The 234,302-nt window shown below is 38.7% G+C and overlaps 5 protein-coding genes across 8 annotated transcripts; 3 read left to right on the top strand and 2 right to left on the bottom strand.

The window, feature by feature from the left end:
- Positions 1-20,646: 20,646 nt before the first annotated feature.
- Positions 20,647-23,092, top strand: nkx6.2 (NK6 homeobox 2). 2 transcript variants are annotated; one of them, XM_049007881.1, is made up of 4 exons: positions 20,647-20,840; positions 21,057-21,419; positions 21,840-22,012; positions 22,314-23,092. In XM_049007881.1, the coding sequence occupies exons 2-4, from the start codon at positions 21,086-21,088 to the stop codon at positions 22,560-22,562; spliced, it is 756 nt and encodes a 251-aa protein (XP_048863838.1). In that variant the 5' UTR covers positions 20,647-20,840; positions 21,057-21,085; the 3' UTR covers positions 22,563-23,092. The 2 variants fall into 2 exon arrangements, with proteins under 2 accessions (XP_048863838.1, XP_048863837.1); XM_049007880.1 differs by having other exon boundaries at positions 20,647-21,419.
- A 1,175-nt stretch (positions 23,093-24,267) lies between these two features.
- Positions 24,268-142,505, bottom strand: LOC125738681 (inositol polyphosphate-5-phosphatase A). Of its 3 annotated transcripts, none has more exons than XM_049007879.1 (16): positions 142,062-142,505; positions 109,787-109,828; positions 101,294-101,394; positions 100,454-100,541; positions 76,817-76,880; positions 75,837-75,940; positions 68,354-68,406; positions 66,880-66,999; positions 57,093-57,177; positions 43,910-44,005; positions 42,752-42,826; positions 38,505-38,578; positions 30,829-30,940; positions 27,050-27,118; positions 26,009-26,096; positions 24,268-25,872 (listed from the first exon to the last, which is right to left on the bottom strand). In XM_049007879.1, the coding sequence occupies exons 1-15, from the start codon at positions 142,134-142,136 to the stop codon at positions 26,016-26,018; spliced, it is 1,239 nt and encodes a 412-aa protein (XP_048863836.1). In that variant the 5' UTR covers positions 142,137-142,505; the 3' UTR covers positions 24,268-25,872; positions 26,009-26,015. The 3 variants fall into 3 exon arrangements, with proteins under 3 accessions (XP_048863836.1, XP_048863834.1, XP_048863835.1); XM_049007877.1 differs by having other exon boundaries at positions 24,268-25,853; positions 26,060-26,096; XM_049007878.1 differs by having other exon boundaries at positions 24,268-25,853; positions 142,062-142,504.
- Positions 142,506-161,572: 19,067 nt separating this feature from the next.
- On the bottom strand, positions 161,573-169,835 carry pwwp2b (PWWP domain containing 2B). The gene is made up of 3 exons (XM_049008316.1): positions 169,446-169,835; positions 164,929-166,541; positions 161,573-162,976 (listed from the first exon to the last, which is right to left on the bottom strand). The coding sequence occupies exons 1-2, from the start codon at positions 169,583-169,585 to the stop codon at positions 164,930-164,932; spliced, it is 1,752 nt and encodes a 583-aa protein (XP_048864273.1). The 5' UTR covers positions 169,586-169,835; the 3' UTR covers positions 161,573-162,976; position 164,929.
- A 4,375-nt stretch (positions 169,836-174,210) lies between these two features.
- LOC125738859 (serine/threonine-protein kinase 32C) lies at positions 174,211-205,742 on the top strand. The gene is made up of 12 exons (XM_049008317.1): positions 174,211-174,809; positions 189,169-189,224; positions 192,760-192,911; positions 195,460-195,633; positions 196,423-196,460; positions 197,959-198,048; positions 198,497-198,600; positions 198,842-198,958; positions 200,851-200,976; positions 201,144-201,272; positions 202,484-202,551; positions 203,579-205,742. Exons 1-12 carry the CDS (start codon positions 174,758-174,760, stop codon positions 203,733-203,735), a joined length of 1,263 nt encoding a protein of 420 aa, XP_048864274.1. The 5' UTR covers positions 174,211-174,757; the 3' UTR covers positions 203,736-205,742.
- Positions 205,743-217,479: 11,737 nt separating this feature from the next.
- On the top strand, positions 217,480-229,296 carry tspan14 (tetraspanin 14). The gene is made up of 10 exons (XM_049008408.1): positions 217,480-217,597; positions 218,604-218,657; positions 221,551-221,645; positions 222,776-222,826; positions 223,935-224,081; positions 224,604-224,774; positions 225,810-225,938; positions 226,107-226,154; positions 227,523-227,636; positions 228,351-229,296. The coding sequence occupies exons 3-10, from the start codon at positions 221,565-221,567 to the stop codon at positions 228,414-228,416; spliced, it is 807 nt and encodes a 268-aa protein (XP_048864365.1). The 5' UTR covers positions 217,480-217,597; positions 218,604-218,657; positions 221,551-221,564; the 3' UTR covers positions 228,417-229,296.
- The last annotated feature ends 5,006 nt before the right edge of the window (positions 229,297-234,302 follow it).

Genomic DNA, 234,302 nt, shown 5'->3' with positions numbered 1-234,302 from the left:
CCTGTATTGAATATTAGTATAAGCATGAGCCAGCCGCTATTATCGACCTATAAAGATTGCTTTATATGAGAGGTGCTTTATATAGCCAGTCACCGATCATTGCGCAATAACTCAAGGTATTCCGCATCTATTTGCCATGTAGGACCAATGAACACCAGGGATTCTATGTATTCTTATTATTTATGAGAATATCTAAAACATCTGGGGACACTTTAATTGGGGGGCATAAACACTTAGTAGTAACTCGGTTTAAGTACAAGCCATGAACAAATATAGCAGCTACCTGAAATAAAAGATGCGTCATGATTCATTATTGAACAAACATGGCATCAGTATGTCACTCGTGTAATTCATTTCTTCGTCATTCCGCAGTTCCTTGGTAGTTCCTTCAGTAGATGACAAGGATTTACAAAATTAACAAATATACCATCAAATGTAGTAACTACTTGGGATAAAAGATGCGTCATGATTCATTGTAATTAATACATAAGTAATAGCTTAATACTAAGTGTTACGAATAATCTAACAAGCTGTTATTATCATCATGATTATAATAAGTGTTGTTGGTGGTGGGGGTGTTTAATGCAGAATTTTCACATGTACTACATAATGTACTGTACAATGTTGTATTTAGCTCGAAATTACAGATGCCCAGAGGTGACACTCAAGGTATTAGTCCTAAACATTTACTAGTTCATTACACCAACTTGCATGTGTATACATTTCATTTTAGCCAATATTCTATGTAAATCCCAGCTTTCTCCTGTGAACAAGTGTAATGCTGTTTACTACACAACACTGAAACTGAGCAGTTTCACTTTCACTGTTAATTTTTTTATGCATAGTGGTTGTAATAAATGGAATAAATGTTTTCGCCATGGTCTGTTAGTCCAGCTGGGTACGATATTGTGTTTATTCTTTCAGTCGTTGTCAATGATTTATGCAGCTATAGACATTTTTGTAAATCTAGAACTTCATGCTGTCCCACTGCTATCACAGTTTGTGCCAGTTAGCTTATTTTACCTTTGTAGAGTTCAACAAAAATGAAGATTCATTGCCTCTGCTTGGCCTGTGGCTGTCTGTGGCTTGTTTACAGGTGTGTGGTCTAACCTTTTAAAGTTTAAAATTGTCGATGTCACAAAGTAGCTCATTTTAAAGCACTGCTATTGCTTAGTTTTACTATATTGTACACAAATGTGAGATAAAATGCAAATATAAATTATAATATTTAATGTAACATAATGCGTAATGTATGTGGTTGGACATTTGATTTAAAAATTTCCAAATACATACCTTAATATTTCTACGGAAAACACCATGAAAAAATGTTTTGGACACAGACAGTCAATACTGAAGACACTGAAGCTTTCTCAGCAATAGTCCCTTCTATGCGATAGTTGCATTATACCGTTGCTTCTGATTATTGATTTTTCACACAATTATCTTCATCCCCAAAATGCAACAAACAAATCCAGTCATAGAGGCTTAAATGGCTTAAATGGATGAGAAGCGTATCTACTGCGGTACTGACGTACAGTAAATGAAGATAACCAGTGAAACCAATGTTGTCAGTTATTAGTACAAAGATAAGAATTAAACACCTCTCATTTCACACCATTGGTCATTTTAAAATCCGTATTTCCCCATTACATCTCATCTTGCACCATTAAGATGCACTTATAGACCGGACTTCATCGGTCTGTACAGCCTATTCCCCTGAAGCGTTTACACATGCAGTCTATGCAGGGGGTGAAGTTCTGTCCCATGTTCGTGTAACAGTGAGCTTGCAGATTTTACGGGAATAACGGGACTCGCAGTTTAGCGGCCTTCTCGTGCCAGCTTAGGGTTTGAATAACATTTCAAGGGCATTAACTAATGGCCTTAACTAATTGTAAATCGTTATTCCTTCTGAATTTTGTAATGTAAGACAGGCTGATTTTATCAGTAAAAGGATGTCATTTTTAAATGTATAATTCACACTTTTCACGTACAGCAGAAATATTATGGCCACTTACCAAACAGCACCTGCTTCTGTGTACGTAGGTTTTGAATGTCTTGCCCCTGTCTTGCACATGGTCTCTCCAAGTTCCCTGATTTCCTCCCACGATCCATAGGAATGTACAAGGCATCCACTGTGACACTGAGTGCTTTTCTTGTGCCATATTTCTAGGTCACGATATAGAGAACAGGGCACAGGGCATCATTCATTGGTTGGTGGCATGTAATCCTGGAACAATGAAAGATCGCGGTCGGTATATGCTGTCACTGGCAAGGAGCTTGATTCAGTATCAACCTCATTGATCCTTTTGTTGATCCTTATAAAACTTCTTAGAAAATGAGTAAACAGGATGAACAGTCCCAGCCTTATCCACCAAGATTAAAATAGCCTATAAGAACTATAAGACTAGCATCCATCTCTAACTTGAATGGTAACTTAAAATTAAGGTAATAAGTACCAGAGAGGAACACACAGAACTTCACAGAATCAAACACAAACTGACATTCAGGTGTCCACTCAGAAGTCTGAATCCTGAGCAAATATGTTGATCAGTGTGGAAAATTTTGACAGTAACCTGTTATACAAGGTATTACCATAGTTTGTGTGGTAGAAAAATTATAAATCAACCTCTCTGATAATTCTAGTTGAGCCGCTTAGAGTAAGACTTTGGACCTCTCAGTTGGCGAGTAAAGTAATCTCTTTTATTCAAGCAATCCAGCAAAGTGCTCCGTCACACTCTGGCACTCGGTACCAGGTCACCCACAGCACACAGAGCAACCAGTTCATAAACCATAACTCCCAATTCCACAATAAGGACTTCTAAATCCTGATTGGTCACAAAACACCAACAAACCGAGCTCAAACATATAACAAACACAATTCTCCTGCTCTATTAGTTCACCTTGGTAGGTAGAATCCACTCATTTTGCTCAATTTACCAGTATCTGTCTGGACTGCTAGACTCTACTTGAGATATGTATATAGATATTGATTATATGACACTGAATCACTGTTAATGTTTGGGTGTTCCATTGATTAATGATTAACACATTGACGTATTGTCATTGAAGCACTGCAAATACATGGTTAACATATGATTAGTATGATTAACATGATTACTTATAAATTTGCACTACCGCGTAACATATTATGTATTGCCTACTGCAACTATTTTATAACTATAACTCTTTGTGCACCAGTTGGGGCAGCTCATGTCCCTTCCGGCAGACAGTTTCCCCCCCGGCTCCACTGTCTGTCTCTCCAAGGTCCGAGCTTTCTTCAGGGTCTGCGGAACTAACCGCAGGCAGCTATTGCGAAGCGAGGTCACACAGTATTGAAAACAATCTCTTCTTGCCTAAGGCCTAAGACATAACAGACCCAACATGCCTCCCCTCTTGGGCCTACCAATGTCCAGTTTTCCTTCCACACGTGCTTTTAGTAGTAGTCACTGGGAATACAGTAATAGCCAGGGGTGCAGACAGTAGGGGGAGCCCCAATTATATATGGACCCTGATCCTTCCCCCCCTCATTTGAGATAAAAAAATAATAATAATAATAAGTTGCATCCCTAAACAGGGTTGTATATCTAAATGTTTGAACTCAAAATGTTGACCATCACAAACTATTTACAGCATGTGGCTGTTGCAGGTCCACTTTCACACACATGCATCTCTACGCCTGTACACACACGTTCCCAATGTCTTCTTTTCACTCCGTTTGTTGGCAGAAGTGCCTACACAAAGCTTTAAAAATCTTCACTCCCATGATGGTCTACCGATTTAACGAGGGATAAATACTCTAACACTGATGTCACTTTCATTTTATTTAGAATACTATTCAGCGATCTTTCAAAGAGCAAGCGCTCTATATGGTCTATACCAAGTCTATGTCGAATGCTATTGGCAATAGAATTTTTCCTATATTTAAAATAGGCCAATTTGTTACTGCCGCAAAGCTAAAGACTTCAAGTTTGACCTAATGTGAAATTATGTCTGTTAGAATAAAGCAATAAATCTATAAATGTGTCCTCACATAATGTGTAACATTACAGAATACTATGGCTCAGTAAATTTAAACTTGCAATACCTTGTACAGAAGGCTATCTGTTATGTAGACTGTTGTCCAATAGTCAGTTTGTGGATGATTGGCAACTCCATACCAGACAACAAAGCATCATTGTATCTATGTCAACCAGCGTTAATCCAAATGTTGAGTGTATTAAACCATTATCCCAAACCACGCCAAATGCCTCATCAAGTATAGCTGGGATAACCTTAAAAGTAGAGACATTTGCTCATTGCTTGCCCTCCGCCCCCCCCTTCCAAAATCTGTCCTGCACCCCAGTAATACTGGTCACTTTTGACGTCCTAGACCTTGGATAACCTGTTTTCCTAAGTGGCAGCAGCCCTCCGGAAGGCACATGCTTAAATTCAAGGATAATGGTGCTTCATCTATCTGATCAAATACCATTACCAAGGCTGATAAATGTTCTTCCCAGTCAGGAGAGTAAAACATTGTATAAATTAGCTTCACAATCACTCACTGGAGAATGCATGATTCATAAACCTTTGGAAGGCATCCGGTGCATTTCTCACTCCAAAAGGCATACCTATGTATCGCAGGAAAACGTCAAAGTTGACAAAAGCTGAAACTTCAGAATAGGTGAAATAGTTAGAATTCTTTAACAGCTCAACGTGACCTTAAGATAACTTCTGTAATCTGAAACTGAACATACTACAGACAGGGAACAAGAAGCAAAAATACACTAACTCATGATAAACCAAGAAAACACAAAATGACATATATTAAATAACAGCTTGCTTCTAGAAAGCCTCAAACCCACTACAATTAAGGTTGGTGTGTTTAAGAGCCACCCACTGAGCCCATTGATCCATATGGCGGTCCAGGAAGCAGAACATACACTATGAAGTATGGGCTATGAAGCACTTAAAGCTCGGGGAAAACACAGAATGGGATGACCAGCGACCCCAGCTGGCTAAATAGGAAACCTGACCAACTGAAGGGGGCAGGACAGGGGCTGATCCTGACAGCGTGCACATTGACAACACACTGTGGCCACCTCTACTTAAAAATTCGGAGAATCACCTCTGGCTGCCACATTTTATTTTCCTAGAAAGGCACTGCCAATAATAATGAGTGGTGTTTCAGTACAATGATGAGGAGCCTGGATCCAAGGGCAGATCAAAGCACCATTAATGATACATCTACAGTCATCGCCGAAATCTAGCATAATCCAAAATGGTTCTAAATGAAGTCTTAAATCAGAATCAACACACAGTTTGTGAACAGGCAATCAAGCAATGAAAGACAGGAAGTATAATGGCAACAAAGACACAATACCTTGCAAAAAGTTCTAAGGGAAGAAGAGGATATATGCATGTGGTGACTGATTAGGAACAGGTAACTCCAGTGTTCTGGGGAGGCAGTATTATAAATAATCATACAATGAGAGACCACTATACACTGGGGGCAGGGGAAAAACAGCGCATAATTGCCAATGAATGTTTAAATAGCAAATAACTACATGCTTCTGTGGTGTCAAATGTTTTCTAAAATGTGCTTCACACATAAGACAATTACTTGTATTTCTATATTTATATTGTAACATTTAGCTTTGTAATCTTTGTAATTGTTGCAAAAACGTTCGTTCTGAAAGGTATCAATATGCATCCACCCATTTTCTATATCCATTGGTCCTGTGCAGGGTCCTAGGGCATATCGTGGAAGTTACAGGTGTAAGGCAAGGAATAACCCAGGATGGGGCGCCAACCCATCACAGTACACACACCATTCACACTTGGCAGGAATTTGGCAAGTCCAGTTCACCTTAGCATGTTCTGGACTATGGGGGCATAGTTAGAGAAATCTCCTGAACAACCTGCGGAGAACATGCAAACTCTGCACAGAGACTTGAACCCTGCCCCCAGAGGTGTGAAGCAGTACTGCAACCAATTGCACCACTGCACCATCTCTAAGTATCAATATATCCAGAGAAATTTCTAATATGAAATGGTAACTTGACTAAACTTGAAAACAACATCGATTCTGCTTTATTCAATGCACTTCTACTGCGAAACAGTAACCAGGCAAAGTATTACATGTCATCAGATAACCTCCCCAACACTAAACTGCATAAAAAAATGAGATGGTGAGACAAAGCAGCCAACAATGCCAGTATGTTGTGAGAAGCATGACAATTATTTGTCAAATGCTGGCTACTAGGAATTGAGATTCAAATGTGGTATTTAGAATTATCTTAAGGAGGTGTTCAACTTTCATGCTTATCACAGAGATGAGTCTGACATATTACAAGGTTATATATCGGGATCATAATTTTAAAATTAGCCAATTTTGAATTTAGAGATGAGAACATAACCTGCACACAATTAACTGAAGTAAAATATAGTGAAGTACTTGATACTTGCAAGTTCCATGGAACAAATATAGAAGATGGGTGCGGTACAGGTCGGTCGAGGTCACCAAAACTCCTATAATCAATACAAAGTGTTTTCGATGAAGTTTCACTTCAGCTCCTGTGAAAAGGCAATGTAAAAAATGTTTGTTCTCTTTGGACATGCAATTACCAAAAGAAAAGCCTACATTATTTCTCCAAGAGGAATCTACAGTATCAAACACAATATGAAGTCTGAAAGATGGAAGGTTTGATGCATTGTGAGTGTGTAGCAATGACCTATTTACCACGGCAGTGTGGCTAACACAGTAGTGAGGCGGACTATGGGAAAGGACATTTACTGTAAACAAACTTTGGAGAATGAGGAACAGCCCCCCACACACACACACACGCACACACACACACACACACACACAGACACACACTTAAGTACGCTAAAGTTTTTTTTCTTTTTTCAGTTTACGGGAGAGCCACTAAAATCACCATGTTTATTTCTACATGAATCTTGAGCATCACTGCCCAAGAGCCCTAATTAGTGTACATGCTCTGCTGCCTTTAATATCAGTCTATTGGTGACATTATATAAGTGACATGATATTTGCGATAAAACACACAGATATTCAAGTAGGTCAGGACCCTCCTGCTTCTGCACACTATTCCAAGTGCATCTAATGGAGGTATAAGGAACAGCAGAAACATCTTACTTTTTTGTTATGCAAATTTGAGGTACAGGGGAATTACGTGCCATAGTGACCTCTTTGTATCCATTTATGTTTTTGTTCATTCATTTCTTTTTTCTGAAGAACTGTGCAGAGTACAAATGCATTGCTGATACTGTATGTGTGGTAATAATTGCTGTACTAGCCATTAAATGATATGCATGTTTATTACAATACATTTCCTGCTTTCTGTTATATTTTCTGTTGAATGTCAAAATCTGTTGAAATCTAAAAATAAAATTACTTATTTTTAAGACTATAATGTGTTTTACAATTTGCTTAAAATTTTGCATAAAACTGTTACTCCCAATAATATTACTGTAGTATCTGAAATTACTGAGAAAAATTAACATAAACAAACAATCACAGTGAGCTCAACAGAGTAATAGATGTTTTCTGGGTCAGATAAAGACAGATCCATCAAAAGAGTGTTTGAAAGATTCTGCGGAAAATCACCAGGTAATCGGATATTATTGCTGAAGAGAAAATGACATGTATATTGCTATATGAATATCTGTTACTGCAGTAACATTGGTGCTGGGAGAACACATGCACAACCCAAGGAGAACATGTAAATTACAGACATACACAAAGACACACATATACGCACACAGTGGGAGGAGAATTTGAACCCCAATCCCTAAAATGGTCATGTAAGTCTGCCCGCTAATCCACATCAGGGTTGCCAGCACTTTTGATGTAGCTAATTTTAGGTTTTTAATTGAATAATATAGATTTGCCCTAAGATTTCTTGTGTGAGTGTGAGAATCTGAAAGTGTGAGTCTCATGCCAAATGCGTGAGTGCTGGCAACCCTGCTTACGTTTACTTGAATATCGAAAAGTTGCTAAAATGGCATCGAGTACTTTAAAGACTATGGGCGCTATGTTAACAATTTAAAGAGCACGGCCTGAAGCGCAGAGCGTAAGGTCTTTTAGGGCGTGGCCAACACACTTCTGCTAGTGAGCCAGGCACATGATCCATTATGTCTTGTGATTAGTCATAGGTATATTTGGGATCCAACATGCTATAGATCACCACCTATAGCAACTATAGGCAAATTAGACTGTCATCTCCCATTCCTAGGGTTGCCAAATGTCACACATCTGGTGTAAAAAAATCTTACATCAAACCTATATTATTCCATTATAAATCTAAAATTAGCTACATCAAAATTGTTGGGGTAGACTGCAAACCAGACTATTCACAAGGTAATAAAACTGTTACATACATGTAAATGCATGTGCATTTAAACTGGGGTACTGTGAGCTAAGTGTTAAATAGGGCCTCAGACCAGGGTTTTGTTGGTTAATAGAGCAATCGCTTTCCGCTGCTTCGCATACAACCATCATCAGTACACACGGAAGAGTGAAGCATGAACTAGGCTAAAAAATAGCAATGCGCCAACAATGCATCTAACTCATTTTACGACCGACACAGATGGGCGCAAGTATATTTGCTATTCTAAGTAAAACATTAATTTCAAGTAGTAATAAACTGAAACCCAAATTATAATTCTAAAAGAGCAGTTCTGAGTTAAAAGGTTCATTGACAAGCAATCTCGCTGGGTGCTTTCTAATTAGTATCACCTTCGCAATAACAGAATACACCAGACATTTGTGTTTAGTATCCATTTGGAAGCCAGTGATTACAATTGCAATTAATAGCAAAATGGCAAGAACAGAACTGATAGGTCAGTCAAAAAATTTGTGCTTTATAAAAATAAAATGTCTGGCTGTAAGATATGTGCAGATATGTTAAATGCTTGTCAATGGACTCCTGTTATGAGACCAATGAATTACGAACATTTTTACAGGATTATAGTAAGTGAGCATTCCAGGACTTTCTATGAACACAGTAAATATTCGATATGTTACATGCCTGGTCCATGCCTCCTGATTGCTGTCTGTTTATTAGCTATATTCTTTTTTTTTAAATGAATATAACTGAACAATTTAGTTACTATGATTATCCATTTGTGTAGCTAATGCATATTCTCCCATTTTGATTATTTATTGTTTAAGCCTGTTGTAGCCTTACTGGCATTTGATTTCTTTGATGTGCATTATGGCTGTTTCAATTAACTCTCGCTGAGTTTATCTTAGAGAGGACAGCAGTGCATTGACCTATAGAAGTACAACGGTGCCTTCTTATGTGTCAACACAGATGCAAGAAATGCGAGTGACAGATTTCCTTACACACCTTGCATGTTACCACCGTAAAACTGCAATCGCGGGGGCAAAGAGGGACAGACGCCTGATGTCTTGTACCGATGACACATTATTCTCAGGTTGATTTATATTCACACTTCTCCCCAGTATAAAAATGCCACGATTCCCCTCTGCTACAGAAACAAATATATTCATATGTTTTGCTAATCTATAACTTTAGACATCCAGACCACCTTCTGAGCGGAAGATAATCATTTGCTCTTTTCATGAAGAACAGCAGATGCTGCTTGCCTTACCTCTCTATTATTCTGTGGGTGAAAGACGGAACGGAAATCAAACTATTGGACAGAACACAACAAACCTTTTCCCTTTGCAAACAGTGAATCTTGCATTCATATTGTTCTAACCTTTCTGAAAGCCCAGCTCAAATTTTATGTTGCTATGGGGCACAAATATACAGCTCAATTAAAAATGTCACTTCAGGAAAAAAACTAATATATTGGAATTTTCTTTGTCAAATGACATTTTAGCTGCAGTCATTAATTTTTTATAAAAGTTTGTCAAAATTATTCATGGAAATGAATAAATGCTGAATATAGACAGACTAATTCTATAAATATGCAGCTGTACAAATATGAGAAAAGATCTACAAAGATATTTTCTGTAAATAGCTCCGAATGCCTGCTTATTCTTTGTGTCTACCAATAGAGTTCTATTAACTATGTAAATATTCAATTTCCTGTAGTTTAAACAAAGTCATTCAGTTTATTTTGTGTGAATATCTGTAAGGATGAGTAATACCCATGAAGTATGTGGTTTTATTTATTTATTGCAAAAAATATATTTTTCTGGATAAACTGAGCGTTTCTAATTTATGCTTAATAACTATAGTAGGTCTGCATTAAATTTCACACAGTGTACAGTAAAGTTCAGCCAAAGTTTCCTAAGATGTCTGATCGCTCATCAGAATTATACAAAAATGTTTCGAGGGCAGAACGAGAAATGATTGGTATAGAGAGATAACCAATCAGATTGTAGAGAAGGTGGGACCAACCAATCAGATGGGTGTATTCTTCTGATTCTTAAATTTGGTTAGCAGAGGTCGCCTCATGCTACTGTTTGGCATGAATACCATGGATGTGATAAGCAAAGAAGTGCCGGTAAAGAAAGGGACAACTCAGCAGCCTCAAAGAGGAGATATTAAGCGAGGTAAACATTTACAGTAATCTGTTAGTATACAGATTACTAACTTTTGGGTGGTACAATACGCATCTCATTAATGTTTTAGGTGCACTGCTAATTGTCAAATTATGGGCATAAGTACTGTAAACATTCATATAGTACCAAACGCCCAGTGTCCAGACAAATCTTTACACCTTTTTTTCTATAGCCCTGTAATCACATAACATTTGCTGGCCCTGATGTGTGTCTTCTGACACTGTTACTACAGGATCTGAGTCAACTGTGGATTTGAGTCACACCTGCACTGCTGATCTCTGTCAACAGTGTTAAACTATTAAAGTATTCAGCTACTGACGTAATAAAGGACTTTAGACCATATGTCAAACCTGTACCTTTAACAGTTATGGAATGTTAAGGGGCTTGTTATGCATAAATTTTCACAAAATGGCGGATTATATTTAATTGTCTGTATTGACACTGGCGAAGTCCCTCACAGGAACTTGACATGCATTTTTTCCCTGCTATTTATTTTGGAACGCGTCTCTTTTTTGCATCTTTCCATGGTCGTGTTCATCTTCACTGCACATTTCCACTGCATGGGCACTGCTTCCCCACATTCGATCTTTTTAATAACCTTTCCCAGTCGCTTGGAAGCTCATACACCCAACTCATTTCAAACATACATTTCCAGGTAGTAGCTTTGGGGGGGAGGGGGGAGGTAATTACACTACAAAGAAGGCATATGGCCAAGTGGTGCAGTGGCAGAAAGTACAATACTTGACTCTGGGCACGTGGGTTCATACACCCAGTTGGTGAAAATCATATTTAAGTTTAAATAATTCAGTATGTAAATTTTGAATTTTATTTCTAGGTTCTCGACAAGGTCTAATTAATATAATGCTTTGAAGCATTCCTGCAGTGTTATATTTTATAAAGAACACCACTTTCGTAACAGTCAAGCGATCGCTGCATGGAGGGAATAATCGATTCACAAGGCATCGATGACTACCAATTGAATACCACCACAATGGACAACACCTAAGAACATCACACTTAAGAAGCTAGCCCTTAAGCAACTTCTTAAGGGATAGTTTGGGAAACATGCATAGAAAAGTAAACAACTTTAGTAAAGCTCATCTTAAGTCTTCGTAAATAGCTAAGAGACACAGTCATCAGGAAAAACACCCCTGGTCATTATTTGATTTCGGTTTAACAACACCATAAACAACAGACTGTAATTTTTCAGTTTTGTCTTCTGATCTGTCTTTATCATCAGCAAACACCTGGCATCATAGCTTTTCACAATACCCAAGACATACTCCATCCATCTTAAATGTAACAACAAAGGTCTGACAAACACCAGCTATATCATGTGGTTGGAAGGCACCAGTAGAGCTAAGGTTCCTGATATACTGTATCAAAAAATGATAAAATAAACAATAAACGCTTTTGCAAATTATGGGAAAAAAATGGGTGTAGCACAATAGTGTATATTAGTCAAATTGCAGACAGAACACGTTCACATGTTGTAGCCCTATGTTACTTGCGTTCCACCCTATGGTCTGAAAACATACAGTTATGAAAATTGCTGAACTGTCTTGTGTGTTTGTATATATCCTGTATTTCTAGGGGTTTCCCGCCTCCTGCCAGCTGCAGAGACAATTTAATGTGATTTTATGCATTTTGTTTAGTAAACTATACTCAGTTTCAATGCTACCTTTGGTTGTCCCACGTTCATTCTTTGTATTTTTCTCTATCAGCCAGCAACCTGTTTGCTTTTCACAATTATGGAAAAACCAGTGGACTAGATGGATGGAGTTTGAGAGCTTTAATGACTTTGTTAACCAAAGTAAACATTAGTGTCAACATATGTACTGTACCTTCAGAGAATCTTCTGTTTTGTCTTTAGACAACACAGTCCGGCAGTAGGCAATGATGAATGCAGTTTTTTTTTTTTTTTACAATACCTACTTTGTATTCACTGGGAGTTTAGAGAAATCCATTACCCAAATGACTCATACAATCAATGGCAACCATTTTCCAACAGCTATGGTGACAGCTGTGCTAGAACTGACCTAGGGTTTTCTATTAATTTCAGATACTGGAAATGATTTGATCGGCTGTTCTGTTTAATGATCATTCACTATAGCCATCATAGACATTTATTCTGCTTTTATTATGCATTGTGTCCCTGTTTAATTACCATCAGTGACCTTCCACGGTCATGACTTGTCACGACATGTTGATGGGATTACCACTTAAATCCAATTGGACAAATAAATTTGACCATGAAATCATGTTTATTTTATTGTTTATTGAAAAAATTGGATCATTACCCGGTATATTATTAAGCATTTGTATAGTAAAAGGTTGGAGCAGTATTTGTACGACACAATACAAGTGGGTTTTGGTGCACAGCATGTGTTTATAACCAAACTGGTTTGAGGCCCGTCAAAATAGTCACATGTCTGTGGGCACCTTGAGTACCCCCCCCCCCCCCCCCAGTTCCAGGGGCGCTACACGCTAGCTGTTCTTCCACTGCGACCCCCTGTGCTATAGTATCATAGCAATGCGTATAACGTGAAAAAAATTGTTAAGCCGCCCTCTTTTAACTGTAATCCCATTTTATTTTACTTATTCTTAAATCAACGTTTTAAATTCCTGTCAGAACGAGTTAAGCATCACGTTGCTATATACTTTGCAGAAAGAGACGAGTTGTTTGTCTATCGCCTGCAGTGTCTGTGGTGATATTCAGGCATATTAAGACGTATTTGCAATTCAGTCGTTCGGCGGTGATATTTAAGTTCCGCTTTGGATCTGTTTGAGGTGCAGTTACTTTGTTTCCTTACACGTTTCCTTTTGTGCTGATGGTAAAATTAACCTTTCTTTTGTTTTTATTCCTCCACACCACTTTAGCGTAACCTGACTCCAATCTTAGGCCTGAATAATGTTTTATCCTGACCATCAGTGTCCTACATCTCTATACCCAATGCCACATCAGTTTCTGTGGTACGCGGCTCTGTACAACACCATGTTGCTATGGATGTAAATAAGGTCTAGTAAAACTGGCAGCTGAACTAACCAGATGAAACACAGGGATCCATTTCTTGTTGCTTTTCAAGTCTAGTTTGTCTGCATTACTTAGAAAATTAATCAATGAGGCTTGCAGAAAGGTGTTCAGACAACAGGTGAAATAGTCTGAGCCCTAGAAAGCCCTCGGCATCTGCTGAAAAAAATAATTCTACCATCTTATTTAACGATGGATCAATGACCTAGTTATTGAGTTTGTCGTTCACAATAAAAGAACTGCTCTTGACATTAATTTAAATCAATAGGCCTACAAACCTTTCAGCTATGAAATGATTTGCTTAACTGTAACTACCACAGTACATTAGCATTTGTTCACTGGATAATTTTAGTTATGCCTGAGGAATGTAATTTTATCCCAAAGTATTTTTAATATTTATTGTTTTTTACACTTTACATATCAGCCCAGTCCTGTTAAATGGTCAACTCAAAAACACAGTATGCACCAGATTTTTGCCTAATGTATTTCTAAGTTGCAAGAATTTGATAAGTGATGTCATTACATGCTGCTTTGCACCTAAATATCTACAAGCATATAGTGCAAGTAAACAGAAGAATAACGCGAGTAACAAAAATAGCAGAGTATCCAAAGGACAGTAAAGCAATATACTAGAGAGCAAAGACTGTTTCCTCACAAACAGCTGTTCCAGGGTGGGGGGCTTAATAGTAAGAATCATCTTTTCTAACCAAATGGAATTTTATAAGGAAATTCTGATGTATTAGATTTTACTACACTGTGGGTGGTGTGACAGCTAGGTGATTAGCTAGGCGATAAGTGCAGCGTTTCGCAGACACGCTGGAGGCATGATACTTACCAAATGGATTAGAAGTACCAGGAGTTTGTAGACTTATGCAGAAAGCTCTGGTTTGTTTGCTGCCACCATCACCCTCACAAGGAAAAGCTGATTGAAGATGGATTGATGGACTGAGCTCATATCTACCTGAAATTCTCCAGTGCTGAATGGATACTTCGAACAGCACATAAATATTGTCCACATGTATTGATAGATATGTGGAGAAATCAATTACCATTTTCTGTTACATAAGTAACACATTCTAAGAAATAAATTGTGTAAATGTTGGTCCTATAACAGATGTTTGGGGAAATGGAACTTTAGATTTAAGTTTTGCCTCCATATCTGAATGTAGGAAGTGTCACAGAACGCAATAAGCAGCTACAGTCTGCAGTAACATTATAAAACACAAGGAAAAGATATTTAGACACAGAGACATTTCTTGGCCTCAAGAGGCCGATTTCCTCCTTTGGATTATATGATGATCAGAAAATGTGTATCACTGGTCTTCTTACACTCAGTTTGGAAACATTTAACGTTAATTGCACATAAAATGTAGCTTTTGGGTTTTATGTCATAAACAACATTTATATTCACATTTTCAAATTTCTGTCGTTTTTATATGTGCATGAACATTTTTGACCAGTCTGTAATTTGATACCATGTGTTTCAAAATCTGAGTTAATCTCAAATTTGTTACTAAATTATTTCACATTTAATATCAGGGACATGACATGTTTGAAAAGTGTCTTGCCGTTATCTCTAAAACCTGAAATACATCCTGTAATGCATGTGTCAGATAGAAATCAAATGTCCTTGAACGTGTCAGGATTGTCAATAACGTTCTAAAGAAATTATATTATTGTCTATTATTGCAATGAGGATCATGAAATAATAACTGGTTTGGTGGTCTTTTGTAGTCAGTGATGGTCATTGTATACCATGCTAAAACAGACCGATATTTCCAAATGCAACCAAAATGATTTTTCTTACTTGGACAAACAGATAAGGTCAATTTGAACTGCCCTACTAATTTATGATGCTATAATAAAAATAAGACTTCATTGTCTGTGAGGCTACTTACCTCACAATATTATCAATATCAGTTTTGTTACATAGTTACATTTATGTGCCACATACAATAATAAGCTGTTTCAAATGTCATGGAGAAATCACATTACAATGATGATTTTTTTTTTAATTGAAAATAAATCCACCCATCTTCCTCTTATCCTGGGCATGGTTGGGGGGGGGGCATATTAAATTTTGTAGGGTATATGTCCTTTCGCTCCCCCTTCGGTGTTCCTATGGTCCTGCATGTAAATATCATTATGTTGAAAAGGACCTGCTTCAGATGCTCTCCTTGGAGTGACACTTTGAGTGAAACGTAAGAATATAATAAGCATCTTGTCTTTCCCCAAGGTTTCCACAGCAGGTATTTTGCAATGTGAACTAGGTGTGGAAAAAAATATATAGATGAATGAGGGCTAAATGCTGACCTTCTGTGGAACAGATGCTACTCAACACAATATTTTACCATAAAGTACAATTACAATGTCTTGTCGTTAGTTAGTTTTGTTTCAGGTTTGCGAGGATTTTCATATTTACTTACATATCGCTTTAAAATATTGTGTTGAATAACACAATATTTTTTTTAAAAAAATTCTGTTTCAATTGAACCTTTAAACTGATGGATGGCAATGTCACAATTTTCACGATCCTACATTTGATTTAGAATACAATTTAGCGCATACTTTATTCTTGAAGAAACAGCCAACCACTTTCAATAAGGTCAGCTGATTTCATAACTTGGCTACCCTCCCATTCTCAAAATCTCACTAAAAAGATTAATTTAGATTAAATTTCTAATCTTAATATATTGATAAATGAACAAGCAGTATTTAACAAATGAAACAGAGCATTTAATGTACAAACGGTCAATGAAAGAATTGGGAAAATGCTCTCTTGAAAAGATGAAGATTTTGTACAATTCACAGCTACTACTTTTAAATATTGGGAAACTCTATATTTCTCTTGTTAACAGAGGGGTTAAAGCACACCCCCTAACCTCGTCCAGCATAAGTGGACTGGACATGAATTGATAAATGAACAAATTAAAGCATTTCAACCAAGATGATGACAAACAATATGTAAAATACCTTTGATCTTGTCTCCCATAGATCAATAGATATAAGATAGATACAGATATAAGATAACAGATAAATAGATATAAGTACCTATATTCATAGCAACATGTGGTTTTATTATACTTATTAATTTTTTTGACATTCAGCATTAAAGCTAATGTTAATGACATTCCATTAATATTTGCTGCCATCTGGTGGTCATGATGTGTTAAGAGGTTTTAAATGACTGGTCTCCACACGAATTTCCAGAGGAAGTAACGGTTTACAGTTTCAGTTTTTCTAAATATAAATGATCTATTCAGCAATTTTAAAGACAGCTTTAAATATAGAATCTGGTGGACAAGCTGAGAAAAGAAAACCATTAATATAATTACAATGTGTGAAATATTTATTTGAATTCACCGATCTTCTGAATGCATCTTTCCGTATTATGGCGCATTGTCTGTAAATATCTTTCGAATCATTCATTGATATCCACCAGAAGACTGTGTTATATGTGCTCTTAATAGAATTTTTTATTTAAATATCCAAGCACACAATTCCTCTTATAATTAGAAAACCATTCTTTTTCGAGGAAAAGTTAATTATAATATTTGAGAAAACAACTACTTTTCTTTGGGAATTAATATGTACCTATTATATTCAGTTTACCTGTTGTGTGCTTCATAATGTGGCATGACGACAGGACTATGTAACTTACTTTCTGATTATTCCATATTTAGCTGGCTCTTAAAAATGCAGTTATTACTGCCGCTATCGCTGCTGCATTTGTGACAGTTGTTAAAATGTGATGGATCTTTAACGGTCTGTATGAACAATCCATCAGGCAATGAAAGCACAAGTATTACATTTCCCAACTGGCTCCAGGGGAGCAACAATCTTGGGTAGCTAGGCTGAGATTTGAGTGCACAAACGTTCAAGGTGTCGAACTATACACAATATAGAAAAGAATTAGCAATAATTGTGTGAGAAATCTTGGATAGAAGTGGATTTCCAATAAATTCCCTGATTGAGGGTGGTCCAACATTTGCTCTGTGAATGTTAAGCAAAATAACAAGCACGTGTTTGTAACTTTAAAAAATGTGTTTAAATTAAACCCAATGTAGTGGATTGAACAACATTATAAATTTAACATGTAGACTTTCCAATAAAGACCACCCATTTATTCATCCTTCCCATCTTCCAACCACTTATCCTGATCAGCGTTGTGAGGGAGCAGTAGGGGAGCAGTCTGGACAGGATGCCAGTCCATGGAAAGTCACGCATATTCCTGCCCAATATACACTATGGGGAATTCTGCATGTCATTAGAAAAACTGGGAGGAAACCCACCCCACATGGGAAGAAGTGCGATTAAAATCCCCCCTACTGGAGGTATGAAGCAACAAATCCGCCAATTGTGCCACCATCAAGAAAAAACTGTGATTAATAAAGGTCACGTTTTCCCAGGTACTCCAGTTCTCTCACTAACAGTTCAGTTTTTCTCCCGTAGTGCCACAGCTCATTTTTTGGATTGGCGCTGAAGGAGAAATGGACGACGACGATGATGACGATGACGACGACGATGATGATGATGATGATGACGATGAAGATGGAAGTCACTGTTCAAATATCAGTCCATAAACTCCTTCCAGAAACATGAAATCCACCCCAGGTCTGTAGATGTTGCAAAATGTACGAGTAATGAAAAACGAACAGATGGACGGACTGATTAGATGATAGATATATAGACAGATAGACAGATAAAGTATTCAGTATAAATGAAAAAAAAAAAAAAGTATTCACCATATGACATTCGACAGAGTATATTTTTAATCTAAAGTTTAATGCATCGGTTCCCAACAACAAACTGTCATTGCGCAAACTGAACGGCTACATGCACGTCCAACAATGACCAGCAGATGGCGCATAAAATCCATGTCATGTGTTCCAAATATTTAATCAAATCCCTCCTCTGACTCAAATATCTTAAGGTTGTTGTTCTTAGTTTTGGTTATAATTGTCATATCTACGTTACTGAGAGGGAAACGATATTTATATAGCTAACATCTGTAATTGTGGCTGAAAACAATAAATCATATAAGTGCTTAAGTTCAATCATGTCAAATAGGCCCGCTTGGGGTGTTTTTCAAGTATGCACGTAAAAATTGCTTGCAATTTATTGAGTGGAGTAGTTTAATTGACCAAATTGAGTGTATTTCTACCAATTTTGTAATTATATCATTCCCACAAAACTGTCACAGAAATACTACATTTTTTCCTAATACATTATTAAATTTACAAATCATTACCGATCAACTTTGTTTTTCTAAGACCGTGATTTGGAAGCTTTTTGATAGCTGTTTCTGACAACTTGTGTACGGCGCAACGCACCGTTTTGACGCGAAAACATTTATACACGAATACAATATTAAAAATACTCCTGACGTACAAACGTATTTCAAAATAAAATGACTAATTTGAAATAGATGTTAAGTTCCATTATTATAACAATCGATATTATTTAAGGTTTGTAGTGTCAAAGGCCAAAATTAAAACGACCAATTATTACCAAGAACTTAAAATCAAATGTGATCAAATGATAGATTTCTTGCAGATTCTCATCCCCTCAAGTAAGTCTATATAAACAGAAGAATGGTAATTGCCAAAATGACGAAATATTTACTAAATGATTTAAGTGTAATGCATTTATAAAGTGCAGTATTATGCAAAGATTTCGCAAAGACAATGTAATTACAGGCCATGAAATGTTTGTGAAATACACATTTTTTAAACTTTACCCATATGTATCAATTTACATAGTCCTTTGTATCATCTTAAAAAGTTGCTAAGAACTATGATACAGGCGATGTCACCTGTTATTTTTGGATCGGATAACCTTCCCCATTATTAGGAACTTTATAATCCGCGAGACAAAAAAAAGTTGACTATAACTGGAATACATTGGCCTATAATAATAATAATAATAATAATGAAACGTAAAATTAATAACACAAGACATAGCACACGGTAAAATGTGTACCATTTTTCCATACTCGCTTATGTTGTTGTTTAATATAATGAATGTTGTCCTGTGATACACTCAAAATAATTATGCTTCTCGGTAATATAAAAGTTTTCTATACTTACTAAAGCTTGTGCTTCGTCATTTAATTCCTACTTGAATAGGCTATATGTCACGAAGATAAAAATCACATATCCATAAAAAATAGGCAGAGGCTAAGTGCACCACTCAGTGTGATGACGGTGAAGGGTTTGCGCTTTTTTAGCCGTACTAGACTATAAAGCAAATCGAAAGCAAAAAGACCTGTCATAATGAAAACAAAGACATTATAGGACTTATCACAAAAATGCAAGGATAGCCTAATAAAATACGTAATATTTTTTTCTTCAAATATCTCACATATTTTTAAGCAATGCTAAAGATTTTCATACAAAACTCTTACGCGAAAATTGCACGCAAATAAATTAGACTTCACAACAGGCCTAAATTAAACTTCTAGTCAGGTATAATACGTGAGAAAAATCTGTTTAATTGTTTATTTTTGCTTATCGCAGTGATTATAAATGCTTCTGTTTGTGTTTTATGGTTGCATATGCTAAAACTTTGTACATGTTATTAGTTATAAAATAATTACTATTCACATTTTTTGTTGGGTACAATAAAGTTAAACAATTTATGAATTACGGACTGATTGTCTGAAATATATTCATTTTAGCCAGTTTTATTTACATTACGCAATAAAATCAAGATTTCTTTAAAGGCTCTTTATCCATTCTGTCCTCCTGCTGAATTCCCTTGCAACACTGAAAATCATAGCACACCATACTTTTATTGAGGTTAATGTACTTACTTCGTCAGCGGTAATTGATTAAAAAGTAAATATATCTTTTTGTCAAATCTTGAAACAATGATTTCTACAGTACGATGCGTCATTAATAGCAGCACAATAAGATCTTGATAGAGTGAAGCTTTGTCAAAGTGAGGCGCATGCAAAGTACAAAAGTCCGCGTTGTCCAATCAGAGTGCAGACTCGCTTAATGTTATCCAATGGGAAAAATGCGCACGCAGGTGGCTGCGCGGTTATCAGCGCATCCCGCTGCGCTCACATCACAGCCCGAGTCAATTTAGAAAGTCTCCTTACTCCGTACTATATCCAAAGCACTAAAACACATCATCTGTTCTTTCTACTTCCGAGTGGATACCCATTGTGGACGCACACGGCAAATACACAAGAGACTGTCTGAAGTCAAGCTTTTTTTTTTTTTTTTTTTTTGAACGAACAAGTTAGAAAACTACGCTTTAGAAAAAGTAAGCTTTTTTTGCATTGAACTTTTAACTGTTGCAGCTTTGGGGATCAGCTCCATAAGGCTGGTAGTTGTGTCTGTGTATTCTGACCGTTTTCTTCTTTTTACTTTCTTTTTTTATTTGGTTTTTATTCTTACCGACGCGCATTCAGTGGTTCATGCTCACAAATGTTAGCAGTTGGGCAGATGGATACTAATCGGCAGAGTGCTTTCGTCCTAGGCAGTACACCGCTGGCAGCTTTACACAATATGACTGAGATGAAGACGTCTTTATTCCCTTACGCTCTGCAAAATCCCTCGGGCTTCAAGGCACCTTCGCTCACAAACCTGAACTCGCAGCTCTCTTTGGGCACGCCGCATGGAATAAGCGACATCTTGGGCAGACCGATCACAACAGCTGGACAACTGCTTTCGGGATTTCCCAGGATAAATGGGCTGGCCACCTCTGCGGGGATGTACTTTAATCCGGCTGCCGTTTCTCGGTACCCGAAGCCCTTGACCGAACTGCCTGGCAGAGCTCCCATATTTTGGCCTGGTGTAATGCAGAGCTCTCCATGGCGAGACCCACGGGTCCCTTGTCCCGGTAAGTGTTAAGTTTGAAATACAATACTTGGGTGCTTAAAAGCCGTACTAGAAGTCATTGACGCCTTTAAATTTAATGAACGGGCTGGAATGTTTCAGTGGACCTTATTGCTAAAATGTCCCATTATGCAACGATACTAACAGCAATAACAGTAATAATAAAATATTCATTATATTAAAGTGTTGCAGTGTTGCTTGTATAGAAAGTTTGTTTTTGTAAAAGATTTGAGAAGTATCATTTCAAAATAAAACCGTAATTATGTTTTCAGTAAAAAAATACAGAATCGGTGTAATAAAGGAAAATAAACACAGTTAGGGGTAAGTATGCTGTATGAGGATCATGTCAGTGGTGTTGAAACTGATTGCCAGAATTTTATGCATGTGTACGTTTTACTGACACTGAGATCTCTTATCTCCTTAGCCCAGGCGAACATGATGCTTGACAAGGACGGCAAGAAGAAACATTCCAGACCCACATTTTCAGGACAACAAATTTTCGCTCTGGAGAAAACTTTTGAGCAGACAAAGTACCTGGCGGGTCCCGAAAGAGCACGTCTAGCATATTCTTTGGGGATGACCGAAAGCCAAGTGAAGGTAACGATGCTGCATCCCAGTGATTAAATATGACATTGTTTCAAACCGAGAACCTATTGTTTTTGCTACTGTTAGCAGTAGAAGCGAAATACTGTTACCGATTCTTTTTTTTAGTATTTTATATTCTTCAGTTACGCCCCCGTCATATATTCTTGCCTAATAAGCATGAACGATGAACGATACTGCTTATATTAAGCATATATTGAATTTAGTTGCAGCTCATAAAATGTAGTGAATATAATTAGCCACCACCCCAAGTGATATTTTGCGTGCGTAACTCTTTCCATTTTTAAATCAACAGGTTTGGTTTCAAAACAGAAGAACCAAATGGCGGAAGCGACACGCAGCTGAAATGGCCACAGCCAAAAAGAAACACGACTCGGAAACGGAGAAAATGAAGGAGAGCTCGGACAATGAGGACGACGACGAGTACAATAAACCACTGGATCCAAATTCAGACGACGAAAAAATAACGAGACTGCTGAAGAAGCACAAAGCGACGAATATGTCCTTGATCAGCCCCTGCAGCAACAGCTCGGACGCCTTGTGATAACTTAACAGGAGCGGAGGACTTGCCGTTTCTCGATACTCCAAAAGCTAAAATAACCAGGGTATACACCGTTCAAATATTGAGGAGAGGGCGGTAATTGGAAATATGAGATATATGTTGTACAGACGATAATGTAAGTGAGATGTATATATTTTTTACTGAATAAGTTATGTGATGAAGACACCCAATACAGGGAAGCAACTTTTTTTTTCTCCCCCCCAAAACAAACATTCTTCTTGCGTTAATACTAGCTTAATTTTGTTGTCAAGTGTCACTTAACAAGCGATTCCCTGTTTTTAAAGTTTAAAAGACTGCGCAGGTACATAATGTAAAATGTTGTAAATTATGATGTAAAAAGTTTTGTTCACATTTTCCATTTAGACAGTTTTTTTTGTTACATTTTAAGGAATTTATGTTTTTATTTTACCAAAAAAACTCGATTACTGTTTATGTTGAATTAAGAGAGTATTATTACTTCCACAAAATGTAGGAAGAAAATCTTTGTATTATCAATAAATTATTTAACAAGATATTGCTTTATATATCCTGTAGTATTTGAACAGGATGCAGTATACACATTACAGATTATTGTTCCAACATTGGGACAACATGAAACGAGTCCGATTGTGCAATATTATTTACACTACAACCTGTTTATGGTAAACTAACGCGGGGCGCTTCGGATCCGCCTTTTTCGAACAGTAGCACTACTGTGCTACTAAGTTTCCGTCATATTATAGATCTGTGACGTTTACCATTTCTAAACATATGTGGTTCACAGTTTAGTATCAAATGAACTGATACTGTAATATTACCCATTTACGAAAGAGAATGCAAAAATATCACCAAAATATAGCCCACGGGTATAAACAGGTCACCATTTTATTGCTTAAACTACATGTGGGACACAAAATTAACGTACTCAGAGTTTAACATAAGATCCATGTAATTTATTCGAACAATTCATTAAATACTAAGATCAACTTAAATTAAGAACGATACGTCCCTCATTGTTCCGCTTCACACCAACCTAACCGCTACATAATACACAGTTCAATATATTGGCTCGCACACGCATCCGTAATGTTACAGGTACTTAGAAAACTACTCCTTTTACTTTTACTTGGATATAATTTTCCTTATTTCTCACAACGGAGAAACAAGTCAAAAACAGCTCATGTGATGATTTCCCTTCACGATTTTTAAAAATCTGCAGTTATCATACAACATGATTTTTATTCTTCTAAAGTTGACTCTGATCTGATTCTGAACCTGAATATTCGATAGTTTTTAACAATAGGGTATTTTTCAAAAAGAGAGAAAATACATTTAAATGATTTTGATGCAAGGTTTATGGTCTTGATATGGATGAATGTTTTGTCGGGGATTCCCGGTTGATTATAACGGTGACCTAGTAGTATATTTTAATAACGCATAATTATTGCAGCTTTGGTAGCTTATGTGAAACAAAGACTGGGTAAATTGCACATTCCTATTAAACAGACAACAGGAAAACGAAATGAAAAATTACTGGGGATTAGCTATATAGTACGGGATAAGAACATATTTTAAGTACAATCTTGAGTTACAGTACACGCATATTAAAAAGGCAAAAAAAACTTGACAATGAAGTGAAGATAAAGGCAACGATTTATGCGAAAGACAGCCAGTGATTAAATTCATTTGATGACAATAAATCACACAGTTTGAATTCTAATAATTTTATTGCTTCAGAGCCACATAACCAACTCTAAAGGCCATGTAGTTTACGGGGTAGAATCTCTATTTGCTTGAAGAAAAAAAAATGCGATTATAACGCGGCCATTTCCACGCTATCACGTGACCTGCAAAAAACGTTTACAAGCAGTTTTGTCTAGAACCAAATCACACTGTCAAGACGACACCAATTCTGAGGCAGGCACAAAATTATTTCCACTTGTAGTAATTTTGATGAAGAATCAATGACGGTTTCACACAATTTGTGAACTCTGTAGTGTACTAAATTAAATCAATAAACTAAACGTTTATGTTTCATCAATAAACTTCTTAATCGCAGTTTAATGCTGTAATGAGCTAAGAGTAATTAGTTGCAACATAGCTTTGAATGTTGCAGACGGCTACATACAGAATTAAAAAGCAATTTTTTCTGCAATTAGAATATATACAATTTATAACTGCACATCTTTAGCTACTGTTGGATTAAACTGTTTTAAGTTTGTCTTTCACAATGTTCTTATTTAAGTATACAATACTTGGCACCGAAATGCAGTAACAAAAACAGGAAAAAAAAAGTGTACAGTTTAAGATACCCAAGCCTAAAAACATCACATTCAGAGCCATAATATTATGTAGAAATAAGTTAGAATAAGAATAAAGTGAGACTACTATATGTGATAAACAGCATCTTATATACTTGAATGATCTATGGCATTGCTTAAAATACCTTTTACAGGCTATATAAATCAGGTTCGCTGAATAATCTAAAACTGCTAGATTTAAAGGTCTTAAATGCCTGATAGGGCACCTGAAACAAGATCCAACCCAACAAATTGTAAGATATCCCTATTTCAACATTGAATGTTGGTACGAATTTAAAATTATCCTTAATTTAAGTATAGAAAATGAAAAGTAGCTGATGACTGTGAGGCATGGCTGTGTGTAATATCCACCCAAATCAGCAATAACAAAATCAATGAAATGAAAATAACTATCTATTCTAGGAATGAGACCACAAAGTCGTGGTAAAAAAAAGGCAATAAAACCATCAATACATCTACATATACAATAAATGTACAAATAAATCTACCAATATAGATATACAAGTTTTTTGCATTGCACTTTACTTTTTTAACATCTTACATACTGTATGGAAGTATCTTCTATGTAGAGGCATTTCTATAAAATGTAAATATGGTATCTAAAATATGTAGTATTTTCAATTAGAGTTTTGGCAACAAACCTGTGATGTGTAAAATAATTGTCCATATTTCGGGCTCCGTTACGGGGAAGATGATGACGGGTGAGGTAAGTGAGGGATTTTCTTGAGCACAGTCCAATATTTTAAGCATTTCTCGAGCACAGTCCAATATTTTAAGCATTTCTTGAACACAGTCCAATGTTTTAAGTGATTCTTGAGCACGGTCCAGATGTCTGAAGCACTGTGAACCAACTGCAGTCTATGGATGTGGATTTAAGGACTCGGCAGCAAAGTCTGTACATGTTTTTTATATTGATATTGTTCTTAGAGGTCGGTTTCTTGAAAAATCTTCTCGACCCTTTGGCACCGCTTACCTGCAAAATTGAAAGCACGCTAACAATGAAAAGCAGTAGATGAGTAACTTTTCCAATTTTAGAGTGCAAAAATAATGAAAGTGAAATAATAATAATAATAATAATAATAATAATAGTAGTAGTAGTAGTAATAATAATAATAAAATAATATTTACCACAACATCACTGCACGACACAACACTTGTGCTTATTTGCATTAGGTTTACCTGCCCCTGCTGTTATTCGAAATGACAGGAAGACAGGCTGCAACAGAAACAGACACAAACGAGTTTGTAAATGCATCAGACTTGGTCTAACTCTCAGACACGGAAAACGTATAAGATGTTTTTCCTGGTTTTAAAACACATACTCAAAAAACACAACTCGAAGCTGAAATAAGCAAACACATCACATAAATGCCCATGTTCCTGCTGTAATGTATTTATTTACCAATAATATATTTTATCTGTGTAAAACAGTTTCTGCTAACAATTTTCACTGTGAAATTACAGATTTTCATTAATCATTGGTCTGAATGATTTTCTTTCTCTTCCACTAATAGGCTAAGTGAAAACAACAAAACTCTGAATTCATCTAACTAAGCTTATAGCTTATTTCACAACCAATTAATGTGATGATACAGTTACCGAAGACAGCAAAGAAAGTTGTGGGCAGTAACAGCTCCGAAAATTAAGAAAGCAATAGAAAAAGTAACCGAGCTTTACTCTCTTAAATAAGTGCACCGTTTGTCTACTTGCACTCACAACAACAATGTTGATTGGATGGTGTCCATATGCGAGTGATATAAAAGAAGAAGATAGAAAAACAACACAGATATAGCACTGGGGGATCAGCAAGAGTACAGTGTGATTGTGTCATGGGCTGAGTATGAAGTGTATGACAGAAAGGGCAGGACAGCAGTCATCTCTTCAACAAATAAATATGTAAACAATCCTGCAAGTATTTCCAAGCTGGTGTAAATAAGCCCGAAATAGCATCTCCTGCGAAATTACACAGTAAAAGCTCATGACAGAGTGCAAGACATCTGAGCAACCTATTACTGTTTATATTACTGATCGAAGAGAGTGAAGCAAAATGAAAGGTTCAAAATGAAAATGCAGAAGATTGGCGAAAAACTATACGGCACTCAAACGACAGACTTAATGAATTAAAAAAAAACCAGACAGCTGACAGAGAGAGATCAATAATGCTGTTACCTTATGGTCCCCCATACAGACGTTAGGCCCTATATTATCATAGTTCACAGCTTTGTCCTCATTTTCAGGCTAAAGGTTAAAACAAACAAACAAACAAACAAATAAAAAACAAACAAAAATTCAGTTAAATGCCTTCATAACTAAGAAAAATGCATTCAATAAAAACAAACCACAGATGCTTAAGAAACAAACAAGCTTAAAGAAAACTGCAGAAAATGTTAAGAGAAAAAGGAAATTATAAAACAATTAATCCACAAATAATAAAAAGATCTTTATGAAGAATATATTATTTTATTCTAAATATTTTCCTACAGAATAATATTCAAAAGATGTAGAAAAGATACGTTTTTTTTTTTTTGTACTTGAACTAAAGACTTTTTAAACACTCTTCATTTTAAAGTCTCCAAGCTGGATGCAACCAAGCATGACTAGGTGAGATGTGCTTAAGGACAAAAAAGTAAAAAATGAACCATAAACTTAAATTTGAATTAACTTCAAACCAATAACAGTGTCTAAGGTCACCACCACAGCAGCGCACCAATGGCAGGGCTAGAACACAGATATTACCTCTTCGTAAGGCATGCATCAGCACTTTCCAATATGTTTGGGGAGCATCGTGCCACTGACTCTGAGAGCCGAGATACATTCATCAAACAGGACTTGATCATTTACAAAGGCAGCATAAAATTGTGGATTTTCGGGCTGCATAATCTTTAGACAGATAAACAAATTACCAGGGCTTTCCGGCAGAAACAAGCACACACTCGGGTGAGCATTCATTACCGCGTGCTCTGCGCTGCCGACGAGCCGCCCAGGCGGCAGGCAACCTTTGGTGTGTTAGGGCTCGGAAAGCAGAAAATAACATGATGGCAAGTTAACGGACCGTGCCATGATAGATGATGCTGCATGAAGGCTGTTTACAGCCCCATGTCTCTACAATCTGTGGCGCCTTGTGTCTGCGTCGACGCTCAGTGCCCCGTAAGCTCATCTGCGGAGATTCACACATTAGGGGATTTAAAAAGAAAAAAGAACAAGGAAAGAAAAGAGAAGCTCAGGCTGGACCCTCTATTATCAACAGTTAACAGCCAAAAACAGATATTACTGATTTAAGTAACATGTGCGTGTATCTCAGTTTTTGAAATCATCCTTTTCTTTTGTTTGTTTAAAGTTGCTTGCTGACGATTTTATATTCAGGTTTTACCGGATATAGTTAGCACTAATAGGAGGATAAGGAAAATATTCAGTGAGCTGGTAATTCATTTATATATGAACAGGATCTATATATTCAAGATATTTACGCTTAGAAAATGACACGGTGTGCTACTGCTTTAAGAGTATTCCAGTTGCCACTGAGGTCAAACTATCTGCTAAATGTTTGCAATGAAAAAATTAAATGATCAGATAACAGTATATTTAGCTTCCAGTTTAGTAACATTAACACTGAGCTGTAATTTATTTTTAAATACATATCAAAATATCATAAAACAATTCTTATATTGTTAGCCTAACATCTAGCTTTAACATCCCTTAACCTTACATGGCAATTTCAAGTAATTTACCATGGTCAGCTGGTATGCTATACTGCAGAATGTTGTTATATGCAACAATTGTGTCATAATCCAAAAATAACCTAGAAAACAGATTAAAAATGCCACAATTTAAACTTCACAAAAAATACTCATAATAGTCAAAAGTAATCACTTGACAATCAAGTGTCACAGCGTTATTTCAGAAGCTCCAAATGTAATACTTATTATAGTTACTGATAACTAATCTTATTACCACATAATTTATTCTGGCTAAAGTGTACACATTGTTGCACTATGAATTCATCACTACCAAGTCTTCAACATGGTAAACAACTTATATTTCATCATTATTATATTTGTTTATTTTATGTGTATAAAAAACAAATGGTAAATTCCTAAGCAACAGATTGATCCCCTGAACCTCCTATGGTTTTCTTGGTGTGCAGAATTCATTTTTTTAAAAACTCCACAAGAATCACATTCCAAGGTCATTCTTGAGTTTGTTAAAGAAAACACTGAAATAGAGTCCAACAGAATCAAGCACGACTTTCATGTGTTTATAATACTGGGCCATTAAAGAAGGTTGCAGATCTGTATGCGTGTTGGATGGATCTAGGGTAGAAAGATTTGCCTGAGCATACAATGCTAGTTTGGATCTGTGACATTGTTGACTTTCAGTAATAGGAAACGGGGGGAGAGTAGTTTCTAGAGCTGAAGAAAGCAGAGTTCTCCTGGGCCACGGTGGTCATACACACAACTGGCACTCAATGAGAGCCTGGATATGTACTGCCTATGTGGACTCAGCTTATCTCCGCATATGAATATTCACAGATGCCGTATCTCCATCTGTGGGGCTGGCGGAGCTGAGAGAGAATAAGATGGATAGACAAAGATAGAAAAGGAGGAGGAGGGAGAGGGGAGGGACAGACGGGTATTGAGCGATCGAGAGACCCAATATCCACTACGATTTTGGAGAGCGTCACTGACAGTGTAAGAACCACATCACCTACCGAGGCAAATTCAACAAACTGTTGTGGATCAGAGGCCGGTGAAATTCATGTAAGTATGGATGGAAATTTAAGGAGACAAACTCACTGCATGCTTCACCAGGTCCAGCCACAAAAGCATTTCTCACCACTGTTGTTAAAAATATATTCCTAGAGAATTTATAATACGGAACACAAGGGCAAGAAACAAATAACCGCAAGAAGCCCAATGCAAGCACACACACACACACACACACACGCACACGCACACGCACACGCACACACACACACACACACACACACAAATAAAAAGTGCCACATGGCAGGTTGGTTTCCCAGCTCCCTGGCCATGCAAACCTTATACAAGCCAGTATCTGATATACTCTGAAGTGAAGGTAAAAAACATCAGAGATCCTGTTCGCGATTTACAGTGGTCTTCCAAACATGGGACCAACACACCCAGTGGGTGAAACTGCACAAGATGAACAACTCAAAACAAATATCTAAGAAACCTACTAGTTTGTCTACAAAGTCTAAAAACTGTTAAAACTGGTATAAGACAATAACTTCAGTTTAAAGAGATTTAAAATGAAATAACTCCACCAGACCAGAACCTCAGAAAGACAACCTTCAACTGAATCCAGCAATGAAGTCAGGTGGAAGGCTGGCAATTTATTTATTTAGTAGACTAGCTGAAGCCTATTTTTCAGAATCAAAATGCTCCCGCTCACTATAGACCATTTCCCTTCCAATTCATGCCTAAGCCAAATAAAAACACAAAAATCCATGGCAGAGGTGCAGTGATATTGTAGTAGCTCTGCACACCAGAAGTAAATTAACATTAATTATATTATTAGTCATTGTTCATTGGGAATTCTTAATTACATAAGAAACCATTAAGAACAATTAATGAAATGGACATTCAATGTTTTAAATAAAGTTACCATAAGCATTACACATGACAGACACCAAACTACGTAAACCACATATTAAGTGTTATGATGTGTCATTTTAGGGACCTGGGAGGTTAACATTAAAATCTTGTCTTTAATTAACAAATAAAAACCTAAACCAAATGCTGGTTTGTGCAATAAAAGCAACTTTTTAACATTTCTATTTCATGTGAAAATCCCAGCACATGCTGGCAGGAAAAAAAAAAAAAAAACATTTCTGCTGGCTGAAGTGGGGGTCAAACTGACATCTAAAGGAAATACCTATGCCGGATGTACAAGTATGTCTCTGGTAAGGCCAGGGGGTAACTTACCTTTAAAACCAAATCCTTGGCTGAGGCGGACATCAGGATACGGTCACACCAGGCAGGGCACCGGGTGTTCATGTACTGCTTTCCCTCACTGACATCTTCACTGTATGGGTAACTGGTTACGAAACAACAACATTTCTATACGACCAAAATATATATTTTTTAAAAACAGGCATTCGCAAAGACAGACAAGTGAAAAAAAGTATCGAATAGGACCAGAGTCTAAAAGCAAATCATGACAATTACTGAATGACGTGGAATCAAGCGTTTCAAAAACTTGAGACACTGATTTTTATTTAGAAATTCTTAGGGAAGAAACCAGTGTCAGTAAAAAACAAAAAACAATGATTAAGGAGAGAGTGTGAGGGTGTGTTGGCGCCACAACACGATGCAGAAAGCAGAGGTGGGGGGGGGGCAGCTGTGTTAAGCCAGGATTCGCTGCCATCAAAAAGAGATTAGGGCCGTGGCAAATATCCAAGAGAGGCCGTATTGGAAATGGGAGGAACAATTCAGTGATTTAAGTTCTTTCTACACCTACCGAAGCCAAAACGGATTTACATTATTGAAAATCCAATTCATAACTCTATCTCATTGAGCTAAAATAGATCTGAATGACGACAATCAAATTAACTACTCTAGTACCTCAGCACAAACTAGGGTGTTTCACACTGTCCGAATAACTGTATAAATGCTTGTTTGTTAAATGTATGTGCTAGGAGACACAGATAAGGAATGAAGTGTTCAAAAATACATCCATCTATCCATACATCCATCTTCCAACCACTTATCCTGATCAGGGTTGCAGGAGAAGCTTAACGCCGATCCCAGGCAGAGGAGGGACCAGGGATGGGGCAAACCATGGATGGGATGCCAGTCCATCACAGGGCACAAAGATACACTATGGGAAATTTAGAGACCCAAACTAGTCGAACTGCAGGAAAAAAACTGCTGTACCTGGACAAAATTAGGGGTTAGTGATTCGGTATCTGGTGATATCTGAAATGTTACTGCGATATGATATGATTAAATTCAGTAATTCATTATCAGTATTTTCAATGCCGGGAAACATAAGCTGATATTAGTGGAATCTATTTGAATTGTTCAGCAATTTTTTCGCCAGCGTTTCGGCACATTTAATGATATGAATTGATATTTGTTGAGTTAATTAAATTGTCTAGTGGCCTTAGCAATCAATATTTTAATTAGAATCGATGAATTGTTATACCCCTAGACAAACCCCACAAAATATGGGGAGCCTGCAAACTCCAAATAGAAAGCAGAGGTAGGATTCAAACCCCCAACCCAGGAGGTGTGAATCGACAGAGCCACCCAAAAGTGTCAGATCCAACAGGTTTTTAAAAAGCAGGAGCTAATTAGTTCACACATTACCACTCCTATAAAACACCTGCTATGGCCATCACCCATAATCAGGTCCTTTTGCACTCCGATATCCATGCATCAGTGATGGGGAAATAGGCTATCTAGTCTCCAATAATATAAAGGAAATCAGTGAGGTGAACTGACTGGCCATCGCTGTAGTTAAGCTTCAACTTGCTTAACAGCTGTTCCTTAGAAAATGTTACAGTTGCGCCATAGTGGCCATGATCACACAAGGGTCAAGGGTCTAAATAAGCGTAAGTGAATGGCTTCCAGGGAAGGAAGGCGGCTCCGATATACCGGCACACAACCCCCCCCCCCCCCCCCCCACCCCAGCAGGCGGGTGCACAGGGACCGTGGAGGCCGACTTACAAAACTAGCAGTTCCAATTAGCATTAACTGCACCCCCAGCATCGGGAAAAGCTGCTGATTGTAAGGAGGGGTTAAACTGATCCGCGGGATGAAAGCAAAAGAGAGGAACAGAGCAAATGGTAGAGTGGGACAGAGGCAGACGTGGGAAAAGGAAGAGAAAAGGAAGAGGCAGAGAAAATGGAAGAACATCCTCATCAAGGCACTACGTCCTTTACGAGGCTGAGCCTCCCAAAGGTTTTCGGAGACTCTAATGACATGATACTGCTACACCTCTGAAGAGAATTTCATGAACCCATGCATGATGAAAAATACTGACTGAATTTCAGACATGATGCAAAACTGGTCTGTTGTGTAACTTTAAAGACTCGTGCTTCAATTAGGCAAAGAGTCAACCAATAAGACTGAGGGACATGCGTGTAGGAAATGTGTCGCACTGATAACTGGACAACTGCAAACATCTGAATTGTTTTGAAGATATATTTTATGGAAGAATTCGACAAAATATGCAAAGATATCGATATAAACATCTAGGTTTTTGAACATTATAAACCATCTATTATCAATAGCTATTCAGAAATTCCAATCACCATGCTTTTTCAGAGGGGGGGGGGACTAAAGACAACAATAAAATTACTGTTTTCCCCACTGATCCTGTGCTGAAAATTATTCCTATGCACCATGTGTGCCTGACGTCCAACAAAACAGCACGGATGGTAACAAGGCTTCCCTGCCTGCTGAACCATAACAGGGAAAATGAACTGACCAGGCTGCACCGATACTGCACAGTAACTACAGTTTGCCAGTTTAGCTCAAAACACTTAAGAGCAAAATTACCACCTTTAAGCCAATTTGTATTTTGTATAGTGCCATTCAAAAAAAAAAACAATAATAATACCGGTGTAAAAAAAAAAAAAAAAACCTGGCAGAGTTCAACGCACAAAGTTGATTGTGAAACAATAACCTGCACAGGAAGAGAGACACAACCATCACACCAGCATTACGACAGATTCAGAAATGATTCATTAGAATGGGTGACTGATCTGCAGGCAATAACAGTGACGGACTTAATATGACAGAACTTAATGATGAAAGTTCCATCAGTTACAATAACAAAACAGTGTATGAAAACTAAGCAAATGGAATAACTAACCATGCAAATAAATTCAAGCTGTGATTTAAAATCAGCAACTGAACAGGGAAAAATTAAGGATTTAATAATGGAATCATAATGGGATTTTAAAAATCGATGCCCATGTTTTGCATTTTTTTACCAATTAAGCTAAACCAGACTTTAATAAGCAGCTTAGAACAGAAACCATTCTGGCAGTATGATGAATACAGAAAGGATTCTTTAAATAATTTTTTGATCAAGAAACATCTAGTATTATCTGTGAACCAGCTCACGCTGCCGGTGACCAGGAGAAATGTAAGAAAGACCAGCTGGAGTTGCCAAGTGCCATGAGATCCTCAGACGGAAATCCGAGGTGGGATTAGGAGACGTACTGGAACACTAACAACTAAATTCCAAAAGAGTTTTTTTTTTTTTAAAGACATGGGATGGTACCTTGCCTACAGCCACGACACTCCAGTCCCTCTTCACTTGGTGACCAGAGGGACGGAGGACAGCGCAGATGTGCAGGCAGTCGCATTTCCCCTGACGACATCACGCTAGATTACATGACAGCCTTAATGCAACGACAAACAATAGAGTGGCGCTTTCAGCAACATGATTAATGCGCCTGATTAGTGCGCCCACAAACTTATCTGAGAGCAAACTTAGAAGGTGGGTGTGAAGTCTGAAAGCCGTCAGTTCCTATCGGGCCCATATTACCTGAAGCAAGAGTAATTACAGTAATTAATGGGCAGAGCTGATAAACACAACAATTGCCCACCTGTACACCAGGGCTCTGTGATTCTGAAAATGCTGCCATGCATATATGGTGTGTTTCACCACCAAGTGCTGTCACCAGAGCAGCACAATGGGCAGCTTCTCAAACGGCTACAATGTATCATTTCATTGACGGAATGAGTTGTTTTTTGTTTTTTTTTAACCAGAACACCAGGAGCTACGAATTAACACACTTATATTTGGCAGCTATAATTAGTTTGTCTTCAATCATGCCGGCACCTTTACACAGAAGGCAAAATCATGCTACTTTGAAAGAATGTGCAACCAGCATGTTAAAAGGTAGCATACCAGTTTAAATAGTTTAACTTGTGGCTGATGGATTTCCGGTACAAGTTTAGAGTGCAATTGCTACGCCTTTGAGAAATCAGCCTAACTTGCTTGAGTATTTACACGTCCAATGATATAAATGAGTAAAGTTGACTATTGCGAGGCATGTTAGCAGAATGTCTGTAATAAAGTTGTAATAACCTTTAGTCTCAGTCATTGGATGTGCTTGTTTAAATATCTGGGCGGTTTAGCAAAAACTCCAGATACCAATGTGTGATTGTTTCCCCAGCCAACACAGGAAGTCAACCTGGCATAGCACTTTGTCCATAGCAAACTAACAGCCCGGGGGGAAAATGACTCAAGCCAAGTCCCTGGTCAACATTCATTATCTAACAGTTAAGCAGTCTTATCTTGTACTATATAATGACAAATAAGTGACAAGTCAAACAGTGTTCCATTGAGAAATACTCTATTTAATGAGGGCAATATAAACTTGTGAATACAAGGGGAAGGAGCAGAGATAGGAGTTACTGTGTGAAGGCGGCGAGGTGAGGGCTAAGGTGGGGCAGCGACGGGCTAAGCTCATGTGACTCCCAGTTGGGTGAACTGGTATGAAGTCAATCCCACTCCTTCAGCTCAAATCAATGCCCTCATGAAAGCATTTTCCCTTCTGCCAAGTCTGCCACCTGCCAGTGGCCCTTAACAGTTATAAATAAGCCAAACAGTTCATGATATACGACTTGCACGTTTTCATCACAACGTCCAATAATCAGATTTGCTGCCATTTTCAGACATTACATACATTCAGATTGTAACTAAATTTCTATTACATTATGTGTTTTATTAATCTTAATTAGACCCTAGCATTGAATATTAAGACGCGTAGAAACATCATATCCCTGAGAAAAGATCTGCACTGAATGAATTGTTTCTAAAGAGGTCCTTACTATGCATTTAAATCATCCCCTACTAGATGCTCACACAGAGGGTCCCATTCACTAAAAGTCAGGATAAGGTGACAAGACACATATGCATAGTGATCTCTCAGCCCTTGCTGCTGTCTGCATGTGACAATAATTCATCCTTCGTTATAACTTATACCAAGTGTCTGTACTGACTGATGCTCTCATAACAATGATGGCCTTAAAGAGATAACAGCTGAACTATTGTACCCTCAAGTAAACAATCAGGTATGTTTTTTGGACAGACCAAACTAAACACCTTAGAGACACAAGCCTGCCATGCTGCATATTCGTTTTCATTGTACCGCTCTAAATCCATCCATCTGTCCATCCGTCCGTCCATCAATCCAAAGAATTATTCATAAATATTCACTATAATACTTTCACTTTTAAGGTACTGGCAAGCTGCTTTTCGGTCTATGATGCAAAACATTACAAAATTATGTATTTGCTTAACAGATCAAAGGCACACTAATGCACTTAAGCTGTGGCCCACTAGAGGGCGCAGTCCTTGGGCTTGACTTTTGGAAACAAGGTTACAAACCAACCAGCCCAGAGTGGATGTTTTCTTTCCACAGTGGTATTTGGACCCTCATCATAGGCTCATGTAGTTCAGAAAATATATGTCAAAGAACCCCAGTCGGTCTCTGGCAGCTTCAACAAACGGTGAAGTGACAACTATATATCAATCCTTCTCCAGCCCCCTCTGCCTGTCCAGACTTGGCAAACAGAGAGACGCGGGAAAGGAGTCACCCATTCTACCGGACTGTCTCCCTGCTTTCACTCTTTCCTACTTCAGGTTAACTTGGTCTTGAAGATGAGAAATGCAGGCACAGGGCTTTCTGACACCCAACAGCCCACAGTCCCCTTTTACAACAAGCTCGTCAGGAGGACCGTATTAGTTCACACTAACTCCTTGCCTTCTAAGTCACCCAAGTGGCGGTTTCGTATACTCGTCAATCTTACCAAAAACAAACCGGGCACCGTATGCTCTCTCCCGGCACGCCACAGTCGATCACTGTCCTGCCGCTGTGGCGCGGCAGGCTGGCTCCAGAGACACATCTCGCACCAGAAAGCCAAATTCCACACGCTGGTGTGTAGGTGTAGAGGTGTCACGGCTCACCCTGACACACGACCTCTCTGTAGCGCACAATACGAATTTACAATCTGTAGCACGTTCTTTAAAGGCAAACGCCGTGCGCGGAAATGTCGCACCCTAACAGCCCTGCCACTGCACCGGCCCACGAGTGATGCAAAATAATTACCGCCGTCTTAATCTGGATTCAACAACGGTCATATGACTTACAGAAGCTTCCTGAGTAGGTCAGCCAGAAAAAAAAGCTTTTATTCAGTGTAGACAGAACCATATAGCTTAGAAAAGATTACGATGACAGTCAGAGATAGATAGATCTGGGATACTATAATTCTGTCTGCTTTCTCCCTTAAATCAGTTGTAATGTGGAGAAACTGACAAAACAACACATGATATTCATGTATGTACTAATGCCTTCAAGAAAAGCCAATATGGGTGACTAAATAGGTCGGGATAATGTTATAATATTCCACAAGTCGTTTGAATGCGTTACAGGACCGAGAGATGTGGAAAAGCAAGAATATTTGGTAAGACTTTTAAGTGTGGGTGTTTATTAAACATAAGAAAGGGAAGTTTTGGTCTATGAGAAATGCACAAATTATGGCTCATAGCGGAGAGGTTTCTCCTCATAAAAAGACAATTTTATGTGAACCATAATGACTACGTTTGGTCACTGACTACTCATGGAGTATACTGATTTTTCAAATTATACGTAATGTGTTCTCTACTACCTAATTAATATTTCATTAATACAGCTGCACTACGTTACTCCATGTTCTGAAAAGCTATTATTAAATAGGCTAATAGATTACTGCTTTGTGCCTGTGGGGGGGCAGATGTAAAATGAAAATGAATCCAAATGTCATTTATGTAAAGCGATGTAAATCAGTGCTGTGATTAAGACAAGAAGCTATTTAAAAACACTGCACGGCTGCCAGAACCTTGACCCCCTCCACCCGCCACATCCCACCCCCCCCACACAAACACACTTCGCCCCGACTGCAGTTTATCAAGCGATTATTGTTTGATTACAGCTTTTCATTATCTGCAGTGATTGAGTCACTACTGGCGCCAAAGGTCAACTGCCATTATCACACCAGCTCCAAAACATATTCCACGTAATCATTTGTTTGCACTCGATTTTTGAAAGGGCTAATTGCAAATTCATTTGTTTGAGGAGTAGGAGAAAGTAGAATTCTCTCCTCCGTAGGCAGCAGTGTAATTTTCCACCACGTATGAATTGTTATGTTCAGTTAGCCTCGAAGCTGCAGACAGACAATAAGTCGTGAACAACGCAGGTGGGTGGGTGGGGGGGGTAATGGCGATTAGAAAATTTGTCAGTTTTTAGAAACACATGCAAATACCACTTTCAGATTCTTATTGGAAGAATACAGCTTTTGATTAGAATTTAAAGAGGTATTTCTGTTGCTGCTTTTCTAAACTACAGAAGTGAGTTTTGGAGACGAAAACACATTTTGTTCTCATGGGCAAAAAGAGGAAAACGATACGCCAATGTGTAACCAATTCACACGTAAACAGTTACACAATATACACAAATGAAAACTATGGCAATTAAAATTTTTATAAAATTTATATACATCTATGTAATAATGATTACTAGTATGATGCACAATATGAATTACAAACACGCATGTACATTGGATTAATATCGCTGAAACATTTGTACTTGGTTCCATACCTCGGAGGAAATGAGATCTCCAGTTCGTGCAGCCTTTCCTTATACACAGACAGCTCTTTGTCAAACTCTAAAAGCTGCAAGAGAGGTAAAAAGAAGGTACAACTGTAAGCTGTCCCATAGTATGACATGGATTGTTATTTGGGTTGTGAAAGGTTATCATACATGTAAATGTCTGTTTTGCATGTGTTGTACTGGCGACGTGAAGGTCTGCTGCAGTCTCATGCCAAGTGAGGAAGTCGAGGGATGGGCCTTTCCATGACCTCATCACAAAGACCGGGACTGTTTTCCCACTTTTCATCAATCATGTCTCATCTCCCAGCTGTGTAGATTTCTGATTGCAGTGATGGCAAGTGTTCAGGTATAAGATGATGCCTCTCTCTCTCTCCCTCGCTCGCTGTCTCTCATAGCCACCCCCCCCCCCCCCCCACACACACACACAGCTTCACAAACCTCATAAATCATTAGTGAAAAGTGCAATTAGCAGCTTCTTGTACACATTAATTATCTATAAGAAGCACAGGTAAGTGAAACACCTGGATCACTGCGTTCCCACAAGACCAGCGGGCGTCAGGAGACACATGAGATGAATCTGTCCACGCTGCCCACCAGCCAGGCAGCCAAATCGTTAATAAAGCAATGCAAAGACAGAAGGACCTACCTGATGAAGACAGGGGCACAATTAACTACACACATTCTTTATCTAACCCTCTCAATGTGACTCATGACAGCATGTCAAATTAAAAACTCAAAGCGATGTACAGCTCGGAAGGGACCACAAGCTTTTCCCGGAATGAGCATTAACCAAAATCACACAATGTAACATGCATCTTTGACCGGATACTTTATTTTTCGCAAACATTTTAGATTCAATTTATGTTAATAAGATGTTACTTGCAGGGGGTGGAGCTAGAAATTCTCGGTCCCCTGGCAAAATGTCACCTTGGGGCCCCTGGCAAAATGTCACCTTGGGGCCCCTGGCAAAATGTCACCTTGGGGTCCCCTGTCCACTGTCACATATTTAAGGCCCCCTGAATCTGCCATGGCATCCATGCTCTGGTTTGTTTTACAGCATCTATCTGCGCCTTGGTTTAAAACCAATTTAACCTTTGTGTAAAATATGTTGTGTTACTTTAAGCATAAATATACTGATGTCATAGTAAATTATTTGTTTACTATGTATTATTGTTGTTTATAGAGGTATTTGAATAAAAGAGTAATTAACCTGTTCTGCGCAGACAATATACTACACAGGTTAACAACGACATCATCATCACCACTAACCAAACCCGCCATCCCCGTTAACCAAACACGAGAAGCACGACGCCCCAGCTTATGATGAACAAACTCCATCCATCAAAAGTCGCAACGTTTCCGCCGGGGGTCGAATGTGGATACGGTGCGTAACTACGCATATATCACGCGTGCCAGCAAACTAGTATTCCTGAAAGCACGTGCGTGAGCGCGTGTGCGTGGGAAGTGGGAAGCAGATCCGTAACCATGTGCCGGCGGAGGGGGCGAAGTCATGATCAGCGAGTCTGGCGGAGCTGCAGTTTACAGACAGAGGTTTGAGGTTCAAGAGGGCAGATCTACAGCATTCATCAAACTCAGGCTGCTGGGGTCATGGGAGACTCTGCAGGCCGGGAATGAGAAATGGGGTTAAGGGACGCTGCACAGCACGGGCGTGCACAGATATGTGCCCACCCCCCCAAATGTGCACGGCCACCATTTATGGCCTAGGACACAACATACGTGCATGAGTGTAAATACCGTACCCTGTACGCATCCTAAATTAACAGCCAGCTGCCAATAAAAAAGAAAGTAATACAACAGACAACAGTGCCAACACTATTTGGGTTCCTGTGATGTGTTTCCATCTTAAGTGAATGTTGAGTAATTCATTTAGGGTGACTGGAAAACCCAGGGGCTGAAATTTCACACTACATTTCATCTTGGGTCAATTAAGCATAATGATTTGCTGGTCTGATAGGTCAGCAGTAAAATCACTGCTTATATGGGTTCAAGGGCTCATTGCAGCATAAAGTGGAGGTAGTTTATCAGCTGGAAATGACCTTGAAGTTCCCTACTGGAGTGGTCGAAACTCGCGGAGAAGCACGGGCAGGGGTGAACAGGGAAAAAAAAAACACTTTTAAATGCCGTGAAAATTAGTATTTGGTCAAAATTCCCACTACACTTCAATAAACAGGGAGTCCTAAATCAAAGTGGGTTGGATTGTGGATAAAGGGAATTTGTTGAGGGTAAAAGGTATAAAAAGCATCATTGCTGACTGTCTCCCTGACCTGAACTGCCAAGCTGTCTACAGCCATAATTGTGCTTTGATTTATAACTTGTCAAATACCCTCCTGATGTCATCTGCTGGCATTAAAAGTCATCAATAAGGACAGAGTTGAAAGGTCGTTTAATTTTATTTTTGACTTCACTCTTTCCTTTCATTGCAAAGCCATATTTTCCTTCTTTTATGAGATGTTCATTATTTTGTGCAGTGGTACAGGGTAGTTTTGGCTGCAATTGGTTGAAGGGTGACAGGTTCAATCCAAACAAACAAGACTCAAAGGAGACTTTCTCCTCTGAATGGCGCTATCAGGTACTGAGTGATTTTAAAAGTTGAAACTCTCCGCTTGCAGAACGTGTTTAAATTTTTACCTACATACCAATTTCATTCCGTTATAGGGCTCAATCCATGTGCAAAAAAACAAAAAGTCACAAGCCAATGTACAGATGGATAAGATCAAAGCCCTGTCAGATACCTACTATGAGTATAGCTGTTATTTAAGATACTAATCAATACTCTTACAAGATAAACAAGATTACTGCAGCGTTACAAAGTTGTATGCCGTACCATTACACTTACTACACGATAGAGTTGTATATTTCTCAGTAAGGTCAGATTTTATTTAGATTGCCGCTGTATTTCCACTTAAGATCTTTGACAGGTAAAATATCGACGAAGCCGAGCTATTTCCCCCCTCTTCCTCTGGCCGCTTGAGTGGTCTCGGATGTACGTTGGGAGCATGACTAAGAGAAGTTACGGTGACAGGAAGGTTCATCACTTCGCGGTAGGCATGCCCGGCTTGCACCGATCCAGACACCACACAGATAAAGTTAAAATAAAGAGATACTGTAACAAAATCAATCGTGGCGAAGAAGACAGGTGGGAGGGGGGGCGGCCGCTAGGCGCCGGGGCCGCGCGCTGGCGCACCCCTGCAGGCCCCGTCGCTCGCTGCTCGTCCGCGGCCAGGGAAATTTAATCTTCCCAAATACTCATCAGGGCTCTCCATCCTCCCGGCCTGACAGCCGCGCGGATAATTAATTATACAATTTCGATGGGAATATCGACTAAACAAACCTATAAATCATAAGAAAAGTCAATAGGCATGGACACATTCAATCATGTCCCGACCAATGATTACTCCTCTCAAAGTACAATAATTATTTTCGAGAGCTAGCTGGAATTAAATTTCTGTCAAGCTGGTACCAGTCTACTACTTGATGAAGGATGCCAAGGAATCATTTTTTTCTTTTTTTGAGCTGGGTGAAGAGGGACATTTATCCTCTTAGAAAGGTAGTTTGTTTCAAAAGGATCACAACACTGTGTGTTTAACTAGACCATGACGATTAGATTATCTCTGATGCCTCATTATGTCATCTATCTTTCTGTGCACAGTCAATCTGGAAGAACACCTTCTCTTCCAGGCTGCCCGTGAAGTAAAACCATGAGGATCCTTGAGCGAGGGACCAAAGAGGCCAGAAGCTCATGGGTGCTTAGGCACATTTGCATTGTATACATAGTTAAAAATGCATACACTGCAATCGTTAGTAGTTTTTTTTTTTCTTCCACCGAGGTGGAGTCAATTTGCGACTACAGAAGTGTAGAGATAGAGCTACAATTGGGAGTATATAAAGATGTGTTTCATTACAGACAGTCCAGATAATCTAATCTGAGATTTTGCCACTGGCTATTTGGGAGCAGTGCAGAGACAGGCCACCTCTTTAATGCTTGTGACAGGTTATTGTTAGGAAAGCTCAAGTTTGCTGAACATCCCATTCACTCACAATGAAAGGTGCAAAATGTTTATGTCCCTTGGAAAAAAAAAAAATCCATACATGTCAGGTTCGTTTGTGTGGTGTGAAACATTCAAAAGACAGAAGAATATCTGTATGTTAAATGGTGAAAGCAATTTTAAAATGTTAAATTAATATATCAAATTTAAGAAGCTAGGTGATCTTACCTGTGTTCCATTGTTTTCCCGGAAAACATCTTGATTAATATAATTAAAAAGCTTCTTTTCGAGTTGAAGTACAACCTGAATAGGAAGAAGGGAAATATGGGGGGGCAGGGGGGGGGTCATCAATTACAGAATCTTTTAGCCACACAGTGTTAAATATTTCTGATCATTAACAAAGGATCTCTCTGCTGCATTTAATAAATTAGTAGTTATTTAATAAACGTTATTAGTAGTGATTTAATAAAACATTATAACTCCTTGTAAGGTTTGTTTTTTATCCCTACACTGGATTTGTGCATCTAGATTAGTTGGCATTAGTAACATATCAGAATATCCTTAGTATGGATAGTTATGTCAGGTACCCTGCAAATCTCAATTATTATTTTGGTCTAACGAGGTGGATTACGGTTAGATGAAAGTATTTTCATTCCCAGTGTAGCACACTTCTTCTGTATTTGGTCGATCAGTGACTGATATTATCCCTTATCTATATTTCAAGCATATTGGACTGGTAGTGGGCTTGTGTCAACAATCTTTAGATACTGCTTTAATGTCACATTTGCACCATTTATAACATTTTTAGTATATTTATAAATGTTTACAGGTAGCAGGTAATCATTTTTATTTATTTTTTGCTGAAATATCCTACTATGGGGTGCACAATAAAGATGAAATATGTAGTTGGAGATTGCGGATGCCAGTGTAGTGAATACTGAGTGACTGTGGCAAGGTGACAGGCTGAGAAAGGCTGATGAAAGTCGAGATGCTTGACACTAAGACGCTATGCTGCCATTTCCAAGACCAATCGTACTGCGTATAATACCGACTGGTCGGACAACTGGTCTGTGTGGTTGTTAAACAGGTAGGTCATTAAGTGACGAGTGTCTGTATATTACATTGCGCGCAAATAAATACCTAAAAATGCCAAAAGTCTTGCATTTGGTTTGGTTACTTATGGTGAAGGTTAGGGCTGGGTAGGGGTTAAGGTTGTCAGTGTTGGGATTAGGGGTTTTCCCACAGAAATGAATGGACGCCCCCCCCCAAAAAAATATGAGATCTCATGTATAATATTTGACCTTAACCCATATTATATATTTATATGCATGTGTGTGTGTGTGTGTGCGTGTGTGTTCGAGACAAAGTAAAACACATGCAGTTTACCTTTCGATCATTGTCCACCTCTCTGAATATTAACTTGTCTACTTCGTTGGTGTCAGCAGCTCTGACAGTCTGCATAGTGGCCGAGGAGCATAACCTCTGAGGGAGATCACAGTAACATATCAGCAAATTATAAGTGATTAACAGCCAAAGAGCACTAAACCATTTACATTTGCCAATTAATGACAGCCACAAATGATTAACTCTGACAAAAAGTTATGACACTGAAGTTTCGTAAAGCAAAATCTTCATCCTCATACACTTCCAAAAAAAAGGGGTTGATGGACAAACCCCCCTGTAAAACAGACACATCTGTAAAATATACACACACACACTTACACCCAACAAATACTGTTCTCTGCTGTAGAACGGTGCAACCACGTTCACATTCCGACCTTAGCCCATATAATGTCAGTCATCGAGCTTCAGACGAGGGAGGAGTTAAGGAGGGGGGTGGGGGGCATGTTTCTTCATGTTACCCATCACTCCAAACAAACATAAACACATTTGTTTCTACATTGATGCATATACATTTTAATCGTTCAGACAAACCACAAAAACATCCCTTTCGTCTCACTCCCCACATTTTGCAATACGTCTTGACCCTAAGAACCATGTGCATGGTTAAATTCCCTTTTGTAGACTCTTTTAACAATTAGTTAAACATTTGACCATCTGTGTTTGAAGACAGTTGAATGAGATAATCCGCCAGCCAGTGGTTCCCATACCACGCCGCGGGTATACCGGCTGATTTAAATTCAAAGCACAGATTAGTTAATCAGGTCAAGCCAATATAACAGGAAAAAGGTCTTTAGACTAAAATGTCACAAATCAGTGCTGCTTTCCCGAAACGGCACACCAGATTAGAACAAACACCCAGAGAAACTTAAAGTGGAACAAGCCTCCCAGTCTCTTGAGCTGGTTTCTAAAGACCTAACAAATCGCTCCATCTTTCACTCGTTTAGACCCTCCAAACGCAGGGTCAATATGGTTCCCGGGCATCCAAATGCAAATGCGCTTAAGTGCGTTTAAGCAGCTTTCTGCGATGAATAGGCCAAAGAAGGAGCTAAAAAAGGGCACGGCAGAGTTACTTTTCCTGTCAAAATGTCATTGTTGCCACCCCGGTAGAGGCAGCGATTCAGGAAATTCATTTTTCTATTGTAAAATACGTAACACTGAAGGCTAGCTAGCAGCAATAGCCATTTTGCAGTAAAGTAAAGCAGGTTACAGTCCACATCTTCGACAATGTTGCAGAGAATGGGAGAAGGCATATTATTCAAATTAATCTTTCAAATTACCAACTTTTATGGGCGTTTGTCTTTTTTATAAATTCTTTTCAGAATCTCTCCTGTCAGAATCACAAATCCAAAAATCAGCCAACCAGAAATCTCTTGCTAATTCAGACCGGGTCTGAGTGCCAAATACACAGCTTATTTAAATGAAATACTATAGTTTTAGGGTACAGAAATGGTTTCTCTATTCATGTTAAAATTATTCTTATAATCCAGTGGCTGAAACCCCTGCCAAATGCTGCTTGGTAGCTGGATGGTGGGGGTCACAGTTACTTGTCAGCGTTGATGGACACCCCCGCTCTCCGTTCCCTCTGGGACTTTTACCACTTTTACTGCTTCTCAATGCTGAAGCCCGTGAGCTCATACTTTAAGTTTACAATGCAGCAGCTGAATTTGCATTCCGGGGTTTCCCTATGATGCTTCTGAGTCTTGTATGACATCTCTCCTCTCCCCCCTCTGCCCCCCCCGACCGCCCCACACACACACAAATTTCATCTGTTTTCAATATAATACAAACTACCACTTTAAACTAAAAACATAAGTTAGCTAGGAAGAAATTTTGCATTTGTCAGGAAGAAGAAAAAAATATCAAATGTATTTCAAATTCTTGGACAAAGCTCAGTAAGTGTTCCTCTGGAGTATACTACGCTCTAACATACTTGGTTCAGTAAGTGTTCCTCTGGAGCATACTACGCTCTAACATACTTGGTTCAGCCAGTGTTCCGAGGAGTGACATCACTCATGCATGTACATTTATTGAGAAATATTTGTGCTACATTATGTCAAGACAAGTCAACGAGTGTGGACTCCCAGGTCAAACCAACTCAATGTTTTTCACAACAGCAAAGCCACGTAACTCCCCAGGCTGGGCTAACAAGTCATCAAGAAATTACAATCCTAATGCGGAACAATGAATGAAAACTCCATGCTAGTAGTTACACATCTGATCATCAGCTCAACACATGGCCATAATGCCGTGGCGGCTGGCCCATAGGGGGCGCTCGGGCACCGCCCTCCCAGAGGTGGGGGAGGAATATAAAATATATATAAAAATAACAAATATATATATATTTAGCAATGCCAATTTTACTTGATAGTGTGTGCCTACATGCAATCTGAATTATTCAAACAACATTTCCATCAAGTGACTCTCATTCAACAGTGAATTTCCACCGACAGATTTCCACCAATCATTTCTGTTCTTGGGCTCATCAAAGCGCCCCAGAAGTGCAGCGACATAGCCAATCGTGTACGGTTGCTAGGCGAATATAATAAAGATTTTGCCTATCAGCACCACCGAATTAAATGGTTTTGGGGCGCTGGAAATTTTGCCGCTGATACAGAAAATGCTGGAAAGTTTTGGATCTCTCTCAGGTCAGGCAGTCAGAGAGAAACGATGTCGACGACAGTTGAGGGGCAGCTTCCAGCAAGTTCGGTGAGATCATTATTGAATTACCCTTTTTGCGAGAAGGACAATGGTGGAAAAAACCCACGTTAAGGAGCTGGGACCAGACAAGCCTGAAATAAATATCATTCAGCTAACTAAGGAAATTAAATTATGATTGTGAAATTATCATTTACTGACTGTTCATTTGAATGCTTCTACTGGACTAGGAAGGGAAATCTATTGGTACATCAAACCCAATAAGATTTTTTTTCACCAGCCACCACTGCCACAATGTCAACCCTAGATGCTCTAAGCAAAGTAACATGCATACTTTAAGAAAAAAAATGCAGTACAAATACTGATTCTGACGCAAGCTAACCCAGAAGCTTGTCTATAGTTAATACAGAAATATTAGACAATATGTGTGTCTTGGGAAAGATGACGGTTCCTTTCACACTAGATGAGAGGCATGTCAATCAAAGCATGCAATTATAACTAAATTAGATTAAATATTAAAATATCTTGTTTATGAGTTTGATTATGAAGGATGTGGGAGGGCTGCTACATGAGATAGTAGACAAGCATGTTTCTCCCGATTCTGCGACGTTCATTCCAGTTTGGACTTCCTTCAAATTTCCTCTTCTCGGAAATCAGATGCAGAAAGGAATAGGATTGAATGACAGCTAGAGGACTGGTCAAATACAAGTTTCCCTTTACGTGGGAAATGGTTACAGCAATCTATATGTCACCTGAAGGATAATCTTTGTCACCAACAAGGAAGAAAAAAGAAATCTCCACATTGATCTATACACTTCAAGGAGAATGTATGTATTACAGGCAAAGGGTAAAGCAATCCTCGTCAATATCTTTTACTCTTCTAACATTCTAAACTGTGTGGGAATATACTGATTCCTCCAAAAACACATGAGGAGCGTCTCAAACAGCATGCAATGATAGTTAGCAGTCCTCAAAAATATATACATTAAATTAACACATATTATTGGAAAAGAACCAGAAACCCTAAATCAATTAACTATGTAATTTAATAATATTCCACTTAATATCCTACATTCATAAAGAAAGTAATAATTTAAACATTACACTTCACACAGTTCATCTTGTTTTTATGCTTCATAACAAAAAAAAGAATTTACTGATACTGCACCGTTTCACAGCCTTGAGAAATGACCGATGTTACATAATTATGGCTAATAGCCCATTATCACAAAAGTAAAACTTCTTCCTCTTAAAAGTTAACAAAGATAAAGCTTCTATCCAGTAAAATGCTAATAAACAACAAAACAATGACTAAAGCATTGCACATTACTGGTTTGAGACATGTTGCCTTTTATATTTTACACCATTTAAAAAACATATCTAACATTTTATATATTTCAAAGTACTCTCAGCATGCTTAACTCTTAAATTCAGTTCCACAGAAATTACGGGATTATTTTGTCACATTCCAGTCAAATTATTCCTTTTTTTTCACAAAAATGGAACAATGACTCATCACTACTCCTCCGGAGATGTCTGCAAATTCTACAGTCTGTCCGGTTTTATACAGAGCTAATGTGAGTTGCAAATGTAATGACTAATCTAGAATTTGAATAATTTTTGTCCATCACATCCCTGTCCTCAGAATATTATGAATTGTGCAGACTTACAACAAAGAGTGAAATTACAAGTTGAATCCAGCAAAAACAAATTCTCAAGTATGAGAATGTATGACCCGATGAAAACTATGGGTCATCTTGCTTGGTTTGAGTATTTCTGTAAGACAAACCAATAACTTAACTCTATATCAGTCGCCGCCATTGTGGGTTCCATAGTTAATATTAAGTCTGACTGTATGTAGCAGCACATCGTCAATGTTTGAGTCCTGGTGAAGACTGCAGTTGGAGCTTTATGAAACTGGCCACAAAGATAATGCAACCATTTATCTGGTGCATATAACATCTGGAAAACTTCTCTAAAACAAATGCCCCTCCTAGAAGTCCTATCCTTCCCCCACGTAACTTTTAGGTCCCAGTTAAACGCACATTTGTCCCAAGACAGATAATGGACAGGCCACAAATCATCTCAGCACAACGGAGTGGGGATGTCACCATAGGAAAGGGCCTGTGCTCCCCCCCCCCCCTAGTTTTTAACTCATCTTTTGGCCCATTCTCCTGGGCCCTGAAGAACAAATTGCCCTGCTTGGTTGTCTTTCAGAGGCAGTGCAGCGCACGGAGAATTGGGTCTGGGCTGAAACACAGGCAACAGGCCCATAAAAATTCATCACTTTGACCTTGTTGACCCCACACTGTTAGGGTTCTGCACACAATCCGCCAGCTTTTGAGCCCCGTGGAACAAATGCATGCGCGCGCACACACACACACACGCACACACACACACACACAGTTGTAAGGTAACTTTACACCCCTGCTCTTTTTCTTGCTCCTTCCACACAGAGACACACAAATAAATAGCCACACATTTGCCAGTTCAATACAAAACGGAAAAAAAAACCCTACAGGAAAAGCCTAGCAGATGCTGCATTGTGTCTATACAAGTAAGTACAGCCTGCGTTATACTGCATTCTGGGGTAACTAAAGAGGTGCTATTGTTTCAGGCCAAGTCCTTCACACATTACTGCCACCTGTACAAAGAAAGACGAACGAAGGGTTTAATCCTAAAATTCAAGACCACCTCCTCATTACCGCATTATCTCAGCAGTTTGAACCCCGGACTGTTTAACATAAATAAATTTCTTAAGTGCTCTCAATGGCAATAAAACACTTAGCTCAAGAACTGCCCCTCCTGATGAATTGATGTTAAAATGCTGCTAAACACGTGTTTAATTCAGCAGTGCAGCTCTTTGCAACCAGCCCGAAAGCCAGTTCCCAAAAAAAAAAAAACAAAAAAAAGCTTCTCCTACAAAGCAATACTTACTACTGAAAAAACAATGGGATTCCTTGATTTTCTTTCTGTTTTGCACGTAGACAACTATGTACTGTGTCTGGCTTATTCGAAACATGTATAGGTTCTTGAGTTTACCGTACTGTAGAATCTTCTAATCAAACAGCAGAGATATATTGCCTCTATGGCATTAGATGTTTCAAGCAATTTGTACACAGTGAAGAGTGACACAGAAAGACTAGTGCAGAATAAAACAAATATGGTCAGTACAGATATCTTTAACAGGCGATTAGCAAAACTGGCCAAACGGCTCGTTCATTACCATCGCGGTCAAGATAGCTGAAACGTAACCACAGTAGGTCTTTTCTTTCAAGGAAATCAAAAATAAAAACTACAAAGGCAACAATTAAAAGTGCAACTGATTAATATTGTTGATCGGGGGAAAAATAACGACATACTTCGATTGTAATGCAATAGCACCATAACAAGATGCTTCTGTTTTCAAACTAATATACTTGTTCCGCGGTCCAGATCGGACACACCCAATCTAACATGCGTAAAGATAAAGTTCTTTGTCACTCAGAAGGCCTTTCTCTCCTGCCCTCTGTACAGTTTGAAAAAGCCAGTACAATGATGTTACTGAAACAAAGAACAATGATTCATTTTAGTTCCCCTTTATTTGTTTGCCCCATTTGCTCTAAATGATGCGCCTGTCCATCAGGGTGAAAGAAAGCGCTGTGGTATAACTCAACCGGGGATAGAGGTACAGAAGGAATGCCCAGCCCTCCTAACTCTACTCTGCGCTAAGCAACCATCTTGTGGGTGGGCTTTGTCATACATTTTACCAATTTTTCATGCCCATCCCTCTAGATGTGACCCCACTCCGTAGCTTTTATGCCCCTGACAACTTCACGCAGGAAAACATGCAGCCCCTCTGATAGCATGAAATCGAGAACAAAAGCCCCCGTGGATGGGAAGGGAGCGGCGAAGCAGACTGAGGCATAGGACCCGCCTGGCTCCGGACACAAACAGATGTTAGCGCAGCCCGTCCTCTGAGCAAGCTGAAAGGAAAGCCTTGTAGGAGAAATGGGCCTGAAACACATTGTTTTGGGGCACCCCTAAAACAAAAAAAAAAGGCCCCTCAAAGAGTGAACCAATATGGCCGTCACGGATAAATCACAGAGGAAAGAGTCGAATGAAAGCCATGAATTCTCAATGTGACACTTTATGGGCCTTTTAAATATCATTTGATATTTATCCAGGGTTGTGAAAGAGAGGAGCGTTTCTTAATGTCAGCGAGCAGGGCTGTTTAAATGGCGCGGGTGAAATAGCAGGTTTTACAATGACATTTCTGCAAAAATAATACCCACGCTGATGCAGTAGCTGTCCTCAATTTTTCTGATAAAAAAATTATAGCGAAACGCAACTGCTATCAGGTATTTCCTCGCCTTGCTGAATGTAAATTCATTCAAATTACATTCCCTTGTGCTCTTTAACTCCACAATTTAGAACAGTTTTAAATAGAAAGTAAAATTGCCTGAATATAAACACTGACTACAGCTCAAAAGCTGAATATAAACAGCCCCAGGGTAGCATTGTACTTCAGGATCTGGCTGATGACGTACGTACAGAGAGATGCTCTTTGTATCACTTAACTTCAAGAAGCATTTCAGTACAGGAATCAGGCTGGTTGCCTCTTAAAGCTCAGATCAGCAGCAATTTGAATATACTGTTACATAAGTGACAGGACAACAAACAGCGTGCCCTGGATCCGCTTGGCACGCTGTACACACACAGGGGGAGGGGGAAAAAAAAACTATTATTGTGTGACTGCAAAAGCAGACTGAATAAGTCAAAAATAGACTGACATCATACAAACAAGTACTACAGAAAAACACAATGATGACCTTGTGTCCAACAGTTTATGCTACATTTCATTGAAGTGAATAAAAGGCCACTGTTGTTACTGGGGGCTTCCTTTCTGTTCAACGTAGTTCAAACTTATAATTTATACAGGGAAACTCTGACTAAACCAAGACGATGTACCTCCTTCATTAGTGAATGATGCTATTCTGAATCAGTTTGTCCAGCGTATCCAAATGCTTCGGCATTAATATACAACTTGACTGACTTCATTTATGTTTGTCTAATTAGACCATCTGTGCTTTTAGCCAATATTGCCAACCTTTACCCATTAAATGCGCAACTTCAATTAAGAACAGGGCATGTCCTTCAAGGCGTCAATCATTAGATTCGGGGGGGGGGGGGGGGGGGTTGGTTGGTTGGTTGTTTTGGTTTCCTGAAACATTTATCTTAATGATGAGTACTCTAAAACAAGGACTACTTAACCCAAAATTAAAAGGAAAATAAATAATAAAGCAATTTAAAAAGTCAGTAAAAACACATCTACTAAAAACATACGTTGCTTTAACATTTTATTTTTGTTTGCCATTTTTATATGATCTAAGGAGCGGGTGCCAATTGCCTTTTCCTACAAACAGGCACAGCGTGCGTCTGTCTCTGAGCAAAAGGACATAAAGTAACAGGACTGAGGACTGAACTCTGAGGAGATAAAACGCAGGTGCAATCGCAAGCGAGCAAACGCAGCGAGAGCTGGGCCAGTAGGCCAGGGGTGACCGGAGACGGCGGCACCAGGCAGCGCCCTGCCCCCGTGTCACGGTCGTGGTCCCAGCTTCCCCCCGGCGCCCTCTGCTGCCGGGTACCGCGACACAATGACAGAGGAACCCGTGGAGCCAGGCTTAGGTACACCGTCATTAATGAAGCCTCTGTCACCAGGAAGCACCAAGCGAAATCCCACTTATTGTGTGCGTGTCTTAATTAAAGAGGATTCGATCAAAGAAGAGACGATTTTGTTCCATCGCTGAGCAGAGTCTCTTTGTTTTTGTTGTCATTTACATCTCGAACAAACAGAAAACGGGGGTTTGTCCATTGGGAATAGTCTTCCTTTATTCCTTTCTGTGTCATCTATCAGATAATGAAGCTTTATAGTGATGTGGAGCGCAGATTAAACAGGGATTGTTTCCTCTGAGTGTATCTGCATGAAAAGTGAGCTTATCAGCCATGGGTCATACAGGGTCTGTTCAATGTGGTGGGAGGGTCACTCTACACAGGAAAAGGTACACGATGGCCGGACCCCTCACTGTCACCCACACAGAATTCTGCTTGTCTGCTTCCAGAACACTACTGGACAAGGTGTCATTGGAGCTGTGGCAGTAGGGGCTTCTTCTAAGGAGGGGGCTTAAGTTTAACTAGTTGTCACCAGATGTTTTGCTATGATTTAAGAGGCGCAGGGGAGAGCTATAGCAATACTGACAGGATGAGAGCGATATTGAGTTTATTTGTTTGTATGTGTATGGGCATGTATATGTTACATTGTAGGGAGCAAATGTCCCCATAATGTGATACAAACTTGTTATTCTGACCTTGGGGGAAACTTAATTGTATTAAATCTGTGAATGCAATGAAAAGGTATTTTGTTTAGTTACTTATGGTTAAGGTTAGGGCTGGGTAGGGGTTAAGGTGGGTTTAGGGTTATGCCCATAGAAATGAATGGGAGGTCCCCACAAAGTCTGGAATAGTAGAGTCTGTGTATGTGTGGGTGGGGTGGGGGGTTCGTAGGATGTATGCAGTAGAAAGGTTTGGGTTACAGTCAAGTGTGTAAAGGGGGAAGCATGTGATTGCATCCTGTAGGCTAATGCAAGGATAGATTGCAAAATTAATTAGCTTGACTAATGTAGTCTGCACTTAATTAGAATACAATGCTTTGATTTATACCAGAATGAAATAAGAAATGTCAGGTTTGAGGATACAAGTGTGGATACAGAGGAAGGGATCTTTTATTGTGTGAAAATGATATTTCTTGTTTTTGCTTGTTGGCCAATAAGCCTCTTGCTTTTGGTAACCTCTGCTCCACACACAAATACATCACACTGGCACGTCACTGGCACGTCACTGGCACGTCACTGGCACGTCACTGGCACCTTGTACTCTGAAACTACCCCTGCTTGCCATTAAGTCACACTTTACAGCATTCATGTTGACCACAGCCCGTATATACCAACACCTTCAATTTAATGGCACTCCAGTGAAAAAAGACGACGACAAAGGGAATCAGATCCTGCCTTCACAGGCACTACCTTTTCCCTATAGCTCTGTGCTCCACAGCTTCACAAAATGTGAGGAATACTCAGTCTGTTTTAAAACACCTCTACAGTTTGCCATGCCGATTTCCAGCCATGGAGCCGGAGAAAGGCAACTAGCACTATATGCGCATAAGGAAATCTGATGCATAGCAACTATAAACTGCAATTAAAATGGGCACAAGTCATGTCACGGGGACAGTAGATCATGTCAGCAATTAACCTCCTAGCTACCCTCTATCAATCCTTAAATTGGACCGCCCAGCACGAAGCGCGCAATTTTTCCCGAAATTAAATTTACATTCTATTAAGTTTAATTGCGAGGGATTTTAAATATACTGGAATCCAGGCACAGAGCCTCGGGGCTGTCAGGAAGCCTGATTCATTGCGCTGGTCGCCCGGGGGTTTCACACTTCCCATCATGCACTTTTCTCACTTTACTGCAGCTATCCCAGCACACAGGTGGTCATCCTTCATTCACGCCAATGACACTGAAGTCACAGAGACACGTGCATAGACTCCCTTGGCATGTATTTAACACGACTTTGAGTCCAAATGCACAAATGACTAGTAACTGGTCTACAATACAGAAAAACAATAAGAAAAGAAAAATTTATGTAACCTGAACCTTAAACCATTTCAGATTATAGAAAAAAGAAATGATGCAGAATGAGTGAAAAAATAGAGCCAACATTGGAAGACTGCTTGAAAAGATAAAATAATGTCGATAAACTACAGATGGAGAAACAAAAGGGTCAAAATGTTTATTATGTATATAGCTTGTCCTGCAATTCAACAGCATTTAGGGGCTAAGTGACTAGACCTCTTCCTGACCAAAGCTGAAAGCTGGAGATTTTCTCAATCATCTGTAAAAAGGAGGACCACCTTAGTGGAGATCAGGGCTGCCATTAGTACTCACGTGGCTTCTGTCTTTTGTCCCGCTGTGAAAAGGCCCCTTGAATGCAGGTCAATTGAAGCCAATTCCTTCTGTTTGTCACCATTAATAGTGAGCTCTGGTCTGTGGGCCGGTCACAGCCAGTGGTTACTGACCCAACGGTGAAAGCATTTTAAGAATCCGGCACCTGGGTCCAGCCAAGGACAATGTGGACCCGGGTTACATGGCAGCTGAGGAACGCAGGGAGGACACCAAGCTCCCTGGAAGGGGCTCAAAAATGAGGATGCTTCACAACACGTAATTCCCGCTTCTACTTTAAGCCATTTTCCTTGTGCTGAAGCTGCTGAAGCTTGACAAAAAAGAGAAAAAAATGGGGATGCTGCTTTATGGTGAATAATTCCCAGTCTCAATTTAGCCTTACAGTTGTGGAGATTTATGAGACAGACTCAGTAACGGCAAACGGGGCCAGTGTTTGTCCAAATCAATCTCACGTTAAGTATGCACAATCAATACACTATGGCCAATCTGAACCTGAGGACTAGGAAATGAACAATAATTGTGCAGCTGACGTTAATTGTCATTAAAGCACCGAAATATATCTTTGCTGTCAGGGACATGTCTGGGTCGGCTGCAGGCAGCCTATTCTATAATTGAACATATATCCCATTAAAAATCTGAACTTTGCACAGCCGAAGAAAGCATTCTGCTAACAATAAAACTGCCCATCAACAACTGGACAAATAATACATTTTTTTTAAAAAAAAAGCAGAAATCTGAAAATAATTTAATTCAACGATGAAGACTTGCAAATGGGGAAGAATGCACCTTTAATTCTGAGAGAGGGATGGAGGCGGGTCTTTCATGGTCCACAGCCCGGACTTCCTGAATCCCCCTCTCAAACTAAAGCCCCCCTGTGGAGAGGCCTCCTCTCTCCACGCCACAAAAATCAATCGGCAACATCTGGCCCAACAACTGGAGCCGGAATGCTACTTCTGCATGTGAAAGGAGGAAGGAGACCTGAGCTGAACACAGCCATACACATGTATAGAAAAGAGGTTGTGACCCCTGCAATTTAAACAGCACTTTCTGAGTGGTAGATACAGGGATAAGACCTCTGCTGCTGTTTACCTATCGCAGTGCAAGGCGATAACACATTTCTGTACAGCATGGGAAAATCATACTGGCACGAACAGGAACTGGAGCCAAAGCTAAATTCACCAACTCCCCATTTCTCTAACAGAAGGGAGTATAAACTCATTTTGATATAAGAATGAAAAAATATTTCGTACTTGTAATGTTTGGTATATATTAGATATTACAACACCTGCCTTACTTTGACTTACATTTTTAGATGGATGCTTGTAAAGAATTATTCGGATAATTTCTATTTTCAGAGTTCTTAAAGTATGCTACAGTAAATGTATATGTATATACCTCAGTATTATCCTATTTTTAGCACAAGTAAATCTTAATATATGATGACTTAAAAAGAATCCAGTCTGATCCCATGTCAACATCATAGCTTTAGTATACAAAGGCACATATGAATGTCCCGATGAAACAAATGAAGTTACTGCTGAAAACCAAGACTAAGTTTACTACCATTAACATCCAAGGGGTATGGTCAAGGCTGCCCCTAGAGGCAGGAACATATATAGCTTTACTTCACTGTACAGCGATTGCACCTGGGTCACCAGAGTGTTTTCTGGACCATTTACTCGAAGACTTTAATTCAGCACCCCCCCCCCCCCACACACATACACACACACACACACACACACACACATCCACCACTCTCATGAGGCTTGTTCCAAATGAACAATAGCACCTTGCAGTGAGTTACTACAGCTACAGCATTGTCTGTGAGCGCAGCAATTACCATACAAGTGATCCCACTCTTATCAGAGTGTCTTTTTTCTCTCCCATTTTACAGCTCATTATCTAGCAGCCCCTATCTCATAATGAGGAATGCTAAATGACAGCACGCCCATTCTTTCGGGGATTCATTTGCACGTAGTGAGGAGCAACTGACCGCTCTATTCTCTGCTGGGTGAGAGCACCCATAACATAACAATGCACTTGGAGGGCAAACACAGCTGGGCTGGCCTTGGAGAAGGAGATAATGAGCCATAAATCTGAACGCCCAAGGCTCCACCTCTATACTACCAACCAGGAAGAGGCCCTAGAACATGCCCCCCCCCCATTATGGCTAAACACGAAGCGTCCCCCAGATCCCAGAGTGACGCACAGTGGAGGGCCAAAGAAAACGTGCAGAATAGATGGTCTTCAGTGGAGAGCTAATGAGGTTCTGAAGCTTCACAAACGTGCTCCTCAAGGAAGGCTTAAGTGGCAGACTAAAAGGGAACTAATAACCTCATTCATTCTTATGAATAATAATAATAAATTATATTTGAATCATAATTTAAATTATGTGCTATTCTGTGCATATGTGCACACACACACACACACACACACACACACACACACACACACACACACACAAAGAATGGTTAGTCACTAAATAATACCCTAATGAAATAAAACGACCTACCTCAATAACTTGCTTTGAATCCAGCCTGAAGTTAAAATCCCCAAAGACAAAATACGGCACTCTTTCATACCGCTGGTCTGAAATCCTGAAAGAACACAAAAACCATAAAATAAAATAAACAAATAAATAAACAAACAAAATGAATTTGATTTAGAACATTCAAATAATGCTGCATATATCTTAATAAATTGAGAGCAGTGAGAGGCACCCTTGACATTAATGGCCCGTGTTTGTTTTCAGTGGTTCTTCTGAGGAGCACAGCGCCACCTGATGGCAGCAGGAAGTAGCTGCTTTCCAACTCTGACTTTTCAGATATTAGCAAATAGTAAATAACTGGATTAAAGTTGAAAGAAAAAAAAAAGCATGCATCTGGTAATTTTTTTTTCATGTAGTGGCATACGACTGAGTTTTTTGGTGGTTTAGTAAGTTCAAGTTTGAGTGAAGCTGAGTGATATTTTTCAAGTTCAGTTTCTGCGCCTGGTATACTTAGCTTATTAATCATTTGATCTGAAAAAAGACAGGAACGCACCACAGGGTTTCGCCAGCATATTTGTTCAGTTCAGTTTATTTGCAGACCTTTTTCCAGACCTTTGTTTCTGCGCTGGTGCTTTTACACAGGCAATGGGTTTTTAGATGTGTTAAACTGGAGAGAACATCAGGGCATTAATAAATGCACACAGAAGGACAGTTCTCTCAAGATTCATGAAGTCTTGATTCTGGAATCATGAAGCTCTTCCAAACCAGGGACATTCAAAGGCAAAACCAGCCAGCATTTCAGTATATTTAAAATACAGTTAAGCTGTGTATAATTGACTCCTTTACCTAATCATTTACTTGAAAGGGTCTAGTAAAGTGGAGAGATAAGACATTAAAAAGAGAAGGTACCTTTGTGTAATTAATGATTCAGGATGCTTGCCTAGCTAATCAGAGGGATAAATCTTGGTGACTTCACCCTGATAACAATATATTTATGACGCCATAAAAGGCACTCAGCTTTTGGTGCCGTCCTGGTCCTCCATCATAAAATAAAGGCTGTTTCTAGCTAGAGGGCTTCGGGCAGAGAGACCCGTGCGGCTGACGGAGGGGTCCATTCCGACAGGCCTCGTTTCACTCTTCCGCAGCTCTGGGATCAAGCATTTCCACTCAAGCCCTAACGTTCAAAACTGTCATAATGCAAAAGTAAGAAAAGCCCACTGCAATATCACAGTCGCAAGGCTGAGCTGCTTCTGTGACAGAACCAATCTGTCTGGATGCTTCCAATAACTCATTAGAGAGATTTAGAATATAGGTTTACTCAAAGCAGGAAATAATTTGACAGCTTAACGGCGCTCTGTGCATGAAAATGTACTTCTGATCCAAGGATCTCAAGTGGACTCAAGCGGTCTAGCATACAAGTCCAGGGATCAATGTAAAATATTGCGCGTTTTTAAAATACCATATAATTATATATATAATTGTATTTTTTATTATAAAGTGTAATCTGCAATTGCTAGTACACATAGTACTGGCAGAGATGACTAACAGTTCACCTTGTCTAATTTATCTTTGTGGTAGTAATATTGCATATAAGAACCTTAGTTATTATCTGGAATATTTTCTTTATTGGCTCATAAAGATGAATCAAACTGAAATGCTGTATTAAAATACTTTGTTGTTGTTGTTGTTATTGGCTATAATACCATGTGACGTAAAACTTAAGTGAATATAAACTGTTTCTGGTGCCAGTTCATGTACTTTTTCTCATCTTTTTAGGCTGCATTTGTAGCTTAGACTTAAAAACTTTAACTGTTGAATACTTCACAAAAAACACAGTGTGCTCAGCTCTATTTCCATATACTGTTAGTCTTGTAGACACTCCTGTGCTTAGACCATTTAGCAGGAAAATTTTGTGCAACTCAAGCGAGACAACTCTTGATTGAGTCATTCTAAATGACCAAATTTTAAGATAATTTGAATAACAGGGTGAGAAACAACTACCAGGGCATAAGCCAACGGAGTCAGAACTAAAATTATGTGCAGAGTGATAACCTTACAGCTGACACAGAATTATGGCAGGGAATACAGATCAGCTGAGCTAGAATTGCAACTGCTGTATTAGTCAAACGTTCTGTGTATTGTGTGTGACGCATCCCTGCAGTCTGTGAAGTAGACAGATATTAAACATATATTAATTATTAATTTATGGATGTCTAAGAATCAGTGCTATAAATCGAGCACGACTATAACTGTGACATCACATTACACTACTGTAATTCTACTATGAACAATCCACTGCAGTAATAACAGTACAAAAACACTGCTGTGAAACTGAAGGTCACTGCGGGGGGAAAAAGATGTCAACGATATTAAACGACAGAATACGAAGGACTCTGTGGTTTGTTTTCATTAGCTGGTACTAAGTACCATGAAAATCTTGAATTGCTGGAACTTAGTCAAAGTTTCACTCGAACTATGCATTATGTATTTTGCAAGGAAAGCCATTATCTATAATGCAATCATTTTTTAGAACGGTCCTTTCCCTTTCATTTAAACGCAACAGCAATATTTTCCTTGCATAAGTAGTCCAGCTACTTCCATAAATATTTAAGGGATTCACCCTTAAAGGAAATTAAACAAATTAAATCAACTAGCTTCTTGAACAGTAGATAAACAGTAAACAGCATTAGTCCATAAATTATCTGCATTTTCCATTGCCATCAAGACGAAGAGTTGTGCAAATATTTTGCCAATAGGCTTTAGTGAGGTGATATCTAGAGCTCATTAACTTCACTCCACAATCCCTAGGTCGGGACATCTTCAATCAGCCATGCTTTGATATAGTTTGTGTGATGTGCTCATATTATAATAGGCCAGCATTAACGAAAGTACAGTGCTACTCAACTAGAACAAGGCACTGGTTCATAACTGTATTTTCATATGCTTTGATGTGCATGACATGTTGTCAGTAAATATGTTTACTAAAGTAAAGCTTGTGCAAATTAAAATGTGAAAAATCACTAAAACTGGGCTATTGTCCATAAAGCTGCAGGTTCATGTCAGAAGCATGACTGCAGGGTTGCCCTTCTAAGGCACATAATATAATTTATAAACACTAACTAATTTCCCCTATATGTGCACTAACAAATAATTTAATAAATGCATTTTTTTTAAAATGCAATTTAATCAGTAACTAAATTAAGCCAAAAACAAGTCTTTTATTTTATTTATTTACTTCGTAATTAAGGCAGGTTTAATTATAATTAATATCATATCATAAATACCTTTCTGTTAATAACCTATAAAACTTCTTGGGGAATGGGGAAAATTGGCAAAGTCGACAGCCCATTCATAAACTCTTCTGCAACTCTAGCGGGCTTGATGATGACAAAGCTATTCAATGTCATGTAATGAGACAGTTGTTTCCTTCCAGGTGTAGTAATGGTTGCCAGATATAAGCAACTCTCTCTGCCACGGATGAAAGTCTTAGAAGAGGTCTAAGCCGAAAAGCTATTGGCTCAGGCAACCGAAGGGACTCTCACTGGCTTTCCTTGAGGATTTTTCCCCAGCTTCCATTGAGGAGGGAACAGCCGACTTTAGTCCCCTAATAGCCATGCCTAATGTGATAGCCCCAGCGGTTTTTGTCCACAGTCAAGGTATCAGGCGCAGGTCAGAAGGTAACATTCTGTTTACACAATTATTTCCTAAAGCACTTATGGTGACCCAGCAGTGTGAGAGTTGACTTTTCTGGCCTTTGTGAAGGCTAAAGAATTGGCAAATTAGCCACAGTGAGCTGAGCGTGAATTGACAGAGGTGGGGGGTCCAGGGGGGCCCCCTACAGGCCCCCCAGCAGGAACCCTTATTAGCCGCGTCATGACAGTTCATTCAGGCGAACTGTAACAGTGTCACCGACATTCCCACACAAAGACGCAGTTCTTTACACAGTCTATAAACATGCTTCCCCCCGGCCAATTCATCGTGCTGTGACACCCGTGAAAAGGGCTCTTCACAACGCTGTTCTCACTGAGGGGGGGCTATTCGTCAGGCCTTCCTGGGAACACACAAAGCCGGGGTCAGTTGCTAATTTATAACACAGTCCCCCTCTCTGCTCCCAGGCCCCCTACAGCAAACCACAAAGAGCTAAGAGCACATTTCTCTCACACTCACATTTCACACACACACACACACACACACACACACACACACACACACACACACACACACACACACACACACACACACACACACACACACACACACACACACAGTTTCTCTCTGTTTTGTACAAACACCTATATGCACATGTACTAACATTCTTAAACTTGCACATTTATTTTTTGACTTCCTATTAATGTTTGTAGAAAATGACAAACATTTTAAGACTTTAAGCTGTTGAATTCAAAACAAGAAACAAACATGCAAATATTGCATTTTTAAATGGCTCGTGTTCCAAAACGGCAAACACAGTCTCTGAATGTCACTTGCAGACTTGCACAGAATCAGGACCTTGTGTTCAGGGCTTGGAGAAAAACTAACAATCATAAATAATTAAGCTTATTAATGGAAACTGGCATGAAAACTAAATCATACACCAATACTTTATTGATCTGTCAGTAGCAGTTTTCTGAGGAAAAGAATAAGATAATTGTGAGAATTTACCTCCAAGTGGAGATAATCAACTGCTCCATGTATTGACCATGGAAAAGGAGCTTAGTGAACCTGTCTAATAATTAAGGAATTTCGGATAATGTTAACATTTTAAAGAATAGGGTCCCTGACAGGGAAGCAAATGGTCTTGGGGAGGCCCCTAATTTGACCTGTGCCCCCCAGAGTTACACCAGTGGGGAAGAAACGTTTTCTACTCATGACATGTCCAGGTTATGCCTGTCCCAGCGGAGTCAGGAGGTGTCCGACCTGTGGAGCGGGGGGTCAGGAGGCTGAGACTGTGCCGGTGGTGGGGGTCAGTTAGAGTTTAGTGGATTAGCCACCAAGCAGTGCAAAGACTTGCATAGAGCACAGCAGCTCACAAAATCGGAAGCTGCACAGCCTCCGTGGGCTATGTTGCTTGTTTGGGTCTGTATCACTGTTACCAGACCTAATCTAAGGCCCTTTGAGGCTTACTTAATATTTAAGATGTATAACATGAGTCCAATGTGATGATGCAGAATATATTTCCATCTAAATCACCCCTGACTTTACAGCTCTTTTCTAAACTATGTCGAAATCGAAATATTTAGAGGGATTTTCCAAAGAAAAAATTGTAAAAATGTAATGGGCAAAATGTGTGTAGCGAATCAAAAATTGGACAAATAATAACAGAATATAGATTGTAGGGCAGCTTAATAAAAACGTTTTGCATTTTTTAGTAAAATGTCTAAAATCAGTGCTTAAAAATGATTAAAAAAAGCTGAATGTAAGACGTCAGAAATGTAACAATCGCTCACACGTGGAGTCGTTTGGAATGTTTATGAAGGATATTCATTTAGATAACTTATTAAATACTTTAAGGAGCAATCGAGTAGCATGGAAGCTAATTAGCTGATGCTGACGGGAAACAACTACGGAAACGTCCATATTTCGCAGCAAGAAAACACACCGAGACAAAGACAACTTAGGAGTGAGTAAGGAGGGAAGCTGATGTGACAGAATCCTGAAGAGCTTGACCCCCGCTGGGAGACCCCCCAAGGTGAAAAGGCAGTTCACAGAGTCACCGACAGGGACATTAATACCCCCATTCAGTGGTTAGCTGGGAGACAATCCCTATCAGAGCAGCCGACAGCTCCTACACGCCACCCACAACATTTATTCTCATCTTAGGTCCCCACACACCCCCGTCTACAATGCACAATCGCATCATATACCCATACACCCATTCCCTTATCTATATAAAGATAAATACATATCTCTAGATAAATACATATCTTGCAAGGTTCCAAATACTCCTCCCATATCACCCAGTCCTAACTGAGGAGCCCCGGCACACAACCCAATTACAGCATGCACCATACCAATGATACTATATTAGCCATGCTTCTACATTCATAATTCGATTTGGCAGCCTGCCCCTCCACCCCGTAACTGATTCATTTTAAGGCTGATATACTTCAGATTTGCAGCCTGGCACTGGACCCCTGTTCTTTCCGATGTTTATAAAAATGAAAACAGCCTCTCGCGGAAGCACTCAGAATTACACCAAAAAAAATGCACCAACACTGCACACAGAAACACACACACACAAAACCTAATAGATTCCTATAGCTTTTGTGGAGGTCCTCCCTATAATTCCTCCATCCCCCTTCCCGCTGAAGATGTCTATTGCCTAGAAACTGAGTTGCCTTTCTCTCTGCTTTCAGCTGCTTGTTCTGGGAAAAGCCGAAAGGGAAACATTTAGATTGGAGGGGTCTTTGAGACACACTGACAGTTGACTGATGACCGTCCATAAAATGACAAAGAATTGTTGTGTGGTGGCCAGTGCTACCCATCGCTTCCCCTGGGAAACTAATTGCTCTGAATTGTTAATGGCAACATTATTTTTCTGCCAATCATGGCTTTTCAATGCCCGAAAATGAGCATGAAACAAGCCTTTTGACTAAACATAAAAGTTAGATGTCCCAATGTTGATCAAATTAACTTCAGCTATGTGACAATGGACTATATTTGTGAGAAAATAATGGAGAGGGACAAAGGAGGTCTTTATGCTTGAATTTCACAGTTGTAATGTAAAATTGTTTCTGCTAATCTTGACCATCCACCACAAAAAAAGAAAAAAATATATATATATTTTCCTATATATATACACTGATAATCGCTTGAATATTTTTTTGATTATTTTATCCATTTTCGTAGGCGGCATGCAGTGCTTAACAATCGGAGGAAGTCTCACATTTTGGCAGTCACTGTTAGAAAGTCCTGAATCAACAAACCAGATCATGGACGCGGTCAGAACCCCAGCCTGAGCAAATTAGGAGCCTTTTACAAACCAGAGCTCAGCTTGCTGCTGTTGGCCTCTTTTTTTCCCAACATTTCAAGGTATTTCTTCAAAACAAATATATGAACCTGGGCAACATTTAATTAAAACCATTCAGAACCTCAACTAGCAAAACAGAGAACGGCATCTCCTACATGCATTTTTAAAAAGAAACTGAACTTTATCAACATCCAAAAGGAGTAAATGTGTGATTTTATAAACCAAAAAAAAACTGTAAAAAAAATAATAATAATAATAACCATAAAACCATATTTCTCTTTGTTAGAGAAGTAATGGGAACGTGGAGAAAAATAAGACTAATGCATTTTCAGATCGACATCAATGCTGCCTAAAAACCAAGTAAAATAGACTAGAAAAAGAAAAGTGTTTTTGATGTGATTCGGTGGGAGTTCAGCCGGCTAAACGGCGTTCCTTCTCAGCATTGTTCGTGGGATCTTGAAACGTCTTGGTGATAAACAGTGTTTAGCAGTTAAAAGGCCAGGGAGGAAAAGACTTATCAGATCTGCTTTCAATAGGCTGTAAGCTGCATTATTAGCTTGAGGCAGATAAGAGAGATGGGGAGCCTGATGCAGGCACTCCCCTCCACCGTGACCATCCAGCACCAGGAGCTGCTACAGCTGAGCTGGAGGTGTCCAGGAACACCAATCCCCCCCCGGCCTCTACTGCCAGCTCCACCTCCAGAAAGAGATTAAAGTTCCGGGGGGGTGAGCAAGAAGTGTGTGTGTGTGTGTGGGGGGTTTACACACTATAGATATTCTCACTTTCCCTTTCCTGCTTTTTCTCCTGGAGGGAGTCGGGGGCCAGACAATGTGTAAAGATGGTTCCCAAAGCCTCACTGAATGGGACACTGTTGGTGGTAAGCACTTCATTTAAAGGGAGCCTCGCTGTATTGTCCTCCCAGATTGGCAGATGAGAATGGAGTTCGCTGGTGGCTGCCAAAAGGTTAGCAGCGCCTCTGAAAAGGGCTCGTCCGTTATTCACTGCTGCCACAGAGCCTGGGCCCTTTGTGTGGCCTGGCCTGCTGTATTTACGCTAGCGGTCCGGATCTGCGGCCCGCTGCACCCAGAAAGTGAGCAATTCAGCTGCGATGCGCACTTCTCGTGCGAGACCCGGGCCCTGTATTCACTTCTGTAGACGCCTCTCCCTTCATCCACCTCAAAAAGCAAAAAAAAAAAAAAATGTTGCCGCCTTTTAATTGGACACCAAAAACAGAACTAATACTTCCAAAAAACAGTAGGGAAATAAGCAGGTCATAAAAATGCAAGCATAGTATGGTTTTGGCTTTATGCATAAACTCACAATTGGGACATATTTATGGGGGAACTTTTAAAAATAAATCAGCTTCTGCAATATGATGAAAGCAGAGAAAAATATGATGAAAATCTTCAACGTAAGCAACAGGGAAGGCCCTTTTAAACTTCATTATGTCCATAAATCTATTTAACTTACAGCTTAATAAAAAAAAAAAATGTAAAGGGTGCCATATACCTAAAACACTCCAACTTCCCTGTCCATTAAATCCATTCTCTTATCAAATGAAAAATGAAGCAGGGAAAAAAAGAGAGAAGGAAAAAATATGGTCTTTGAAATTTAAAAAGCGACTCGTATTTCACGTGTGTCAAAGCCTTGAGAAATATATGCTTGCCCCTATGAACAGAGTCACTGAAAACACACTAGAATGTTGGTAAAAGTCACGCCGCATTATGAATTCAGATTCTGAATGGAGGTTGAACACACAAGTGAAAGTGCTATAACAGAATATTGGATGAACATTAAATGTTAAACTTCCCCGTGAATCTATGAGGAATGGATAACCAGGTACGCAGTGACAGATGGAATGTTCTAGCATTGCTTCTAGGAGGACTTGTGTCATTTGCAAATAAGTCGGGTACGATAGGTGTGCTCCATTCACTGCATGGCAAGGTTGAGAGTGCTTGGTGAGTCTTGGGGTTCTAATCCATCATCATCTGACTATTTTGTAAGCACTTTATTTTGTGAAACTGAATACAGTTTCATAGGTTCAGGCGTATTAACTGCTGGATGTTTACAAAATTTGGTTCAAACATACAACCTACAACCTTTCGTTGTCAGTTATATTGTTTGCCATGTGAAAAGGCACTTTTCAATTGCATACAGGGTAAATATATATATATATAAATATATTTATATTGTGTGTGTGTGTGTGTGTGTGTTTTATATATACATACACACACACAATATAAATAAATTAAATCACATCAAGGGGCTGTGAGGAAGGCTTTCGATTTCATACGACGTTTTAGAGTGATGGCCACATTAAGTAAGAGTACCACGTCTGGGAGGAAAAAAAAATTGCAGTCAATTTTAAAAAGGCATTCTATCAAGTGGCTTAACTGTATGAGACAGAAATGCAAGCTGTTTATTCATAAATACAGTGCAAGTACAAGACACAAGACTGATAAGCTATTGTAGTCTCCCTGTAGTTAATTCTTTTCAGAGGAAAGATGGTGAATATGAAAAAAAACATCCCTTTTCTACTAGATGTTCATCAACAGCCAACCATCCTATTAATTTATTTTCAATAAAATGAAAACACCAATAATGATTTTGGCATGCCATCAAACATCGTTCCAAACTGGATAAACTTATTTTTCTCAAACTTACTTTTCCCAGCCAGGAATATGTTATCAAATCATAGATTTGTCATCGTATTATTTGATCTCACTAGTAGAAAGTCAAAAGCTATAACCATAAATCAAATTCCACAACGTTCTACATTTCAGCTTCATGGAGAGACCTTTACATGGTTAATGCACCATTGGGAGCAGAGGCAAAGGTCCTCACCTGTCAAGAACATAGCCAAGGGCCTTCTGTCGTGTTCCGGAATACACAGACGGACTCTTCTCCCAAGCCACAAGGTTTGATGCATCATGGAAAAGATGAATGTTCACCAGGTCGAAAGTGCTGGTGGAAATAAAAAAAAAAAATATATATATATGTGTGTTAACCTTCCCGCTTTACTGCTTACTGTGTTCACCTCCTAATGCTGTAGCACAGGGGGTTTTCAACTGGAGGTCTGCAGAGCTCTTGCAGAAAGCTTAAAGACGAATCGTAAATTGAAAAAAATAAAAAGTCATTAATTATCATCCGAGTTTCTGAGCAAAAAACTATTCAAGACGGCCCCCCTCCAGTCTGTAGTTCTTAGTTATTTATGTGGTCATGCATTAGTGCCATTAGGCTCCCGTTTGGTTTAAGCTCTGTTATGCACCATTAATGTCCGTTCGGCTGAAAACCATAAGCAGATACGTCTGCACAAACAAACAGACGGCCAGGCATACAGAAATACAGCATTGTGCAAATGGTTCTTGGGAAAGCACGCTTGTCCCCCTCTGGGATCAATAAAGTTTTCTGATTCTGATTACACACTGTCCCTGACTTACGACTGCGTTCCGTTTCAGCGGCCAGCCCATATGTCGAAATGGATGTATGCTGAAATAAGACATTCGCACCGAAATAGACTGGGGAGATGCGTGTGAACCACGGATGCTTGCACTGCCTTATAATACAGTACTTTCCCACAACTACTTTCATACTGCGCACAGCATACACTAGGTAGCGCAGCGCTAGCGGGCAAACTGCCGCCTGAGACTTACCTTCACATTTATATAATGTATTATTTTCACATACATTTATCTAATTTACTTTCGGTTGCACATCCGAGTCGTAAGTTGCATGGGTTGTAAATCAGGGACACTTTGTATGTTTATAATAACCCAGCAGTGTAAAAGGCTATAGTGCAATAATGAAAACATGCATTAGGCTGTGACCATACACAGAGGGGAGGAGGTGTGTTTGCTGTGTATTATATAAGGCAGAAATGACTGTGCTCACTCCATACCCTTAACAAGATTCATAACCCCCCCATCCCCAGCAAAACGATGGCTGCCTTGTCTCATCTCCCCGCTTGCAATCTGGAATACCTCTACAACATTTTCATCCCTTTCATCCCATGTCATCCCTCCGTTACAATATCGTCCTTTTCTTCTCGTGTCTTCCTTCTATTAGATTACAGCCCACCCCGGAGGAGTGGATGTTGATATCCATCCAGCGCAGGTTCAATTGCATGTAATGATTTCTGTCATCTGTCATAGGCAACTCCATGATTAACGTGATTACGTCTAATCCAATTGACCAGATTCCTTGCACGGCGACAAGAGTGGACCCAACTCCCTTCATTCTCTTCGAGAGGCTCCCCATGGCAGATGAGGCCTGCAGAGGAAGGTTAGGGAGAGCGGCGGATACAGAGATGCGAACCTACCATTCAGCCAAAGTCCATCTGGTCCTGATGAAACCTTTCCTGGACCACTTGCACTGCAAGACAACAAGACTACAGTCATCATCACACTGTATTCAATTTATGTAAAAAACAAGGAAAAACACACAGTAAAAAAAGGGAATACACAATAAAAAACTAAAAAATAAACGTATGTTTATATTAAATACACACATATACATACATAAACATATCTGATACATGATACATTTATTTTCATTAAAAAGATTATTGTGTCAGCATTATTATTGTGATTATTATGTCAATGAACCCGCATGATCTAATCTCTCAGCAAAAGGTCCCGAATCACTTTCACTGTTCACATATCGCAAATTATCCATGTGTGCGGTTTAATGCTGGGAACTCGAACCCACGACTTGAACCTGTCCATGTATGACATTTGCTCCGGAGCGCACATGAAAAATGGTGCTGGTCTCATCAGTTAGATTAAACAAAATATAAAACTAAAATATTCCTAATGAGGGATAAGCTGCAATGTTGAATAAACTAATTAAGACATAGGTCACATAATTACAAACTGACTAATTTTATTTAAAAATTCATATGCGCATAAAAGCTTGAGAGGTATTTGATTACATCTCATATCGTTCAGTCTGAATTAGTACAAGATTAACTGCATCAAATTGAATCACATTAGCATACTTGAATTAATCTATACCGCCTCAATGAACATACAGTCCTAATTATAGTTCACCATAATTCTGAGACTTCAATGTGCACCATCCAACAGGAAAGAAACCACAAACCTGTATATAAAAATCATGCATGAAAATGGTCATTTCATCTATTGGTACAAAAGGTAAATACAGCTACATCAAAATGTATATGAAATTGTTAATCAAACGATAAACAGTGTTATTCTTTACTAAGATGTATATTATAAAGAAATGAAAAAAAACATTCACAATATTTCTTGATGCTCATGATTAGCTGGACACTGCATGACTAAATGCTTACCTCTGATTTTTAATTTTTTTTGTCCAACATCGGAGTGGTTTTTTAGTTTAATTTGTGACGTAACATGCAATTCTCAAGTGACAAAGTAGTTACAATCATGTTGTTCTCACAGCATGTTATTCGAGGTGCTTTTATAGGGGGAAACCGCGAAATGACAACCTTTTGAGTTTGTAATTTAACAAAGCTCTATACTTTTCACACACAATGTCAGCACTATACACAGGATCCAGGCACATACGAGTAGATTTTCTGTATGTTCAGAACAAACTGAAGTCATTCAAAATTCAGTTGTAACGTCATACATTTTAACAGTCAAGCTATTACAGTGTATATGGTAAAATCACAACACATGACATATTACACTAGGTAATATTAATACTTCATATTAATATTCATGAAATCAGAAAGAGGTTTGTCAAGTCTTACAACATAATAATCCTTCCTACCATATATTTTAATTTTTAAATTCCAGCATTTAAAGACAATTTTCAGAAATAATACCTTAGATAAGTACACTCGGGGAAAACATTATCTACATTCAATTTATAGACCCATTAACTACAACCAACAAAATTTATCACCTTCCTGACACTGAATGTAATAGATCCCCAATGACTTCACACGACAAATTGTGTTCATTGGATGTGTGATGGATTTTCTTCAAATATAATCAGCTTCCATTCAAAAATGGAAAGTACACATAGACTACTGTCATGGTGCCACCGCTGGGACTGCTGCTGATCCGCTGATCCGCTGCTCCCGTCGCCTGACAGGTGGTCCAGTCCGAGCGGCAGCACCATGGCCAGCAGCCACCTGTCAGGATTCAGTACCAAGGTGGCGGACAGCTGGATCCAGGCTCCGTCCCTAATCAAGTGCAGATGGAAGCAGGACGCCCCAGCACAGAGAGTGGGGGGCTGCGGATTAAAACGGCAACCCTCGAAAAGTGTGTTTGTCCCCTTGGGCTGGTGAAACATTTCAGCAGCTTACCTGACCCTAAAGACTGGGAAACCGGGCTGCCCTCGTTCCCCCTTTTAAACACTCCATCCATTCTTCCCCCCTACAGTGAAGCCAGGCATGAACTCGGGTGCCCCAGCCTGGCTTTCAGTACAGCCGACTTCCCCACTGCACAAACACCGACCCCAGGACAAGCCTGTGGCATCACCTCCCTGGCACCTAAACACCTGATCATCTGACTGTCACCCACCATTTCCTATCAAATGCCAAATTCCTATCAACGACATATCAGTGACCCATATGTGTTCGTTCTCACACCCGGCTACTCTATATACATTTCTAATTTCTACTAAATATCCAGTGGTATTTACAAGCCTTCAGCAATGTTCATACTTTCTACTAGAATTCAATGCAGAGCACTGAAACTCATATATCATCACTTTCTCCCTATTTTTTGAATCACAAATGCACAAATACTTTATACCAAATATATAGAAACTATTAGATGAGATTTCCAGAAATATACCTAAAATCAGAAAGCTATCACATTAAAATAGACAACAACAATTAAATGTAAAAAAAATACCATGAATTTTTTAGTTTGCAATATGCAACTGAAAAAAAGACAAATATGCGTTATACAAAATATGACCACATTCAATATATTCAACCAGAGGAACACAAAGGTCTACCTAGCATAAGGCACCCCTGTGAACTAGTGTTCACCCTCCTTGTCCCACGAGTGTTGGGTCAGGTCACTGCTAAAGGTCAGACACTGTAGGTGACATTGACTGACCTTTGACAAGGAGCACTGGGTCTCAGGCACTGACAGTGATGAACAAAAGCCTTGTAGCAGGCCTCCATCCTGTAAGCTCCAAAGTGATGGAGATGTAGATGCGGGGGTTGGGGGGGCTTCTGCCAAATAGATTTTTCATTAAAGATTGCTAGCACAGTCCATAAACCGTCCCCTTGCATCTATTGGAAGTTTTCCTTATATAAAATCTCTCAAACATTGCAAGGGTGGACATATATTTCTTTGTTTTAACTCACTGACCTTTTTCCATCTAAAAGCGAAAACCACATCTCTATAAATAACAAGGCTGGCAGGCAAGGGGACAGACGGCATTGGAAGAACAAGATGTGACACGGGTCTAGTGTCAGAAAAGCCCTGTGAGTATGAAGTTATACAGACAAACCCTGATTAATACAGTCCAATGCAGGCCCCCATTTATCTGTACAGTGTCATTCAAGAAAGGGAGGGTACGAATTAGAGAATGACTCAGGAGGCGGGGTTTAACGGTGACCAAGAGTGATTGTGTTTTTTGATTGGAGGAGCCCATCATTTCTGTTAGAGGCCAATGATGATGTAGAAGAGGACACACTTGGCTGGAGACGGGTCTGGGAGCCATCTGGGTGAATATGGTCTCTGCTCTAATCCTTCTACTGCCAGCATTTTTGATTCAGCTACCAGAAGAGATGGCATACATTCTGCCCTAATCAATAACTTCTTCACTAATCCCATTACCACCCTACACTCCAATCTGCTCCCAGAATTGGGTGTTTATAGATGTCAAAAAGTCAAGCCTTACATCTTCATAGCCAATCGCATATTTGCCCAAAATGTAATGTAATTGGCCCGAACCTGGGATTTTACAGCATGACGATAAAACACAATGAGAGTTACGGAAACGGTTAAAAACTTATTTACAGTTATGTCACCTTGATGCAATGCAGGAAATACACAGAAGAGAAGCCGCCAGCTGCTAAAGACATTACAAATCAACCAGAAATGACAGCTGACCAAATCCGTCATGCCCACCTTTCAAAGGAAACACAGCCGCTGTTCTGTCCAGTTCCTTCTTATTCAGCTTTCCAATTAAAGTCCCCCACCCAGCTTAGAGCCATAACTCTCCCAGGGGTGTGTTTACTGTCAAGTGTTATGCATATGGGGAGGGGCTGCATTTGGGCAACACATAACCTCCACCCAGGACAACCAACCAGGGATGGGGTCAAGGGAAAGCAGCAATCGCTGCTGTAAGTCTGATCCTACCTGGACCAGAATCAGACGGACACACACACACACACACACACACACACACACACACACACACACACACACACAATAAAGGACCAGCTTTACTGAACTGCAGCTTATTAACGGGGTTTACAACAGAAACAATTAATGTTCTAATACATCCATGGAAAAAGGAACCATAAATTAAAAATTTATTGGTTACATTATTGGTAGATTATTGTTTTTTTTATTATTTTATATTGAATTACTTTTATATTTCATTTCTTTAAAATCCATTGTTGTATAAAAAGGTTTCGTTAATGTACATTATATTGACAACATGTTGTTCTATCAAAAAATGGAAAGCCTTCCATAACAGGAGGGCTCAAGTCCACGGACTTTTTCTTAGTGTTTGTAGCCCCTTCGGTCTAACAGCATCTCCATGTCAGCTGCCAAGCTGAGTGTCCCATCACGGCTCTCCACGTGCCTGGCTTTGTCCTGCAACACTTTACTCTAAACACAGGGTGCAAAATCCACAGCCTTCCATCTTGTCCCAGATCCTCCGTTAATAGGGTTCCTTTAGGCTGCAGATGGATTGCAAATATAGGTGGTTTCATCTACTAAAAGACAGCATAAATCAGCATTGAGGAAGCAGAGACGGCACAGGGGTTATCGCTTGCCTGCCTGCCTCATGAGAGCTTTGCATTAAAGCATTAGTGAAATTAATTCATCTTTCATAAGAGGTTTGAGCAGTATCTGTGATCTATGATAACAACCAATTTCTCACTACAGGCTTTAAAAAAAAAAAACTCGGCCCTGATAGACTACACAAATCTGTTCCTTTTAAATGGGCCAACATTATCTAAAGTGCTCCTCCCATGAGAATCATCTGAGATTCATAACCCTGTCCAGGAGGACTCATAAATCACACGGAAACTTTTGTCATTTCCCTGTTTGCCCTTTTTTTTGTTGTTTATTTTCCTTGACAGACTTAAGTCGGGGTGGTAATTATTTTAAATTGCATCACACCTCAGTCAATGTAATTAGTTCTAGATCATCTTAAAATGGATACAGGGAAATGAGACGGGTTATAGGACAGGGGAAAAACAAACAGGGATGCTTTTAAAGGCCACGCTCATCTCTTTTGCATATATTTGTATGCTGCTTGCTGGACCGTGGGTAACGGATGAGGTGACAAATGGAGCCGACACTGGCGCAGTCACACTGGAAATGGTCTTCATTACTTTATCAGAAGCGCTTGTAAAATCATGACGATTGGATTGTGCATTGGAGGGGGGGGGGGGGGGGGGGGTGCTTTCAGCGAGGCCCCCAGGCCGGCTGGAGAAGCCACACCCACCTCAGGTCAAAATGATCACAGGAAACTGAGGTACCAGTCTATCGGGACTGTTGACGTCGATCAAAGAGTTCTGACATATTTCAGAGCTCCTGAAAGCATTTCGAGGATTTAGATCAATTTTAGAAGAATAAGTGAAAACATACCGTGGTCAAAAGTCAAACCCAAAAATGTCACCATTTATAATGTGCCATGTTCAGATTTTCGACACATTATATCAAGAAAAATAAAGCAAAGAAGCACATAACAATGAAAGAATGCTTGTTTAAGATAAGATAAAAGAAATACAAATAACATAATAAAAGAGGCTTCTTTTTAAAATGGAAATCCTGTATACAATTCACATTATGCATAGGTGGCTTTTCATTCTTTCTATTCTGCCACAAATTAAAACTAATCACTTACTTCAGTTCAGACTTTCATGATTTGATTTTCTGCCGTTTTTATGTAGATGCGTCACATAATGACATTTCTGTTAATGATGAATTGCATACAAGACTTTTGTCCCATAACTTTATAATACTTAATAATGATAATAACTATATGTTACTGGTTTATGCATGAACTATACTGAACTTTTATTATTATTTTACTATAGTTATTTTACCATTATTTTATAATAGTTTAATATAACTCTGAGACGAACTAGGACCCTTCAGGTTACGAGTCTGTGGCCTTAGTCACTTCCCCCTGTGATATTATACCATAAAATACCAAGGGGTTGGGCTGATCACCAACATCACCAGCGACATCACCAGCGACATCACAATGTGGAGCCAGCATTGTGATTCCCCCATTAACCCAGCTGGCACCTGCCTCAGTAAATAAGCGGGCAAGTACTTATTTTATAAGTCATTATGAATAACTGAGAATTAAAACTTACTTACAGAGCGAACTTTCCCATTCTCTGCCACACCTGTCCTAAACCTTAACCCTTTTCTCCATTTCTCGCCGTGCACATACAACTGAGAATATTTAATGCGTAGGAAAAATATAATTGATCAATTAATTTTGTAATCACTAGAGGAAACTCTGGTTTACTGTCACATCCTGGGTGTTATAATCCTAATTTTCCACACTGCTTTACAGCAGCCCTAGTTTAGGCTAATCACCTAGCCAGACTTCAGTGACTTCAAATGATTAATTACTTTTTCTGTTTAGTTAATAATAGCCATAAAAGACAAATTAAAATAAAAGGACAACAAAAAAAAACCAGAACAACAAACACTTTATAGGCTACGTTATCTTTTTCGGAAACCAGGTCTGTTGACACCATTAGTATCTCACAATGATTAGTAAACGTAGTCATGAATCACCAATCAAGCTTTTCACTTGTGTACTCAAAATAAAAAGTTGAAGTAGTGAAGTACGCGATTGGAGACTCGCAGCAGCCTGCACAAATGAAAAGTAAGGAAGGACCAGACGAGCAGGGGAGGGTGGGCTGCGGAAGAATGTAAGTGCGCAAAAAAAAAGAGTCAGAATGGTTATTAAAAAGTGCAAAAAAAATAAAAACTATACAAAAAATTATAGTTTACCTGTTCAGGAAAACACAACCCCACAATGTGTCATACATCAGTTAGGGTGACAATTGCCCAATCCAACTACACTGCATATTTATATTTGAAATACAAGGCAGGTAAAGCAAATTACAAATTACCATGATGTGATAACCAATTTAATAGGGATACTTATGTCACTGTACACTGGAGTGCTTTGTGTATTGCTGTACTCAAAAATGATTAAGTATACATTATAATGGCATATTAACTATCAAGTAATATTAAGGCAACAACAGAAAATCAAAAACATATAAATAAATATATTTTTTTTCATTGCAATGTATCAGCAAAAAAAAACTAAATAAGAAAAGTGGAAGCGTTTGTTTTTGTTAAATAAATAAAAGGGGAAATGGGGGGTTAGGGTTAGAGAGGATTTATGAAAAACCCCATAATAAACACAGTTAGAGTCAAAGTGCTAAAAAATATTTTTAATTAGGAAAAACTAAAATGCACACATTTAAGATATGATTTGATTTCACATCAGACAGGTGGTTATAAACAAATTCCTCTATCTTCTATTTCACAAATAAACCATTCAGCTGATATTTGCCAGACAAGGGAAAAAAATACAAAGACTGACAGCTTATATAATAAATCCAGAAAACTTACCTCGGGGAAATATTCCTGTGGGAATTTCTCTTTTTCCACCATTGAAGTACTTTCTAGTGTGTCTGAGTAGATCTCTTTCCCAATCACTTTCTTGTATTTCTTAGCTAAAAAAAAAAGGCACAAAGGTGAACAGAGATTATTGATTTGTAACACTTAAGTGTAATCACTTGTGGCATGTTAGTAGTATAAGAAACCTATTGGCCAGGTAATCGATTATGGATTTTCAGGCTACAGCTGCTTAGTAACAAGCCATTCTTGCAACTACTCCATCTACTGGCCAGTTGTATTTTACTCCTTTTGTGAGACCAGAAGAACAAGAGAGTCCGGATAATGTCTGACTGTTCCATCACGAGAAATAACCCTGCAGATACATTTAAAAATTAACTGCATCAATTAAATTACAGACATGTCCTGTTTTACTCAGCTGTTCAGCAGTCATTGATTTGTAGTTTCAGAGAACCTGTAAAATTCAATTCCTACTCTGTTTATGGGGCAGTATGAGGAGAATGACTCAGTTGGTACTATATGATCTGAAGCAGACCTGTAAATGCTTGTAGCCAACTTTCTCAATAGGCTACTACACAAATCCATGTAATTTAATAAGTCAGCCTGGGATCTGAAAGGAAGGGGGGCAGGGGGGGTGTCCATGGGGGGCCTGTCCTTCACTGGGATGACCCGTGTTAATGCTGACTCCACTGTAATGAGACATTTTCCCTCATATCTATATCCCAGCTTTAATTAGTGTGGCCTCAGGGATACTGCTCCTCTGACACCAGCCAGTGATGAGTCAAGCTTAACTGTTCAATAACTTCCAAGTTCAATTATTATGGGGGAAAATCTTGCGAATGAGACTCTAATGCTAGTATGTGTACTTTAGTGTTTTTTTTTTTTTTTTTTTTTTTTTAGAAAACTAGTACGGATTGTCCTGTGTAACATGGGTAATAGTGGAATTTATTCCTAGGAAATAAAACAAACTTTACCTTTAAAATCAAACTGCTGGACGTTTTTCAAGGTTTCGTGCATGAAATAGCAATTTCCAAGTGCCTATGGAGGAGAAAAAAAAAGAGAAACAGATTGTTATGAAAGTAAGCAAAGCTAGTAACATGTAAGACAGACTTCCTTAGGTAGGAGCGGAAAACAAAGCTGTAGCCTACACAGCACGTAAAAAAATATAGGCAAAGCAAATAATGTTTTTGCATTTTCGAGATGGATGACTCATTTTTCAAAAGTAGAATTTTTGTTGTCTTAGACTAGAAAATTACCGAGATTAGTGGGTAAACCGGAACACCAACATACAGAGCCCAAAATCTGTGTTTGTGTGTTTTAAAAAAATAAGTTAATAAGCAAACAAACAAATGTAAGAAGTGGTGAATAAACAAACAGACAGATAAGTAAGTAAAGTGGATATGTAAGACAATAATTATCATGGTGTATCCCAAAAGTTGGTATTCAACCAACAGCCCGAGGGCTAAAAGCAACTCAGTATGCACATTGATTTTCCCATAAAGAAAAGGAAAAAAAACATGTATTTTCCAAGTGTTCAAAGCAGCCTTTACATTTGTACATTAATTTGACCTTTGAACCAGTCTGGAAAGGCAGTGGTGTGGCTACCGTATGCCCCCGCCCCCCTCCCCAGTCACTACATTATCTCTCTTAGTAATGCTCATTCATCACAAGTACTTTACCAGGCAAACATAGGCAGGGAAGATAATAAACCCAATAACACAAGATGTGTAGATGAGGAAAAGTGAGAAAGAAAGTCAGAGAAAAGAGGCAGAGGCAGATTTCAGTAGGAAAGGACTTAGTCCCATTTTGTCATTTTCCTTTGTAGTGGAGAGACGGCCTCTTGGCAGTCGGAGTTTTGGCTCACCGCGCGCTGCATTATTTATGAGACGGAGCACATCTTGAGATTAAACATTTGCTGATTTGTCAAAAGTGTAAACATGAGGTCCTGCCCATCTCCTTGACATATAAGTTCATCCAACAAAAAACAATGTCACGCATTTAATTGATGAGAACAGCTCCTCACCGTCCCAACACACAGCACATCTTTGCTTATTTTCTCTCTCTTTCAAAGATGTAAAATCTGAACTACAGAAACTGCTAAGGCGCTCAAGGTTAACTTCGAAAAAAGGGCATCGCCTAGTCATGCGTAGTTCTATTCCTATTTTCATTTAATTATCACCTCCAATCCACTTTGCACCTGTACCCAATGCAGAATTTATCATCCTGCTTTATGATACCAAAATACATCCACTTCAGTTTTCACACATAGATATCCACATATAATCAACCAAATTGACAAACCCAGAAAAATACAAGGCTATAGTTAAAATCCAGCAATGCCCATTTTATACTTTATATATAATAAAATATACATAGCTAAACAAATTTATATATATTTTTTTATATACGTATAAGTTTATTTATACATAACTGAATGCCTGAATGGTTTTCAGTGTTTCAATCATTACCTGTGTTGACATGACAGCAGCTAAGCTTACATAACCCCCTGTAATTAATTCCAAATGAATGGTGAAATTAGTGTTAGTGCCTTTATGATATCCAAGTAAGTGAATAATGCTGTCACAACACACACAAATTATCCACCTACAAGCTCACAACAACTAACCTTAAATCGTTTGCACTGTGATATGAAAAAGCACTGCAAAAAGTTCGAGGCACTTAATGGACGTGACTTGTGGCTCATAGCAACAGGTGCGTTGCGGTAGCAAACAGTGGCTAACCACTTCTATGGGGACAAGGGAATAAAAGAAAATTAATAAAATATACATCTCCAATACTCTGTTCTTGGGACGTTGATGACTTATTACCCCATTACCTCAACAAATGCAATTACTGCAAATGGGATTTACATGATTACTTTAAACAAACTGCAATTAATCGAGTTTCAAATAAATGACAAACAATAGCAAAGATAGCCACTTAGACGCAATCATAAAAATCTATACTTAACCTCTAATAAATATTTAACATCAGAGTTCAAACAGACTGGCTCATTTTTTTCCTCTCCTCCCACAACCTTCAGCATGAAGAGCCTATTATATTAGCAGGGTGCAATTAATCCATTTATCATTAGACATGACAGGTTCAAAATATTAATTAGACTAGGTCTCCGATGACAGGAAGTGCTTATCTTTTACCAGCCCCCACACAATAGCCAATGTCAAGCGTATGTTTGTCACGTCTCACGTTATTGATTACTTGCCAGATTCGCTTGAAATAATTAAAAGTATATTTTACATATTTATAAACCAAACTGTCAGAAGTCCTACTTAATTTTCCATTAGTAAAATGCACTCTATTAAGTTCAGCACTCGAGCCAGGAAGATGTAAGGAATGACTAATCAGTGTAATTGTAGACAGAAAGACAATAAGCATGCCAAAAAAGGCTGGGTTTTATGGGTGATTCTGGCTAAGCCCTCCTGCCTGAGCTGTATGTACCAGACAGCAGATTCACCAAACACCTCAAAGGTTACACCGACCATCGCAGCACGCTTTTGTTAAGAATGAGAAGTAAATGCTGTTATAAAAAGAAAAGAAAAGAAAAAAAAAATTAAATTGACAAACAAATTTATAAAAGATATAACATAATAATAACATAATTGATCTCTGTACCTCAAGAAATATCTAGGATTTGACCCCCAGTAGGGTTGCGAAAATTTGTACGAAAAGCATATGAAAATATGGGAAAATAGCTAATAGCTAAACGGATCTGGATTATTTTTTTATCTCTGCCCCCTGAAAAATTGAGTCTACTTCACTATTTTGACCAATAAAGCATATTTTCTTTGACCAATTCATTTTAGATTTCAGCATAAATACCCATGGACCATGTAAAAGTAGTGAAGAGCGTGTGGGGCAAATACTTTCCACAAACATATCTAGTAGGCCTACATACTCGGAGTTCGCCTGCTCCCAGTACACTCACACTGTGAAAAGTAGCAGATACCTCTCTGACCTCTAAATGGATTTTCTGCATTTAATTTGAAAAATGAACCATAAACCAAACATAAAAGTGATCACTTTACTGCAGCCTCCTGACCTGCTCCCCTACCTTGCATTGGCCAGCACAGCAGTACAGGTCTCAGGGGCAAAACCACCAGAGATCTTCTGCCTCCGGCAACACTCACCCGTTTGAGTTGCACTTGACCCACGGTGCGTTTCAGGCAGAGGGTGCATTGCACATGCCCGTTTAAGGTACAGCTTACAGATTAGTATGTGCTTCCATTACAGAAATACTTATTCACAAGGAGGGACATGTCAGGTAGTAGCTGAGTGCTGTGCGCCATAATCCTAAACGTGCGAAAAACAAGTCAAGTGTAGTGGAACGCATCATGCACCATTTAAAAGTGAGCACTGAACGCAAAATAAGGAGGAAATTAAAAAGTCACCTGCAAGACTTCCCCCATTTCCGATTGCCGAAAGAGGCATCTAAAGACATCTCAATACTAAAGAGGGAGATAGAGGTTTTGCATGTCCATCGACATTCACCATGCTAATTGCGCTTCATACGTGCCTCGCTAAAATGCAACACAAGGCCCTTGACTGGTTTTGCTAAAACCAATGCAGCACAAACAATGGGAGGGACACTTTCTCAATTTGCGACGTGGCTTTACTTCACTCCATCGCTGGGCTGAATGAGCAGTTTGCTGTAGCAATGGATATGCATTAAAGGACCTGATGGTGACACTGAAACTATTACTATTATCTAGAACCACTGCGGCGTTAGACGACAGCACAAGAAAAGAAAATTAATCGTTTCCACAATCAAACAATTACAGCTGAGCATTAAAATGTCAGCTCAGAACTATCCATGAGCTTAACTCATCACTGAGCTCTAGGCAGCATCCATGTGCTAAGCTGAATCTCCTTATGACACCGCTTGTCCATTCATCACAGCATCTCTTGGTTAAATCACTTACAAATGCCAGAACTGTAGCTCAGCCTTTCTGATGGAAGAGGTCGATCTGCCTTGCTGCCGATGATGTCATTCCCTACAGTGGCTGCTGCCTCGATCCATATTTCATTTTACTGCTGTTTGTGTTTCACCATATTATGCAATCTACTCTTTATCACCTAATTAATGATAGCTAAAAAAGAAAGCACCAGACTGCTCTAATCTCCACTGTCTCCATCTCCATTCTATTATTTTACAGTTGTTGAATTTTACTGCTATTGAGACAAACAGCTTTGGCAAATGCAGTGGTAACGAGAATCATATTTCAAGGCCTTGAAATAAAAGTCCACCAAATAAAAAGAACTACAACTGACGTAGATCTCAATTGAGTGAATGATCAAACAAAGGCAGCCACTGGCTCAAACGGAACAAGGCGTCTACGGAGCATCACTTGTTATTCAAGGACCAAACTTACACAGAGCCTTCTGAGAAGAAAATCCCCAATACTGCACAAACAGGATGTTTGTCATTCTCTGCAATGACAACATCCAAAAAAAAGAAAAGAAAAAGGAAAAGGGGTGAAAAAAAGAGCGTCAATAGAGCCAGGGTGCATTTCAGCACTGAAATACAGATCGGGAAGCTTAGCAGCTCTGCCCGTATGTGTTTGCCAACCTTCGCTCACAGCTCAATTGATTGAGTATTCAGAGTATTGAGCTACAGTGTCTATTATTCATTGGATGGTGGAGGAGCTGACTGGACACACAAAAAAAAAACTCATTAAAAGTTATTCTGTCACTTTTCCTGTTTGCAAACAAGCTAGTTGTTAGACTACCCATCATTTCCTGAAAGAGCTGTTATCTGGGTAAAAACACCGTTCAGCAGCGTACATTCACACGCGTCCCTCTCTACTTGGCACTTCCATACCAGCATGGGGGGAGTGGAACAACAAACGACTAACTGGGTGGCTCCGTGTTAACACTAAAAACAATATTTACTTCGCTTATTGTAACGTCGACAACGAGCTCGTCTCCAAGACGCCTCAACAGCAGGCAAAAAAACGTAGGCCTGCAGTTCTATTAAACTAACAAAATTAAAAAGACCAAATGGTAAATAAAAATAAATCACATCTGACAACGTATACATCAAAAATAACCAGTTATATCCAAATCAAACATCTATAACTTAATTTAATATATCTGCCCTTTTTACATTTTTCTGTTCTGAAGTAGACGACAAAACCACAAATTAATAAGCACTTTTCCATCTGAACTTTATGACAGTACAGAATACCAGGAAGTTTGCAACTGGGAGACATGCGTTTCAAATACCTACTTCGAGAAATATCGGTATCGGCATACAAGAAAAACGAATGTTTGGACCAACGTTACTTAACATACTGTAAAACGCCACCATGGAGCAGAGTAATTCTTCTTGGGGACGATGTAGGGTGCTGAATCTCGTCCAAAGACCAACAAAAAGCAAACCAGTAACCGTTGTTGAGGGTATTCACCAACAGATTCGGACTTTTTTGTTATGTGGCAAAGGCTACGGGGTAATTCTAAATGAGGCTTTACAAACCGCTTAAACTGCAGCGACAGATGTGCATGATTGATCTACAAATCACTGATTTTATTTTTTTTTCATTAAAATATTATGGATGGGTCTAAACTAGGAGTAATTGGACAAACCAACAGAAGGGCCTGACCTGCCAACAATCTGCTGCGCTCCCAAGGTTGGCCGCTTCCATGGGAAATATTGTGCATTAATTTCATTTAGCTATCCAATGGCAGAAGTTAATTAAATTGCTTGTCCATTGTGTTCATCCACTTACAAAGTTAATGATATTGTGCCGCAGAATTAAAGAGCATTTTATAAAGCGAACAGGATAGGAGTTGGCAGGCACTACATTGCCCAGTTGAACTGTGTCAGGGCTCGAGCTTGCGGACTCTGTAATTAGCGGAGAAATGGATGCTCCCATCTGCCAATTTTCTGCCATGATCCTCATTCCTGCAGTAAAATCCTTAACCCGCAAGGTTCTGGGATCTGAAGCAATAAAAACATCACAAAAATAAGAGTGTACAAAGAATGAATCTGTTTATAAATGAAAGGGGTCAGACTTTTAAAGAACCTATTTAAGGAATATTATTGCTTTATTCTGTGCTGTAAAGGTTGTCTGTAAAGGGTGCTGAGGAGACCAGCTTCCAAAATGTAGCATTAATAATCATTGCTGTAACGAACAGAGGGTAACCTGTAGGAATCTTAGCGCGCTTCAGCAGTGGTTTTTTTTTAATATGAATACTAATGCAGAAGTGAATAAATAGCATGCATGATCCACACGGCATAAAAGAACTCCAGTGCCCAGCCTCCAGTACCAGGAAACCATCTGAAAGCAGGATTATGTCCTTTTGTGTTTTATTCAATTCAGTAATTTTACTTTAGACATTCTATCTTTTTAACTTCACCAAAAAATCCCGTCTTATACATAATCCATATAAATATGGTAAATCGTGTTTACCACCATTTCAGGACACCAACAATCTTGATCTTCTGAAACGAAGTCTTAAACCTCTGTTCGTTGCGTTAGATTTGCGTATGCTTATGTATCTTTGTAATCTGCCTATCGGTTTTTCCAGACATTTTAAGGGCATTTTGCAAGGTGGGCAAGAGGGGGTTACATTATAAAACTATAACATTTTATGATGACAAGGCACTTCGGTAGAAAAACAGAATATTCCATGAAATGCAACTTGACCGTGTGATTGATTAATCACAGGAGCACCGTGCTTTATTCTTTAATCTGACACCTCTCATCAGCAGCAAAAACATTAACTACAACTCAGAGAGAGATGACAGCCACTTTCCCAGCGCTTACACGAAGATGACGTCATCTTCTTTACTCTCTGTTTCTGCTGAGCTAACACAACATTGCACTACAGCCATCTCCATTAATACCTACTCCTCTGCTAAGAGTAACCTATAGCCACAATAGTTTTGTACTACGTGACTGAACACAGATTTTGACATTGCTTCTACCTGTTGAACACCACTGCTACAAGTTACTTAACAACACCCAGTGAAATTCAAATCCATCCCAGTAGCAAAACGCTTTTAACAGACATTTATAAACTGATATTTTGCAGCGGATTGATAGAGATTCCATCCATAGGCACAACGGCGGGAGTCATGCTGTCCCCCAGATCACAGGCCAGCGATTCCCTAAAGTCACCCAGAACCATCCAAATATCCCAACAAAAAAAATTACAGGACAAACACGATGGACCACTAGGAAAGACTCTGGGGGCGAATGCCATCACCCCTTGTAATCTTCAAATAAACCAGTGATTTAAAGGCCAGTGTGGTGAATGACCACTTTCTCTGAGTAGTTATACTGGAGAAGCTAATCAAATCATCTTTTAAAAGGATACATAGATGATGAATATCATATATTTTATTCAATTATTTTTTGAAAAATCAGATGCAGAACAACTGGAGCATCCATTAGTAATTACTGTACAATGACAGTACCTCCATTCTATCTGTTGTAGCCAGGTCATTATTTATTTAATTTTTTATTTTTTTTTTATACCATGGATAGAATGCATTTAATACACTTATGCTCATTAATGGAAATCATATTTTGCTATGGATGTCCAATAATTACAAAGAAAATTTCAACTTGTTTTCGAAGAGGAACTTCCATTAGCAAATGATATTTATGCAAATTACAAAATTAAGATCAAATTGATTTTTCATCTCAAGACATTGTTAATGTTCAATTGCATTCAATTCATTTTACATAGCGCCTTTCCTAACATAGTTGCCCCCCCCCCCAAAAGCACTTAACAAAGAACATTCATCAATCTAGATGATCATGATTTAATATCCTGTTTCAATTGCTCATTTTTTTTACTTATTTAATTGGATTTGAGTCTATAGAAAGAATTACCAACATTTATTCCCCTTAATAATCGTGATATTATATCCAGGTTGCAGGTGTTCCTTTTATTGGCACGATACGTCTTTTATATGGCTGATGAAACATTTTTGAGTGAATAGCAATTTCCTTTACGTACAGACTTTCGATGCTTCAGAACACTTACATGTACCGACAGTGCTCTGCAACTAAACTTCAATTTTAATGCAATCTTTAATGAATTAAGCAAGCATTCCTAGCCTTTGCGTGCACTGAATGTAATATAATGTGTCATTTTTATACACACACATAAAGAAACATCACGAGTGTCACTTTTAAATCGCACTTAGTTACAGGTTTGAATCCGGCACCAGCCCCTAAATGTCGTTCATATGCTTATTGCAGAGCTGTGGGTTTGTGGGTTTCACCCCGGATTAGACAGATGCTGTTCTGATAGACTGGTGCCGGTAACATTCCCCTGGCATATGTGAATGACCTCTGACCTGGTCACTGCCCTGAGACGCGCACACTCTCCCTTGTCAGCACAGACTCCAGCTCGCCTCTATTTCTGGAGAAAAAAGTCACTGAAAACTGATGGGTGGATAAAAACCTCAAATAAAACGTAAGAAACAAGGCTGAGCTTCCAGATTACAGCTGCTCAGAAGCTGCCCCAGTTACACAAGAAAATAACAACTGCCCAAAAGTAAAGTTGTGTGTAATAGGAGCAGTTGTGCTTTAGAGACTGATGGTACTACCCAGAAATTGTTTTATTTTCTTTTATATGTGCTCAAATAACTCAAATTAATACCAAGCTTAGTAAACAACTAAGAAATTAATACAATAACTTACAAGAAGTTGTGAGAACCAACAATAATTTTAAGAAAATGTTTAAGAAAATAAACAAGAAGAGTATTATTATTAGTATTCTTCCATCTGCATATGCCAGAAAGCAGACAGATGCAGAGGGCAATAATGCAAAGAATGCACACTACAAGTCAAAAGTTTTTCCGATCAGATTTTCTACATTTGCATGTCACTCACTTAACATTTATTAAAAATATACTCAATATTCTTTGCTAACAAATACATTTACAGTATATCCACCATTTGAATGCCTTTATTGTCAAAAAAGGTCATCTTTGATTCATCAAAATAAGCTGCTCTAACAGTTATAACAGCAGAGAAAATCTGAGGCATTATTTCTACAATGGACATTAAATACTGCTCTGTTTCATAGGGTGAAATGGCTAACTAGTGCATTTAGAGTTAAAAGCCTTGAATTTGACTATTCCATCACCACACAACCAGTTAATAGGATGCCACTCTTACATACTCTTTCCAATGATTAACAAGAATAAAAAATTATGCAGTTTATAAAATACAAGGAAAACTTAAATTAAAAGTAAAAACCTATGGTGTGTAAAAACCTTTCACTCGTCATGATCTTAATTTCCATGTTTTTCTACATGATTTAAACGTTTTAGGATACTGAAGGGGAAGATGTTTCAGTGAATTCTTCAGAAATTAACTTGCGTTCAGTGCAATAGATTAATGCGAGCCAAAGGTCTATTACAGTCCTCCCTGCCCAGGGATACTGGGACGGCTGTCATTGTGGACACGTCAGTTTAGCATGCAATCTATTACTGCAGGCCTGCGGGGCCTTCCTGGCAGTCTTGTTCATGCAACTGCAGCCTTGCACTGATGGAGAAAAACTGCCCCGATTCACACTGCGAAGTACATATTTATGGGGTGCTTCTGTAAGACCCATCAGTTATTGCATCAAAGACTATATTTAAGGAGCCCCATTTCCCAGTTCTGATCTTCGCTCATCTTCGTATGCGGCTACAACACTTCCCACACATACACAACATGCTTCCAGGAGAAAGCCCTCATAAAAGCATTCATCAAAGGGGAAATTTTAATAACCATTGGTGCTTTGGTAGGGTGAGGCTTTTACCCAGGCAGGACTTGAATGGAGTTTTTCAAATATCTGCTTTGTGGTGCAAAAATCAACCTTTTTCCACATCCCCAAAAAAGGGGCAGCTTTTCCCCACCAATATCCCCGACGTGCCCTTTTGGAAACAAACAGTGACCACAGCACCGTGAAACCGCAGCAAACAGAGGACCGAAATGCGAGCTCGTCATCTCTTCTAAAACTCGATCTGCTCTGTCTCTGCGGTGCTTTTGTCTTTATGTAAAAATGCATGCCTGCCAATGATGTGTTATGTAAAGTTCTTAGGCTGATTTAAATGGTGGATATCCACCATGCTAGCTTAGTTATACTTCACTGCATCGTGGAGAGCGGTCTGACCCTGCATAAACCTAATGCATGAAAAGTTCATGTAAATGCGACTCCAGCCTCTTAGATAACAGAAATTATGTCAAGGTTTAAAAAAAAAAAAAAAAAAAAATACTGGCCTTTGAAATGAAGAGCGGGGACAGCTTTTTGCAGATGTCTTTCAGTCTATTAACACAATCGGAATATGGCAATTGAAAAAGGTTCTCATGAGTGGAGTCTGGAGGAGGAGCTGGAAGCTCAGCGGTAGCCCTTTTCCATGCTCTGCTACGCGCTCCTCTTTTCCACTATTTTTCCTTTACAGGCTCGCATTACGAAAGAAAAACTGCATAGAGAGAAAGCGAGTGTGTGTATGTAATTTTAAGAAAATGCCCCCCCCCCCCCCCCAAAAGGAGAGTCCATGAAAGGTTCCCACAAAAAACAGAGACAAAACAAAACAAAAAGATATTCGTGTCTTTCTGTGCCGCAGAGGAGGCAGCAGCTAAACTGTAACTTCAGAACTCAGGCTGCAGGTTTTAATGAAAATACAAACATACTTTTCCATGTGTTCCGACATGCATTTCGGGCTCTATATTATGAGCCACAGGACCAGTTATTTTATAATTATTATTTCATCTTGATGATTCTCCTTCTCGCAGACGCTGTTCAAAACAACATAATTAATAAAATGGATGACAAATGCACAGGGTATTAATTTGATGATCGTAATCAGTTATTTGGTGAGTATTTAAAAGTCGAATTAGAAAAAGTATAGAAATCATAGTTAATTACAGCTAAAACATTAACCTATGACAGATGCAATGTGTCACAGGTCTTTCTTTTGACATAAAGAGAGGTTACATTTAAAATGTGCTCTTCTTCTTTTCCCAAAAATAAATAAATACATAAATAAATAATAATGATAAACACCTAGGAAATACTTTTTTCCAAAGTACCCCAAAATCCCCAATCTCCCTCAGTTCATTAATTTTAGTCTTTCAAAACTAACATATGGTGTACATATATAAAATAGTTACAATAAGTGGCAAATGTCTGGTCTTCCTACAAGTAAATATTTTAACTAACAAACAGAATCTAACTGAAAGAAAATAGTACCCATCAAATTACATGAATGTTTAGTTTGTTCATAATTTCTTTGTAAATGTCTGACAGACAATATTGTCCGTGAACTTGTGCTTCGGCCTATTATAGAATCAGATGTAAGGCATTTAAATCGACATAAAAAAACAGAACCACTAAAATACTACCTTTTAGAATTCCAAGAACCAGAATAACCCATAAAGTGGTCAAAGGGTACCAATACATGCTAGAGTCTTACTACATAAATTTTTTCACTTATGTTTATCAGATGGCAGTCAGATTATAATATGGTAACAATAGTAAGACATTAAGAGAAAAATAATAGAAAACACATACAACACACTGCCAAAAAAATAATGTTAGCAGAACCGCAAGGTGACAGCAGCCCCCAGTTTCACACACGGTTACCATCCAACTGTACAGTTGACGGTTGTCATCTGAGAAGCAGTAGTAGTTCTTCCAAAAAATATTGACTTAAAAGTCTCCACGATTGGGAAGAAAGACCTCATTATGGGAGGTCATGGAGCCAGCCATAACTAAAGATCCACAGTCTTTCTTGGGCCAAAAGAGATGGAGGTAAAACAAAGGGATGGTTCATCCGGAACCCTTTAGGAGCCACTTGAAATCAATTGCCCTATGCATGCTTAATATTGTTAGAAAATGAAAAGCTAAAACAATTTTGGTGATGTGAAGTGCATTCATCTTGAATAATCACATGGGAGACAGCGCATGACACTAATTTGTTTTTAAGGGATAGCACTGAAGTGTCAGGAGTCTTCAAAGGTTGAAATACAGAAATCATTCACCAAGAATGTTTGGCATATGACTACAAATTCCAAGCATGTGGACATTTAATTTCTTATGCTTCATTTATATCCTGCCAAGCAGATGTAAAACATGTTGCGATATGCTCTCTAAATCAAATTAGGCCTATAAAGATATTCTCTTACCGCAGATTATTTCAAATATATTAAAACCAATGACAGTAAGAATTCAGAAACACACAGCTTACCAGATGCCGAGATAGGAAGGACGCTACCCACAATAAAGCCCTGTCTGAGATACCAGGGCATGGCTATACTATGAAATCAAACAAGAATATTTTTCACAGTGTCTGCTATTCTTTTTAATGATAAAGAATAGCCCAACTGCAAAGAACACAGAAAGGTGACTAGATGATGGAGGGAGATGGTGAGCTAAGGGAACCCGAGCAGGAACATCCTATGAACTACCGAGACCATTATGCATATTAGAGCATCAACAGTATCTCAGGGCTTAACACCAGAAGGTTCTCCTTCCAGATATTAAGCAATACTGAGACTTCATCATAAAAACAGGCTCTGCTTCTTGACACTGAAGTAAAATAAATGTGGTAAAACAGATGCCTGCCCACAGACAAAGATGGAGCCGACCATATAGTTAATTAATGCAGTTATTCAACTATATATTTCCTCGACTTCCATCTTGACAGTCCTAATTTACATTGCTCAAAAGCCTGCTTTCACGGTGTTTCCTTTAGTCTAAATGTAGGAGGAAAATTAAACGATGACAGTCACCTTCGATAAACACTCACGGGATAACGGCACCGCATGATGCGTTGCTCCGTTTGCAGTGATTACAGCACGGCACTGTATTCTCCGTCGAGTATAAAGAAAGTAACGGTGGGGTTTGTGAGGTCACATGATACCTTCGAGAAATGGAATCTGATGCACAACAGCCAAACTGACATTAAGACAAAGTTTAAACCCTGGTGTGAACTGAATACAGTCACTTAACAAGTGACTTTAAAGCTTCTGCGTAAACAAACAATGGCGCACTAAACGCACAGCGCAAGCAGGGTACACGCGTGACATTTATCATCCTACTCATACCAGAAACCAACAAGTGTGTACTGTTCCTCTGTACTGCCGTTCCAGGCCATCAAACATAAAGAATACTCAACCCACAGATCAAATAAAAACGTTTTCAAGTGGAATGTTCTGACACCCATTGATTTATATGCAAAGTCCATTAGTTAGAAACTGCCTTTCACTGATAACTTACTGCTCGGGCTGAAGCCATGACAGAGTTGCAGGAGGGGGAATATGTGGGCACCTTGTTTGTCTGTACCGTTTGTTTATTTTTAATATGAGAAAGTGGCAGCAGTAAAGTTTTTCATTCGAATTTAGTACTGCTAAATCGCACTGTTGCGTTGTAAAAGATATATATATATCTCAGCTGAAGTATCTTTCTTCTTGAATTCATCAATGAAGAGGAAGGGAAATCACAGACAGACACATTTGCTGTTGGGGATGTTTGGATTACCGGCTGATGGCTCCCTCAAGTGAAATTTGGCTCATAAAGAAAATAGCTATCTTCCCCTTGCCCACATGCCACCTGCCCGGGGCACTCCCACCGGACGTGGATATATATACACTTAGCCGGAAAAGGTCAGAGAAGCCGAATCTGCCGGGTAAATACGCTGCGGTGGGCCAGATGAATCACAGGAGAATTGGTGCATGGCAGTGAATGAATATCCAGCGACGGTTTCCCAAACCCCATTATTTCTCTTCTTTTCCAGCAGGCCAAAGATTCATGTCTCTGCATGCTGCCAGTTCATTACAGAGAAATATCATTCCTCTTCTGGCTGAAGCAGGACGAGCTCCGGCCCCAAGAGGACCCTTTACTGCTTAATTCCACATCATCCGCTCCACTGAGCAGCTTCATCTCTGCTTGTATGATCAATACTATATCAGTGTAAATTAAAATGACAATTTTAAAGTAATTAAGCCTGTTAATGCTCGATTCAAATGTCATTATTTGCACAAGGGATCGGGGAGAAATTACACCATGTCCACGGTGACAGCAGAATGTTTTAACTGGTGCAATCCTGTTGCAGTCACTGCCACCGGGGGCTTAACAAAAGCAGATTAACTCCCGGCCCCTGACTGCCAGGATTGCTCTCCAATTTCAGAAGAGGATAACCCAATTGAAGAAATTTGATTTGTTGCAGCAAACTCAATTACTGCAATATTAGATGAAAACTGGCAGGGAGGGAATGCTTGCTAAAGAAGAGGAAAAATGGAGGGAATAAGGAAAAAAAAAGTTGGACAATAAAAATGCACTTAACTCTCGAATGAAATCCAGCAGTAATTGTGTTATTTGATTATTTTTTTGCTCCGTTTCTTCCTGGTTTTTGAAAAGCCCTTAAAGTAATTGTGATGGTTAGCATTAAATAAATCACTGTAGCCTTAACCTCCTCCTTCAGGCTGCTTAAGGAAGTCTAAATCATGATGAGGCCACAGAAGTTCACTCTCCTGTACAGTACGTGTAAGCATAGACCCAAATGAAATCATTACATCGTATAATCTCATTAATAAATCTATAAATAACGAGTCCATTAAAATTGCTAAGCATCATGGGAAAACATGGCAAACCAGTGTAGCTTCCTGTAAACATGCTGACAGTGTTACCAGTGCTTCTGTAATTTAGCGTCAGACCTGAGATCAGATGACCAACAGATTAATGGGCTGAGCAGCTATGCAATGCTATTCTCATGAAGATAATTACAATTTGCATGTTGCATCATTGCATTAGGAACGAACTTCATCAATTGATCATCTTTCAGAACCATTGGAACAATTCAATTGTTCAATACATGCACAAGCAAAATGACTTAATGATAGGTTTCAGGCTCTCAAAATCTCAAAAAACAAAGAATAACCAGGAGTCACTGACAACAAAGTTAATCTACCTTTAACTTTTTATAAATTACAAAGGGGTTAAGTTTCAAAATCAAGTACCATGACACAAGAAGAACCACAGCAAAATAAGTGACGAGATTTTTTTTAAGAGAAAGAGGATACCACGTAGAATGTGTCTGAGATTACGAGGATATTCTCAGATGACCTTGTATTTAATCTCATTGAGTAGGGTGAGGCAATAAGGATATTTTCCCTTATATGTGAACTGCTAAATTTTATGGGTAGTCCTACCACCTGTCCTATCAACCTTCTAACTAAATGTTATCTATAAAACCAGGTCTACTCTGGCTTTCGAGGCAAATATAATTGCATGATTGGCTGGGTTTTGACAGGGATGTGTAAGGTCAAAGACTACTTTCATCCCATAAATGAAATAAACACATAAATAAAGAATTGGTTGTCCAGTTAGGCAAAAAAATAACTGAGCAGGATATGAAACTTACTGGGACCAGCATAGGGAGGCGTACATGTCGGTGTAAAAACGACGTTGGTATTTGCAGTTATCTGTAGTCGGGATAAGGTAAATCAGATCCCTTCACGCCAACCATCACTATAGCAAGTATTGGACTGCAAAACACAAGGTTCATCATAACAGCAATAATTCTGAAGAACACTAAATCAGTTTGCTATTTTATTGCATATGCTCAGAAAATTGAGTTCGAAATAGTAAATCATGATCTTTGGTAGTAAATCACATAGAAATTCCTTTCCACAAAAATGTTTCCTGCAGTGCAATTGCACCTCTTCACCACTAGGGGCCTTGATGGCATTTCCTTTGCTGCTGTATAAAAGAAAAAATAAAAACCATAACCCTTCTTGTCCTTATTCTAGGACACCCTGAACCACAGAAGAGCCGTTCATCACACAATGACATGGCAGTACTTCGCCCTCAATGCCACAGCTTAATGAATTTTTAAATTACTGTCAATAATGAATAAATAAAAACACTTTGCATTTAAAACAAAGGCAACCTTTGTGCATTTAATTAGCATGGGCACTGCTCTGCATTGTTAATGGGGCTGGTTAATGGACACTGAGCACTGTGGAGCGAAAGCTGAAGTACTTTCCAGATCGGCCAGCTTGTGATCCATCACTGGGCTTGTTGACTTGCGTTTGTGTAGCTCGCCTTATTAATTATCAGCTAGTTTCGGGGCTCGCTTCCACAATCAATGGGGCAGTCAGTGAGAATTTTAAGGGAATCAATTAGAATCTGCTAACCCAATACTTTTTTCCACACTTGAGGTAGAGCAGTCGGAATTATTTCAGAGGCATGTGAGATGGAGAAGAGGCTGGGTCCATAATGCGACTTGATTGGGGGGGGGGGGTCTACCATAAAAGCAATAGGTGAGGGAGCAGAGCACAGTTCAATTCCCCCCCAGAGTCCTCACAAAACCACCACTAGCATGCATAATGGTTGTGCTGTGCATTAAACCACTCTTAGGCGCATTAATAATGTTGATGGAGGCTGCCCGGTTACCCAGAAACCCCAGCACTCACGAATCTTCCCAATCAAGGGTAAGCAAAGTCAGTTTCACATAATTAAAAAAACCTTTTAAGGGGATACAATAATTTTATGGCATCCACGCATACAGGAAGTGCATCTATATGCTGTAATGTTGAGACGTAGCATGCCAGGAGTGTTGAAAAAAAATTCAAATGCTTTTAAAATGCAATATAGCGGAAACGGGCTTACGCATTAAAGTTACAAATCTTTAGCGCTAAAAGAAACTAACAATGATACGCCATGGGAGATCATTGTTTTTAGTTAATAAGATCAAAACCCTCATTCCAAAGTGCTATTATAAACTGCAAATTAAAGTAAATAAAATAATGGCTGCAGTTCTCATACTATGTAATAATTAAAAAGCAGTTTATTAGAGAGCTGCCTAGACAGCAGTACTGTAGCACAGTCTAAAAGATTCCTTAACAATGAGCAAGGATACTGAAATAATGAATTATAGACAATTTCCTGGCAACATTTCTTTTCAATGGGCAGAAGAATTATTCTGAAGTGCTGGTTAAGTTTTTAATTATTTTACTATCCAATTTTGACTTGTAAGTATTAGAGAAAATATATGGATAGGGTTTTATTATTATTAGTCTCTCCAGTGCAGGGTTACAGTGAACCAGGAAGTCTATTGCAGGGCATGTGCTCGCACAAACAATCATAGACAATTCACTTGCTTTTTTTTTTTTAACTATGGCAGGAAACTTGATTATCCAGAGGAAATGCAGGGAACACACATGGGGTACTTTGACGGGGTCCCGCACAAGGAGCAAACCCTTTAAAACCTGAGAATATGGCTGGGTCTGGGGACATCCAGGAAGTCTGATGGAAAAAGCCTTTGTCCAGCTGGACAGAGGTGGGTGTGAGGTTAGGGGACAGTGTGGATTTTTTTCCTCCTCTTCTGGGACAAGGGGCTGTGCAAAGTTTAAATAGTGGGGGATTATGGAAATCAAACCAGAGAGATTAGCTAATGGGAGAATAATGGCTGGTGTCTGCCAGGGTCAGCAGGGACATGCAAATGAAGCGGCAGAGGAATCAATACGTAAATGGAAACCGCATGATTAAGGCTTAGGGAGCAAGGACAGTGCATTTCTTATAGTAAGAAACAGGGGAGCCCAGGTAGGACCTAAACTGCACTCATGACGGCTCCAGTTTCAGTCCAGTCCACGTCTAACAAGTAGCTTAATGTGCGAGTGTCGATGCCAGCGTCTTCACATTCAGTGACAGATCTGTATCAGCGCTGTGTCTCACTTCACGCGCAGCTGTCCTCCATTTTATTCAAACAGATCGCCGGCAGCTGCTGCCGCTTAAGCCAATCAATGACACGCCGGATTGGAAGGGCCACTTATGGCTCTGAAGGCACAACAGAATGGGGAGCCGCAGGTATCTGACACTGCGTTTAAACACGAACACCCTGGGGACACGACATTCAGCAATTACCGCACATAGCAAATAAAGTGGTAAAGACTGCAAGACAAGGGCTCCAGGATCAACAAGACAGTCCAGACAACCTGGGGGGGGGGGGGCATAACACAATAATAAAAAAAAAAAAAAAAAAAGAACGGCATGTCAAATAATCTGTTTAAATTTTCCATGTCGCCTGCTCCTTCTCCTCCTCTTTACAGTGCACGGCCTCTCCCTCATTCTCATTCCTGCCATGTAGGAACGTCCATTTATCAACACCCAGGCACAAACATGTACCGCCTAGTTAAAAATGCATGGAGCCGGCGATAAAATTAACCTCGCAGCAATTGTTTTCCCACACATATGACGGCCTGCAGTCATCTCATCCGTTACGGTGGAAATAAAAAAGTCAGGCTTAAATGTACAAAAAATTATGACGGAAGGTCCTAAATAAAAGCCAGCTAATGCAAGTTTATTGAGTCGGGGGCCGATCGATCAATGGACGAGTGGATTAACAACAACTCATTGGCATCTCGTCGGAAACGATCCAGCCAGAGATGAAGAACTAACTATCTGGCAGAAAAGGGAGGGGGTGGGGGGTGAGGGGAGGGGGTTTTGGAGTGAGAGGTTGAGGAAGGTGCCCTGTGCATATGTGGTAGCATGGATGGCAGTGAAAAAAAAAAATCAATGCGGAGAGCCAAAATGAGAGTGGGGACGCAAACAGGCGGGCATGTTTACTGCCCAGTGCACTGTAGCCCTGACCCCACCCATGGGCTAGTAGGGGGGAAGGGGGGGGTGGACCTTCAGCGGGTGTTTATTTGCTCTCAACACCTTCTCAGCGATCAATATTTTTAATTTGGATCCAAGTTATTATTTTTCACATCACTGCGCTGGGGAGCGGACTAAAGTGGCTCATATTTTAGCGCTAAAAAGATCGATATGACAGTTTCACCTTCACGTTGCCCCTCGCCGGCTGAGGGCCGCACATCATAATGTAGGGAGTGGGGCGTGGTGGGCTCCCATGCGCTGGAATCACATCATTATCTGCTCCGGCCGACCCCTCCCGAACCGGACTGATTTACTCCCCATCGAGATCCTTCGGCCCCCGGTAAACCTACCACCCCACATATTTTTTTTTCCAGGCCACTGATGTCCTGAAAAACCAAAGTGTGTATGTGTTTGGGGGCAGTGCTGTTTGTGGACGGAGACGGGCAGAACGACGCTAATTGGACACTGTTCAGTTATCAATAAGTTGTCAGAACCTGATAGTATCGACCAAATACCATTTACTGTGTGGCTCTGTGGGTTAAGATTCCAAGCCAGTCATCAGATGATCATTGATTCAAATCCCATGGCTGGCAAAGTGACGCTATCATTCGGTCCTTCAGTAAGGTCCTCAACCTGAATTGCTCCAGGGACACCGTGTGACCCGGCTTTCTCACTTCATGTCACTTAGGACGAAAGCATCTGCAAAATAAGTAAATGCGATGGCACACTATCCTCTAGCTAAGTGCTTCCCAACCTGGTTCCCGCAGATCCACAGACGGTCCACCTTTTTGCTCTTTCCCAGCTCCCTACCAGACAGTCCACCTTTTTACTTCCTCCCAGCTCTTTACCGGCAGCTGGGAAGGAGCAAAACCATGGACAGTGTGCAGGACCCCAGAGTTCACACCCAACTTTCATTATTTTCACAACATTCTATTTACAGCCATCCTGACTTTCGTCTTTATATGACATCATGCAAACCACTCTACCGTGACCTCTTCCTCTCCAACACCACACATGATCTCATGCTAGTTTTATGTATACGACAGAAGTTGAGGCAAAAAAGGTGGACAGGACCACAGCATTGCCACCACGGACAGAACGCAGGCCGCTGTTGAGCCGCACAAGCACAGCACCTGTCAGCGTGCCGACCATAAATGCTTGTGGACTTGTGTAGCTAAGCATGTCTTTGGTTATTGCAATACTGAGACGTGTCAGGGTAAGAATTAGGGTTCAACCTCAGGCTGCAAGTTTGCTGGCAGATCCTGACATCCCCCTAATCTGCCCAAGCTGCGGAACGTGCTGGGGGATAACTGCGACTGATTTTAACAGTCACCAGGAGCTGGAACACTTTTTCACTGTCAGGGCCCTCCTTAAAGAGAGACATGAGGAAAGCAGTGTCATTAGGCTTGATAAAGAGTTAACCATTGTATTCCTCTTATAGCTCAAATGCCCATTTACCTCAGCCTTCTGGGCCAGCTGGTCTCTGTATAAGTACGGGAAGATATTTACAGACGCTCCCTGGGTTACGATGGTCCGTGTTACGATATTTCGACTTTACGCAGGGTAAATGTTTTTCACTTTCAGTACACTATACAATAAATTACATGACATATTCAACAGTTTATTATAAAACACGTTTTACGTTTTGCCTAATTGCAGGCGAATGCTTAGTGTTCTAAGCATTTTCAAGGCAGGCTAGGGTAGAATATAATGTTTGCTAGGTTCGGTGTACTGTATTAAAATGCATTTTCGCCTTAAGTGAGGTTTATCGGAATGTAACACCGTCATAACCTGGGGAGAGGCTATATACTCGGTCTATATGGTGCATATGTAATGGTGCAAATGATGGGTGACAAGAGTAGACATGAAAAATGCAGTTTTCTGTATATCTGACAATGAACTACAGTTGTGTGTGCGTATCTATGCCTTTTATCTTTTCTATGAGAGCAAGCCATTTTTGGGGCTAAAGATTTTAGGTTTAAAAATGTAGGCTACACACTGTGCTGAAAAGTACTATAACAGCATCTGCTGGAATCTTTAATGTTACATAATTTTTGTTCATTGACAGAAAGCTCTATCACAGCACACTTTCTATAAGCATGCTGGACTGATGAGAGAGCAAGCTCACATCGGAACATCCATCCATCCATCCAACCATCCATCCGTCCATCCATCCATCCATCCATCCTTCAATCTATCCATCCTCCAACCACTTATCCTGGTCAGGGTTGGTGGGAGGTGGCCTGAAATCCTACCCCAGTATGCATAGAGCACCCAGGAAAATTTATAGTGACCGTTTAGCTTAACTGCATGTCTCTGGACTGCGAGAAAGCAGAGTACCCACAGAAAGCCCAGGGGATATAGAAAGAACATGCAAATTCCACACACAGTACAGAAGCACAATTTGAACCCCCAGCTCTAGGGCATTGAGGCAACAGGGTTTCCCACTTATCCACTATACAACCCACATTTTAATAAACCCACTGTAATTATTCCCTCCTACTGTGTATGTATTAAGGGAAGCAACAGGCACTTGTTCATCTGGCCATATGCAATAAAGCATCTTGAGATGCACATACTGTAGTCTGATTTTTAATAAGTGGAGATATTAGCTCACATCATTACACATTACAGTCCAGGCCCTTGCTGCTGAATTATAAATATTAATGGCCTGGAATGAGTGGATAGAGAGTTGAGTGATCAGGGCAGGCCTCCCTAATTGACATTTTACCTGCTGTATACCTTAACAGTGCTGTAAAACAGAAGACTACTCCAGGCAATAAGGGACATACCAATTCTTTTCCCATTTAGCCCCTTCCCGAAGACACAGCAGGCGACGTTAACGTTGCGTCCCTCTCTATTAATATGCTGCACATGACAGCCACAATGGATGGCTTTTCTCCGCTTCACAGTGGTGGCTGCTTAAATTATAGGCATGGTTCCTATGGAGGTTAGGCTGGCCTAATCAATACCCTTTAGAGGGAGCGTCGAGGCCCAGAGGGAAGCTTCTTGCTAGGTTTGAGCGGGATGAGAGAGACTCCCGAGCGGTCTACTCATCCCAGTCCTAACGGAAAAGGGACTCCCACTGATTCCCGAATCAGCCCCTGACCAGAACATAACCAACCGATACTGTTTTTAAGGAAAACTAGAACGAAATAAGGAAAAAAGAGAGACAAAAACATGTCATTGATGAATGTCTCTATGGTACTTTATGATTAGGATCTTAGCCGTTTCACATTACTACAAAAAAAAAAGAAAAGAAAAAAAAGGTATTTTTGTTCAGGCAAGCACCCACAAAGTGTTCCACTAGCGTTATCTGAAAATTGACCAGAACAGCAGACAACAAATAATTACCCAGGACAAAGAAAATCGAAGAATGACAAACAAATATGAATCTTTTTTTTCTGGAGTAAAATCAGCAGCTGAACAGAAAGCAGTTCATAATGCTTGTATTTAACGGTAAAGGTAAAAGCTTAAGATATGAATTACATTTCTCTGTCACTGATAAAACCAAAAGGCAAGCACTATTGTAAAACAAACTATATACCATAAAATTAAACAAAAAATGACTAACATGGTGTCAACCAGCTAATTTTATACGATATATAATTACTGCACCTGACTTTTCAATGGCATGATTTCCCGAGCAACTGTGACAAGTAACTGGCAGGATGTCACACCTTTACAGAAAACATTAAGACATCAATTGAAACAGACAGGGCTGCACAATTACCGCTGAATTACTAATTTGCTAAAGACTTCATAAAACACTTCCTATTTCCCGCAACAGCCTCCTATCTCTTCTTTTTATAAGCTCAGGAGAAAATGCTACAGTCCACCCCCCCCACCCCAACACCTTAATTTACTCTTAAGGGGATAAAAAGCAAGGAGCACAAATATAATTGCATTATGCAGAATATTGAAAGGAAAAAAGTATAATCCAAAAAATATATAAATCTTAATTGAAATAATTCACTTTATTATAAACTGACTTTTTAAATAACTATATGTATAACTATTATACACTTTGCTCACTGGCATTTCCAATTTCCAATCAATAATAATAATAATAATAATAATAATAATAATAATAGTGCGTATGGCACCACCTACTGGTCACTTTATCCAACGACATTAGAATTATCAGAGGTTTTACCTACAACGTTAGAAAATACTTAAAAATCAAAAACTGTGCATTCAAAATTATATTATTTCATAAGTTCTCCAGTAACTCATTTTTTGACGTTATGTCAGTATTTAAATGCCCCAAAGAATAACACAGACCTCCACCTTCCTGTTAACCACAGATTGGAGCATATCTATTGTATGTGATGAGAAATAAATAAAAACGATACCCCAATTAGTTTTACATACCCCTAACCACAAGTTGCTGGGGCTAAATCAGTTTAAGCACAATATGAATTCCACTCAAGTTTTATATTAAATTCTACCGAAACACTGTTTACCATTACATTCTATGGAATTCACCACCATCTAGAGGCCATTCAGTATATTGCAGGTAAAATTCCATATTGTCTGTTTTGGATAATCGTGAAGAATAACTTAACGTTGACGTCTTAATTTTACAGTGTAAATACTGGAGATTATTTTAAATGTCACGAGAATCTGCGATTTTTTGGATTAGGATTAACTATATAGGAAATAAATAAATTGTTCGTTTTTTCCTTTTTTTTATTATTATTTTTTTAGTTGTAACCAGAGGTGGTTTAGTTATCTACCTCAAATACCTTTTATCAACAGACAGGCTGCTAAGTGGCATTAAAAACAATTTCCCCGTCGTTGGTTTCACGTAAGGTTTTCTTATGTCTGTTAATTTCAAAACTAAAGGACAGTTGGAAAAGACCTAAAGTCATGCATAAAACATAACTTTTCAAAGCGAAGACAATTATATCTTTTATATAAATTTGTGCATACAAAGGGCAGTAAGTGACAATTTCTTCTGCATATGCGCAGTTGGGGCTTACCGTGAAATGCTCCTGGGATTTGTAGTTCTCGTCGAGGTAGATGCGGGCTTTATTGTATTCCTTCATGGCATCGCTGGACAGCAGCTCTCTGAAGAAAGAAAAGGGTAAGTGCATTCGAACTGTGGCTTTCTTAACTGTTCCTTCAATACACGGTTTACGTTTTTTTCGCCATTTTTGATGCCAAAATTTCGGTTACCTCGAACTAAAGCTTTTAGCTGCAAAATATACTACAAACACACACAAACAAACAAATAAATTAATTAATTAAGTGATAATGATTTTTCGATATGCTTTCCGTCAATGTTACGCATAATAACGTACCAGCTATCAGGTTCACGTAGAAATTTAGTACAAGAATCCTTCATTAGGCTTTATTGATCATTTCAAATGATCGTGTTTTACCTATATGGGCGCTTTTCTTTCTAGTGATATTTCGGGAAACTGAGGTTTTGTGTTGGCCTGGAAACGTATTATATTTTCCTATTTAAAACAATAGAGGATTTCGCTTTATGTTTTTCTTTTCGATGTACAGTAACGAGTTTGGATAAATCAAGGGAACACTAATCACAAAAAAAACCGTATGTAATTACTGCAGAAAGACAATTATTTAAAATTGATAATAATACCCAAAATCTATGTGAGAAAGAAAACAGAAATATAGTATAATATGGGAAACATATTTCTATCCGGATGTAACCTGGATCATTACTGTCACTAGAGGGCGGTGTTCCCTCATTTAAGGGTTATACAGTCCTCCATGAAAAGCATAGAAAACACGGTGTTCTCGATTTCCCCCTTGCGCGTAATGAAACTATAACACACGAAATAAAAGTCTCTTACTTGACAAAGTTGTCCACATGTGTCATGGACTCTTCATAGTTCTTTCCGCCCACCTCTTGACAATGTATTGCAATGAAATGGGGCTTATAGGTATGAACAGCCTGAAAAAGAAAAAATACATACGTATAGATACATAACTAGCATAACGGAAAAAACGTTGAGTATCTTAAGTATGTCAGTGTGGCTCAATCAATCAGATTAGAACAGAGAAATATCCTTGATCGAGGAGAGAAAACAGCAAAAATATGTAATCTATTCAAAGCTGGTACATATCTGTGTCAAGTCTTGGAAAAAAGATCATGCCTAATTCATGAAGTCCTTAATCCACATCATCTTGCTAGCAAGCTAAAATGAATATTATCACTTTCTCATCAGAAAGCTCTATATCAGCAAAGTGTAAGGCTAAGAAAAATCTACTGAGCTACATTCTAATGTATAGCCCACAAACTGCACATCACACTTCTCAAATATTTTTTCTGGTAAAGTAAGAATCTAGTGTAATGAGTCAACATTGGTGGATGCAGACAGATTTTTGCTATGTGGCTACACAGCAAAGTGAGACGTGTGGAAAATGTATGACAGAAAATGATACAACAGGCTCTATCCACACTACACAGTGGGATGTATGTGTCACGGCAGCTGGGACAAATCAGTAAAAGACTTTCTCACACTGCTTATGATGTTGACAACACTACATCCCTAGCTAGTGAAGCACAGATTGCAGTTTGATGCCCGCAACCAGTAACATGATACTTAATAAGATTATAAAAACAGAATATTTGCAGGTGATACGGTTTCAAAAACAAACAGGGAACAAATTTTCTTGGGTCATAACTAAACACATTTCTTTAATATCTGAATAATTTAAGCTTTAACTTTAGTTATTAAAGACATATGACCTGAACCGGCAACCTTCCAATTACATGTGCAGAATTCTAACATGCAGAATTAACGGAGCACCCCTAGACAACACGGAACTGCACATAAAGTCCGTTTTATTCCGTTTAAATGCTATCAAACATGAATGTAGGTTTAAGCATAATTTTAATGTTTGCACGCAACATTTCTTTCTTGCACAATTACCATGTAATTAGAATTTTGGAATGGTCTTAAGCAAACATTTGTGTTTCACGTGAGTTTAAATAAACTTGAAGGTTTTATTTGCATAGGTGTGAAATTACACACCCTGGTCTATATTAATTTTGGGGTTTTGTTTTTATAGCCTGCATCAACCTTTATTTTTGGCACGTAATTCTTAAGGTAAGCCTGTTTCACTATGCGCGTGACATTCCAGCGTCACGCTCACCTTCTGTTCGGAAATCTCTCCCACATTAGAGAGCCCATATAAAGGCATATAAGGCCAGCCCCCCTCCCGGCCTTGCTGGACTTAAGGCTGTTTGCAAGTGAAGACCAAAGGCTGTTCTAGGGTGTCAACTCATAACAGAAAATCCATAGAGAAGTGAATTACAGCACTCACAGGCACACTCAGGTCACAGAATGGATGTGGGGAGGGGGAGAGAGGCAAAGGCCATAGATCACCGTCATGGACGATATGTAATCCCCTTGGGCGATGTTATGCTGGGGACAATTCCAGAACTGGGAGGCCTGCTCTACACACAGGCCCATATTATTTTACGGTAAAGGTGAAATCGAATAAAACTAATGTACAGCAATAACCCTATGGATTTTCCATCAACCCGTGGCTTGTTACTTAGCTGTATGACCCAAGACTAGCCAAAAGAACATTTCAGTGTTAGACAATTCCTCACCCTGTCACTCGGGACTAAAAAGGTCTCATTCTGGGAGGTTACTCTGATTAACGCAGCAGTGCGTGAGCAAGTGTCTGTGTGCAGTTCCTTCTTCCATCACGGTATCAGTAAATCGCATATTTATTTTACGCAAGAAAAAAGGTGTGTATGTTTTACTTGAGTTCAGTTATTTGTTTTACGGACTTTAAAGGGCAAGCTACTTAATCTAAATAGTGCCTGGTGATTATGTGGTGGCTTCCTCTGTATTTTTACAAACTAGTAGTTAAATTCCAGACTGTGAGACTTCACAAAACAATTATTCATTCTAAGCAGCTTCTTTTTGTCTTTCATCACACTGAAATCCATCCCCTATTTAATTACCTTCTTCGACTTCAAGCATAACAAACCCCCCTTAAACAATGGAGGGGGGAGCAAAATGCAAAGAAGGATTATAAGACATTTGGTATTTCCAAAATCTAATACGACAAATATGATAAATTATTAATACAATAAATATTTAAGATAACTTTTCACTTCTATAAGGCTGGCAGTTACAGTGAAGCCTTTTGGTTCTGAAGAGCTATAACGACTTTGTTTGATGCACCTATCCCACCTGTGCTTCCAGGGAATGGCAGTCGCTATGCACACAGCATGGTTGATCACTCTCATATTGCCTCACTTATTTGTTTTGAACATTCCTTTATCGAATGACGCAAACACACCACCGAGCCCCCCCATTTCAGCAGCAGTCCAGATGACTTCTCCACCATGCCTTCCTGACCACTGTTTATATTAAAACTTTGCACTAGCACAAACGCATGTAAGAAAATGTTTCTAAAACAGGCCATGGAGCTTAGCAAGGCTTCCGACTTATATAATGAAACTTTAAAATACATCAGTGGTTTAGCTCTCATAGTTTCTCTACTGACAGTCCTCATAAACAAAATATTTCTTAAATTTGTTTATGAATCAGTTTTTTTTTAATGCTTAAATTGAAACATTATATCCGTCTTAGGACCTAAACAATGGATCACTATGTCTGGGTATCAGTACCGGGCACTGAACGCAACATGGCTACAGATAGAGTCTACAAAAACCAAATGCGAGTAAGCAAGGCTTTATATGATAAGTTAAAATATTTTTAGTATTTTTTAGAATCTAAGACAATGATCTGTGCAATGTGTGGATGTACAAAAATTTTGATTCCTTTAGATTTGAAAACTGGTTTCATCTGTTCACTGAAAAGAACTGGTACAAAAGAACATTTCGTTCAGGCGATCGGACATCTCTGGCATTCACGGAGATAGCCATGCTCTCGGCGTAACCCAGAACGAGCATCCGCTTTGGTCATCTAAAAGCCTCAGTGCTCAAGGTGAACTGGAAGAGTAGGCTTTAGAATCGATACTATGAAAACCCGTTTTATACATGATAGAATCAATACTTCTGATGCTTTTGATGGCATTGATACATATTCATCAATATTTTAATTGCCGCACTAATAAATATTTATTAGTCATTATGTGCATCTTTCAAAGCAACTTGGAGGGATTAGTTAATAGGTTAATAAGGTTTGACACCGTGATTAGGTTTGGGTCTGTGGCTCTGTGGTATCCCAAAAAAAATCTGATGCAGCCATCTTGAGACTTCATCTGCTGCCAGATGTTACTGACGGCATCGTTTGATCTAGCGATGTCAAGCACTCGAAGGCCTCACAGATTGTCTTGCAAATCTTCAGCTACCCACTTCTGAAAGCATGTTTTCTGTTTTGCTCTCCTTCCCACACTTGAATATTAGTCCCTTGCAGTTCATTATGCTCCTTTCGAGTACCTCCTTCAAGCTTTACTCTCAGGGGGCTGACAGATCTGGCAACACCGAGTGTTTTCTTCTTTGGGAGATGAGGATGATGTACAATTTTAGCCGCGTCTTTATGGTGCTTGGAGGAACTTTGATTCTTTGCATTCCCCAGGGCCTTGATATATGAAGGACATCAGCATTAGGCTGAATAATCTTGCTCCCTATGATCTCCTTGTTGCCTTTAGGAATAACACTGAGAAGATGTTCATCTTAACAGCAGCAACATCATGCAGTAGCTTAGCATCTGCTTCACTGACTCCTTTGTGGCACAAGAGGCACACGTCTGCACCTTGCCACAGATTAACAAGTTAGCTGGCTTCAGGACATTTCAGAAAACCAGGACAGATTCTGCTATATTATACTTCATTTTGCATATCCTGAATTGTATGGTTTGTCCACTAATCATGAGAAAGAATGGTAACACCTTACATTAACCGCACCTTCATAAAGCATTCATTACGCATTAACAGAACATTCAGTGCACTGTCATAATACATTCATAGACCACTCATAGTCAGCATGTATCTATACAGTAACATCCTAAAATGCCTCAACGGCTTTAATATACATTAATAACAAACATTATCAGATTAAATTATGAAAATGTTTGTTATTATTATGTAATGTTTGTTTTTAGTGTATATTAAGGCTGTTAAGGTATGTTAGGATGTTAAGGTATACTTGCATGCTTCTTATAAATGCATTATGTAGGGGCACTGAATGTTCTATGAATGCATTATAAAGGCACCATGAAGGTGCAGTTAACGTGAAGCATTACCGAAAGAATATATTCAATATATTTTCAATGTCCACAACACAACAAAGTCTGGAAAACATAGGGGCCTGAATTTTTCCTGAAGCCACTGTACATAATTAAACGTCTTCATAAACTGCGAAACAAAGTGGGAACAAAAGAATAATCACCCGATTTCTGAAAGACTCCAAAGACGGCTAACAGCTAGTTTGACAGGGACACATGGTGTATTAACCACATAAGAAGTACACCTGACACCTTTGAGGAACAATCATTGCTAATCACACAATTAAGAAAAGAAATGCATTCTGTAATTTGGTTAAATGAGCAAATGGTTATTTGGTTAATTAATTCTGAAAGGATGGGAATTTTACTCTTGGAGGTAATCCATCTATTTTCCCTAACCACTTGTCCAAAAGTAGGGTCTGAGGTCTGAGACCAGGCCGAGGCAGTACAGGGCAAGGAGCATCCTGAATGGGATGCCTGTCCATCAGCAGAAGGTATAAAGTTTCAATATTAAATAGTTAAGCAACTACATTTCCTTTATAGGATAGTCACTGCTGGTCAGTCCAGGTACTGAAACTCAATATAGGGCGAAAAATAACCATAAACCTCATTCATCCAGATCCATTAAGCCACTGTTTGACCACACATTGCTCCGACCTTATTGAATCTCTTTGTAAAAGTTGCCATGGCCAATAAAGTCCCTCTAGATTTATTTAAACGATCTGAAAAGGAACCTTTTGGTACCTAATTCTATGTAGGCAATTAAAGATACTTAAAATGCATTCATGATTTAAATTCTTTCCAGATTAATGCACCTATTGTATTTGAGAATGCAGCATGACAAAAAAAAGAACATTCCATGGAGGTACACAATGTTTTTCCTGTTACAAGCAGACTGAAAATGAAGGCTTTGAAAGTGCTTCCTGGTGTAAATTTCCCTCTGCACGGCAAATAATTTGGTATTAAACTGTCAATATCATACAGGGGAGTGTTTCTCAAACCAGTCCTTGGGGAACCCCAGACAGTCCACATTTCCCAAGTCTCCCAACTCCCAGGGAATTAGGAAAGCAAAAACGTGACCCGTGGGGGAGTCCCCGAGACTGGTCTGGGGAACACTGAGATAGGGCATCAAAATGGCACATAGAGTAGAAAACAAAGATATCATGCTTTTTCCAAATATTTATCAATATAAAACTTTTTAAAATGATCAATTCATTAATTCCAAGTTTATTCCTAATACATTCACATTTGACTTTTCATTTTGTTTTTACCTTGCCTAAAATGGCACCCAGAGGATGTCGTATGGAAACCGACCTAAAAACTGTTCTGATAGGGAGACTGTCTGCACTGTACTGTATGTTGTGTTAATGCTGATCTACAACAACACAAAATGAGAGGCTGTATCGTGTTAAGACATTTTTTTGTAAGGCGTTTGTGGGTATTAGTATGCCTTTTGGATACAATGTTTCAGGACTCAGCTCTGCAGGTAGGCTGCGTTCATTTTCCTGGATCTCTGCCTGAGCATTTGATACTAATGCTAACACGCGATTCCCACCAGCACACTACAATTCACTCCAACATACTGGAAAGGAAACACAGCCTTTCTATGTTGCACTCATGTGACACTTCTACAGAAACTTTCACATGTGCATTTTTTTCATATAGTATTACATTCCAAATTTTAAATACTCGTAACCATTTCCTGAGGCAGCAATCTGAGGCAAATCTCAGACTGTTCAGTAAGTCAGTATGTTGACCAGCAGTTTAAAGCAATTAAATGTGATCACATTCACAAAGCTTAGAAAATAATGCTCACTAAGAGTGAGGTCTGCAGGATACTTCTGCAAACCATGCAAAAGCCCATCAAACAACTTTCTTTTTCTTCACAGGAAGCACTTCTTACACATTTTATTAGATCATTCCAACTGTACTGAAGAACAGGTGATAATCAACAGAAATGATACTGGTGAAATGACAAATATGGAATACCTAATTCAGAACAGAACGAAACATTCACTAAAACTTCAGCTCAAGACTAAATAAAAATATTGTATATAGAACAAATATGGATGGCTTCCGTACATTCAGCTGTATGTGTGTATGTACATCATACATACATATATATATATATACATATATATATACATATATATATACACATATATATATACACATATATACATACACATATATACATATATATACATATATACATATACATATATATACACATATATACACATATATACATATATACACATATATACATATATATACATATATACATATATACACATATATACATATATATATATATAGTATAATAGATTTGTAAAGTCCATAAATAAGACTTTGCCGCAAAACGAAAACATTGAATGTTTATCATCTGCACCAAAGAGAAAGCATATTTAATTTCATGCACTACACAACAAGTAATTACTTAATGTTCTTCCACAACCTAAACGGCTCATACATTTCACACTGGCAAATATGTGGAAATAGAACTCTGGAACAATAACCATTTCATTAGATGCCTGAATACTAAGTTAAACTATTGTTTAAAAATCTAAATTAACATTTCAAGCATTTATGCTATATATTATAGTAGCTGTGGCTCTGGGGGTCAGGTCTCTCAGTGACAGGAAGGCTGCTGGTTCAGATCATTAACCCCAACTGTTCCTGTTCTCTGATCCTTACTTTCATGGACCAAATAATTCTGAAAACACTTTGTGCTGTGGTAATATGGTGCTGACACTGTGAGGTACAAGTAGGGCAAATGTGGGGTATACAATAGTGCAGAAAATACCATGTTTTGCTCCAGACATGTAGCCACGGTGTCTAAATTATGGATTTAAACCCTATAGGTTGAAATTTGTTTGCTCCCAACCAAGCATGTAGCCAGGCAGTAAAATGAGCTTGTAGCCAACTCAAAATTCATCATGAAAATTCAGAATATAGGCTTTCTTTGCTCTATTCATCTACAGCACGTGTACAACGTTTTTATACTTTAAAGACGGGCCTCTAAATCCAACAAATTTCAGTACACAGCTGAATACATTTACATCCAAGACAACCATAAGACTTAACTATACAACCATACAAATCAGTACAAAAAAGTTTACTTTCACTTTGATGCAAAAGCATTTTTACTACTTTGGATTTTATAACTTGCATTCCAGATCATACACATAAAACACTTTCTTGCGCTTAAATACCTAGATACTGCAATGCTGAATTAGTTTCTCTATTTCTCTTTAGCCGCCGTGTCTCTCTATGACATCTCTACATATTACAATGTACAAAAAAAAGAGAAAGAGCAGCTTTGCCGTAGCACATCTTTACAGCGGTATGCAACTGCTAAGGAAGTACATTCTTGTTATCACAGAGTGGAAAATGCTGTGGTCTGTTTGATGTTACCATCAAGATAAAAGGTAAGAGATCAACTTTTTTCCATCACACAGTCATTTAATGAAAAAAAAAAAAAAAACGCAGTGTTATGAGAGTACTGAAGGAAGTAAGAACAAAACAGCCATTTTATCAATGTCATGTGGCACAGGACTCAAGGACATGTTGTGGGTGTTGGTGAAGTTTACTGATGTTAGAAGCAAAGTGAACAGAATGAAAAGTTTTTAAAAAATTCACTGGTCACCACGAGGCAAAAGGACCTCTGATATAATACCCTTGAGACCCTTGATCTCTTCTGGTCCCTGAATGCTCTTAATATTGCACTTTGTGGTTGATTTGAACAGTTGTCTTGTTATGTTCTTGCTGTGTTTGAAAAGGTGCTGATTAGCTCTATCTCCAGTACTGCTCACACTAGTTTGGACATTCAATGGGGAAACCTAACCTAAGCCTAATTGCTCCTATGCCTAGTTGACTCTTTGACAGGTATATGCTTGTAATACACTGTTCGTCTCACTTGTATGTTGCTTTGGATAAAAGTGTCTGCTAAAAAGCCAAATATAAATGTACACTTAAGCATGCTTCCGCCCTCCTGCTCAATGGAAACTGCCAGGTGTACAAGGGGCAAAAAACTGAACATTTCCGATAATTTGGATAAAACTGCTGCCTAAGTAACTGAATGCAAAGACGGTCGAAATCCTTCTACTCAGCCACATCATGCAAAATTACCTGGTAAAACTCTCGCAGCCATGTCTTCTGTAGGTTTTCTGGCTGAAAAACAAATGAAAGAAGATGCATGAATGACTGAATTTTTCTGAAAAATCAGTGCTTCAAGATCAGATTTTAAGAAGCTTTATATTCAAGTCAGATACGATCTTCAAGCCGAATCATCATCACATCCTCCCAGTCATATTACACTGATCGCCCCAAAGTTTAGATGGTGGGTCCTCATAGCTTCATGACTGAGATCCTTTATACAACTTTATTATTTTATTCCATCCATCCTTCCATCCATCCATCCATCCATCATCTTCCAACAGCTTATCCTGTTCAGGGCTGCATGGCTTCTTGAGGCTTTTCCAGAGCTGTGGAACAGCTTGGATTGGATGTATATTTTATTGCTGTTTAAGAATATCACAAACCCTGAAGCACAATTATTTTCACAGTACAAACATCAACCAAACATAATGATTTACATTTACAGATTAATACTGATTAAGAATTGTACATATTTGTGGCATTAATTTGGATCAATACCCTAAACGTTTGAAGTTTTCAAGTCCTTATCGTAAATACAATGCCAGTATACAATGCCAGTATACAATGCCAGTATATTTTCTGGAAAAGTCCGTGTCTCTCTCGTCTTTTATTTTTATTTAAAAATGCAATGGCGGCAGTTCACCACATTCAGCTGTGGATACAACGAGACACAGTCTGCAAGGTGATCTGCCATTTAAGGACAACTCTCAGCTGCTGTACTGTGAGGGACTCTGTCCAGAGAGGTTACAGCTGTCTGCACAATGCAGGATTGGATCAGATGCTCAACGGTGCGACCGGAATCATTCCAGAACGAGAAAAACATGCAAGTGAATAAACAGGTATAAATATGTTTGAAAGAGGTTATACCACAGAAGCCCCAATCCTTCTGGACAAATAAAGGCCTCAGTCTTTATTGTATGGGTGCTGGTAGGAACCACCACATTGCTCTGCCTGGCCTCTGTTTACAAGGCTATATAAGGACAAGTGCCAAATACAATCATCCGTCATGCAGACGGGAAAGCAGTAGAACCTACACTAAACATGGCTGTTTCTCTAGGCTTGGCCATTGAGTTTCTTTTCCAGTGGGATGATCTCTGCCCAATGCCAGCCTGTTTATAAAACATGCCCCCATACACACCACGGAAAATCCGCTCCGCAAGGACAATGTTATTCACACCACACGGCGTCTAACTTCACTCAGTATCAAAGCTGAGCCTAAAGTGAAATATGTAAATATCAATATCCTCAATGCATTGCTTTACGTCAACTGTCACATGAAACACCATTGTTCAACTGCGGAGTTACTTTCAAGAGTGTCTTGTGTTAAATCCTCACTGTACACATCCTTGGCTGATCCTGCGTGTTACTAAATAGGGAAGAACTTTGTACAATAGATGACACTTTGAAATACAACTGTTTTCATGTGAAATATGTTTTCCGTATATACGATTAAAAATGCAGATTCGGTTAAGAACACAATGTTTTCATTCTTGTTACTGAAAAACAATCAGCAGGGATACTAGAAAAACTGATTCAGAACACTAAGATGTAACACTGACATTTCTGGATCAGGAACACCTAACTTGGCATTGGTATCTATGGTAAACAATACATGATACTCAAAACACTACACCACACGGTATCAAAACAAATGATCTTTCAAAGCTCTCTCTTCCACACCTCTGCTGACAAGCTTTATCCTGGCCCCATTTAAATACACAAGGACACTGGAAACAAGCCGATCTCAGGCTGTTAGCCACACGTCAATGAACCATCTTAACTTGCTAATAAGAGACGTCCTCGAGCATTCTTCCTGGAGGTATACTTTCGATTGATGTGTTTTCAAACCTGATCATTACAGGCCAGAATATGTTATGTAATTATCCTCAGAAGAGAAGGAGAAAGGTCAAATGAGCTCAACTCAAAAAGTCCTCAAAAACTCAAGAAGAATAAATACTTGCGTACTTCTCTCAGCAGAATCCTGCAGATATCTGATTCAGCAGAACGATTCTAAAATTAAGAGATGGATCACACCAGATCGTCTTATCTTTTTCTATATAACATCCTCCATTTCTGCACATCACTTTCATGGAAGACATCTATATTCAATTAATTCTAAGCCAATCTTTACCATTTTCTTCAGAACTACACAAGAGTAATATAATAATTAAAAAAAAAACAGTGGATGGATATTTAAAAAGAGAAGTCAGAATGTCTGGACTCCTGGTTGGAAATTTCCACTGGAACGCCCCCTGTCGTCATTACCTCAGAGAGTCGCAGGAACCTCTGCAAACCCTACCTCAGAATTCAAGATCACTGTGCCCTTCATCAACAATAAAAAACTGTAGTAACTGTTCGTACTGCATTTCTATATTACTTGTGCCTCAAAAAACTGGTCATATACACAGTACTGTCCAATCTCTATCTATGGACATTGCTACAGTGTTTGTATTTGCGAAATACAGCATGGTGCATAACAATGGCTAAGAATGAATGGTATTGCTAATGGCCAATCTAGACAGTTGTATTGGAATGCAGTTAACTTGGGTGTGACATCATTCCCAGCTCCAAAATACGACATATATGAAGCAGAGCGTATCATCACTTGCCTCTAACTTTCTAATTATCAGTGGAGATCAGTCATAGGTGTTCTGAAAACTAGTTATAATAGTACGCTATTGCTGCATGATTTAAAAAACCCAAAACTGAAAGCCCTATAATTTCAAAGCAGATCTATATATGTGTGTGTGTGTGTGTGTGTGTGTGTGTGTGTGTGTGTGTGTGTGTGTGTGTGTGTGTGTGTGCACGCACAGATCAAAGTAATGGTAAAAACATTGGAACTAGCTCTTTAATTTTCTGGCCAGCTCATTCATTATGTTATTTCATGTCAAAGACTTACAAATGTTAGTGTGCAATTAAATTGCACCCAGAATTCTGACTGTTTTTTTTTTCTTAGATAAATGAATACATTCAGTATATAAAAGCAGCCAAATAATTAACATTACAGTAAACGCAATAATGAGAATTCAGTTGCTAAAAATAACATGATCCTTTTTACATAAGCTTTTGAGTAATGTGCACATTAGATAAAGACCATTACAGACAAGCTGTGGGAACGCAAGTAGAAAGCAGCATGTAGTACCTAAAAAATTAGATTCCTTGTGTTCCTTTAACAAAACGATGTATGAGTATAATATACCCTATATGAACAAAAGTATTGGGACACTTGGCCATTACACCTACAGGAACTTCTATGACACCCCATTCTAAATCCACAGGCATCAATATGGAGTTGGCCCCCACTTTGCAGCTATAACAGCTGCCACTCTTCTGGGAAGGATTTCTACAATATTTTGGAGTGTGTCTGTAGGAAATTCATCCATAAGAGCATTTGTGAGGTCAGGCACTGATGGTGGACATGAAGGCCTGGCTCGCAATCTCTGTTCTAGTTCATCTCAAAGTTGTTTGTTGGGGTTGAAGTCATGGCTCTGTGTGGGCCAGTCAAGTTCTTCCACACCAAACTCACCCAGCCATGTCCATTTTCTGCTGAAACAGACAAGGACCTTCCCCAAACTGTTCCCACAAAGTCAGAAGCATAGAATTGTCGAAAGTGTCTTGTTATGCTGACGCATTAAGAGTTTCCTTCACTTGAACTAAGAGGCTGAGCCCAACCCTAGAAAAACAACCCAATATTCTCCTCCACCAAACATTGCAGTTGGCACAGTGCAGTCAGGCAGGTAACGTTCTCCTGGCATCCGTCACACACAGACTCGTCCATCAGACTGCCAGACAGAGAAGCATGATTTGTCATTCCCCAGAACACATTTCCACTGCTGTCTAGTGGCAACATGCTTTACACCACTCTTAGACCAATGCCAAGTGTCAGATAGAGATGAAGCTTGCAGGCAGCTGCTCAGCCATGGAAGCCCATTCCATGGAGCTCCCAGCACGTTTCTGTGCTGGGGTTAATGCCAGATGAAGTTTGGAACTCTGCAGTTATTGAGTCAACAGAGCATTTTCAACTTTTACACACTAAGCACCTCAGTAATCGGCGACCCCCGCTCTGTTACCTTATGTGGTCTGCTTCTTTGTGGCTTTGTGAGTTTCTGTTGTTCCTAAACACTTCCACTTTGCAATAATACCACTTACAGTTGACCATGGAATACATAGCATGGAAGAAATTTCATGAACTGACTTACTGCAAAGGTGGCATCCCATGACAGTACTGCACTTGAATTTACTGAGGTCTTCTGAACAACCCATTCTTTCACGAATGTTTGTAAACCTGACTGCATGACTAGATGCTTGATTTTAAACACCAGTGGCAATGGTTCTGGATGAAACACTGGATTTCAACGAATGAGAGGTGTGTACCAATACTTATCCATATACTGTATTTGTGTGTATATATATGTGCATGTAGTGTATGTGTACAGTAGTGTTGGGGCCATTCCGGAATGCATTAGTCAATTCCAATCCAAATCAGAAAATGAAGCTGGAGTTGGAATTTAAATCTCCCTGAAATTCAAATTCAACTCCAATTCTGTTCCCCATAGTTTTTTCCAATCCCAACTCCAGTTCATTTTCTGATTTGCATTGCAATTGCTGACTGCATTCCAGAATGGCCCCAACACTGGGGTACACACACAAAACGCATCAAAGAAGAATGAGTGATAAACCTTGCAATAAAAGAAATAAAGAACTCAGATTTTTGTTAAAAGTTAAAAAATGACCTTTATGGGAATATATTTATGACTTACATTAATGCAAGAGCAAAAGGGTGACAGATACAGGATAACACTACTCTAAACTCATTTGTTAACCTAATACTATTATTATGCAAAGCACTACTGAAGTGCATATCTTATCAGGTTTGCATTTGGTTATCCAAATTTGTAAATAAGCAGATAAGCTATTTCCTGCATATGCTAATTTAAACATTATACTTTGGAAAATGGCTAAATTTGTTACACAACTCGACTCAGGATATACGAATCCCTGCATTTTAATGGCACCCTATAATATAAATTTAGTTATCAGTGGTCATTGTTGATACATCACAGCACACAGTGCACAACAAGGAAATGTGCTCTCTGCATTTAACCCATATGTGACATCGTGACAGCAGGGAGCAGCTGATTCAGCGCCTGGGGAGCAGTGCTTGGGGGCGGTATCTTGCTCAGGGTACCTCAGTGGTACCTTGCAGGTCGGGGATTTGAATCAGTAGTCTTTCAATCACAGGTGCGCTTCCCTAACCATTAATCCACCACTGCTCACAGCCACCACAGCCCACAGGATTGTTACCCGAGTCACCCAGTGTTACCTCAAGAAACTGCTCCAAAACATTTCTAGCACAAAAGTTTTTCTTTTTTGTATGAGGTGTTAAAATTTAATTACTTGAGACAACTGGTGTGTACAGAGAAGTCACCTTCTATAACTGACAAAAAAATTAAATAAACTTGCATTGCAGTCTTTGGTTCTGCTACCATTACATTACATCCTTAGAGAAAATACAGTAGACAGTATTTACTTAGCAGATGCTAAGGGGGCCTTAGTGTGGCATATGGGCTTTACAGTGACATCACTGCATCAGCCATGGGATTTGAACCAGTGACCTTCCGATTATGGATACTACCATAACCCACTGAGCCACACCCCATCATAGTCACTTGGATTGAGGTACATTTGATTCATTTGTCTAAAAATGGTGATTCCCATTTATTTATTAATCTTATTTATTAAACATAAGATTACTTACCAGGTTAACCTAATCCAGCTGAATCACCATACATCACACTGCATTCTGTTAACATACATGTGCTTCCTGCATTCCCAAAAAAAACAATTTAATGCTCTGAAATTACAAAGCTACATTTCTTTATTTTGAACTGAAAAACTATGGAAAACTTGATGAAACTTTCCGACTTCAAATGAGCTCTCTAATCCTCCTTTTTTAACTAGACCTTGTCCCTGCCACTAAAAAGAGTCCAGGCGCTCTGGGAATGTTAGAAAAGTACAGACTCATTACAGGCAGATGGCCTGTAATAAACAAAACAGAAAATGACAAGTTACGAAGCCACCACAAGTCCCACGAAATAGAAGGCATGGAAAAATTAATATCCAACAATAAGGTCAGCTGCTGACACAACACTCAATGACCTTTTATGTTCACCTTCGGCGGATACAAATCCCCCCCCCCCCTACTCACAGCAACTCCAAAATTAGTCCTACCCCACTCACTCCCATAGCTTATCAAAAGTTAATTTGCAGTTTAATTAAAGAGGGAGCATCTGTGACAGAAGTTAAAAATAGCACTTTGGCATCGTACGGACCTGTCACTTTGACCTACTTTCAAAAAACCAATGAGAATCCAGGATTTTGACTCTTTCACCAATCAGGTTATTCTAATCTGAATACTAATGATTGGACTCCTAGAACAGCAGAGATTTCCTCAAAGCACTGAACTTGTTTTCATACAGATACGCTTCTAAGAATTAGACCACGCTCCTTCATCAAACCCAAAAATCTGAACATAATTAGAATACAAGCCATAAAACGGCACATATGCATTGCAAATATGTCACCTTTAGAAGCAAATTCCAAGGAAAATATTAACCTTGACAATTCATAGGGCCTACATATCCAACTAAGGATCAAGTATGCAACCAAAGTATCAATAATCTTCAATTCATTTAGTAAATATGTTAATGCTGATGTGGAATGATTTTTTTGTTTGTTTAAAAAGCATAGCTCCTTCCATTTCTTTCCTGATTACATGTGTGGACACTTTCCTCAGGTTACGCTGGGATCTACAGAGCGCAGAAAGGAGAGCCTGCCTTACTCAGAAGCTCTGGCTAGCTAAAGTAGGCCAATTTGCAAGCACTTCATTAACTCTGTTCATGCAAGCTCTGATGTGGCGGTATGGGGTACACCTAAAAACGGAAAGCATTTCCAGGGGGATCCTTAAAAGAACTCTGGTACTCATTAAAGTGCAGCGGCAGTTAAGTTCCGCATCCACCTCTGTAAGCATTCTAAAACTTTCACGGCAATAACAAAGTCACAGATCAATAAGTTCATATTTTTAACCGAGAAAAGCACATACTAAGGCACTGTTAATGCCTGCCTGCATAGTCGAAGGCCCAGTATCATAACAATCACTTCCATTCCATCTGTCATCTTAAAGCGCAGAAACAGAAGAGTGCCGTTGCTCGGATACATGTGCATTTCATGGAAACCAGAAAACATTGGCAACCAGAAGCCACACTGAAAAACAATTCCACAGTGTGTGTTGGTTCGTCTTTTCTAAATAGTACATGTGCATAGGAAAGTATTTCTCGTTCCACGTAATCAAGTCGCAATGAGCGAAATTCGGGAAAGAAAATTTTGCTGGTATACTATTTAGACTGTGACAAATGGAAACTTTCTGCCATGATCTTTTCCGTGTTCTCTCAGTGCCACGGGGTTAAAACTGAACAGCAACGTGTCAATTATAAAAGACCGTAGAGAACCAGTTACTGGGATGAAATGTAAACGACACGCAAGGTTGTGTCCGAGCGAACCCCTAAAACCTTACAGGCACAGAGGAGACAATGTCACGCTAGCCCATCATGTTGCAAAGCAGAGGTGGGAAAAATATATTTTCATGATCGATAACTATTAACGCACGAGTCCCCGGTACAACCATGGAGGGATTTCTACTGGAAGTTATAAAACTACAGGGTGTATAGTTCGGTCCTTATTACAGCCTAACATTGTAAATAAATCAGTCACGAACCCCTCTGAATGACCGAACGTCACATCATGTGAACAAGGGAATTTACACGTCTGTCGGTAAGATTGTCCGGCAGAGTGTGTGGCTATGCCACTAAGGTATCTGTGATAGGAAAGTCACTGGTTCAAATTGTGGCTGGCACTGTGATTTCACCATTGGGGCCTTGTGCAAGGTGCCTAATTCCAACTGCTCCAGGCACTACTGAACAAATATATTAATTTCTTCTCTGTTTAAGGGTAATGTAAAGACGCTGATCCTTCAGTGTAATATATCTATTCAGAAGTTAATAGTAATATGTAAGCCAGTGTGCAGCACTGTAAGGCAGTTCCACTTCATTCTTCACGACTAATCATTCAACTGTTAATCATATAACACTTGCTTTTCACTTTGTATACATAATCCCCATTCTCCATTTCTATATATATGACATCTACACACACACACACACATATACATACATATACACATATATACACATATATACATACATATACATATACATACATATACATACATATACATACATATACATATACATACATATACATACATATATATACACACATATACATATACACACACACACACACATATATATATATACACACACACACACATATATATATATACACACACACACACATATATATATACACATATATATATATACACATATATATATATACACATATATATATATACACATATATATACATATACACATATATATACATATACACATATATATACATATATACACATATATATATATATACACATATATATACATATATACACATATATATACATATATACACATATATATATATATACACATATATATACATATATACACATATATATATATATACACATATATATATATACACATATATATACATATATACACATATATATATACATTATATATGTATATATATATATGTATATATATATGTGTATATATGTATATATATGTGTATATATATATATGTGTATATATATATATATGTGTATATATGTATATATATGTGTATATATATGTATATATATATATTATACATATATATACATATATACATACATATATATATACATACATATATATATACATACATATATACATACATATATATATACATACATATATACATACATATATATATACATACATATATATACATACATATATATATACATACATATATATATACATATATATATATATATATATATACATATATATATATATATACATATATATATATATATATATATACATATATACATATATATATATATATATATATACATATATATATATATATATATACATATATACATATATATATATATATATATATATATACATATATACATATATACATATATATATACATATATACATATATATATATATATACATATATACATATATATATATATATACATATATACATATATATATATATATATATACATATATACATATATATATATATATATATATATATATATATATGACAATTCATTACTATGGATTGTAAATGGTGTTTAGAAGAAAAAGAATAATGATTTAAATGATTTAGGAGAACAATGCTCCATGCATAGAGGTAGGTGTGCATGAAATTTTGCTGCAAATTAGACAACAGCCCCTGGTAACATATTGTACATGGAGCCACTGTTGAAGGAAAGCCTAATAGTGGCCAATTCTGGTTTCATAACAAAATGCCAAATGTCCTTCATACTGGCCGAGCACCTCACGGAGCCTCTCTCCTGAAACTAGCATGAATTCTCCCTGACACCGAAAGCCCAACAGTGAACTGGCGAGACTGCCAACTCCTATCCTGTCCAGATTTACAAAGAACTATCAAAAACATCCCCACAAACTGCATCACGGCCTGGGTCGGTTCCTGCAGCACCTCAGACCTTCAGTTCCTCCAACAGATTTCCAGGGCCACTCTACCTTCCCTAACTGGACATTTTACAGTGACCGCTGTATCCTGAGGGCCACCAGCATCATCAAGGAACCACTGCAGGCCCCTTTGCTGCTCTGTCATCTGGTAGGAGGTTCTGCAGCCTTTAAGGTCAGGAGAGTGAGGATTCCACAGACTATTCGACTGCTGAACGGTCTGGCTCCTCCCAGCCAAGACTGCGTCTAATAAAAAGGACTCATGACTCTGAATCTAAATCAATTTATTGCACGTTGCTCAATGTCAAATTTGCACAATCTTTCCCCACCAACCTAGTGGTTAAATGTATCTTTTTGCCTAGGTCTTAATGTCCCTGCTTTAAAATGTCAGTTATATTATGTGTCTCAGTATTTATATTCTGTTTATTACTTCTCATTAACTGTGACTACAGTATAAACTGCACAGAAAACACTGCAGTAAAAAAAAAAAGTGTGGTATTTCCATATATTGCTCCGTTTATACACTTACTGGCTACTTTATTAGGTACACCCTAACCAGTATTCTGTAGGAACCACTTTTGATCCCAGAATTGCTATTGGTAGATGACTTACGTGCTCAGAAAGGCCATTCTGCACTCTCCTGTTGTACTGAACTGTTTTTTTTTACCACTTGAGACCTTCTTGTTAGCTTTAACGGGTCTGGCAATGTTCCTCCAACTTCTCTCATTAGCAAGGCGTTTTCAGCCACAGAAATGTTACTAGCTGGACATTTTTCATTCATCACACCCTTTTCTATAAATTCTAGACACTAGTACACGAACATCTCAGGAATGTTTTTGCTTCCGAGATGTTGGAACGACCACGTATAGCACCAAAAAGTACAGATTAGACATCTTATGTGTTCTAATGTTCAGTTAAACAATAAGTGAATTTCTGAATCCTGCACTGAGTGCTGTACATATATTCGGGCCACTGTGCTGTCTGGCATTACATTAACTCATCATAGTAAAATACATGATAACCTAACAATGCATTTTGTAAATATATCAATTTGAATAGAAACAGCAGTCATTTTAAATTATATATTACTATTACATATTAGTATGATATGTATATAACGAATAACTGCATATATTGCTATACAAAAAGAAATACTGACAATCACAAGAGAAAATGTATTCTCAGAGAAAAAGGTAAATTAATAAAGAACTATTATAAATTTGGAATCTTAGCCATGCACTTATAAATGTACTGTGCTGTACATCAGGCAGGGTCATAGTAAACCAAAACAGTAACAGGCTTATTTTCTCTACACTGGCATTTCAGTAATGTCACACACCAAGGGGCCCCCGCTGACCCCCACTGTGAGAGATTGGCCTCCTTTCATAGAAGCAAAGCACTCCTGACGATTTATACAAGTCTAAGAAGCAGGGCATCACTTCCTGGGGATTGTGCCGTCTAAAAATATCCAGCGAAAAGGAAAGGCTTTGATTGAGCTGGGTGTCATGGGGAGGAAGCAAGTTCTCTCCCTGCGATGGCCGAGCGTCTTTATGAGTTCCACACTTCGGTAAACTCACTCCAACACAGCAAGAGAGGTTTACCTCCGCTAGCTGAAGGAGACCCCCCAAGTTGACCATTATCAGCCATCAAAGTTAAAGTATGAACAGAGGCTCGGATACTGAAAAGAAAAATCAAAGATTGATCAGAATTGGCCTTTATAAAAAACACGCTTATTGGAACAGAAGCAGAATCCTTGGTGGGGAAGACTAGCTGACATATGCAAACGGGTGGGACCACAAAGCTTCTTGTGTCATATGAGGATGCCAAGATAGCTGGGAAATACATTTTTTAAACTGTAGAGCAGATGTCACATTGTGGTAACAACAGTAAATACAGGTATAGAGATCTTTAGCTGATAGGGACAGTTTTCTCAGGAAAGGAGCCCCTTTCAAATACATTACTGTATAAAAGCCTGAGAAAACTGCCAACAACAGTAATAACTCTAATAAAATATATTGTACTTTTAATTTCAACAACAAAAAAAGTGGGTAATTTAATTAATTTGAGAGCATGCAATGGAACGTAAAACGATTATTCAACTTTTATCTTAAATGTTATAAAATAGAAGCATATGTCATAAACAGGGGGTTACTTTTAGCATCTTACAGACATTGCAGCCTCTTCAAAATGAATCACATTAAATACCAATGAATGTATAGCCAGGTTAAACAGCCAATAACACTCAAGGGCTACATCAGCTTTGGTAGATTTGAAATAACTAAGTAGCAAGCTAACTAAACCCGGCACACTTAAATGTATTTGCATTTTATCTAACATGCAGCAATCCAGTGTGACACATTAAGTTTAACAAAGGCAAACACTATAAGCTCAGTTTAGTACAAGGTAAACACTGGATCTTCCCTTATTTTAATACTCGGTTCTAGTCATAGAAGTGGGAAATATAGAAATAGATCCAGGAGAAGTGCACCTGAAAAGTAACTCACAGAAGAAGGTCCAAGACATATGCTCTGAGTATTATAATGCCTAAAATTACACAGAAAAGAACATACTCCTTATTTTATATAGTTAAATAATTACCACTCTTCCATCTAGCCATGTGCTATGTGGTTCACAGAAACAGCAGAAATTAGAATTATGTACCCAGGGGCATCAAAAATAGGGGGAACAGGAGAGACACGTTGCACCCCCAATATTGGCAGATATTGTAATATTTTTGGGTTTTGCTATAACCATCCATAACTGTGCTTTTTGCTATTTAATGTGCTTCTGTCATGATACAGATGTAACAAATGAGACTAGTTAAGACTGTGTTCATTGTCTTTCTTTATGAATCTATGCAGTAGAGGCTAATTTAGTGCTCAACATGTCCTGACATTCCATAAATCACCACATAACCGGAGTCAAATAATACCCTATGTCAGATGTCAAAAATAAATTGGTAATACATATTTAAGTGTAACAAATATGAAAATTGGGTATATTAACCATCTGCATCTTAAAACTGAATATAATTGAGTAGAATGAGTTCTAAAATGGTGACATGTTTAAGGGCTTTATTGATTTTGATGGGGAAGGCCGGACATGAGAAGCAAAAGGAACAAATCAAGTTGATTTACTGCTTTCGGTCTTATTGGCTTTTTAAAAGTGGTTTTATAAAAAGTCCGAGCATGTATGCAGTTATCAAATCTGACATACCAGTGCTGTTTTCCACAGAATTAATGGTCCGTTTTATTTTATTATATATACTATTGTATAGCATAGTTCTGCTCTCTCATATAAAATGAACCATTAATTCATTTTCTCTTCTGCTTGTCCTATAGAGGGTAACCGGGATCCGGAGCTTATCCCGTAAACAACAGGTGCAATAACCCAGAATAGGGTGCCAAGACATATTCCAGTTTATGATATTCTAATCATCTAAAAAACAAGACACATCTTGAGGTTCATGCTATATGGAGCCTATATTATATTACATAACATTTAATAAAGAAGCACAAATCCATATACTCTGAGAAAGTATATCCAGTTAGCTATTAAAGTGACATTCCGCACTTCATTTACTCAGCTGTGTAAACTGGTAGCTCTGTAAACTTGCAGTAAAAGGATCAGCTAGCCATCAGATTGCTAACATTCATATAGAGGAACATATTTACAACAGCATTTCGAGTTGCATCGCCTGGAAACAAAAAACTGTGACTTATCTAGAATTACATTTTAAATATTATGCTTTGTCATGGACAAAATAGCATGCTTTTCAAGAATATATAGATGTTTCTAATGCACCAGTGAATACACCCTAAAAGTAAACTTTTGAATTGCAGTGAAGCATTGAATACACTCATCCATACAAGGTGTGAACTATAGTAAAGCAGGAATCAACCATTCAAGCATAAAACCAACAATGGAAAAAGGGTATACTTAATTAAACAAACTATCAACCTAAAATGTTTTCTTTTGCTATTTTTTTAACACACCTTTAGAAAAGCTTATGGTTATGTGTCAAAGATTTATTTTAGTATCAATATTTACACTACAAATTTACAAAGAAATTAAGCATCTATGTAAAGACTTTCAGGATAATGATTTTTTTTTAAGTATTTGATACATTGCATTACTGCCCTCCGTGTGCAATAATATTGAGAATGTAAGAAAAAAAACACAAGAGCTGTCATTAAAAAAAACTCAAATGCTTTTTACTGTCAGTAAAAAGTGAGTGAGCATGAAAACTGAAACCGAAACTATTTTATCAGTATAAAACATTTTTCCATTTGAAAAACTCACTTACAGGAAACAAACATTCAATGTCATATGCGAGAAAAAAAATCAAGCCTAACATGTAGACAGAAAGGAAATCGACTGCAGGAAGAGGGAAGATTTTAATATCACAAAAAGTGGCATTGATCCTTTCCAAGCAAAAATAAATAAAAACAAATAAACAAGGAAATAAATGCAAATCTATTACTTGCATCTCAAATAGGGGACTTGAAAAATTCCAGTCCAAAAACCTGTAAATCTGAAGTCCATCACCCTCAAAACCTGACATTACGTACTTTCTGTACTCTGAATTATAAGAATTAACTGTTTTTTTTTCTTTCTAGACTCTTCCAGCGAATGAGCACATCACACTCCGATTTAAGAAATAAAATATCCTTCGAAACATTAGTGTCTAATGACACCAGATTTAACAATGACAAAAAAAACGTGTTTATTGCGGCAGCAAGTAGATTTATACAGGAGATAAAGAGAGTGTGAAGTAGTGGAGTACAGAGGCGCGTCCGTTTCTGCCAGAGTGGGACGAGATACACTATTCAAAGGGACATTATCTCTTTCTGCCCCTTTGCACATAACATCCTGTTTGCACTGGGGCAAGACAAATATTGTTTCTGTGCAACACGGAAGACATTTCACAGGCTCTCTCATATTCTGCGTTTAGCAGATAGCTCTATAATTGGGCCCTTCCTGCAGGAGACAGAAAGGGTAGGGAGTACAGTACGGTTCGCAACAGAGCGTCGACTAAATACTGTAATTCAGAACACTTTCAGATGAGTAGCAGCATTATTATGTACCACTGTTGCATCTACATCCTTTGGAATTCCAGTTCTGCAGTGACTGAACCTCACAATTGAAACATTCAGAGATTTAAAGCGCGCGGGTTAAAACAATCCATAATAATAGTTATTTTCACTGAATCTCTCCAAGAGTCCAATCAGTACGCCACCGTCATTTGGAAACCTTTCAGTTTTAGTGGTGGCCAAGTGTTAGTCTTTAAATGGTCTGATAAGCTCAAAATTAATAAACAGAACACCTTATTCAGACCATGGGATCCCAAACAGCCAGTGTAACATTTCTGATGTAATTCCACAGAATACACCACCCGAAAATTTCCTTAAATTTCCTGAATTGTATCCTCGGAAAAAAAAGGCAGTCTAACGAATGACAAACTCTATACTAAAAATAAATTGTTGGTACAATTGTGCAATTAAAGAGTGGTTTATAATATTACAGTGTAATGGGAGAATGTGCGCAGCATTCCAAACTTATTACCATCTCCAAGCTTTTCTTCTGATCAAAAATATGCAAATAAAGCCTGTAACAGGGATTAGGACTGCACTATACCTCATCTGCCAGTGTCTGTGACTGATTTCCCAGGCCTGCTCTTGTCACAAAGCACATTTTCCCCTTCCTCTTGACCCGTCGCTGGCCCCTCCCAAGCTATTCTTGGATATTTCCTTTTATAGTTTTCATCAACTCCTGTTTTTAAAGAACCCCAGACTCCAAGGCAGGGTCCTTGACTCCGCTGTAGTCTGCTTTTTGGCATTAATGACGCAGTAAAATGTTGGTTGGTTTTTGGGTGTAAATGAGTTCATGATTGTTGATGTAAGTTAATTCAGGTTCTCATGCTAATATTTCTAATAATAATAATAATAATAATTTCTAAGCAAATTACATTCAAAATATAAATACGTCTGATTAAAACAGAAATTATTTAGAAACACAAGTAACACATTTAGAGCAAAGAAATATGCAAAAGTCATCTTTCAGCAAAAAATGATATTTCCTGCTATAAAAACTGCAGTAAATTATCAGATTACATTAGAGTGGGGGGGGGGATGGAAGTTCTTTTTTATTTAAAGTCATGAAACAAAATGAATCAATGACAAATTTCCCCTCATCCTGCATAAAATGTCATGTGCACAGGAACCAGCCATAAATGATATTACATCGTTCAAGTCCACAAAAATAGAACTAATGATTTATACCAAACTTCAGTAGACAGCCTCCACTCCCAAGAGTTTTTTCATTCATGTTTCCTTTAATTGACAGTTTTACAAAAAATAAGGGACATGCACGTGCATACACACACTGCACTGTCCTCAGAGATATAACAAGAGAAAAGTCTAAAGGATGTGGAATATACACCTAAACATTGTGAAAAGATCATAAACAGGAACAGAAAGACAAAGGACACTCCTAATCTCTAGATTCCAGAAGCATACACCTAAGTGGGAAACAATACAGAAGTAAATCACATGTAACATCGACCAGTTTATTTGTGACTTACAGACAGAAATACACTTTGACATTTTACGAAGAAAGAACTAAACTGGATTTAAGACATTCAGCAATTTCACCAAAGTTGACACCAACTGAAGTTCTCTGCTTTGAAAACAGGTAATCAGTGACAATTACCACATTTATTGTGTTCTAATATAGTATTTTTGATATGACCGTTGTATTTGTAGGGCAGTATGGTGCCACAACGGGTAGCACAGTTTGGACATTCTCCCCATATCATCTGGGTTTCCTCCGGGTGCTCCAGTTTCCTTCCGTAGCCCAAAGTCTTGCAATTAGGCCAACTGGCATCTCAAAACTGCCTGTAGTGTGTGGACGCCCTATGCTGAACTTTCATCCTATCCAGCACTCATGCACCCTATGCCTCATGCACTATGGGATAGGCAGCAACTTTAGTCAAGACAAGTGTCTGGAACATGAATGTTGGATTCTTGAATAATTGGGGGGGGGGAAACAAGAACCACTCATCTCCAAAGCACCCAATTCATGTAAATCCATCATTCTCCCCTTGCTTAGCCAATCGTTAAAACGAACGTCTCTTACACCATTGGTAGTTTGTATAACCAAGTTTGGTCTAGTGCTTTGTTTCTCTACAAAAGACAAAATCATGAGCAGAAAAACAGAAGAATTCTCAAGAAATCCCAAACCAAACCAATCAGCTAAATAAACCATGCTTCTGTTACAGAACAAAAAGTGCTTAATGTGCTCACGTGGGGGATCTCACTCATACCCAACAGATAGCATATTTTCTCTGCATAAGTAAAGAATAATAAGCCAATTACGGTCTTTTGACAAGTCTCAAGCACATCTTGACCCATGATGTTAGCACTTATGGAAAAAATGGATGGGTGTTCTTGCACTCTACACATTAAATGCAAACAACAGATTACACAATAACTCTGGCCTGGACAAAAGAATTTCAATCACACTATGCATTTAAAAACAGCAGCTGTATGCTATGTTTACGCTGCTGACGTTTCATCATACGAGTTACTATTCTTATCAAAAAGGTTGTGGTGTTTTACCCAGTGGAGACATCAAAACCACATTTCTGTCTGAAGTGCTCAATGTTCATACATTCATCTATGACAAATCATGCCGTCAGACGTTTGAAATCTACAAAGTATTAGAAATGGAGATTTTACCACCTACATAACTGCTTCTGATACTTCTGTTTAAATACGGTCGCCCATCCAGATTTGCGAATTTCACGTTCGAGGTTTTAGCTATTTGCAAGCTGGCCGTGAACAACGAAATGAGAATATTTATGGACGATGCTTAAGCCAAAAATACGTAAACAAACCTTAAAAATGATTTGGACCACATAAAGTCACATAATAATATGAATATCAGTGTATCCATTAGTGCATGCGCATACTGTATCTTTAATATTAAAAGTTTTTTTAATAAAAAAAAAAAACTGGGATCTACGCATCTTGGCTCACGTAAACCTCGCGTGTTTGTCTCAGCAACCAGCTTCACCGTGTTAGCTGTGACTGTAGAATCTCGAGTTTCCTGCAGTGACTTTACTACTGCAGTGAGTAGTTTGCATTTTTAATAATCAACCCAGGTACTAGTCAAGAATTGTCACAATCGCGGGGGTCTTCCGCACCTAACTGCCATGAACGTGTAAGGGCAACTGTACGAGCAGAACAGACTCAGACTGCCACTGATGCAGGGTCCCTGACGATTAATGCACTTTATGAGCCCCAGGGCCCTTTAACGGCACTTTAATTCAGTTGGTCTTTCATCAGATAAGAAGTCTTTTGCCACTTCTTTTGACACAGACTGAGGGATCAGCATGGTGACATGGCCGTGGCGGGGAGCCCGCTGGCCATCCAGGGTGAGCCGAGTGTGTCTGGGGAGACTTTGGAAGATTTCTGTGGATGTGGAGTGTGTCTGGATATTTTCAGAAACTTTACAGCCACAGGGGGCTCTGGGGTACAGCCCTGTTACTCAGACTAATTTTGTCTGTAGTAAAATATGCACTCATGGCTGAGCAAATATTTTGTGTAAAATTATGAGCGAGATACTGGGAAACGGACACTAAGGGCCCCCGAGAAGCACTTTAAACAGGTCTGAACTGGCGTACCTACAGACAGACAACATAACCCACTACCCATTTCAAGCCTTTATTTGAAATAATATCCAATCCAGGTGACTGAGATGTGACTCTGTGGGTTAAGATTCTGTGCCAGCAATGAGGTAGGTGGTTCAGATCCCATGACTGGCAGAGTGATTTCACGACTGGGCCCATCAGCAAGGCCCTTAACCCCAATTGCGCCAGGGACTAAATGCACCGCATTTGTTAGTATGTAGCTGATGACCCAATACACCTGCACAGTCGTTTAAAAGACGCAACTGCTCTGTCAACACTTTGACAAGTGGGACTCCAAAAAGCCAGCCATTTAGGCAGGATGCCCAATTGGGTGAAAATATATGGTGCCAGTGGCACATCAGACAGCAAGGCAGAGAGGGTAGCGTCTGTTTGCATACACAGTCGCATCATCACTTCCTGGACTCGGTCGCACAGCTGTCACTGGTTTTAAATAGAGGTTTCATGCATTCAGAGTGACCATGCCGTGAACCGAAAATGCTGTTTTTCACAAAGGCCACAAATAACAGAACGGTAGAGTATAACCTAAAGAGACACGTAGGTCTATTATTGGATGCATGATACGGATCATATTGCACCCATCCATCCATGTCCCATAACCACTTATCCAGTCATGGTCACAGCAAGCTTGGAGGCTATCACAAAAAGCATAGGGGGCGAGATGAATGGAATGCCAGTAAATCACAGGGCACGCATCCAAGAAATACTGAACACATAATAAGGGCAGTTTTGAGAGACCAGCATGATTGTAGGCTGCACGAGGAAAGCAAAGTGCCCAGATAAAGAGCAAAAAAAAAAAAAAACACAACACTAAAGGCCAGTAAGCCAACACATTTTGCTTATGAAATTTGAAATGCTGTTTGACTGTAATGGCCAAAACAAGACTTCATGAACCATTTGCAGTATTTTTTGAGTCCACTACATGGCGCTCTTAGTTTGCTTTTTTACATGCTTTGAGACATTTTTGAACGGAAATAGTTTATTAAATTTTCATCAATACGGAGAGCTTTTTCATATCTTTTATCCAAAATGCTTATTTGACTATATTGCCCAGGTCTAATATATTCTAATATATTCTGCACAGTGATCCATAGTGCTTCTAGCAGCTAACAACATTATATAATTTGCTGCCAGTTCAAATGTTACAGATGTTGTTTATATTATGCTACGGTATGACAGTATACAAACAAGTCAATGTACGGGAAATTAAAACCAAGCACTATAACTGAGGTGTATCACTTATCTTGATGAAACAACACAGTTTTTTCCAAATTTTAAATATGGCAAATCTATGGTGTTTTCAAATTATTCACAGGATACAAATATCTGCCTAATTAAGTATCTATCCATCTTTCCATCCATGAGCTTGCTGTGTTATAAACTAAAACTGAAATGAAAACAGAAGCTTTTTTATAATAAAATAATAATAATTCATTAAATGAAATGAAAATTAAATCTATCAAGTGTCGTATTTTAAATAGGAAAACAAACCGCCACAATATCTCCTCTTTGACAAGATGCTGTACCTGCTGACCTGTCCCTTTCTTCACCACCACTTCACTGCTTATCGCTTCCATGATATACATGCAAAATAGTAGCATGAGGTCGAATTTATAGACTACTAAATTTTGGGCGTCACAATACTCATCCCATTGATAGTTTAGGTGTACTACTAATCTGCTTATCAAATTCTGGGTGTAAATGTCCAAAGAGCCAATTTGATTTTCTGGAGGAAAATTAATTGTTTCGATTAATCAGCCAAATCGGTAAAATAGTCGATAGATTAAATTGACAGAAAAACAGTCATTAGTGACAGCCCAAATTTTTTATTAATTTATTATTTATATATGGAAGACGTGCCTTTATCATCTAAAAATATGTGACAAAGGTAAAATAATGGTTAAAAGACAATACCACATCTACGGTAAACAGCCTGCTACGTGACTGATTAATTTTTTTTTCTGTGCACACCCTTTCCTTCCCTCCCCTCCCCCTGCAATGCAAAGCTCATCAACTGGTTCTTCTTCCTTCAATCCTTGGGATTCCTGGACTTGGATAAAGACATGTTTTCACAAACTATAAATAGCTGCAGAAGGCAAGTCATCCAAGCGACTAAGCATTGTTTGTGCCCTCGTGAGTGGAAAATTCAGTTGGCGAGTAAACAGTAGACAGTGAAGACACAGGCTGATAAGCCTTGGGTGACCACATTCCTAGTGAGAGTGATAAAGTTCTGGCAGTGGGAACCATGTGTCACTATCAAATGACACAGTACACCATTAGGCATAGATGTTTGTACAATACATTATAGCTGCAACTAGAAGGCCATACAAGCTTTCTGTCAGATATTATAGATATTGTAGCCTTTATGGTCTGCTCTAAGTCAGAGTAACTTATACACGTTGTTATATATATTTATTGTTAACATTTAGCTGGACACACTCGTTTTATTTAAAAAAAGAAAAAAGAATCTATATCTATATTGCAATACAATACAGAACTAGGGTAGCTAAATCAATTTCTGAGTGACTTTTTCCCGTATAAAATATGCTTTGGTTTATAGTACGTTCTGTTATGGTCTCTTTGTAGTAAGTACCTCTTTGGTCATAAAACCACTGACGCTGCAGAGTAATCGGCATCATTTACAAAATCTATACAGGCCTTACCACGCAATTGGCTCACACAGACGAACAGGATAAGTTCCCTTATGAGACTGTCTGGAACACTCATGCTGCACCTAGAAATATCTTCAATTCATATATGGGGGGGGGGGGGGGGCTCAACGCATCAATTACACAAAAAAAATGGATCCTTATATAAGAGTATTCGGCACAAATGACAAATTTCACCAGACAAATGGAAGAATACGGAGCACTTTGACATGACAGTGTTTCTCTTTAAAGGAGGAGGAACAGAACTCCTATGAGGGCATTCTAACCTGGCTGGGAATCATGGACAAAGCAATAAACCATGGAGATCATGGGCATGAGAAAACATACCCAAAACATGAGGAATACAAACGATCACACTACCGTTAGTAACTTCAGTAATGTGAAAGGCAAATTTAAAAACTGGTTATAGTGCTTTCCAAGAATGTGATTATTTGGTCAGACATTTCACCCACAAGGCTACCCAAAAGAAAACAACAAAAAGTTTGACCTAAATCAATAAAGAAAAGAGAAAAAGATACTTCCTATTCCATGTGTGGACAGGAATTCTTTACTTTCTCTATACCAAATACTGCCCTAGAGAGGCATAGACATACGTGTATATACAGGTGAAAAAATACTGGGGTCAGTGAGCAGGGTCAGTGGGAATGTGGTGCCCCTGGAGAAGCTGGGGTTAAGGGCTATGGTCAAGGGCTCAGTGGCGATATGATAAACTATGTAAAGACTAATTCACAATACTAATAAAGCCAGCATTCAAGAGACTAAGTGCCTTGCAGACCTAGAAAGAAGTTGCATGTGTTACGCATTCAAAAAGCTGTCTGTGTAAACACAGAAGGGAGTTCAGATTCGTACCCAGCATGTGAGAATACTGATTTTCTAAGGGCCGCAGCAGACATGCATTCAATCCAAACATTGCAAGTTTACACAGAAACAGGGGCGTCTAGACCTCATGTGCGTGGGGACTTCAGTAGGGAGAATGCTGAGATCGAAAGAGAGATGAGCTTGGTCACTCCTCCCCTACTGGCTGTACACTCAGATCCGCATGTTAATTCTAGCTCCATCTAAATGAGGCCACTGAGATGACAGCTGGAAATAGGACAACATGTGCCCAAGAGCTTCTGTGCACTCTTTGAAGCAGAGTTCTGAAGATGATTTGGGATGTCACAGAGAAGCAGTGCATCCCTCTCATTATCACACAGAAATATCCAGCAGGTCATGGAGACTGGGGACTTCTCCACCAGGGACCCCGCCTACTGAAAACCCACTCTTATAAGTGGAGACATCTTGGCTAATCAGTAACTTCCATAAACTACCAATAGAAAGTTCAGTATAGCAAACTGTCTAAACTGCTACTATTCAGCACAGTGTAATATCCAAACCTTTTAATAAAAAGAGAAGGGCACGTTTCTAGATTGAATTTCACTGTAATGCAAGATAATCCAAGCAACTATAAACTGCAGTACTAACCAAAACAAGGCTTCAACTGGCTGAAAAGTACAGAATCACACTTGCTCTCTCTAGTAGAATAAATTGTTTTTTTCAAAGCTTCCAAGTAATGACTTGTTAATTGACTAACTTTTAGGCTAACTTTTTTTTTATACAAATCCATACAGATGTACTACGTTTTACTTATTGTCTTCTGTGAAGCATTACATGGATACATGCTACTGTAAAAAGCCAGGGGTAATGCACATCAGCAAACTGCAGGACACTACAAAGTACTAGTGTTTATACACAGAGGAAAACACACAATGATGGTGCTGGTCGCAAGAATCAAACATCATTTGGGTTTACGGCCCAGAAATAAAACCATAAAACTCTTTCCGTTACAGACATTAGGGCATGTAGGAGTGTGATTCAATGGACACACAATGTTGCAGTTGGTGTTTCTACCCACCCGTCAGAGCATATACTCTTTACTTTACGCATTACTCCCTTACCAATACGCAGTAGCACTAAAACGAGCATCCACACTATTCTGAAATCTTGGCCTTAAAATCTGCCAAATTGAGTCCCCCACCATAAATGTTTAAGTAGGCCTATATCTAGAATACTGAAGTTTAGTTAAAATACCACAGTATACCATATTACCGTAATACCGCCCATGAGCATAACCAAGACTCATTAAGGGGACACCATTCTCAATGAAATAATAAGCTATGAACGTTTAAAAAATATCCATCTACGTTAAACATCTCATAGGTGAAATTATATACGAGTGGAACGATTTATAATTGCATAGAAAGCAAGAATACGTAACGAGCCTTTCTTTAATTATTTTACACCTCTTGATTTATTTACATTCCCTGGAAAGGGCATGAACAGACGTGAATATAATTGAAAGGAAAAGTAAAGAACGAAGAAGGCCACGTCTCAGGTTGAAGGAGTCGACCCACCAGCAAGACAGCAAACAAAAAGGAAACCATGACTACCATTTATATGGGGCTGGAGTAGCTGTGATGACTCAGTTAAGGCGCTGCCAAAATTTATAAATACACCAGATCACATCAGACTCAGAAAACAATTCATACAGAATCAACAGTGCTGTTGATATATAATGACTGCGGAAAAACTAACGTGTTCAACAATTAGCCTGCTAAGACTATAGCGGTTTTGAATAAAAAAAAGAATGGTTCAAAAGAGGTCACTGCAGGTGTTCAGCGCGTGTCTTAGCCCTTAGCTCGTTTGTGTTGCGGCTCGATGTCTCAACACTAGATTTCTTTGCTCAGCCTGGATGCATGAGCGCTAGCACAGTGCGATGCCACTTGTCACTGCACACTCAGCAAACGCCTCCTTTTCTGCTAAAAAAGCCTACATTTCACCCAGGCCGACTCTCAAGGTGCTTGCTCTCGCACTCACAAAAGCGACACCACAGATGAATACAATGATTTTGTCCCTGCCCCCTACCAAAAAAAAATCGTTCTGGTATTCTCAAGCATTGACCGAGGCCTATAACCTGAACAGGAACCCAGTACCTAAATTCAGTAACACACATCGGGTGAATCATCAGCTAACGGCAGGTTTAAAATGTACCTGACCTGGCAAACAGACAGTTAATACCAGGATTCCTCAGACACAAGCGCCACATGATATGCCTTCATCACTGTTACATTATGGCAGATTCTCACAACATCTTAAGGCATATATGAAACTGTTATTTTTGTCTTTCATGCAAGCAGTGACTTTCGTTCTTAATCCATCCTTCTGCAGCATGATGAAATTCATTTCTTGACATTTGTTGTTTCGTCCTACTTTGCCCACTGTAATGACTATTTATGGGGTACATACTTCTTGTGACAGAGGCTTTTTTTCATAAAAAGCCCCATTCTACCCTTGATGTACAAATATTACGCATTTACAGGTTATCATGCTTATTTATGTTACTATGAAGAGCAGAATTACAGGAGAAATATTTCAGTACATTCTCTTGCGTAATCATGAAAATTATGTCCAAAAGAACCCCCTGAAGACATTCCCATCCAGATTCTAATACATGCTATAAAAATTCTACAGTCAACGGGCTGCTAGTAAGTAAATTAAATTTTAGAAATATTTTACAAATTTCACTTGAAATGAGTGAGGTAATAAAAAGGTTGAGATTGATAAACACAGTTATGCTAGCTGTATAGCTGAGCGGAGCTCAGTGGTAAAGCAGGTGGGCATGGTTGTCTCGCAGAGCAGACAGGGACGATTACTGCTTCTGACTCAAACCCAAAACAATATCCTCCAACTTTTTCTCAATTTATCTATTGCCGAAGTGCAGTGTTCATTGTTACCTTGTCTAATTTATCTATGACGCAAAAAGGGCAAAACTGAGTACAAACTATTCTTTATTGCTAAAAGTTTCCATGCTCTGACAATATTAATGCAGTAGAATTGCAGTTATCACACTTCTGCGTACTAATTGCTTTCCATCGATTATGGTGTCCTTCTGAATAAGTTGTTCCATATGCCAGATGATTTTACTAGTCATTGCATTACTTGAACTAGAAGTAATTAAATTAGGGCAGCTATCATTGGGATGACTAATCGATAACGTTGAAAATAATTGGTAATAAAAATAGTTGCCGACTAATGTTGTCATTAATTGGTTGCATATTGACGGTTTCTGTGTAAACTGGGTATGACATCACCCCACCTACGAATGTTAACGTTGGTGTAAGTCTAGTTCATGCTCCACTTTTGTGTGTTCCATTACGTTACACTCTTACATACATACTACATTTGCCCGTATTCCATCAGTCCAGTTAATACGCCATACTGTGACTTTTTCCATGCAACATAAATAGAAAATTTCTCAGGTGACAGGGGCACAGTTGACACCAAAATTTCTAAATGCCAGAACACCATCAAAATACAGCAGTCAAATAAATATGGTGGAGAAATCTTTGTTTCTATGCCACTTTATCACTACACACTAAATAAAGTTTTTATTACAGCTTTGAGTACTGCTTTACAGTTTTCTTTAAATGAAGCCCATATGCACTTTTCTTCATTGCCCGTGTTTTGGGCCAACAAACTAATTAGCTGACTGCTTGATCACATAACCGATTATCAAAAGAATAGCTTTTTGCAGTCCTAAATAAAATGAGAAATAATTTAAGTGGTCCGTATAATTTCCACAGTTTTATCGCCAGCAGAAGTCATTTCAGAAGAATCATAATACTTTTATTATCCAAAAGGAAATTGTTCAAGAACAGGTGAATATGGCTACGTTTACTTAAGTAGTTAATGAGTCATTTTCTGAATAATAAAGTCAAAAAAAACTATGAGTTTTCATTCCAGTTATTGTCAATGAAAAAACAAGCACTAAAGGATCGGAGTGGTCTATTGGCGCTTTTCCACTAGCATACAGGAACCAAGTCGTACCGCAAAGAGAGACTAGTTACAGTGCAGTTTCAGCTCACTTTGATTTTATGTAGCTGTCACTTTGCAGATCTGGCAACGTCTGTACTGAGCTCATCTTTCTGCAGTAGAAAGCCAAAAAGATGCTTATTTACTGCTCAAATGGTGTACATTATGATTTACCATGTGCTTATTTCCGCTACCAAGTCTGAGAGATTTGCTAGCATGAAATACTAGCGGATTTAGCATTCGCTTGTGTCAATTCCATCCAGCTATTCTTCAGTCCTTTTTAATAGGATGATGGAAATTTTCAAGTTCTGAGTTATATATAATGCATTTACATGTGTACTACTGATGAATAATATATGGGATATGCCATTTTTCCTTCAGATAATCCATAGGTATTAACGCCGAACACCATTATCTCTTTGCATTTCTAATAATCATATGGTGGTGATACAACCAGCTCTGTTCGGTCACACTTTCATCCCTGCTAGTAAGTGAGGCCATGTAGGCAAAGGTGCAGTTCGGGTACAGCTCAAATAATTTACAAAATTATTTGGAAACCGACAGTTCATGGCACAGCCGGTTCTTGGTGCCAATGGAAAAGCTCCGTATGAGTTACGCTTTCCCCCCCCAAATAATCCCACATTACAAACCATACATGAAAATACAAATCTGATCTTGTCTTTCTTTTCCAACTACAAGGCATGTGAATCAGAAGATATTTTATTTCAGAAATGAGGCATTAATGGAAAAAGGCTCAAGTTCTTTGACGACTAAATACTGTATGCTTAAAAGAAATCTTGATTAACACCTTCAGAATGTACTACTATCTGGTACAACATGTGGGATGCAACATAGCGTAATACTGGACCTGAGATCAGGGCAGACTAAATTAAATGTAATTAAATGAAGTTTATAAATACTGGCTACATACCACTTTTTAGTAAAGTAAAACTAACCAAGTACTTTCAATACTTGATCCATCAGGGAGGTTGGGTGTCATTATGGTGTCACTGCCATGTAAATCTATCAGTGTCACAAAATGAAAAATCATTTTCACATGTAACAATTTCCAAAGTAGGAATATCTCATTAGAATCATTGTATTAGGAGACATTATTTCCCATATTTCTATTTCCTGGTTCATTCTGCCTCAAAAGCCAGGACATTCATATGAATATATATTCCTCAGCAATGTTCACTTTTCTACCGTGAGACATTTATTTACACCCAAAGCATTAACCGTTTGAGAAAATGATTTTAATTCAATCACAAGCAAAATGTTTTAAGATGACTTTTTATTCATTATGTCTAAGATCTGAGTAATTTATGCACAGTTGTAAAAGACAGACAGACACTGGGGAGATTAAAGCCAAGTGGACAAACTGTCATAAAAAGAAAATATATCTTAGTTTCGTTCTCAGTGACACCCCTCTAGCAAAATGACACTCTATGTAACAGAGGAGACAGAGAAAACTACTTCCCCTAGTACAATTGACACTGTACACCCTTAAGTTTCCATACAGCAGTCGGTAAAATAGGCGTATGAAAGGAAATCACTCAAATTGAATTTTGGTGTAATCACAGAGTAGAATTCATATAACAGAAGGGAAACCTTCGGGGCAGTCACACATCACTAGGGATGGTCACAAACGTCTTGTACGAATTTGCGAATTCCGTTTTGAGAATGTCTATGCTCAATATCTGCCAAATCAACAACATGCCATTACAAAAGTGATCCACTACATCTTTTTATCACATCAGAGAGGATGTATTTAAGGTGACACCTGGCCTTCCTGTTTACTGATAAACTTTTCTCAATACCAATGGTTCTCCTCTGGTTGAGCCTCCAGACCCACTTATCATTAAGCTCGAGTTGTTGACCGGGGGAGGAGCTGACAATGATTTGTTGACTGGGGGGATAGATGAATGTTCTGTAGCAGTCAATAATGTATTAACTGCAATTAATTAAATAATGTTATTAAATAAATAAATAAATAACTGCAAATAACATTTATTTAAAATAAGTCAACAATGTAATAACTTACCAATAATGTCAATTTCAGAATCAAAAATGTAATGTTATTGCATTATGCACAAAAAATTATTACACTATTGGTTGGTTATTACATTACTGGTTGGTGTAGCAGCCAATAATGTAATAACTACCATTAATGTATTAAAAAGTTATTGCCAGATATTACATTATTGGCTGCTACACCAGCCAGTATTGGCTGCTAAACTGCTCGATACTAAACATCAGTTATTCAAAAAGGAAACCCATCACTGGCCAATTCAAAAAAGAAACCCATCACTGGCCAACTCAAAAAAGAAACCCATCACTGGCCAATTCAAAAAAGAAACCCATCATCGAGCACTTAAAAAAAAAAACCATCAACAGTTCAAGGTATAATTGGTCATATATTTATGCGCGCTACATTTATGCAGTGTCATAAAAAAATGTGATTGAAATCCAAAACCCCGTCCAAGCAAATTTAGAAGAAAATCAGCTAAAAACCAACAAAGCCATTACAAATAGATGAACCTGTCAGTAACTATTACTGCATGTTAAGAGTTTATGACCAATTTCAGTTACCAGTCAGATGGTTTTGGCAGTGCAAACTAAATAGTGACTTGTTTTTCCAATTTTGAAAAGTAGGACACTTCAATACACATTAAACTGACCTAAATCATACCCAGTCAGAGCTGACCCAAATTGTGTCATCAGAATGGATCTATACCAAAGAATTGCTCAAAGCATATCACGTTTAAACTTCTTTTTTTTCATCTACGTATCTAGTTGTATGAGATGAAGACATATATTATCCTAATATTTTACATCATGAGAAAAATTAATTTTTTTTTGGAAATCAAATAATTGTACTAATACTACAATTCACATTAAACACATGTTCTCTTATAAAATTCTCTTTCATTGATTTTTGCATGATACACTATAATTGGTCTATTAAAACCTCAAATATTCAAACTGAAATGAGAACCTAATTAAAAAGAAATTACATTTATACTAGGGAAAAAAGGTTAGTTCTTCATGGCCAGAAATGGTAAATGAGTAAATAAATCATTTTCAAACAAATGCAAATCACGCATGTGGTGGGTTTCCCTTCCCCAATAACCCTCTAAAAATATTTTAAACCTTCTTGTAAGGGGTTTATATGAAAATACAATACAAATGCTTCACTGACAAGAAAACTTTATATTTTAGTTATGGAGCACTCACACATCAAATACATTAATCTCAATCACCTTTGTCAGAGAAAACAAACCCTGACGGTATCACATTCTCGTTTGTGGCCCTCCTTTACTGAAAGGACAAGTCTGAGGGGAGGGGTTTGATTTTTAAGGGTTTTGCTGGTGCGAGTTAATGAGGATTCTGGAGAGCAGCATTGGAGTACTGCGCAAACAGACCAGCAACAATCACAGCAATGAAATAGCTTCACCCATAAAAAAACATTGAACAGGTTCAGAAAATGTCCATCATGCGATCTAAGTGTTGGAAAGTCAGACATCATGAACCACAAAAAAGTGATTAACTCACCATTTCACTAAATCAGTTACTTGCTTAAACAAACACTACTAACACATCCATCTCTATTAAACAGTTCCTGAAGTTTTGTCTCCTGTCCCAAGATTAAAAAAAATAATAAAAGAGCATTGATCACAAACACAAAATCACCCCACAATCTGTAACAAATACACGATGTAATATTAATTTGGGGAAAGAGGATCCTATTATGCATAGGAAAAGTTACTGTAATGATTAGTTCTATATTCTATAAACTATGTGTAATGATCAAAAATGCTTGTGATACATGCCACGAATGCAGAACCGGGTCACGGCATTTGTAAACCAGTTTAAAAATGAGATTATTGTACCTGTGCCCAAGAAATTAGGAATGGAAAAATAAGTTTCTAAAATGGGTTCATACACAAAATATTTCAATCATACTATTTATAAATAGCAGATGCCCGTGTCAAGGTCTCCAGAAAGAAAATGAGAAGAAAATGGAAATCATCTGAAAATTGAATTTTTCAAAAATCCGATTAGAAACGACCTGCAAGCTCTAAAAATCTACATTTAGTTCTGCAACAAGACCCAGTTTCTGAGAATAGTTCCTGCTAACACCCTCCCATGGTCATTACCAGCAATCAGTCAGTGTTCAGCATTCAAGAAAGGTGGTTTTCAGACTTGTTTACTACTGAAGAGATTCAGCTCACTGTGGCTACGATAGCAATATAAATAAAGCATTATGTCATGTGAAACTGCAGGGTATACATTATAAATGACAGTGAGGAAGCCCATCAGCTGTCAAAAATATCACTGCTTGACAATAATGGGGGCAGACTCATCAGGTTCACTTTTCAGTGATGATTGCCAATTTCCTAGCCAAAGTGGTTGCTGCAAATCTAGAAGAAGAATCATTGTAACACACAAACGAACATGCCAAAAACGTAAAGAAAATTAGTACGGCACCTAGTCATCAGTAGGAGTACAACTTTGCTAGTGGATGTAAGTTTTAAGAGAAGGAACATTGGTGTAAACTTAGAAGACTATTGCTCCATACAACGTCAGAAGACTGGTCCACAAACAGTGCAGAACTACCCACTGTACCAATGACCAGAAGGACACTAGGTGAAATCTCGTGGTCAGTAGGAGCCTTGGGGAAGGCTGCTTCAGGAACAACCTGACCTTGTCTTCTCAAAATATACGACGCTTAGGATAAAACAAGTAAATGTACATGTCACATATTGTCTGAATTGCTTAACCACTCTAATTTCAATTCTAAATGAAGGTCTCCGCTGTGCAAAGTATAGCCATCGATATATTGTATATGTACTTTGATACTGTAACCCAACAGGAACAAAGGCATATGGTGTACATCTGTGATAAAAAACAAATAAGTAAAGAGTGCAGACATGATGAACAACAGCCATAAAATTCCATATCACAAGTTTCATCTCATGTTGATTCAACAACCAACAAGAAAAAATTATTGAGTTAAATTTAATACTGTTTAATGAAGTGATGCAAAGATTTTTAATTAAGAGGAATCCATAAAAAACATACCATGCAATATCATATAAACGGTGCTTTCAGGATTGCTACTTTTAAAAATAACACAACTGCTCTCTTAACACTGTGGTCAGTCAACAGTGTGGACGAGTGTTTTGGTGCCCCGGTTAACAGGGATTTTTGTACTTGTTCACACACATACAATCACACACATATACAGCACACTATACCATACTCCAGTTCACTTTTAAAACCTGAGATCTGTTAACTGTCAGGATGAAATATCCAAATACGTCCAAAATTCTGAAGTCATGGCAACAGATACGTGTCTACAGAGAAAAGCCATGTGTTACCAAGAGTTCACAGAAAAATAAAAACTTTGAATATTTCAAGGAAACTCCGTAAAAGATATAATAAGTTAGTAAAGAAATATACTTAAAATACTAACAGTACAATAAGTTACTTCCACACACACGCACGCACACGCGCGCGCACACACACACACACATTATACTACAGAAAAGTATGGGGAACCTTGACAAGTATCTTTAGATTGTCATCTCCCTACTTTATGCAAAGTGCTGCAACTGGTGTCTATTGATTTCAAGATTATTATCGCTTTACACAGGAACGGTACCGGGGGAAAGGCGCTTGAAGAGTAGCATTGTTTAGTAGTTGAAGTTTTACGCATCCAGCAAGCTGGTGATAAGTATATCCAATGCACTGCATTAAACTGAAGGATTTAAGGACTAAAAACGAAACGTGTTCTTCATTTCCACATTGCAAACTACGATCCTGCATAGCTGTTAAACTGTCAATGACAAATTAATTGAGCATATACAGATTAAAAACAAATTTTAAAAAATCATATTCGTGCGCCCCAGGGAAACTTGGTCTCTAGTTCATTGACAAATTGCCGCAATATATGGCGTGCTATTCCAAAATTATTAGAAAGCAGGCCTTCGGCAGTGTTGCCAGTTTCTTCTAAGCTACAAATGAAAAAAAAAACATATATATAGTTTCACCACCGTCGTTATTGTCTCACTGACGAAGACCCCCAAACATGGACCGTCGCTGGAACATGCACAGCGTAATGCGAGTTGGTTTGTTTGTTTGTGACCAAACGAGGCCCTGTAAAAATCAGGTTAGAAAATGATATGTTGTGGTAAACAACGCTGTACGATCGCCACGTGTATAGAGACCAGTTAAAGGATAAATGCACAGAAATCATACTATCACAGTCACCTAGACCGAGCAACTAAAACGGCGGAAAAGAGCGATCGGGGCAGTTGGGTACTTACGTCTTCAAACAGCGATCCAACGTTGGCTGTTACGAGCAATACACCAGTGCCCTGTGCGCTCATCTTCCCTGCCATAATTCTCAGATGTGAAACTGAAGCTGCCTAATAGCGACTGAAATTAAAAGCGAATGGACGTGTTAAAATGTCTACGCAAAGCGGTTCTATTAAAACAGTGAGGAGTTACGACAGGAGCCAGGTACGCTGCCGTTCGGCTCGGTCATAGCTGTGCGAGTGCATCAGTAGCTACCGCAAGGTCTCCTGTTGATATTTCGGTTACTTTCTCATAATAACAGCCATCACAAAAAGTTTCCGTTTTAATCCACAGTGCACGCTGGACTTTGGGTCATTTCAGTATTGGGTGTTTCCCTGGCTTTCGCTCCCCACTATCTACTGCTCCAGGAGAACCATCGCCGATTGTTTAGAAGGAGGGACTGGAGTCCTTCACGGCGCTGACGTCACAATGCCGACCGAAAGATTCGGCTCTTAAAAGGGCAACGCAACTGCGACCGACCACTTTTTTTGCTTAGCAAATGTGCTGATATTCTTATTAGCTGTTATCTAAAGCCGTTTTACAAATCTGTTGATAAAATATCTAAAAGCTTTTACGTTTATTATGCGTTTGACACAGAACATCATGCGGCTGAGCGTGCAGAAATAAGCACAGAACATATACCGTGATACCCTGCATTGTATAGTTGCATAATTCATTGTTAAATTTAGAAATCGTATAGGTATTACAAGTATATGAATACAAATATGTAAAAAAGGTGGGGGGAGGCGGCTCGTGGATCATAACAGTATATCATTCTATTAAAGTAGAACTTGCAGACATATTAGCATAGGGCTCCTTTACCGACTTGGTCAGCAGAATTTCTAGATAAATACACTTGTAATGAACATACTAAATTGTTTCAGGTGAATTAATAAAAAATGAACATAAAGTGGCTTAACCATTACTGCCACCAAAAAAGCTATTCATGTGAAATATGTTTTCTGGTTTAATGTACCATTATTGTATAATATAAAAATATTAATATTATTTTAAATGGATCGAAGGTTATGAATTGTATGCAGTATAAAGCAATAGATCTTAAATATGTGATAAGATTTAAAGTTTCAAATTATCATTTTTGATTCTACATTGATTTATGATAAATACAAGTTAAGCTACCACAGTAAACTTCTGGCTGTATAAATGCATCTGTAAAACTGTATGCAGTGTAAAATTCTGCATTAAAATTCTAATTTTGGGTATTCTCCTTTATTCATCATTAAACATGTCAGTGTTCCGTTTAAAATGACATCCACAAAGAAATTACATTTCCAGCGTATATTTTACTAGCTCATTACACAAAACCATTTCTTTCATTTTCAGTTTATTCTCTGGTGGATCCCACCATCACATGAAAATCTAACAAAGTTACTGAAACAGGTACCGTAGATTATGTAATAATGTCGTAGTAATTCAATCTAGGAATCCTCTTTTTTTGCAACCTATTCATCTGACGTGAGCCAGTCAAAGACTTGCCGGGACAGGTTGTGAAGAGCTATTACATAACTGTGGAATTCATGGAGATAGATTTTAATTGTGGTAAACTACCTATAAACTCAATGCAGCTGCCTCATCTGAGGACAGGATGCGTTCAATAGAGGGCAAGGAATGATGCTGGGAATGTCAAGATAATGAGAGTAGAAAAGTGTTAGAATCTGGCAGAAAGATCTTTAGAAATCATAACAGGATGTCAGCCACTGTCATCCTCAGGGTATTGCCCATTAAGCGACAAGGCCATGAGCACTGCAAAACTGTCGATGCAGAAAAAAGGTGGACTACACAGTGCGGACCAGGGAAGACATAACTTGCAGCTCAGTAAGTGTCTGTGGAGAGATGAAACTACTGAAGTACCAAGCTATTCAAAATGCCCACACCCGTGCCTGACACTAAGGCTGGAGGTTTGTCTTGAAGAACAGCAATTACTCCCCCTTTTCAGATGTTTGTAAACTCTCATGCTGTTAGAGCTTGTTACAAGCAGCAGTCCATCGAAATACACTTAAGTACATAAAATACTCAGTCAGACCTAACTGAGTATATTCAAGAAAAGGCTAATTTCAGTTGGTCTGTTTATACTATTAAACAGTTGGAAACAAGCTATTCCTGTAAAAAATCATAAAAAATATTATTTAATATAAAATAACCCATAACCCGCTTATGTCCATTGGTAATCTTTACTGCATTTGGGCCTTGCAAACGCGTAAAGGGAGTGACACTTCAGAGAATTAATGTAGCAATAACCCTGCTTCATGTTTAACAAGTGCTTATGTTATTTAATTGTTAATACGAATAATGTAGAAGCAAAAGCACTACATACTAATGAAGATGAGAGGTTATTTCCAGCTTAAGTAGTCTTAGTTTGTTTTAAAAGTTACACTCAATGGGAAAAGGAAACTTTATCTAATTTATTTACTTTCACTGAGTGTGTTAAATGTGTTTGCTTGTATTTCCTATTCTCTTTAAAAAAAACCAGGCTAAAGTAAACCAGGCTAAAAATAAACTGTAAATATACATGTGCTTTGTGTACATTGTGATAGTTTTGCCAGGTAATGCCCTTCTTACACTGTTAACACGGACTATCCCCAAAGGAAACACGGAGAGTGTGTATTTCAGTCCCCTGCCACTTAATGATAAAGGCCTCTGACTGGCCCAAAGCCCCTCCCTACTCTGGGTAATGGAAAAAATTATGTAGGAATTCCAGTGTGAGAGCAAATATGCACACTTTGACCCCTGTTCTATGTAATCCTTAATCAAATGAGAAGAAAACCTTGGGATTTTAAAAAACCTCTAAAACCGAATATAAAGATCTTCAAATGTTACCCTTTTGTTCATTATTATTATTATTATTATTATTATTATTATTATTATTATTATTATTATTATTATTATTATTATTATTTAGGCTTGAGATGTTATTTCAAGGGGGTGAAATGGTAGTGCAGTGGTTAGCACTGTCGCCTCTCACCTCTGGGACCCAGGTTCGAGTCTCCGCCTGGGTCACATGTGTGTGGAGTTTGCATGTTGTCGTGGGGTTTCCTCCAGGGATTCCGGTTTCCCCCCCACAGTCCAAAAACTTGCTGAGGCTGATTGGACTTAAATTGCCTGTAGGAGTGAATGGTGTGTGAGTGTGCCCTGCAATGGGCTGGCCCCCCATCCAGGGTTGTTCCCTGCCTCGTGCCCATTGCTTCCAGGATAGGCTCCAGACCCCCCCCCCGCGATCCGGTAGGATAAGTGGTTTGGAAAATGGATGGATGTTATTTCAAACAACATTGCTTGATTAATGTTCAGACGTCCAGATTTTATAAGGTTGGAAAAACAAGTCTGTCATTAACACAGCGAATGTCCAAGGACTTAACTCACATTATGACAAAATAGCATCAATTAACTGACATTTACTCTTTGTACGTGAGAATTCATAACTGCAACTTAATACTATACTCTGTTTTCTGAACAGAACTGTCCAGGAATGAATAAGGATTATTCAGCAGAGCATATCTTACAGAAATAGAAAAAGAATAAACAGTCTGAGATTCTATGCTGATTATTATGAAAGCCAAATTTGAGTAAGACTGGTTCCTTCACTTCATAATCATATTCTTTTGAAATAACTGTGAAAATATCACTCTAAGCCAAGCAACACATCTATTTTTAAGATGTTGTTTCAATTATATGTCAGCATAATGGGACAATTATCTACCTCTAAATGAAATCCTCTAAGAGCTTCACCTGGACAGGATGACGGGGGAAGCTGAAGAGTATCCCAAGGCTGAGGTACACACTGGAAGGTATGTGGCTGGGGAATGGGTGCCTGAGAATCTGCCCTTTTTGCCCCCGAACTATTCAAAGTGCCATCCCTTAATGGTATGGAATGCCCTCCCTCCCTTTTTTCACCATAGTCACAGCCCTCCCCCTATCCAATCAGCTGACATATATATCTCTGAAACAATGTGAAATTGGGTGCTTGGAGCAGACCGACCAATAAGCACCTGCCCCCCAAAACATCTCTACTTGGCTCTGCTCACTGGATGGGTTGCCAGTCTAATGTAGGGACACACAATGGGCAAATTAGACACAAGATTTAGTCTAACTGAATGCATTAGGACTGCCAAAGGAAACTCACAACACAATCAAGGAAGAACATACAGACTCCACACACACGGGAGGTGGGCCGCAAACCCCATCCCTAAAGGTGTGAGACAGCTATACTAACCACTGCACAACCATGCCATCTGTTAATGAAACCACTAAACTTTTAAACCATCTGACTTACTTTAAAAGATTTCAAAGGCAGATTGGAGACCCTTTATATATTATCAGAATATAGTAATGTGCCGTAACAAGTTTAATGTTGTGTTTTACACACTAGCCTCGTGCCCATTGCTTCCGGGATAGGCTGCGGACCTCCTGCGACCCAGTAGGATAAGCAGTTTGGAAAATGGATGGATGCATGGATTTTACAAACTATACTTGGTTACATTTTTGTGTATTTCATCAAGATTCTGCAACCTCCACCTGCCAAAAGCTCAAAACAGACATGCCTTGTTTTTAATCCATGTCCACATCTACCGCTTTGTAATCACACTGTTCTGTAGGTCGCCGAACTTACAAGTGTGTCGTTCACTCAATGTACTGTTTAGTGAGATGTGGAAAAGTAAAATATGGGGATAATATAATGCAATACTTTTCCCAAGATAATGATTTGATTCACAGTCTTTGTCACATCAAAACTAATGCCTTTACTTGTTGATACAAATCACAACTTCACAATTGGACCTTTTCTCACTTTGCATGTATGTTAGCATATAAATATGTCAATGGGAAAAAATCTTATATCTGTATATAACAGGTACAGGAGGAAAAGTGTTCCATGTCTGCCAGTCTGTCCTACATTTGCCCTTGCAACACAAAACACATTTGACAATAGCATTCAATCTATTTGTGACAATGAGGCCACAATTTAATTTGCACATCATTTCAATCTGAGTAGTTCACAAAGTCAACAATTCTACTTGACTGCCCCTTAATAAAATGTATGACACATTTCTTCTATTCCCCTCAGTGGTGGATTCCTCTGTGACCTAAGCCTATTAAAGACAGCCCATTAGTGTGGTCTATAAAATCTTTCTTTAATTTTCGTTTGCTAGGCTATTAATTTGGAGCATCATGGCCTGGTGGGAAGCATGTTATATATTTGGCCCAAATAATTTAAAATCAGAATCTCTAGAGGCAGCTTTTCATATGTGGACTAAGTGCAACATAACCGTCTGGTTTCACACGAGTTTTGTACTGGTTTGGGAAATAGTCGCTGCAGAACTTTTGGAATGGGGTCTTTAATTTGGCCTGTGGTTTGTGTGTGTGGGGTCTTCATGTCTTCCCTGTGTTTAACCGGCCTGCACAGGATGTTCCGGTTTCCTCCTGCAATTCAAAAACATGTGGCAGAGAACCCTGGCATTGTTAAATTGCCCATGTATCTCTGCCCTGTGACTGAAATCCAGCGGAGGATGTTTCCATGTCTTGTGCCCTAAATTCCTTATACATGCGAGATACGAAGTATAGTACTTGCTTTTGTAATAATTGTAAAACTGATAGTCATCCAAATTATTTTGAATAAAACAGTGTGCTATACAAATAAGTTCAGTATTTATGTTAGGTGTAAGTTGCTATTTAGAACATTAAATCGTAAGCTGTGTGAATTGTTTGTAGATTAGTATGGGATGAATTTTGATTTCTATTGCATAGTGCACCACCTAGAGGTTGTACATATGTCTAGCAATCGCAAATTATTTAAACAAATGTAGGCTAGGCGAATGAAAATCAGGTGAATACATTTCCCTTCATCTCACTTTAAAGCAACTGCTTCAAACAACAGATGTGCAGCACACTGGTGTTTTACCCCTCCTGTGCACGAAAGTTCTGCAGTTCTATAATAAGCATTTAAGTTGCCCCAATGTCAAGATTTAAGTGAATGGTCATTTACTGTAGTATATACCATTATAAAATATATTGTAGAATATAATATGGAGCAATATATGAAATTGTATGTAAACATAACATAAAAAGCTAAACATAGTCCATCCATCCATCCATTTTCCAAACCGCTTATCCTACTGGGTCGCGGGGGGTCCGGAGCCTATCCTGGAAGCAATGGGCACGAGGCAGGGAACAACCCTGGATAGGGGGCCAGCCCATCGCAGGCTAAACATAGTCAGTTTACTAAAAATTTTGGAACTTTTGTTAAAAAAAAAAACCATGAAAACATGAATAGGCCAGAATTGTAACTTAGGTTCACAGTGTCAGCCATGCCAGTATCTTTCGAAAAACTCATGTGACCCTTAATATTATCATTGCTGTGGACTGGACTCCCATTCAGGGTGTGCCCCAGCCAATAATCTATATTATTTCCATATTATTTATTTGCTATTGTAACCTTTAACTATTGAACATCAGGTTCTGGTAACAATGGGCAACGACAATACAACTTATTACAATAGAGTTATATATCCCAGCACTTTTCCTTACTAAACTAAACAATTTACAATTGTATGGACTTTAAAAGCATCTTCAACTAATCTAACTATATGTCAGAATCTTGCACACATGAAGTCATATTCTCTACAGGCAAGGAATATTTAAATATATTTCTTAAATATCTCATGTTGGTTGGTCATTCTACATAACTGAAAGTTTAACTGATGTGATGAACTACAAATATATAACAAAAAATACACACATAACCCTTATTCCAGTATGAGTCTAACTTAGGCAATGAATAGGGAATTAAATATTCACAGCCTATGTTTACGTCACCACTTCAGCCTCAAAGAGTGCCCCATTTTCCTAAAACACAGAGAGCAGAATGCAACCGTTGTATATTTTTCCATTTATTTTGACTGTCTATTAAAGCATAACCACTATATTTCAGAAGCCCAGTTCCAGGAAACGCCACAGTGAACCAGCAGCAGGCCTGTTGCAGTAAACACAAGGAGCCCTGTTTTAGTGCTTTGATGGCAGAAATAGCCTTTTAAGGACACTCAGTGTCACCAAGTGCAAGACTTGGAAAGCCACCAAATTAAACGTTATAAAAATAGCCTGGGAATATTTCTGCTTTCAAAATAATACTAATGCAATGCTGAAATATTTTTCATGGAATTAACAGTTAAAGCATTACGCCCTCTTAAGCAACATAAATTTAGATTAAGAACATTATACTCAGCTTTCTGTTACACCTCCTTGCCTGCTTTATTTGTTTCAGCACAAGCTCAAAAATTGTTTGCAAACGCCCACACAATTGTTATTCCTCCATAGAACAAGTAGGCTTCTGCTCCAAATATAACGATGCATGACTCCCATTCTGACATTTTGCTCTTTTTCAGTTAAAATGATTAGTTAAAGAATTGATTATGTCGCTTAGTAACAACCTCTGCAAAACACAAACCCTGTTTATACCCCTGATGAGCTAACCACATTCCTATAACTACAAGACAGAATTTAATATATATATATATTGATGTTAGATGATCTACGATGAGTCAAATGCTTTGCTCAGTTAAGGATGGACTAGGATAGATACTTTTGGGACTGTTGCTTTACTTAAATAGAAGTGAAACAAAAATTAATCTATCCATCCATTTTCCAAACCGCTTATCCTACTGGGTCGCGGGGGGTCCGGAGCCTATCCCGGAACCAATGGGCACGAGGCAGGGAACAACCCAGGATGGGGGGCCAGCCCATCGCAGGGCACACTCACACACCATTCACTCACACATGCACACCTTTACAATACTTCCATCCATCCATTTTCCAAACCGCTTATCCTATTGGGTCGCGAGGGGTCCAGAGCCTATCCCGGAACCAATGGGCACGAGGCAGGGAACAACCCAGGATGGGGGGCCAGCCCATCGCAGGGCACACTCACACACCATTCACTCACACATGCACACCTTTACAATACTTATGAAATATTAATATTTATACAGATGCACATATGCAGAAAGGCTCAGAAAATCGTCCTATGATCATATAGACCCAACAACATCCATCACAGGTCTTAAAGAGCCACTGCGTCAATTACTGTGATCCCAGGTTGCTGCTTGGAATACAAGCATGTCCATGTAGTTGCTAGTATATCAGTGCACATTCATTCATTAATACTGCATAATATGCCCTTTCTTCTACAGTTATGTGCAAATGATACTAACAGATACAAAAATATATATTTAGTCCATCACGGTGAAAGAACTAGTTGCGAGAGAACAATGATAACAATTTTAAATAAAATGAAAAAAGTCTTGTTTGTTGCCCTGGAAACAGTTTAGGTTTGAGTTCCTAGATTTCCCTGCTGTCCTCAATTAAACATTTAGTAGTTTTCATTACTGGGGGTGAGAGACGGAACAGGAAACAACGCAAGATGGGGCACCGACACCATTGAGTAATTCCAATTAAACTCAGTATGTTTTTGGACAGTGGGGGAAACCAGATAACCCAGAGTAAACCCCCCCAACAACAACAGGGAGAACAGCCACTGCAGAGAACCCCGGTCCCAGAAGTGGGCGTCAGCAGTGCCAACCAGCAAGCTACTACACCACCCCAAGAGAATTATCATATCTAAAAATTAAAAATTGTTTTAATTATACCACCCTGATAAAGGCAGGCAGTTTTAAGAATAAAAACTGAAAAATTAAACAGTTATATAGTATAGCAGAAGAAGGACATGAGACATTGTTTAGTGTGTCCAGTATTATGGACATCGGAGGAGACGTCAAGTTAAAATAACATCTGAGTGTGCACTTCTCCAGCATCACCCTCTCCCTTTTAGGTTTTTGGTTTACACCCTGATGTATTCTTGGTAATAATACCCAGCTTAAACTTGCTGGACTGAATGAACTCCTTATGTGACTCAGCTGGACTAAGCGATGGGAGGGTGGAAGAAGGCAGCTACTCAAAAGCCTATTTCAGCTGCGAAAAGTGCTTTATTTACGTTTGGGGTTTGTGTCCTAATTTAGTATATGTCATCTCAAATTTAAATCCACCCATCTTTCAATAGTTTGTCCCGCTCATAGATATGAGTCCTCCCAAATTTGTTTCATAATTATAAAAATATTGGTTTGGTTTGCGTAAGGAAATTGTAATAGTATCCAGCTTGATCTTGTTGGACTTAATGAACTGTGACTCCTTATATGAAACTGCTGGACTAAGTATTAGGAGAGAAGAGAGATCTGAGTTGCAGAATGTGATGTACCATAGGTTTGACTTTAATTTCCTGATTCAGTATTTTCATCGATTTTCTATATTTGTCCTCTGCAGGGTCACAGGGGTCTGGAGCACAAGGCTGCAAACAGCCCAGGATGGAGCTATAGCAGAGACTCAAACCCTGGCCCCAGAAGCGTGAGACAGCCGTGCTAAGCACTGCACCAACGCAGCACCCCTAATTTAGTACTTGTATTTCCGAGTTTGTTTTGTTTTTTTTTTTTAAATCAAGCTGTTAGTATTTGTACAATTTTAGTAAGGGAAAAGCTTCTGAGTACCCTTTACACTGCATACCCCGCTGTGAATAACTAATCAATCCCAAATGTTCTGCAATATAAAAGCAAAATACTGTAACTGCATATTTTATCAAAATTGAATGATGACCCAAATTGGGTATCGTAGGCTGTTTCATCCTGTGACGAAATCCATCCATTTTCCAAACTGCTTATCCTACTGGGTCGCGGGGGGTCCAGAGCCTATCCCGGAAGCAATGGGCATGAGGCAGGGAACAACCCAGGATGGGGGGCCAGCCCATCGCAGGGCACACTCACACACCATTCATTCACGCATGCACACCTACGGACAATTTAGCAACTCCAATTAGCCTCAGCATGTTTTTGGACTGTGGGGGGAAACCGGAGTACTCGGAGGAAACCCCACGATGACATGGGGAGAACATGCAAACTCCACACACATGTGACCCAGGCAGAGACTCGAACCCGGGTCCCAGAGGTGTAAGGCAACAGTGCTAACCACTGCACCACCATGCCGCCCCCCCTATGATGAAATTTTGAAGAAAACAGAATGTTAAAATTACAGTAACTGCAAAATCCACACTAAAACCAAGGCTAATGTGCTTTTGTTCAGTTTCAGAGTCAGCAAAATGATTATGTTCTGTCTTTGTAGGACAGTATAGGTAAAGGAACATCTAGTGAAACTATATTCACAATGGTCTCCAATTTGCGGCCACCCAGCCTACTGGATAGAGCCACTGGTATGCAAGCAACAGCTGCAGTCACCACTAACCCCAATGCTAATGTCGTCGTCCTCGTTCTGCAAATACAGAAGACCTTGTTTCAGAGATAGAACAGTACTATGCCAAGTAGGTGATGGTAGCTCAAGGTAGGTGAATAGCCCAGGGGCAATTCAGATGTAGCAGGCGTGGTCTGGTCTGGGATGTATCTCTACAAAGATATATGGGATACCTGTAGTAGGGATGTTCCATAGTGGAAATTACAAGCAATGGATATTACAGCAACTTAATTCAAGAGTATATTAGCATTTTCTCTGTCCAAATGAAGCAGATTGGCAACCTAATTTGAAGGACAATGACATCAGATCTATGGAGAGTTTTTGCTATGGTGCACGAGGTATAACTGGTCGGGCGAGAGCTGGAGCACTAGTGCTTTGAGAATGACGGTGGAAAATGAGATCACAAGATGACCTGCCAGAAAATGCTGCCATGAGCTTCAGAGACAGCCTGCACGTTGTCACAAATTTCCAAAGCATCAGAAATGGCCTGCCAACTGCCAGAGCTTCTCCAGGAACTTTAGGTGGCCTGCCAGCTGTTGTAGCTCTAATAAGCATCAAAAGTGCCCTGCCAGAAGTCACAGCCAGAAATGTTATGTTCGTCCCGGCTGCCTGAGCTAAAGACATCTCATAAATGTCAGGAGGTCACTGGCTTATTGTGGGATTCATGAATAAAGGCAATTTATCCAGGATCTGGTTTTGTAACAACGTTCAGTTCCTAGACTATAAGCCTGCAAAACCTCTGGCCATATTATGGTGACCAGCTGCCCTCCCTTACAGTGCACTCTTGTGTGTCTGCTGCTAGACCCAGCTATTTCAGCAATGAAACAGTAGATCCACAGGGAAGTTGCAGTATGGGTGTAGATTTTCTGGTCGAAAAAACCTAGTATATTCTTATGTAAAAATCTTATTATTGACAGTTGTTTTTTTCTGTCTCTCTTTATTAACAAGGATATTTAATGTGAGTGTTTTTATCTCCCAGCCGATTACCTGGTACAGGATAGCAGGTTGCCTGGATCCTATTCCAGCAAACGCAGGGAAGAAGGCAGGGCAACAGTCTTTATGGGATTCCAGACCATTGCAGGGCACATGCTATAGGCAAAATTGTATGTTTTCATGTTGTAAACGTTGGTGTACCTAATTAGCACTAAATTCGAACTGAAGTTGCAATTTTTAAAAAAATCCACAAGGTGGCAGAAACTGAACTGTGAAAGACACTGAGAAACCGAACATACCTGTAGTATTGTCCGCTGATCAAAGAATAAAAATAAGGCTGATATGTGATACATAAAACAAAAGCAGCATTAGTGCAAGTAGCATACTGTTGTAAAAAGCATGCACCTAGTGAAAAGGCTGTTTAGATTTACAGTCTACTCTGGTTTTATGTGAATGAGAAATATGATGGCAAAGAATCTTTCTGAAGTAGCCTTCTTCTGAATTCTTGTATCTCAAGCTTTCTGTTCCCTACCTGAATGTAGTCAGTGTTGAAGCAGACTGTTAATTGGCATGTGGAATTTCATAGTGTCTAAACGAAATACATTTCAGAAAGCAATGGCTTGATTTTTTTATAGATACTGTGTGATATTTTTCCCAATGTGTTTTGGGGTAATTTCCTCCGGGTGCTCTGGTTTCCCCCCACAGTCCAAAGACATGCTGAGGCTAATTGGAGTTGATAAATTGCCCGTAGGTGTGCATGTGTGAGCGAATGGTGTGTGAGTGTGCCCTGCGATGTGCTGGCCCTCCTTCCTGGGTTGTTCCCTGCCTCGTGCCCATAGCTTCCGGGATAGGCTCCAGACCCCCCCACGACCCAGTAGGATAAGCGGTTTGGAAAATGGATGATTGGATGTTTACTTACCTGTATGTGTGAATGTATGTGGTAGTATTAAAGCTATATTTTCAGGATGCAACCTAAGCATCTCCAACCACAAGCTGGGTGTTATGTTGTGCTTAGATGAACTGATTTATACTTCGCATGTGTTTTCACTCACTTTCTCTTTTTATGGGTACTTTCTCTTGTTCAAGGGTGCAAAGGTAAAACTGACCGGGTAAAACTGTTGACTAGTTGTTAGGTAACAAATGGGAGGTAGATTAAAACCACTTGATATTGATCTAATCTCAAATAATGAATCCTCACTTAAATTTTTATTGCATTTCTTGATTACGATTTACTATTAAATATCAAGGTACAATTTTCCAATTCAAGCACTGGTAAACAGCTAGGTTGTATGACTCGGTTCCTGATTGTGCCGGAAAATAATTTTAATAAATTTTCACTTACAACACTGAAATTTCCTGATTACACTGAAAAATTACTGCTCACAACATATGTACTTGATATTAATAGATATGTGATAATGATCTGAATAATTTAGCACTGATACTGAAGTTGAAGCAGACTGCTGCACACACCGTAATTGTGGATGACACATCTGGGTTTTCTGTCGCTTTAAAGTAAAATGACAGGCTTGTTAATGTATTTCGCATTAGATGTGATTCATATGGCTCCAGTCACTAAAACGTCAGAAGAATCTGCATGATGTTCACAGATGTCCATTTCGGTTTCACATCTGAATGTCAATAAAGGAATAACAATGGGTTTTGCTCCAATTCAGGAATGACGGCATTACTTATTATCCATTCATTTGATACATTATCGGTTAATATTACCAAATATTCATGGAATACCTTTGCTGGATTAACACACAGTGACGTGCAGAATAGGAGCGAAAATCCATCGGCAAGAGCCTTAGATTAACCACCAGCTTTCTGAAATAAAGGCATTGAGCTGTTAATTGACTGATCAGAGAGTTGTCAGAAAATGGTCATTTCTAACAAATGGAATCTTACATAACAAAAGCAACATCTGCTCATGGGGGACGGGAAACAGAACGTATGTGGTATAATCATCCTCAAAGCAAGCATATGCATAGAACTACAATATATTACATCTTGTATTTAAAAATACATGAACAGCATGAATATTACGCTCCGAAATGTTTCACACAGGGTAGGGGTTAGGCCTGGCCATGCACACACACACAAACACTAATGGCAGATAAACTAATGTCAAGTAAAATTATTAGAAGGATAATTATTTTAATTTATTGTCATATAAAAGCCTGGGGAGTTGTTTTGGGTATGTCCAACCTGGGAGGAGGCCCCGGGGCAGACCTTGGACATGCGGAGTCCCTCGACTTGCCTGGGAACACCTTGGTATTCCCCTGGGAGAGCTGGAGGAGGTGGCTGGTGAGAGGGAGGTCTGGGCATCCCTGCTTAGACTGCTGCCCCCGCGACCTAAGAAGCGGCAGGTAACACGTTTACATTATTTTTAATATTTCTAAAGATTGCAGTTTTGAGGTCCGCTCCTATCTCAGCCACCCCCCCTCTTCATCTCTCTCTTTCAGCTGCACTCCCTTGCAAATTCTTCATGTCCGATAGCTGGAATACCTATAGGGGAAATTTCTTTGTCCAGTATTACCAAAGGGACAAATACAACCAAGGATAATTTATGTAGAAATATATACGGCAGAATAAGTGGACAATGACACAAAGCAAATTGCTGTGTACTTGTTCTATGCACTTCCTGGAAAGGTCTCCAGACACTTTGACCTTGAACTGGGAAAGTGATTATGGAAAATGGATAGCTGGTTATTACCTTGGTGACATGTTGGCTTACTGGTTGGCACCATCACCTCACACTTCCAGGGATGGGGGTTTGAGTCCTGCCTTTGCTTTGTATGCAGAGCACGCATATTCTTCCCATATGTTTGTAATTTATAAACACCTACACAAGAATAATGATGCAGAAAGGATTACAATAGCATGATGATACTTCATTAACCCCCATGGTGAACGTCTCATATCGCTTTGCCCCGCCTTGCTCTACATATAGTTGAGATTATGCTTGGTGGTCACAGCAAATGGGCAGCACACAGGAAGTCGCAGGTTACGGACCTTGTGCAACGGCCCCTTGATATGTGGCTATTCTGCCAAGGCTGAGCACGAATCATTGACCTTTTGATCACAGACACAGAGGCTCAGTCTGCTGAGCTACATACAGCCCCCATTACATTGAGGGTGTCATGAGTGAATGCTCACTGACGCAAGATGTAGAATTATTTCTCTTCATCGAACAAGAACAGGGAGTCCTTGAGTCCAGTATAATGATTTCTGAGAATCATAAATTGCAAAACTGTACAACATTAAGGGATTCCAAAAAGACTTTTGACAAATGAATAAGCCAAAACATTTGTGTCTTTGAATCATCAACACATTAAACCATCGCCACATCTTTTTTTGAATGCACATAATGCACAAATGTATGGGAAATGCACAAACGTTTTAGGAATATTCTGAAATGCTGGGTGTCTGAAAATTGTTGCAGCATTTCCAACGACAGGTCATGCTCTTTTGTAAATATTTTGCATAGGGATCCTCTTGGTATTCTGGTCCTCACCCCCAATCTGAAGACATGCAGTTTGTTTCCTACAAAGGACTGGCACCCTACCCAGGGTGTGAAGGGCTAATGATATCCCATGACCCAGATTAGGAGTGTTTATCAATACCGAGAATGCAAAAATAGTACTTGTGTTCTACAAAAACGGTATTGCCAACTTGACTCCCAAGAACGAACTTGGGACACATTGAGATTGTTCTTGTTGGCGAAGATGCAACTAATGCATTCTTGATATTTGGGGTTGGAAAACCAAAAAACGAGGCCTACCATGCTTCATACTTCTTTTCTTGAGCATTGAAACTGTACTTCAGCAGTGGAAGATGATGTCAGACAGGTACACGAAAACACAAAAATTGTCAAGTACACATATTAATACATACCCCAGGTTTCGTTGTTGACAAACCGATGATTTCATATTCTGCTCTATATTTTAAATGCTGCCATTGAGTAATGCTCCTTTTCTTACCTGAATCCGATCAGGTGCTGTATAATTGACTCATATAAAGGTATATGGGAATTTGAAGTGAACACATTAGCGGGAATATGGCTTTTGTTGGAGAATGGCAAAATGTGCCTTTGGAATTTTTCACATGCGCAAAAGAGCGGTGAGTTAAGAGTCAGGGATTGTAGGGAACTGTGTTCAGGTTTCCTCCTGTAAAAGTCAGCATTCCTTATTAGGGCAAGGAATGTGAAACACAAGCGAGGTGTAAGCCAGCGTGTGGTACTGCAAAGTCCTCCCTTTCAGCTAAAACAAACAAATGTATGCACACACTCACACTTCTGGTCAACACTGAAAACCCCAGAGCCACACTGAAATATGTACTTTGTTTTCAGGTTGATAAACAACCCATTATTCTATTAATTCTAGGTTTGTTTAAATTAACTACTTTTCTTCTTGCACCGAAATCTCCACACCAATGCAATGGATAAGACACCAGTAACGCTAAGCTTTGCGTTGCGTCATACAATGTGGTGCATCTTCGCTTAAGCTGATCTCCGTTCACCAGCTCTCAGGCTACTGCATTGTTTTCCGGATACAATGCTCAAAAGAAACAATGACAGTATCCCAATCATATCCACATTCCTGTATTTCCGCTGTTGATACCATTTAACAGCATGTTAGCTTAACCTCTCCCCTATTATCAGGAGGGTGAAGTCTTTGCACGCTGTCACTGGCTCACATTAACATAAGATTGTCCAGCTTCAAGAGAGCACTCATTACACTAAACCTACTGGATTAATTCTTTGTGTTGCAGATGACATCTGCACAAGGAATGGAAATTATCTGAAATTATAGGGACAACAGAAATATGTTTATGAAAGGGATTCATTCAAAGGCAGGAAGTCAGCTACTCATTCTGACATTAATATACCAACATATGTATTGTTAGTTTATTGGACAAATGACCTGAACACTTTTTTTCATAGCTGCGTTTATACACTTCACCATTGAAAACAAGATTGCTTAATTAAAACTTAAGATACAAAAATAACGTCATAAGTGCACTATACTTTCAGCCTTTTTACCTTGGATAAGAATATCAGTCTTCTCAAAATGTATTCTTTACTGAAGTTATAGGAATGAGGGCTGTTTTCCGATGACAAATTCAGTCTCTCCCTCTTTTCCTGAATGCTCAGGCATATATAGGACTCATTCAGCTGTAATGTGTATGAACAAGCAGAGTGACAGACTGTGTTAATGAGTAACCAGCTGAATAATCTGTCTGTCACCTCCCCCAAGCTCTGTGCAATTTACTGTAAATAGCCTGCAATTCTGCTCCTCCACATGAAAATCTATAGTTTTACTAAGTTTATGCCTTCAGTAGAATATTAAAATGATCATTCTAAACATATCTCAAATTTAAAAATAAAAAAGAATTTGTTCTGTTCATGTCTGTAAGTGTTTTTACTTTCATTGTAAGAAATAAGCCTTTGTAGTCTGGGTAGGACAAGGAACATGTTGTACATCACATAAAAAAAAACACTTAAATTGATGCGCATACTAGTATGATACACTAATGGGTAAATATGTATATAAATGATCACTTTATTAAACATAAATTCTCCATTGAAGGTCTACATTCCTTGAGTATTGAATATTTCCTGCAAAAAAATCTCTATGAACATATTCAACTTCTTTGCTCCTATAAAGAAAAAGGAGCTTGCCTGTTTAATTTCATACATGCTGCCCGTAAGAAATTCTTCAGAATTCTGCAGGCACATGCACATTTACAGGCACGTCTAATGAAAAGCTTTTGTCTATGTGTGAATTCATCCTGGTCATTCAACTCGGAACTGAAAAGTGTCCCTCGAGGAGGAGGATTGAAGGGGTCACGTTAGAATGGAGACCTGCTAACAGATGTTCATACTATTTTTTGATGTAGTGTTTCCCAAACCCGGTCCTTGGGGACCACAGACAGCCCACATTGTTGTCGCTCCTTCCCCCCTCAGTCCACTTTTTTGCTCTGGCAGAAACGTGGGAGGGAGCAGAAACGTGGACTGCCTTTTAATGGTCTTAACAACAAATCATTGGTCAGATAATTAGCAAGAAGCAAAAAAACCAAAAAAAGCAAACAATTCACTCTGAAGACCTGTGTCACGAGTTCTCATTGCCGCACTGAACTGTTTGGGGGCGGCTGGAAACCTGGAACTTCCCTTATATTATATAGTCTTCTTGTATGCAAAGGTAAAATCATAAAAATGTGTTTGATATAAAATTCAAACTAACATGCCTGGGTGCTCAAAATTTTTCGTAATAGCTTCTAGCTATCTGCTGTAGAGACAATTAAAAGCATTCTGTTTTGCGGTTCTGGGTTCGGCCCTTTATTTTATTAATTATTCTTTTTTTTTTTTTTTAACCCAGGAGCGTGTTAGAAGCACGTGGGATAATGCTTTCAACACTATAGTAACAGGTTAGGGGAAAAGAAAAGCATTACAAAAAAGATCACTGCCCAAAATAACTGTCCTCTGGCAGACAGCAGCATAAATGACCCTGTAAAAATGACTGCATTCTGCGTAAAACACACCTTCCTCTGGGGGAAAAAGTATTACTCAACTATAACTCTGACTTTACTTAATACCAAAAAAAATGTCTACAGAGACCGTCAGGCTTTAGATTTTTTCCCGTAGCGCACAAATGATAGTTCAGATTGTTGGATTTTTGCATGGGATTTCATACACGGTCTATTTTTCCTCATAAAGGCAATGCTGTTTAAATTGGTCCTATCATTCCTGTAACTCAGGATTATTTAATCACTTGTGTATTCTTTGTGTGTAATTCTCATCCATGTTAATTATAGTAAAGTTTTGCAATTAGACATAACATTCTCAATAAGGGCATACAAATTATTTTTTTTATCTTTATATTCTATAAATCATCCCATTTCGATGCAAACTACCACCACCTACGCCCTCACCAAATGCATGTATGAATATTTGGGCGCAATGCATCAGTCTCTGTGGCACTGCGTACCAATGCTTGCGTGCATGTGCCTCTCTCTGAGTATGTGTAATGGCTCTGGGACTCATTTTCCATGCTCTTAACCCAGGGGCAGCTGAGCCTGGGGAGGAAGGGTAAGCGCAGGAGATCTTGATTAGTCACTAATTTAATTAGCCATTATTCCTCTGTTGTTGGCGAGAACAGACGGCCAGGGTGTGCCGAGAGGCCCAGCCTACAGTATCTCACAATGCACAGTACCGCAGCGATTCTCCCTTTGGCAACGTTCATCCTGCCAGCTTGATTTCTGCATTTTTTTTTTTAAATTCTGCTGCAAGATACTTTTTATTTCTTGAGTCAGATCCAAGCTGAGTTCTTGGGCTTGTGGCTCAAACCAACCAACCAACCCCCATATTTTTTATTTTTTTAAAAAACAGGTTTGCTTTTCAAACCACAAGCTGAATCACAAAAGGCTATAAATGCTACACACACGAAAGCAATAATCAACATCTCTGCTTAAAGCAAGAGAAACTGACGCACAGCCCCCCTCTATCTCAAGACAGAGATAATAATATAGCTAAAGATTAAAAATGTTTAAAAGCATCTTTGCTCCCTTTCAATGTACACACCCATATATTTCACCATAGTACGCCCATGAAGGTTTATGGCTACATCCTGGGAATTCCTCTGACTATTGCACATAGCCCAACATCATCACAGATACAATGCCACAGGCCAAAGCTATCAGCACAAAGAGGTTCAGTCTCTTACACAAACAAAAAACTTACATTTTTATATATAGATATACACGTGTGTGTGTGTGTGTGTGTGTGTGTGTGTGTGTGTGTGTGTGTGTGTATATATATATATATATATATATATATATATATATATATATATATATATATAAAAATGATATGACTGTCATGTTGTTAGTATGCTACTACTTCATTTCAGGTTAATGAATGGTGACGTAAGATTCAGATAAACACATAGCATCAATCGGTAAAGGCAAGAGCCTATAGCTCAACAGATGCAAAACGTCCTGTTAAAATATGGTTGTATTTCTTTCTGGGTCAATACAATTCTCCAAATGTATGCAAACTGACTAACATCTGTTTATCTAATGAAATGTAAAAATATTGAAACAGCTAGGTGACAGCTCGGACAAGTACTTAATCAGATGGCCGAAATCTCACTTTCAGTGTGGTCGCATCTACTTTGTGGGTCTCAGGAAAAGACTATTATGAATGTAGAATGCTACAATCAAGTTAGAAAACAGTAGCACACCAGACTGAGTATTGCTTGTATATTTTATTTTATATACAGTAAATAAAAAACAGCCCACTAAATTGACTGAGGCGAGCCACAATGACCTGCCACGTTGCTCAAAAGCAATTTCATGACGTCCGCAAAGTCCTCATCAAATGACAGAGGAGGAGAAGACAACAGAGTAACCCCAGTAGTCTCTTTTCACTGGGAGAGAGAAATAAAATTGAGCGGGACAAACAAAATGAAAAAATGCAATACACAGAAACTGATGCAGAGCCCCACCGAGGGCTATACAGTATACAGTAAGATTTCAATCACACCTTCTGCTTCCCTTGCCATAGTACACTTGCTTGGGACTTTGTTGAGTGGCAGATCTGGAGCACTAGACCACCCCCCCCCCTTCAGAATACACCAGTGTTGAGTTCACAGTGTTCTTTCAATGGTTCGTTTAAAGCTTTAATAAAGATGTGATGCATAGGATATCATTAACACTTGGTTGATTTGTCCAGTGGTACTTTGTGAAAGACAAGACAGTCTCAATTACTGCATTAACACATTATAGGCAATCACCCCAAAAAAGGTTCCGGTGTTCAGTTGTACTCCATGCAATGCTGTTGTCTACCAATATGGTGACTCTCCAGTTAGTGTTGCCACAAAAAAAAATATTGGTCTACAGCAGGCCACCAAGGCAAAGATAAAGTGCTTTCTCTTTCTGAGTCATTAAATAATTAAAGTGAGCAGAACTGGATATTGACGATATCTTACCAAGCAAACTAAAAAAACAATTACTACAACATCTGGACAAAATCTGAGGGTGACAAACTCCTATTTTTTTATGTAAAGGAGGAATACAACTGGCTAAGAAGACTGCAACTGGATAAAACAATACTGCATATGGTAAGACCCACAGCATGGTATCAGTAAAACAATCGTTCACATTTCATTTTTCTGATGGGAAGAGTGACAACCATACAATTAGACAATTAGTCATTTGTGGACATACAGTTGTGTCTTTTAAAAGGATGACACATGGGTAACGCAATTCAGCTGACTCATTGGTGCTGGAGCTGAACAGTCATTCAAATCAAAGGGAAAACAGCAGCAGTTTGTAGTTCTTAGAAGATCCTAAAAGGTTGACTAAAGTGTTGTATGTAATAAATACATTCTGATCTGTAGTGTCACTATTCATTCTATTGCAATAATGTAAATTTTTTTTAAAAAAAGGAATCGTTTCCAAATAGTCCTTGAGATGCCGAGTGCCGGCATTGCTCCCAAACCTGGACACACGTTCACCTGAGTGGACATTTTCCTCCATGTTGCAAACTTCAATCACGTGTTTTCGTGACAACAGCAGGAACTCCACCTTTCCCAGGGTGTGGTGCCACAGGAACTGAGTGTTACGATGACTGGCTGTCCAGCTTGAGCTTCTTTTGAAGTGAAGGAGGTAAAGAACGGATTAATCCACATGAGAACCAAGGCATGCATTTTCTTATATTGTTACTATTAAGACAGCTCACTATAAAAACAAAGCAAAGGAGTTTCCAAAACTGTAGTTCCATTTAATTACAGCTGTAACAAAGAAAAAGGCATAAATCAATCCTCATTTTGTCTTTGATAAGAGTCTCTACACATTTTGCATAAATATATTATACAAAGTTAATCTTTTGCAATCTGGAAAGGTAAAATGGCCATTATGTGGATATTTCTCCTTAAAAAAAATCTCTGGAAATTTTCAGAGGAATTATTGCATAGCGCATGACATCTTAAAAGTCATAATCAGAATAATATGATTTTTAAAACAGAGGAGCCTATAATTAGGCTTATCTGGAAGGTGCACCCAGACCTGAATGTATGTATGTATTGGATTTTGCTAGAGATGCACCGATCCGATATTCAGGTAGCAGCCATACGTGAACGATCCACGTCCGATACTTTATTTAGGTTTTGGCAATCTCCAAGATGAGATGGCTCCTATTGCATGTTAAATCTATTTGCACAATCAATCGCACAATTTCCCATTTTAGATGTGATTTTTGCAGCATTCAAGCTGAGTGTTAACGCTGCCATTGCGTTTTTTGCCTTTCAGTGGGTGTGAGCGCAATGACTTACGCCAGCTGTGACGTCATGCGCATACCCTTCGCAGTAGGGGGATCGTAAGAACAAGAGGGTGACGATCTGGGACCATTTTGCGCTTTCAACAGCAACTAGTAGCACAGCGATTTGCAATCTTTGTAAAAACAAAGTTTTAAGGGGTGAAAGCAGGAAAATGCCACTAAAGGTGCACACAGTTGTGTGAGACAATGCGCGTAATATGGGAAAAAAGCAATGGATGACTTGGGAGCTGCCAGCTCAGGCTGTTTGCGGTACAGATTGTGATGCACGAGGGCTGCAATCGCAGCGGAGCGCAAGTGACGCTGTTGCCAGTCTGAGAAAAATTGTGAGACATTTTAAGCATTCGCCACTTTCGTATACTCTTGTAAGACATTCCAACTGAACTGTAAAATGCCTCAAAAAGGCTTAAAAGGATTCCACGAGGTGGAATAGTACGTTATGCATGTTTCTAGTAGCCTAAAAGATTTTTCATTTGTATTTACTAGTTTTAAAATATTTATATATAAAGTACATAAAGTGTGTGTGTATTTCTCCTATATATGTGAATATAAATAAATAAAAGGGGAAAAGCTCGTATTTTACTGACATAATAAACAGAAACAATGATTGAATGGACAGAAGACATCCTACTTGAGTTAGGTATCTAAAGTAGCAGTACCATTTATTGAATATAGTAATTATAAAAACTTTCTAGATTAGTGGCGAAAAAAAACCGCAGTGACAAAAACACGCAAAATAAGAGCAGTTAACTACCTTTTTGGCAACAATAAACAATATTCTGAATGTGCTACAATGAAGCTTCCGTATAAAGTTCTAGTCCAATATAAAAATAAAATCAATTAACTCATCTCATTATCCATTCTGAATATCCAACAGAAATATAAGATTTGTAACGGTACAAGTATTAACTTCCAAATCGACTTATTAGACATAGTTTAACTGAACCAAAACATTTTAGATAAAATGAATATAGGTGCCCTGATACAGAACTGTTACCAGTTTTTTAAAAAATAATCTAAGGTCATAGCAATTCACACTGATGTGAATGAGGCAAATCACCAGTATTCACTAAGGGTACTGAAAAGGAGTTGGCAAAATTGCAATTTTTCATCGGTTCCTATTAGATTTAGACATTTCAACCATGTCAGGAGTAGGATATCAGTTTAAATTAGAGTTTTTATTATTATTAATAAGCTGATAGTAATACTGGACAGTAATACTGAAACTGTTCACATCAGGAAATGGTAAAGGAGTGGAGCAGACTCACCTTACGTTTCACCGTGAGAAATGAGAGAAGTGATTTCTGGAGTCATATGACCCACGGCCTTCGCTGCTTCAACAATAGCCCTGCGATACATCCCTTTCTTCTTGCGGTTAAATCGGGAGCGAAAAAATTCACGAAACGGGGAGAGTTTGGAGACTGAGAGTTGGGAGGTGGTAGGGGAGCCAAACCAGGACACCTTGGCTTCAGGCCACGAGGACTTGGGTTCACCACCTGCTTCCCTCCTACTACTGCTGATGCTGAGGATGCGTGCAGGCCACCACGGGAAGCCGTGGATCTTACCCCACACCACATCACCCACGGCAACTGCGTGTCCTTCCTCAGTTACACATTTGGTCATGCTACGAGTGTGAAGCCGCACTGTCAGCGGAGGGACTGTCTTACTCTCATCTCTAGATGAAGATGAGACAGCAATGTCTTCTCCAGGAGCAAAGTCGCACAGCTCTGGAGATGTTCCATCAGAACTAAAGGACTTTGACTCGTCTAAGCTATCACTGCTGCAGACTGACAAGCTGGAGGAGTCAGCTTTCCTCTTCCGGAAATTTATTAGAAGGGTAAGGTCTCCATGCCTCTCCAGCTCCTCACCTTCCCCTGAACTCCCTGATGACAGTTCCAAAGAGCTCTTCTCTGCAGAGTCTTCCGAATGTCCCAAAGCAGGACCTTGAACTCTGGAACTTCGCCTGTGCTCCCCATCCACTAGCTCTGCCTCGTAAACCGAAAGACTGTCCTCTCCACCTGCCCTTGGCCTCAGTCGAATCTTTGGGGACGTAACTTCCCGTTCAGATGGCAGAGGTCTCGTCAATTTGATTTTCGGAACAGTTGAAGCTGCGCTGGCTCCTGACCGGTCGATCTGCTCGGGACTCTTGTCATGAGTGCCCAGCCCATTCTGTATCAATTGCTTGGGGCAAAAAGGTTTGACTGAACCATGCACCCTGGAGGGGATTTTCATAACTTCACCCGTACCCTGTGGTGTGCTATATGAAATCTTGATAACTGGACTATGAGGAACTATCTCAGAAGGAAACTTCTCCTCCTCCCTTTTGTCCTTCCTACACCTTTTATTCTCATAGTTTGTAGTTTCATCACGTTTTTTAGGGTCTTTCATAATGTCAGCATCTTCCTTCTTGATCGTTTTGGATGACTGCCCGTCTCGACTGTCCTCGTCGCTGTTCAATGTGTTCTTGCACTTTTCACACAGCACCTGTCGAGGGCGGAGTCTGATGGTGCTAATGGTCATCCTGCCTGTTTCACGGCTCCGCCTCTTCTTTCGTTTAATTAAACGTGGTGGCGGCTGAGGGACCCACTGGCCATAGCTGTGCCGTACCCATAAGGGCTGAGGAAATGGGGCTCCTTCAAAATAAGGGGGATAAGGAAACTGGCCTGTGGGTACTGGACTAGGGGCAGGAACTTGGGTTGGGGCAGTTTCAGGACCTGAACCAGGCTCTCTCTCTGGTAAAGTATTTTCATCCGTTGGATGCTGCTCTGGTTCACTGGATGGCTTCCAACAAGAGTCCTCGGTTAAGACATCACTGTTGGACCTTTGAAGAGGCAAATCATCTTGCTTGGATGTGATATCTTGAAGACAAAACAAGCCAGTTCTGTTCAAAAAGGGAGAAGGGCATTTAATTTTAAAAAAAGCCTTTGGACAAACATTTATTTACACTACTTCATACATCAATTCAATCTTTGAGCAAATCATTTTTCTCCCTCACGGAATAAGTAACACAACCACTATTCCTCACATATTAAGGAAGCTTCCAGCAAAAACCCAAAGTGTGCTTCAGTACTTAAGCAGTATCTGGAATAATTCCAAAACATCCTATGTCAACGGTAGCCAAAATGCCTTTATGCAATTATTTTTTGGCATTTCTCAACACTGGAAACAACCTCACTGCATTTGGTTGGACCTGTTGTGTGCAATGACAAGGCATTCTATTCTATTATTGCACTGCAGTACTGTCAGCATCAAAAATGGTTTTATACCAAATTATACCGAAATCCATTAAGATAGATTGGTTTGGATGGAATTTCACTGGAGCACAAAATGTTATGAAATGTTATTGAAAATTAAATGCACGTTTTTGTTGTAGAATAGGCAGTACATTCCATATATTTTAAAATTTAACTGATGGGATACTTTGTTTATATCATTTTATATTCTTTCAAGATTAAAATCTAAATACTTCAGTAAAATAAGGTACACAATTTTGCTGCCAAGGAAACAGATGTGAAGGTACGGGAGAACAATAAAGGCAGCATTTTTAGCATAAAAACCATCCAAACATTTATATTATGCATTAAAAAGAACAGGAAAAATTCAAAATTTCCCCAAATGCGAGTAGAAAACCAAACATGCAAGTTTATTTGTCTGCAAAACTTATGTCGATGTAGCTTTTACAGGCAAGTGTAAGCACGCTTTGGCAGCACTTGCTAGACTGGTTTGGTGGTTTTACAACTTGAGAGGCTAAAATAAACAGTACCAACTCGACCCTCCTATTTGCCTTTTACATTTATGATAATTCCCAAAGTGTAAACTTCTGATGGTCTAACCAACTGTAGCAATGCACCAAAACTGTCAAAGATCTATTCCCAGGAACATTACTTAGGTTAGATGGTAATAAGCCAAAAACAAATCAATGGATTTGGTTTTTCCTCAGGGATATGTAAATCTAGAATGTGGAATGACCACTAATTTACAATGGGATTTGCCTTAACACTATGCCAATGACTGATTTTTAAACAAAACCACATATCCAAAGCTATAAAACTGAGGAGGAAAAATCATAGGTTTTGCTGCAGCAAATCACCTGAATACATGCTGGTCATGCTAACAGACTGCTGGAGTGGGGGCTGGGACACTTGGCTGCCAAGGCATTGTGTGCTTCTTGCTACAAGAAAGAACTGCACACTCAATGTGGATGTTTTCTATTCCCTCATCACAAAACTATCCCCTTCAAAAATACTGACACCACATTGGTCCAGCCACCATATTAAAAAAAAGATAGCACACTTTAAATGACAGCTGTGGCTACAGTATGGGAGTATTCCTGTTCTGTCACTGTTCAGACAAAAGGCAACAGGATGCCCCTAAAACCCCCTCCATCTTTTCAAACAAAACAACCCCATGAATCACTTGAAATCCAAAGAAACCCAGATAGCTGACTTTATATCAACGTCTGTATTTATGTACTTGTGTATAGCAATTAATGAAGTACATTCTGGGTTGTACCAAAGCTCCACTGACATTTTCTGAGATATAAAACTCATACCATCTCATTTCCTTTTTATATACTTATGGCCAAAAAAAGAAACAAAAGAATCAGCACTTTAAGTTTATGAAATAAAAGCATGTAAAAATACAAGTACATCACGGTTCAGATGAAATGAACAGTACCACAAAAAATTATAAATGAATGACAAGAGATACATTTTGAATGAAATTTTGAAACTTAAAGACAATATTAATTATTGTAACACTGACCTTTTAAAGCTTGACCCCATGCACCATTGCTCTATTCATTTTGTATGTGCAGTGTGACTGATGGCAGTATTCAAAGGCAGTTAAACTCACTCAGGCTACATTGCTATACTAGTGCAACATGGAAATTACATTTAAGTAAACCACCAAGGAATATAGGTCTAAAAAGAAAGACATATTTTGTGAATTAGTATCAATAAATGCTATTCTACACTTTAAGACTAACCTATACATTTGCACTGGGAAAATAAGACCCCCCCCCCCTCCCACACACACACACACACACACACACTATCCCTTAAAACCGAACCAACATATAACCAAATTATAAAATAAACATTTTACTTAAGATAATGTAACTGTACAGTGTACCTGTGGTGATCGACAGGCTTTACATTTTTACATCGCACCCCCCAGCCCCCATCCCGCATGGTTTAGGAATTAGCTTTGCACAATGTGGAAAAACAGAGAAGCGTCAAAATGTCCAAAAACTCACCTTAGTTGCCTTTTCCCTTATAATTGAAAATGTGAAAATATTGTGTAAAGTTTGAGTGAACAATGAATAAACGACACAAATGATTTAGCTAAGCTACAACTGGGGCTGTTCAATCCACCCTTAGGTAACTTGATGTATAAAAAATACAAACAAACACGAATAACTCTGTGGCAGTTTCCTTAACAAAATGTGAATTAAACATCGACTGAAGATTTTAATCGTCAGAATTTACCACATTTGCCAACAACCATTTTTTTGACCTAGGCTATGCCCAATTTACACCATAAGCTAACTGTGGTTTTATTAAAGAAAAAACCAACACATATCGTTCAGTAATAAACTTGTTAATTGTACATTTAACATCCCTGCTGCTGCCAAACAAACTACATATTAGATTAAAATTATCTTGTTTCGCCTAATTAAGGCCTAGTGCTAACATCCTCCGCCGTCCTCCCTTTGTATAACTACAGGCCCGCAGACTGGCTCCAAATTACTATACTGCTTATAATTCGGCTGCAAATCACTTACTTCTTGTTGCAATCGAGTAATATTCCCGTGTAGCTTCTGTCCCGGTAGCTAAGAGTCACAACCAGCGTGTCGTTAATGATCTGATCGATGGTGACCGGAATCTGGGAGCCGGCCCGCAGCTCCTCCGCCACAGCCTCCATGTTGCCCGGCTGAGTGCTCCGACTTGGCGCTGCTCGATCCCGGCTGCGAGAGCCACGTCGCCTCGGCCTAAGATCCTCCTCTCTCCTACTTCCAAACACGGGGAGGCTACACCAGGGCACAGAATGACGCCATCACCTCCACCGGAGCAATTACACCAAGACACCGAATGACGCCATCACCTCCACCGGCCCGGCTGCAGCATGCCGCTTAAAAACATGACATTATTATAAAAATGTAAAAATCCATCCATGATACCTCAAACTAGAATACGAGTAAATGCATTATGATGAAATTCATATTATTAAAACAAAACAGAAAAAAACAGTTTATATAAAATAATCACATCACAACAGGGCCGTCATTGGTGGCACCTTCGCCATGAGGGCAATTTTCTTAGCTGTATAAATAAATAAAGTCACGGTATTACACTAGATGGCTCGTTTGGGTTGATATGTACAATACATTGTTCATGTCTCGTTCGTGAGTTTGTGTTGCCTAGTGCTGGATGCTCATGGCTTTTTTGAAAACGGATATGTCTATGGATGCTTCGACCGAATAACGCAACATATGATAATTATTAAACATTTACATTTTTTGAACACAGAGGTTTTTATATGAAGCAACAACTAACGACACCATTCGGTTTTTAAGTATTTCAGATTAATGATATTGAATTGCAAGCCGGCCTAATAGTACAGCCATTCCATTTTTTATTATTTTTAGCAACACAGTCTGTTAAAGTACTCCAGTGTTATTAAGCATTTATCAAAGTGTTAAGTTGCTGTTCCGGCGACCCTGACCAACGGTGCGAAGACGAACGGATGTTTGTTTTGTTCTAGTATTTGTCACAGATATTATGACCTTAATTATAGACGTGGATCTCTTTCATGTGGCACAGTAATACTGAACATTGTAGTTAAAATGGTTAACATCTCAATTTATATTTCCTACTAATGATGTGATTCGCATAATTAGCAAATGTCGTTCAAAATTAATTAGGTAATTTGATCAGGTATCCATGACTGATCCTTAATCATCCATGCAGTACTCTATGTCTGGCTGAGCCTTCATCCCATCCTAGGTATCGCAGTAGACGCTTTAAGGCATTAAGGGCAATAAAAAGGCACCAGTTTATCTAAGCGCCATTTTTGGACTGTAAGAGGAAACCATGGTAAACGGAGACAACATGTACGGCCTACACTCACAGAAGTGCAGAATTGGGACCCTCGACCTGCAATCCTAAACACTCAACCACCGTGACTTTCCGAAAGACATACTTACAGTATTCCTATGAAATGGTGGCAGCCATTAATTATTATTAAAAACTGTTAGACATATATGCACATATTATGAGGTTATATTGTAGCAAATTCTGTAGGTTCTGGACATCAGGCACCTAATGAAATTCATACGAATTACTTTATATCGCTTCTCACTTTGAAAGTACACCTATGCATCAACAAATGCGGCGTAATAGTTTTAGGGCACAATAATTGAAAAGTCCCGTTACAACAAACCCAAACCAGCGTCATAGCCTTAGGACAGAATGATAAATAACAATGACAGATCTTATGGCTAAAAAACAAATAACTGTAATCTAATCATTATTCATTCATCATAATCATAAATCGCTAAGCCACGATTAAATTAACTTTTTATTCGTACGGGTGATTGTTTAACTGTGGGGATACAAGAGCGCAACACTGGGTTATGGAAACGTGGCCTGCGTTGCACAGAGATTTCATTCCTTTTCTTGCATATGAATAATTAACGTGGTGGAAGTGAACATCGCTTCGCCTATCATTGAAATGCTAATAGCATTTGCATTAGGGCTAACCAATTAACATTTTGTAGTCGTTTATCTTAAAAATATGAATACTGAATAATACCAAAATAACAAACATTTCTAAATATATTTGAATTAAAAGAATATATTCCCCCCGGGCTTTGTACTGTAGTGGGAATTAAGAAACTTTTAGATGTATTTGGTCTCTCTTTTTCTCTATTTTACCTGAGGCAACTACTAGAGCTCTGATTATATGCTATGCAGATGGTTAGAGTGAGGAAAGGGGTTTCTGATGTGTTTATGGCTTTTCTTGTGGAGTATTCCGTATTTCGTTTTGTCGTCCTCCGTGTTTGACTTCGGATTATTTTCCTCATAGCCTGTTTCTCTTATAATGTATATGTATATTGTTTTTAAAAATCCATCCAGCCATCTGTCTTCTGTACTGCTTATTCTGTACCTCGTTGTGGTGCAGTGTTGTTTCCAGTGTTGGTATGCATTATAATACCCCAGATCCTTTTCTAGTCTTCAACATAGACAGAAAAAAATCAAACCATTTTATTGCAAAATATTTTAACAGAGCTCCTTTAAATAAATTAATTTAAATGTGGTCCCCTATAACATCGTCACCTTTGTGCAGAAATACAATTATGTAACTTCAGTTCAACCAGCAGATGTCGCAAAACTTTCTTAAATGCAATCCTGTGCATATTATTATACACTACAGCTGTTCAAGAAACAGTCAGGGTTTAAATATAGATGGAGCCCCCCGGAGCTCGACCCCGCCTCCTTATACCCAAAGCACACCTTGCTAAATCACAGCTCCTGCTCCTTCAATGTTAACCTTTTCTCTTAATCTCCCAAAGGTCAATTTTGCACAAAATTATGGTTTTTCATCAGCCTTAATGTTAATTATGATTAGTGGCCCTGACCAGACATTAATTTCTCCAGTGGGTGAGATATTGCTACATGATACCTGGATTTCTGTCTGGTGTTTTTGTATTTTGTCTTATTACGCTTACTGTACTGCTGCCAAAACTCCACTTATTAGCTAGACTTCTAGAGGTGCTAAAGGTAAGACTTGTGTAAGAAGCATCCTATGAATAACTTGATATTTTAATGCATTTTCATGGGGACATCATGGATGAATAAGCAAGAATATTACCAAGAATACCCCCCACCCATACTGTATTTCTTTCTGCCCTCATAGCAGCTCCAGTTCACTGTGGCATGGACTCAACAAGCTGTTGTTTGACAGAGATGCTGATCCATGCTGACTCAGTTGCTGCCCCCTTTGGATTGGTAGTGGATCCTCTCCACTGCATACCTCTTAGCAAGTGGAATGAAAGTAGATTGGTGTCAATAGCATGTTGGACCAGACTGGTCTGGGTGCAGTCTTTGTCATGGGAGGCAAAGATATTAACATGGAAGAGGAGCAATAACTTTAGTGTCACTTTCCTTCATAGCTCTGCTGTCAACCTGATGATGTACTTGTGCTCTTATAGTTGGGCTGCTGTCCTCTCTGAGGTAAGTTCTCAGTTCCCTTGGAGTGCAGGCGACTGCCCCCACTGGCTTGGCTTTGTTTATTCACTGACTTCTTTCCCTCTGTAAATATGCTGCTGGCTGAGGTTGGAGATTGCTACCCAAGTGGCTCATATCTTCTCCCTTCTGGTGCTGACAACCAGAATCCTCCACAGCCTCTCGCTCAGGTCCAGCATAGCCCTCTTGGAAGTCAGCAGGTCCATCTCCACAGTACCTTTGCCATCCAAACCTCATGTTCAAGACGGAGGCATAATTTTCCCAGAATGAGCACCTTCTTCCGTACAACAGACCACAGCTTTGCACAGGAACAGAAGAACAAGTACATTGGAATTCCTGCATGAGCCTCTTCAGTAAAGTAAAGAAAAAGAACCACAAAAGAAATACAACATGAGAATAAGATGACTTTGTAGTAGACTGATTCATTCAGATACCTTCAGTTTTTTTTCCCCAATTAAGTTAAATAAATACACAAAGAACGTGAAACCAGGTGTAATGAAGAAATATAAAAGGTGCCTTGAATGGTAGGGGTAGTTGGCAAGGTGTGATTCAAGAGTCCAGTTGTGGAAATGTGTTTTTGGTGAAACATCAAAGTTACCCTGCGACACTGCAAATCGCATTCAGATTTGCAGTGCCAGGTCATTGTAATGTTTCTTTGGGTTTAGAGATACACCTGGTAAGCCTGGGTATGGTGTTCTGTCTCTTGCACCCCAATGGTTGCTACATTGTTACCTCATCCACTGGAGACGTGCTGGAGGAGATGCATTGGGACCAGATGTGTACTGAGGCACTCCTGGACGTCGATGTGGCAAGCTGGTGGAAGTCTACCATCTAAGAGAGCCTATACAGCCCTGTTACTTCATTGGATCAGCCACCATGCTGTCATCTCCTGCTGAACCTCATACATCTCCCAACGGCCCTCCCTCCCATTATAGTGAGAGCTGCATCAACACCAGCTCACAGGTCCATGACCTGTCTGTGATGCTCCACTGGCATGGCCCACTTGGAACACTGGCAGACTCTTATCTCTGGTCAGGTGTCACACTCTTTCTCAAGACGCTAATCTCTCCACCAGAGCTCAGCGAGCTTTCAATATCTGCTCTTTGACTCTTAAGAGATTCAGACATGCCTTCCCATGATGCTGGGATATGTTTGAAGAGTGAGCTTTCATCCCATAATGTGGCATCACGAGGGCAAAACCAAAAATGTGGTTGCAGACACAGGTTGACGTCACATACTTAGCTGTTTATTTGAACTTGGCAGCACAATCTTTATGAAGACAGTCCATTTTCCAAAGAGCTCCACTCTATAGTAGAAGCAGAAATAATAACAATGTACTTTAAATTTTGTGCACTCGATTTTACAGCTGGTGGTAACTCTCTTTTTAAATAATCTGGCGCCACCTATCACTAATTGGATTTGCATAAAATGCAGTTAAGTACTGTACTTTCCTTCCACTGGTACGGACGGGAAATCTTCCTTGGTTTGCTCCGCATGAACGTCAGCACGAATGGTAAAACGGAGAAGGTTGTTTTTGGCCATGCCTTGTACAGCTTGACGAGAAAGTCAGCTTTACACCGTTGCCTTGAAACTGAAAAGAAGTACCATTATTTCTCAGCAGTTTCAATTTAAAAATGAATGGGAAATTGTTTCTGTTTCCATATTAAGTATCTGCTCGAATAGCTGTGCCGTTTTCTTTATTGTTGGAATCTGAGGCAAAAGTATTTTGAAGATGATATTGAAGGAACACTAATTCAGCCGTACAATGCACAGTATTGCCTGTTATTTACAAAGTAAGAAATGTTAAGCTCCCGAATTAATCTTTCATTGGGGCAAGTGGAAGAAAAGAATGGGAGCTAACAGTTCATCAAAGAGACCGGTCTTCGACGAAAAGGAAGACGGTGAGTGAACAATATGCCAGTACGGACTTGTCTGTTTTTGATCAGCGCAAATAAAAAAGAAATACTCTGTTTCGTAACCAAATGTAGCTTACATAGTCTATTGTAAACCAGAACTGATAAATAACATAGTAATCGTTTAAGAAATCGTAAGTAATGAAATATGCAATTGGTTTTTAAACATGATCGAAGTAGGAGGAGCAACTCGCCAAACAAAAGCCATTGTAACGGGTAATATTCTTAGATGATGTCAAGATTGTCTTTCGCTTTTCATTCAACAGTAAAAGGTTTTTTTTAATGAATACTATTAATGGTCACAATATGAAACATTCGACTCATATTTAATGTATGATTGCTAGGTGGAATCTGAAAAAAAATATATATTGGCATAAAATGCTGGTACCACGGATGCTTTGTGAGGTTTCTGTTCTGCATCAATCATAAGTCATTATGGCATTTTCTTTGCTGCTTATTTTGCCAAATATCAGTGAAGCTCCAGAAACAAGTGTTGCAATGCAATGCTAATAATGCGTATTGTTTAACAACTCATTAAATGAAGTTTCTCTAGAAGCAATAACTTGTTCGTATTTGTATAATACATGTTTCCAGATGCTTTTAGAAAGGAGACGAAGGTTTATATTTTATTGTAAATCTTATGTTTTATCTTATACATCATGTATACTTGTATATTATTTGAAGATCTTTGAAGAAAAAAAACCTGTTTACAACTAGGTCAGTACGTACACTGAGGATTGATATTTTTTTGGGAAAATGTAATCTAAATGAGAAAATGCCAACATTATACATTTTGATATAGTATGCAAAATCAAACTTGTAGGAACAGTCCCATCAGTGGCCAAAATGCTTATTTAACTTTGCAAAGGAATTTTAGATACATTTCTCTCTGCTCTGTGTGTATGGAGTTTGCATGCTCTCCATATGTTGCATGTGTTTCCTCCCGAAGTCCAAAGCCATACTAGTTCATCTCATCAGTGTATAAAATGCCAGTAATGCATGATAGTGTGTGTGTGTGATGGACTGGCATCCTCTCCGAGATGTTCCCAGGTTTTATGCCATATACTGCTTCAGACAGTGTTATTATAAAAGTCCACAACATCTAACCACTTGTCCTAGTCAGAGTCACATGACCCACATTGAGCATCAGGCTGGGATACACCCTCGACAAGATGCCAGCTGCACGATAAATTCTGAATAAATTTTCTCAGTACAACTACAATTCTGTAACTATATATGTTTAAATAGTACTGTATTTTTCCTTTTCAAAATCTATATTTATCTTTCATACATTCTGGAATTTAGTTATCATTTGAATTTGCATATGGATGACTGTTGCAGTTCTGTTGTACGGAGAAAATACTGAACGCTTAAAGAACATACAGACTGACAAGCACAAGAATAACCTGTAAATGCATTAATATTAAACAGATTGTGAAGGAAACCCAGTTCCAATTGTTTGACTGAATTAAGAGCTGGTGTGTTTAACTCATTTCCAAATGCTGGTTTATTTCAGGTGGTAACATGATCACTTATCAAATGTTCTTGCCTCATGCATCAATAGCTGTTTCTGGAAATGAACATAAGTCCCTGCTCTGTGTGTGATGTTACAACACATCATTCTCATGTCCCCGCTCATTTCCTCCTATAAAAAGACGTTTCAGGTGAATTGGTGTCTTTCTGTTACTCCTTAGTGGGTATCTGTGAGGGACTAGCATTCAGTCTATGGTGGCACAAAAAGCGTTTGACGTACTATTGTAATTATGAATATCATCAGTTAGGGAAAACGTCCAATCCATGTGTGACTTACCCCAGTAAAATGGTGATCGACGGATTTTTCTTCCATCCATCCATTTTCCAAACCGCTTATCCTACTGGGTCGCGGGGGGTCCGGAGCCTATCCCGGAAGCTATGGGCACGAGGCAGGGAGCATCCCAGGATGGGGGGCCAGCCCATCACAGAGCAGGATTTTGCTTCATAGGTACAAAATACTAAATGTTTACTTCTGGAACTGTAATTATTAGCTGTTTATACCTTTCGCTGGGTTGTTGATAGATATTGCAGTAAAAATGATTAGCATTTTGATTGTTTTTTTCATTAAAATATCCATCTCTAGGCTGTATTGTATTTTCAAAGTTGATTTTAATTGCTTAAAAGTACACTAATCTTAATTATTTACAGGCATCAGCAGTCGTAGTGGTTAAGGAGGTTAAGTGTCTACTTCCTGGAAGGCATTACGAAAGGATAGAGAAATGGAAATGAATTAGATGTGAGTTGGTGTGAAAAGGATGTGTCTGTGACACATTATATTAGATTTTATCTGATGTATAATTAAATTAACGCTGATATGCAATATGGCTGTTCTTTCTGAAATTATTTCGTGAGTATGTTTACAGCCTCTAATCCATATGACTTTTGCACTAAAAGCATTTTTGGCAAGGAAGGACTTAAAAAAAAAACAGCAAAATGTATTTGGATCACATAATTTATAAAAATAAAAATTGTTATTTTTATATTGGTGTGATTACAGTATCTTATGGAAACCATTAAACAACGTCATATCATTTTTTTAAACCTCTTTAACAGTAAGAATAGTAACAATAGTAAAAGTCAGAAGTACAACTTCATAGTGGAATACTAGTTATTAGATTAAGTGATGGATGACAGGACAGTATAAAATAGGACCATGGACACAGGACAAGATAGAAGTTGCAAGACAGGCCATAGTAAGGCAGTGAAGGACAAGATATGCCAGGGTAGAACAGAATGAGACAATGACCTGTACAATGTTATCTTCTCACCATTATATATTATATATATAATGAATATGGTGGTGAAGGTGACAACACATCTGAACAGGAGCTGATCTTGTCATTCAGAGTAGTGGTGAACCATAGCATCCCACATACCCCCGTATTGCATTATTTGGAAATCCTGAAGGAATTCACTTATGCCCCAGAGGCTAAACCGTATGTATTAATGACATTAATAAAACCCAAGAATGTACAATTTAACTCATTGGCTCAACCCATTTACAGAACAACCATCAGTGGGAAAACAACAATATACTGTATAAGACCTGGTTTGTCAGGTCCATGCTTTAAAGCCAAAGATCTTTGGGGGAATTGGGTAGAATAATGTATTTTAAAAAAATAAAACTTCTTTAAATATATTTCATTATTGAACAAGGTTTTGTTTTTCAAATTGCTGTTAATCTACATTGTCCACTAGCTGGATAAGCTAGACATTTGGCGATGCTTGGCTCCCCCAACCCGGGAAGAACAGACTATAAATTACTGGATGCAGGAGTGCCCTCTGAGTGCTTTGACCAAGTAGGAACTGGATTTTCTTGAGCAAGTCTCTGTGTTTCAACAGCATGGCCACAATTCAGACATGATAGTTCAGATTCTGCTTTTTTCATTCATAAAATTTCACTCAGTGGAATAGAAATCATTTATACTATTCAATTTGATTGAAGTCAACAATGGATTTCTTGCTTTCCTCACTATTTAACCCCAGGGAGCTAGTATTCAAAGGACTGCTATCCTGCACAGCTTTGTGTGATAGTGCTACAGTATGCAGGCTTCGTTGTGGGACTGTTTGAGGCTTTCACCATGCCTGCCAGCACTGATAATGCAATGCAGTGTGCAGCAGCTGATTCCCCTCATGCGGCACAGTGGAGGTAGCAGAGTGGGTGAGATGTTAGACATTTGATTAATGGTCATTTCTTCAGGCTAAATCTCTCTTCCAGGAAGCGTGTTTGATTTGTAGGGCTGCTCGGCTTCTGATAACTTGCTGGATGCGCTCCAAGAGGACAGGAGACTAAGAAGGAATAAAAGCAGAACCAGAAAAAAAGATTTTGGTTCCATCTCCGGAGCGTAATGTGGGATGTTTTATGGTTCATTCACCTTGCCTCAAAGAAACCTTTTCTTTTCAGGACTATCAGAACGATGTTAATATCCTTTGCGAAACTTCCACAAATTACACCAAAGACATAATCATTGACGAGGAAGGAAAACACAACATGTTTTACTCCTGGAACTGAGGCTATAATTGTCATCAAATTAAATGCAAACAGTGACATTTTTGCATTAGTGAACTAAAAATAAATTTCCTAGTTGGTATTTTGATTAAAAAATAATTTTTTGTATTGTGATTCACATAATAATTTTATATTTCAGAGGCCTATGAAGCAGCATTTAGGTTCTGTTAACATATTTCACATGGGGCACTTTTTATATTTTTATGTATCATAAAAGCAATAAATTCACAGTAAATGAGTATAATTGCTTGACCAATTATTTCAGTTTGACCCTTTTATGGTCTGGTTTACTCCTCTCAGGTGATTATTATTAATTCAAGTAAGCTGTATTAGCCTATCATCCATATACAACGTTAGAGTGGCACAAGGTGATCCTTCAGGACCATGGTGCAACATACAGACAGCAAGTTACAGAACTGGGGATTCACAATAATTCACGTTAATTAAAAAAAAATGAAAAAACACATGACAGTGCATGACAGGGGAAGCTGTACATATATAGATAGTGCCTGAGTGTGTAATCAATGGTAATAAATAATGCAGCAGCACAGAACAGTACAATAAATATACCAGTGTCAGTAAACTGACTATAAATAGTAAATTGATCAGTACCAATGAGGAGGGGAATTGGTTTGGGAGTCAGGTAGGTTGTAAGAAGGGTATGAAGGTGTTTATTGTCCTGACAGCCTTGGGGGAGAAGCTGCTAAGAACTGGCTTGGATGCTCCTGTAACTTCTGCCAGATGGACAAAGAGTCCAAGGGAAGGGGGGGTCCTCCACAATGCTCAAGGCTCTGCAGATGCAGATTTTGAGGAAAGTGTCTTTTATGCAGTGGAGAGAGGTTCCAAAGATTATTTCCACTGTATACACTATGCACTGCAGGGACTTGCGGTCTGAGGCGTTGCTGTTTTCAAACCAGACAGTGATATTGCTGGAACACTCTCTATGGTGCTCCTATGGAAAGTGGTGAGGAAGGGGGGGTTGAAGACTTGCATTCATCAGCATTGCAGGAAGTGGGGATGCTGGTGGGCCTTCTGGGGCCACCCTGACGTCAGCAATCATCTTTCTTGTTTTGGCTACGTTGAGTGACAGTCTGTTACCCTCGTACTGGTCCTTGAGCCCACTGGACCTCCAGTCGGTATGCTGACTCATCACCGTTGCTGATGAGACCCACCACGCGTCTTCAGCAAACTTGATGTTGTTTAGGCTATACTTTGGAGTACAATCATTACCCAGCATGGTCAACAGAAGTGAGCTGAGCACACAGCCCTAGGGGGACTTTGACGTCTGACGTCCCTCGTTCGGGATCCTGTCGCATGATGGTATGGTAAAATCCGGCAGCCTCAACTTCCGGATCAGATTCTGGGGGATGATTGTGTCGAATGATGAACAGAAGTCAATATACAACATTGTATCACAGAGTTCATTCTGTGCAGGTTGGAAAAACGGAGGATACGGCATCCTAAATGGGCTAGTTTGAGCAACAGGCACAAGGAAGGAGGTTGTATAAGGCTGGGAGAGCAATTTTAAAGTGCCCCATAACTAGCCTCTTGAAAGTGCTTCATGATAACAGGTGTGAGTATGGCATAGTGATATAGTTCAGTCATTACATATTCATATCCATTTGTCTGGATGTATCCACCTAATTTGGACAACAATCATTACCGTATAGTATTTTTTCAGTGCTTCCGGCAATCATTGCCCAATCTTGGGTGTCCGGTTTAACTGTGTTTGGAATGATGCGTGGCTCAGTGGATTAGGCTGCTATGCTGTGATCAGACAATTGTCAGCTTAAATACCAGGGTGGGCAGAGTAATTTCACTGTTGTGCCCTTAAACAAAGCCCCCTGACCTTCAGTTGCAGGGGTAGAACCTGGTAAATGTTGCCGTGCTCGTACCCCATTTCCTCAGGCATATCAGGAAGTGGAGTTGCTTATGGGTTTTGGTGAGGATGGATCTAGTGTATTGTCTACCTCAGCTTTTCTGAGATCTGTAGACCAAGGAACCTGAAGTTGCTGACAGTGAGTACTGGAGAGCTATCAATTGCGCTCACAATGTCACATCTGGAGGGCTTCCTGAAATCCACAATGAACTGTTTTTTAGCAGTTTTCGGGATGAGGTTGATATCATGCCACTAACTCCACCAGATCCTCTACCCCACTCCTGTAGATGCTCTGATCTCATTTCTAAGACCAATTAGTGCAGTATCATCCACATAGTTGATGGCTAGATTGTTGCTAAATTTGGCCACGTAATGAACAGTGGGTGAATAGTCATGGACTCAGAGGCGATGAAGTTTTGTTCCTCATCTTCATTACCTGGGGTGTGCTTGTCAGAAAATTCAGGGTCTAGTTGCAGACCAAGTCCTCCGAGTGTCACCACAAGCTTGTTCAGTACAACTGTATTACAGCCAAAGGATGAGCCGAAGTCAATGAATAACATCCTTGCACAGGTGTTTCTATTGTCTAGGTATTCAAGAGTGGTGTGAGGTTCCAGAGAAACTGCATCATCCACTAACCTGTTGCTCCAGTAGGCAAACTGTAAGGGGTGTAATGAGTTGGGAATAGCGCTGTCATTGTGATGCATCAGCAGTCACTCCATGCATTTCAAGATGATTGAGGTTAGCACTGCACGGCAGTAATCATTCTTATGTGTCCTGTAATACTGGTTTGATTTCAAGAGCATACTGCTATACCTTTAATGGAATTTTAAACAACTCCTTTGGCCTTTTGGTATTTGTCTTGTTTTATTCCATCAGACTGGAGAGAATTCTCCTTACCTCATCTGTCAGAGACCAAATATAGGCTAGAGTATGCCAGTGTGGCTCTCCCCCTCAGCAGTCTTCTATGGATTGCCTGCTACATCATGGTATTTATATCTTCTTGCTGGCACAAAGATGGATGAATGCTGCACTTTTACCAGGGGTCAAGAATTACTTCAGGATTTTAGAGATGCCATCCGGTAGTCTGCTTTTGCATTCAAAAGGGTTGAAGGCCGCTGCTACAAGAAAGCCTCTTGTCCACTGTGGGATTAGTCTTATGATTAAATACTTAGAGAGACTCCCCAGCATTTACAGGTCATTCGAACTATTCAAGTAGCTATGATTTATGCAATAAATTACAGCATGTTTATGCATATATAGGGATTTAGTTAACAGATAAATGCTAGCAGTACAAAAAATATATAATACGTGCCGAAGCTAATACAAACAGGCCTATTCATACTTGAAATGGGTAATGCACATGTACAGTCTTATAAACACTATAAAAATGTACTATGCATAATTAGGATCATTTCACATAAAGAAATAACAGGTGAGGTTTCAAAGGGGGGCTTGGAAGGATGGGATGAGACCTCTGTGGACGATTCTGCTTGTACGACGTATCCAGTAGAAGCAGAATGGAGAGTTTCATGGAGGAGTTATATATTTATTAGAAAATGTTGTTGTATGTGGATCTATGTAGTCTGTATTATACCTATGTCATCTTTTAGCTTTGCACTATTTAAATTTGCAGAAACCCCCGTATTTATCACATACCTTGCATGTACACCTCTCTGTTCTCTATATCGTATCTTAAATTTATTCTCTGTGTAATAATTCCGTAATTGTCTTTTGTCATGGTGCCTTCAACTGTAGCAAACTCTGCCAACACAAATCTCCACCAGCCTTGGTCATTTTGCAATAAAGATGCAATTCTTGTTGTGTCTTTATAATTTTGCAGGGGCCATAAGGGAAACTCCCTGTGGCTTATGAGTTTGGCTGTACTGGATTGCTAGTAATAAATCTCCTACTGTACTTCATTTTACGTTTTCTTCATCTGTTGACTTCCTGGTTCTGACATTGTGTTCTTGGTATTGGTCCTGCGCTTTATCCTGGTGCTTATCCTGATTCTTGTGGTTCACCCAACAAAGGAAGATGGCTACTACATTTTACCTCAGCCACAGCAGTTGCAACTCATGAATGAGGCCAAATGTAGTGATGGTGAGGCACAACAAAACTGGTTTCTTTGCATCAGTAGGGTGGCAGTACAGCATTTACAAATGATGCCGCGGATTATGTTGTCTGTGTTAAGAAATTTCAGCTATGCGATGGGTATGATTACTCAGTTAATTTCATGAGAAATTCAACAGTATTATAAAGTAGGGTTTGTGTTAATGAACTTGCTCGACTGTAGGCTAATGTAAGTGTCGTAAGCATGTTTAACGTAGGGTGGGCTAAGCTATGATGTTTGTTAGGTTAAGTGTACTGTATTAAATTGCATTTTTGCAATACGATGTTTTCGCATTAGGAAAGGTTTATCGGAACGTAATCCCGTCGTAACCTGAGAAACATCTGTAAATATCTGTATCTCTGAAAGTAACTGAAATTTTATACTTGTGATTTTCATTTCATTCAGAAAGTTGAATAGTGAAATAAAAAACAAGACCACCATGAGCACACTGTTGCCTCAAACCTCTGATACCAGGGTTCAATTCTTTGCTATGGATCCTTGTGTGTGGAGTTTGTATATTCTCCCTGTGTCATCATGGGGTTTCCTCCATGTACTCCAGTTTCCCCTTGAAGTTCAAAAACATGCTGAGTTCATTGGAGTTACCAAATTTGCCTGTAGGTGTGTATACATCAGTGAATGGTGTATGAGTGTGTGAGTGTGGGGTTGGCACCCCTTCCTGGGATGTTCCCCGCCTTGTGCCGGTAGCCTCCGGGATAGGGTGAGGACCCTCGTAATAGGATAAGTGCCTACAGAAAAAGTATGGATGGATGGATGGATGGATGGGCCACCATCAGCCAATCTGATTCCAGCAGCCATTTTGCGAGTTTTACAATAGCCCAATCATTATATGCACAAAATCCTGGCCAGGTCATGTATGTTATACACAAAGGTATTTGGCCATATGGCTCTGTCTACTCGTGCAGTTCTTAAAAATATAAACTATAAAAAACATGTTTTCCCAAGATTGCTAGTAATGTGTCCTCCCTATTTACTACATTGTTTTCATGAGCAAGATTTTCTAATCGAAAATTAGGTCATGTTTACACAGTGATTCAGGTCTCATATTGATACAAACCATCCAATATAGCAAAGCAAACAGTAGAACACGCAAACCTTTTAGAGAGAAACAGTCCATGCATATTTCATGGTAGATGCTTCAGATTTTAGTACAGTATATTCTCACTGTCAAGTATGCAATCATATGTTTTCATCAACCAGAGATAATCTGGATGGTATATGTTCATTATCTACTGATAGTATTTGACTTCTAATTCACTAATGAAAACACGTTTTATGAATTAATCGGTTTAGCTAGTATTTATGTTTGTATTTGTATTCATGATGGTCGTGTGTATGGATTTCTTTATTTTGCTAATCTTAACAACTTAATATTGATAGCTAGCTGGCAACAATCATTGTTAATTGTGAATATGAACTGAGATTAGTTCATATCTTGTTGACACTGACATGTTTGCCTTGCTGACAATGATTCAAGTAAGGTCATTGAAGCCATTAAACCGTTTACTGACGGCTGTGTAAAGAAAGGTTTCTAAAGGTGTTGCATTACATTGTTTTAGGTTTATTTTGTTGAGTATTTTCTGAGAAAATACATTTTTTCACGCTCCTGAAATAATGGAATTTTGTATTTTATTGGACAGTGATAATAAACTGTATTTGAGAACATATATCTCTTTATGCTAACATTGCTAGTTATTAGATTTGAGGATTGAGTGTATGAGTTCTGCATATTAAATAAAAAATCACATTAAATCAGGAGAGACATTGTGAGATGTATACTATTTTAAGCAAGCCTTTATGTTAAATATTATTCATGATGCTATTTTCTTCACATCCTTCTACCAAAAATGCCCAGTGGGCCACTAAAGTATTTAGTGGAACAAATCTTCCAGCATGTTTTAGAAACTACTGAGCCCAATGTGTCCTGCTGGTTTGTAAATGGAGGAGACCAATGTGCATCGTGCCAGGGATGTGCCTTCACCTCAAGCTCATTCGGTGTGACCAAACATACAAATCCAATCCAGTAGTTGATCATTTCATATGATTACCAGTAGGCCGACACATGAACTTTTACCTACACTGCTGTTTTCATTTTTGTAGCACCAGACCTAGTTTTTTGAAGCAAACATGTAAAGAACAGATACAATTAATATTTCCCCCTAGAGAGGTCAATACCACTATATCCTGGTACAATTCAAAACTGGTGTATCCCTAGGCCACATCAGATGAGAAAATAAGCAAATAAAGATGATTTTTTTTATTAAACGTTGTATATTGTATTATTATTGATTATTTCTCAGACAAACTTTAATGTGGCATGTTTCCTCCATTTTATGGGAATACAGGCCATGGTGATTCACTTGGTTTCTTCCTGCATCTCTTTGTGCGTAGATTTAACGATTCAGGGTTTGTATTTGTCACATGCATGAATGTCCTGCTACACCAGCAGTGAAATTAAATTTTCACTACTTCGGACTGTGCTACAAACAAAGTGTTAGGATAACAAAATAAAAATAGTATGTTAAAAATAAGTACTATAATATCCAAATATATGAAAGTATATAAAAAAGTAAAGATACAAAAATTATAAGAAAATATTTGAGAAAATATTTAGTGTGGGATTTGCTCATTTGACATAAACAAACTGTGCTCAATTCCCGTTAATTATTTGTAGTTCATTACATTACAAATATCATAAAGTTGTTTTTGTTAGCTCATATTAAAACAATATCTGATTCCACTGTGGCTTGCATAGACGGCTTTCAGTTTGCATGGCTCAGTTTTACTGATTTATTCAATTTTACTTGACACCCATAGAACCATGGCTGACTAATTCTCAGTGTTTTGGCAACTTAGAGCAGCAAATCAGATAATTTACTTCATGCGCTGACAATCTGAATAATCAGCATGAAATTATTTCAGTGTGTCATATTTTTTTAAATTATTTGTTCATTGAAATGATGACGGACCGACAGGAAGAAAATATGGGGTCTTAGTGTAATTTTCATAGTTAGGTATTCCACCTTACAATGTTAGGAGATCAAACTCAATAGCTGTGCAGTCCACAAGGTACAGGTAGGGGTAATCTCTTTAATCTATCAGCATTGTGTGAAATAATCTAGTACTGGTTTTTTAGCAAAATCCATAACAATGCCATAAATCATACATATATCTGTGTGTGTGTGTGTGTGTGTGCATTTTCTCGCTGGTCTAATGTCACATTAGTGTATATGAGTGAAATAGCATCTTTCTTGCAATTCTGCTGTCCTTCAAAGCAATTCAACATTAGTGGTTCTCTCAGCACTTGATTCTAGCTGGTTACAAATAGTAACAACAAATTAAAAATAGTAACAATGTCTTTATCCAAAGCAGGGTCACAGTAAGCCTATCCCAGTAAGTACGGAGCACAAGGCTCTGGGCAGCCTGCATGGGATACCAGTCCACCACCTGTCACATGCACAGTTTACTTCAGTGGGTAGCAGCGTTGCATGACTTCCTCTTGCATTGGGGGTTTGATTGCCAGCACTGCTCTGTGTGTGTGAGTTTGCATGTTCTCATCGTGTTGCGTGGACTTCATCCCAAAGATGTGCATGTTGGATAACTGGAGCGCATACATTTCCCATAGTGCATGATTGTGTGTGAATAAGCAGAGTGTCACGATCTAAGCCGGACGGAACAGCGATCGTGCGGGCAGGCAAACAAGAAACAGGCTGGAAGCCGCAAATCAGGGCAAATGAGGGGTTTAATCGAAACGAAGGAACGGACATTCACTAACATCAATGACAGACCAGGGAAACTGGGGAGACCAGGACTTAAAACAGGACAAGATTAATCAAAGTAATCAGACACAGGTGGCAACGATCGGGAAAGAACACGTGGGTATTCAGGGGGCGTGGCACACACGAGGAGCGGACGGGCCGGGCATCACACAGAGGACGGATGGAATTATTTATTTAGTAGACACTTTTCCCCCCAAGCAACATACCATTGGGTCGGATAATACACCACAAATAGACAATAATTTAACCTTATGTTTTTTGACCCTGTGAGGAAATCCAGGCAAGCACAGGTAGATAGCACATACATATGAGCCAAGACACAAACCCACAACTCTAAATGTTCTTTAATTCTTTCTAATTGCCTAGAGCAGAAAACTTTTATTGGCAAGCGTCGCTAAGATAATATACTACTGGAACAATTTTCAGTTATAATTATGTTAAGTTTGAAAAAAGTTACAACATAATATAAATATGTTGCAGCAGAATGACTTCCAGGAAGACATAAGCCCAATTTAATACGAAGAATATCATAACAAAATACAATTACAAAAATAACCAGGGTGTAATACATGTTTGTCAAACCAACAGACTGAAGATCACTTAGAAAAGTCAACCTTAATATCACTTTTTATTTTCCATAAAATTTGTTAAAATCTCATGGATCACAATCTTATCATTAATTTTTAAATACCATATCTGTCGCGACAGTGGGGCATGGTGTAGGCGTGAAGAAGGCGACGATCCACCGCCGGCTCCAAGAGACAAGGAATTTATTAAAGGAACTGAACACCGGCAAAGGCACAAAATAACAGTGACTATGAGGGGTCAAAAGCAAATGGGAAAAACAAGAAATAACTACAAGTAACACAGATGGGAAGCAGGGAACAGAACTAGGAGGACCAGCAAAGAAAGACACAGCAGCCACACACAGTAATGTTAGCAGAATGACTCACTCAGGCAAGCTATTAATTACACTTTGGCACACAGATAACAGGTTAACAAGAGGCAGGTGAACGATAACAGAATCAACCAATGAAATGAGACACAGATTAACAAGAAAGAGGTGGAATCAACAATGCTAATGGACACAGAAACTGGGAAATGTAGCAAATACTAAAGGAAAACAGCGCTAGGAGAAAATCAAGCCAGCCTCAAACCCACACCCAACAAAAGGGGAGTGGGGAATAGTGGGCGACAGCTTGGCCGGTTAAGCCACACAGTGGCCTGGGGGAGCAGGTATACATTCTAGGGACTATACAATAGAAGAGAGAACAGGGTGGCCAGCGACATCTGCTGGCCAGATGGGGACAAGACACATAGGACAGCGATGAACTGGGTCTGTATTGATAGTAGCTAGCAGGATTCAGAACAGATATATAATTAAAATATAAACCTTATGTGTGTATATTGTATATGCATACATACATACCTGGACAAGGTTTATATTTTAATTTTAAATATATATTTAATGTAATATGTATAGACACTGATGAGCCAAAACATTAGAACCACCCCTTTATATATATCCCAGACCTTGACAAACACTCTTTCACTAGTCAACATTATTCACTTCACAGATGGTTGCACATAAAGCTTTGGGTCATTGGTGTGTGTATCAGTTCTGAGTCTCTGCTGTCGTTCCCCGTGTGTGAGGTTTTCATGCTGAGGTGAACTGGAATTGCCAAATTGTCCAAAGGTGTGAATGTGTGTGTGAATGGTGTGTGAGTGGACCTGGAAAAGGTTGGTGCCCCATCCTGAGTTATTCCCTGCCTTGCAATTGCTCAACAATTGCTCCAGGAACAGACTGACCCCGCCTTCTGAATTGTACATTGCGTTGCCTAAATAAATGGCTTCTGCAGAAGAACACAGGCCACCCATTTACATGTAGATGGGTTCGGCCGTGAGTTGATTTTATAGAATGGGGAGGAGAAAGACCCAGGTGAGCAGATAGGGTCTTGCTAGTAATGTCTGACTGAGGTTTCTGATTATGTAGCGTTGGGCTCTCTGCCACTCGCATGCCACTCACTTTGTATAAATGTTGTTGTTATACTGGACCACTTAGCACTATGTCGAGAGTAGGCTTTTGGCCTCCAGCCTGAGCTATATACTGCTTTCGTATCGATTTTTAAGCTATTAGCAAAACTTGTAAGGAAATAACTGGAATCAACAATTGATTTGCCTTTTTATAATGAATACAGCCTCACAATTCTGTTTCAAATTTTTATGTGTAAATTGTGTCTGGTCTATATTTATTTGAACAGAGGCTTAAGATTAAACTTCTTCACAGGTCAACCTAAAACTACTGCTTGGATGTGTAATTCCTAAGCATAGTTTTGTTTTGTTCGTCATATATGTGCCTGGTCTCATTTCTCTGTCTGTGGGTCATGAATGAAAATGATTGTATATTTTGCTATTGTTAAATAAAACTCCTACTCGTATAACCAGAATTCTGACTGAAAAAATACACATATTCCATAGTGCATTGTTTTATGTAGTAACTGTGTGTTTTCTTCTTGCAGTTACTTTTGACCATTTCCAAATACTTCGAGCTATTGGGAAAGGGAGCTTCGGCAAGGTAATTACTATCAAGTTCTTTTGATCACACTCTATTCAAAGATAGTAGCAAAGCATAACCTGTTGGCTGAGAGTAATTTTAGAATCTTAAATGCAATGCATCACCACCATTACTGGAGAAGCATGTGGGTAATTAGATGGCACTAACTTGGCATGCACTCATTATCTTAAATATGGATGTAAAATAGCTTCCTAAAATGGGTCTTAAATAATCACATTGTTATTTAGATTAATTTTAACTACTGTTGCCATGGAAGTCAATTAATTTAATCACAGTTACATTTTTTTTTTACATCAGTCAGGATCTCAAAAAATTTAAACACTGTCTCATATAAAGCTATAACAATATTAATAGGAAAATCTTATTGAACACCAGGGAAATATATTTTATAAAATAATTTTATGAATTCCCTGCTTAGGGACCTGGCCCCGGATAAGAAGAGGAGAATGAATGAATGAATGAATGTTATAAATTCAATTTTATACTAAGACAGTTCAGTTAGAAATATTGGAAGGTTGGATTGATTAAATTCAACTTTGGTATGTTTTAACTTTTTAACGATTTGAGAGAGCTGTTAATAATATTTTGTGTGATTGTATATATTGTGTGTATTTGTCCTGCGAACGACTGGAATCCCATTCGGGGTGAATTCTGGCCTTGTGCAGCCTAATGCCTGAGATAGGTAGGTTAGATCATTAAGATTAGCCGAGTTTGCAGTCTACATGTTATGGCCCTCTAAAGTGACAAACGGCAATAGTGATGGTGCCCTGTGATTGTATGGCATCTCATTCAGGATGTTCCCCTTTTTTGTGCCCGAAGTTGTCTGGGACTGTCTCCAGGACCCCCATCTCCATGAACCCTTACTCGATAAAGTAATAGAAAATCTAATAGATTTGAAGATATTTGTTTCAGAAATAGCTGAGCTATATTCGGTAGAATGTTCATGAAGGCAGCTATAATCGTAAGTCATTTTAGTTTAAATGCCAATTAGCAATTTGTATCAACTATAATATATGTAAAAGTATCGGGACACTTGGCCATTACACCTACAGGAACTTTTATGACATCCCATTCTAAATCCTTAGGCATCAATATGGAGTTGGTCCCACCTTTGCAGCTATACCAGCTGTCACTCTTCTGGGAAGGCTTTCCACAAGATTTTGGTGTGTCTGGAAATTTTTGCCCATTCATCCAGAAGAGCATTTGTGAGGTCAGGCACTGATGACGGACGTGAAGGCCTGGATCACATTCTCTGTTTCAGTTCATCCCAAAGGTGTTTGATGGGGTTGAGGTCAGGGCTCTGTGTGGGCCAGTCAAGTTCTTCCACACCAAACTCAACCCAACCATGTCTTTATGGACCTTGCTTTGTGCACTGGGGCACAGTCATGCTGGAACAGAAAAGGGCCTTCCCCAAAGTTGGGAATATAGAATTGTTCAGAATGTGTTAGTATGCTGAAGCAGTAAGTGTTCCCTTCACTGGAACTAAGGGGCCTAACCCAACCCCCGACAAAGAACCCCATACCATTATCTCTCCTCCACCAAACTTTACAGTTATTATAATACAGTCAGGCAGGTAATGTTCTCCTGGCATCTGCCAAACTCAGACTCATCCATCAGACTGCCAGACAGAGACGCGTGATTCCTCACTCCACAAAACACATTTCCTCTGCTCCAGAGTCCAGTGACAGCGCGCTTTACACCACTCCATCCAATACTTGGCATTGTGCTTGGTGCTGTGAGGCTTGCATGCAGCTGCTCAACCATGGAAGCCCACTCCATGAAGCTCCCGGCTCGCAGTTTTTGTACTGGGGTTAATGCCAGAGAAAGTTTGGAACTCTGCAGTTATTGAGTCAACAGAGTGTTGGTGACTTTTACACACTGTGTCCCTGGGCATCATTGTCTGTGGTCTGTCACTTTGTAGCTGAGTTTCTGTTGTTCCTAAATGCTTCCACTTTGCAATAATATCACTTATAGTTGACCATGGAATATCTAGCAGGGAAGAAATTTCACAAACTGACTGGCATCCTATGAGAGTACTGTGCTTGCATTCACTGAGCACATCACTACAACCCATTCTTTCACACTTTTGTAAACCTGACTGCATGGCTAGGTGCTTGATTTTATACACCTGTGGCAATGGGTCTGAATGAAACCATGTTCCTTCACCTATGACAACCGACTATTTCGTGTTGGGTGGGGGCCAACCCCTTGCATGCCCCTGTTTCTCAAATGCAATGATGGCAATGCTCAATTTAAAAACACCAGATGAAGTCAAATGTGTTCCACGGACTCCTAAGTCACCAGATCTATGAATTATTGAACCTTAAAGGGAAGTTTTATACTATTGAGTACCAAGTAGATTTGTCATTCATTCCCCAAAGAAGTGAAAACCTTTCTTCTTACAAACAGGACCAATACACATAGTTCAATACACTGATACGGTAGCATTCTGAGAAGGAGGCAAGGTGTTTTGAAAGCAAAGCACATATACAAGAAGCAGTCTGGAGATATCAGTTACCCTAGCTATTCAAATCACGGTCCTCGAGGGCCGAGTCCTGCTGATTTTCCAGCCTTCCTTTACCGGTAAGACAGGTGTGAATCCTCTGTGGCCAATCAGAATCAGTAATTATTAAACCTAGTAAATGGGAGAACTGAAAACAAGGCCTGGATTTGGAATCGAGGTCCTGATTTGAAGAGTCCTGTCTTGGCTCCTGGAAACCTGAATGATATGAGGGGAACATGCAAGCTACGGTCCGGATAGAGGAGAGGGTGAACAGCTCCAAATAAAAGATATTTTGTTGCAACACTTGCTATTGCTGAATTTCAACACATCTGTAATATGAAGTACACAGACTTACAACAAAAGAATGGCTTATACATTTCTAAATAATAGTCCTGTAATCTTATTTAAAAAATGACCTAAAAGGAGATCCCATAAAAATTTGTGGTCTACAAAATATTCGTTAAACTGAGTGCACTCGTATGTGCTCAATAACTAAAATAATGTCGATTTTTCCTAAAACACATTAAGGGTAGTGTGTTTGTATGTCCTGCGTATACAGAAAGCAAGGGGAAAAAATCAAGCATTTATGCAAAGCTTACATCAGAAGCTATATGTCTATATTCAGTTTTCTTCAAAAGCAATCTATCATTATAGTTATAATGTGGAATGTAGTAATGGTTTACACAGGGGCTGTGAATCAGATTAACAGGTAACTGCAATTACTGTGTCTCACACACTGAAACTATGACCAACATATATTCACAACCTGTATAGTGCAATGCCCTGTGAGGAGTTGACACCCAGTCCTGGATTATTACCTGCCCTGCGCCCATAGCTTCTGGGATAGGCTCCAGACGCCCCGACCATGAATAGGACAAGCAGGTATAGAAAGTGCCTGGGTGGCTGGATGAGCAGTACAGCTTTTGAAGATCATGATTAAATTTAATATGCATCATTGGTACTATGAAGAATCACTGAACTGACCCTTAATATTTCAGGAAATTAATTAAGCTGCATTTCTTCCACCTGTAGGTGTGCATCGTACAGAAGAGAGACACAGAGAAGATGTACGCCATGAAGTACATGAACAAACAGCAGTGCATAGAGAGAGACGAGGTCCGAAACGTCTTTAGAGAGCTAGAGATCCTACAGGAAATTGAACATGTTTTTTTAGTAAACCTCTGGTGACTATCCTGTGTTTTTCACCTCTTCTTCTTTGTGTTTTGCATGTTGTGTCTCCAGTTCATTCAAATGAAAGTGTCAGCAGAATCGAAGGCATTCTTTGGTAAATGTTTCTATGGCCAGTTCTGTTTTCGGAGGGCCAAGGTGCATGCAAGCTTTCATAGCAGCATACTTTACTCAGTTTATACTTTGTACAATTGCATTTTTCAAAAAAAAAAAAAGATAAATGTTCTGGTAAAAGTTGTTAAAAAAGTACATATTGGAAAGTAAAAAAGCACATATTTTGAGTGAAATTGAATTTGCTGATAAATTAGTATATAATAATAAGCATTTGTTAAAACAGCAGGACACATTTCTGTGGTCTGCTGGACTGAGTTCAGAAGTTCTGCAATAAGTTATATGACTAGACATTTATAATGTTCTTATGATGGTACTTAATTATGAAAGATCTGTATTTTAACATATAAAAAGATTATATATCTATATATTATATACTTAGCTTGGTTTGTCCAACATCTATTTGTTTTGGAAGTATATGTAAAATATATAAACGTTTTGAGACTTATATTCTTATACTTAAGAAAAACCTATATACTCATATGAAATCCTATAAACATATATGTAAATATAAAATTTGGTGACACTTTGGTTAGGTATTTAATGTTCTCAACCCTATTTTTTCCATAAGCCATGTTAATTATTATATTACTATTTCTAATTGTGCAAAATATAAGGGAACATGTCTATTGTATTACAGTGTTATAGCAGTAAGGGGTGAATGTAACTTATCAACCACTCAGGAAAACATTCTTAGGTAAATCATTCAAAAGGAATTTTCGTATGATTTTCTCATAATATGCCCAAAACAAGATTTAAGCGTTCATCTGGTGATTGTGGTTCAAATGAAAATTCAGGCTTGAGTTAATCACCACTTCTTCATTTTGTTTGACTGCCAATGGTGTCCTTGAAATTCTTTGCCAGCACTAAAGCTCAAACGCATCAATACTCTTCCTGTCCTTCTTCGCGATCCAACTTACACAGGAAATACCATATTCGGCACAACTGCAGTCTTAGGGATACGTCAGTACTTTTAAAGATTGTTTTCTAGGTACTTCATCACAGCTCTACCAAGTGCCAGTTTGCGATGTATTTCCTGATTGCTCGATCATTTGTAGCTGATGATTATTCCCAAGCAGCAAACGCTGTCTTCATCATCAATAATACTGCCACAAATGCAAATAATGTATAACAACAAACACCAATCATCCTGAAAACAATCATTCTGTAATTTCGACGAGCCAAATGCAAGACCATCATTTCCGTTCTTCAGACCTAACAAAACTTTACCAAAAGACAGTTAAGCTTTTAAAATAATGTTATAGTATTCAGATAGCAGTTTTTATAAGAAACCTTTCAAAATTATCATTTATGAAATGTAGCCATGGCACTGAGCACTGTAGCCGTGAGGCTGTTGTTCAAGAATGGGTCAGAGGACTGAAGTTTGGGAATTTTGTGATCACATTGCTAGTTAAGTAGCCAGTCTTAGAGGCTTATGTAGGCCACACTAAATTCAGACTATTTTATGCTTCCTGAAATAATGTTTCATTCTGACCTGATTATGTCAGTGAGTTTTCAGCCACTTTACACTTCATCACCCTCTATGTCCAGACCCAGCATGCACCTGGCTCCTCAGGAAGGCTTCTGGTGGGCCTGAACTTTACCCATATTAATGTCAGTGGTGCTGCATATCCACAAATGAGGTTTTGTTTTTGGGGTCAAAACTGTACTATTTCTCCCAATAGTGATTGAATCCTTTTCATTTTCCTGCCACTTACTTAGATCCATTTACTTTTATTTAATTATAATCAGTTTGGGCATACACACACACACACACACACACACACACACACATATATATATATATATATATATATATATATATATATATAGGAAAAGCTTTGTGGTTGAAATGTGTGAATGTTCTGAATTCCAAAACCTATCGGACCCGACTGGAGAATACTGGCTTGTCACTCAGTCTTCCTCTTAGGTTCTTACAGTGAATTACCATACAGGGTTACCATACAGTCTTTCTCCACAGGTGTGACCTCTTGGGAAATCTGTGAGGTTTTAGCAAGACGATCAATCTAATACTATTAGATTAGCAGACACTCTCTGGTTGTCTAGATTTCATTGCATTGTCACAGTCTGGCCTGCAAGTTGCCTTTCACAGATAGGTAGCAAGCTTTGACAAACAGAAGAATGAAATACATTTTCAGTAAACATACGGATGAGGGAGGGAGAGGTAATGTGGTCAATATGCTGCTATTATTAAGCCAAAGCCTGGCCTGCTCATGTCATGCTTTAAACATTTAGCATGTTATTAAAAATGTTAAATAAATGAATGTTTGTTTTAGTACTAGCACACGCTGATATTTGAAATTTTAAGTGACTGTATCAGCTGTGAGTGAGACTTGTTTTTATGATGGCTGAAGACCCAGCAAGTCATTCACAGTGTAGGGAATTCTAACTTCTGTTTTTATCCTGCTGTAGGTATTCCTTCCAAGATGAAGAAGATATGTTTATGGTGGTGGACTTACTTTTGGGTGGAGATCTGCGCTACCATCTAAGGCAAAATGTCCAGTTCACTGAGGAAGCAGTAAAACTCTACCTTTGTGAGATGACCCTGGCACTTGACTACCTGCAGACTCAGAATATTATCCACAGGTACAAAGACTCATTTACACTGGCCCAACGAGGTGCTATTACTGTATAGTCATCTATAAAATTACCTGAAATCATGCTTTACAAACAAACAAATGAACAAACAATAGCAAGAGCAATAACAACAACAATAATAATAATAATAATAATAAAGTGTTATAGATAAATAATTTATTAATCTCTTTTGCATTTTTCCATTTTGCTTTTATAGTACAGGCTACCCCAGTGAGCAAAGGGCTCAATGTCAGAGGGCACCCTAAATGGGATGCCGGTTCATTGCAAACCACACAGGAAAGGAAATCACCTTTGAATTGCAAAAGCAAACCTACACCACATTAGGAGGCGATGCAAACTTTCCATTCATGCTCTCTAGCCATCCAACAAAATATCAATATACTAACGCTCCACAAAATAGCTTTAAACATTCCTTGACAGCCTTTTGCACAATACTCCACATCTGCATTTCTACAGGAAAAAGTGCTTTTTGAAAACTTGACCTCCTCTTTTTTCTCTTACTAACAGCCCAGTCTCACACTCAGTACTTTTCCAGCTGGGAATTATACTGGCTCTGTAGACAGTACTTACACTTGACACTGGCTTTCAGAACTCAATCTCCCAGTTGCAAGAATTAAATGTCATTTGCCACTTGCACCAGTGACTCCAGTTAAGCAATAAATGTTGACTTAAGGATGTGCACTCAAAAACCAAAAGTGATAAAGTCAAACTATTTGAATAGCAGTTAAAAATTTCTAGTCGTAACAATTTACTGTGTTATTTTCTGCCCCCTTTAAGGGATGTTAAACCAGACAACATCCTCCTGGATGAACAAGGTGAGGAATCATTTTCCTTCTCTCCAGAAATGCATCGTTTTCTACATGCAATGTGTGAACAAGTATATGTGTCCATGTCATACTTCGCTTACCCCCCACGACAGAACAATGAATGGAACAATCCTATTTCCTGATCATTGTTTATCTATGTGTTGTTTCCTGTTTCTATATATAAATCCCTAATGTAGTTATGTTGGCTGCCATGTTTCGTTACCTCTTCCCAAGCTGCAGCCTGAGCATTTAGTTAATGGGGTTTTCTGTGTATGACTTAGGCCTGCCTTCCCTGCAGTACTTAATTGGATTACCCTTCACCACACATTTTTGTGCCTGATCAACCTTAGCATTGAATTTGTATTTTTGGAGTAATGGCAACAAACACATGTATTGCTGTATGTTCTGTATGTTGTGGTTAAACAAATACATTAATGGATTATGAACTCTAAAACAGAAAGAAGAGATCCGATAAAATATATGGAATATATATTAGGCAAGAAACAGTAAGCGGCTCATTCTCATCCTTTACTGAGATTCTGTTTCTGTCTGCTACAGATTATATTTAATACAGGAGCATTGCACAGCCCAAATGGCATCACATGGAACTGCCACTATACTTTAAAGCTAATGGGACTAAAATTCAAGGGCACAGTGTTCTATTTAATGCAGTTTTCTGTATCTCTCCATCTGCTATATGGGCAAATTACTGTAAAATGTTTTAAGCTGTCAGACACACCATGTCATAGGTTTTTGCCTCAGTCTTTCCCTTCTGTGGAATCCTACCTGTAATTCCTACCCAACCGACCCCACTGATTTGGAGTGATATAAATGTGACTGCACTAAATGTAAAATATGCCAAACTGTGTATCTGGTATTTGGACAAGCACAATAGTGAGTTAGTTTTTATGGATATTTGTTTTGTGAAATTTTTAAAGTTATTTGTTTTCATGAATTAAAAAAAGAAAAGCTAGTGTTCCTCCTAACTCCGAGCACAGTGGGTATCGTGCTCAGCCTGCTTGTGCTGACGTGACAGGAAGACAATAGGACAGTGAAGGAGAGAGAGCACAGACTGCAAAGGAGCAGCTCAGTCTGATCAAAATATAGGCAAAACTTAGTACACTGCAAGGCAAAGGGAAAAAAACTTTATTTTAGAGCTGAAAAATCCTGACTGGAGTAGGACACTGCAGATATAAGCCTAACTTATGCATAACTTATAATACCAATTATACTTGATAATGATAATAAACATATATTTTGTGCATTTATTATTCACTTTTCTGTAATTTTAATGTATATTCTCTCTCCTATATAAAGTATCTTATGTTTCAAGAGACTAAAGGTAATATACAGGTGCAGCATACCATATAGATATGTATAGGTTTGAGTGTGGATTCATAACTGAATTATTTACAATAATTTTTATTATAAAAATTATCTTTTCGATGATGTTTATGATTTGCATGCATTTTTGTGATCTCTTTGTTTTACTTCGTGATTCCTACAGGACATGCTCATCTTACTGACTTCAATGTTGCAACAATTATAAAGAATGGGGATAGAGCTACTGCCATGGCTGGAACCAAACCGTATATGGGTAACAAGCTTCTTCAGTCTCAGAAGATATGAAATGTGTTCATGTGGGAGTGCACTTATTTTACTGTTATAAAGAGTGAATAATATAGTAAATGAATACAGGATTATGCTCTACAGTATATTCTTACAATACCAGTCAAACATTTTATAATTCTGTCATGCAAAAATCCGGGCTTATATGAGAAACACTTTAAGTGCTCGGTCCTCTGTTTCAGGTCTCAGGTCTCCAGGGAAATTGATTACTTTTATTTATGAAGGGAATTATGTTGCTTTTATGTATTTATGCATTATGAATTTAGCTCTATTTATCATTTGAATGCAAATGAGATATTCTAATCCAGTTTCGTAAATAAGCTGAAATTGTATGAGAATGCAAACTGCTTCTTCTGATTTCGTAGCGACAGTTGATTTACTTTTATCTTAATGCTCATTTTAATTTTCCTAAACAGCCCCAGAAATATTCCAGTCCTTCCTGACAGGGGGAGCTGGTTATGCCTTTCAGGTGGACTGGTGGTCACTAGGGGTCACTGCTTTTGAAATCTTCAGGGGATGGGTAAGCATTTCACCGATGTCCTTGGTGGAGGAATTTACTTTACAGTTCGATTCAGGAATTTGTATATTTATTTGTATATAGCGCCTTTCACAACACATTTGCCCCAAGGCACATAAGAAGACTGTATGTCAATCTATTATTAGTACATAAAAACTAAACAGTTTATTATACTTCAACTTTGCAAAACAACAGATTTTTGAAATGATGGATTTTCTCTCTTTATTGCTGTCTAAACTCTCAGAGGCCCTATGAAATCCACTCCAATAACTCAGTGGAGTCTCTTATCCAGTTATTCAGCACAGTGAGTGTGCAGTACTGCCCTGCCTGGCCTAAAGACTTTGTGGCTCTGATGAGGAAGGTAAGACTGAGGCCAGTCACTATCCATCCATCTTCTGAAACCTCATTGCCCCATTGAGGGTCACAGGGGGTCGAGAGTCTAAAGACACAAGGCAGGGAACAACCCAGCATGGAGTACTAACCCACTGCAGGGCACACTCCATGCACACCTGTGGGCAGTCTGGTAAATCCAATTAACTTCAGCATGTTTTTTAGACTGTGGGGGGAGAAACCAGAGTACCCAGAGGAAACCCCACAATGACATGGGGAGAACATGCAAATTCCACAAACATGGAACCCTGGCGGAGACTCAAACCCAAGTCCCAGTGGTGTGAGACAGTAGCGCTAAGACCTGCACCAACACACAGTTACTATCATGCTTTTCCAAAGACAGCTTCACGTTATTTCTCTAGACTGTATAATATCATTGTGTTTCCCATATATACTTTTAAAATGTTAATATTATGCAATTTTATTCTAATTTACACTATATGTACACCTTCAGAAAACAGGGTACAGCCCTGGCACAGTTTGTTTCCCAAGGTACAAAGAACATCAATGTACCCCAAATGGTTTTCTGTGTGTCCCAATAATTTTCTCCATATGGTGTTTGTGTGTATATATATATATATATATATATATATATATATATATATATATATATATATATATATATATATATATATATACACACACTGCATATATTGGATATCACTATAATATTGTATATTATTAAAATTATGCACTTGTTTGAGATCAGTTACCAGTAGGACCCACTTTTTCCTCCAGAGCTGTTACAAAAGTAATTGAGCTGTGGATAGCAGAGAAACTTCTCTGCACACCGTTGTTGTACTGAGCTGCTATTTTTGGCATTTTAGCTTTAACGAGTCCAGCCTTCTCCCCTGACCTCTCTCATTAACGGGGTGTTGTCGCCTGGAGAACTGCCGCTGACTCAGTGTTTTTTTGTATTTTTCACTATCGTCTGTAAACTCTAAGCACTGTAGTTTGTGAAATTCTCCGGATGGCGGCTGTTTCTCCGATACACGTGTGGCACCAGCAATAACACCATATTGAAAATCACAAAAAAAGGGAAATATAGCAAGTCCTTTGGCAAAATATGTGTTTCATTTATTGGCAAATCTAAACACAATAAAGTGCATTTCGTTTAATGTTTTCCTGAAACATGTTAATTGGAGATTCCAATAGGAATCTATCGATCCCCAAGGAAACAATCATATTTTAGTTAATGATTTTCATTTGGGGGGCGGCATGGTGGTGCAGTGGTTAGCACTGTTGCCTCACACCTCTGGGACCTGGGTTCGAGTCTCCGCCTGGGTCACATGTGTGTGGAGTTTGCATGTTCTCCCCATGTCGTCGTGGGGTTTTCTCCAGGCGCTACGGTTTCCCCCCACAGTCCAAAAACATGCCGAGGCTAATTGGAGTTGCTAAATTGCCCGTAGGAATGCATGTGAGAGTGAATGGTGTGTGAGTGTGCCCTGCGATGGGCTGGCCCCCCATCCTGGGTTGTCCCCTGTCTCATGCCCATAGCTTCCGGGATAGGCTCCGGACGCCCCCACGACCCAGTAGGATAAGTGGTTTGGAAAATGGATGGATGGATTTTCATTTGTTTGTTCTGCTGACATATAAAGGGCTATTTGTTTCGTCAGTTAACTTGTGATTTACTCTAATGGTCAGTTCATAAAAAGACATAATGTTAATTTTATTCCCAATTATATCTCCTTTGTGTTTTTGTAATACATAAACTAGAAAATATAAAGGAATAAACGAAGATTCAAGGAGAAAATGTAGGCAAAGAAATGTAAAGAAGAAATGGTTTGTTATCTTTTATTATTAGGGGATGGGTTTTTCTAGCAGTGGAAATGGTATTAATAATACACTGTTTGCACTCCACAGCTGCTGACTGTCAACCCCGAGCATCGTTACTCGTGCCTCTCCCACATGCAGGCGTCACCTTACCTGCTAGATGTGAACTGGGATGCTGTTTATGAGAAGAAGGTGGAGCCAGGGTTTGTACCTAATGTAAGTATGACCAAAACACACACATGCTTACACAAACACATAAGCAGACTCACAGATATTTAATTGTAATATTTTAATTTAATATTTTAATTGTAATATATTGATTTGTATATAGAGCTTCATTACATAGCTTCCGTAGATGATTCCTGTATGTCTTACTATTACAGAAAGGTCGTTTGCATTGCGATCCGACTTTTGAGTTAGAGGAAATGATTCTGGAATCCCGACCTCTTCACAAAAAGAAAAAGCGTCTTGCCAAGAACAGGTCTCGAGATAACAGTAAAGACTCCCAGTCTGTGAGTAGCATGACAAAACTCATGAGATCTCTTCCTCAAAATGTATTGGACCAAAACAAGACGCTTAAATCTCTAATGTTGTTAGTCGTTAGGAAAGAGGGTTTTCAGAAAAATCACATGCCTTAAATACGTCTAAATAAGTGCAAATATATTTTCCTGAAATTATTCTTGAGGGACAAGTAATTTAGCACAAAGTATTGAATTGACCTTTCCATGAAATTCACCAATTTTGTTTTTTATTGTAGAAACTACAAATGGCTTTGACATATAAATGTACATGCTTGTGCATGGTCTTAAAAATATATACATGCTTGTGCATCTATGCTAAACATAGATGCAGAGTTCTGCAGCAGAAATGTAACAGCAATGGTAACAGTTATGCGGGTAGCACTGCTGCTTCACACCTCAAAGGTTTTGATTCCTGCCTCTGCAGTGGGTGTATGTGATTTGCATGTTCTCCCAGGTCTCCTTGGCATATACTGATTTCCTTCACAGTCCATAGATGCGAAGTTAGACTGATTGGTATCTCTGAGTTGTACATAGTGCCTGAGTGCGTGCGTGCGTGTATGTGGCCTGCTATTGACTGGTATTCTGTGAAGGGTCTTGCAATGCCTTGGGTCACACACGTAGGGTATACCTATCCTTATGGGGCCCACTCATTCACTTTCATGGGAAAAATGCTAACGCTAACTATGACAACCTTAACCCCTACCCAACTCTAACCATAATCATAAGTAACCAAGCAAAATTTTGTGTAAAAGTTTTTGCATTTTTAACCTTTTCATAGCAGTCACTGATTTTTATAAAATAGAGTTTTCCCTTATGGGGACCAGGAAACCGGATATTTATCACGTAATGGGGACATTGTGTCCCCATAAGGATAGGCATACTTGCTCACACACACACATACACACATGTCGGGTAAACATATCTTTATGGGGACCGCTCATTCATTTCTATGGGAAAAATGCTAACGCTAACATCACAGATGTTTATTAAATTGAGTTTTCCCTTATGAGGACCAGGAAACTGTTATCCATTACTTAATATTTTTTTAATGATTATGATCTTCCTCCACTAATAATTGCATTCCTGTTATTAACAGTCTTGACATTTAAACATTTAATAGCCATAGTATATCTGTCTTCGGAATTGTTACTCTTGTAATGCTTTGAGATGTTTTGCAATAATTATACCTTCTCTGTACCTAGGAGAGTGACTATCTTCAAGAGTATCTCGAAGTAGTGCAGCAAGAGTTTAAGATCTTCAACAGAGAGAAGTAAGAAAATTCAGAGTATTTCATAACAGCAACATGCTGTTGTCTATAGACATCTACATGACTTCATTCTAATGGGATCCCTAGTGTTTTCATAGAAAAAAAATGTAGGACACTATGCTCCATTTAGAATTCAGTAAACATGGCTCCCCTTTCCAACACATGTGATTTTTCCAGTGTTGTGCCAAGCAAGAATGAAGGAAAAGCTGGCTGGATTTATTCTTCATTCCATTGTAATAAAAGGCCTTGCTGCGATTTTGACAGTAAGGTGGTGACAGAATTTTTTTTTTTTAGAAAATGAATGTGGTGAGGGTTATCTACTTGTGATTAGTTACTGCAGTGCTGATACCATGGAATAGTTTCCAGGTAGCCAGCGAGTCATATACTGTAGCTGTAGAATGTTAATGACTGAAGACTGCAGAGATGAAATGTTTTTCGTATGAGATTAATGACTCCAGGGCCCACTGGGGAAATCTCTGCGGAAACAGAGAAAAATGATTGGACGTGTGTATTTAATATTGTTGTTTTCCTTTCAAAAAATGTATGAAAAAAGCTGTTTTATGAATAATCTCTTTATAGAACCATCATTTACTATTTGAAGACACAGCGCTTAATCAATCCAGAAATTCAATATCACAATGGTTGAGTTCAAGGCAGTCTCAGATTTTGAGGATTCCTGGAATGGAATAGGGACAGAAACCTTCATGGTCTATCATCCTTGGACATTCTTTATATCACAACTGAAGTAGAAATCTTTCTGATATGGTTTGATACGACTTGGACTGGCTCAGCAATAGAATTCGACAAATTTTATCGGGGGTGGTGTCCCCTGTTTCTGCAGACTGAAAGTAACAACCCTAACTACAGTGTAACACTGGTCATAGGCGTGGCCATTAAGAAATTAAACAATGTTCATTATATGTACATATTACTTTATTGTGCTTCAATTATTTTCCCATGGCAACCCAAAGTCAATTTTCTGGCTACATCACTGATATATTACATCTTGATTTCTTTACATGTATTTCAGATTGAAAAAGAGCCAGGAGGAGAGCCTTTTGTCCAGAGGAGAAGGTGAGGGAGAAGCTACTGATACGGCAGAGCAAGGCATGGAGGACGAGACAGAACCAGAGACATCAGCCCTAAACATGTGTCGCTCTATCTGTTCATCTTCTGGAAGTTGCTAGCACCACCTAGTGGAGATGTATTGCTTCAACTTAATCCTCTGATATGTTGCACTATACCAGTGGTTCTCAAACTCGGTCCTCAGGCCCCACTGCCCTGCTTGTTTTCCAGCTATCCCTGCCCTACACACTGCTGATTACCTGGATCAGGTGTGTTCAGTCAATCAGAAGCTGAAAGACAGCTGGGACTTGTGTGTGGGGCAGGGATAGCTGGAAAACAAGCAGGGATAGCAGGAAAACAAGCAGGGATAGCAGGAAAACAAGCAGGGATAGCAGGAAAACAAGCAGGGCAGTGGGGCCCAAGGACCGACTTTGAGAACCACTGCACTATACTGACAAAACGTATAGATACCTGTAGCTTGTAGTTTGTAGCTATGATGGCGGAGTCCTTCTAACACCGTCCATTTCTCCATCGCTGTAGCACCAACACGTGTGACTTTAGGAAATTCCTACTGGTCCCGCTTTCTGTTCTGTAGAATAGGGTAAGATCTCTATGCAATATTAAGCATGAATAATGACTTAATCTTGGTGGAATGGCTATTAAACCCATCAAAGTATGAGCACGATAACACAGTATATGTATAAGAAGCTTTCTGGGTTTCAACATTGAGATGTATTCTTTTCATTCTGCTACAATTTCCTTGCTAAATAGTACACGTTTCTCTGTTTAATTAGGGCAGCTAAATGCTGAAATATTTGTTGATGTTTTACAATTTTATGATATTCTATCATTATACAGTACATTCAGTACTGTTTGAATTTCTTATGCAAAACATGTAAGAAATATAGATTTAACTCATTGGACTTTCTGGTGTAACAAGGGCATATTCAAGTGATAATAGAATGTAAACTTAAGGAACCTCACCTGTCATTAAACATAAATCTGTTAATAGAACTATTTAATTCTCAATTTCTAACAACAGCTGCAATTAATCACACAATGTGCTGCTAACCTTTTAATGAGAAAGTACCCTTTTGCCCTCTCTATTGTTTAGGCACCCAATGAAACCTGATAGAATACTAAAGTATATGATTTCATTTAGCCATTTTAGTTCCATATAGATTAAATCTATAGCAGTTTAGTAGTGTGTGAAAAAGAATTCATGATGACTGTTTAACATACATACATGTAAATATTATTAACAGTGTAATGCCTTCACCACAGTTATATGTGGAATTTACCAAAACTGTTATGTAGTGTGTTTTCATACAGAGTTTTCCGGTGTATAGGCAAGAAAAAATGTGTTTCTTGTTTGTCACAAAAATGCTTTACATAATATCATATTTACATTTTGTAAACAACTTGTTTAATATGGATTTGATATGAATGTTTGACAAAATTGTCAAAATTCATAAATATCAATATAATGCAGTTAGCTAAATCAAATAATCCGGAGGATACTTTGACTCCGTTTATCTTTTCGATAATATCCTGTTGAATTGTATGCATCAGTATTTGTAATGACTGACAGCCTTTTGGTCCATTTGGTGTCAACTTCATGCAGTAATAATATTCATTTGCTGTATATACATACACTGCTTTTGTTAGTTTGGTTAAAAAACAATGATGCATACCATTAATTTAGCAGTGACATCTTCCATATTTAAAATAGAATTAAATGTACAGTACATGATGAATAATTTCACTACATGTATTTTAATATGAATATCTGAACAATGGCTTTGTAAAAATGGTCTGCAAAGGAAATGTATGTATATTTAAACAACGTTTGCAAGGTATAACATTCAATATCAATGGGCATGTATTGAAGTAAAATTGAAGTAAAGTAAAGTTTTTGACTTGCTATATATATATATATATATGTGTATATATATAGCATCATCATTGACATGGAAACATCTATTTAAATTACTTTGTAGGAAGAAAATTAACATCATTAAATATATTCATGCACTTCACATTTTCCATACTACTTTAAAATCGGCATTTTCCAGTTACCTTTTCATTATGAATGCACTTGCAAGTTTTTTGTGTATTTAAGCATACTCTTCAGCTAAAAATAAACTTTCCTATTACATAATTTGTCAAGTATCTTTATTGCCATCCATCCATTCATCCATCTTCCAAGCATTTGCAACTGAACAAAGAGGACAGCCAGTGTAACAGTGGATTCTGCATGTGAGATGCTTTAGATGGTATAAACAATTGCTGAACACTGGAAGCACAATGAAAAGTGGGAATTGTAGGTTTGTGGTAATTGAAGCAGCTCCTGCCATTCAGCACAGGGCACAATCACACCCAGGATGCCAGTTGATCACAGCAGAAAACAGACACCAACCAGACCATGGATATTCAAATAACTGTTCTCAAGGGATGAGTCCTGCTGATTTCCCAGCCTTCCTTTACCTGTGAGCTAGATGTGAAGCCTCCGGCCAATCATAATCAGCCATCATTAAACTAACTACCTGGGAGAACTGAAATGACGGCCTGGATTTGGAATCGAGGGCCAGATATGAAGACCCCTGAACTAAAGTAACTTAATTTCTTTGCACTGTGGGAGGAAGAAGAGGGAAACTGCATATGCAGTCACAGCGCTTTAATAAGCTTTAGATAAAGTACAATAGTGTGTGTTTAAGGTCATGATCTTTAACTTACCTGAAAGAGCTGCATCACAAATTATAAAGAGCTTTCTTAAAAGTGTGTGTTTTACTTAATATTATACATGCGTACATAGATCTTTTCAGAGTTCCCTTAAAAAAAATGACTTATTTTCTCATAAATCGGAGGATAACATCAAGTGACCTTCAAAAGCGAATGGGAAACATTAAGCGCAGGTGGGAAGTACATTATTCACAGACACACACCCATAAATTGAGAAATGAGTGAGACAAAAAGTTTTACTGTGATCCCTTCATTTTTTTCCAGAGCTCTATATGCTACATAAACAATGGAAGTAATTACTAAATTGTAGATCAGTGTTCTGCTTCAGTAACACTCCTATGTTATTTACTTTATTCTCATAATGAATTAGTCTAAAACTCAGATATTGTAAATGTATCTACACTAAATAAATACCTTAACTTTCAGATCTATATATAGTTCTAAATAATTTGAATTTTGATTAGATCAATCATTATGCAGTGATATGCTATGAACGTAAGTGCAGTGAGTATGTAGAATAAGATGTTTCCTCTTTTACTGTGTGTTACGGGGTTTTCTGTTCTGTATCTCAGTATCTGCTGCATGTATTCATAAATGACGCTACACATTATTCTCATATAAAATGCATTTTATGATATTTAAATACAAAAAAATGAGAAACATGTTTGAACAAAGGCAGAACAGACTGGATCAAGATAGAATTCTTCTGTTCAAAGACAAATATAAGGTGGTTTGTTTTTGATTTTTTTAGCGTATCTCAATGTAGTCTTGCATAGCTAGAATACCAGTGTCACATGTATCTATGCTTGGAATAGAATGTCACTTGGGAAGTTCAATCACATTAAGCAGAAAAGCCAGCTCTGTCTCTAGCTTCCACATGGCGTCTTCCACATGGTGCCAAACAAAGATATATAGACGATTATAGGAGCTTATTCGCCAGTAGTTTTTTTCTATTCACTTTTAGTTATTTTTTCATCACCTATTAAATGGGTGACACAACATCCATCCATTTTCCAAACCGCTTATCCTACTGGGTGGCGGGGGGTCCGGAGCCTATCCCGGAAGCAATGGGCACGAGGCAGGGAACAACCCAGGATGGGGGGCCAACCCATCGCAGGGCACACTCACACATGCACACCTACGGGCAATTTAGCAACTCCAATTAGCCTCAGCATGTTTTTGGACTGTGGGGGGAAACCGGAGTACCCGGAGGAAACCCAACACCGACATGGGGAGAACACGAAAACTCCACACACGTGTAACCCAGGCGGAGACTCGAACCCGGGTCCCAGGCAACAGTGCTAACCACTGCACCACCATGCCGCCTCTGGGTGACACGACAATGCATGCATTTACCATACTTATTGCTAAATTGCTCTGTTTTGGCATGTGGATTTCTTACCTTCTCCAAAGTGTTAAGTCTGTCATGGAGGATAGTGTGATCGTGACAAGCCCAGGATTGGACAGCCTTGCACAGTAGGTTGTGCTCTTGTCCTGCACAACACCGGGTAGAACAGTGGTGATCAGCGACCTTCCTCAGGACTCCACGCTCATGAGGTCATTGGTTCAAATCCCATTGCCAGGTGAATCATGTCACTGTTTAGACCTTAACCCCAATTGCTCCAGGGATACTGGCTGACCCTATGATGTGACCAGTGCCAGTCAACCATCAAGTGACACTGGCAGCCATCTACGGCACCATCTTATGAGGGGGTGTCCATTTACCTCGCCACTATCGGTTCCTCTTGGACGAGAGGTGCTGGAAATGGTGCATGGGCTTTGACCAGTATTGCTGGTCGTTATCTCTATATGGGTCTGTGTGTCCAGTGGTTTATAATGTCCAGGTAGGTGCTATGCTGTTATACCGTATAATTAAGCATTCACTTGTCTCCTCTGACGGATTAGGTAGGTATATGGTAACCATATTTTTTTAAAGGTATAACTGCATTTCCCTTGCCATATACCTTCGTTTACCCTCCACTATACCTCTGTGTGTGCCTCAGGGAGAGCAAGATAGGATAGATAGAGACCCTGCAGGGATGAACAAAGTGTCACTATTCTAGTGTACATAACTTGACAGTTACAGTTGCCTTCTTTTGTTATTTGTCATGCAAGGTGTAATCCTATAATTTTGAAGGGTTCCCCAGTGTTCCATTCAGATAAAAAAAACTAAGTACTTTGTCGTTGTACATAAGACAAGAATCAGAATGTTTGCTGTTGTACATAAACACAAGTACTTGTAACACCCAGCTCCATATAAAATACTCAAGAACCTTTTCTGTAATCTCCAGTTCAAACTGTATACAATGGTTTATGTGGGACTAATATTAAATGACAGGTTACCTTGATGATAATATTGATATTGTATGTAGCTCTCTGAAACACTCCGATCATCAAGTTAATAGATATTGAGTATTTCTGTCGGTTGAAACTGTAAATAGAAAATCTTGAGAAGCACAAATCCTGCAATGTCTCGAAGAGCATTCTCTAACAAACATAGATATACACAGAGATAAGACCTGCGGAGGCAGTTTGTTGAATTTGGCAGGGAAATCTGAATAAAGTGCAGGCCTGTCTTACTCCCACTCCACAGCTTATGACTGTACCATGTGTTTCTCATTATGCTGCACTGGAACCCAGTACAGATGACTCAGCCCAGCACGACCTTGGCTCTGCGTATACAGAATAACTATGACCTTCATAAACCCAATAATTTACCAAAACTGCTCAGGTTTATCCAGACAATATGCTCCTCTGACACACTAGGAATGTGTCTTAGTTTCTGTTGAATACTGTTTCGCTTACAATTTTTTGAGTACATACTACAAAGTGGACAGTATATACTACTAGGAGTACTATTAGCGAACAACCATTTTGTTAATGTCCTACGTAGGCTTGGCACTTCAGCCACCAGAAAAAACCTCACACTGGTCCATTCGGACTAATGTGGTGCTGAGGTATCACCAGCCACATGGCTGCACTCATGTTCTCACCACTGAGGTCGTTTGTTGCAGTGGGGACGACAACACACTGTAATCAGAGCATGCTTCGTACGCACACTAGCATCCTTCTGGAAACATAATATAGATTAACTACCATACTTTTTAGTATATTAAATCAGGACACAAAACCGTATCCTGGTGCCTTTTGATACATCTTGCAGCAGTGAATAAGTACAAAGCTCCACAGTTGTCTTTGATGTATTCCACTTTATGTTATAAATTATGTATTGTAAAATTCAAATGGTTATTTTGCATATAAATGATCATTTCTGAAAGTGTCTATTGCAAAATAAAGTTTTTTTTCCCCTCATATTGTGTTTAAGTGTATGATTCTTTTATTTTTATCTGACTTGATCTTATACAAATCCATCCAGCCAACCAGAAGTGGTTATCCAGTACCGGGACACAGTGAAGCTACAGCCCAATTCATCTAAGTGAAAAACATGACGCTCCATGCACAGGTCTTGAACCCTGAACTCTGACAGTGTGACACTACAGAGCTGACCATAGGGGCAAGCAACAAATAAGAGTATTCTTAACATTAACAGCATTAATCATGAAACACTGTTCTTAGGATGTAAGCATATACCCGTTTACTGAAACTGAGTGAGAAGTCGTGGTTTAGTCCATCTCCTTGGGAACAAGAATCTCACACAAACATAACTGATTATTATTGACACACACTTGGGCTAGTGTGTGTTTATTTGCAGAGAAACAATAATCACAACAACATAAAATGCAGATCAGAAGACGGGGCAGAGAATTAGCCAAGTCTTGATTGTTTAATAACTTCATGCAGTATTTGAACATTCCTGTAGCATTAAATCACAAATATTGTAAATTAGATCAGCGTTTCTCAAACTTATTTGTCCTGGGGAGCAGTCATGTCAGGCTTTGGGGCTGCAGGCCCCTGCATCCAACGATCAGTTTTTCCATTTGGCTCACCCACTATAGTACCATGCAAGGAATCTAAGGGCTACTCATTTCTTACCTGCATTTACGTGGCCAATGAGAAGATGCAGGAGGACAATCAAGGCGGGTTGGGGGGCAGGCCATCTTACAGATGAAAGCTAGAATCTGACTATAAGTGTGATGTTTTGCGAGAGTGGAATCTGTTGATGTTCTTAAAAAGAAATATGATTTTAAAAAGTTTCATAAGTAATAAGTCAAGGCACAGTGATGAAGAACACAACAGAGATGGAGACAGTAAGAGAAAATGAGTGAACAAAGCTTATTCTAGTGAAAGAGACACCAGAGGAATTTTAACATGCTGAGCCAGGCCGTCAGAAAACTGCCTTTTCTCTCTCGGTGCCTCTCTCACCCTCTTTGCCTAGTTTCCAAATGAAAACAGAACAAACCCAGGTCTTTGAAGGGGTTTCAGGAACCTTTATTTTGTCCAAAGGCATCGTGTTTGTCTATAGACGGACTGATAGACTGATATGCTGCTGTAGTGTCTGATAAGCTATATAAATACCATCAGTTAAATAATTACATCAGGCAATTTTGTTGTGTTAAGGTATATGGCAAAAATTAATAATAACCTGTAATACCAGAAACGGGGCTATCTGTATGATTTGAACAGTGGACAGTTTAAAAACATAATTCCTGTTAAGTACAAAGTAAAATTAAAATTGATATGCGACAAATGCAAGAGTGAAGTAGAAAGTAGAAAGTGAAGAGTGAGCAGAAAGTAACCAGACCTGCACTTTGTGCCAAAAAGGAGCCGGGAAGATTTGGTGTCTGGACAGAGGGCAGGAGGTGAAGTGTCTGCGGGGAGATGAGAATTGTAAGAGGCTGGACGCATACAACTGCAGATCTTAGGAGCTGTACATAAGATAGTGAAAAAGTGAGGAAGAGAAACATCATACCAAGTAGGCAAAGCTGGACTACTTGAACAGCAGGGAACACTGTGAAGACTGCCCATGAAAGAGACAGATGTACGGAACCAAATTCAGAAGGTCACTGGAGGTAGGACCACGGTAGCTTCCATTTGGAGGCTGTTAAGAAGAAACGTGCTACAGTTTGTAGTGACCGTGGAGACAAGAAGGAAAAGGGCAGAGTTTACTTTCAAAGCAGAAGCTCTGCTTCATTAAGAACATATCAAAACACAGCCACTGGAATGGACAAAGGAGTGCATGCACCTTGCCCTGGACACTCCAGGGTATTCTGGAATTTGTTCCACTATTCTAGAAACAGTATACCATAATATTGGTATTCCATCCATTCCTTACAGCCCTGAGTTTCCTGAGAAAGCCTTCAGACTCATGGTCACTCAGTACTAGTTAATCAGTTATGGAATATGAATGATAGATGGATGGATGGATGGATATATTGTATATTGTTACTGGATCACATTAGACACAGATAAAATGACATGACTGTGACAGAAGAAATGATTGATTCCATCTAGCAAAACAGGAAAGGGCTACTTTTGGCTACTGGCAAGTTCAACCCATGGAACAAGCATCTGAAGTCTCAGCTTTTTCCTGCAGCTTTTTCCATCCCAAATTCCATCCTACGCTATTTTACATCATTATTCAGATGGAAAAAAGGAAAAGACAAGAAGCACACGTTACATTCCTGCGCTTAATGAATCAGGTCCAAGCTGATGTTGATAATTATCCCCAATCCTGGGGACCATAAGGTAAACAAAACAGGTATTCATCACGTTTACCAGGACCACACACACACACACACACACACACACACACACACACACACACATGTGCAGTTGAGTGTGAAGCTCTGGGTCTGACTACAGGGTCAGTGCAGTTATCTGCGACCCATGGAGCATTTCGGGGGTTAAGTGCCTGTGCTCAGGGGTAGTTGTTTGCCCTTTGGAAGCCAAGATTGAGGTTATTATTGTTTTTTCCAGGACCCAAGACAAAGAAGAACGTTGGCGATTTCTGGGCTGGATGGCTGGATACTACAGAAGGTTCTGAGTATTTGTTTTCAAATGTTGTTTTACTTCTAACAAACCTTCTCCGTAGTAACTACATTTTCTGTGGTCCTCTGATCGTCCAGCTGCTTTAAAAAAAAAAAATCAAGAGTTTAATCTTATTCAAAGCTGAGGTGGCTGGCAGGGGTACTGGTGCTGTGTTAATTCAAGAAGACGGCCTTGGCCTAGATCAAACACTTACTTTTTCAAGAAGATCAATCACGACCAGATCAATTACAGCGCAATAGAAAAATAAGCTCGTCCTTGTATTCACCCTTCAAAGTCTACATAAGATATCTAGACCATCCTCGAGCATTTAAGGGCATTGTAGCTGCACACCCTACCCTAAAGTTAGGAAAACAAATTTGACATGAAATATGCACAGTCAACTGGCACCATCTTGTGGTGAAAATGCGCTACTACAAGGTCAGTCTGCACCAAATACAAAAATGCATTGTCCATAACTGATTATTCAATTCGACATTTTGTACCCAAGCTTTTCAGCCCTCGACCTCCCAAAATAAGTGCCAGAAATAAAAAGAACTCCCAGGTGGTTTTTAAAAAACCCACAACCACCAGTGAATATACTGGCTTCTGATACATAAATGCAAAATCTTGGTAATCTTTCCAATCCCTTCAAAGCTTCACACATAGTAAAGATCTTGTGTCGCATTATAAATTAAAGACTTTCTGTGTGTCAATCACCACAAACGCAATATGTATGATTGTAACAGTGCCGGATACACGGTTGTAGGCGAAAGCTTAAGCACAGCTGTTTAAAATGTGTTTCAATAAAACATTTACAGATTACTCACATTTACAACAAGGGTCCCAAAATATCTGCATACAACTGTAGCCAAGATCGTAATTACAGTATAAAATATATTGGGGGGGACACGTCCTCCCCCAATATTCAGAAGTGCTCACAATGCCCCCCCCCCCCCCCCCCAGTATATATTATAATTATGGTTTTAGTCCGCCCAGTATTGACTCCATATCTACGGTCTTGCCTGTAGCTAAAAAACAGGTGGAGATATTTTGCTAAAGAGTTTTAATATAATTATGATTAAGTATGTCTGCTCTTTTGTGGAGGATGATAAAGATCTATAACTATGTGATGACTCTCCCAGTTAAGCACCAATAGCGAAAATTACAATCCACATATACACAGGTTCAGGTCTTGACCTGTAATAAGAGGGCTTGATTCAATTCAGCATTGTGGATAATCCAGGAAAGCTGCTAGAATACATTCATCTTTCAATGGCATATCCAGTAATGTAATTCTTGCCCTTAAACGCAGTTTGGCTTTCTAATACTGGATGACTTCGCGCTCCAATAGGCACATGGGCAGGGAGAGCATTCTCATTACATCTCTGGAGTTTCTCCCCAGGCAGCGCTAGAGAAAATGGTACCACCCTCTAGTTCAAGCAATTAGCGTCCGCCAGCTGTGTCCATGTGGTTCCTTTTGACTAACCATAGCTACCATTAGCCTACCCAGTGCCGATTGTCCCTGTTGGTGTGCAGCGAATGTGTGCACAGTTCTTAAAAAGATAATTGCAAAAATATACAAACCATTTTGAAACTAACTTACACAAATGTACATGCCATGATAAAACTATTGTTTTAAATATTCATTAGACAATATCTTCATGAGTCATGTTTCAATTAAGTGCAAATCTAATTATATAAAATATCTCATGTAAGCCAGTATTTTTTAAATTCCTCTTTATTAACATAATATTTTAAGATTATCCATCGAATAACCAGAATTTAATATTCCTTGTCATTATATTGAGATTTTACCCATAGTGGATTAACTACTTGCTTGTACAGCAATGAATAGTTCAGACGGAGTAAGATAGTACAAGACAATATAACAATTACCAAATGCTCTTCCATTGCATTTGTTTTTATTGGTGTGTTACTCCACTATAGCCAGTTGATTTAATAACACGATAAAATGAAACAGGAATAACAAAGCAAATCAAACAATACTATTAGCAATGAAATATGTTTATTTACAAGTACCTGCAATATTTTTGTCCTACGTCTAAACAAGTCAGCACAAGTTGGCCACTTCACTGCACAAGTTGCTTGTCCTCTCACCCCAAGAGCTTGACCTAAAGAAGAACAATTAATCAACAGTTAATCACCCGTATTTTTGTATTTTTGATGGTTGATTATGCTCTGTGTTCAAATAAAACTTAAGAAATACTTAAGGAAAAGGTTTTCTTCAAGGACATTGCAACTGATTAGCTTAGAGCATTTTACTAATGGGTGTGTTAGTTAATGATTTTATAAAGTCTTTTGTTTTATTGATTAAATGCTCAGCTGTGCTTGTTTGCAATACAATTATAATATAAAGCTATTCTAAACAACACATAACTGTATTGACAAGTTTATCACTTGGACCTACAATAGATCAGCTTTTTACCTTTAAAAACTGAGCTCATTTAAATCTAAAAGCTGCAGTTGGGTTTTGACATAATCTGTTTTTCTTTTAATTTACCCTGTTATAACTGGCAGATTAATATTACTCTTTGTATGTCATGTATATGTGCCTTTTTACTGACTTAACATTATTTACCATTTATTTAACATTATTTAGGTTTAAAACCATTTCGCTTAATAAATTGGTTCTTTTATTGCTGTAACTGTGATTCCTCTTCATAAATTTTAAGTACATTAGAACTTTTTTCACATTGTCGAATCAACTAATAATCAACTTATTATATAAATAAGGTAAAGAAAGGATCACAAAAGTAACGAACTCATCTTGTACTCTAAGCTTGTGGCCAGTGCTTCTAAGTTAATACCATGGCTCTGTTGGATCAGCGGTTATGAAAATTGGTTTGATGGAAAAGAAATAAATGCATGATACCAATATGTGTAAGATCATCTTGAAAATCTAGATCTGAAAATATAAAACTGAATCATACAACTGGTAAGAACTTTTTCCATGTTACTTGTGAGTGTGGAGTCTTTGAAGGCTGGGTTAAGGTGTGGATCGTGGAGTTTGCAGCCTATCAGAGTGTGAAATCACCACTACCTTTCAAAGAGCCCAAAGCCTTAACCTTCCGCAGTGCAGATAAAACAAGCACTAAGCCTTTCTCTGTCGGGTTGTTGTGAGAGGACGGTATAAAAGGGTTTGCCTGTGACCACAAGCAGACATTTACGAACTCACCGGCATTAGAGAAAGACCAAGATACTTGGTGTTCATCACAGATACAGTCGGCCTTCTCAGTTCATCCCAACAGCATGTGGAAAGAGTCAAACAATGGTAAGAAAACATCGTGAATATTATTATAACCAAATAATGATTGTGTTTCAATATTATATATATATAAAACAAAAAAAATAAAAAACAAAAAATAAGTGACATTATAATGGCTGCCTAATAAATAGCATATTTCATTAACATGATATAGTAATATAAAGGTTCTCTGGGCCTGGTAACAGATCACACTTTGACACCACTTTGTGTTTTATGTTTCAGGTATGTTCAGCCAAAAAGTTCCACCCACCCAGTCCCGAGCGGCCAGTCGCCGGAAGCGGACAAGCTTCTCTCAGGAGCACGTGGACTTGCTGCGCGCCACGTTTGAGATGAATCCATATCCTGGCATTAGCCTGCGAGAGAGTCTGTCCCAGGCGACAGGCCTGCCTGAGTCACGCATCCAGGTTTGTGCCCTTCTGTATTACACTGACAAACACAAAAAGTTTGTAGCACTTGGAAATGCAGAGACACACGCATACATGCTTTAGCATCTATGACATCTAATATAATAAATATTACAGTAAATTGCTTCATCAAGGAATAGAAAACGCTTCAACAAGACAGGAATAAGGTTATAATTACATGGAGACTCTTCGTATGAATAGTCAATAGTGCACTTGGTTTGTGTCAAACTATGGTGTCAAGATCTATCTACAAAACTGAACAGTAGCAACAATACAAGATACTAAATAATAAATTAGCTGAGGAGACTCTGACTGTAATCGATGTGACTGTTGTAATATGTTTGGATAATCATTAATATAAGCATTTGAAGTATTTCAATTACAGTTGGTTGTATGTGAATATGTATTATTCTGTTGTTTATTTCATAATTTTTTCCCAGGTGTGGTTCCAGAATAGGAGAGCCAGAACTTTGAAGTACAAGGGTACAAGGAAACAAGGCCAAGCCATTTACTCAAACCACCAGGCAGTGGGAGAGAACGTGCAACCTGCCTTGCTTACAGCACAGGAATCACTGAATCTAAAGCATCCTACTCTACAGCCAGTCATCCACACCCAGATAAAGGAAGAGTGGAATGATGACTCTTTTTTCAATCACCAGCGTTCACTGGAATATTCTAGCTACTTCTATGGACACACAGAGGGCATACTGAAAGATACCAGTGCTAGTCTTCTCCCAATAAAACAACAGTACCTAATGGAAAGTCTACAGTATCCTGACACTCTGTGGGACTCTGCCACGTTACAACACCTACGAAATTACAACTCCCATGGTACCATCCTCTGCTCAACTCAGGCTGACAAACACTCCCTTTTTGACCACTATGATGCCCAGTCAGAAGCCCCTGCAACACTAGACTCTGGGTGCTGGGCTGTAGGTAAGGATGACATCACCGATTCTGCTTATTGTTGGCAGTACAGTGACCCCTGGGAGGCTGCTACATTGGACTGCCTGGTATCTGCTGCGCCCAGTTCTTCAGAACCTTTGAATCAGGCACCACTTCCTGATCTGTCAGGCCAAGTTCTGGAAGATATCCTGGAGGTGCTTCAGCCAGAGTGGCCCGGGCCTACTGGACTGACAAAAAATCCCATGGAAAATGCCTTGATCTATTGTTGAAATGCAGCCATTTTCATCTCTGCAGATTTGTACACTAGGTGGATTGAGGACTGTTTTCAGGCATGTCAAAGCTCATGAAAGGAAAATAAAATTTTAATAGTGAATGGGGGGGGGGTAGTTTAATTATGTGGATTATTTCTTAGAAAAAGAAAACAGGTGACATCTTAAATCACACATATGTGGGAATTATCAACAATACATGAATATAAGTGAATATACTGAGAATTGAGTTTTGTGCATAAAATTGCTGTTATGTAAATGGACAATACTGGGAATATATATATATATATATATATTATCCGAATTCGGGCCCAGCGTTGCACATGCGACACACACCCCTAGGCGGAGACCTAATTGCGTCACGTCTGATTTTGGAGTAATACCGAAACTAAAGATATCTGGGGGGGAAAAAAAATCGTGTAACCAGTATATGTGGCGGAAGAGCGCAAGTAAGTGTGTAAATTTTCAAATAAAAACGCATTTTACCAGCCCACTGATGCGGAATCTTCATATTAAAGTTCTGAGTTTCCTTTTGGTTGTAATTAATTTACTCTTTCGTATGTGCTGGGTTGTGGCGTGCAACAAGTCGGCATAACAAAGATGTATAGAGAGAATCACTGTTTCCACTCTACAACAGTCTTTACCGTTAATAAACTTGGCATTACTTATGGAATTCTTCGTTTACGTGCAAAGAAATACCGTTTAATATTTATAGTTGTAAGCTAGCGAACTGCTCCAAGTCTCAGAACTTTCGATAATCCGGAAATCAATACTGCAGTCTAGTATAGATATTTTGGCAGACTATTCAAGTATGAGATTAAATCGTATTTATACTTAACCAGAAGCGAAGAATTTGCAAAAGAAAAAGTATATTTACACTTTTAAAAGACACACACTAACTAGCTCACGCACTACCTTTCGCAACGTGTTTATCTATTGGGAACTGAAGAGTTAACTAAAATGTCTCACTGCCTGTTTATTTGTAACCTTTCACTTCATTAGCTGGCTACACGTTTCTAATGCTGCATGAAACTGCTTTGATGAAAATAATAATAAAACCATATGTTAAAGCTGAAATATAGAATTAAGTTTTTTTTAACGCGTCCTCTGGCATTAGTCCTTTGGGAGTTAGTAAAACAGTGCTTTAAACGCAAATACATGCTTAGTTAAAAAATAAAAATGGTGGTCTTTAAGATCCTACATTCCTGCATGTAGTGCTTTAAAAAATGATTAAATCTTCGGTCAAATAACACTCCAACAGTTGTATTTTTCCCAGATTTATTTCCGACATTGTTTGTTTATTGCCAGTATTGTCCTGCAAGCGCAAATTCATATTTCAGTACTGTCTGTGAAAGGGTGAAAATGGAGTCAGTTGACACATGAGCATTTAGGTGTTGGTTTGAGTTACTTTGCCTTATAAAAATGCCAAAACTGTGTGTTTTTTTTTCACAATAGAGCTCTGATGAAATGGTGCATGCCTGATCATTTCCTAAGAAATCAAGACTCAAGGTAGGTTTGGCCTCCATCCAGCCTGGAGGGTGGGGGTGTTCCAGAAAACAGGATTTCTCATTTAGGTGGAATAACTCGAATCACGTCCTTGTCACAATAAGAGTAATGGTAAGGAGCGTTCCTATTTCACCGTCATGGCTTCTAGCTTAAGTTAGCCCAGCTAACTGAGAAACCCTGATTTGTAGAACACCCCCTAGGATTTGTCAGTTAGCTTGGACAACTTGCCTGTAGTACAAGTTAGAAGTCAAGACTGTGAAATAGGAATGCTCCTTAGCTAAACTCTTATTGGACAATCGTGACTCTAGTTTTCCCAGATATCTGAGAAATCCTGCTTTGTGCACTGCCCCCCCAGGTACTGTGTAAATGGACTAAACTGAATAGTGATGCTGTTCTCCTGAATGAGGGGAATTCCGGCTCTTTTTAATGAGCTGGATCATTTGACTCAGTTCAGCAATAAGCCAGCTATTTTTGCACCCAAAAGGCTCTTCATTTAGTACCACTTCTGGCTTCTATAATTCAGCCAAATTCAGCCATGTTTTGACCTACGATTGGTGTGTAAAAACATTAAACCCTATTATCCATGTGTATTGTATGTTGTAAATTAGCATTTTGCCACAAACACCAAATGCAGTACACCTGGTGCAGTACAGTTCTGATACTCCAGTGAAGGTTGTTAGTAGATCGTACTTGGAATGGTAGTTTTATCTTACAAATTCCACATTCTGCCTTTCTGTTGTCTGTTCAAATGCATCCAAAAGGTACTTATTTCAGACCGAATCACAAATGGTGCTGCTATTGTTTGTACATTTATTTATTGCTGTCTACCTCAGTCTTGCATTTTTTGCACACCCCTGCTGCTAGCATTACAGTATCTGTCATTTTACGGTATTCATTCAAGCTGGTACTGTTACTGCTTTTGTCAGCTGCACTGCATATGTTGTGCCCTGTAATGTTGTATTGTTGCTCTTTTGTGTATCTTGCACTCTCTCTCTTTGCTCTCCTTGCACTCTGTATAGTTCTGTCCTGCCTGCACTTGTGTAGTCTGGTGGTGTTTTCTGTTTTTTTTTTTCTTATTTGAATTGCACCATAGTCCTGGAGGAACAATATTTTGTTTCACTATGAACTGTGTATATGACTGAACTGACAATAAACCTACTTGACTTGTGTTGGGCTTGGGAATGCCACTCATCTTGTTTTCTGCTGTTCGTGTTCTGCTCTCATCTCTGTGCTCTGTAGACCACCCATTCCCAACCTGATGGTATGGTCTGTCATTTCACGTGATCGATGACTTGCCGCGCACATTATCACAGCATTCAATCGATGCATTAGGGTTGGTTCGGTACCGAAGTTTTAGGGTTTGGTATGGTACCTGGCATGGTAGATTGATAACGGTGCCAGTTCCTTACCAATGCAATAAATAAATAAATATTGACACAAACTGATTAAATTAATAAACATCGAAAGTTTTATGGTGAAAAAGCACATGTTTTTTGTGTGTGGTATTTATCAATCGGGCTTTTGAAAATGAACAATGGATTAAATTCAAAACTTAGTGTGATAGTTAAGGTTTAAACCCAAACCTGCTTTTGGGTACACCTCCCTGGTATTCTAGCTTGATGATGTATGTGGGAATATGTGGATCTACCCAGAAATATTCCAGAAAGTGGGTTTGAGTTTAAACCTTAAATATGACACTACGGTAAAGTTAGCTTTATATTCGGTTTTCTGGCTGTAATGTCTTTCAACAGAAGCAAGCAAAACCCCTTGGTTTTCCAGATTTCTTTATGGCCGAATTTTCACTATCAGTAGCCCAGCTGTCTATCTTAAAAAAAATGGTGGTGAATGGACACCATGCAGTGATTAATGAATACATATAAAAACACAATATGAAAGTTGTATAAAGCGCATTGTCCTCCATAGTTTAATGCTTAAAGCACATTTTACCATAACTTTAACTCTGCCTTTTATATTTTAAACAGACAAAATACAGTTATTATTAGTAATGCGAAAGGGAACACAAAACTATTAAAAAAAGATAATTTTCCCACCCTGACCTCTTAGGAGCTCCGTGCAACAAAAATAATTAAAAATCCCGGGTACTTTTTAAATGCTGGCCAGGCACAATTTTTGGTCACCCTAACCATACAAAATATTGTCATTTAGACAATCTTATTTTCAGCATATATATGTGGTAATCATGCATACCTTCCATTCCTGGAGTTCCCTGTACAAATACACTATCACTTGCCCAAAACATGAAACATCTCCATGTTTCATTTTAGCAAGTTTCGGAACTGTTTGGACTGATGCCGAAGCCGTGATATTTTTTCTCAGCTCTACCTTCACGCTTTCAGAGCTCTTTCAGTGCTAAGAGTTAGACTTAAATAACACCCACCAGCCGCTGGTTTAGTGTTAATGGGCGGACAGGGAGTGAACTCTTAAAGGTATATTTCAGAATACAGTGAAGAAAGCAGTAAGAAAACGTTAAGTACCAAAATTAGCAAAATGATGATACCGTACCGTTTTAAATGTAACGGCAAATTACCGATAACTGGAGTGACCCTAAAGTGCATGAAGTGCCCGTGGCCATGCAGTGCAGCAAAGATCACCCTATTATTTTGTCTTGTTTGTTTTATGTGTCTGCAAGTGTCTCTTGCACTCATGCAATAATGAATAAGATACGAAAAACACTGGAGCCATGGTATTTATGGTAGCTGGAGGAAATTATTTGTTAAAATTCATTTTTCCTAAAGCTGCCTTGATGTTTCACAATAATACTGTAGACAGATAAGACAAAAGTTGAGCAAAAGTTGAATGATGCACAGCATTATTTTTGAAGGAAACCAAACACTGCATAACAACATGAAAACGTCAATGTTGTGTCTCTTCACAGCGAAACGGTGGAAGATGCACTATTACAGATATGAGAAATCAGAAGTCAGCTGTTGCTACAAGTACTTATTGTTCAGCTATAACATTGTCTTCTGGGTAAGTTTTGGGCTTATGTCTTAATGTTATAATTTAATATTTGTTTTCAGATAAAATTTAAGTTTTTTTGGGGTGATATGTGGCTCTCTGGTTTAGGCATGTCATTACTTTGTCGTTCTCGATCAAGACTTCTTCATGTAATATATAAACCATCTAAAATATGCCTCTGTGTACAAAATTACTACTGTACTCACTGGAAGCACTATATTTTGGACTCATTTTTAAAAATGCAAAATGAACAACAATGAAAAGTTTCAAAGTCACTGAGAGAATCGTGAGATTCGGCGGTGAGTAAGGCTGGTTACCGCGACAAAGGTGGCGTACTCAAGCCAGGATTTTTAGTATAAACTTAAATATTATTTATTAGTAATATTTATATATTAAATGCAACCCAGATCATTTTCAGTATTATTTTTGGCTTGCGGGACGCCTGAGATTCTGCGATATTTCGACAAACTGACTGAAACCACGAATGTCAAATGCACGAAAAAGTACTGCAAAATATTTGAATCTGAAAAGTGGCTTTAATAACCTGACTCTCGTTGTCACTTGTGTGGCACTGCTTCTCCACCAGCTTCCTCCTCTTTTTGTTTTTTTTTGTTTTTCCCATAATCAGCTACAGTCTACTTCCATTTTTAACACCACAGCTTCGCTTTAACATCACGGTTTCATGCATTTTACCATATATGTACGGATATATTGATTGGCAAAGAGGAGACCAGGTGAAATTTTAAATTGCACATTCTCCGTAAAAGGTTGCATATGTGACCATAAGTTCACAATTCAGCTCTTGAGCAAGACCCTTGCCTGTAATTGCTGTAGCTAATGGCTAACCCTGCTCTTTGTCACCAGCTTGTGTGCTTTGGATAAAAGTGTGTGCCAAATCATTCAGTCAATTAAGAAACAAACAGTAAATAACATATAGTCCATAGTTCCATGTGCCAGATGGAATTGTCTAAAAATACTAATTAGGGGTTTGTGACTTGATCTTAGATCGTAAATGATTAAAATGTCTCCACGATGGAAGAGTGAACATGGTGTACGTCAGTATTTTTAAAAACAAACATTTTTCTATATGAATGCAAATAAAGTTTCATGATGCTTTTGACTTATTACTTATCTCTTTGCAGTTGGCTGGAGCAGCATTTATTGCTATTGGCTTCTGGGCTTGGAGTGAAAAGGTACGATTGAGAAAATTTGATGTATTTTTTTTTGTCATTTTTAAATATATAGTTTGCTGCTTTTTCTTTTTTTTTTAATGGTATTTCTGCTCCATCATGGGTTAGTGTGAAACTGGGTCAGCTGAATAGATTAGATTTTTAGACTTTTTTTTATATTAAAGTTTGAATGATTACATTGCTACCGTATGACCCAGTTGTATTCTTTGTGTTGTCAGTTTTGTTCCACTGTCAAAATACTAATTGTAAGCTACCATTTACGTAACTGCATGACGGAGCTGATATAGATGCCAGTACCTTGTAATGGCATCACATCCAGTAAGTAACCATCATTGCATCCAGCATATAATTTATGCTGGATAAACATTTCCTGCAAATATCTGAATGGGTGGATTCACATTGATATGGACATAATGTGAGTGTATTAACCATGTGACTCCAGAATCTGTATAAGCCAGTGTTTGTGAAAAGGGGGGAGTGTATCACACAGACCTCACTATTCATTCCAGTGCATTAAAGAATTAGCCCTGATTGTAAATATAGCACAAAAAGTCTGTCTTTGTTTATTTTATTTTATTTATTTATTTTTTTACAGTTCTGCCTTCTGTCACTTTAATTTTGACTTTAACGTTAAAACTCATGATAACGGTTTGTGGTATAGCGATGTGTCATATTTGCTAGTTACTCAGAACTAACAAAGCACATTTCACTTTTAGTTTTGAATACTGAAATTCACAGAGTGACTGCTCTTAACTCTTAGAAAAGACAAAACTGGGACTTGACCCATAAACAAATGAGGACAACTTTACACGGCATGCAGCATTTAACGCTATGTCAGGGGTGGGCAGTCCTATCTTGCAAAGAGTCAGTGTGTTTGCTGCTTTTTGGGATAAACATTAGGTCAGCTGTTCAAACCCAGGTGTGAGAACTGTTCAGCTAATCAGTTGTGTAGTTAGTGATATAATTAGGGAGTTGCGCCGAAGACCCATACACAAAACCTTCCTTTCTGGATAAGATTACCCACCCGTACCCCACATCCTTATTATGATAAAAACATGTGACGTATATGAATGGTACTGAATTATGTTACCATGTGTCTGATTTCCACCAGGGAGTGCTGCTGGACCTCACCCAAGTAACACGGTCACATGGATTTGACCCAGTGTGGTTGGTGCTGGTAGTGGGAGGTGTCACGTTCATCCTAGGATTTGCTGGGTGTGTAGGGGCACTGCGTGAGAACATCTGCCTTCTGAAGTTTGTGAGTTCTGACTCCTCTCTTCTGCACTCCTTTTTGATGCAGGCCTGCTCATTTTCCTCATTTCGGAAGGCCTTCCTGTTGTTAGCGTGGAATTGATACTGGAAATGGATCTCCAGTGATTTAGTTAGTGTGAAAGCGGAGTTCAGAATCACTGAATAAAAACGGGCTCATATAGCTTATCATCTTTGTAAGGGAAACGTACTTTTTAATGCTGGCAATTGGAAATGATTTTTAAAAAGCTAACGTGTTGCTGAACACAGCTAAGTGATTGCTGCCTCTGTACTTAAAAGTTGTTGATAAGCTCTAACTTACAGGTTACGTGTCTTTTTCCATTAATATTTGCTGTGGCTGTCTAATTTAATTGTAATTATAATTGTATTTTAAGTGTATGTAAACAGCAATTGTTATGTTACTAAGTATGTGGGTTTCTTGTAGTTCCATCCATCCCTCTTAGAATCAGAATCTGTTTCTGTAATAATGACAGAATCTTTTTTAGCACGAGGGCTTTCATTTGTCTTTCAGTTTACCGTAGTCATCGGTTTCATCTTCTTACTGGAGTTGACGGCGGCTGTGCTAGCCTTCGTTTTCAAGGATCCTTTAAAGAAATGGATTAATGATTTCTTCCTGACCAATGTGAAGGCCTACCGGGAAGACATTGACCTTCAGAACCTCATCGATTCATTACAAAGATTGGTGAGTCCTTCGTGTTTTTGTTTCTCCGCTTTTAAGCTATAGGAAGCTACACAGACAACCTACCCCAAGTCATATTTCATAGGCAGGCTTCATTTAGCCCTTTACTATACATAGTTGAGGACTATTACAATGCATGGCTAGAATCAGAATTGCTTTATTAATCCCAGTGGGGAAATTCTCTTACATTACGAAAGCAAACTCCTGATGAAAATAAAAGATTTAGGAACCACCAAAGCACAGAATTTCTTTTAACATTGTTTGAAAAAGAGCCCATAAGCATCACGCTTCGATAACTTGATAGGATATTGTCAAAATCAGACATGTTTGCTCAAAAACACATGTTGTGATGAGATTTTATTATTTATTATTTATTTAATATTAATTAACATATGGTTAGGTGAATTGTTGACTCCCATTTCCCATAGTGTGTAGTTAATATGAGTCTCTGCCCTGCATTGCACTGGCACCCCATCCAAGGTGCCCTGTGCTTCCTGGCTTAGACTCCCAGTTCACTGTTACCCTGTACTGGATAAGTCGCATGGATGCATGGAGATCATTTTCATTTGTGTACATTTTTGAAGCAGCTGCTAACATATTCTACTTACTAGCTATAGGGTGTGGCGAACTGGTATTGAAATTAAAATTCTTAATGGAAGATACAAATATTATGTTTTTCAAGATTTTTCGCCTTGGAGAATTGTTTAAAAACACAGCAGGAAAATATGTATAACTCATGATTCCTTTTTGCGTTTGACATAAGTTTGATTTTTCTTCTTGCAATCGGCATTTTATCGTGGAATTTGTTGGAGACTAGAGAGTATTTAGGAGCATGGACTTGAAGTGCTTCCCTTCAAGTGCCATGAGGGGCCCAGATACGGTACCACTGAAGAAGGTTCTTGAATATCTCCGGCAGTAGAATTCAGTTGAATGAATGTATAAAACTTCTTAAGTTGTATTGAATGCAAGTAGCGGCTAAGCATCAAAACGTACCTTCAAAAAATACAGCACGATTAATGAAATGATCTCTAATCACAGAACCAGTGTTGTGGTGCCGTAAACCCAAATGACTGGGATCAGAATATGTACTTCAATTGCACACCTGGCAACCTCAGCAGGGAGCGTTGCGGAGTTCCCTTCTCCTGCTGTGTCACTGGCCCGCGTCAGGTCCGTATACAAACTTGTCTAATTTTACTGTATTAAACAGTAAACAGCTGTTACTAAGTCTCATCTCCGTCTGTCTGTGCATTTATCCCAGTTATGAGTATTGACATTTTCCAGTAACAAGATTTTTAAAATCATGTTCTATAATTCTCTGTTTCACTTTCTACTCAGGACTCTGTTGTGAATACCCAGTGTGGTTATGACACAAGAGCACCACCGGTAAAGCCTATTAAAATCCTTGAACAATTTTATGTTTCACTACTATGATATACTGTGCATAAAAATAATTCCTCCTGTACTGAATATGAAATTTATAGTTTGCAACCAAAAATATAAAATGAGTTCCTTTATGATCATGGAACGACATAGAAAAGACATTTGATGTTAAGCAATACGTAACTGATGGCTCGAGATTAGGTATAAAATTAGATTTACACAACACAGTTATGATTCACAGAGTGTGCGCTATTCAATTAAAAAAATCAGACAACAGTAAACGTGTAGAACACCCTTCACGACGCTGTTTCTTTTAACATAATGCTGCAATTTTTCCTGAAAATGTTTTTGAATTTGTTTATAAACTATGCGCCTTAAATTGTCACCATAAACTTTTATTTCCTCCAACAAGAAGTTACAAGTAAATTACATCCTAATTTTTCCTTTTAAAAAAGGCTAAAAAGAACGTTATTAAATTCTGAAAACATTCCTATTAATGGATTTACAAAAGAGCTAAAATCCACATCTGACTGAACCTCCCCCACCCTACGGCCTAAACAGAAGGTTAATGAGTCTTCAGGTAAATGAGGGACAGCTCTGCGGTCTGGTCTTTGTGACATTTGCCAAATGAAGTTAAAGCTTTATTTTTGTCCATTCGTTATTTGGTATAATAGTATTTTGCATATTGTTTTAAAAGTAATGTGAATACTTATTAATTATATAATATAAACTAATATTGTTTATAAAAAATAACCTGTCTGTAAGCTTAAATTACCTTTCATGGGGCAGAAGGGCAAAAGTTCCCTGGATCTTGATTTTCGGCATGAAATCTGGGCCTCACATTTTTTCTGTTTTTAAGCAGCAAGTCGGGGGGGGGGGGGGGGGGGAGAAGGTTGCCAAAGGAATAAATGACTTGCGGCAGGCAAATACAGCATACAAACATAGCAATGCTGTTTATTTGGCACTGTGGCTCAGTGGATATACTGTAATCTTAAATTGTTTTGTTAAACCCATTTTGTCCGTTACTGCTTAAACCCACAAGACCAAAAGTTCAGTTTCAAACTGGTTATTGAAACACACGTCTCCAAAACTGCATAATTGAACATCATGAATAGTTTTGGGGACTTTGAATAAAACATAACAATGAACGGTTTCTCCCAGTTACCACCTTCCAATGAATTTACTGCAGTTTACAAAGTGAAGTTACCTACACAGTATGTCTCAGTCAAATTACACACTGTGTGATTTCTTCTAATTCCTCAGTTTGCAACAGAAAAAAAAAAAACGATATGAGAACAAAACCAGAAAAAGACACAATTTGAAGGAATTTTTTAAACCTGATTTCTCATATGAAACTCAATTTCCTTTCAGGCAAACTGGAGCAGCCAGATTTATACGAAGGGCTGCATCGTAGCGCTGGAGGAGTGGCTGCCACGGAACATTTACATTGTGGCTGGGGTCTTCATTGGCATCTCCTTGCTGCAGGTTCTGACCTTTAAACATACAGTTTAGGGATAAAATATTGTCTTACTGCCCATTTGGAAACTATCCACTCTTTTCTTCATGAATGACAAAATGCAGTTGCAGTCTAAATATTAGTTGATCGGTACAGTGTCTTATAATTAGTAAATTAGTGCCCGTAGTGAATATTCTCAATATGTATTTCATTAGCATCATAAGGCATTCACTGCTGTTTCATTTTTTATCCTTTGCGTTAACTAATCAAAACGTTTGCCTCCTTAAATAATAAATAAATTGCATAAATAATATTAACTGTAAAAAGGTTTTGCCTGTAAAATGAGCATGTATGACTTCATACTATGTATTGCTTTAGTTTTTCTTGAAATCCAGTAATAGCTTAAACAGGCCATACAAGTGCAGCATCACCTGGTACATTTATTGTATAGAAATTGTAATATTGTATCAAATTGATGCAATAATTTACAATGAAATCATTTATAATTAGACGTTCTAAAAAATTTGAAACCACTTATTTTACCATTTTACAAAAATACATCTTCGTCCTCAAGTTATATTCCTTAATAAAGACCCAGGCCACTTTTTTTGGGAGATTTTCCAGTTGATTAAAATTACACTTTCATAGCATGTTCTTTCTGGCTAACCTCTCTGCATTGTTTCATTGTTGTTGTATGCCTTTGTTTAATTTGAATTTTCCCTTTTCCTTGCTTCCAACTGTAGATGGTGGGAATCTACTTGGCAAGAACACTAATTGGAGACATTGAAAAAGTTAATTTTAATTATTAAGCTATCAAGCATTTCAGAATGTGCCTATATCAAATATATAGCTCAGTGTATCTGCCTCGGTAAGAATACCAAGAATCTAGGAGAAATGCATTTAATTTCAATTTCATTGTCATTTCCTGGAAGATTGGAAGAACAGCTCATATTTACTTTTACAAGTTTAAGTGAGAGGAAGATTTTCACAGGAGTTTGTAGAGTTTCATCCAGTTGCTATTCTGTTACACTTTCTCTCCTCGGAAAGTCTCACTCTTAAGACATATCTGACACAGACTAAAATATCTGCCTTAGAAATAAGTCTAAGATTTTTATTCATGTTTAACTGCTTTATTTTTGAGTAGCCAAATGAGAATCGGTATATATACGTTTACAGTGAACAATAATATTTATGCAGTCAAAATTAAGGTCAAATTTAGGTTACCAATGTTTCCCAGTGAGTTCAATTACTGTAGCTTTTTAGAAATCTTGACCATTCATTGGTTTACAATATGGATTTTTTCCAGCTGGAGCTACACTGATGTGTAGGTTCCCTTGTGTATTTTCAGCTCCCTTGCCATTCTCAAGAATTCCTGTCAGGCACTTGCTTCAGTGTGCCTGACAGGTTATAACTTGCAGATATAGGCCTATCTCTTGCCATTACTCGTAGCTTAGGAAAAGGTCTAGGAGTTGTTTGATTGTATACCATCAGACAACAATGAGTTACACCCAGTCAGTTTGTTAAATTAAAGTGATATTGTTTTCTGGTGACACATAATAGAAGGGATATGTGATAATGCGACTTTTTATGTATAGTTACTGTCATTTTAAGCTTCCTAAATAAGAATTGCTTGTAACTATTTGCCGTTTCTATGCAATAAAAGGTTTTTGTAATTAGTTTTAAGCTTTACTCTGAGTTTACCATCATTGGATTGTGAAATACCACCGCATATATTCCATACATTTTGCATAACCATTTACATGAATACACCATTCTTTCAGTTAGACTCCCATTAACTTATGTGCTTAGGAATGTATGGTCAAATATGTATGGGAGTCAGGAATGTGCATTTCTGAAAATATAAATATCTTTTTATACTAATCTATACACTTAATATAGAGTTAAATTAACAATATAAAAACAGAAATTATAAGATATTTGTGTACTTCACATTACAGGTACTGGCCACAAAGTTCTAAATGCCCGCTAAAAACCCATATAACACTGGTAATTGATACTATTATCATCCAATAAGGGGCAGCATATGGTGGTGCAGTGGTTAGCACTGTTGCCTCACACCTCTGGGACCTGGGTTCGAGTCTCCGCCTGGGTCACATTTGTGTGGAGTTTGCATGTTCTCCCCATTTTGTCGTGGGGTTTTCTCTGGGTGCTACAGTTTCTCCCCACAGTCCAAAAACATGCTGAGGCTAATTGGACTTGCTAAATTGCCCATAGGAATGCATGTGAGAGTGAATGGTGTGTGAGTGTGCCCTGCGATGGGCTGGCCCCCCATCCTGGGTTGTTCCCTGCCTTGTGCCCATTGCTTCCGGGATTGGCTCTGGACCCCCCGCAACCCAGTAGGATAAGCGGTTTGGAAAATGGATGGATGGATCCTACAATAAATTAACATCTAATATGAAGTATGATTTGTTGTTTAAGTAATCATAAAAGTATGGTGGTCCTGAAGGGCATCAGATATATTAGGAAAATGCGACATCATTTAAGAAAAGCACGGCGTGTTTCTCAAGCTGGTCCTTGGATGTTCTCAGCCGCCCCCCTGCTGGGTCCCCAATGACCTGTTTCAGAAACACTACAATAACTCCCTCCCCTTTAGCCCTTTTTTTATTATTATTTTTTTTTTTATCTTTTCTCAGTGTATTGTGTTTTGCAGCCCAGGGCAACTGTAATAAACAGTAATAAATAAAGATAGCATTATATAGCATGTTAGCAACTATGACAGAACACAGTGAAATTATAGCAGGATTCCTATATAAGGAATTGCTGTTCATGTACATGGTCTAACTGCATTACACCCACACTCACTAATGTTACCAGAATAACAAGAAGAACCTGGCTAGACTTCTCTGCTGAACACTGCACTGACAGCTAATTGCATAAAAGGGACGGGCAAGAAAATGTGCATTTATGATTGGTGACCTTTTTAACGAATGACAATGCAAATCAACAGCAACACCACTAAATATTTACCCCAGGGGCTGGCAACCCTGATCCCGGAGTGCCAGCATCCAGCAGGTTCTGTGTCTGCCTGAGATCGGGTGTGGTTCATCAGAGACCAGGCAGGAAGGAAAACCTGCTGGATACCGGCACTCCAGGATCAGGGTTGCCAGCCCCTGGGGCGAATGCACCCAGGAAGAAGTTGTGGTCCAAGAAAACCTGATTTACTGATTCAGTTCAACTGCAGAACTGACACTCCAACCACTTCCAACCAGTGACTAACCTTTATACTCTTAGCCAACTATTTGGCAAGAATATTTTCATTACAGGAAAATGAGGAGTAAAATTATCATCCTTGAGAGGGGAAAATTTAGGGGACAAGACCGTTTACCCAGTTGCAACTAATTGCTTATGAAGCACATTCACTGTAAATGCAAGAGTCCCTGAAAGCAGTCGTTGAAATCTCATCGGTTTTATGGTCTTACTTGTTTGAGTTAAAGAACAAAACATTTTTTTTTGTATGTTTCTTGGTTTGACAATGACAGGCAAAAAAACACCCATAAAATTATACCTAAATAATAAAAGATACCTGTGAGAAAACTGACTTCTATGCCTCCCTCATCTTACTCTTTGTAGAGTAAGCTGTCTGTGAAGGGTAGCCACCTGTTGGGGGGCCCTGGGAGCTGGGGGTTAAGGGCATTGTTCAAGCACCTACAGGCTGAGGCTGGGTTTGATATTACAGACATACAAGCTTAGCCCACAGAGCCACACGCTGCCCCTTTAAACACTAATAACAAAATACTAATAACACTCTTTTCCTCCATGATGCCTCTGGCCAGATGCTCCATGATTCTCGGGATGGACTTTAGACTCACTGCAACCGTATTCTGCATAAGCTATGATGGATGATGTATGGAGGAGAGTGTATGTGAGGAGTTTTTCTTGAAATGTATTATACCTACAAAATTAGTTCCCAGTGCTTGGGGTTCTCCAGTATAATGGCTGACATGCACTATATACACTCCTGGGCAAAAAATATTTCAATTCAATTTTATTTCTATAATGCATTTCCCCAACATTACATTGTCTTATAGTGCTTTAATATTATCCCTGCATAAAGCCCCCAGTACACAAGCCAGAGGTGACAGTGGCAAGGAGAAACTCCCTAGAAGTAAGAAACCTTGGGAGGAACCAGAGTCAAAGGGGGAACCCATCCTCCAGGGGCCGGCAGAGAAAGTCAAATGAACATGATGGCAAAATCTTAAGTTGAAATTTTAAGATTTGTGTGTAAATGCGGAGGGCAGCCAGGTGATGGCGCTCTGGTGCTGCTGCTGCCAGGATGCACAGTGGGAGTTATTTGGGCCAAACCAAAAATTGGTAGCACTTTACTTAAGGCCATGCATTACAATGGTTGGTATAAGCATTAAGGATGCTTTCTACGGCATTATAAAGGTACCTATAGAGCATTACAGTTGAAAGCTTCATAAGGCAGTCATAATGCATAGTACACATGACTTTAATGCGTTATGCTTTTTTTAAATAAATGTTTATAGCCATGTTTATAATGCTTTATGAATGCATTATAATGCATTATGAATGTGTTTATAAATGACTAAAAACATGGCCTTAAGTAAAGTGTTACCCCAAAATCCGACAGTACGATGAACAGTGGGATATATATGGGTCAAACCCCAAACTGCAAAATATTAAGCTTTTAATAGTCTTAACCACATACCATTGATCAGATAATTAGCAAGAAGTAAAAAAAAAAATCATTCCCAAGACCTGTGCCACCGTTTGCTCATTGCTGCATTGAACTGTGAAGATAATATCATGAAAACCTTTAAATGTTTCATATAAATTCAAACTAACACCTATGGCATTCAAAATTGTTCTGCCTATTTGCTGCTAAGACGATTAAAAGCGTGATGTTTCGCAGTTTGAGGTTTGGCCCTTGTTTTTTGCCCACACGTGTACAGTATCTCAGTTACTTTTCTCAATTACTCCAAAAACGTTTCATTAGTCTTTCCAAATGCATGGGATGTCAGAATCATAGAGATATGAACTATTGTATGCTGCTAAAAGACTGACATGCCATTAACTGCATTCCACAGAGGCAACTGCTGTCTGCTTTGTGTAGGACAGTTCTTCTCCTCTGCAGCCATGTGTTTCAAAACACATAGCGCAGTGCATGTCATGCATTAACCCTTACATAAAGGTCATTTGTGGAATTACTATCCAACTTATAATTCTTCCAAATGAAACAGCACTGCAGTCCGATTTGAATGTCCACTAATAAACTTTCAGTTCATTATCTTTAAGTTCACCTAAAGTCATTTCTTAAACTACAAATGCAAATGTTGTTTGTTTCATTTCACTTTTCATTTTATTGATCATTCCGGACACTCTGAAGGCAATGAACTTTTTGTAAAAAAAAAAAAAAATTCAAATATTAAGTAAATTAAGAAAAAAAAATTATAGTGAAGTTTTCTCTTTTTTTCTTATTTCCCTCTCTGTGTTATTGTGTTGTGGTGTACGCTGTCAGAGTTGCCAGTTACCACTTCCCCAATCCAGCAGGGGGCGATGAGGTTGCATTCTTGGTCAGCATGTACTTCACCATGTTACAAATGGATCAGGAAGTGCTGCAAGCTCTCTTTATAGAGCATTATACAAAATCTTGAAGCTTAATAGCTCCAAATTACAAGCCATGTAAGTGAATCTTAACAGTGGATCTTTCTGGTTCTTGCTGCTGCTTTAGACCTTACCTCTCAATTTTGTCCTTTAGCTACTGTTTTTAATACTCTTATCTTAGAACTTTTGCTTTGTCCCAGTGTCTGTCTCCCATTGATCCCCACTGTAATGTCGCCTCAAAATGTTCCTCATTTACTTGGACTCTGGATCTCAGGTAACTGAATCACACTTTTTACTTCCTGTGTAAGCTCATCATCCCTGGATTCACTGTTGGTTCACATCACATGTAGATCTAGCTATGTAGACCCCTTCTGTGCGCAAGTCGCAGCCCAGGTAGCAATTCCTTTTTGTGTGTGACACTATTACTATAACCCAAAACATAGTATGCAATTATGGTTATTATATTTTACATTAATTTTCTTAACATTAACATTAATATATATATATATGCTATTAACAATTCAGGGAAACCTTCATGGTTTTGTGTATTCCCTATATACCTTATTAATCATTTACCTTTTCAAAATTCCCTCATGGCTAAGTATCTTGCAGTGGTACGAGCAGGTCAGTGCTCTCCAAATCATGCACTCTGCTTCTACTTCATATAGGGCAGTTTTTCTCCTCTGCAGTCATGTGTTTCAAAACACATAATGCATGACACTTCGTGCATCAACCTTTACGTAAAGGTTAATTGTGACATTAAGTAAAAAAAAAAGTGCTATCCTCCATTAATATGAAAATATTTCAACAGAGTGATTGATCGTACCTTGACATGGTTTTGTCTTTGTCTGTATTAATTGCTATTTATGCAAGTGTAATAAACCATTTTAGCGTTTTTACCATTATGTCCTCTCTCTTGTTGCCATTTGTGAAGGTTATGAATTCATGGGCTCATATCCAGTCTCTCTTATTGGTACGGAGTGGGCACCGCTTGGTTCCTGTATGCCAGTGTAAAAGCGTCAGTAGGTCACAACCTATGCCGGACTGTATCACTTACTCTAGGATGTAAGGAGAAAGTGAAATGGGGACCTAAATAAGCTTTTGAGGTT

Source organism: Brienomyrus brachyistius, chromosome 3, assembly GCF_023856365.1.
Source record: "Brienomyrus brachyistius isolate T26 chromosome 3, BBRACH_0.4, whole genome shotgun sequence".
In the NCBI taxonomy this organism is placed as follows: domain Eukaryota; kingdom Metazoa; phylum Chordata; class Actinopteri; order Osteoglossiformes; family Mormyridae; genus Brienomyrus; species Brienomyrus brachyistius.
Note: the sequence above shows the minus strand (reverse complement) of the source record. Positions and strands in the feature narration are given on the sequence as shown.

Bases quoted from the DNA above. Each gene is read 5' to 3' on its own strand.
- pwwp2b (XM_049008316.1), bottom strand. From the start codon at position 169,585: ATGGAGGCTGTGGCGGAGGAGCTGCGGGCCGGCTCCCAGATTCCGGTC. The intron at 166,542-169,445 runs GTAAGTGATTTG...CTTTTTGAACAG, and splicing joins TTACTCGATTGCAACAAGAA to AACTGGCTTGTTTTGTCTTC.
- LOC125738859 (XM_049008317.1), top strand. From the start codon at position 174,758: ATGGGAGCTAACAGTTCATCAAAGAGACCGGTCTTCGACGAAAAGGAA. The intron at 174,810-189,168 runs GTGAGTGAACAA...TTCTTCTTGCAG, and splicing joins CTTCGACGAAAAGGAAGACG to TTACTTTTGACCATTTCCAA. The intron at 202,552-203,578 runs GTAAGAAAATTC...CATGTATTTCAG, and splicing joins AAGATCTTCAACAGAGAGAA to ATTGAAAAAGAGCCAGGAGG.
- tspan14 (XM_049008408.1), top strand. From the start codon at position 221,565: ATGCACTATTACAGATATGAGAAATCAGAAGTCAGCTGTTGCTACAAG. The intron at 221,646-222,775 runs GTAAGTTTTGGG...ATCTCTTTGCAG, and splicing joins GCTATAACATTGTCTTCTGG to TTGGCTGGAGCAGCATTTAT. The intron at 226,155-227,522 runs GTAAAGCCTATT...ATTTCCTTTCAG, and splicing joins ATGACACAAGAGCACCACCG to GCAAACTGGAGCAGCCAGAT.
- LOC125738681 (XM_049007877.1), bottom strand. From the start codon at position 142,136: ATGGCAGGGAAGATGAGCGCACAGGGCACTGGTGTATTGCTCGTAACA. The intron at 109,829-142,061 runs GTAAGTACCCAA...TTTGTTTTTCAG, and splicing joins TTGGATCGCTGTTTGAAGAC to CCAGAAAACCTACAGAAGAC. The intron at 27,119-30,828 runs GTAAGTTACCCC...TTTAACCTTTAG, and splicing joins CCAAGGATTTGGTTTTAAAG to CCTGAAAATGAGGACAAAGC.
- nkx6.2 (XM_049007880.1), top strand. From the start codon at position 21,005: ATGTTAGCAGTTGGGCAGATGGATACTAATCGGCAGAGTGCTTTCGTC. The intron at 21,420-21,839 runs GTAAGTGTTAAG...TTATCTCCTTAG, and splicing joins CCCACGGGTCCCTTGTCCCG to CCCAGGCGAACATGATGCTT. The intron at 22,013-22,313 runs GTAACGATGCTG...TTAAATCAACAG, and splicing joins TGACCGAAAGCCAAGTGAAG to GTTTGGTTTCAAAACAGAAG.